Here is a 250,799-nt window from a genome sequence, read left to right as displayed (position 1 = left end):
TGCCTTGAAGTTTTAGACCTAGAGAGTATGATAGAAATTGAAGAAAAAATCCACCAATCACCTTCTGAAAGAGATCCAAAAATAAATGCTCACAAGAATATTATAGCTAAGTTTCAAAAAACCCAGGTCAGGGAGAAAATATTACAAGTGACTAGAAAGAAACAATTCAAATATTGTGGAGCTACAGTCAGGATAACAAAAGATTTAGTAGCTTCTACATTAAATACTGAAAGGTTGGGAATAGGATATTCTTTTTTTAAATTTTTTTGAATTTCATCATTTTTATTTAATATTTTAGTTTTCAACATTGATTTCCACAAGATTTTGAGTTACAAAAATTTTCCCCATTTCTACCCTCCCCCCATTCCAAGATGGCATATATTCTGATTGCCTCGTTCCCCGATCAGCCCTCCCTTCTGTCACCCCACTCCGCCCCCCATCCCTTTCCCCCTTACTTTCTTGTAGGGCAGGATAGATTTCTATCCCCCATTCCCTATATATCTTGTTTCCCAGCTGCATGCAAAAAAAAATTATTTTTTTCAGCATCTGCTTTTAAAGCTTTGAACTCCAAATTCTCTCGCCTCTTCCATTCCCATCCATCCTCCCTAGGAAGGCAAACAATTCAACATAGGTCACACATGTATCATTATGTAAAACACTTCCACAATATTCATGTTGTGAAAGGCTAACTATATTTCCTTCCGGCCTATCCTGTCTCCCTTTATTCAATTTTCTCCTTGACCCTGTCCCTTTTCAAAAGTGTTTGCTTTTGTTTACCTCCTCCCCCTATCTGCCCTCCCTTCTGTCATCCCTCCTTTTTTATCCCCTTCCCCTTATTTTCCTCTGGAGTAAGATACCCAATTGAGTGTGTATATTATTCCCTCATCAAGTCAAATCCGATGAGAGCAAGATTCACTCATTCCCCCTCATCTGCCCCCTCTTCCCTTCTAACAGAACTGCTTTTTCTTGCCACTTTTATGTGAGACAATTTACCCCATTCTATCTCTCCCTTTCTCCCTCTCTCAATATGTTCCTCTCTCATCTCTTAATTTTATTTTATTTTTTAGATATCATCCCTTCACATTCAACTTTCCTTGTGCCATCTGTCTATATATATGTATATGCCCTTCAACTACCCTAATACTGAGAAAGGTCTCATGAATTAAACACATCATCTTTCCATATAGGAATGTAAAGGAGTACGATATTCTTAAGAGCAAAGCAGCTAGGTTTTCAACCATGAATAAGCCACTTATCAAATCCATGTGTAATCCTGCAAGGGAAAAAAATGAATATTTAATGAATATCAAAACTTTCAGACATTCTTTTTTAATACACATTATTTATTTATTTATTTTTAGTTTTTAACATTCATTTCCATAAGATTTTGAGTTTTAAACTTTCTCCCTTTCCCTCCCCTCCCCCTCCCCAAGACAGTGTACAATCTGATATATGTTCTACTTATATATTCATATTAAACATATTTTTGCATTACTCATTATGTAAAGAAGAATTAGAACAAATGGGAGGAACTACAAGAAAGAAGAAACAAAACAAAACAACAAAAGAAAAGGAGAGCAAATAGTATGCTTCCATCTACGTTCAGACCCTGTAGTTCTTTCTCTGGGTGTGGATGGCATTTTCCGTTGTGAGTCTTTTGGAGTTGTCTTAGATCCTTGCATTGCTGAGAAGAGCTAAGTCTATAAAAGTCAGTCATCACACAATATAGCTATTATTGTGTACAGTGTTCTCCTAGTTCTGCTCATTTCACTCAGCATCAGTTCATATGTCTCTCCAGTGTTTTCTGAGGTCTTCCTCCTCATCATTTCTTATAGCACAATAGTATTCCATTACATTCATATACCACAACTTGTTGAGCCATTCCTCAATTGATGGACATCCCCTCAATTTCCAATTATTTGCCTCCACAAAAAGAACTGCTATAAATATTTTTGTACATGTGGGTCTTTTTCCCATTTTTATGATCTCTTTGAGATACAGACCTAGAAGCGGTATTGTTTGGTCAAAGGGTATGTACAGTTTTATAGCCCTTTGGGCATAGTTCCAAATTGCTCTCCAGAATGGTTGGATCGATTCACAGCTTGACCAACAATGCATTAGTGTTCCAATTTTCCCATATCTTCTCCAACATTTATCATTTTCCTATTTTGTTCCTGTTAGCCAATCTGATAGGTATGATGTGGTACCTAAAAGCTGTTTTGATTTGCATTTCTCTAATCAATAGTGATTTAGAGCATTTTTTTAAATGACTATAGATAGTTTTAATTTCTTCCTCACTTTCAGACATTCCTGAGGAAAAGATCAGAACTGAACAGAAAATTTCACTTTCAAATACAAGGATCAGGAGAAACTTAAGAAGGTAAACATGAATGACAAGGGATTTAATAAGGTTAAACTGTTTACTATCTTATATGGGAAATGATATTTGTAATTCTTAAGGATGTGATCATTATTATGGTAGTTAGAAGAGTATACATAGATAGAGGGCTTGGGTTTGAGTTGATTATGATGAAATGATTCTAAAAAATAAAATTGGATAGGGAGAGGTAAAATGGAGCAAATTATCTCATACAAAAGAGGTGCAAATGGAAGAACTTTTATAGTGGAAGAGATGATGGGGTGGGGAGTGAGCAGTGGGAATCTTATTCTCATCAGAACTGGGTTAAAGAGGGAAAAACATATACATCTAGTTGGATATAAAAATCTTCTTAACTTACAGAGATATAGGAGGGCAAGTAGATAGGATAAGGGATGGACTTTTAGAAGAGTGTGTAGATTAGGGAGGCAGTGTTTGGAAGTAAATTAGACTTCTGAGGAGGGATAGGGTTGTTGTGGTTTGGACTTCATTCTCAAAGAGGACCATGACATCAGGAAGGTGATGCCATGACTTGCAAGTGAATTGGATTTAAATGAGGGAGGACTGTACAAAGTCACCAGCCTCACTTTCTCCTTTGGAGCCATCTGGGTTCAGTGGCAAGACATAGATTAGGATGACTAAAGATGGCTCCCAGAGGGATAGGAGGAAAAGAGAGAGAGAAGGATAAACTGTGAGGAAAAATAGGTGAAAGGAAATACACAGCTAGTAATGATAACTTTGAATGTGGATGGGATTAACTGACCCATAAAACAGAAATGGATAGTAGGATGTATCCAAAAGCAGAACCTAACAATATGTTGTTTACAAGAAACACACTTAAACATGAGAGACGCACATAGAGTAAAAATAGAAAGCTGGTGTAGAACTTATTATGTTTCAGCTGACATTAAAAAAAGCAGGGGTAGCAATCATGATCTCAAACAAAGTTAAAGCTAAAATATATTTAATTAAAAGAGATGAACAGGGAAGCTACATTATGTTAAAAGTTACCATAGGTAATAAAGTAATATCAATTCTAAACGTATATGCCTCAAATTCTATAGCATACAAATTGATAAAGGAAAAGGTAAATGAATTATAGGTGGAAATAGATAGCAAAATTATAATAGTGGGGGGACTTCAACCTTCCCCTCTTGGAACTATATAATCTAACCAAAAAAGTAAATAAGAAAGAAGTCAAGGAGATGAATAGAATCTTAGATAAGGTAGATATGAAAAACATCTGGAGAGAACTGAATAGGAATAGAATAGAATATACCTTTTTCTCAGTGGCACATGGCACCTTTACAAAAATTGACCATATACGAGGCCATAAAAACCTTATAGTCAAATGCAGAAAAGCAAAAATATTAAATACATCCTTTTCAAATCATAAAGCAATAAAATTACATTTAATAAAGGACCATAGAAACATAGATTAAAAATTAATTGATGACTAAATGACCTAATCTTAAAGAATGAGTGGTTCAAAGAACAAATCACAGAAACAATAAATATTTTTATTAAAGAGAATGATAATAATGAGACAACCTATCAAAACTTAAGGGATGCAGCAAAAGCAGTAATCAGGGGAAAATTTATTTCTTTAAACGCTTGTTGTTGTTGTTGACTCTTCATTGTGTCTGACTCTTCATGGTCCCATTTGGGGTTTTCTTGGTCAAAGATCCTGGAGTGCTTTGCCATTTCCTTCTCTAGATCATTTGACAGATGAAGAAACTGAGGCAAACAGGGTGAAGTGACTTGCCCAGGGTCACAGAGCTAGTAAGTAAGCATCTGAGGTCAGATTTGAACTCAAGTCTTCCTGACCCCAAGTCTGGCACTCTATCCACTGTACCACCTGGCTTCCTCAAATGATTACATTAATAAAATAAAGAGCAGATTAACGAATTGGATATGCAATTCAAAAAACTAAAAAAAGAAAAATCACCAACTAAACACCAATTGGGAAATGCTGAAAATTAAAGGTAAGATTAATAAAATTGAATGTAAGAAAACCATTGAATTCATAGATAACGGGGCAGCTAGGTGCAGCGAGTAGAGCGTTGGCCCTGGAGTCAGGAGGACCTGAGTTCAAATCCAGACTCAGACACTTGACACATGTACTAGCTGTGTGACCTTGGGCAAGTCACTTAACCCCAATTGCCCTGTCAAAAAACCAAAAAAAAAAAAAAAAGAATTCATAGATAAAACTAGGAGTTGGTTTTATGAAAAAACCAATAAAATAGATAAACCATTGGTTAATATGATTTAAAAAACAAGAGAAGAAAACCAAATTACTAGCATCCAAAATGAGAAGGGTGAATACAGCACTAATGAAGATGAAATTAAAGCAATTATTAGGAGTTATTTTACCCAGTTATATGCCAATAAATTTAACAATTTAAGTGAAATGGGAGAATACTTACAAAAATATAAACTTCCCAATTTAACAGAAGAGGAAACAGAATATCTAAATAAACCTATTTTTTTTTAAATTGAACTGGAATGAGCTTCCTAAGAAAAAAAAACATCAGGACCAGATGGATTTACAAGAGAATTCTACCAAACATTTAAAGATCATCTAATTCCACTATTAAAGAAATTATTTGGAATAATAGTTACTTATTATGAGGAGTCCTCCCAAACTCCTTTTATGAAACAAATATGGTGCTTATACCTAAGCCAGGAAGAACTGAAACAGAGAAAGAAAATTATAGACCAATTTCACTAATGAATATTGACAAAAAATCTTAAATAAAATACTAGCTAGGAGACTACAGCAATATTTCATAAAGATTATATTATATATTCTGACCAAGTGGGATTTGTGCCAGGAATACAGGGCTAATTCAATATAAGGAAAATTATTAACATTACTGATTATATCAATAACAAAATCAAAAGTTATATGATTATATCAATAGATGTAGAGATAGCTTTTGATAAAATACAATACTCTTTCCTATTAAAAACACTTAAAAGCATAGGTATAAATGGACTTTTCCTTAAAATGATGGGATGCATCTGCCCAAAACCACCAGCAAGCATTGTCTGTCATGGAGATAAGCTAGAAGTCTTCCCAATAAGATCAGGAGTGAAATAAAGGTGCTCATTATCACCACTATTATTCCATATGGTACTGGAAATGCTAGCAATAGCAATAGGGGAAGAAAAAGATATTGAAGGAATCAGAATGGGCAATGAGGAAATAAAACTATCTCTTTGTGCAGAAGATATAATGGCATACTTGGAAAATCCAAGAGATTCAACTAAAAAATAGTTGAAACAATAGTTTTAGCAAAGTAGCAGGATATAAAATAAGCCCACATAAATCATCAGCATTTCCTCATATCACCGACAAAGCTCTGCAAGAAGAGATAGTAAGAGATAGTTCACTAAAAATAGCCATAGGCAATATAAAATACCTAGAAGTATCCCTACTAAGACAAACCCTGGAACCATATGAACATAATTATAAAATGCTTTTTATACCAATAAAGTCAGATTTGAATAGTTATTACATGTTCTAGGGTGGGCTGAGACAATATAACAAAAATGACAATTCTACTTAAACTAATCTACTTATTCAGTGCCATCCCAATTAAGCTACCAAAAATCATCTTATTGAGCTAGAAAAAATAATAACAAACTTCATTAGGAAGAACAAAAAGTGAAGAATGTCAAATGAATTAAGGAAAAAAAATGTAAAGGAAGGAAGTCTAGCAAGACCAGATCTTAAACTGTATTATAGGGCAGTAATTATCAAAAGAATCTGGTACCGGCTAAGAAATAGAATGGTGGACCAGTGGAATAGAATACGTATACACTACATAGCAGTAAATGATTATAGTAACCTTGTGAATGATTAATGTAAAGATTTAAGCTTTGGGGATAAGAATTCACTATTTGGTAAAAATTGCTGGGAAAACTGGAAAGTAGTCTGGTGGAAACCTGATATAGACCAATATCTTACACTGTTTACCAAGCTAAGGTAAAAATGGATATATGACCTAGGCATAAAGGGAGATATCATAAGTAAATTAGAAGAATATGGAACATATTACTTATCAGACTTCTGGATAGGAGAAGAATATAAAATATAAAGAAAGAAAACATAACATATGCTATAAAATAATATACACTATAACATAAATAATATAATATAAAAATATAAATAAAATATATAAAAACAAAATCCTATTAGTTGCTGGTGTTGAACCACTTGACAGTACCAAGGACTTTGGCATCATAGTGGATGGCAGGAAGGGGCTGGAAGAGAGTGAAGGAAGAGGCTGCCCAATCTCTTTCCTTCATCTTTCCCCTGCTCCCCTCTTTCATTTTCCTATCTTATTTCCTGCTCCCAGGCTCGAGAAATGCTGTTTCTATTCCTCCAGCCCTATCCCTGGCAGGGGAATCTTTCAACCAAAGTTGTCAGGGACCAACTCCCTCCAGGACCTTAGGACTTAATCCTCTGGGTGTCCAAGGCCATCCCAAACCCTCCTGCCTCTCCTCGCTTGGAGGCCACTTCCTCCCACCCCGTCCAGTCCCATGACCACCCAGAAAAAGACACTTTTGCTCTGAGGGAGGCTCTAATCTTTGTTTCCTTTCATGAGCAGTAGGAGAGGATCTTCAACTCCCCCAGGGACAAGTAGGACTTTCAGGAAGATGGTCTGTTCTCTGGCCTCCAGTGGGGGTGGAGGAAGGGAAGGGAGGAGAGCCTGGAGAAGGGAAGCCCTGGTTTTGGTTTTTGAAATTTTTATTTATTCTTCTTCCCACCCCACCCCCACTGGGAAAAACAAAACAAAACAAAACCCTTGTAACAAATATGCATAGTCAAGCAAAACAAAGTCCCATATTGGTCACATCCCCAAATGTATGTTGCACTGTGCATCTTGAGTTGGTCACAGCACATTCCATTTCATTCATATACCATAATTGGTTTGCCTGTTCCCCAACTGATGGTGGGAGGGAGCCAGGGGAGTGCAGGAGGCAGCTTGGACCAACTTGGAGAAGCAATCGTTAAATTTTCAATGTGAACATTTACACCTTGGACATCAGGAAACCCTACAAATTAAGGCTTGATTTATTGTTTTATTGATTGGCCTTAAGAAAGTGACAGAGAAAATTTTAATAATGCAGATTAAACTTAAAAGTGTTCCATGTATGCATTCCTTTCCCCCCAGAGAGATGGTTATTAAACATTTACCTTCACACCAACTGGGAACCCTTGTCAGGGTGAGGCCCTGCCCTTTCTCTCTGTCTGGTAGATCAGCTTGTTTCAGGTGCCTGGTGGGGGCTCCATCCTTCCAGAGGAAACTCGCTTGGAAGGTCTGGATTCAGCCATTGATCCACACCCCATTTACACATATTCATAATACACACGCACTCAAGCACACAGACTCATTCACCTCTATTCCTCCCAGGGGTTAGTGTCCCCTCCAAGTACTGTTGTTGATTTACTTAGCTGTGTGGTTGATCCACTCCTAGCAGACTGTCAACTCTTTGATTGCAGGCACCCTTGTCTTTTTATTCCTAGTGAGATCCCCTGGTGGGTAGAGAGCTGACCTCCGAGCTGGGAAGACCTAGGGTCAACTCATGCCCCTGACAAATGCTGGCAGAGTGACCCTGAGCAAATCACTTCTCAGTGTCCCAGGCAGCTCCAGGATTCAATATATATAAAATAATATACACTATAACATAAATAATATAATATAAAAATATAAATAAAATAAATAAAAACAAAATCCTATTAATTTCTGGTGTTGAACCACTTGACTTAGATAGGTATCAGAATGAACTACACTAAAGAAACCATAGACCAAACTCCTCTATTACATTGAGGACTCTTTGAGAGCTGGGGCTGTGAATTTGCCTTGCCCTTAGCAGAGCCCTGCCCTCTGCAGAATGGAGAAATCCTTGGGAGTCCATCTTTGGTGCCTTCTTGACTCCTTTATCAAGAATTCTTTTCTCCCTCCTGGAGATCTCCCCACCCTAGGGACCACTCCTGCCTCCCGTGGTCTTGCTCCCAACTGGCTTAAGACCTAGGGTTCTTAAGCTTTTTAAAATATTTCGATAACTGTATTTCAATATAATTGATTTCCTTTATAATTCCATGCATTTTTTTCAATTTAAAACACAATTATGAGGTGTCCGTAGGTTTCGAGAAACTGCCCAAGAAGTAGATGATGCAACAAAGATTAGGAACTCCTCCTGTGATAGAACAATGCAACACTCAGAAACTTTGTCTTCTTTCCAGGGACAACTTGGGTTACACTGCCTCCATGATGCTCTCCCTAATTTCCCCTTCTCCTTCCCCTCAAGAGTTCTCTCCCTCCTCAACTATCTCCAGAGCATTTTGTCTTGATTTCCATCTTGTATCATCCATTCCCAGTTTCGTGAAGGATTTCACTCCTCCTTTCTCCCAGGTAGATTGTAAATTCTTCACCGGTTGATCATGTCCTTTGGAAAAACAACTACCACCACAGCAACAAACTCTGTATACACTAGAATAATGCCTTGAACATAGTAGGCACTTAATTGATGTCTGTTGAATTTGATTTGATTACATGGAAATGAGGATGAGGGAGAAGATTCATGATTAAGATACGACTCTGTCTAGTTCCATTTGTTCACTTTTTAGAGGTTGGCCAGAAGATCAAAAAGCCCTCAGGGTTCGATGTAATAAAGCTATAATAAGAAGGGAGGCTGCTATTTTGGATCCCTTATCTATGTCTGTGTTGTATCTCCTGAGGAGAATATAAGCTCCCTGAGGGCAGAGACTGGTTTTGATCTTTGTAGCCTCAGTTCATATCATAGTATCTGCACATCTTGGGCGATGAATACATGCCTGTTGGAAAAATGAAATTGAACTCTGTGTCAGTATAATGACCAAGCTTTGCTCCAGAGAAGAACTGAGAAAACGTACCTCCTTATTTTCTTTGCAGAGGTGGGGGACTATGGGTATGGAATATATATATTTTTAAAAACCTGTTATTTCTGCCTTCTGTTTTTATATCCCTTTTGTTTCCAAAAATATCCTTCACCTCCCCTGAGAATCATCCCTCGGAACAAAGAACAAAAAATAAAAGGAGGGGGGAGGGACTGGGAATGCAATTCAGCAAAACTCACCAACAGATCAACAGGCCCTGACAGGAACACCTGATCCCGCGTGGGGAGGTGTTGGTAGGTTTTGTACAACTGACTTTTCTCTCTCTTTTTTTTAATCTTTTACATCTATAACAAAAGATACCAATAAAAATAAGATTGAAAAAGCAAATAAAAAATTTTGAATTGAAATGTCCCTGTCTTTTCTTCATTAAGTTGCTTAAGTTTCTTATTTTTAAAAAATCCATCATGTTTTTGCCTGTGGGGCCGCTGGGAAGCCCATCGGATGCTCCAACCAGGTTGAAGGCTAGAGATACTGTGTGACCCATCCTTCCTTGGTCTGTCCACTCCTTTTCCTCTGGGACCCTTTGAGGTGACGTAGACTGGGATTTAATCGAATTTAGAAAGATTGGGATTGAGGCTGCAGTGATGCCTTTAAGAGGATGCCATTGGGTTGAGAGAATGTCCACAGGTTGTAAAGGGGGGACCTTCTCCTTCCACTCCCCAACAAAGCTCCCCAGTTTTAGTCTGCAGTTCGAATCTGTCCTAGTCTCTGTCTCCATCGAAGCCTCTATCCTAATCTCTACCTTAGATTCTTCATCTTTTTCTTTCCCAGTCTGTGCCTCTGTTTCTCTCAGACTCTGTGTCTCTGTCTCTGCCTATCTGTCTTGCCTTGGTCACTCTCTCAGACTCTGTTTCAACCTATGTTTCTGTCTCTTCCAATCTCTGTCTCTATCTGCCTCCCGTCTCTGTCCAATCTGTGTCTCTCTCCCTATCCTCATCTGCCTCTCTGTCTCTCTGTGTCTGTCTCTCTCTGACCACGTCACCCCCACACTCTATAAATTCCAGCACCTTCCTGAATTGCCTCTAGGATAAAACACAAATTCCTCTGTTTGGCTTTTCCATGTCTTCTCAATATGACCCCGACCTCCCCTTTCAACCCATCATTTTTCTTCCCATACTTTACAATCCAGTCCAACTATCTTTCTTGCTGTCCTTCACATATGATACTCCCCCACTCCTTTGTTCTGGCTGTCTCTCCTGCCTGGAACATTCTCCTTCCTTACCTCCACCTCCACAAATCCCTCTTTTCCTTAAAAACCTTTTCCCAAGTCCCATCTTCTATATGGACACTTTCCTGATTCCCCCCGGCAACTAGTTCCTTTCTCTTCCCCTCCAACCCAACCCCTCCGCCCCAAATTACCTCGTATTTATTTTATGAAGAGAGAGTTTGGCTTAGGGGTTAGAGAGTTGGTCTCCAAGTCATGAAGAACTGGATTCAAATCCACCTCTGACCCATTCTGGCGTGACTCCGGCAAGTCACTCCACTTCTCAGCACCCTGGGTAAGTCCCTAAACTGCAGAAAAGTTGCCAATCTATATTAGTAGAAAGAGTTTCCTCACCTGGGTGTTCCCTATACCATTTGAATCACAGGTCCTTATTTATGTCATCATAGAATGGAAGCTCCTTGAGGGCAAGAACTGGTTTCATTTCTGTCTTTGTATCCTCATCTCCCAGCATAGTTAGTGCCTGACACATAGTAGGCACTTCATAAATGCTTGTGGATTGATTGGTATCTAAATCGATATCCCAGGAACTGTCCTCCAGTCTTTGTCTCTAGCTCGGTCTCAGTCCCAGGGTTGGCTCCCATCCCAGGCCTCTGCCTCTATCTCTGTTCATGTCTCTGATCTAGTCTGGGTCTCTGCCTCTGCCTGGCTGGAGAGCTGAGAGTTCGTGTCTCCCTCCCTGTCTCCCTCCCTTCCCCCCTTCACTGTGGGTGTTATCATAAGTAGATACCCAGAGAAGCTAAGGGCTTATGGTCCCATCCTTGTCAAGAGGAGGGTGGGAATGGGAGCCAATCCTGGCCTGAAGCCTGGGAAAATCCTCAAGAGGAAGCTAAGCATGGGATTTGGGTCTAAAAATTCTGCTCTTCCCACTAGGCTGATGTTTTTCTGGGGCTGCAGAGGGGAGCAGCTGGAGGGGAGAGAATGCATGAGTCATCTTACCAAGCCTTCCACGTCCCCTCCCTGAGGCCAACGGTCACTTCAGTTGGCTCCTTCCTACAACCAAGCAATGGGCTGAGGGGGAAGGGGCTGGAACTCTTGGGTCTCTTTCCCAGGTTAGGGGCCAGTTCTTTTAGATGGTCAGCAATGTCCTGACTGCCTGATTGTGCAAGGTCTCCCCAGAACCATCCTAATGACATAGTCACATACCTCTGGAATCCTGGGCTCAAAGCTGTCCTCCAGGTGGGAGGGGTATACCAAGTCCTGGACATACTTTAAGGATCATGTTAGCAAGAAGGGGTGTTAGAGTCTGTATTTACAGAGAAGGAAACTCCTGGTCATGACTTTGAGGTGGGACAGACTCTCCTACAAGTATGGGAAGAAGATGATGACTGAATTACACATCTGCTAATAAACAATGAAGAGGACATAGGATTTGGTGGTGGGATGCTTGGGTTTGAATCTCTGCTGCCTACCTAGATGACCTTGTACTTCTCCTTGGAATCACAGACTTTAAGAATCCAACACACACACACACACACACACACACACACACACACACACACACACACAAGGAATGGTCTTTATAACATGAATGAATGAAAAAAAAAACATTTATTAAACACTTGTGATGTGCCAAGCCCTTTACTAAATGCTCAGCGATACAAACAAAAATTGAGACAGTCTCTGCTCTCAAAGAGCTCACACTTTTGATGGGGGATACAATACCCAAAAGAAAGTGCAGCCTCAGGGCAGATGTCAAGACCCAGAGGTCCTGAGGCTCTCTGAGAAGCTTAGATGAGTCAAGAGAGACTTCAAGGAGCAGAGAGAGGCGGACTGGGGGGCTTTTGGAGGCAATGATAGGGCAAATGGTGAATTTTGTTTTGACTCCCATCTCATCCAAGCTGAGTGAGTCATCGACCAGTGCGAAGGGGGCAGATGTAGGGAGAGGGGGACAAGGGGAAGGGGCTCCCAGTGCCAGTAGTCCTTCTTAAACCCCAGCCACCCAGGTGGAGATGGGCCAAGATTTGGAAGAAGACAAGACAGCATGGCCCAATGAGGGATCATCTAGCCTCTCTGGTCTGCCTCTGTCCTTGGGGAGGAAGGTAGTTGTAAGTGGGTATGAAGATACTGTAGGTCTCTGTTCCTAAAGCAGAGAGAGCCTGGTACCATGGAATCTGGAGGCAGAGGATCTGGGTTGGACTAGATGACCTTTAATATCCCTTCGAGCTTTGATCCTATGAACACTGGTAATGGATGGCCACTTTCTATCCCAAGAAGGCAGCAGGCAGATTGCCTTTGGTGAAGGGAGTTTCTACACTAGCATATCCCCTGTACTAATCTCTTCCCTCAAATATAACGAGAAGGAACAATTTCCTAAGAATCTGAGCTGTCCGATGGAATGGACAGCCCCAGGGGGCAGAGGGAACCTTTGCATTGGAGGGTTTCGTTGGAGTCTCTTCCAACCTTGAGTTTCGATAGCTGTCGATGCAGAAACCCTCTCAGAGGATCTTCTCTCTGGGTCGGGTCCCCCTTGGCTCCCCTCCATGCCCAGCAGTCTTATCTCTTGTGGATCTATATGAGTTTGATTTTATGCTGATGCATCTTGAGTGAGCAGAAAGAAGAGGAGGAGGAGGAGGAGGAGGAGGAAGAGAAGGAAGAGGAGGATTCTTTTAATGACCTGAAATTGCCACGGTTGCCTCCCTTCCCTTAGAGCCCATCCTCCCTCTGACTGAGAGGAAGTTCTCAAGCTTCTCTTTATGGTTCAGGCCAACCTGGGTTCTACTGATCTCTAGCTGGGGGTGAATGAATGAATGAATGAGTAACAAACATTTATTAAGCACTTCCTGTGTGCATAGTACTATAACAAAGGATGGGCACACAAATAGAAAAGCAAACAGGCCCTACTCTCAAAGGGCTCATAATCTAATGGGAGAAACCCCATATGGAGGAGGTTTCAGCTACAACAGATGGAAAGTCCCTGTGGGCTTTGGCGTGCAGTGGCAAAACAGATGGTGGGGGTTGAGTCCGCGACTTGGAGAGAGTCATCTAGGACTGAGGCAGCTAACTACTGTGCCACAGGCAGTGTTGCGAACTCACATTCAGGGCCTAAGGGGGACCCCTCCCACCCCCCCTTCCCCTGCCAAGACACGCCCCTCATCTTGCTGTCTGAAGCCCATCCTCCCTTTGCAGGCCCCTCACCCCGAAGATGACGGTTCTGGGTAGCCTTGCCTACAGCCAGAATGTTGGCTCTGATAAGAGGGGAGTAGCTGGGCTGGCGGGTGGGCGGCTGCCTATCGATGTGATTTCAGGGGTGCTGGGACAGCTCCCAGCCACAATAAAACTCCTACCTCCTCAATGGAATTAGAAATTCTTCTAATAGGGAACTCCTTCTTTCCCACCCCAATCAGAATGAAACTTGTACCTGAAGAAATAGGAAAAGGGACAGAGCCCGGGTCCTAGGAACCACTGATTGAACAAATGCTTCCCGTGCTCACCACTGCTTCTGGGAATCCCGCCTGGGCTCCCTGACTTAGGTCAGGTGCCACTTCCATCATGAGGACTTTCCTGGTGGCTGGTGTCCAGTGTGTGTGTGTGTGTGTGTGTGTGTGTGTGTGTGTGTGTGTGTATGTTTGTATGTGCACAAGCGAGCCTTCCCTTCTAGAATGGAAACTCCTCAAGGACAGGAACTGTTTCATTTTTGGTTTTGTATCCTCGGCACCAAGCACACTGTTTGGTATACAGTAGGTGCTTAATAAATGCTTGTTGAAGGAAGGAAGGAAAGAATAATTGAAGTAATAAACGAATAACTGGGCAGAGGGAAGCTAGGTGGCACAGTGGATAGAGTGCTGGGCCTGGAGTCAGGAAGACCTGAGTTCAAATCTGGCCTTAGACACTTACTAGCTGTATGACCATGGGTAAGTCACTTCACCCTGTTTGCCTCAGTTTCCCCATCTGTCAAATGAGCTGGAGAAGGAAATGGCAAACCACTCCAGTATCTCTGCCAAGAAAACCCCAAATGGGGCCATGAAGAGTCAGACACAACAGAAACAACTGATCATCAGCTGGGCAGGAGATAAGGGTTTCCCTGAGTCAGTGGAGGAAGCCCTCAAGGAGGAAACTCCCTGTAGTTCTAGAATGAATTTTAAACTGAAACTCGGGATCTAAGGGAGTGCTGGTAGGAAGGTAAATGACAGGGGTGGGGCTTGGACCCTGGCTTCCCTGGCTTCGAGGCCAGCTCCCTATCCACTGCACCACACTGTCTCCTCTCTATTATTTTAGGTGGGCAGGGGAGGGAGGAGCCAGACCTGTGATTTCACGGGCAGAGGGCATTCCCAATGAGTCAGTTCCGCCAGGGCAGAGCCACTCATATTCTGCAGTTTATAGAGTCGTATCACATGAGCCCTGGTTGTCTGGACCACTGAGGAGCGGTCATCCAGCCCCAGACATGTGCCCGGGGTCATCCAGCCTGTGTGTGGCAGAGGCCGGTCTTGGGTCCAAGTCTCAAGATCAGCTTTCCGTCGGCGATGGCACGCTACACCTCCTCTGACGTGAGATAGTCTAAGACTGTTGGAGGGCGGTGCAGGTTTGGTTCTGGGTAGGGAGGAGCAGAAGGACGATGGTGGGGGTTTGGTTCTGGGGCCTGAGGAAACCGCACTGAAACTTCAAGAGTTTCTTCTTGAGGAATGTTGAGGTTTCTTTTCTCTCTGCTGGGTGCCCAACAGGAAGCACATGAGCCGATTGTCTCATACGTGGGATGAAGAGACGTACCGAGGACTTCATTTTGGAATTGGTTTTGGAGCTCGCCTGGAGCATGAGAGGACCATGTGCCCTGGAATACAAGGAGTAGGAGCATAGAATGTTACAGCGAGAAGGGGGTCATCCAGCCTAAACTATTTTACAGGGGAGGAAACTGAGGCTCTGAGAGGGGCAGTGATTTGGTCAAGATCAAACTCATCCATTCACCCATCCATCTGTTCATTCTGGATAGTATCTGGTCTGATACTGGAGTGGTTTGCCATTTCCTTCTCCAGCTCATTTGACGGATGAGGAAACTGAGGCAAACAGGGTTAAGTGACTTGTCCAAAGTCACCCAGCTAATAAGTGTCCAGGGTGGATTTGAACTCAGGAAAACCGTTTTTTCTTAATTCTAAGCACAGAGCTCTATGCACTATGGCGCCACCTAGCTGCCCCCACCCATCTATCCAACAAGTATTTATTTAGTAAGTCCTACCGTTTTCCAGGCAGATATCACAGTGTTAGGGGCTCGGTATGCTGACTAAAATCCAAGCGTCCCCCTTTCAATAGAGCTTAGCTTTTATTGTGGTGAAACACAGAGAAGTAAATGAAATTTAATTACAAAGTAATCTGGGGGTCTGAGTAATTCTGAGTCACTACTAACAAGGAGATCAAGATTGGCCTGGCTTAGTAGATACCACTCCTAGGTAGGGTTTCCAAGAGGCAGAGGCAAGTAGGGAGACCATTTCAGGCATGCATGGGGAAAGGCCTGAACATAGGTGCAGAGGTGGGGGATGAGATGTCCTATACAAGGAGCAACGACAGAACGGCTAGAAGGTAGAGGGAGAGAGAGCCCCGTTCACAGAGGCCCTCTGTCTCCAAATCCAGCATTCTCCCACCATACCAAGGTGCACTCTCAGACACTTAGAGGGAGCTGTCTTAGAGGGTTCCAGGTTCCTAGATCAGGCTTCTCCTCACTCTCAGCTCTGGAAAAGACTAGCCTGACCTTCTGGGCTTGAGCCCTTGGCCTTCCTTTTCCAGGTACTGGAGCAGGAATAAAGGTCCTCATGAGAACGCAGCCCTCCAGCACCCCCTGAGTATGTCCTCAGGGGCTTGGTCAAGGAGGGACAGTGTAGATGAATGCAGAGGGGAGTGTGGTATTGGCTCCAATGAACAGAAAAAGTCAGGAAGAATAGAGGGAATTAGCCCGAATGGCACCAGGTGGTATCCCTCAGCTCAGTGGGCAGAATCCGGAGCTGGAAGCCAACTTGTCCAGCTTCATTTTACAGATGAGGAAACTGAGGCCCAGGGAAGTTAGAAGATGGCCTATAGTTGCATAGGAAGTACTCAGCAGAGGGGGAAATTGCACCCACGTGTTCTGGTTCCAGGGCCAGACTCCTTCCCCTGCGCCGAGCAGGCTCAGCCTCTGACCCAATCATCACCCAGCCTGCCGGCGCTGAGACCAGCATGGAATACTGGTGGGTGCCACCTTGGTCCCAAGACTAAGCTGGATGGTGGCTTCTTCCCAGAAGCCCTGGTAGGCTGCCAGGCATCTCTGATTCCTTCCATTGGGCTGGATGTGCGTCACCCTTGATTCCCATCGACCCATCTGCTGACTGGGCAGGAGAGAGTTAACTCCTTATCACCCCGAAGGAGACTTGCCTGAGTGGGGCAGGGTGTGTGTGTGTGTGTGTGTGTGTGTGTGTGTGTGTGTGTGTGTGTGTCTAGGGGGGGAACCAAGAGAGGGCACACCCCTTAGAGGAGGTTCCTTCCTGTAGCCTCCCCTCCCCTCCTCCTTGCTCTGTCTTACTCCCTCTCTGGATGACCAGGATCTACTGCATCCCAGTCCGGCCTCTGGACCTTCAGCCCTGCCAGGGCTACCCCTGAGCCTGACAAGGGGACCTGTTTCCAGAACCCAGGACTGCCCACTCTCCTGCCCATTCCCAGCCCAGGGCAGGCATCTGTGCAGTCTCCTTTGGGGGTAAGTAGCTAAGGCTCTTCCCATGTTTCTGAACCTGTCCGGGCTGAGTCAGAGGACCCTCCAAATGAATGGGTGTTGGTGGGAGTGGAGGCGAATGGGGCAGGAGGAGGGGGTCTCTCTTTGTGTTTCTAGCTGGGGAGGAGGAATAGGGCGGGGCTCCGGATTGTCCTTCCTGGACCTCAGGACCCTTTGCCCCCGCTGAGTCTGGTTTGGCGTGAGACCTGATAAAGACAGCTGTGAATTTCTTGTAGGGAGTACGGAGATGGAGAAGGGGGAGACAGTTGTCAGAATGGAGAAGGCGGGACAGCGGGAGAGGCTGTGGATGCTGGTGCCTGAGGGGCTCAGCCTGATTCAGGGCGGGGCTCCGGGTCAGGAAAGTGGGGTGCAGGGGGATGTGAAGGAGGCAGGCGCTCTGGGGAGCAGGGGATGGAGAGGAGGGTCAGGGGCCTGTCAAAGGGAGCAGTCCTTCCGGCAGGCAGCCAGAAGGCGGCTTCAGCCTGAAGAGCCTATGGTGACAAGGGGCTATGAATCAAGGTTTCATGGGCACAGCTGCTTCAGCACGGAAGCAGCTCTGACTGGGTGAGGAGTGCAGCCCCACCCAGGTCTGAGGGAGCCCTCACCCCATGGCCCTGGGGGCTCAGAGGGACTCCCCCACTCTGCCTTGCCCACATCTTTGTCCCTGGCTTCTGTCCCTGTTACTCACACCTGTCCCTAGCCCCACCTCCAGCTCTGGGCCCTGGGTTCCATCCTGTGTCCCTATCCCCGTTCCAAATCCTTTTTCCGTTCCTCTCTCCTTCCTTCCCTTTTCCCACCCCTGCCTCCCTCCCTGCCCTGGTCCTGCCTTTCCCCCTCTCTTCTTTTCCCTTCTTCTCATCCTTCCTGTCCTCATCCCACTCTCCATCCCCTCCCTAGCCCCATCTCTCCCTGTCCTGGCTTCTGGTAGACTGAGGCTGCCCATTCCCCCCACCATCCCAGAGCTGAGTAGGGGAGCGGGGCCCTGGGAGCAGGAATCAGAGAGAACTACTTCCCCACCCTCAGAGGGCCTGGCCATCCTGCCCTCGTGATGGCTGTGGTTTCAGTTTGCCCACGAGGGTGACGTTATACAGTACAGGAAGCTCCCTTATGTGGGGTGAAGAGCCCTAGGTAGGGCCTTATGGAGGGGCCCAGGCGGGAGAACGAGGCAGGGCAAGCTGATGGTTAGTACTCAGTGCTTTGCCATAGAGTGAAGGCTGGGAACGCCAGGAACTCGGAGCCTGCCTTGGAGACTCGGTTGGGGAGTTTGGAGGGGCTCCAGGTCTTATATTGGCATCTTCTGAGGATGCACACGTGTAACACATATACACATATTTATATACACATACATACACATATGTTTGCATATATACATTTAAGCAAATCTTTGATTTCATCAGTTTGTGGAGAGCTCCTGGTGGGGGACACCCTCTCCCTACGTGGAGCTACATGTGCTCTGCCACTTAAGAGAGTCTGATATACTTTAATACAGTTTGGTGCCAGGGGCACTGAGAGATAATGCGTCCTACTCAGGGTCATATAACCAGTGTCAAAGGCAGAACTCGAACCCAGATTTGACTGACCCAGAGGCTCGCTCTCTGCTCCACCAGGCTGCCTCTCTCCTAATGACTTTTCCCTGGTTGGTGACATCATCCCACAGGTTTCAGGGCCTGCCTCGAGTTCCACAGAAGGACTCAGCGATTACCCCTGACTGGTGATGCAGGTGGAAAATCTAAACAGGTTCCAGAAAAGTGGTTGGTTTAAAAAAAAACTTTTATTGCTTCCTTTTATTTTTCCATCACAATCATTTCTAGACACACACATCCCCAAATGGAACCCTCCCTCATAACAAAGAAGAACAGTGAAATGAAAGCAGCGATGCCACGGCCTCTTCATTTAGAGGTGGATACGGAATTCTGCCCCAGAGGCTCCCACCTCTCCTTAAGACAAAGAAGCTCTGGCTCGTGATCTGTCCTCCAGATTCTCCAGGGCTGGTAGGGGCTTTTCAGTTACCCAGAGGCTGGCTTCCCTTTAATGGCCTCTTCATTTACATAAGATATCAATAAATAATATTATTGACAACACATAATAGCCTTCTAACATATCCATAATGCACTAATAGCGACCCTATATTATAAACTATGCTAGTAATAGGGTTGATTAGATAATATTGCACACAATGTTAATATGCTAGCTTCTGTGTTATTATAATTATTAATGATATAGTCCATGATATAATGTATAAAATTAATACATTAGATTATACATGGCATGCTGTTAATAAATATTGATAATAACACATAATTATCAGAATAGCACCACTATACGACAGGTCCTGTGCTAAGCGTTTGGCCATTATTATATCATTTGCTTCTTACAACAAACCTGGAAGGTAGATGCTACCATTACCCCCATTTTATAGATGAAAAAACCGAGGCAAAGAGAGGTTAAGCCACTTTCCCAGGGTCTCATCTGATCCTTACAACAACCCTGGGGAGGTATGTGCTGTCATCTTCTTTTTACAGAAGAAGAAACTGAGGCAGACAGATTAAATGACTTGCCCAGAGTTACATAGACAGTAAGTTTTATGTGGCTGGATTTGAACTCGGGTCTTCCTGCCTCCAGGACCAGCACTCTAGCCCTTACACCCACCTGGTTGCTCCTGCTCGCTGCAGTAACCATTATCTTGTTCTGGCTCTGTTTGCTTCTATCTTCATGAATTCTTGAAAATCCTCCCATGTTTCTCTGAATTCTTCATCCCTATCATTTCCTGCTGCACGCTCATCCCGGAATCACAGAAGCCCAGAGCTGGAGGAGTGGGGTCCTCAGAGGCTATCTAGTGCAGAGGCCCAGAATCCCTTTGAAAACAGTCCCACAAATGGTCATTGGAGTTTTGCTTAAAGCCCTTCACTTCCCAAGGCAGCCCAGTCCTTTTCTGAACAGCTTTATGGTTAGGAAGTATCTCCTTCCATCAAACCTGATTTCCTTGTGTCCAGCCTATTTGGCAAAGCGCGGGGAAATCTGTTTCTCCGCTCCCTTCACGTGGCACAGTTTGCTCAGCCATGGACTTCCAAAGAACCTAGAGAAATCTAGAAAAGAGAATCTGTGGGATAGTGGAAAGAACCCTGGGTTCTAGTCCTGCCTCTGGCCCCAAGTGGCTGAAAAGTCCTGAATTCCCCATCTGTATAACAAAGACATTGACTTAGGATCTAGGTAGGATATAGAACTCATTCAGAGAGTATCTAGTCCACCCTGTTCCCCCTTCCCTTCTTTTACACACGGGGAAACTGAGGTATCAGTGAGGGGGGAATGATTTGCCCAAGGTCAGGGAGCTGAGAGTAGAATTCAAGGTCTCTGATATCAGATTTGGTGATCCTTCCAGCCCACCCCGTGGTGAGGTGACCTCCAAGCTTGAATGTTCTAGGAAATACTCAATAATAAAGCTGATCAGGGTGGGGGACCCAGGTATAGGGTTCCTAATCATCCTTCCCCTCCCCCCAGCTCCAGAGTAAGGGTATTGTGACCTTCCTCCATATAAACAAGATAAAGTCCCCTAGGAGAGGAGGGGAAAGACTCTATACAGTACTCTTCAAACCCTAGAGCTATGTATTAACGTGGGCCATCACCCTTGTTTTTACTACTGTTGCCATAATGGTGATTCCAGGAAAGTCCTGCCCGCAGCTGCAGTAGAACCAGAAAGTAGAATCGCCCAGGAGTAAACCGTCTCTGTGGTTCCAGCCCCCATGGCAGCCTCAGACCCACCACTACACTCTGTATTATAGATTCAGAGCAGGAAGGGGCTTTCTTGCCTTATAAGGAGCTGGTATGATGCAGTGGAAAGAATGTATGAGCCTTCCATCGTTCAGGATATTATTTTTATTCATCAAACTAAAAAAAAAACTCCTAAACTTATTTTTTAAATTAACAACTAAACTTTGCTTAAAAATAGAAACTGAAAAAATGTGATGCAAAATACTGATTTTTTTCTTCCTGTAGTGATGAGCAGGCCTCTACAAGGATACAATCCATCTTCACAATTTGTCCTTCAAGCAGATAACTGAAGCTGCCCAAAACAAGGGTGGGAAAGGGAGGGAGGCACCAACGACCATGCTTCATTTTGTTAGTGGGGGCTCATGCTGTCAGTGATTGTGGACTTTCTATCCTGAAGGCTTTCTGTAAATTTGTGGATAGAGAGCTGGACTTGAAGTCAGATAGAGAGATGTGTGTGTGTGTGTGTGTGTGTGTGTGTGTGTGTACTCAAGTGTGTGTATAGAGAGAGAGACAGACAGACAGATGGAGAGAAACAGAGACACCCAGAGACAGAGAGACAGAGATAGACAGAGATAGAGACAGACAGACATATATATATAGAGAGATAGATAGATAGATAGATAGATAGATAGATAGAGACAGGCAGGCAGACAGACAGACAGATGATGAAGGCACTTAAGCTCTCTCAGCTTTAGTTTCCTTTTTTGCGAAATAGGAATAAGAGTACTTACCTCTAAGGGCTTCTGGGAGGATCAAATGAAGCAACATATGTAAACCACTTTGAAAATCTTAAAAGGCCTGGACCTATTCCAGTGCTCTGGGGAACTCCTGGGTGAGGAAATTCCCTCCACCAATACTGGTCGCCTTGTTGTTGTTCAGTTGTGTCTGACCATTTATGGCCGCATTTGGAGTTTTCTTGGCAGAGGTACTGGAGGGGTTTGCCATTTCCTTCTCTGGCACATTTGAGAGATGGGGAAACTGAGGCAAACAGGGTGAACTGACTTGCCCAGGGTCACACAGCTAGGACGTGTCATATTTGAATGTGGGTCTTCCTGACTCCAGGCCTAGCACTCTATCCCAGGCAGCAACTTCCTGCAAGTTACTGTCTAAGAGTTGTCTAGAACATTGAGACGCTTAGTGATTTGCCCAGGGTCCTGCAGCCAGTCAGTGACAGAAGCAGGACTCAAACCCAGGTCTGCCTGGCTTCAAGGTCAGTTCTCTATCCTCTATGACACAGTGCTTCTCTATAATCCTTAGAGTACTACCGAGACATAACCCTGTGTTCTCATGGCAGGCGGCTTCCCCTCGTCTTCTCCCAAATCCTCCCTCCCAGAGATCCTCACAAAGCTGTCCCAGAAGTCTCATTTCCAACAAGTCACTGCCTCTGCAGGGTTACGTAATGTTTGAGATGATGATGATGATGGTGGTGGTGGTGATGATGATGTCATTTGGGGCTCAAACTACAAGAGCTCATTGTGCAATTAAATTAAAGTGCAAAGCCCTCTTTTTAAGAGATGTCAGGCTGTACCTGGCACACCCAGGACAGGCCGTCCTCCTGCCAAAGGAGACACAGCTCTTCAATAGCAGAGCAAAGCAGGACATTGGGGTAGAAAGAGGTTTGACTTCAGAGTCCACAGAACCTGGGTAAAAATCCTCGTGGTTTGGGTTTTTGAAATTTTTTTAATTTTTGGAGGCAATCGGGGCAAAGGGACTTGCCCAGGGTCACACAGCTAGTAAGTGTCTGAAGCCAGATTTGAACTTGGGTCCTCCTGACTCCAGTCCCCGTGCTCTACCCACTATACCACCCAGCTGCTCCTGATTTTTGTTTTTTTTTTTTAAATTTCCAAACGAATCCCTGTTGTTGTTTTTTCTGCTCTTCCCATGGCAAGTGCAGAGCCCCTGTTATAGTTGATCTTGGGGCTTCGGGGAAGATCCTGGTTATGTCACTATGCCCTGCCCCTCCTGCCTCCTCTTTCTACCATAGCCACTGACCAGTCAGTCTTCTAGACCTTGCCCATCTTAGTAAAACATTTTCCTATTACTTTACTAGTTGCACATTAGGGGCAGCTAGGTGGCACAGTGATAAAGCGCTGGGCCTGGAGTCAGGAAGACCTGAGTTCAAATCTGGCCTCAGATACTTACTAGCTGTGTGACCCTGGGCAAGTCACTTCACCCTGATTGCCTCAGTTTCCTCATCTGGCAAACCACTCTAGTGTCTTTGCCAAGAAAACTCCAAATGGGGTCATGAAGAGTCTGAAACAACAGAAGTTACTAGTTATTGCCACCCCTCTACATCTAAGAAAGTCCGGAGGCAGGGGGTTGATGCTTAAGGTTTACATCTTCCGCCTACTGCTTTTTGAGAAAGTAATTTCCCCTCCTTGGATGCTGTTTCCTTATCTGCAAAATAATAGGCTTGGATCTAAGTCTAGGATACTGTGATCCCAACCCACACCTTCTGCCTCCACATTCCAAGGTCTTGCGTTCCCTTGGCTTTAAGGGATTGTGGTTCAGAAGTCTTGATCAAAGACCTGTGGGGTCTTCAATTCCACTTTCAGGACACCTCCCTGCCCAGGGATAAAGGTGGATGCAATGGGGCCAACCTTGATCCATATGGGCCCCAACTCTTTTTCTTCATTAGCATAGCCCTCTTCTCCTTAGTCCAAGCAAAATAAAAGCCAAAGCCCCAAGCAGTATACATGTACACATGTGTGTATATATGTGTAATATACATAGACATAGGCATGGACATGAACATGGACATGGACATGGACATGGACATAGACATAAACATAAGAGCGGCAGATGTGATTTCATCAGTATAGGGAATTCCTGATAAGGAAAATCCCTACCAGTATCAGTGAACCCCAACATTGTAACTTACGGTCTTTATTTTATTTTTTGAATCATCAAGCACTTAGTATTTTCTCCTTCCTACTCCTCCCTCCATTAGAAAAAAAGGACTAAAACCCTTGTAACAAATAAATATAGTCAAACAAAACAAATTCCCATACTGGCCATGTCAAAAACTGTGCATCTCAGTTTGCATGTTAATACACCACTTCTCAGAGGTAGATAACCATCATTGGTCTTCTGAAATGATCAAAGTTCCTAAGTCTTTCAAAATTGTTTGTTTTTACCATGTTGGTGTTGTAGCACAAATTGTACTCTTGGCTAGGTAAATTTTAAACTCAGAGAGGTTCGGTGGTTTGGCTAGGGTCACACAGCCTGAATGTGTGGCAGACTCAGGACTTGACCCCAGGTGTTCCTGACTCCATAGCCGCCTTTAGTCACTATACCGAGCTGCCTCTTTCTAAGCCTCACCTCCCGCCCCACCCCCACCCCCAACCATCACCTCGCAGGCTGGCCTTGGCTCTCCTGCTTTCTCATGGCACCCTTTGGCTTTGCCCACACTCCTGACCTTGTCAAACATTTGTTGCTTTCTCTGTTCCTGCCTGGCCTTGCAAAGCCTTTCTGTATCTCTTTCTTTCCGAAGACGACCTCTTGGGAAGATCCTGAGAACCTCCGGGAAGAGATAAGACAGGGTGCCCTCCTCCGCTCCAAGATGCCTGAGCCAGCCAGAGGGACGGCCTTCCGGCTGGAGACGACAGAAGGTGACCAGGAAGGGGGGTCAGCGGCTGCTTCGGAAGAGAGAGGATCTAGAGACCAGCTACCCCCGATGGAGTCGGCCTTCCAGAAGGAGAGCAAGAGCTTCTCCCCTCAGATCAAAGTTAATCTCAATTACCGCAAAGGGGTAGGTCCCAGGTAAGCAGAGAGCCCCGTGTGGTAACAATGTGGGGATCAGGCTTGTCTTATTGCTTGTTACTGGGTTGGATGAGGTGGCAGCTGAGCTTCTTTCCATGAGCAGATCATTTCTTTGGGCCTCACTTTCCTCATTTGTGAAATGGGACTAGGTCAGGGATTATTAACCTGGAGTCTGTGAACTCATTAAAAATATTTCATTAACTACATTTCGATACAATCATTGGTCTTGGCAGTCCTATGCATTTTATTTTGTGCATTTAAGAAACATTATTCCAATCTCTAGGTTTCACCAGACTGCCCAACGGGTCCATGATGCAACAGTTCCAATCCCCTGGATCTCTCACATCCCCTTTGCTTTTAAATCCCATGATCCTTATCCCCAAGACCACCCTGGTCAGTCAAGGAGGCGACTGAAAGGAGCACATTAATTGGGGGTAGGGTGGGGGGAGAGGGAGCTGGGAAAAAGGCCTTAAATGTTCTTCCCACGTGGGCTCCTGAAGGCCCTTCCATCCCAGGGTTTCTCTCTCTTTAGGATATCTTAGCAACTGCCTTTCCCTGTGCTTCTCCTCATGTTCATGGGCCTTGGTTTGATCCAGGGCTGGGGAACCTGCGGCCTCTAAGCCATAGGCTCCCTACCCCTGCTTTAATCCTACATAAAATGAAAGGGTTGGACCTCTAAGGTTTCTTTCAGCTTTAAATCAACCATATGACTCTTATTCAGTCATCAATACTACAAAATGCAACATCACATTTGATACTGGGAGAATCAAATACATCTAAGGTGTTGGGGACAGAACATAAAGGGTTGGCATCTAAGTAGGTTCATAGAATGTTGAAGCTGGAAGCAACCTTAGAAGTCATCTGGTCCATAGTCAGGGCTGAGGGGTCAGTAGTGGGGCCCCTGAAGCCAAATTCACTACAGGGGCAGAATTTTTCCCCTCATGGGGACACAGCCCAGTTCAACCACCTCCTCCATTTCCCATTTCCCCTTCGTCCCTTGGCAGCCCATCAGATCCAAACCGTTTTGACCGTGACCGACTCTTCAATGCAGTTGTGGGGGGAAACCCGGACAGCCTGAATGGTTTGCTGGAATATCTGATGTTGACCAGCAAGTATCTCACAGACTCAGAATTCACAGGTATGACTGCAGAGCTGCTACTGGCAGGTTTTTGCACTCAGCGCAAGCCTAATGAACAGCCCAGGCGGGAGCTAATAGGGCCACTCCTACTTGGGGAGGCTGTGGTGGTGGTTTGGAAGAGAGGAAGCTAGGGTAGGCCAGAGATGAGCTCACCCGTGCGCTGCCAGGGTTGGGGATGGCAAGGAGGAAGTGCACTGCATGCTAGGTTCCTAGTGTAACTAATTACTCTTGTTGGGCAGACAGTAAACTTTGTTTTCATGTTGCTGAAGGACTCTGAGATGGTCAGCACAGGGCTTGTCCATGTTCCATAAAGAGTTCTAGGTTCTTTTGGCCCAATGGGATGGATGGACGGTATTCATAGAGCTCAAGAGGGACTTGTTGATTGGTCCTGAGGATGAGAGATCCCACTGGATCCATGGAAGACCACTCCTGGCATTAGCAAGGTTGAGGCCGAGTCGGTTAGAACATGAAGGTCAGGTGTTTGATCCCTCCACCCCTAACTTGCCTGACAGATGCCTCCACTGGGAAAACCTGCCTGATGAAGGCTGTGCTGAATCTCCGGGACGGGATGAATGAGTGCATCTTACCGCTGCTACAGATTGACCGTGACACCCGGAACCCCCAGCCTCTCATCAAGGCCGTGTGCACTGGGGAGTACTACAAAGGTAAGAACGGAAGCAGGGGAATGACAGAGATATACCTGGAAGTCAGGTCGGGACCCCTGGGTTTTCAGGACCCCAGTCCATCACTAACTATCCGGCAGCCTCAGGTAAGCCGCAAAACACTGAATTCTTAATCTGGAAAGAGATTGTTGGGTTGAACCCCTTCATTTTTCAGAAGGGGAAACTGAGGCTCATAGGGAGGAAATGTCACTTAGGGAGGTTAGTGGCAGAGCTGGGACTAGAATCCAGGTCGCTTCACTTCCAGTCCGTTGCTTAAACTCTTCCAGTTTTTCTTTCCTCAGCTGTAAACCCCAGCCCTCTCCTTGTCCCAGGTTTGTTGTGAGATTTAAGTGAGATCGGAGGGGAGGGGATACTTTTGAAAAGTAGGAGCATGGGAAGCCTAGGTATTGTTGTGGTCGTCCAGTTGTTTTCAGTTGTGCCCAGCTCTTCATGATTCCATTTGGGGTTTGGCAGAGATACTGCAGTGGTTTGCCATTCCCTTCTCCAGCTCATTTTATAGATGAGGAAACTGAGGCACACAAGGTGAAGTGACTTGCCCAGGGTCACACAGCTAGGAAGAGTCTGAGGTCACATTTGAACTCGCGAAGACTCATCTTTGACTCCAGACCCGGCGCTCTGTGCACTATAGTGCCACCTAGTGGCACCTAAGTATTATTACCTATGTACTATTATCAAGTAGGGGCTCAAACTCTGCTTGGGGAACTCAGTGGATCTGACCAGCAATGCCCCTGGGCCAAGGAATCCGATGCTGTTTTCCAAATCAAGATGAATGTAAATGAATGCTTCTATCAGAAAAGCGGAGCCCACACTCAGCGGGAGCCCGGGGTATTTCCTGCAGCATGACATCTGGAGAGCTAGCATGTTGGGGAGTGAGGGGCACCTCCAGGAGGGGGATCCAGGGCTCATCTGTGAGCACGCTCTGCACCTCTACAGGACATGTTTCTCATGATGTGGAGCTTTAGGAGCAGTGCTTCTAGATTTGGTTATTATTGGGGAGGGGGGATATTTTATTGATGCTTTGGGGAAGGCACATTAAGCCATTTCCCGTCATTCACCCTGCCTCAGTAGAACCCTCCTTTATAACAAAAGTATGAGCAAGCAAAACAAACTGACTCATTGACCATATCTAACAGCATATGCCCTATTCTGTGCCTGCAGTCCACCACTTCTTTGCTCATCAGTCCTCTGGAGTAAAGATTGGTTGTTGGACTGATTTGAGATCTGATCTCATCATTTTCCCCCCTTCTTTATTTCCTTGTGGGCATTATATATGCTGTTCTCTCTCTCTCTCTCTCTTTTTAGGCAATCAGGGTTAAGTGACTTGCCCAGGGTCATACAGCTAGGAAGTATCTAAGATTGGATTTGAACTCAGGTCTTTCTGACTCCAGGCCTGGTGTTCTATCCACTGCGCCATCTAGCTGCCTTTCCAAGATCATAAGACATGGTTATCTTATCGCCACCTTTCCCAATCACAGACTTCCTCGATGATGTCTTGCAGGCTGTCATTGCTCATATATTGTAGCCTGCTTACACGTGTGCTAGAAATCATAATAATAACAACTCAAATTTATACTAAACTTTGAGAGGCAGTGGGGTGTAGTGGATAGAGAGCCAGCCTTAGAATTAGGAAGACCTGGGTCCAAGTCACTGATACTTACTGACTGTGTGACCCTGGGCAAGTTACTTAGCCTGTGTTTGCCTCAGTTTCTTCAATTATAAAATGGACTAGATGGTCTCTACAATCCCTTCCAGCTGTAAATTTATTAGTTTATATTTTATTTATAATTTATTTTTATTAATAGTTTATATTTTATCTATTTGTAGTTTGTTTTATTTATTTATAGTTTATTTTTATTTATTCATAGTTTATATCTGGTCTATTTATAGTTTATTTTTATTCATTTATAGTTTATCTTTATCCATAGTTTATATTTGATTTATTTATAGTTAATAAATTTTTATTTATAGTTTATATTTTAATTAGTTTATATCAGATTTCTAGGTAGAGAAGTCATATGAGGGATAGTCGCCATCTACTCCAATCTCCTGTGTCTTTAATGGCTCAGATTTAGACAGGAAAGAAGCCCAAGGTTCATAGACTGCCCAGAGGCCCCACCCTCGTGACTTCTTCCTTTAAGAAGAGAGTCAGCAGGCAGAGAATGTAGTGAGCATGGTATAACATCGACAAAAATGTAACTGACTCTCTGGGACAGGAATGACTCTGGACTCACATGCCTGCTTTCTTATCTATATAAAATCTTTATGAGAGTGGTTGATGTACATGTAGGGAGGTTGGATGGGAAGCTGAACATGGGTGCTTTGGATCCATGGGGAGATATGTGTGCTCTGGCCCCTCACTCTCAAGGGTGAGCAGGAGCTATTGGTGTGGGTCTCTGTGAGGGCTAAGGATGGGGCACTGTGCCAAAGGGGATCGGTAATGGAGCCAGGGAACACCAGCCACTCTGTGGGCCAAGATGAGCCAGGAAAGATGCTTCCTGGCCTCTCAAGCACTTAATGAATGCTGGTTGAGTTTAATTCCTAATGATGGCAAGAGAAAGGATCAGGAAAATTTTCATAAGACTTGAATGGAACACATCTTCTTCAGTCGTATAACTGATTAAAAAGGCAAGGAGAGATTAATGAAATCCTTGAATGTCTTTGTTTGTTGACTTACGCAAACCGTATTTGACTCTGTGGTGCCTTCAGGGCTTTCCTCAAGCAAGCTGCCTCCTTACTTGGGACATATGTGAAAATCTGACAAGGGTCCATGACAGATGCAGCCACAGAGACAACTTTATGGTTTAATGATCTGGTACGTTTTCATGCCTTCAAAGAGGCACGAAGCACGGAGACATGCGCTTCCCAAAGGCATTTGCCATTGTCGTGGAGCATGCTCGTTTCAAGCAGGCAGCATAGCAAGATGGAAAGAACCCTGGCTTTGGAGTCCGAGAATCTGAATTCTAACCCTGCCCTTGTCAGGGGCCAAGATAATAAGTGTCACTATTTGGGGGGATCTGGGAAGGCTTCAGGGGGGAGGTGGAAATACATCATAAACTGAACCATGATGGAAGGTAAACTTCCTGAAACAAGGATGAAAGAGATAGAAGTAGGGAGGTAGAGTCTTCCATCCCCTCTCTGTCAAGAGGTGGATACCATTCTTCATCTTTCAGCCCCTGGAATCATGGTTGATCATTGCACTGATCAGAGTTCTTAAGTCTTTCAAAGCTGTTTCTCTCTCTCTTTTTTTTTACAGCAATACATAAAAAATATAGCATTTCATTGGACTGATTACATTTTACATCCTTGCTTCTCTCAGGTCGAGGGTTACCTCACCCTGTGTTTTACCGTAGGACTGATGATTGTCATTTTAAAAATAGTTTATTTCCCCTCCCCAATGACATGTGAAAACAATTTTTAACATTGGTTTTTGTTTGTCTTTTTAACGTTGTTTTTGTACCAATTGTTTTCCTGGTTCTGCTCGCTTCACTCTGTCAGTTCATCCAAATCTTCCCAGGTTTCTCTGAAACCACCCCCTTCATCATTTCCTATAGCACTGTAGTATTCCATTACATCCATATACCCTAATGTGTCCAGCCATTCCACAAGTGATGAGCACCCTGTAGCTTCCAGTTCCTTGCTCTTACAAAGAGCTGCTATAAATATTTCTGTAGGTAGGGATCCTTTCCCTCTTTACTTGATCTCTTTGGGGGTAAAGCCTAAAGGTGGTATAGGAGGGTTATTTTGAAGCTTTGTGGGGGATAGATTGTAGAAGGGGGAGACTTGAGGCAGAGAGACCAGGTGTTTGCAATAGTCCGTGCAAAAGGTGATGAGGGTCTGAGCTAGTGTGGTGACAATGAATAAAGAAAAGGGAACTGAGAAAGACCATATTGTAGAGGTAGAACCAATAAGACTTGGCAACTATCAGATCAGATATGAAGAGTGGAAGGAGGGGCATTGTAGTATAGGGAACCAAGGTGACTTGGGCTCAGATTCCATCTCAGACGCTTGTTCACTATGTCACCTGTAGCAAGTGACTCCATCTCTCTGGGCCTCTGTGTGAGGACTTAGTGACTTCCAAGGACTCTTCTGGCTCCAGATTTATAATCTCATCATGGCATTGACCCCTGGAACACCACAAAAACCCTTCAGTGAAATCTATAGGCATTTGCAAGGGACTGATCTAACCCTCCATACAGGCAAAATGAAGTGGATCAAACATTCCCGCTGCTCAGATGAAAAGGTGCCTTGTGGTTATTTTTTGTCGGAAGAATCATCTCCCTGGGTGGGATAGAGGAGGGATCTATTGGAAAATGAAGGTATGTGAAAATCAGCCAGGTTGGATGGTGTTTGGGATAGGGGATCCCTCCTGCAATGACCCACAGACTCTGTAAAGTTCACCCATTGAATACCAATATTCCAGTAGCTTTGACTAATGGAGTGCCATGATCTCGGGAAAACAAAATCTTAGGTGATCCACAGGGTAATGGAGACATTCATGGTGGGTATGAACAAGCCTTTGCAAGTTCCCAATGAATCCTGGCAGCTGAGAAATAGTATAGAAGATATCAAAGATTATGAGTGGGAAAGGAGGTGGGCTGCTTGTCTAGTGAGTTCGAGGGATAATGGGTAGATTTCCTGATGGCTGCATTGGTACAAATGAATAGATGGATGGATGGGTGAATAAATGTATGATGAATGAAGGGATAAATGAATAAATGGATTAATAGATGGTTGGGGAAATGAATGAATGTGTGAATGAAAGTGTGAATGGATGTACTAGCATTTATTAATTGCTTATTAATGTGCTAAACACCAGGGGTAATGAAGCATAAAAACAACCAGAGGAAGGCATTCAGCACATTTTGTTACAGAGAATTTCTAGAAAAACAGACAAGAATGGTCTGAAGATAAGATTTCCTCATTCATTTATTAAGCAACAACTATGTCCAGACAGGGGCAGCTAGAAGGTGCCACAGTGCATAGAGCTCTGGGCCTGGAGTTAGGAAGATTCATCTTTGTGAGTTCAAATCCAGCCTCAGACATTAGCTGCGTGACTCTGGGCAAGTCACTTCATCCTGTTTGCCTCAGTTTCCTCATCTGTAGAAAGAGCTGGAGAAGGAAATGGCAAACCACCCTAGTATCTCTGGCAAGAAAACCCCAAATGGTGTCACGGAGAGTCAGACACATCTGAAAATGACTGAACAAGACTGTGTTCAGACAACAGGGCAGAGAGGATAGAGGGCTAGTCTCAGAGTGAAGAAGACTTGGGTTCAAGTCCCTTCTTAGACACATACTGGCAAATCATTTAGCCTCTCAGTACCGCCAGTGACTCTTTTAGCATGGTTCTTGCAGAATAGTTGCTGGTTATATTGGGTTATTGTATTGAGTCACTATATATTGGGTCATTGTTTTGAGTCATTGTATTGGGTCACTGTTTTAGGTCATTGCATTGTGTCATTTTATTGGGTCATTGCATTGTGTCACTGTATTGGATTACTGTTTTGGGTCACTGTATTGGGTCATTGACTCTTGAGCTGGAATGAACCTTTGAGGTCATCTAGTCCAACTGCCTCATTTTACAATTGAGGAAACAGAGGCCTGGGGGATAGAGTGACATGCCTAAGGTCTCACAGTTGGCAGAAGGAGTTTCCTTACTGGGTTCTCCATGCAGTGAAGAAATCAAGTCTGGACTAAAAGAAAAAGTGCCAGCCACAATGTACTGCAACAACTCAATTCACTTCAATTCAGTTAAAACATATAGAGTGTCTGCTATGTGCATGGCACTGCATTAATTCTGTGATATAAAGATGAACAAAATGCAATGCTCCCTCTTAAAGGAACTTTGACAAAATGTCCTCATGTCAATCAATGCCTTATATAATAATAATAATTAATAAAGGCTAACATTTATATTGCACTTACGTACTATGCTAGGTGGTTTACAATTATCTCACATGATCCTCACAACAACCCTGGGATGTGGGTGCTATCATCATCCCCATTTTTTACCTCAGTGGGCTAATTGAGGCAGGTACAGGTTAAGTGATGTGCCTAGGGTCACACAGATAGTGAGTCTGAAGCCGGATTTGAACTCAGGTCTTTCTCACTCCGGGCCCAGTATTCTATGCACTGTGCCACTATTCATTATCCCTGTGACTTCATAGCAGTCAATGAGTCTAACCTCCTCATTTTATAGACAGGAAACCAAAACATAGAGGGACTTGTCCAAGGTCACACAGCTAGGAAGAGTCGGAGGCAGAATTTGAACTCAGATTTCTCATGCCTCTCTCTGGCCACCCTTTTCCTATGTGTCTTGTCTCTTCTTTTAGAGGGTAAGCTCCTCGAGGGTCGGGAATATTTACTTTTGTCCTTGTATACTCGGTGATTAGCAAAGTACCTGACACACAGTACCCCCTTAACAAATGGTTGTTTATTAATTAATCTAATGGGAAGGATAAGATGTGTACACCAAACCGTGTTCTTCCCCTTAGTTTCAATGCTCTCCATGTCCCTGCCTTGGGCTGATGCTCTAATGACTGCACATGCACTGGTCCAGTCAGTCTCAGGTACTCCCTTGGTGGTTTCTCCTACTCACCTTGTCTTTGTTTCTTTAGGTCACAGCGCTCTGCACATTGCCATTGAGAAGAGAAGTCTTCCGTGTGTGAAAGTGCTGGTGGAGAATGGAGCTGACCTCCATGCCAGGGCCAATGGGCGGTTTTTTGGGAAACAGAGTCAAGGAATTTGCTTCTATTTTGGTGAGTGAGTGGGTCTCTCCTGGGCTCTGGCCCTGGCATGTCATTGGCCTATTTGTCTTGGGCAAAGTTGGGAGGGGGGTTGGCTACAAGGCCAACTCTTGTAGTTGCCTCTCAGATACCTTTAATTCATTCATTCAACAAATATTCGTTGAGCATTTATGATCTTCACTATGTTACTATGTACTTGTGACTCACTGGGCCTAGTCTGGTTGTTCAGAATCAAGGCTGGCAGAGGAGTAGAAGTGAGAGTCAGAATAGGTCAGAGGTGGTTCTTAGAATTTGCCTCCAAGGAGTCGTGACCACAGCTCTAACTACACAAGGCAATGTATGACCCCAGAGAACTGAGCTCAGCACAGTCTGGTTGTAGTTGTCCATGTAGTTTTGAAAAATAATTTTATTGACATCTTTGGTTTTTACATACTTTCATTTCCCAATCTATCACTCCTCCACTCACTCAGAGAGTCATCCCTCATTAAAAAAAAATTCCAAAGAGAGGAAAAAAAGCAACTGAATCTGGGAAACATATGCAGTCCTCCACACCTGGAGCCTCCCATCTCTGCATAGAAGGGAAGGAGGTGCATTCTCATGTTTCTTCTATAGTTATTTTAAAAATAAACTTTATTCATGCCTTTTGGTTTAATTTTTGATTTAACTTTTTTATTTAAATAATTTAACTTTATTTAAAATGTGTTTAATTTTTAGCTATTGATGCCTTTTGTTTTTATATCACCTTCATTTCTGAGTTAGCCCAGTCTACTCCTTTCCCCAGAAAGCTGTCTCTTATAATAAAGAATAAAAAGGAGAGAAAAATCAGTTCAACAGAGCTAATTAACACATCAGCTGAGTCTGAGCATATGCAGTATTCTATACCCATAGTCCCCCACCTCTGCAAAGGGAGGTACATTATGGTTCTGTTTTCTTCACTCTGCATCAGTTCATATAAGTTTTCTTATGCTTCTCTGAATTCTTCATATTCATCATTTCCATTATCTTCATGTACCACAATCTGTTTGGCTATTTCCCATCAACATTGCCATCTGTGACCAAATAGCAGAGGGGTCTAGGGGGAAGGGAATGCTGGCAAGGTGAGATTCCCACATCTATGTTCCTAAGGGAAACAGGAGCCACCTGCTTAAAGCTCTCCTTCTAACCCCAGGGGAGCTGCCACTGTCATTGGCCGCCTGCACTAGGCAATGGGATATTGTATCATACCTCCTGGAGAATCCCGACCCTGACCGCCGAGCCTGCCTAGAGGCTGTGGACACCTGGGGCAACACAGTCCTCCATGCCCTGGTGATGATTGCGGATGACTCAGTGGAGAACAGCGCGCAGGTGAACAGCATGTATGACTACATCCTCCAAATTGGTGCCCGCATCTGCCCCTCTGTGAAGTTGGAGAACATTGCTAATCTCCAGGGGCTGACGCCACTCAAGTTGGCCGCTAAGGAGGGGAAGATCGAGGTGAGTGGGGCCTACCCCATCCCATGGCCTTCAGAATCTCAGAATCAGAAGGTAGCTCATAAGCCATCAGGCTTAAGCTGTACCTGAATATCAATCCCCTTTGCCAGAGCTATAACTAAGATGAGACAGTATGGGTACTGTCCCAGGGCACTGAAATTTATATGACATTTGACGTTCATAAGATCATAGGCTAATACAATCTTGGAGCTAGAGGTGGAAGGGACTTTAGAAGCCCAAGGTCACACCAATGGTAAGTGGCAGAGGCCACATTTGAACCTAGGTCCTCTGATTCTGGGACCAGTGCTCTTTTTGCTGACTTACATTACCTTTCTCTGATTATATTATATTTATATTATAGAAACAATTGAACTTTGATTCTATTTAGATTCTATTCTATGTTATTACTTATAACTGGTGAAAATAGGAAGCTGACAGAAGTTATTCTTCCTTCTTCAGGGGCCATGCTCTAGGGCAGGAGTGGGGAACCTGCCATCCTGAGTCCACATGTGGCCCTCTAGGTCCTCCAGTGCAGCTCAGGAGGTTCCCCAACCCTGCTAGGGAATCTGCTCCCCAACCCCTTCTCCAAAAGAGGTCTCTTCATGTCCTAGAGTCCTAACTGGCTTTGTCTTACAAAATTAATTTAATTGCATGCTTTGTGTGGCTCAGGTACAGGGGCAAAAACTTCTCATTACAGTTTTACCCTCTGCAACATCCCTACAGAGCATTCTTTGGCCTCTGTCTTTAGTGAGAGGGAACCCACTGTCTCCCAAGGTGGCCCATTCCGCTTGGGGACAGCTCAGATTATTCAAAAGTTTTCCTTAATAGCAAACAGGAATTGGCCTCTCCTCAGCCTCCATCCATGGTTCCTCCATGGGAAAGAGCATGGGATATGAAGTCAGACGAACCAGGTTCAAATCCTGACTCTGCCACCTACTACCTGCATGACTTTGGCAAACCTCTTAGCTTCTTTTGGTCCTCAGTTTCTTCATCTGGAAAATGAGGACGTTGGACCCAGAGATTCCTGTGATTTAGAGCCCAGCAGACCACGTCAAATTCTTCTTTCATGTGACAGCCATTCAGATATTTGAACCTGTCTTTGGGGGAAAGGAATTAGCATTCCTGGGCTTTGTCCCAGCTCTAGCCATGTGACCTTGGGGCAGTCCCTTCCTCTCTGGAAAATCAGGGGGCTGGAGAAGCAGATCTTGAAGCTTTAAACTGCACATTTTCCAGAGGAAACAGAGACCCAGAAGACAAGTGACCTGTTCAAGGCACTTAATAGCTAACATTTATATAGTGCCTACTGTGTGCCATGCATTGTACTACTAAGTGCTTTATAAATATTATCTCATTGGGTCTTCACAACATTCCCACTTTACAGTTGATGAAACTGAGGCAGACAGAGGTTAAGTGAATTGTCCAGGGTCTTACAGTTAATAAGTGTCTAAGCCTGGATTTGAACTTGGGTTTTCCTGCTGTTGTTTGTCCTTTGTTCTCAAAGAGGACCATGACATCAGGGAGGTGATGCCATGACATGCAAGTGAATTGAATTTAAGTGAGGGAGGGCTGGGCAAGGTCACCAGCCTCACTTTCTCTTCCTGACTCTAGGTCTGGCACTCTAGCCACTGGGCCACCTACCAACCCACTTTGTAGCTGTGTGAGGCCTATCTGTGCCTGTTTCTTCCTCTGTAGAAAGGAATTGGATCAGATGCCTTTAAACTCCCTTTCAGTTCTGAATCCATGATTGTAGGCTCTTAAGGTCACATAGGAGTGGTCCCTGCCAAGTCCATCCTTTGAAATGCTCTTTGCAGACTGACCCCTGGACAGCCCCTGCTCATGGCCCCAAAAGTCCCAAAGTCTGGGCCCAGTTCTGGAGACTGATTGCTCAGGGTGGGGGCGAATCAGAAAAGAGAAGAAACAATGCCCCAGGATTCACCCAATGTCCTCCTTTCCAGGTTTTCAAGCACATTCTGCAGCGAGAGATCTCTGGGGGGTACCGGCACCTCTCCCGGAAGTTCACCGAGTGGACGTACGGGCCTGTCCAGGTATCGCTCTATGACCTGTCCTCTGTGGATAGCTGTGAGGACAACTCGGTGCTGGAGATCATTGCCTTTGGCTGCAAGGCCCCGGTGAGTGAGAGGAACAGCTACCGCCATAGCTGCACCGAATACATTCCAGGGATCACTGCTGGGTGCCCAAGGAATCCTAGTGTAGACTAGCCAGCCTCCCAGGGGCCACCCAGGACCAGGCACTGCATAAAACCCATTGATGGAGTCTTAGAGGTCACTGAGTCCAACCCCCTCATTTACAGATGAAGAAACTGAGGCCAACAGAGGTTAAGTGATCCCACTTCCACCCTTCCTCCCTTCCCCCTATTCCCCACCCCCAATACTTCTGTAGCCCTGTTCAGTGATACAGGGTCCCAGATCTAACCTGGAAGGGGCTTCAGAGGCCATCTCATCCAACCTTCTTAGGTGCAGATGACGATGTGCAGTGATTTAAGATTATGGGTTTCTAGATCTAGGACATGAAGAGGCTTTAGAAGTCATCTAGTCCAACACTATCATTTTACAGAGGAGGAAACTGAGGCCAGAGGAGGTACAGAGACTTGCCCAAGGTCACCCATAGTTGCAGAGCTGGGATTGAAGACCAGATACTCTGATTCCCAATCATTCTTCTTCCCACCATACTGTTCTCACTCCCAATCAGCCCTCTTCCTACCATACTGTTCTCACTCCCAGTCAGCCCTCTTCCCACCATACTGTTCTCACTCCCAGTCAGCCCTCTTCCCACCATACTGTTCTCACTCCCAGTCAGCCCTCTTCCCACCATACTGTTCTCACTCCCAATCAGTCTTCTTTCCACCATACTGTTCTCACTCCCAGTCAGCCCCCTTCCCACCATACTGTTCTCACTCCCAGTCAGCCCTCTTCCCACCATACTGTTCTCACTCCCAGTCAGCCCTCTTCCCACCATACTGTTCTCACTCCCAATCAGCCCTCTTCCCACCATACTGTTCTCACTCCCAGTCAGCCCTCTTCCCACCATACTGTTCTCACTCCCAATCAGCCCCCTTCCCACCATACTGTTCTCACTCCAAATCAGCCCTCTTTCCACCTTCTGGCTCTGACTCCCAATCAGCCCCCTTCCCACCATACTGTTCTCAGTCCCAGTCAGCCCTCTTCCCACCATACTGTTCTGACTCCCAATCAGCCTTCTTTCCACCATCTGACTCTGACTCCCAATCAGCTTTCTTTCTACCATACTGTTCTCAATCCCAGTCAGCCCTCTTCCCACCATACTGTTCTCACTCCCAGTCAGCCCTCTTCCCACCATACTGTTCTCACTCCCAATCAGCCTTCTTTCCACCATCTGGCTCTGACTCCCAATCTGCCTTCTTCCCACCATACTGTTCTCACTTCCCTGCCCTTCCAGGACCCTGTGGTCATCACCTTCTCTCTAAGTCCCTAATAGGAAGTGACTCTGCCCTTTACCAACTTTGTGACTTCAGGTATATCTCTTCTCCCAAAGGCACAGCTTCCTTCTGAGTACAGAGTGACCCAAAAGTCTGAATGAGGCCTATTCAATCTAAAAGCTGTGCTTGGACTTTTGGGACATCCTGTAAAATAAGAGTCACCTGCCTTGCAGGGAATGTGAACTTTCAGGCATCAGTCAGTCAGTCAACAAACATTTAAGTGTCTACCCTGTGCCAGGCATTGTGCAAAGTATCATCATTCCTGTCCTCAAGGAGTTTACATTCTAATGGTAGAGACTATGTGCAAAAATACCATATAGAAAATAATGTAATGGAAGGGAATCTCAAAGAATCATTTGTAATGGTCGTCATCATTATCACTCCTATCTCACCCGGGACACATAATGATCAGATGATATACTGTTTGCAAAGGGGCTTGTAATGGCAAGAAAGGGCTGGATACACAAGTTATTATTATAAGAGGACCAGTGGTGCTGGTGTCGGAGGTCCTGGGTTCAAATCTGGGCTCTGCATCATACTCACTACTTGAGCTTGGAGAAGTCTCTTAACCTCTCTTCTCCTCCATAAAATGAAATGGTCGGGCCAGATTGGTAGATCTCAAAGGACCCTCGTCTTGGGGTTCCTGAGACTCTTTCAGGGAGTCCTCAAGGTCAAAAGTACTTTCATAATAATGCTAAGACATTTTAATTTCTAATATAGTAAAAATCAATAGACATAATCCACATGCACAAAAGCTCTTGTTGGGGTGGGGAAGGGTCCTCAATTTTTAGGCAGGTAAAGGTTCTGAGACCAAAAAATTTGAGGATCACTGGCCTGGATGATTCCTTCTAGCTCTAAATCCTAATGTCTTCCCCTGATGTTACTTCAGTTGTGATTCTTGCTCCAACGCCAAACCTGGAAAGATGTTCCATCTCCCTCAGTGGTTCTTCCTCCAATCCCTAGTTTGACATTTCAGGTGTGAAATTGTCTGTGATGCAGATTTCCCATGTTTGTACGCATATACAGAGCCCTCATCTTGAAGACTATCATGAATCATTCAATAAGCATTTATTAAGCTCCTACTCTATGCCTGGTGCCAGGAATACAGGCATAGAGAATGGACTGATCCCTACCTGCAGTGAGTTTCCAAGGGTAGTTGGAAATGTGCCAGCTTTGGCCACCTCTCCATTGGCTTCCAACAGGGCTGCCAGCCCTCCGGGGTGCTCCCAGGGCCAGAAGGTGCAGGGCTGAATAAACTTCAGGATCTCCCTGGACCCCAGGAGTCCTTGTCACCCCGTTGCAAATGCCTTACTTTAGGATTTTCCCTTGGGTCCCTCTCCCAGAATCGACACAAGATGGTGACTTTGGAGCCACTGAACAAGCTACTGCAGGAGAAATGGGAGTCGCTGGTCACCAGATTTCGCTTCAATTTGATTTCCTACTTCCTGTATATGTTGATCTTCACAGCTGTCACCTACCACCAGCCTGTCCTGGGGAAGGTGGGAGCACACCCTGTCAGAAGGGCCTAGGGAGGGGAGAAAAGGGAGGGCAATTCCGGGGGAAGAGGGAGGGACTGAGCCTGGGGGACAGGGGAGGTTGGCTGACCACCTGAGAGTGTATTGTCTGGGCAATATTCCAACATGTTCTATGAGAGATTGGATGACCATTTGTCTATTATATTGTCTGGGCAATATTCCAGTATATTGCACAGGAGGTTGGATGCCTATTTGTACAATATATTATTCTGGTACATATTGGACTAGCTGATCTCTGAGCCCCTTTCCACCTCAGATACAGGGCTAGGGCAGTACATCTAAAGAAAGGAGAAGGGGGGAGGCTGTTTTTTTGAGGGGGTCATAGTGCTGACAGAAAGAAAGAAGATAGGAAAAGCCTTGAGAAGACGGAGGGTAGCCTGGGGCAGGGGACAGTTGGTCAATGGTAAGGCAAGGAGGAAGTCATGAGTTCCTCCTCTGGATCCAAATTGAAAATAGGAGGGAGAGGGGCAGGGGGCCTGAGGAGAGCTCTGGATTTCTCTTCTCTAGAACTTCATTCCTCTGAAAGCCACAGTGGGTAACTCAATGCTGCTGATGGGACACGTCTTCATTCTCTTTGGGGGACTCTATCTCTTCTTTGGCCAGGTGAGTGGCTCTTCCTTCTCTCGTGCAGCCACTGTAATGCCAATGTTACTAGCAGCTGCTGTAGGGGTGTAAGACCACTAACACTGGCACACAGGAGGGCCGCTAGCACATATTCTTTGATTTGCTTTTCTGAAGGAAAGCAGCTTAAAGGGGTTTACAATCTCACTTTAATTAAACACATATGTGTCATTCACTTCAGGAGAAAAAGTCAGCACCCTGAACTCCAGAGAAAACGCAAATAGAAATTACAAGCAGAAATTAACACAAATCAAGAGACAGGGTTTCCAACTGTCTGACCAAAAGTGATATAGACATAGTACAGAATAGCATAGTATAGAAACACCAATATGTGGGTTTTCAAAGCCAGGAGGCTCCTTAATGGCTACCCAGAGTCTCATCTGGCTATACATCACATGAATACTCTTCCCATGAGTGAGCCCCAAAGCAAAATTCTAACCTCGGAGAATATATACACTTCTTCAGGGTCAGAGGGCATCACAACCCTCCAGCTCTAACTGTTCTAACTTTCTACTCCATCCTCTCCTGTTCCACTCATTCAGCAAGCTCCTCCCACCACAGGCTTCACGTAGCTTAGGCTTCCATGTGACTTAAGCAGGGCATATGGGCCTATTAATGGATGGGAAGATCTTCAAATTAAGTTAAAAAAAATACATTAACAATATAGGCCGACATGAGTATGGGCCCAGGCTTCAGGTCACCTGGCCATGATCTTAAGCACCTGCATCCTCATGGGACAAATGCTACTTCCTATAGAAAAATCTATTCTGATCACCACCCATCCCTCACCCTTAGCTAGTGTCTTCCCCCAGAAATTAATTGGCCTATATTTTACATTTAATTTTCTGTGTACATGTTCTTTTCCCTCAATAGAAATTAAACTCATTGAGGACAGAGTTATTTTCTTTTTTTGTCTGTATTACCCAAGGATAGTACCTGGCACATAATAGGTACTTAATAAATGCTTTTAAAATTGAATTTCATGCCTTCCGCAAATCTATTGAACTGTTTGCTCCTGCGACCCTGCTCAGTGGTGAGTCAATGTAATCCTAGAGCAGATGTAGGGGACACACCAGGGGCTGCACTCCTCACAACCTCTTGGGGGATGTAGTCCACAGAGAATTTCTCCCAAGCCCTCTCAGACAAAATCATTGTGAAAAAGGTAAGGTATTCCTCACATACAGAATGTCAAAACTAGAAGGAATGTCTGGGTTAGCCAGTTCAAGACCTTTATTTTACCGAGAAAGTATTTGAGGCCCAGAGAAATCAAATGAGTTGCCCACAGTCACACAACTAGTATGAGGGAAGGTTAGGATCAGAATCCAGGTCTTTTGACTCTGTCCCAATAATCTTTCTATGGAACCATATATACCTTGGGACATGAATAATAATCCTGCCCTCTGGCAGCTTCCCATGTGAAGAAAGATGTGGGAGATGGATCAGCAGGTAGAAAAAGGATATACACCGGGAAAGGACACATTGGCTGGATCATGGTTGAGAGAAGAAGGTGGAAGACAGGAAAGGTCTCAGAGATAAATGATTAGGGGCTGGAAAATCTCTCAGCCCACAGGCTGATCCTGAAGCCTTCCCAGAATCTTTGGCCAGTGTGTCTGGAGTGGAAGGAAGCACAGGCCTGGTGCTCAGACCATAGTGTGGCCAATAGACCTGGGTTCTAGTTGGAACTCTTCCACTAAGGGACTGTGTGACTTTGGTTAAGTCATTTCTCCTTCTCTAGGCCTTTTTCCCTGCTCTATGAAAAGAGGGAATGGACCTAGATGATCCCTAAAGTGTTCTATCTCTAGCATTCTGAGGTTCCAGGATGCTATATGGATGCTATCTGACTCTGTGGGGTCTCTTTCCCCTTGGGCCCTGCCCAATTTCTGAACCTGTGCTCAAGGAGGGTGGTTATGGTAGGGATTTCTTTCCCTGACCTTCACATCCCCAGTGGAGCACAGCTGCCAACCACTTTGTACTAGGAAGAGTCCCCAACGGGAGGGTCAGAGGCTGCTTTGGTCTCAAGGCTGATCGGGGGGTCCAGAGTCATTTCTCAAGTTCTCTCATTCTTGTGTCTTGGGCAGCTTCAATACTTCTGGAGGAGACGCCTGTTCATCTGGACATCGTTTGTCGATAGCTACTTTGAGATCCTCATGTATGTTCCAGGACGTCTAGGGACGAGCAGCCTGCTCCCCAGTCTCAGACGGCAGGATCCGTGTGCTTCCTCTTCCTTAGGACCCCAGAATGTCAGAACTGGAAGGGAGCTTAGTGATCACATTGTCCAGCTCCCTTATTGTTACAGGCAGGAGATCGAGGCCAGAGAGAGAAAAGGACACACACCACTTTTGCCTCACAGAGCAGCTGCCATCCTGTCTTCTCTCTCTGCCATTGCCCACCCCCCTCCCCGAAAGAAAGAAAACCAAAGCTCCTGTTATAAACATGTATAGGCAAGAAAAACAACTTCCCACATTAGTCAAGTCCCCCCATTCTGCCCTGGGAGTCCTTCCTCTCTCTGCCAGGTGGCTTCATCATCTGCAGTCATGGTTGATCATTTCCCTAGTCAGATCATTTACCTTAAGTCTTCCAAAGTCATTACAATGTTGTCATTATTATATACATTGTTCTCCTGGCTCTGCTCCCCTCCCTCTGCATCAGTTCAGATAAGTCTTCCCAGGTTTCTCGGAAACCATTCCCTCCATTTCTTACAGCACAATAACATTCCTTTTGCATTCATAGATCATAACTTTTAGGCCATTCCCCAACTGATGGATACTCACTCCCTTTACTCCTTTAAGGCTACAAGTTATAGAACAGGGTCAACCTGCATTAGCAGAGAATTTTCTCATCTGGGAATATTCTACTGATAAACATGGCAGGTCTTGTCTAAATAACAGATGCCATTTATACAATATTTTATGGTTATAGTATTATGGATTGTAGTGGATTTGGAGATCCTGCCAACCCTCTCCGGGCCTCAGTGCCTTCCTCATTAAAGTGGGAGGAGGGGGTGGATTATAGGACCTCTAAGTTCCCTGCCAGCTCTATTCATCTACATAATCTCATTCAGTTTTCAGAAAACCCACGAGGCAGTCGGAGCAAGAATTATTTTCACCACCTGACAGATGTGTAAACTGAGTCTCAGAGAAATTAAGTGAAAGAGCTGAAATTTAGGGAAGGAAATTAAGAAAAAGAGTCAAAGAAATTAAACAAGAGTCTCCTAGGACTTAGGAGAATATGGCTTTGGGGCCTGTTGGCCTCTGTTTCCAACTGAAGGCAAGACGGCCAGGCTAGCTCCTGGAGAGCTTAGTCCCTTCCACAGAATTCTGGGTTAACTCTGAACCTCACTCTCGTTAGCCCCTGGCTTTCCTCCCCTACACTTATCTATCACCCTCCCTTCTCTGGAATGGGAGAAGGCTTATCTGGGGACTGGGCTTGAATTTATATTAACCAAGGTTGAAAGGAAGCCAGAAATTCTCCTTCTTTCTAAACAGCAACATGTCAGGGAATTAAAGCTGGAAGGGCCCTTAAGAATCACCCAAGCCCACCTCCTCCTTTTCCAAACAAGGAATCTCAAGGCCAGAGGCACTAAAGTGGCAATCAGGATTTGAACTCAGGGCCTGGGACTCCAGAATGAGGACCCCTACCATTACCCTACACTACCTTCTTTAAGGGATTTTTTTTTTTTTTGCTTTGAGCTGAATCTGAGTAATCTCTCAGTGTGTGTAGGCAAGCATGAGCATATATTCCGAGGGTGTTGGGGGGGGGCCTCTGGGGAGTCCCCAAGGCTGTCAACAGGCTTGATGCTGATGTCTTTTCCCCCAGCTTAATCCAGGCACTCACCTCCGTGGTCGCCCAGGTGCTGTGCTTCCTAGAACTCAACTGGTACCTGCCCATCCTGGTTTTCTCTTTGGTTCTGGGTTGGATAAACCTTCTCTACTACGCTCGTGGCTTCCAGCAGACAGGCATCTACAGTGTCATGATACAGAAGGTGGGTACAGCCCTCCTGACTCTCCCTCCCCCCAACTCTAAGGGGTCCTCTGAACTTGGCAGATGAAAAACAGGAGAAACTCCTGTTTGCTCCTACTCAGGCCAAATAAAATCGGGCTGTAAGACCCAATGATACTCCAGTATTTTAAGTCATATCAGCGGACGAGCAGTCCAATCAACAAGCATTTCTTTTTTTAAAAAAATTTTAATTAATTAATTTTTAGTTTACAACATTCAGTTCCATAAGCTTTTGAGTTCCCAATTTCCCCCGTCCCCCCCCCAAAGACAGCACACAGTGGGATATAGGCTCTACATCACATCGGTCATTCAACAAGCATTTCTTAAGCCACCTACTATCAATTGTTCATAAATATCGTAAGTGCTGGGGATACAGAGACTGTGAAAGAGTCCCTGCCCTCCTGAGGCTTCCATTCTAGGGGGGAGACAACATAATAAAGGTCTGTTGAATTGAATCAAATTGAATATTTAGCCTAGATCAGTTGGAGAGGTTCAATCCCAGCAGGTTGCCGAATTTTGGGGGTCACTACAAGAGAGGCAATACAGTCTAGAGTTTAGGTCTGTACCCTTGACTCAGGAAGAGCTGAGTTCAAATTTTACCACCTTCTAGCTTGGGAACTTGGAGCCTCTGACTCCAAGGTTTCCTTTCTTTACGAGGCTCCCCTTCGGGGTGGGGGTGTCTGTTCCAGGTCATCCTCCGAGATCTGCTGCGCTTCCTCTTGGTCTACTTCGTCTTCCTGTTCGGCTTTGCCATAGGTGAGGGCCCCCCCTTCTTCCTAGGCTCTGAGGTGACCCCCCCCAGAAGCCCACCCACTGCCTGGCCGTCTTACCACAAATCTCTCCGCTCTCCAGTCCATCTTCCAATCAGCATCAAATGGTCTTCTGAAGCACAGTTCGGACCCTCCTAATCGATAAACTCTGGAGTTCCTTTACCTCCAGGATCAAATAGAAAGGCCTGTTTGTGTTCCAAGCCCTTCATAACCCAGGCATCCCGCCCCCCCCCTACAGTATTTTTGCACCGTATGCCCCGCCCCCCCCACTCTGCCATTCAGTGCCATCGGCTTCCTTGCTCTTCTTCCAACAACACACTCCATCCTCCAACTCTACGTCTCCCCGAGGCTGTCCCCCATACCTGGAACACTGTCCCTCCCCAACTTCCCTGGCTTTCTTCAAGGCCCAAATAAACTCTCATCCTTTAGAAGAAGCCTTTCCCAATTCTCCCTAACGCCTGGCACACACCTTGTTTCGCTAATTATTTACCTGCCGGCTCCTTCGTTAGATGGTACGCCCCTTTTTGTGTCCCCAGCACTTAGCCCAGTGCCCGGCACACAGTAGGTGCCTGCCAGTGTTCACGGATGCTTGACTTGCAGCGCTGGTGAGCCTGAGCAGGGAAGCCCCCCCGCCCACCTTCTCCAACCAGTCCCTGGCGGAGGCGGACAAGGTCCCCTACGGAGGCTTCGTCGAGGCGTCCCTGGAGCTCTTCAAGTTCACCATCGGCATGGGCGAGCTGGAGTTCCACAAGGAGCTGCAGTTCGAGGGCTTCATCATGTTCCTGCTGCTGGCTTACGTCCTGCTCACCTACATACTGCTGCTCAACATGCTCATCGCCCTCATGAGCGAGACCGTCAACAGCGTGGCCACCGACAGCTGGAGCATCTGGAAACTGCAGGTCAGCCTCGCCCCGCCCCCGGCCTCTGGCGGGCGGGAGGGGAAACCGAGGCAGGACCAGGCACTGGACCCAGATTCCCTGAGCCCGAGACCACCCTGCTTTCCACGGCAGCCCCTGGAGGAGAGGGATAGGGGAAGGGTTTGACTCTCCTCTCCGGAGATCGTCAAGGCAGGAGATGCAAGAAAAGAGCCGGATTTGGAGTCAGAAGGCACGGGTTTGATTCCTCGTTCTGCCATTAACTATTTGTGTGACCCTTCAGGCCTTAATTTCCTCCTTTGTGGAGGGTCAGACCGAAGGTCTCTAGGTCCAGGGTCCTATGGCGCCTCACAGGGTGTTGGGTTATGGGGAATAAAAGAGGAAGAGGGAGGAGCTGTGGAAGTGGGGTCAGTCACTCAGTCTCTCTGTGTATCAGTTTCTTCATGTGTAAAATGAGGAGGTTAGACTCAATGACCTCTAAGATCCAGTTCTAAATTTAGGACCCCGTGATCTGTCCCTGCTCGGGGATTTGAGGCTGTTGGGGGTCAGTGGAGGGAGAATAGGAGAGAAAGCAGGAAGAATTGTTAGCATGGGGATCAGGTAATCATGGTCCTCTTTTTGGGTCAATTTGACAATTATTTGTTAACTACTCATTACGTATCAGGCACTGTGTTGGGGGTTTGAGTTACAGACAAGATCTGTGGAATAGTAGCATAACCTTAGGCAGATTGCTTTTCATCTCTGGTTCTCAGTTTGTCCATATGGGAAATGGAGACACCTTGGTGCAGAGGAACCTATAGGACAAAAATGAGGGCGTGGGGTAGAGTCCAAGCTTACATGGGTCTGGAGAATTTAATAGAATATAGTTAGCAGACTGTGGGGAGAGTGGTTCTCTGTCCCTGGCCAGGGGAAGGCTGTGGGTAGAAATGGGCATGGAGGGTAGAATCCTAGCTAAGACATAAAGCAAAAAGAGCTGAGCAGGGTTGGGTCACAGGTACAGTTGAGCCGGAAGAGGAGATGGTCTGGCGCTCTCTCTAAAGATTTGGGAGAGGGTCACAGCAGGTAAGCTTGGGAGAAGGGTCCCATGGGGACAGGTCCCTGTCAGTGGTGGCTAGCTCAGGCTAGCAGAAGTCCATGAGATAGGGTATGAGGATGATAACTGTCACCAAACGGAGTAAAGCCACCTGAACTCTAAGTAGGTGCCCCAAGGCAGAGTTCCATTTGTCCCAAGACAACGAGCTAGTCCTCTCCTCTCCTCTCCTCTCCCTGCCTTCCACACCAAGCTGGTGTGGGGGAGAGGTCTGTTCATCCCTGATATACCTCTTCTGTTCTCAGAGAGCCATCTCAGTCCTAGAGATGGAGAGGGGCTACTGGTGGTGCAAGAGAAAGAAGGAACGGTCAGGCATTCTCCTTACGGTGGGCACCACTCCAGACCAAAAGCCAGATGAAAGATGGTGCTTCAGGTAAGCTGGGGTGGGGGTTATGGAAGTGGAAGAAGGTTTCCCGGTGGGGTGTAGCCTTCTCCACCTAGGAGCACATTGGACCTGGTGACCTCAGTCAGCCTCTCCATTGCCAGGGCCCAGCCCTCAACTGACTCTAGTCTCACCTCCACATTGTCAATCCCAGGGAGCGTGATCCACTGACAACTCTTTCACAATGCCTTTTCACTCCTTATAATCTAGTCTAGAGAGCCCCACAAAGATGCTGATGTTCTAATCCAATGGGCAAGGCCAAACCCTGATGATGTTCTGGAGTCCTTTCCAGCCCTGGACATATCATTTCAAAGACATGGTGGTCTCAGTACCCAAAATGGATGGACAGTGTTACACGGCTGGCTCTCTGACACTCATGCGAGCTTGGTTTGTATTAACAGAAGTGTTCAGGGACTTTTGTATGGTTAGCCCGGTGGAAGAGCCAGAGGTCGAGGTTCAGTGGGTCTGGATCAGTGCTGCCACATGCCCAGGACCTCGGGCTGCTTCAGCTCTTCCCCCGATTGGCAGCTTGGCAGGAGAGATGGAAGGAGCATCAGCCTCTGGAGTCAGAGGACCTGGCTTCAAAAGGTACCTCTGACATGTCGTGGCTGGGCCTCAGTTTCCTCACCTGTAAAATGAAGGATTTGCACTAGACGGCCTCTGAGGTCCCATCCAGCTTTACATCTAAGATACATCCACAGCCTTTTTTCACACACTGAGAGTTCTGTCTTAAACTGCCTTCACTCGGGAGAGGGAAATGGTCCTGAGACCCGAGGAAGCCGGGCAGAGTCAGAAACAGAGCGAGGAGGCTCTGGGCATCAGGACAGACTTCTCTCCATCCCAGTCGCGCCTGTCTGCCACAAGATGGCAGCAAGTCACCGGCCCAGTCCGTGTACGCTGTGGTTCCAAGTGTGGGATTAGGACCGAGGACAGAGGACAGGGATGAAGGGTCTGTAGCCTCCGTCGTTGTGGACACTTCTGTTAATGCAGCCCAAGCTGACATGAGTGTTGCCACGTGACACGGTCGACCCATTCGGAGTCTTTGAATCGAGAGATCCAGGACTGGAGAGGACCTCAAAACATTATCATCATCATCATCGGAACATCTGGCATTTACTTAGGTTTTCCAAGCACTTTACAGTGTCTCATTAATCCTCACAACAACCTGAGGAGGGGGGCACCTCCTTATCAATCAATCGGTCACATGTGATCAATGATCAATCGATCCCATTATCAATCCCCATCTTACAGATAAGGAAACTAAGGCAAACAAAAGTGAAGTGACTTGCTTAGGGTCACACAGGCAGTAAATGTCTCGAGTCAAGTTTGAACTCAGGTCTTCCTGACTCTATCACCTTGAGGCCTCTAAGCCACCTCAGAGGCCATTTAGTCTAACCTCCTCCTGAGTCCTGAGAGGCTGTGACTTACCTAAGGTCACAAGGGCAGTCTCCACAATGAGATTTGCACTCAGGTCCTGTTACTCCAAAGTCGATGTGTAGCTTACTCCTTACCCCTTACTCTGTAGTTGAAAACAATTGTAAGACTTTAATTGGGCAGGGGAATGGGGAACAGGACCCCAGAAAAGCTGGGTGTCACCTGGGGTCTTTGGTTTAGGGCCAGGGGTGGGGAACCTGCAGCCTCGAGGCCACATGTGGCCCTCTAGGTCCTCAAGTGCAGGCCTTTGACTGAATCCAAACCTCACAGAACAAATCCACCCCTGGAAACTTAAGGTACTCCCTGGGGAAGGAAGGTGAGGGAGGGCCCCCAAAGTGAGGAGGAGGCAAACTGGGGTTCCCAGAGATGCTGGGGCCATTCCCAGATTTTGTGATCCCTTTGGCTCTACATTTTTTAAATGAAGATACATAAATACAAAAGAAGAAACCAAAAAAAAGAGATAAAACTTATTTATAAATATAATTATTTAAGAACTTATATTCTAGCCTTTTTCTGTGCAAAAATACTAAGGTCAGAGTTTGTAGCCTGCTGATATCATTGGTACTAATGCTGTTGTCCTGTCACTGAAAGGTGACCATTCCTTACCTTGAGAACAGGCCATTGTTTCTGGCTTTATATCCCTAGCATTTAGTATGGTTGGGGCCTGGCAAACAGTAGGTGCTTAATTAATACTTGATGATTTGACTTAATTAACTAGATTGGGGGACCTATTTGAGTGGCCCTCCTTTAACCCCTCTGCCTGTCCCTCGGTTCCCAGCTGGTCCTGGGCCTGCCTCCTTCAACAGTGCAGCCAATGTTCCCACAATGAATTAACCAACAGACATGTATTAGGTGCCTTCTATGCATTGGGCACAGACTAAGAGGTTAGTAAGTCAATCTACAAGCATTTACTATGTGCAGGTGAGAACAGAGAAAGGCAAAAACTGTTCCTATTCTCAAGTACCTTATGAGATGAGATTTCTCTCCAGTCCAGGACAACAAGAGTCATAGATTATATGGGGCCTCTCACACGCTGTGTGTGTCTGTGTGTGTTTGGGGGAGGGAAAGTGATTCTGTACCCTGATCCAGCCAGTCTGCCTGCCTCAGGCTGGGCACATGACCGGCAACGTTGGCTTTATACCCCTGTGGAAGCTTCTCTCTCTGGGGGGATGCCTCACTATGGTATAATGGAAAGATTTAGACTCGGAGGATCTGAGTTCTAATTCTGACTCCGGCGACCTCTAAGGTGACTTTTCAGCTTTAAATCTATGATCCTATGTTAATTTTGGTCTACAGAGTGGAGGAAGTGAACTGGGCCACTTGGGAGGAGGAGCTGCAGACTCTGAAGGAAGAGCCGGAGGGCGCTTTGCAGCCCGGGCAGACCCTCCCAGGTGAGTGTGCTCCCCCAGGCCCTGGCCACACCCATCTCCAGGGCCCAGGAACAGCGCTTCCCTAATGACCAGGGCTGTTTGCCTAGGGTAGCCAGAGCAGAGAATTCAGCTTTCCACACCACCATCTGCCAGCGGAGAAAGGATGGATCTTCCACCATTTCTTTCCCTTAAGGTTTTTGCATCAAGATGACCATTGCTAGGACCCAGGGAGAACACTGGGGTGACAGCCCCCCATGACTGTCTGCCCTCCAGATCCCAAGCAAGGGCCAGAGTGAAGGGTCACATTTTAGATGATTGTGTAGGTCCCTTGTGTAGAGGTTGGAGGTGCTAGGAAACCCAAGAATGACAGGGTACAAGGTGGAGTTGCCTGGAATGGATTCACACACTCAAGCCTTCTTTCAGTCAAGTGGCAAGGTTTGTCATAACGCCAACAGTTTGGGGAACTTGCAGCTTCATGGGGGTGAATCTAAAGCTCATATAGAAAAGGGGCAGGGAAAGGAAGTTAAGTATGCCAGTTAGGTAATGCAAGGGGTCCAGGTGTCTTTGGGAGCAGGCACCAGTGATTTATGGATGGGAAATACAGGGAGTGTGCAGAGTTAACTTTGTTGATACCAGACACTGAGGCAGAAAAGACAGTTTTTGTTTAGCTGCCAGAAGCTTGGTTCTTGGACAAGCTCCAAAGACAGAAATCCTTGGGCCAAGCAGGGACAAAAATCCTTGGGCCAAGCACCCCTGAGATAGTTTTTATCTGAGGAATTACAGGGTCAGGCCTGCAACAGGAAAGGATTTTCTCATAAGGGCTGGGGTGGGGGGGGAAGGGTGGCTGGGTTACTTCCAGAGTCACGGTCTTAGGGCTTTCTGGGGTGCATGTCCCATCACCTAATCCCCTTGTAGACCATATCCTTAATAATCTATTGTCCTATGTGGTCTTTTGTAGGAAATTGCCTAAAAAGTTGATCTGTTTTTATGCTTTCATCAAGGAGACATACTTTTGATGTGTGTATAGATTTTTCTCATATTATATAGACATAAGAGATCAGGCGTGGGATCAGTAGTTGCTGATATCTTTTCAGTTATTTTTAAAAAGCATGGGCCCTGATCTATCCCATTCCTGCAGACTCTTCAGTAAAAATAAGCTCCCTAATAAACACCCTGTGTGGTGTTAGCAGCCAAGACGAACTTCTCTGACGTCACAGTTCCAGGAATGGATGGAAAGGGAGTAGGGGCCTACAGACAACACCCATCCCCACCCGTCCCCAGTGCCTGGCACACAGGGGGTACCTAATAAATGTTAAATGTTCGCTCAGCTAAATGACCCCTCCGTACAATAGAGAGAATGGAGAACGGGAATGAACGTGAATAATAGCCCAGATACTTACTAGCTGTGACCTTAGGCATTGATAACTCTGGGTCTCAGTTTCCCCATCTGTAAAATGGAGGCGTTTAGACCAAATGACCTCTAAGGTCCCTTCTTGCTCACCTCTCTTAAAAAGCCTTGATTTCATTATACAAGGTACCTCACATAGCAGTCATAAGGAAAGTAGCTTGTATTTTTAAAAAAAGGCAGGTGAATGGAAATTATTAGTGACGTATTCGTATTATTTATATAATAGATAATTAACTACCAATTGTATATTCATATAATTTATACTTAATAATTATTATCATTTTCAGGCTGCTTCAGAATTAAAAGTTCATGGCTCCCTTAAAGGTCATTATAAAATGGTGGGGGGAGGGTCAGAAGCCTGGCTCTTACACTAACCAGTCTGGTGAACTTGGGCTGATATTTCCGTCTCCTGGGCCCCAGTTTTCGAATGGGGGAGCTCTAAATGTCCTTCCATTTCCAGTTTTCTTCATGGCTCTCCCTTGTGACCCTGTCCCTTTTCACCCATCTACAAACCCGAATCCCCTACGGTAGCTTCTCTGGCCGATGGGCGGACTGGATGAGAACTCTTATGGGCGCGTCCATCCTCCCTGCTGCCCTGGGAAGCCGTGGGGAGAGCTGAAAGGGCTGGACTATTTGTGCCCGGCCTGTGGTGGAGCCTCCTGAGCTCATACTGCTCTGATCAGCCACAGTCCCCCGACATGGTGATGTCATTTGGTTCTTCCTCAAGCACTAGGGACAATCACCAACCATATGTGGAACCAGAGGACCTGGATTCAAATCTTGGTTCTGCTGCTACCTGTGTGACCTTGGGGGAATCCCTCATCCTAGATGAGCCTTGGTTTCCTCAACTGGAAAATGGGGGGAGGGTGGATGAGACAGCCTCGAAGGTCTGAATCAATTATCCAGTGATCCATAGGAAGTGCGTCAGAGCCCTCCCTGTGCTGTCGTGTTCCTGCCTTTGTGGCTTGTTGGATCTGACCCTGTGGGTAATGGGAGAGCGGCGAAGGGCACTCCCTGAGTGTTTGCACAACCCTGATGATTTCCCAAAACGACACATCATGGCCAGCTGATCCCTCTCTCCCTATCACCAACTCAAGTGAACTGACTTGTTTCTCTCAGAATATTTTGCCCTCTTCCAGTGTAGATACCAGCTCTCTATTCTCCCTTATAGGCACAGCCTGGAGGCGACTGCTGTCATCCAGGGCCCGAGATGAAACGACCTCAGAGGACCAAGTGCCCCTACGGACTTTCAGTGCCTGAGGATGGGATTGGCCTGTGTGGCAGCACCTGGAATCAAGTGCAGGTGCCAAGGAGCCCAGAGCCGGAGCCAAGCATACTGCTATGCTGAACCCCGGAGGGAGGAAAGCCCCTCTCCCCATGTTCCTGGTACCTGACTCCAGAAGTACCTTATGCACAGGGGCCCCCAGGGCTTTTCATGCTCAATTCTTCTTGTGGTATTAGAACACAGCTGCCTTAGACGTCTAGGCTAGAACGGAACTCCTGCCTCTGCTTTGTAACCCAGCAGGGTGACCTTGGCCAAGTCATTTCCCTTCCTCTGTTTCTGCCTCTGTAAAAGGCAGATTGACCTAGACAATCTCAAAGACCTAGTTCAGTGTTAAGTCTACAATCTGCAAGACAGCTAGGTGTCAGCTGGAGCTGGGAAGACCTGAGTTTGAATCCTGCCTCAAGTCCTTGCTAGCTGTGTGACCCTGGGCAAGTCAATTAATCTGAGCCTCAGTTTCCTCATCTGTAAAACCGGGATAATAGCACCGACCTCACACGATTGTGAGAGTCAAATGAGATAATATACATAAGGTGCTCTGCTGACCTCAAAAGCCCCGTAGAAATGGTAGTTTTTATTGGGCTTATTATTATTAGTAATGTAGTAATAGCAGTAGTAGTCGTAAGTAGCAGCAGCGGCAGTAGTAGTAGTGGTAGTAGTAGTGGTACTAGTAGTAGTAGCAGTGTAGCACCTGCATGGTACAGTACAAAAACTGCTGGATTTGCAGGAAGAGGCCCTGGGTTCTGCTATTTATTTGCGATGTGCCTGTGGCTAAGTCATTTCCTTTTTCTGTTCCAAAATGAGGGGGTCTGACTTTAATGACCTCAAATTCCCATTCTGTGATCCTGTTGGGGGGGGGGTCCCCTGAAGCTTCCCTAAGTCAATCCCCACTCAGTCCCAAGTGCCTGAAACTACCAGTGTGGACCCAGGGGACAAGCTGCAGGGATGAGGACTCTCCCTGCCATCATTCTCAGGAACTCAGAGGCTGCAGCCCTGCTGGGTACAGGGCCCTCCAGCCGGGACTGGGCAGGTATCCAGGCTGTGTCTACACACAGAGAGTTGAGAATGCGGGTAATTCACTTTTTGAGTGTGTGTAGACTTAGTCTTCCCAAACAAAGATGGGCTCCCACTGCTAGAAACTGACAGCCCAGGAGAGGCGAGATGATATATGTGGAGAGGTGCTGATAGGGCAGGGGATGCTGGGTCCCATGAGGTGGGGATGCTCTGGTAGCCCCTATACTGAAACACCCTTTGATTTCCCCTAATGTTTAAGAACCTCATGCTTCAAAGGTGCCTGATTTCATCAGGGCATGTGCCCCCTCCACTGAGGTTGTGGTGGCTACAGAAACCCATCACCTGGGAGCGAGCATGCTGGTGAGGAGCCCTTTTCAGTCGAACAGTTAACTTGTGCTCTGGTGAGGCCTGGTAGGACCTTCCCGAGAATGACCTAGAATGTAAGCCCAGGAGAGCTGGGGCTGTTCCTTTCTCTTTTTTATTTTGTGTTCCCAGCCCCTAGAACGGCACCTGGCCCTTGACCTGCTGCTCAATTGGCTGCTTGACATAGCCTTCAAGTTATCTCCATAAGTCAATGAGGCTTCACAGGAGGCCCTTAGAGGAAATGGAGCCAATAAAAGACACAGATGATTTGTCAAGTGAAACTCCTGGGTCCGGCATTTAAAGCCCTTCTAACAGTCAGACTCCAATCTAACTTTCCCGGCTTACTCCACAGTATGGGCCCCTGCTTCACTCACTCTCTATTCCAGCCAGACTGGATTACTGGCTGTGTCCTCCAAATGACATTCCAGCTCCAGCCAGCAGGACGCCTGCTTTGGGCCATCCACCGGTGACAGCCCCTCTTCCTTCCAGCCTTAGCTCGGGCCCCACAGCTTCCCAGGTCCTGGGCCCCTCAGCTGGAAGGGGGTGCTTCCACCTCCCATTCTCCTGGAATTACCTGGATCTCTTCTTCGCCTTCATCTTCCTGATTTGCGTACATGTTGTTTTCCTTCAAACAGATTGTAAAGTCGTTGAGGGAAAGACCCTCGTCATTTCCGTCTTTGTGTCTTCAGGGCAACGTAGCACAGTGTCTTGTACTTAGTAGGCATCGAATAAATTTGTATGGATTTGAATCAATCAATATATGTAATTCGAAGAACACGCAATAAATTATGAATTAAATTCTAATCAACTGCCACCTCTCTGCGATGACTCTTGGATCTCTGTGTTTCAGCGAAATCTCTCTCTGCTGCAGCCCAGCATTGCTCATCGCCTGCTGGGTACCTCCCCCTGGATGTAGCATTTCCAAGGCAGAACCCTCTATCTTCCTCCCTAGCCCTGTCCCCCTCCTCCCCATGTCCTTATTTCTGTTTAGGCACCAACATCCTTCCAGGTACCTGGGTTTGTAACCTTTGAATCCTCGCTTCCCACATCTCAACATTGGCCAAGTCTGATCTGTTCTTGTCCACCTCCAAACTCTGCTTGCAGAGGTCCCATAGTAGGCACTTGATAAATGCCTCTTGACTTGTTCCCTTCTCTTGCCTTCCCTTCTCTAGTTCAGTCTCTCATCCGCATTGTCACAACAGCCTAGAAAATGGCTCTCCCTGATCAGTTATTCCTACCTCCAATCAATCACTCCTCCACCCAAGCTGACAAAATAACTCGAATCTGACCGGGTCACTTTTCTCCTCAAAACTCTTCAGTGACTTTCTTTCTTTGGAGGCGAGTGACTTGCCCAGGGTCACACTGCTAGCGTCTGAGTTTGGATTTGAACTCAGGTCCTCCTGACTCCAGGACCCATGCTCTAACCACTGTGCCACCTAGCTGCCCCTTTTTACAGACAGTGATTTTGTCTGTATCCTCAGTGCCTCCCTGGCACATAGTAGGTGCTTAACAGAGGCTTGTAGAAAGAATGAACAAATGTGACATCACACGGACACTCATTTGTACTTCAAGCCCCCCCCCCCTTCCCTCTCTGTCACAGCAAATGTAAATCTCCACGGGAAAGGAAAGGCAACTCAGTTTCACAGAAAGGATCCAGAGCAAGGAGTCAGAAAAGCTAGGCTCAGGGGTGCGCTGGTAAATGTTTAACAACTGGCTCCGTGAAGGAAAAAAACAACCTATATGAGCACCTCACTTTTAAGTTTAATCTCCATAATTAACATTTTATCCACTGCTTTTTAATTGGTAGGAGGATAAATCGAGCCTCTATTTATGGAGTTTGCCAGTTTCTGAGGCGTGAAGCACTCACACTGAACAATTTAGTGATAGGAAGTAGGAGCTACTTGGGTTCAAACCTGGGTTTTCCCTCCAATCCTCTGATGTGTTATTTCCCCCATTAGACTATAAGCTCCTTGAGGGCAAGGCCTGCCTTTTCCATTTTTATCCTTATGCTTACAACAGTGCTTGGCATACAGCAGCTCCTTACACGATTGCTTTGCACACAGTAGGCACTTAATAAATGCTTACTGGCTGTTTCGCACACAGTAAGCGCTTAATAAGTCCTACCTTTCTTTTTTCCTCCCTCCCCTCTTTCCCTATAAAACAGAACTCTTAGCATCTTTGCCCGATGGAGATGAGAACCAGCGCTCCTGCCACGCCCCCTTTCCCCGCCCCCCATGGCTGGGGGAGGGATGGAGCGCGGGGCTTCTCGGACGATTCCATTCCAGTGAGCTTCGCTTCCGTTCCCCACCCTCCCCCCACCGCTCTCAGGAATGGTATGTCCCAGCACGTTAAGAACGGCTGCCGGCGCGCTCTCGTTCTTTCTGTCATTGTCGGCGTCATGGCTGGGTGGTTCGAGTGGGGACGCGGGCGGGCCCAGTGTTGGCTTTCGAGCCGGGGCAGCGAAGGATGAGATGCCCCTGCGAAAGGTAGGCTTGCCGGCCCGAGTGACCGAGGCGAAATCAGGCTGGGAGGGAGGGAGAGAGGATACGAGAGCCGGGGCTGCGGCCCGCTCTTCTGCGCCTGCGCCGAAGGCATTTCCCCTCCTCCAGCTTCACTCTGCGCCTGCGCTTGAGCGAAGCCCCTCCCCCCCCCCGGGCCCCTCTGGAGCTACGTGGGGCCGTCCTGGTGATTCCTGGGCTCCGGGAGTCCGTGTAGCGATGGCAGGAGCCCCAGGTTTTGAAGTCAAGGATCAGGTTTTGAGTCCTGAACAAGTTACGTTTCCCGAAGCGCCTCAGTTTATCTACTTTTAAAGTGGGGGGGAGGGGTCCCGATCACCCATGAGGTCGCAACTCTCTTGGGTGACCCTGGGGAGAGCGGCGGTGGATCCCAGAATCCGCGGCCCCGCCCCCAGCCTGTCCGGTCACTTGATCCTCGCCCTGGGTGTAGGAGAGACGACCCCCGAGGGCCCCCCCCCCCAGCCGTCTCCTGGATCTGCTGCGGAGTGATGAGAACCCAGAATAGGAAGTGCCGTCAGACTCGATAACTGACGAGATCCTCGGCTGGTGTCTGACCCGCAGCCCGGCCTGGCGGGTGGGAAAGGGCCCCATCCGGGCCCCCCGACCCAAGTCCTGTGCTTTTTCCCCAGGGCAGTGTCCGAAATGGTGGGAGATGAGACCCGAAGAGCGAAGCTTGTGGAGGTGCTGTCGGAGGCCTCGCGCTGCACGTGGGAGCGTCCCCAGGTAGGCCTCTAATTCCCCACCGCCTTAGCCTTCGGGCTTCCTGCCCTCCCTTTCCCCCCCACCCAAAGCATACAGTCCAAGGGACAGGCTGAAGATTGCATGAGAGTCCATGTGCCTGACCTAAGTACATTGTATCGTGTGACCTCCGGAGCCACCAAACGCTAACTTGATTGGCCTCCGGGATGGCGTTTATCAGCCAAGGACTCAGAAACAGTGCCACAGGGGCCTATCTAGGGCTTTTTATGATGAGACAAAACCTAAACAGCTGGAATTACCGGCAGATTGTCGGTGGTGACACGGTTTTGTTCTGATTCAGCTTGGAATTAAGCTGATTTGTCCCTTTGCACTTGAACTGCAAGGTAATGACTTTTGTCTTTTCCTTTTTCAGGAAGGCCTCAAGGACGTGGTAAGTAGGATCTTTGCTGATCTGGCACAGTCTTGGTTTTTAAATTGGCAACAATCTCCACCCCATCCTCTTCTTTTGAAGATGTTACCGAGGCAGTGAAAAGTAATCTTGTTAGGTTAAGATGGGTTAGGGGTTTGTTAGTTTAGTCTTATACCCACCCCAGGAGCTGGCATCCCTTTCAGATTCATTGCCCCTAAATGCCTTCACCAGATGGATTGATTGCAGGGCCCTTGGTGCAAAGGAACAGACTGAGGAAGGGTTTGGGGTTTGGCTGTTAATGATGATACCGTTCAATAGGAAGTGCCGTCAGATGCGATAACTGACGATGAACTTGATCATGTCTGATAGCAGCCGGGTATCCTAGCTTCTGTGCGCAATTGGCTTATCCATATTTGTGTTTTATCAGTTTTCTTGTGTTTTTCCTTACTGATGCCTTTTTCTTTTCTCTCCCACCCTCCAATAATGAATCCATGTCATGAAATCAGAATGTCATCACCAGCAGCCCGCAAGGAGGTAAGACTTAGAATGATGGATAGAAAGTACTAAATTAAATATTCTAGCAAGATATTAAATGATGAAATTCACCCAAAAAGCTGGAATTACCGGCAGATTGTTTGGTGGTGAGCCTAAGGTTTTCTGATCATATCCTTGGTCATAAATGAGAATATTTGGTGTAGTATTCAATGAAACTAATATTTATTCTTAATTGTAGGCCATAAAAGACTGTTGAAAGATTCGGAGAGAAGCCTACATTTGATGGCAGTGATGGAAGAGATGCTTTTGAAAACTTTGAGTAACACTGGATGGCTTTCATTGGGTTTCATGAAATTTATTTCCAGTTGTTTAGCAGAAATGTTTTAGGATGTTGTTTGCCTACATTTTGAGTGAAAGCTTAACTTGTAATTAGCATAAGAGGCCTTTGGGATCATGATGGTATCGTCCTGGTAGTGTTCTGACCCCTCAGTATAACCTTGTATACTTTGGAAAGGAAAGGTTAAAACAAAGTAAAAGTTTGCCCAATTCTGTAGAATTGACACTAGCATGAGCAGAGGTAAGGTTTCTTGTCCCACTCCTCCCCAGAATTATAATTACTAAATCCATCCTTTGGTTTTCTCCCTGTCAGAAATTCTGCTCATCTTGCATTGGCAGGCCTTATGGCAGCCTCAAGCAAGACATCGCTGACATTGAGGCAGAATAAAGCTTAAAGCTGAAAAAGGAATGACCTGTGGCAATGCTCAGTTCCTAAGAACATTGCTAAGCTGTTCTGATCAAGTGAACCATGTGGCATTCAGCGTTGTGCTAATTAAATTTCTTATCTGGGTGTAGAGTATAGCCACTGAAGGCATTGACTTATTAAGCTCATTTTAATTAAAAAGAAAACATGTTTTTGTTCTGTTTGTGTTGTATAAAGTAGTTATGGGCCCACTCTCAAATAAAATTGTGAACCTTGTTTGCAAAAAAGCAAACTAAAGCAAAGTTGGTTCTTTTCTTTTAATTGACTTGGGGATAAAAATCAGGTGATGGTAAAACTAAAGCAAGGTTGTTTATGCAGTCCTTGCTGTGCTGAGACATTATGATCTTCTGTTTACTGTTGGCCTTGGAGTTGGGCTGGCAGAGAGAGCCTTCCCACTTCCTTTCCATCAAAGTGTGGACCTCTTTCCACATGGCAACACAACTGCATCTAACTGGCTTTGCCTCATAACAGGATGCTGAATGCTCTTCAGTGGACCTCCACCCCTCCTGTTGAAGGTGGGGAGGAGGGGCTTTATAGGGATCAAGTTGTTAGGAAGGGTTTGAGTTCTTAGAACAGGCTTGGAGAGAACTGGCAGCAGGAAAAGGGGCCTGCTCACCTGACCAGGCAGAGGACACATCCGACTTGATGATTCTAACCCCAGGCTGGCATGTTGACTTCTACCAGGTGGAGCTGTGAGCCAGTCGAGGAAGACACCTGGCCCCTCTGCCTGACCTCCACAACCTGCCTCATCTTTACTGGTTATTCCCATGATAATCCTGGCCTTCCCCACCTTCATTTAGGATGGGGGCCCAAGCCATGGATTGAATTGGGCCCTGGCCTGCTGTAGTGAGCTGGTGGGGGGCAGAAGCTCCCCTAGCCTCTGCTGGGAGTAGGACCTATTGTGATCCAAGTCACCCCACAACCTCATGTGTGGGTGACCTCTCCTTTGTGATGGGCAGTCCATTTGTGGCTTTTATTGGTGCACTGCCTAAAGACTGGAGGGACCAAAGATTGCCAGCTACTGTTATGAGTGTGGCTGAGGAGGGAGCCATTGGACAATGGGCAGACACTCATGAAAATGCTGGAGTGGTTTCCTGGTGCCTTCATGCCATAATAGGTGTAGAACATCAAGGATTCTCAGAAGTCATCTGTCTAGTCAAGGAAACCACAGATGAGGGGAAATTGCAGTCCAGAGTATCCTGCCCAAGGATGCTGATACCCAGTGAGACAGGAGGTTCTGAGCCCAGGCCTCTGCAACACAGGCTTACGCACCCTTCACACTCCTGTCAGCCCTGATTTTGCTATTCAGTCTCCTGTTGGAGCCAGCAGCTATTTGAGGGCTTCTGTATTGGCCCTTACACTTTTCCCACCTCCACATTTGAGATGTTCAATGGGCTCCTCTTCATAGGAAGTCATTGCAGCATGGCAGAATTAGGTTTTTTCCTTTGAATAATATTGTACCTCATCTTTAAACTCCTAAGCTCCCAGCCTAAGTCCCTTATTTTATTTTGGTGGTGACAGCAGGGTGTTGGTGCAGATAGTTTGGGTCAAAGAGTAGACAGACTCAAGAAAAAAGACCTGCTGAGCTGGGAGGATGTATTCTAGGCATGGGAAGGCAATTTTGGGGCCAGGCACAGGTGGGGGATCATAGATGTAGAGCTGGTGGGGGGCCTCAGGCCATCCAGTCAAGTCTCATTTTGTATGTGAGGAAGCTGATTGCCCTGCTCCAGGTCGCGGCTGAAGTGGCAGCCTGAAGCCAAGGTCAGCCACTGCATCTGCCTCGAGATGGGAAGAGGTGGGAGTACAGTGTGGTAGGAAAGGAGATTGAGAGGCCAAGGTAGTTTGGATCTCAGCTAACTAGCTGTGTGAATTTGGGCAACTTAATCCTATTTAGACCTCAGTTCAAGAGGGGTGGGGTCGCATCTGGACCTGATGGCCTCTGCTGTCAGAGCCCTGGGATGAGGGGAGAAAGAGGGGCTGAGGAAGGACTCAGGCAGGCACAGCTGCTGAGCAGAATGAGGGGCCCACATGGGGAAGGACATGAGAGAGTCCCTCTGGGATGCCAGTGTAGGCCACCTTTAAGGAGACCCTGCCTGGCCGTGTGTCCCAGGAGAGGTATGCTGTGGTACCGCCTCATTTACCACAGTCAGAGGCCACCGGTGACTGGAAGTAGATGGTGTCAAGGTAAAGTTTGAAGGCAGGTGGCTAGGCCTTTGATAAGGAAGCCCTGATCTGAGGTCCAGTCCCACCTCAGACACTTAGTGTGACTGCAAGTCACTTCACCTCTATCTCAGCCTGTTTCCTCATCTGTCAAGCATGTTGTGATAATCAAATAAGATAATACATAGAACTAAATGAGCTGGCACAGAAGGACGAGCTTTGCTCTCTGGAGGCCAGATCTAGGTACTGGTTGGGGAGGCCAAGGAAGATGCATTTGCTGGTAGGGGTGGGGGGGGGGGTAGGATTTGGACCCTTCCAAACTCTAAGGTTGGGCTAAGGAGTGTGTGTTGGGGGGGGGGGGGCGGTACATCCTGCTCTTAGACATAGATACACTGTGTTCCTCTTGGTCCATCCACAGTCCTCAGGGACCCAGGACACCAGTCCCAACTTTCCCCACCTCTCCTGGCAAAGGAGCAAGATGACACCACCGTTATCTCCTGCACCCTCTCCCCCAGGGCTCAGATAACAGCCAGCTCCCCGATGCTCCCTCCTCCTCCAGAGCAATTAAGAGGAAGCTGAATTAGAGCTGGGCACATCTGCAGAATCAATATGCCAGTAACTGGCAGCGCCACGTTTACTCAGCCCTGTCCATGGCCGAGCCTTTTGGGCAGGGGGAGACCAGAGACGGAATGGTGAGGAATCCTCGTCATCAGATGCACCCTGCCTGGCTTCCCTGCTCTTCAGTCTCAAGGAGGGGAGGAAGCCATCTGCTTAAGCAAATTCCCAGCCTGGTTACCAGCTAACTGTAGAGTCTCCAGGATCTATCAGTCCCCCTTCTCCCTTCTCACAGCCACGATGTGATACCCAGGCACGGGAAGGCAGTCACATGAGGCAGCTGAGCCCCTTTCTATCAAGAGGATGGGTTTGAATGGGAAGCAGAGAGAATGATGGGTAGCTGTAAGGGGTGATCAGCCCCCAGGGGAGACTCCCTGCCCCTGCCTCCATCTTAGTTCTTCAGTCTGGACCCTCCAGTTTCTTTGCATGGACTCTTGTCCAAGAAGCCTTTTCCAATGCCCCCCACTGCTGGCATCTCCCTCCCACTCTGTGCCCCAGTCACCTGATATTTATTGGATCTGTATTTTGTATGGGCCTATGCATGGCCACGCTATCTCCCCATTAAAACGTGAGCTTCTCTGGGGCAGAGATTGTCAGTTTTGTCTTTTTATCCCCAACATGGACTTTGCTCAAGCCCTATTTTCGCAGGCAGACTTTTCTGGTGGCCACAGCTGCTAATGGTGCCTTTCCTTCTCAGACTATCTTTTGTCTACTCTATATGTCTTCCTATTTCGTTGTGTTAAGTCGTGTCCAAGTCTTGGTGACCCCATTTGGGGTTTTCTTGGCAGAAATACTGGAGAGGTTTGCCATTTCCTTCCCTAGTGAGGCAAGCAGGGTAAAGTGACTTGCCCAGGGTCACACAGCTAGTAAGTGTCTGAGGCTGGATTTGAACTCAGAAAGATGAGTCTTTCTGGTTCCAAGCCCAGTGCTATATCCACTGTGCCACCTAGCTGCATATATATATACACACATACATACATATATATATGTATGTATGTATGTATGTTATTTGTTGTCTCCTCCTTTAGAATGTAAGCTCCTTGAGGGTAGGAACTATGATTTTTTTGCTTTTTTTTTTGTATCCCTACTGCTTTGCAGAGTGCCTGGCACAGTGAGCACTTGATTAATGCTTATTGATTGAAGCAGACAAACTGATTTAAGGGGCTCATCTAGGCCCAGAAACTTGGAATACCCAGAGCAGGCTGATCCACATGAAGCTCAGAGGCCTCAGGAGGGCTTTGCATGTGCGTGAAACACCATAAATCCCTGACTTTCTGCCCCTCATTGTCTCCTCCTGAGCCCCCTTCTCGGTCAGCTTGCACCCCTCACATACCTCCTGGCTGCAGTTGACACTGTAGAAGGGATGGTCTTTGAGGAAAGAGGCTCCATGTGGCCACACCTGAGGTGCTGGGAGAGATCCAGGGTCCTCCTGAGAGCACTCTGCTTCATACGAGCTGAGCCTCCCGACTCCTTCCCTGCTCACCCACCACCCAGTGATGAGCACTTGGCCCAGCATAAGGAGCTCCTAGCCCAAAGCCACCCTCTCTCCTCCTTGGGCCAGCTTTGCCAGAATGTCCCCATGGCAGCCAGCTCCCCAACTTACTAAATCAACATTCTCCTCTTGTTCCTATCAGAACACAAGATCCTTGAGTGCAGGAATTTGTCTTGCTTTTTCATTTTCATTCCCAGCAATTCCTTGTGATCATTTTAAAATGCTTCCTTCCTTCCTTTGTTCCCTCTCCCCATCTGGCAGGCCTGTAGTCTCATCACATCCTTGTCCCTTCCTGCCCTGGGACCTGAGGCATATGACCCTAAGTGAGTTCTTTCATTTGTAAGATGACAGGAATGGATGAGAAGCCTCTGGAGCCCTTCCAGGCCTAAATCCATGATCTGGAGCTGCAAGAGACCCCGGGGCCATCTCTAGCTCAACCCTTTCATTTTACAGATGTGGAAACTGAGGCCCAGGGAAGTTAATATGACTTGCCCAAGGTCAGAGATCAGATCTGAAGCCAGATTCTCTGATCCTCAAGCCGGTGCTCTCTTTCCAAAGTACCCAGTGCCTAGAGATAAGGGCAGGGTCCCACCTCAGTGCTAATTTCTGTTTATTGACCCCAGGGATTGGCTTCAGGAACAGCAGCAGCCTCCCCCACCCAGCTGGAACCAGCCTTCTGTATTTCTAAGATGTGCCTTCCCTTCCCTTGCCCTCCAGTCTACACTGGCGAGCAGCCCAATGTGGTTGGTCTGACTGCAGACCACTGTGGAGAGAGTGGGAAGGCCATATAGCATCTGATGAGGGAAGGAAGGGAAGGGAGGTGGGGCTTGGAGGAATGGGGGAGAGGCCGATGCAGATGAAGCTGGGGAAGATGCTTTTGATGGTGGCAGATCGGTGGCCCCTGCAGTCCCCTCCACCCGGGGCAACCCAGAGCACTCCTGATCCAGGCCGTGGGTGGGGAACCTCTGCTGTGTTCTGGCTCCTGGCTCCCATATTCCTGAACATGGAGATGAGCCAACCTTGGCTGACGCTCAGGGATGGAGGGAGGGAGAACGAGTCTCCTAGTGGTTGTTAGCCGCTCCAATCAGCTCCCCTTCATTTGCCACTTTGGGGAAGGAGGTAGGGGGGTGAGGGGGAGGCTTTGGCCTGGAAAGGGGCCCTTGGGAGCTCTTCTCATCATTCTCCATCATGAACCCAGACTGCAGTCTCTCTGAGGGTACAGGTGGGAGGCGGCTGGCGGAGAAAGGCAGGCCCGGAGCTGCTGGCTGGGGTGGTGATGTGGGCAGGAGAGAAGCTCTGAGTTGGTCTATGTGTGTGGCAGGAGGTGTGATGGGAGGATGCTTTGTACCCCAAATCCTCTGCCCCCAGGAATCCCTGGACTCAAACAGCAGCCCATCCTCCAAGTGACCATTAGCCTATGACAAAGGACATTGGCAGCTGACCCTCTAGGGAGACACCAAACAGGGGAAGCAGACGAGGGCTAGACTCTGGCTGGCCCCTTTATTTCCAACAAGGGAGAGGGACATTGCCAGCCCGGGGTGGCTTTGAGGGCCAGTCGGGCCTGTTCACACCCAGGGTAGGAGAGAGAGTGACAGGGACAAAGACAGACCCCAGACAGACTCAGGGGTGGGGAGGGACAGAGGGGAGAGCCACAGACAGGTACTGAGGCTGATCTTGATCTCTGTGGATACTGGGAAACTGTACAAAAGACAATCTTTAAAAAAAGCCCAAGTCAGGCCAAGTCCGTGCTGGGGGGTAAAGACACTGAGACGGTAATGGGTGGGGGCTCACCCCAGGTCAACCAGGTGTGGCCTGGGCTCCCCTCCTCCGACCACCTGGGTTCTTCAGCAGCAAGGCCAGAGCGGGGTCTAGAACTGGAGCTCGGGCCTGGCAAGGGCAGTGGTTCTAGAGTGGCCAGGTGAGGTTCCAGAGCAGGGAAGGGCATTCTGAATCAAAGGACTTAGGTGAATTCAGGCCTGGGGTTTGGTCCCTAGGACAAGGGGGAGTGGATGAAGGCTGGGCCCACCTTCCCTCCTAAACCTCAGCACCCAAAGGCCATTTCCCAGGGGAGGGATGCCTTTTCTTGTCCTCTTTTTGGGTGCTTAGCACCCACCTCCTGCTTTTCTCTGAAGGGTTCGTCCCCAAGGATTCCTTTCTCCCCCACATTCCAGGGCCTTCTCTAGAAGAAATGGATTTCTTGAACTCAGAACCGCTGGTCTCTTCAGGGTCAATGGTCCCTCTCTCTATGCCCCTCCTCCTTGGACTTGGGTCCCAATCCCAGCTTTGTCACTATTGATGGGATCACAGACCAGTCATTCTCCTACTCTGTGTCTCAGTTTCTTCTGCTATAAAAGGAGGGGAGTTAGAAGATCTCTCAAACCCCTCCCCCATTGCTGCATGAGCAGAGAGGCAGAGGACAGGGCTGGGGCCCAGAAGAGAGGCCGGGGAGCATCCAGGAGCCAGTGATGACTTCTAAGAGGCAGACAACATCACAGGACAAACAACATGGGAGACAGGGATGGAAAGACAAGACCCCAGGAAGTGGACAGAGGCGGAAACCCAAGGAAGAGGTGACTGGCCAACTCCTCTCTCCCTATCTGCTAGGGATGGGACGCTGTCCACTTGACTGGACCCACCCAATCCGGGAGACCTGCCACGGGCACCCCACTCTACAAAGGGGCAAGGCTAGGACATATGGAAATAGGATAGGCCCTGAGAGGCCACCCCGCCAGGGCTTCTTTAGCCTACCCCTCTCCACCCTCCAAAGAGACCTAGGTAAGGCTGATTGCTGCCCAGAGAGGAAGCTTCCTGGTGAAGTCATTGGTCACAAGACACCCAGGCTACATCCCTCTGTACAGTTTTCCATACAAGTAACCTCTACCCTCTCCCTCCATGTCATGTTTGACTGACTATTGGGGTTGCAGACGCTTTCTCTACGAGGGACTTGTTCTGTGTCTCGGTAGCCGGATGGTTCTCCCCAGAATCCACCTCGCCAGGCATACTGTCCTCAGATTCCTCTCCCCCTACAGGCCCCTCGCCCAGCTCCAGGATGGTGGGTAGGTGGCCCTGTTTGGGAGAGCGCCTTCGGAGGCTGAGGAGGAAGGGTTGGGGCAGAGAGTAAATGTCCACGTTATTGCCCAAGTCAATCCATGTGACACACGGGAACTTGCTGAGGTCCTTGAGGGTATCAGTGAAGTCACGGAGCACAGCCTTTGTCAAGCGGTTGCCATTGAGGGCGAGGGTGGTGAGGTGGGGCAGGGAGCTGAGGACCGGCAGCAGTCGGAGGACCATGTCATCGGTGAGGTCGGTGAAACCCAGTTCAAGGACTTCCACTTGGTCCCTGCAGCGCTGCAGATAGGCTATGAGCCGCTCCAGGTCTCGGGACGCCATCGAGATGCCCGACAGGTCCACTGTGTGGTCTGAGGGGGGCCCCAGCAAGGCTGCTTTCACACTGTGTAGGCAGGGAGAGACAGGAAGGTTAATAAAGTGCACCATGCGCACTGCTGTGGATGTTTGCTCTGCTCCCACACCCTGGAGGCAGCAGTGGGCACCTGGGAGGCATTCAAATCTATAATCCTATGAGGTTTCCAGATGAGTAGTCAACCCACATTGATGGAGGGAATTTCTGTACTGGGAGTTCCCAATACCAATGAAATCATAGGTCTGAACTGTACTTCCACTCAAAGAAGTGTTATTATCTGAATTATTCATTGTATATTATTATGTTTATGATTATATATTATTGTGTATTACACTAAATATATCCACTAAACTCCTTCTCTGATATCCTAACATAGCATGGAGCTAACTGGGCTCTGGGAGGCTCCTGTAGGCAGAAGAGAAGCTCTCCACGCTGCGAAGGCTTCTTGAATGGTCTCAAGAAAGAATGGATCTTCTTGTGAAGACAAGCCTCTGCTGGGCAGGTATGGAGGCCACTGAGGGATGTGTGTGTCCAATCCCAGTGACTTGTGGCCCCATCTCCTAGGCTGTGGCTATGTAACAACAAGAAAGCGGCCCTCTTACCAGCCCCGCATTCTAAGGGCTGACATGCTTCTCTGGTCTTGTCAGATCTCCCATAGCACTTTGCTGCTCTCTGACACAATTATTTTTATCTCTTTTTTTTGTTTCTTACATCACCTTCATTTCTGAATATATCCTTCCCGATTCCTCTCCCAAGCAAATCAGCCCTTGTAAGAAAGGTCAAAAAAGAAAGCTGAGGAAAACAGGGCAACCCCACGAAACCAACACAGACACATGGCGCGGGCCTGGTAATGTTCCCAAGTCCCTGCTTCTCCAACGAGAGGAAGGGAGAGGGTTCACTCTCTCAGCTCTTCTCTGGGGTCAAGCTTGCTCACCCAGTGCCTCTACCTCTCATTACTGTGTATATTACCTGAGCTTGGGGCACAGCCCGTACTATATTGTGAGCTCCATGAGAGGAGGGACCACATTTTATCCTAGGGAGGCTGCTGAGTCCCAGGGAAAAGTGCTTGGAGATCTGAGGAAGGAGCAGTCATTGCAAATCCATTGGAGAGAGGAGAGAACAGCACTAACCCTAGCTGGGTCCCCTTGGGTGGACTTCAGGGTTGACATTGTGAAAACCTCCTAAATGCTGGGCATCCTACTGAGAGGCATGGGCTGTTGGGGGATGGGAGCGAGGATGGACAAGGCTGCTCCCTCTGGGCCCAAGAACAGAGGATTCGTCTTACTTCTCAGTCCTGAGCTGAGGCTTTTGGGGTAGCCGGGGGTTAGTGGGTGCTGTTGTCATAGTGGATTTCACCACTAGAGGGCATTTCAGCCACATCTTGGTCCATCACCTGGGATGGGCAGGCAGACTCCCCCATCCCTAAACCCCTGCCAGGGAGAGCAAGAAGTCCTAGGAAGGTTTCTCTGGGACCCCCCAGCCTTCAGCCCTCCTGCCTCTGAATACCTACGGTCCACAGAGTTCACATGCTGGCCCTTCGTTACCGCAGGTTTCGTCTGGCTTTCTAACACGTGTGAGTGAGTGTGTGTCTGTGTCTCCCCAGCAAGACTGAGGCTGTGTGGTCCTGGACAAATGAGTCACCCTGAGTCTCAGCTTCCTCCTCTACAAAATGAAGATGCTGGATTTTACGTCCTTTTTTGGACCTATGCGGAACTTTGCTGCTGAGGTTCATTTTCCTTGAGGTGAAATTTAGGGTGGCAGATGAATGCTAGGCTTGGAGTCTAGAAGATTCAGGTTGAAATCTCACTTACCCGCTGCCTGCCTCAGTTTCCTTGTCTGTAACATGAGATACCACCTGCCTCAAGGGTAGATGTGAAGCTCAAATTAAATAATCCACATGAGAGGTTTGTGAATCCTAGCGTGCTGTGTAGATGTTGCTGTTCACACAAAGCCCTTTCCTGGCCCATTATGGGATTTTAAGTCTCAGTGATTCCCAGGAGAAGTCACTTGGGAGGGTGGTCCTTCCTCACAGCCCCCAGGGGTCTAGCTGAGAGCCATCAAGGTCATGGGAAGCCGAGGCTTCAGCATCCACTTCCTGGCCTTAGGAGAGGAAGGTCCCTCCTTTAGCCCAGACTGGAGAGTTCTTCAGGAAAAGCCATCTGCGGCCCATCCCTGTCCTCAGCCTTCCAGAGAAGGTCCTGCCCCCTTTTGGGCTGTTCCAGGAAAGGGCCCCAAATTAGGGCATTGTATTCTAACAGTCGTGATAAGAACAGCACCAGCCCTCCCGCCATCGACATGACCTTGTATCCATTTTGTATAGCCAGGGCGGCCCAAGTCTGTTAAGTTTTACATTCTAACACCTTAAAGGCACTGCCTAGAATACAGCAGACAGTCACTAAATGCTTGTTCACTGACTAAGCACTCACACTTGTAAATAACTGACGATTTCCAGAGCAAAATGCTTTACAAATATCCCCTCACTTGGTCAGCAATCCTCTCAGGCAGGTAATGTCACTGTACCCCCATTTACAGCTGAAGAAACTGAGGCTGAGTGGCTTGTCCATAGTTGTCCAGGTAATTATGGAAATACGTTTTACATGACCGCATGTGTATGATCAATATCATACTGCTTGCTTTCTCAAGGGGCGGGGGAGGAAGGGAGATAATTTGGAACTCAAAATTTTAAAAAATTAATGTTAATTTTTTAAAATATAATTAGGAATATTTAACAAAACTATATTAAAAAACCCAAGATTGTACCACTTGCTAAGCATCAGAAGCTGGGATTGGACCCCTATCTAGGAGACTCCACATGCAGGGAAGAAGGTATGGGGAAAGGCCCAAGGCTGTCCACATGAGCCCACCGTCAGTCTGTCCCTTGGGCCTCCACTTCCAGGAAGATGGTCATGGCACTGAGGACCCCAACGTGCATTCACTCATTCACCAAACATTTATTAAACACCTATTTTTCAGGAGCTGGATCAGCAGAGACAGATGCCCCTCCCCAGCCCACTCTCAGCCCCAGCTTCATCTCTAGGGAAAAGCCAGGCACAGAAACACAGTCCATGCTAAGAAGGGCACAAAATGCTCAGAGATCAGAGAAGACAAAGGTCACTTCCGGCTCTGAGGAGGCAGCCTTGAAGGCTGGGCAGAACATCAAGAGGTATGGAGGTGGGGGAGGGGCATCCTAACGGCCAGGAAAGGCACAGACAGGACAAAGAATTCAGGAAATGAGGACAGCAGACAGTCCACTGATCCTAGCTCCTAGAGAGGATCTCAGAGGCCACAGGCTAACCCGCTTGTTTTACCAAAGAGGAAACTGAGGCCCATGCAGGCGAGGGGACTTAGAGCCTAGCTTTAGAGCTGGAAGGGACCTCAAAGGCCATCTAAGCAAACCCTTTTATTTTATAGAGGGGTAAACTGAGGCCCAGAGACCAATGGCAATGACTAGCCCAAGATTATAAAAGGGTAGTAAATGGAAGAGGCAGGGTTTGAACCCAGGCCTTTGATTGCAGATACAGTTTCACATCAACTTGGCTAGAGCGTGCACGCACGCATGCATACGTGTGTGTGTGTGTGTGTGTGTGTGTGTGTGTGTGTGTGTGTGTGTCTCCGTCTGTCTGTCTTTCTCTCAGGGGGATGAGAGAGAGAGGCCATCAGAATTAGAGATCAGGATGAAAAGGGAGAGTAGGAGCCAAACGCTCAATGCCAGGGATCTGCATTTTGCCGAGGTGGTGATGGGAGCCATTGAAAGGTTTTGAGCAGAGGAGAGACACACTAACATCAATAGACAAGGACGCTGAATCTAGCAGTGGGCTGGAAGTGGGGGGAAGTCCTGAAAGTAGGGCAGAGATGGGAGAGGGCCCATCCGAATGGGGAATGGTCTCAGGATGTGTTCTGGGGAGAGCAAATGCCCTGTGACAGCACAGACTGACAGCTGGAAGACCATACAGTTAAAAAGCTCACCCAGAAGGTGTCCCAGATTGGGAGCTGGGAGCACCAGGCTCTGGCCCCAGCTCCACCACTCACCAGCTGGGTGACTGAGTAAATCACTTACCTCTCCTGTAACATGGGAGTGTTGAGTTATGTGATCCCTGAGATTCTCTGGTTCTCGGGCTCATCTCGGAGCTTTGGGTAACCAGCTTTGGGTCTCAGCGATAAGGGCAGAATGGACATGTGGAATAGGAGACATCCCAAATTCTGAGAATGGTCACTGACCAACCTGGTTGTGCATGGTCTGTCCTAGAAGTCAGGTGGGAGAAGATGTCTCCATATCTACGTGGGGGGGGTTGGAGGGTAGAAGGAATGAATTTCTCGGTTCCATGCACCCCAAGGGACATAAACCAACATCTGACCAGGAAGGAGAGAGGCCACTCAATGACCCGGGAGGGGCCTGTCTCCAGAGGCCCTGCGGGCCTGCGTCCCCTCTGCCCTCAAGCCTCTCAGGATGCCTCCTGACCAGCTCTTCACTCTCCTCATGTCTTCCGTTTTTGTCACCTGGATCCCAAAATAAGTTCTCGGCCCTGCCCCTCCATCGCCCAACCACACGTCCCTGCTGAGTGAGTCATCAGGAGGAAATGGATGCTGGAAGAAGAAGCAGCTGATCCTCTTGGTGCTGAGGGGGTTTCTCGAGCCCTGGAAGCTGCTGCCTGCCCTCCCACCTTGCTTCAGATCTTCCTGGCCCCTCATCCCCAGCTCTGCTCTGGTCTGCCTGGGCCATCCGGACCGCCTCTCCTCCCTTTCTCTGCTTTAACTGTCTCCATCTCCTCACCCCCCATTCACTTCTCGGCCCCTTGTCATTTGGCTCCTAACCCTACTGCTTGGTGGTAATGGCTTTTTTCAAGGTTACTAACCAGGCTCTCCACGGCTAGGTTCAAATGCCTTTTCTCAGTCTGAGCCCTCCTTGACCTTGCTGTGGCTGTGAACGCTGTGGACCAAGCTCTCCCGCTGAATAGGATTCTCTTGGGCTCCATGATCATGCTTTCTCTTACTTTTCCTGCTACTTAACTGACTCTTCCTTCCTGGTCTCTTCTGCCAAACCAGGACAGGCCTCAGGTCAGAGGCGGCATTGGAAGTGAATTATTAGGTGATAACAGGGGATGGAGTGCTTGACCTGAAGTCAGGAAGACCTGAATACAAATCCTGCCTCTTGCTAGCACTGTGGCCCTGGGCAAGTCACTTAATCTCTCCCAGCCTCAGTTTCTACATCTATAAAATGGAGGTGGAAGAAGGCTTCTGAGTCAGAAACAGGAGTCTGGACCGAAACCCTGTTGCTCCTTCCTAGGGGTGGGTGGGGCAGGGGAAGCAAGAGGGACCCACAGAACCCCCCAGTTCCTAGAAGGAACCTTGCAAACCATTCAGCCCAAGTCCCACCTTTGACACAGAAGGAACCTGGGAAGTCACTTGACCAAGGGTAACAATCAGTAGCAGAGCCTGAAAAGCGAGGGGCTCTTTTTTGGGGGAGGGGGGATGGTGTTTGACAGGAGGAGATCAGAGGAGTCAGGATAGGTCCAAGTCACCTAATAAATCAATAGATCCATAAGCATTTAAAAAGCAGTGCACAGGGCTAGATGCTGGTGATACAAACATAAAAATGAACAGGCCCTGGCCTCAAGGAGCTTACCGTCTATCAGAGGAAACTCCACATACTCATGTAAATACAAACAATAAATACAAGAAAATTTAGCAGCTGGTGGGAAGGGAGGCCTTGTGGAGGAGGAGGAGGTCTTTTGGCTGAGCTCTGAAGTTAGCTAAGAGTTAAGAGGCAGAGGGGATGAGGGGGTGCATTCCAGGCATGAGGGACAGCCATTACAAAAACCTGGAGACTGGAGATGAAACTGTCTCGTGCACAAGGAGCAGCAAGGCTGGCTGGTTTGGTGTGACCCTGGAATGTGTCGAGGGGAGCGGTGCTGGATCAACCTGGGAAGGCTGGTCTGAGCCAATCTGGGAAAGACTTTGTATCTGACAGCTCCTCTACCACGGGCCCAGCCCTGCCCTAAGAACCAGAAGCCTGGCTGGGCTGGGACTTGTGGGTACACTATGGGTCTGAGTCAGTGCAACTTTAGACATACTCCTTGGGGCAGCTACACAAACATCACACAGATATGGCCACACACACACCACACACACTCAGATCCACGATGGCGAGACTGGTTCTAAGTCACTATATGGATTCTGACCTGGACACTCCAATATATAATCAACCATGTACCAGCTCCCTGTCTCCTCTCTCCCGTGGCTTTCTGTCTCACACACGCATACACACCCACACATGTGTGCCCTGCTTTAAGAAAATCCAGCTCTGTGCATGAAGATCCAGGTTTACACCATAGAAAAGTTGGGGAATGATAATTTCACAAAATGATTTCATTGCTTTACAAAAGGTCAGAGCTCCTGCGTGACCAGCCAAGCAGAGGAGGTCGGTATGATTAGTGAACAGAAATAAGTCAGGGAACCTGGGTTCAAGTCCCACAAGCCCATGTGTGGATGCATGATCCTGGGCCAGCCACTGCCCCACTCGGAGCTCTAGGCTATTTTCCAAGAGAAGATGCTGCTGTGCATCAGAATTTCTTATACCTGGGCCCCCAGCCCTGGAAGTTTCAACCTTGCACTCCCTTCAATGCCCAGCTCTTGTGTTCTATCCCATAGAAGGTTTGATTCACAGATCCATGACATTTTCATGACTCTGGAGGAATCCCTCCATCCTTCCCCCGATTTGCCAAGCAAGGCCCCTTCCCATACAACTCAAACCTGCGCTGGGACCCACAGATCACATGCTATCAACACCGCCTCTCTGGCCCCATCCCTTCTTCTGCCCCCTCCTGGCTCCCCAGCCCTCTAAAATCCAGCCTGTCTGTCCATCTGTGTCTCTCTCTTTGTCTCTGTCTCTCACTGTCGGCCCAGGGGGCTAACAAAGGCAGCCCTCCCATGCATGGGCCAGGCTCTCTGTCTGGCCAGAGAATCAGAGCCTTCCCCCACCCCCAGCTCCAAAAATAACCCCCTCCCCCTCTCTCCCAAGCACAGCCATAGACTGATCAATAGTAAGGATTTGGAAATAAAAATCTGTCTTCCTGTGGCTCTGACTGGTAATCTGCTCTCCAGAAGAGGATGGAGACTGGGCCTGGCTTTGGGTGGGGGTGGGGAGCTGAAGCTGCTGAGAGCATGAGAAACAGAGCAGGGAAGAATCCTGTGGAGACCACTTCCAGCCCCCCCTTTCCCCTGCAGTGGGAAAGGCATTTCCTCAGAGACCCTGAGAAACAAGCTTTGGCTTATCTAGGAATTTAGGGCAGGAGGGTGGGAGATCAGAGGTTCCGAGAGTGCCCGATCCCACCGAGGCAGTGTGGCTATGATTGGAGAGAGGATGGGAGGGAGGTTGGGGCCCCAGGACTGGATGCACACTGAGAGCAAGGCTCCCAGCAATCCCTCAGCTGAGTTTTCTCCAACTTAAAATGAGAGGAGTGATCCATGCTTCCTAGGGGGACTGTGTGCAGAATAAGGGGGTCCTTGGCCAAGATGGGTGAGGTAACCAAGACAGCAAGAATCACAGCCCCTTAGAATATCAGAGCTGGAAGGAACCTTCAAGATTGTCTCTTCCAATCCCCTCATTTCACAGAGTCTCAGAGAAGTTCAAGCTTGTGGATCTCCTAGCTCTCCTAGAGGCCCATGGACCTCATAAGTCTTCCTAGAGGCTCATGGATCTCCTAGATCTCCTAGAGGTTCATGGATCTCATAGAGCTCCTAGAGGCTCATGGATCTCATGGAGCTCCTAGAGGCTCATGGATCTCCTAGACTTCCTAAAGACTCCTGGACCTCCTAGAGGTTCATGGATCTCATAGAGCTCCTAGAGGCTCATGGATCTCATGGAGCTCCTAGAGACTCATGGATCTCCTAGTCCACCTAGAGGCTCATGGATCTTGAGCTAGAAGGGACCTCAGTGGCCGCCATCCAGTTCACAAGATCACCCATTTAGGGCTGGGTGGGACTTTTCTAGACCTATTCCCTCCACTTATTCTCAAGAAAATAATGATACACAGAAGTTAACTAACTTGCCTAAGGTCACATAGCTGGTAAGTATCTGAGGCAGGATTCAAATCCAGATCTTCCTGATCCCAAGCCCAATGCCTTGTCTACTATGATCCAGGATGCCCAGGGTCACAGGGAGGTGTGACTACACAAACACAGGCCTCGTGCTGCTGGGGGCTGCCTTCTCTCCTTTCAGGGGAGGAAGAGGACTTGGGGGGAGGGGCTCCAGAGGTCAAAGAGCAGGACATTTCCCCCTTGCTGGGTTTCTGATTCCTCCTCTATTAAGTGAGGGAGTAAATGACCTTGAAGGTCCCTTCAATTCTGGCCTTCTGTGACTAGGACATCCCTTATTCAATCTCGTCTCTCTCAGCCCCATCAGCAGGACCAAAGCTTCCTGCAGCCTACCTGGCCAAAGAGAGAATGACACCACTCAGCACAACCACACCAAAAGAACCACCTGGATGCACTGATGGGGTGGGGTTGGGGGGCAGCCTTGGGCTTGGCTGCCAAAGTGTTGATCTCCCTGGCCAGCAAACTAGGCAGACATCAGCATCCTCAGGGCCTCTTCTATTGCCAGTGGGGTGCCTTTGGGCCTGTGCCACTAGGACCTGCTGGCTCCTGTCTACTGGGATGAGGCTTCCCCTGCCCCTTTTCCCCTTACTGATGGGAGGGCAGAACATCTGGTGTGACTCTGGTTTCTTCTGTAAAGTGAGGGGTTTGCATTAGGTGATCCAGACCATCCCATGGGAACCAGGGGATAGAATTCTGGTTGTGGAGTCAGGAAGATCAGAGTTCAAATCCTACCTCAGTGACTCTGAAATGGGTTCAAGCCCTATCTCTGACAGTTAATATGTGAACTTGGTCATCGCTTCATCTCTCTGGCCTCAGTCTCCTCACCTGTAATATGCAGGTTTTGGACTAGATAACCTCTAAGGGCCATGCCACTCTAAATCCAAGATGCTCTGATTGTCCCCCTCCCTCCCACTCCCAGCTCCCCAGACCACTCACCCTCAAAGACCAGGCAGTGGACAGCAGGGAGTCAGCAGCAGGTCAAGGGAAGACATGGGCCCACCCTGCTGAGATTCCAGCCAGTTTCATGGGATCCAAGAACCAGAGCATTTGAGGGCTGACCCCTTTCGTTTGAGGCCCAGAGCCTGGCCCAAGAGCATAATAGCTAGTAAGTGGCATTGCCTTAGATCTCCCAACACCCAGCCGAGTGATCTCTTTCCTCCATGTGGTCCCTCTTATGAAACGAGATGAACATGCTCCTGGTGGGTATCATCAGAGCCTACCATGGAGCCTCTCACACCCAGAGAAGGGGCTTAGGAGAGACTTGGCAAATTAAATTGGATGAGGCTTTTGCCCATGGGATCATAGGTCTTAGAGCTGGAAAGGCCCTCAGAGGCCATCTGGTGTAACCCTCTCATTTTACAGATAGGGAAACTGAGGCTTAGAGAAAGGGACCTGTTGGCAATGGGATTGGAACTCAATTCTCTTATGATTTCCTGGTCCAGAACTCCTTTACTAGTTTGGGATGAATGAATGAAAGAAAATCTTGTGGTCTCTACGATCTTGGTGACACAATTACTGGACTTACTTAAAAAAAAAAGAAAAGAAAAAGTCTTAAGTCAGCCCTTCCTTTCAGAAGCCTGGCGTGATCCCTGACATCTTTGTTTTGAATAGCCTTCAGTAAGCAGCAGCAGAATGGTGCCCAGCCCCCATCTTCTCTCATCTGACCCCCTTGTGGCTGAGGGGCACCGTTGTTGAGGCAGCTGGCCAAAGTCTGGGGCGTAGCCAACCAGCTTGAACCTGGGGCCTTGGGTCCAGGGCCTACAACCAGCTGAGCTAAGCAGCCAGCACATGAGGTAGTTATTAGCACTATGGGGAGCCCTCCCCCACTATTCCTGAGGCCTGGAACCCTGGTGTGTGAGCCACATGTTTTGACGCCATTGGGCTCGGGTTCCAGGGAGAAAGGTCTGCTTTGAAGTCTGTTTTCCAGGGCCAACTAGGGCCCCATTTCCCTCCTCAGCTAGGGGAGCCTCTCCCATGCCTGGCAGAGGGGGCTAAGAGTCTTCTCTGATGGGATAAGGGCTGGGGTGAGGGTGTGTGTGGGGTACAATTCACACATCTGGAGAAAAAGGCAGCTGCTTCAGGAGTTGGGAGCTCAGCTGGACAGGTGGGTGCTTTCTGGGTCTGGGTGTGTGTGTGTGTATGGGGTGGGTGGGGCTTGACCTGAGGCAGCCTTGAGAAGAGAAGCACTAGATATCAGCTGCCCAACATAGTCTTGTCTTGCTCACTGCCCGAGATCAGCATGGGCTTGGGCTACATCTTCCCCATGAACAGAAACCTCTAGGGGACGGGGGTGGGACCTCCTGTCCAGCCAGAAGCTCCCTGGGAACAAAGCTCATACTTTTCCCATCTTCCTGGAAGTTTTCCAGGACAGAATCTCTGCTTCTCCATCCTCTTTTCCAAATTTCGTCCTGACCTGGAGGATCCTCCCTGCTCAGCCCAGGGCCCAGGAAAGCATGGGCCACAATGGAGTTGATGAGAGAGAGAGAGAGAGAGAGAGACAGAGAAAGAGAGACATACACACAGAGACACAGAGAGACAGAGAAAGAGACAGAGAGAGACAGAGGGGGAGAGGGGGAGAGAGGGAGAGAGAGACAGAGGGGGAGAGGGGGAGAGAGGGAGAGAGAGACAGGGGGAGAGGGGGAGAGAGGGAGAGACAGAGAGAGACAGAGAAAGAGACAGAGAGAGACAGAGAGAGAGACAGACAGAGAGGGAGAGAGGGAGAGGGGGAGAGAGACAGAGACAGAGAGACAAAAAGAGACAGAGAAACAGAGACACACAGAGAGAGACAGAGATGGAGAGACAGAGAGACAGAGACAGAGAGAGATAGAGCGACAGAGGGAGACAGAGGGGGAGAGGGGGAGAGGAGAGAGACAGAGAGAGACAGAGTCAGAGAGAGAGAGAGAGAGAGAGAGAGAGAGAGAGAGAGAGAGAGAGAGAGAGAGAAAGAGAGAGAGAGGGAGAGAGAGAGAGAGAGGTTTTTAAACTATTTTCCTGAGCAGAAATCAAATGAGTTTTCAAAACTTCATCTAGAGACCTCGAGGAAACCCTGGCCTTGGGCCCCTGAAGTCTCTGGACCACAGAAGGAGGGGGAGGGCATTTCTGCCCTTGAAAGCCCCTGGCTAATCAGGCTGCAGTCCCACCAGTCCTCCCTCCCACCTCCTCAGGCTCTGCTCTCATCCATCCACTGTTCCCAACCCCCACCCCCTTTTTCTGACTCTGCCCCCACCCTTCTCCCTGCCCTGGTACTTCTTCTCCTTCCCCTCCTTCCAGCCCCAATGCTGCCGTCCCAAGAAGGCCATGTGGCAAGTGCAGCAGATTTTCCAAATGTTTCTGCCAAATTAGGGGAAATTGTTTTTAAAGCCATTCAGGGTTTATGGGTCTGGCTGGATCAGCTGCACACTCCAAGAAACTTTAGACCTTCCCTCAGAAAAGTTAGATTTTTGCCAACTATCACACATCATTCCCACATGAGCACATGCCCCCCACCCCAACACACATCAGACCCCTGAAGTGCTGCATCTAACCAGATTGGCTCATCTGGCAAGCAAACACTCACTGCCCACCCCCCCCATCCCCTGCTGCTTCGTAACCAGGGCCTTAAGCAGGAATGATCCAGCTCTGACACAAAAAGCAGTGGGCACAGGGGACAGAGGGAGACCTGGCTTCCAATCCTATTTCTGTCATTTTTTAGTAGCGTGACCTTGCTTGAGATATTCAGCCTCTCTGGGCCTAGACCATTTTGCCTATCAAGCTCAGGCCTTTCAGGCTGGGAGACAGACAGAGCTGGGATCTCACCAAGAGCCATTTACTCCTCCACAGAGAGAGGGGATGATCATTGTTAGGCACCCAAGAGACTAAAGGAGAACCCTGGAGAGTTCCACACTGAAGGGAGTGAAATGCTTAGAGCGAACATCTTGCCACTCAGGATTTCATTGGTGTGGGGAACTCAAACTGAGGAAACTCCCTGACCAGTGCTGACCAATAACTGTTCCATAAATTAGGAGCAGAGGATTGTAGAGCTTGTGCTAGATAGCACTTGTAATAGCACCATGTGATATCACCCTCTCATTTTACAGATAGGGAAACTGAGAGAGAGGAAGTTGAATGTTTTTCCCAAGGCCCAACAGGTATTAGCAGTGGTGGCAACTGGACTTGGGTTCCCTGATCCCAGAGGCAGTCTTCTTTCTCACAGTCTTCGAGAGCTGCCTGAGAAGTTAAGTGACTTGCCCAGGGTCACATAGCTAGTATGTATCAGAGGCAGGAATTGAACCCAGGTCTTTCTGATTCATAGAATGGTTTTTTACCCACTTGGCCAAGATGTCTTTGGTCATTCAATAAACTGTCAGAAAGAGCCTGCTGGGGATAGGAGTCAGGGATGTTCGTTCTAGGAGTGGCTTTGCTACTGATTTGTGATGTTATCTTTCCTGACTTATCCCTTCCTGGTTTGTCCCAGCTCCACTCGCTTTTCCCTAGGCCCTGAGCAAGAACCATTGTTATCTATACCCAGTCCAACATAGCTGGGGGAGTGAGGAAGGGTATTTCCAAGAGGCCAGCAATGGTAATGGCAGTCAGAGACCAGGAAAGTGGGGCAGATAGGAAGAGAAAAATATAGATTGGGGTTGGGAGGGAGAGAGGAGAAGAATCTATTTTTTTGCCTAGTGCTTCCCTGTCAATCAATGAAGAGTTAATAAGCACCAATTACATACTTACAATGTGCTAGGCACCGTGCTAAGTGATGGAGATACAAGACAAAAGCAGAAAACAGTATCTGCCCTCAAAGATAATGACTTCAAGGGTACCTGGGGTTTGAAAAGATAATGCCGCCTTCAACAATAATGGAAAGTTTAGAAGTTGGGTGGGGTTAGGGGAAAATATAATGAATTCTGCTTTGGCCATGTTGAGTTTGCAAGTCCCATGAACATCCAGTCCTAACTGTCCTGCGGGCATTTAGTGATGTAGGACTGGAACTCAGGAGAGACTTGGGCTGGGTGTATAGATCTGGGAATCATCTCTATAGAAATGGTGAGAGAACCAGTGGGAGCTGATGAAGTCAGCTCAAGTATAGAGAGGAAAGAGGGCCCAGGACAGAGCCTTGGGGGAACACAGTAGTGGGCATAATGGGGAGACTGAGACAGAGAAGTCAGACAAGTGAGAGAAGAACCAGGAGAGAGCCATGTCAGAAAAACCTAGAAAGTTGTGAATGGATCCAATCATTCTGAAGAGCAATTTGGAACTGTGCCCAAAAAGCTATAAAACTGTGCATACCCTTTGATTCAGTAATATCACTACCAGGTCTATATCCCAAAGAGATTAAAAAAGGAAATGGTCCTATTTGTACAAAAATATTTATAGCAGCTCTTTTTGTGGTGGCAAAGAATTGGAAATTGAGGGGATGCCCATCCATTGGGTAAGGGCTGAACAAGTTGTGGCATGTGATTGTGATAGAATGCTATTGTGCTATAAGAAATGATGAGCAAGATGTTCTCAGAAAAATCTGGAAAGACTTACATGAACAGATACAAAGTGAAGTGAGCAGAATCAGGAGAACATTGTACATAGCAAACAGCAATACTGTACAATAATCAACTGTGAGTGAGTTAGACAATTCCAAAGGACCTATGATGAAAGATGCTATCCACCTCCAGAGAAAGAACTGATGGAGTCTGAACGCAGACCGAAGCAGATTTAAAAATTTATTTTCTTTATTATTCTTACTTTTTTGGTCGGCATTGTCTTTTCCAATATGGCTCATATGGAGACGTCTTGCGTGACTGTATGTGTCTAACCTGTATCAAATTGCTTACCTTCTCAAGAAGTGGAGAGACGAAGGAGAGAGGGAATTTAGAACTTGAAGTTTTTAAAAATGAATGTTAGAAATTTTGGTTTACATGTAATTGAGAAAAAATAAAAACTGAATGAAAAAAAGAAAAACCCAGAAAGGAGAGAGTAACCAGGAGGAGAGGGGGGGTCAAGGTGGATGAGGGACCAACATAATGAGGATTGAGAAGAGGCCGTTCACTTTGGCAATTAAAAGATCATTGGTTTGCATCCATAGTGATACTGGGAACCAGATGTGTGTGTGTGTGTGTGTGTGTGTGTGTGTGTGTGTGTGTGTGTGTGTGCACGAGCGCGCGTGTGTGTGAATGCGCGCACATGTGTACATACGTAGAGCCTGTGTGCAGAGGAGTAAGAAGAGAATGAGAGGAAAGATAGTGGTGGCAACTGAGTTTCGTTAAGAAAGGGAGGGTGTCTAGGGAGGGTTTTTGGTTTGTTTTTTAAGGACAAGGAAGATTTGGGTGTGTTAATAAGCTTTGGTGAAAGAAAGAAGCAGGAAGGAGAGATGGAGGATTAGAGAGAGGGGGGATGATAGTTGGGGCTCAGAGATTCTAGGGCTCTGTGGCATTCTCTCTCCTTCAGGAGCCCATTAGGGAGGCTGCTTCAGCCTGAATGGCAGAACCACATTGGGCTCTGTTTCTTAGGTCCCAGATCCTGGCCCAGGAGTGGGAAACCTATGGCCCTAGGAGCACATCATTCTGCCCCCCCCACTCCAACCACCATCTTCTTCTTCCTCCTCCTTTTCTGTTGCTTCTCTTCCCATCTCTCCCTCTCCATCTCTTTCTGTCTCTGTCTCTCTCTCTCTCTGTCTGTCTGTCTTGTCTCTCCCCCTCCCTTCCTTCTATCTTCCATTCCTCCAGCTCCCCTTCCTTTCCTTTCTTCTCTCTGGTCCATAGCCCTTATGTCTCAGGGACCCCCACTAGTCATCAGGCAGCCCACAGAGGGCCATTGAGTCTAAAGTTTCATAGTGGAACCAATCACTTCTGGGAAAATGCTAGCCCTCCACTCCTCACCTCAATCAACAAGCAGTTATTAAATACCTACTGTTTGCCAGGCGCTATGTTAGGCTATTGTTTGTCCTTCATTTTGAAAAGGATCAATGACATTACAGTGTGTTGTATGAAAGGAGAAGAGGGAAGGATGGAAGAGGCCCTGCTGGCCTTTACAACACACATACATTTAAGGCATTGCCACCTGCTCTGTGGCATCTAACTATGCATTAAGGATGGAGAGACAAAGATGAAACAGTCCCTACTCTCAAAGTTCTTCTATCCTACTGGGAAAGAAAACATCAGTCTACAAGCATTTATTAAGCAACTACTGTATGCCAGGCACTGTGCTAGATGCTGTAGAACCAACAACAGCAAAGGCAAAAATAGTGCCTGCCCTCAAAGGGCTTCTTGTCTTCCCTTTGAGTCTCTCTGTCTCTCTGACTGTCTCTGTTTCTTTCACTCTCCCTCCTTCTCTCTCTATGTCTCTGTCTCCCCTCTCTCTGTCTCTCTTTCTCTGTCTCCTCTCTGTCTCTGTTTCACTCTCCCTCCTTCTCTCTCTCTTCTTTTTCTGTCTCTCCTCTTTGTTTCTCTGACTTCCTGTCTCTCTCTTCCTCTCTCTATGTCTCTGTCTTTCTCCTCTCCCTCTCTCCGTCCTCCTCTTCTCCTACCTCCTCTGTTTCTCTCTCTCTCACTCTCCCCCCTTCTCTCTCTATTCTTTCTTTCTATGTCTGTCTCTCCTTCTCTCTCTGTCTCTCCACCCCACTTCCTTCCTCTTGTTTTCAATCCTTCACTGCAGAGTATCTACTGTCTTCCAGCACTGTCTCTCTTGACCTGCTTAATTGGTTTGCTTTTAAGAACACGGGAGATACCAGTTGGAATCCTAAGAAGCCTCCAGATGAAGCTTCCCGTTGGCTGGCTTTAGGACACACAGAAAGCACAGGATCACATTTTAAGGGGAGAAAGACTGCATGCAGCCAAAGGGAATTAAATCAGCCAGATGTTGGATGGTACCTTTCAGTGAAAAGGGCGAGACACTGGAAGAGGGGGCTTAAAGCCAGCGAAGCCATTTTCTCTGGCCCATCTTCCAGTCCTCTCCTTCCTTCTCCTTCCCTCCTCCCCACCCCTGCCATCAGCTTCAGTAGAGGATTGGTTTACCATGCCTGGAGATAGGGGGATGGACCAGATGACCTTGGAGCTCTCTTCCAGGCCAGAGCATCGACAATGCCATTTTCTACTTTGGCCTCGGGAAGGAGAAGAAATGTATCCTTGACCAAAATCTACGACACATCCAGGAATGGGGGAAAACCAGGGAGCTGGTGACCTGGCTCCCACCTGCCTCTCTGACTCCTGGCTGGGCTGGAAAAGCATTTCCCAACCTATTCACGGCTGAAAAGCGTTCACTTTGCAGGCTCCCAGAGGGGAATGAGTTTTCTAATTAGAAACACAGGGGAGCAGGAGGGACCTGGGGCTTCCAGGGCCTAGAGCCAGCCAAGCAGGCTGTGAAATACTTGCTCTGTAATCACTGCTGTGGGCACTTGGCATGACCTCCTGTAGCTCCCATGACCCAAAAGGAGGCAGGAGGGTCTGCCCCACTCCAGGCCCCATCAGCTCCCCACTGTCCCCCTTTCAGGTGCTGCTCGGCCCTCTTTCCTCTTCCTCTCTCTCCTTTCTCTTCTCTGCCCCATCTGCCCCTCTCTTTTCTCTTCTGACCCCACTCCTTATTCTCAGCCCCCCTCTTTACACACCTCGCCTCCCTCCTTTCCTCTCCCTTCTCTCCCTCTTTTATCCTTTCCCCTGCTCTCACCTTAAATCTTTTCCTTTTCATCACTCCTCATTTTTTTCTTTCCTCTCTTAACCTATTATCTGTGAACTTGTTTTTCAAAGAAATATTTTGACAAATGTATTTCACTATAACTGGTTTCCTGTATATCTTACCTGCTGCATTAAAAAACCTGATTCTGAGAAGGGGTCTGTAGGTTGTCTGCCCAAGGGGTTCAGGACACAGAAAAGACTAGCCCTGCCCTCCCATCTCCTGTTTTTTAAGCCTCTCTTCCTCCTGTCTGCCTTTGAATATGCCTCCATCTGCTGCCCATGCCTTCCTTGGAGGAGTCTCTTACCTTCTCCCTCACACCCAGAAGATTACCTGCTTATGTATGTGCACCTTGTTTCCTTAAAGAACTCAGGAGAGGATTTGCAAGCACTCTAATTTGTACGCACTTTAGAAAACATTCTCAGAGCATTCATACTCCAAAGATCCCATACCCCAGAGGTCAACCTAGGATCACAGACCTCAGAAGCCACCTAGTCCCACCCCTCCATTCTACTGAGACCCAGGGAGGGAAGTGACTTGTCTAAAAGTTGTATAGGAATTGTCAAAGGTGGGGATTGAACCCAGATCTGCTGCCTTCTGTACCAGTGCTGAATGTTGCCTCCATGGCACCAGCTCATCTTTCTTCTCCCAAATTCTCCTTCTTTTCTCTCTGCCTTAGGAGAGAAGGCGGACAGAGGATAGCAGGTTTAGGGCTGGAAGGGGCCACAGGGGCCATATAGTCCAATCCTTACAGATAAGGAAACTGAGGCACAAGGAGGGAAAGTGACTTGTCCAAGGTCACAGAAGTATTAAATGGAAGAGTCAGGTCTTCTGATTCCAAAGCCAAACCGCTTTTCACACCATCTTCCCCATCTGGACAGTTGTCTCCAAGTCTTGGGAAGACTGTTCCACGGAAGAAGGATTAGACTTGCTGTGCTGTTTGGCCCCAGAGAACCAGGAGCAGTAGGTGGTTGCAGAGAGACCAATTTAGGCTGTATGGCAGGAAGTTATTCCTGGCAATCAGGGCTGTCCAAAAGGAAAACGACCTTGGAAGATGGTGGATCTTCAACCACAGGCTGAAGGCCATTTCTCAGGAGTGTTGAAGTGGGCATTTTTGGTGGTGGGGGCGGGGGGAGCAGAGGGTCAACCGGACAGCTGTTCAAGTCCCTTCCAGCTCTAAAAATGCCATGATTCTGTGCAATCTGCACCAGATAGGAGGCTGGGGACTCTCCTTTCCCGGAGATCTCTAAGTATGGCAAAGATCTTCTTGTCCCAGGGAGGTGGAGGGAACGATTAATTGACCTCAGGAGGGGCCTTTCCTTGCTTTCACTGGCCAAGTCTGGGTGACCTCAACCATAAGGATCTCTGTCCTGACCCAGCAGGACCCCCATCTGCTCTGCTCCTCCACCTAGAATGCCTCAGGTTTGAACAAATAGCCAGAGACAGGTAAGATAATGAGACAATCCATGGCAGGAGCTAATATACTAATCTGCATTAATGCCTGCTTCCCCAAGTGCTCACCTGACATTCCAACACCACTGAAGTCACTTCCCTCTTATGGGAGGCAGGAGGAGCCCAACATTCATGGGGGGAGGGCACACTGGGTCAGAACCAAACCCCAACTCTAACTCCAACAGAAAGTTAGGGAACATTTAAATATGAAAAGCCAATGTGGCTGTCAGGGACTAAGGAGGGGGTAATCTGGAGAAGACTTAAGGGGACAGACTGGTGCTCTTGATGTAAAAGGTCAGCCATTGGGAAGTCAGAATGTAAGCTCCTAAGAGGGGGGGTTGTTTCACTCTTTGTATGTGTAACCCCTGAGCTCAGCACAGTGCCCAGCCCATAGCAGATCCTTAATGATTGTTGACTGACTTACTGAGATCGATAGAAAGATACATCAAGCATTTATTAAAGGCTTACTCAGTGCCAGGCACTGTGCTAACTACTTGGGCTACAAATTCCAAAGAAAGACTGTTCGTACCCTCAAAAATCTTACATTCTAATGGGGAAACACAACATATGGCAGGTACCCTATTAGGACAAGGTATACAATGAAATGTAGCGAATATGACCCCCTAGTAGGGAAACATATATAAGGAAATATAGCAAATATGGCACCTTAGTAGGGCAATATATACAAGGAAACGTAGCAAATATGTCACTTTGGTAGGGCAATATGTCCAATTCCAGAGAGTCAAGGCCAGGACCTTGGTCCCAAAAAAGTGTTGCTGACTCAGGCATTTCTTCCTGTTCTGATGTGAATTGTACTAGTTGGCCTCTGGGCCTCCTTCCATCACTGAGGTTCCACGGTTCTAGGTTGACCTCTGGGGTATGGGATCTTTGGAGTATGAATGCTCTGAGAATATTTTCTAAAGTGTGTACAAATTAGAGTGCTTGCCAAATCCTCTCCTGAGTTCTTTAAGGAAACAAGGTGCACATACATGAGCAGGTAATCTTCTGGGTGTGAGGGAGAAGGTAAGAGGTTCTTCCAAGGTTACACAGGTAGTTAGAGGCAGAGTCAAGATTCAAATCCGGGTTTTCTGACGCCAAAACCAATCCTCTTTCCATGTTGTCTTTCCAATCTGGGCAATATAAGTACGGGGTAAAGGGGACTATAGCAGGTACAAATGAGAGATCCGGACCAAGAGAAGGAAGCTCATTCGAGGGGAAAGAGAACACCTTCAGCTGAGGGCAAATGAATGGAAGGAAGTGGCGCCTGACTTTGGTGGCCCTTAAAGAGAAGGGTTTTCATTGGTAGAATACTTCAGCATCTGAATGCACATGAGTGGAAGCTGGAATGTCAAGTTCAGAGGGACAGTTAGAGGTCCAATTTGGCTGGAATAGAGAGAGAATAAAGGTGGGGGATGGCGAGAAGTAACTCAGAACATTCCTGAAGAGTTAGGTTGGAGAGAAGGAAGCATGTCCCAGTCACTGAGGAAGACCAGGCAAATCCCCAAGGGCAGGCTAGTACAGGCAGAGATCAGGTAACAGGCAATGGCCCAATTTGGCTGGAATGTAGAGTGTGGGAAGGGGAGTGATGGGAAAATTAGTCTGGAAAGTTAGGTTAGAGCCAGATTGAGGAGAGAATGAATCACAGTGAAGATGACTTTGACAGCTGTGTGAAGGCCACACTGGAGACAGAAAAGAAGGAATTCAGGAAGATCAGTTGGGTTGTTGTTGTTTTGTTGTTTTTCAGTTGTGTCCAACTCTTTGTGACCCCATTTGGGGTTTTCTTGGCAAAGATACTGGAGTGGTTTGCTATTTCCTTCTCCAGCTCATTTGACAGATGAAGAAACTGAGGCAAATGGGTGAAGCAACTTGCCCAGGGTCACACAGCTAGTAAGTGTCTGGACGTCTTGCTGACTCCAGGCTGGGCACTCTATCCACTGTGCCACCTAGCTGCTAATTTGTTGACTACCACAAAAATCCAGGAGAGAAGTTAAAAGGGCTTCAGTGAACTAGATTGTGGCCGTGTGGATGGAGAGGAAGGGTTGGATGCCGGAGGCAGAACCTGGTATGGGGCGAAGGAGAGGTGAGAGAAGAATTGGGGAAGGACTTAGAGGCTGTTGAGTCCAACCCCTTCATATTACAGATGATGAAAGGGAGGCTAAGGGAATCAATAAACAGTCAATAAATGTCTGAGGCTGAATTTGAGCCCAGGTCTAACATCCAATCTATCTCAGGATGACTCTGAAATGAGAAGTCTCAGTGCCTGGGAAGATGAGGCCCTCAAAAAGAAATGCCTTCAAATTGCCGTGGCCCGGGTTGGGGGGGGCATGGAATGTACTTTGCAGAGATGGGATGGGGAGGAGGTCGGAGAGGCATCTCTGTGGTTCCCATTCTCACTGAAAAGACTCTCAGAGGCAGAAGGTGGCCAGACCCTTGGGGAGGCTGAGCTAGGAGGCAGTGGGTGGCTCAGGGGAGGGTCCTAGCTCTGCCACAAAGGCACTGTGAAACCTTGGCCAATTTATTTCCTCTCTTGGGCCTCAGTTTCCTCCCCTGTAAAATGAGGGTGTTGGACACCCATGATGTCCAGGTCCCTTCCAGTCCTAAATCTATTCAGCACCATGACTCATAGGGAGTCAGGCGATTGCTTCTCCGTCTCTTTCCTTGTTCTTACCAGGCTACTCCCCTGGATGCCTTCTTGGCTGACTCCCTCCTCTCTCCCCATGACCCACACCCCTGCTTTGCACAGCGTACACACCATGTCTCATTCTGGGGGCCCATGTTTATTTAGGTGCCCATCAAGGTTGAATTAGACTCTGAGCTCATCCTGGGGGCCCTGAACCTGTACCTTGCCCAGCCCAGAGGAGCCAGATGGGTAGTTCTGGGCTAAAGGCAATGGGGAGAGGATGAAGTATAAGGAAAACCATTAGCAGGTGTAGGGGTGTGTGTGTGTGTGTGTGTGTGTGTCTGTGTGTGTGTGTGTGTGTGTGTGCCCTCCCTGAGCTGCTTCCCCCTTGCTCACCTGACCTGGCACCAGAAGAAGGATCAGAAGGGGGAATTGTAGCCCCTTCCTCAATTGCTGTTCCTTCCAGGGACCTGTTTGTGGCACCTGAGCCCAGTAGACTAAAAGCTCAAGGACAGCGGGCTTAGCACAGGGCCAAGCACATAGTAGATGTTTAATCAAGGTTGTTCGAAACAATCAAAAATGAATATTGTACAATTACAAAGAATAAAGTTGATCCCAAAAAAGAGATAAGATACCTCTCCCAACTCTTTTTCCAGAGGTGGTGGTTGAGGTGTCCATGGCTGTGGGATACTGCATATAATGTCAGATTGTCTGAAGCATACTAATGAGTTTTGTTGAATTTTTGTATTCCTCTTTTTCTTAAAAAAAAAAAACTCTTTGTTACATGGGAAGGCTGTCTGGTAGGAGGGAGGAGGAAATCTATGTAAATGTAAAAAAATGTATGCAACATAAAAAGAAACCATATCAATTGTCTATTTAAAAATAAATGCTTATTGACGTTGAAATTGATCAAATGCAGTGCCCAGCCAGGGGCTCACTGGAGGCAGCATGGGAGAGGCCTTTATTCCAATCTCCGTACCTCATCCTTCTCAAACAGTATGTTAACTTTCCTGCTTCCTAATATAGCAGGGGGTGACCAGGCTAATCTCTGATGTGTCAGACCGTGGTTCTTCGGGGAGGAGCTAGAGAACATGTCCAGCTTTGTGGGAGATATCTAGTCCTTTTTTTTTTTTCTAAAATGGACTCTGTCACTCAGGTGTGTGTGTGTGTGTGTGTGTGTGTGTGTGTGTGTGTGCCACACCAACCTTCATTTTAGGGATTTCCTTGGGATTATTCCAGGGTAGGGACAGAGTTAGAAAGATTCTGACCCTTTTTGAGGTCAAGATCCTTCCCCTCCCCCATATGTATACCCACCCACCATGAACTTGGGTCCCCTTGATGGGACTCCCTGGGCTTCTGGGTAAACAAATATTCTGAGAGCTGACTCACTTTGCTATCCCGATAAAAGCAACACAACATTTGTCTGAGGTCCATGGAGTAGAGGCAAAGAAAGAGGGACCCTCTATTTTCCTTTTCTGGACATGAGTCACTTCATTTTAGAATCAGCCTCCATGTCAGTGTAAATTGAGTGAGTCATGTCTGCCCCCCTCTTGGTGTCTGAGTCTTTTCTCCCCTCCCAGTCTCCCTCTCTGGACCTTCAGATAGCAAGCCCTTGTCCTCCCCAGAGTCCCTTCACATCTCTGGGACCAACAAATCTCCGAGTCTGTCTTTGTGGGGAATGCTGCTACCCTGTACTGAGTCACAAGCTGGGGTCCAGCAGGGCTGGGCTTTCTCTTCTGTTGATGCTATATATAGGTGGAAAGTGGCTTGAAAGAGAAAGTTTGCCTGGTTTAGAGAGCCAGCCATCTCTGATCTCCCCCTGCCTTGGCTAATCCTACAAGAAGAATAATAGTTAGCATTTTGAGGCTTACAAACCCTTTCCAATATCCTCTTATTTGATCCTCAGAATCCCGGGAGGCAGGGGCTGTTACTATCTCCATTTTATGGATAATAAAACAGAAGTTCAGTGACTTGCCCAGGGTCACACAGCTATTCAGTGTCTGAGGCTGGATTTGAACTCAAGTCTCCTTGACTCAGGCCTAGCACTCTATCCACCGAATCACCTAGCTGCCTTCAAGCACCTCCTCTCTCATGGTTTATTTTTACCTAATTAATAAACCTTTTTCTACCTGGACTTTGAGCCAGATTTATATATTGGGGGTTTTTTCCAAGCAGTAATGGTTTTCAAAGTACTTTCTTGTACATTAAATCCTTCCATCCTCACAACGCCACAACCCAGGGAACGATTGTATCATCCTTTTCCAATACACAAACGGTGCTTTCCTAACTGGTCCCTTCAGAGAGCTTCCCCTGAGAGACCAGAAGTGAAGGACTAATCTTGAGAGAGGTCAGTGGTGGTTGTGGTGGTGGTGGTGGTGGTGGTGGTGGTGGTGGTGGTGGTGGTGGTGTCTCCCCACCCTGCTATGGAAGTGAGAGGAGCTAGGTTCCCTGCCCTCCCCTGGTTCAGTAACTTTCTCCTAATAAAGCCATCTGGAACAGAATCCACCTGGGCCTCGGAGCTCCTTCTCCCCTGGGCTTCTCTGAATTTCCAGGCTCATCAGAAACCAGGCATTGGTTGGTGTTTCCTGGGGTACAAGAGATTCAGGAGTGAAATGTGCTGAGCCTGGGGCAGGGGAAATCAGGCTGATTCCAGGCCAGGCCACCAGGAGACATCTTGCTTCACCCTCTCATGGGAGATGGAAGGCACTTCTGTGGAAAGGGGGGTGCAGTTTGAGGGCTGGGCTCCCTATTGCCCCTGGACCTAACCCTACGTGGGAGATCCAGGGCCCTACCTCCCAGCTACCAATTAGCCAGCGACCTTTCCCACTCTCTGGCAATTTGGATCCAGCCAGATGCAGCTGCTCCTTGGAGTTGACAGCTAATTAATTGTTACTCTGGGGAATATCTATCTCTTTCTCCCTCCCTCGCTCGCTCACTCGCTTGCTCGCTCTACCTCTCTGGCTCATTCTCGTTTCTGGTTCCTTTCATGACTATGTTTTTCCCTGCCCTCCCAAGGGCTAAAATCAGTTTCTGGGGTGGGGGAGGCAGGGAAGCAATCTGTACAGATCTGGGTGTTCCCCTGGGGGCTGTATTTGGGGAGAGGAGCATGTGGAACAGGAGAATGGAGCTTTATCTGGCTAGACCTGGCCCCCTGAGGCTCTCCTTTTCACAGGACTTGCTTCTCTCCCAAGTGCCCACCATCTGGTTGGGCAGGAAGCTGGTGGGCCTGAAAACCAGGAGAATCGACCAGCATTTATGGAGCACCTTGGGTGGACTCCTTAGGGCATAATTATGGGAGGACACGGACAGGAGTCAAACAGGATAGGTGGACACAGAACCTCAGAATTTATGAGATCCTAAAACCATTGGAGTACTGGCAAATATGCCAGGTCCTGGGCTCACAGGCACTGCAGTTACCCAGAGGACCATGAAAGAGGCCTTGCTCTCAATGAACTCACATTCTCTAAGGAGAGGCAACATGAATACATAAGAGGTATATACAAAAATATGCAAAATAGACCAAAGGTAATCATGGGATGTGGGGAGGTGTAGCAGCTGTGGGGATCAGGCAAGGAAGGCTTCAGGGGCTGAGTCTTGAGACTAGAAATTTGAAGAGGCAAATAGGTAAGGAGAGAGTGAATTCCAGGCAGTAAGGAGTGAATTCTAGGCAGTAAGGACAGAGTGAATTCCAGGTGGTAACGAGAGAGTGAATTCCAGGCATGGATTGGGGGGCAACTTATGCCCAGAAAGGCATGGAGACAGGAGATGGGGGTTTGTGTGTAACAGATTGGCTGTCCTTGGAATGCAGTGTGTGTGATGTGGAATGATCTGGAATCAGCCTGGAAAGGGATTTAAGTGACAAACAGGAGTTGTCTTTTATCTTAGGGAATAAGGACTCACTGGAGTTTATTGAAAGAAGGAGGGGGGTGGGCAACCCTGTCACATCAGCACTTTGGAAGCTGTGTTGAGGATGTTTGGAGCAGGAGGCAGGGAGGCTGATTGGGGGTGTGAGGAGAGTGGGAAGGAAGAAGAAGACCAGGCACCAGGCCCTGGAGTATAGACACAGTGAAGGGGGAGTGGGGAGAGAGATGATGACCCTGCAAATGAGATTGAGAAGGAACAGCCAGGCAGGTAGGAGGAGAACTCCGAAGGTCAGCATTACAACATGCCCACAGAGAAAAAAGCATTCTGAAGCAAGAGTGGTCAGCACTTGTTTTTGGCACTGTCCAGCTCTGTCTATGGCCTGGATTATTGGCACATATCCCCTTGGTTATGTTTTTAACCACTTTTCTATGTTCCAGCAGACCCACAGCTTGCCCCCTACCCCCACCCCAAGAGCAGGTACTGGGTCTCTTTCCATAAGCCATGACAAGAATCATGTTGTCCCCATCAGACTCGAACCTCTCTGAGGGTGGGGGTAGCATCTCTCCAGTCAGAAAGGAGAACCTCATCTGTTTGGGGAGCCACAGTCCCTGGATTCAGAGATGCAGGGGTATGTCTCTGATGAGGGAGACATGCTCCTGCTAACTCCCCATCCCCCACATTCCCCCTATCAAGTTCAGGGCTCTTTGAAGATAGAGACTGGAAACTATTTGAGGGTAGAACTTGGGTCTCCCCTCATCAGACTAGGATGCTCACAGTGGCAGGGACTGTCAAGTGAGGGATCTCTTTAGGGCACAGGAATAGGCATCCCTCATATCAAACTAGATGCTAAGGATGAGGACTCTGTCTCTTCCTTCCTACAGGTCCTGCCTGTCCCACAGGATAAGATCCTGGTGCTAGAGTTGGAAGGGACCTCAGAGACCATCTAGCCCAACTGAGACCCAGGAAAATAGGTACTTGCCTCTGGTCACACAGGTGGTAAATCAGGGAGGAGATGCCTAGCTCCAATCCTTGAGCCACCCCTCAGGGGAGAGGGGAGGCCCCCTCACTGACCAGGCTGGAAGGGGTCTCCCAGGAAGTAATAGGTTCCCTCCCCCCACTTGTTGGTTTTGTCATAGCAGGGATTAATTTTTGAGAATCATCTGGACTGCCTCCCAGCTCTGTGATTCTCTAGCTCCTTGGTGGCCCCTTCCCCACAGGATCCCAAGGGGGACTTACCAGGCCTGGGATTTCCTCTTCACAAAGCTCTGGCGTTTCCACTGGGAGTGAGGGCTGAGATGGTATATCAGCTGCCTACAGAGTTTCTCCACGGTGCCCAAGGCATCACCCTCCTGCAATGGCGACAACAGAGGTTGATTAGCGAGGGGACTGCTGGGATTCCTGTCCCAGACAGGAGTCTCATCCCCCAACACCAGGCTGGAAGAGAAGGCTGCTGGGTGGACCCCAAGTCAAAGTCTTCCTCAGTTTTCCCATCTCACCTATGAAATACAAGGCATGACAACAAGGTAATGAGACCAATTGTTTAACAAACCTTATCTGGATCATACATTCAGAGCTGGGAGAGACCTGAGGGGTTATGTGGTCCAGTTGTGTCAAACTCAGATAGAAATGGGGGCCATTAAACCATAGTAAGGATCCCTGTGGGTCATATATTTGACTTAGGAAACCACATATTAACATCTGTGTTTTGTTGTATTTTTATGTATTTTAAAAAAAGATTTCCCAATCACATTTTTATCTGGTTCTGGCTGCACTTGGGAGGGGATAAGAGATGGACAGTCAGAGAGCTGGAATGGTGCCCATGGAAGGTTACAAAAGCTAGATGAAGGTCCCCCTCCCCCGATCACTCTATGGCCTCTGCGGAGAGGTTGTAGGAAGACAAGGACAGTAGGTGCCCAGGATGAGAAAGTACAGGTGGGCTTGATCTGTATGAGTGGAGGGAGCATGAATGAGGGTCACCGGCATGACAAAGCACCTAGTTAACATATCCTTCCTCTCTCTTCCCCCTGCAATCCTATCCCTTTTGATTCCACCCAGGCTGCCGCTGCTCACAACAAAGGCAGAGTGTAGCAGTGGAGAGAGGGCTGGACTTGAGTCAGAAAGAATTAGATTCAGTTTCTGGCTCAGATATTACTAGCAGGGTGACCTTGGGCCAGTCACTTAACTGCTATTCGCCTCAATTTCTTCCTCTCTAAAAACCTGAGGCAGTTGGATTCAGTTGTGCTCAATTGAATATTGTGATTGGCTAATGCCAACAGGTATTTAATTTTTAAAAAAATATACATTTTAAACCTAACATCAATAAAAACATTCAGATAAGGGAACAAATGGTAAATAGCTATAAATTCCAAATGAGTTTGCTTAGCAAAGATTATATCAACTTTAGAGAGAGTGTGGCATAGTGGATGGAATGCTGAATTTAGGAGTCCAAAAGACCTCAGTTTAATCCAATGCTGACTCTAAGTAGCCACAGCCTCTCAGAGCCTCAAGCAACTCCCAAAGACTATAAATGATGGATAGCTCTGCCTGGAGGAGCAAGAATTCCCACACAAACAAAATCATTGGTCATTGACATAAATTAACTTGAATTGGTCGCATCTCTTTTTATTATCCATTTTCCTCTGGAGATGCTTTCTGTCTGTGAGTCATGCCATATCCTAGTTTCTGAAAAGACCAGGTTTCAGGTCACCCGAAGGGCAGTCAAGAGATGAATGGCAGGCAAGAGCAAGCTGTGCCACATTATCAGTGACAAACTATGTGGGAGAAGCAGCATCAGGTATCTCATTAGAGATGAAAAAGAAGTGGGCCAGGCACACATCATAAACAGGGCACAGGGGGGCGGCTAGGTGGTACAGTGGATAGAGCACTGACCCTGGAGTCAGGGGGACCCGAGTTCAAATTTAGTCTCAAATACTTACTAGCTGTGTGACCCTAGGCAATTGCCTCAAAAGAAAAAAAAAAGAACAAGGCATGGCCAATGGAGAACCCAAATACCCCACTGGTAAGCCCCCAGCAATCACAAGAGATCTGGAAGAAGGTCCTCATCATGTGGGATGCACCCTTTGTGATCAGTGTATAACACATAGACAAGAGAGCCATGGAATGGTCAGGCATGGCTAAGTCATGATTACCCCTCACCAAGACCACAGATTGACTAACATAACTGAGCACAGTGCCTGGCACATAGTAGGCTCTTGATAAGTGCTTGTTGACACCGCCATTCATATAGTGCCTACTTTGTGCTAGGTACTGTGCCAAGTGCTTTACAAAAGTTATCTCATTTGATCCTCAAAACAACCCTAAGAGAGGTAGGTGCTGTTATATGCTCCATTTTAACAAAGCTGTCTTGACTTGACCAGAATGAAGTATGGAAGCATATTAACTTGGGCAGCCAGGTAGAGCAATGAATGGAGTGCTGGATTAAGAGTCAGGGAAAAACTGAATTCAAATACAGCCTGAGACACTTCATAACTTCATGACCCTGGGCAAGTCACTTAACTTCTGCCTCAGTTTCCTCTTCTGTAAAATAATAGCACCTATCCCCCAAGGTTGTTATGAAGATCAAATGAGATAATATTCATTAAGTGCTTAGCATAAATACCTGGCACATAGTAGGCACTTTAACGTTCCCTTTTCCTTCCCCTTAAAATAATAACGAGAAACATTTTTTTTAAATTTCTATGCCCCTTTCTGATCTCTTGAGTCCGTGAATTTTCTTTGGAGTTCTATGTTATTATTTTTATCATTCTCTAACATGGTTGTAGTCAGTAGGTATGTTCTGATTCTTCTTCTTTCATTTGTCTCTCCCTATATCTTTGCATTCTTCATAGCTGTCATTTCTCATGGTACAATGATATTCCATTTAGTTTGCCCAACACATACGTGGTTCAACCATTCTCTGTCAGTCGGACTTCCAGCTTGTTTCCAGGTTTTTGCTGTCACAAATAATGTTGCTAGGAATATTTTGGTACAGTTTGGTCTTTTTTCCCTGCCAATAGTATCCTTAGGGAATTATCGTATTAGTGGGATAATGGGGTCAAAGGGTATGAACAGTTCCGTAGCTATTATATAAGCCCATGTCACTTTCCAGAAAGACCGTACCAAATCACAGTCCCATAGGCGGGATACCCGGGGGCTTCTTTCTCCACAGGCCCACCCGCATTCCAGGTAGAGATTTGCCTCTGCATTTCCTTCTACCCAGGAGAATGACAGCAAAGAACAGACCAGAATTCTTAAGAAAAAAAATTCTGGCCTTGACAATCAAGAAGAAAGAAGTGAGGAAAACATACAAATCAAACAACCAACAGATGATTTTCTCTCCAAATTTTCTCAGCTGACCTGATTTCAATCTTAGCAGCTCCAGAGCCAACCCTGCCACACATGTCCTCAGCGTGTGTCAGACAAAGGCTAGCCTGAAACTAGGTTACAGGTCACTGGGCTGCTCGTCCACAGCAAGCAGGAGAGAGGACCGGATTGTGGGTGACACAATTTCATTTCGTCCACAGGCGCTGTCTTTCCATATGTTTGTTCATGACGGATGCCAATTCGAACAAGAAGATAGGCAGGCATGGGGGAGGGTCATCAGAGGTGTAACAGGAAAAAAAAAAGAAAGCATCTCCTGGTTCTAGATAAAGTCAGAAAGAACAGAAAGACAACAGATTCATGAGATGCCTGAGGTGGCCAGAAGAATTGGAGGAAGGGGCAATAGGAGGATAGTGGTCATCTACTCTAAAACAGCCTATAGAATAGCAGTTCTGACTACAACTTTGGGTTCATTGACCAGACCCAAAGTGAATGTTTATTATATGTTAGTGAACAGCTCTATGTCAGCCTGGAGGGAGGGAACCACTGGGCTCCAGCCTTAGTCCTATTCTGTTCGACATTTTATCTTTGGTAGAAGGTTTGCTAAAGGCCCAGATGGCATCCTGATCAGATCTTTGGCTAACACTCAGTTAGCAGGGGTAACACAGCGGATGACAATAAGTATCCAAAGAGATTGATATGGGCTAGAATGATGGACCAAATCTCAAAAGATGACATTTGATAGCGGCAAATGTGAAGACCTTCTCTTGGGCTCAAGAAATCAATGTACAAGGACAAGATGGGGGAGTCAGAGCTAATAAAAAGAGCTTGCATTTATATAATGTTTTAAGGTTTACTAAGCAATTTGCATACATATCTCTGGGTAGAAGTTCACAAAAGACCTAGGGTTCAATATGAATCAATAGTAACCCTGCCCCACTCTCACCCTCCAAAAAAGTGAACTTCGTCTTTTTTCCCCAAGTCTGTAATTCCATCTGCGCCTTCCCTCTCCCAACACAGATCAGCACCTTCTCTGAAACTTCTCATCTTGGGCAGTTGCCTGGGAGCACTGAGAGAATCGGTGATCTGCCCGTAGTCACACTGGCCAGGATGGTCAGGGTCCCTGGCTCCAAGGCCCTCTGTGAGCCACAGTAAAGCCTTAGCTGTAAAATGAGTTTGGACAAGATGACCTTTGACGTCCCTTTCAGCACTAGAACTAGACTCCTATAATGATGAAATGTATTTACTACTACTTGTTAGAAGGGTGGAGGGCTGTGGATACAGTAGGGCAGGGCTGTCCAAAGAGCCAGCGGCCTGCCTACAAGCATAGATATTTACCTAAATGCTTTAGTAAAGGAAGCTACCGCAGAGCTCTCGCTAAAATGGCAAATCAAAATATATTGTCTATTGTTTCGATAAAAACCTAAGGATGGACAGCCCTGCAGTAGGGTATGTGCACAGCCTCTTAGTAGCCAGCAGAGGAGGCATTTTTACAATACGGCAGTGTTTCCCATAGCATTCCCCAAAGAGCTGGGGACCCTGTGTGTAAGACCCTTATTAGAAAATGGTAGGGAGAGTGAGAGACACAGATGGTCAATTTGCCAGTTTATTTTGCTCAACTGTTTCTCTTTGTTCTAAGGGATATTTCTATTGGGGGGTGGTGTTGATGGAAAAGTGACATTAACATAAAAACAAACATGTCCTAAAGCATTCTCAAAACTCTTAAAAACCCAAACTGAATGCCATGTAGCTGTAATGATCAAGCTTTTCCTTAAAGAAAAGATGAGCAAAATTCATCTCCCTCTTTGCAGTGGTGGAGGGCAACGGACACGGAACACTGTATTTTCCCCCTATTTCTTTTTTATTCTTTGTTACATGGGATGACTCATTGGTTGGGGGAAAGAAGAAGGATAAATTTGGAAAATAAAGGCGATGGGAAAAACAAAAGATGTCAATAAAAACATTTTAAAACCATTTTTAAAAGGGTCGTGAGAACCTTAAAGCACGAACTTGGAGTTCTTCTGCCTCTCTGTATCCCCCACAGACCCCAGCATAGGGCTGGGCACACTATAAAAAGCCCAAGGCTTGTAGCACCTGCCAGCCCAGACAGGTCTTAGCCAGCATGGCACTGCCAACCACTTTGCCACCAAGGGCCCAGGAGACCTGGGCAGAGAAAGGGAGTGGGTGCCGCCTGGGCCTGGGACCATGTGCCTTGTCCCTGCTGCTGCTCCTCCACCCCACCTCCCCTTATTAAATCCCCAACTTGGCTCAGACAGACTGGCATCTGGGCCTTGAAGGCTTGGTAAGCTTCCTCGATATGACTTGTCAGGAGGAAATGAAAAGGTCGGACTGTGGAGCTGGCGGCGGCGGCAGTGGCAGTGGCGGCAGCATCGGCGGCGGCTCCTTCTCATTGCCAAGGACGATCTCCTGATCTCTCCCAAGCATCACTAGTGCCACTCAGCAATTAGAGACTGGAAAGCAGGGGAGTGGTTGAGGGTGGGTGGGAGGAGGGAGGCAGCCACACAGAGGAAGGAGGGAGGGAGCTTTGGGAATCACATCAGGCCAGAGAAGACCAACTTGCCCCAGCTTCTACCCCCTCCATTTAATCTTGTAAGAAGCTCCGGATCCTGACTTGGGGACTGGGGCCAATGGGGTAAGGAAAACCCCACAAACCTCTACCCCTTCCCCGGAGGACTGCAACCCACCCCCCAGTGCCTCCAAGGAGAGAATGATCCTCACTCCCTACCTGACCATGGGGGCTGGGAATTTCTGCAGAAGAAGAGATGAGAGAGCAAAAAGAGAGAGAGAGAAAAGAGTGGGCAGGGAGAGAAAGGAGCAAGGAAGGGGAAGAGAAGATGGGATGGAGGAGACGGTCTGATACCTCTATCGTTCTGGAAATAAACTTGGAGGTGGTGCCCTCCTACTACTTTATCCCAAGAAACAACAAAATAAAGAGCTCTATAGGTCAGTGTTTTTAGAGGCAACCATCCAGTCCAAATCCAACCCCGTCATGGCCTGGCATTGCAGTGGGGGTGCTGAAGGAACCCCCAGGGAGGAGACCTAGGGGAAGCAGACTGGGGAGGGCAGGCAGGCAGGCAGGCAGTGTCTCCAGAGGGCTCTTCTAGGGGCCAGAGGCTGGTAGAAAAAGATACGGGAGATGTGTGAGAGTCAAGCAATGTGGGAGGGTTGGGGAGCCTCTCTGGAGCCTGGGGGAGTAAGTCCCCTTCTTGGCCACTCTCCTCGATGCTCAGTTTCAGTGGGGGGTTGGGATGGGGGAAGGGCTACAGCTGGGTTTGGAGTTAGGGGACCTGGGTTCAAATCCAAGTCATTTTTGGAGGAGTGAGGCTGATGACTTTGCCCAGCTCGGCCTCACTAACAGCCAATCCATGTGCAAGTCAAGACATCAGCGATGTCATCGGTCCTCTTCAAGAATGAGGTCTGAACAACTTTTGTGTTACCTAGAGCTAATCATGGGATTACTCTGGACCTCAGTTTCCTCATCTGAAAAGTGAGGGGGGAGGGACGAGATGATCCCCCAGGGTCTCTTTCAGGTGAAGGTTCTATAGAGGCAACCAACCATGGAGATAAATTCAGGGAGCTTCGCCCCGAGTGGCCTCAGTTTCCCTTCATAGCCTCGTCTCCCCTGACACAGACACAGACACACACGCCAATCCAGGTCTGTCCTGAGTACCCAGCCTCTCCCTACCACTGACTAGCAAGTGTCTTGGACACAGATTTCCCCTAGCCTTCTGGGGGACATTCATCATGGTACCTTGGATAGAACACTGGCCCTGGAGTCAGAGGATCTGGGTTCAAATGCTGCATCTGGTGCTTCCTACCTGTGTTACCTTGACTGAGTTACTTAAATTCCTTGAGCCTCAGTTTTCTTCTCTGAAAAATGAGAGCACTGGACTAGATGGCTCCTCAGGTGCCTTCCAGCTCTGAATCCACAATCTGGAAACCTCCAAACTACTCCAGGACCTGCTGCTTAGTCTGTTAGAGGTTTGGGGAGTCCTTTTCTTCCTCCTCCCTAAGAGGCAAACCGTGACTTTCCCCTGATAGGGACAGTACTGGCCAGCACTGCAGTGTGGGCAAGGGGGAAGCACATCCAGAGGGCACCCAGCCATAGCACCTGCAGGTAGAAACAACTGAGCTTGGCACCTCATGGGCAAGAGGGATTGGTTACACCAGGAGGCTGCCAGCTGGCCAGAGCTTTCTTCCAGCATCTTTGCGCCCTTCCTGCCTGTGCAGGAGCAGCCAGGTGGTCAAAGGACCTCGGCGGCCATCTGGTCCAATTCCCCCATTCTCTAACTGAGGAAACAGAGGCCCAAGGGAGCTAAGTGACTGATAAAACCATCAATCTCATCGGGAGGAGACCTCAGAGGTCATGTAGTCCAACACCTTCACTTTACGGATGAGGAAACTGAGGCCCAGGGATGTTTAGTGACTTGCTGGAGGTCGTACACATCACAAGAATCAGAGGTGGGATTTGAACACAGGCCCTCTGACTCCAGAAGGAGAGCTCTTCCCACTACACCATTCTACACTCTGGGAAACGCCAACACTTTCCATTTTCCTGGGCACTTATGAAGGGAGATACTGATAGTAAGACCTTTGTCTCTGGTGCTTAATAAACGTTTATGGATTGGGATCCTGGGGGTCCTTCCTGCTTGGGTCAGAGGGAAAGAATATGCATTTATTAATCACCAACTATGTACCAGACACTATGTTTCACAAATATTATCTCATTTGATCCTCTGTGAGGTGCTAGTGAAGTGACTTGCTTAGGGTGGCACAGCTAGGAAGTAGCTGAGGCTGGATTTGAGGCTCATCTTTTTGAGTTCAAATCTGGCCTCAGACACTGACTAGCTGCGTGACCCTGGGCAAGTCACTTAACCCTCTTGGCCTCAGTTTCCTCAACTGTCAAATGAGCTAGAGAAGGAAATGGCAAACCATTCCAGTATTTCTGCCAAGAAAACCCCAAATGCGGTCACAGAGAGTCCAAGGCAGCTGAAAACGACTGCTGGACAATGCCCTGACTCCAGACCCAGTCCGTGCTCTGAGCAGCTTGAGGTCTCCCCCACCCCCCACCTGTGGCTCCTGCCCTGGGTGTCAGAATCACTAGTTCTCTCTCTGGGGGCAGGGGGTGGGGGTGGGGCTGGACTGTAGCAGAACTCGCCTGTGCTCAGAGGAGCCAAGAGTGCACAGAACCAGCCTCGGCTGCTTCTGGAGAAGACCAGGAGCCCCAGCACAGGGTAGGAGCAGTTGAGGGGTCTAGGCACTGAGCAGCTGCACGTTGGCCAAGGCCCTTGTTGGGCGGCACACATTCCAGCCCAGATTCCAGGCTCGGCAGTGGAGGCTGCGAGGGAAGGCTGGTGCTGAAGGATGACGCCTCACCCACAGACGCGCAGGCATCCAGCCCAGGGTGCTCCCTTTGTCTCAGAACAACAAAAACCCAACTTCTGTGGCTCCAACCTGCCTCTTTTTTGAATCTGGCTCAGTCTGAGGCAGTTGAGAGAGAGACACCAACCAGCAGCGAAGATCAAAAAGCACCTCCCATCTAGAGCCTAGAGGGAGCCCAGGGGCAGAGCTTCTGACCCAGTAATTTCACTGATGACTTTGGTCCAAGGTCAAACACAAGTGAAGCAGCTGAGCCGGCATTTGAACCCATGTTCCGAGGGCCAATCCAGCCATCTCCCCATTGTGTCTAGCAGCAGAGCCAGGGTTTAATCTCGGCCTTTGGACACAACAGTGCCCTTCCACTTAATTCTGTGTAGGCACCAGATCTGAAGCCTCCCGGCTGGGTGACTCGACCTTCCTCAGACTCAGTTTCTACGTCCTCAAAACGGGTGTAATAAAAACCATACTACCTACATCACAGGTCGTCGGGAGGATCAGCTAAGATAATGTGAAATGCTTTGGAAGCACCAGCTGTCATTGTTACAAGAAGCAGCAGTTGTGGGGCCTGGGAGGAGTCAGGAAGGCCTGGGTTCAAGCTCAGCCTCTGCCACATACTGACTGTGTGACCCTGGGCATGTCCCTTAACCTCTCGGTGCCCCAGGCAATCCCGCTGTTGGTGGGGCTGTTCACGTTGCAGTCGAGTCTGACTCCCCGTGACCCCATTTGGGGTTTTCTCAGCAAAGATACTGGAGTGGTTTGTCATTTCCTTCTCTTTTTACAGATGAGGAAACTGAGTCAAAAGGGTTAAATGACTTGCCCAGGGTCACACAGCTAGTAAGTGTCTGAGGCTGGATTTGAACTGAGAAAGATGAGTCTTTCTGATTCCAAGCCCAGAGCTCTATGCACTGTGGCGCCACCTAGCTGTCCAGGCAACTCTTTAGGACTACATATGACAGGAGGGAGGGAGGGAGGGAGGGAAGGAGGAAGGAAGGATTTATTAAGCGCCTACTGCGCATCAGGCACTGTGCTTAGGTGCTTTACCAATATGATCTCACTGGATCTTCATAATTTCAGGAAGCGGGTACTATTATTATCCCTAGTTGACAGGTAAGGAAACAGAGGCACACGGGGTTAAGTGACTTGCCCAGGGTCACACAGCTAGTAAGTGTCTGAGGCTGGATTTGAACTCAGGTCATCCTGACTCCAGCCCCGGCCCTCTAGGCACTGTGCCACCAGCGGCCTCCAGGGTGTTTGTTTCTTCATTTGACAGCTTCTGATACCAGTAACATCCTGGTTCAGTCTTTGTATGGATCAATGATCATGCTAGCCGGCCTATAAATGTATGTATAGACACACGATATAGACACATACATGAGCATACATACATCACCTGAGGTTTGGAAAGCACCTTTCCTATGGTATCTCATTTGATCCTAGGAGGCAGGTGTTATTACAGATGAGAAAACTGAGGCTGACAGGGTCCCACAGCTAGTCGGTGTCTGAGGCAGGATTTGAACTCCAGGCTTCTCATTTCTAGCCCCACACTCTATCCACCATACCGTCTGGCTGCCTCCCTATCGAGCCACTGCCCGTCTCTGGACATCCTCTTCTTCCTCTGTGTGGGCCCTGAGATCGACAGTCTCTCTCTGCTCTAATATCCTATGGTTCCAGATAAGCCGAGTGTTGTTTGCCTCCAGTGGCCGGAGGGCTATCAACCCTAACGTAGCCACTCCCCCCAATCTGTTCTTGGAGGCACGGGAGGAGGTTTCTGCCTGATTTCTGCCTGATGGAGGGATTTCCTTTAAACCCTTTGGCCCCATCCTTGCCTTCTGCCTACTTAATGTATCGAGCAGCTGAACACTCTGACCCCAGACTCTAGAGATAGGCTCTGAGCTATCTGCCCGGATAGGTGAATAATTCCCCCAAACCTTGTTTGGGTCTGCCCATTATCTTGTCAAAGGGTTCTGAACATGCTTCAGGTGCCTTACAGAGTAGGCAGGGAGAGTGTTAGCTTCACGGTATAGCTAGACTACAAGGGTGGAGAACCTGTAGCCTCCAGACCACATGTGGCCCTCTAGGTCCTCAAGTGCAGCCCTTTGACTGAGTCCAAACTTCACAGAACGAGTCCCGCAAGGCCACAGGTTCCCCACCCCTGAGCTGGAGCACAGTTCCTGTGAAAAAGATCTGGGGGTCTTGGTACCCTGCAAGCTCGGTGTGAGTCGAGAGTGTGCTTGCTATGGGAGCCAGATCAGTTAATGCGATGGTGGGTTCTTTTAAGTGGCAAAGCATCTGAGAGGATGGTGGTGGCAATGCCACTGTGCTCTGCCCTCTGACAGCCCCATTTTAGGAAGGACATGCATCCGCTGGAGAATCCCCAGAGGGAACCATGATCAGATGAAGGAACTGGGAATGTTTAGCCTGGAGAGGAGAAGCCTGGGTGGGAATTGGGGGGCGGACCCAGAGGACAGAACCAGGTACAATGGATGAAGCTTCAGAGGAGGCAGCTTGAAGGCTGATATTGGGAAGGCCTTCCCAAGAGTTAGAGCTCCCCCTAAGTGAAGAGGGCTGCCTGGAGAAGCAGCCGAGTGGGGACCACACTTGAGATACTCAAGGGAAGGCCGCATGAACACTTGGCAGGGATGCTACGGAAGATCCTCCTATGCTGGCTTGGATTAGGAGCCCCTTCTAACTGTGAATGGGGGAGAAAAGGAGACATTGGTCAGGGAGGAGGCAGGCTACCACAGAGAGGCTAGAGCAGAACGGTGGACCGAGGTGGGTAGGGAGAAAGGCAGGGACACGGGCCTGATCTCTAAAATCCCACAGCCCTCCAAAGTCACACATTTGGAGATAATTCAGAGGAAGGGCGCAGAGCTGTTCAGATAAGGGGGTGGGGATTTCACAAAGTGCAGAGGGGTAACAGTCCCCCACAAGATCTTTTTGACGTTCATACCCATTCCTGGACGGCATCCCCCAGAGACACAGTCAACTTCCCCTCCTTTCCAGAGAGTGGGAGAGTGTATGAGTCAGGGAAGGAGGTGCCCCTCAGGCCCCAACACAAAAGCAAGCCCCAGAATGCAGAGCGGCAAAAGGGCTGGATGGGGATTCCCAGGATCTGGGTTTGAATTCCAACCTGGGTGACCATGGCGCTTCTCTTTCCTTACCTCTAAAATGGGGCTGGATGGAAGGACTTCTTGGGTCCCTTCCAGCACTCGGTCCAGGAGTCTATGACCCATGTGGCCTCAGGCAAATCTCCTGGCATCTCTAGGTCTTTGTAAAGTAAGGCGGTTGGATTAGATAGTCCCTGGGCTCCCTCCCCAAATCTAAAGCTATGATCCTATAACCCTTCCCAGACTCAGTTTCCTTATTTGTAAAATGAGGTGTTTGGCCTAGAGGATTTCTGGGTTTCCCTCCAGCTCTACATCTAAGAGTCTCTGATATAAAGGACAGAAAAAGACAGACTAAGTGTGGAAATAGTAGTAGGAGATGGGACTTCTGGACGGGGGCGGGGGGGGGGGGGGGGGGAGGAAGGTGGGGGTGAGGACAGGAGAGGAGGAACACCCTGGAGCCGGAGGGGCTGAGCCCCTCTCTACCCCCAAGGCCAGACCAGAAACAAAGAAGGCAGTGCATAATTTATGTCTGTAACTTGCTCCTGAGGCTCAATTATTCAGCAATGTTGACTATAAAAATGCCCAGGGAGAAGGGGGAAGGGGGGTGGCTGAGCCGTGTGGGAGTGAAGGAGGCAGGTTGCTTTCAAATCCCAGCCATGAGACCAACTCAACCAGGCACCGATTGGGCTGAGGTTTCCACTTCCCAGAAGGAAATTGGAACCTGGCCATGCTCAGGCTGTTGGGAGCTCTGGAGACTTCTGCCCCAGGAGAGGGTGCCAGGGAGGGGATAGAGGGGGTGGGGCTGGGCACTCATTCAACCATGCCTCTTTGGGGAAGGAGTGTGATGTCCTGGGTGGGGGAGAGAGAGAGAGAGGGAGAAAGGAAGAGGAGATGTGAGAGGAGAGAGGGGAGAGGGGGGAGAGAGAGACAGAGACAGAGGCAGAGACAGAGACAGAGAGACAGAGAAGAGAGGCAGAGAGAGAAGAAAGAGAAGAGATAGAGAGAGAAGAAAGACAGAGAGACAGAGGAGAGACAGACAGAGACAGAGAGAGAGACAGAGAGACAGAGAGGGGGAGGGAGAGAGAGGGGGGGAGGGAGAGAAGAGAGAGAGACAGAGACAGAGGGACAGAGAGAGGAGAGAAGAGAGGAGAGAGAGGAGAGGAGAGACAGAGATGGAGAAGGAGAGAGACAGAGAGAGATAGACAGATAGAAAGGCAGAGAGAGAGGAGAGAGGAGGGAGGGGAGGGGAGAGAGAGAGAGAGAAATAGAGAGACAGAGAGAGAGAAGGAGAAAGACAGAGAGAAAAGAGACAGAGAGGTGGAGGAGAGAGACAGAGATAGAGACAGAGACAGAGAGAGAGAGAGAGAGAGAGAGAGAGAGAAGAGAGAGAATGCTGGCCTCTAGTAAAGAAGACCCGGATTCAAGATGTGACTCAGGCACATCTTGACTCTGGGACCCTGGGACAGTCGTTTAACTTTCCGGTGCCCCAGACAATTGTCGAAAATCCTTAAGTTGCACCCTCAAATTGTTTACCAAGAGTTTCCCTACATAGAAAAAATTATGGGCTCTAAAACAAACAAACAAGGACTGCCTTTCGCCTTTCTTTGTAATCTCAGGGCTAAGCATGGTGTCTGGCAAATGATGGGTGCTTTTGTCCAGGCATTTTTTGAGAGGTGTCTGACTCTCCATGACCCCATTTGGAGTTTTCTTGGCAAAGAGACTGAAAGTGGTTTGCCATTTCCTTCTCCAACTCATGTGACAGATGAGGAAACTGAGGCAAACAGGGTTAAGTGACTTACCTAGGGTCATACAGCTAGTAAGTGGCCAAGGTTAGATTTGAACTCCGTTCTTCTGACTCCCGGCCTGGCGCTCTGTTCACTATGGCACCACCTAGTGACCCCCTTCAGAAACTCACTGAAAGAGTGTCTGACAGGGGCAAGTCACCTTCCTCAGTGGCTCAGTGTCCTCATCGGTGAAACGAGGGGATTGGAGTAGATGAACTCTTATTTCTCTTCCACTCTAAAATGAGCATCGCCTTCATTTTCCAATATCCACTCTCCTAGGCAGTGCAACGGGTAGTGTATTGGACCTAGAGTCAACTAGACTTGAATTTAAATCTGGCCTCAGACACTTACTGGTTATGTGAGCCTGGCCAAGTTTGCCTCAGTTTCCTCCTCTGGAAAATGGGGATCATAATAGCCCGTCTCCTAGAGTTGTTGTGAGGATCAGATGAGATAATATTTGTAAAGTGCTTAGCACACAGTAGGCATTTAATAAATGCTTGGTCCCTTTCCTCTTCCTCTCTCTCCCTACCTAGTAAGCCATTCCTTCTAACAAAAAAAAGAACAAAGAAGGGGAAAAAAGGAAGAAAGCAGTTCAGCAGAAACTCAGCTGGCTCCGATTGGAAAGAAAGAAGGAGAGAAGTCAGCGAGGCTGGGGTTGGCTGGGTAGCAATCTGCCAGCCCATTTGGGCAGCATTCTATACCCAGAATCGCTTATCTCTCCAATGAAGGAAAAGAAGGGCAGTTCTCATCTTTTCTTCTGGGACAAACCTGGGGAAAGGGCCTCTTGTGTATCCTCCTCAGTGCTAGGCACAGGACTGGGCAGGGATGGGCTGACCCACCCATTCACTGACTCCTAGACTCAGCTGGAACAATGAGTGCCATTTATTAACACAGGGCCTCAAAGCTGACCAAGAGCTTTACCCACATCATCTCCTTTGGACCTTAAAACCACCCCATAGAAGACTTACATGAACTGATGCAAAGTGAAGTGAGCAGAACCAGGAGAACGTTGTCCACAGTAACAGTAATGTTGTTCTGCAAAGAGCTGTGAATGACTTAGCTATTCTCAGGAATACAATGATCCAAGACAATCCCAAAGGACTAATGATGAAGCATACTTTCCACCGCCAGAGAAAGAACTGGTATTGTTTGAATACAGACTGAAGAAGGCTATTTTTCACTTTCTTTTTTCCTTTTATTTGAGTCTTCTTGTACAAAATGACTAATATGGAAATGTTTTACATGACTGCACATACATAACCTATATCTTATTACTTACAGTCTCAGGGATGGGGGAGGGGAGGGAGGAAGCCTGGAGGGAAAGAATCTGGAACTCAAAACTCTAAATAAAAATGTTTTTAAAAAGCCCGCCCCAAAGAGTAGTCACTGGAGTTATTATCTCCATTTTACAGATGAGGAATCTGAGGCTCAAAGGAGAGAGATTTGCACCTGGTCTCATAGGTTATACATATCAGAGACAAAATCTGAACTCGAGTCTTCCTGACTTCAAGTTCTAGACTCTATCTGCTATGCCCTGCTGCCCCTCTCTCGAGCATTTATTAAGTACCTACTGTGTGACTGTGGGGAGACTTGTCTCTACCATCTCCAGTGGCCTCCCCCTACCCCAATCATCCCACCCCCACCTTGGGTCTGTCTGTACTTCCAATTTTCTATTGCTATGGAGGGAGGGGAGATTAACAGAAGGCTCTGTCTGTGATGGAGTACCCAGGTTGGTCCTCACTCCTATCCCAGGGAAAATCAGTTTCCCTTCAGCCCATCAGCAAGAAGCTTTCTGGCACCTGATAAGATCCCCAATCACCTCTTCAGCAGGACTTGGCAGCCCCAGACAGCATCCTGCTTCCCTTTCCTGGATCCCCCAGCGGTCACTGTACTCAGAGCCTATCTCCCTCCCTGCCCTGTATCCCCCCGGCATCAGCCCTCTTCTGTGCTGGGGAAAGATGCTGGTTAAACCCGATCTTCTCTAAGATCAATTACTCAGCCAGCATCCACCAAGCATTTGCCACATTCACCACTGTGCTAGGGGCACAGAAGGCGGAGTGAGGGGAGAAATGCCAATGTCTTGAGACAAGTTCTCTGCCTTCTCAGAACTTAGAGTCTGGGTGGGGAGGTTCCCCCGATCACGTATCATCTGAGCTGGAAAGAATGCTAGATGTCTTCTATGGTACAGAGGTGAGAACATGAGGTCTATAATCATCAGAGGACCTGGGTTTAAATCCTCCCTGCATGACTTCAGGCAAACACTGTCTCTCTCTGGGCCTCAGTTTCCCTCTCCGTACAATGAAGGGGCTAGGTTAAGTTTCCCTCTAGCTCTCAATTTAAGATCCAATGGTCTTTTTACAACAAAGGAAACCGAGAACCACACAAGACACGTGGGAAACAGCTTCAGAACTGTAATAATTATAACATGGCTAGGTCCTGATCACTGGGAACGCAGAACCCCTGAAGGGGTAGAATCATTTGAACCCACACCACGTAGTTCTGCTGCACTGGAACCAATGGCCACATTTTACATAATTATAACTTCAAACAGAACCCATTGTTCACACTAGTTGGGACCTGGCTCTAATAAAAGCTACTTCTTTACCGATGTGAGGTTGGCCAAGTGCTTTTCTCCTAACGACCCTGGGAAGCAGGCAAAGTGCACAGGGCCATTCCCATTTGCAGATGAGAAAACTGAGGAGCTCAATCACTTGTCCAGGGTTGCAGGGAAGTGTCTGAGCTGAGACTGGAAGCCAAGTACTTTCCCTGCAAGGCTGGTGCTCTCCCCCTTACTTTACAGTCCAGGGAGAGGACATTATATGAACTGGGTACAAAGCTTAAGTACTGGCGGATCTCAGGGAAGGGGGAGATCAGTCCAGTCTGGACTGGTCAGAGAAGGCTCTAGGAAGCACTCTGGCTGAGCCTTGAAGGATAAGGAGAATGTGGTTAAGCAGCTAGGACAGGAAGGGGAAAGGCAGCATCTCTCAAAGATGGTTTCTCCATTCCCCAATGCCCCACAGGGATGAAGGGGAGGGGAGAGAATGAAAGAAGATAAGGGGAGGAGGAACCAACAAAGCCAGAGCATGACTCAACCATGGAACCGGCTCAGTGCATTTCTGGGAAGGAGAAAGCAGGGCTTTGGGCCCTTGCTTCACACCACAGCAGCCCATCTGGAGCTTCCACTCCAGATGGAGAATTCCACTGAGGAATGGAGGAAGGAGAAGAGGAAGCGTGGGTTGCAGCCAGAGGGCAAAAATTCCAAGCCTTTTCCCAGGGATGCCTCAGAAGGGAGGCCATTGGCCACTGTCCTCTCCTCCCTCTGTATCAACACTCCCATAGAGCTGCATCGGCCAGGAATCTGTCTCTTTCTACTTTTAGACAAAATTGTTTAGGTTGCACTAAAGCTCTGTGCCTCAGTTTCCCCATCTGTAGAATGAGGGCATTAGACTAGATCAGGGGTACTCAACCCCTCAAGGGTCTGTGAACAGACTTCAGGGGTTGATGAACTTGGATGGGAAAAATTTACATCTTTATTTTCATTAACCTCTCACTGAACATGAGCATTTCCTTCAATCATATAAGAACAATATTCTGAGAAGGGGCCCAGAGGCTCTCTGAGGGGTGCACGAAGTACCCCTGGACCAGCTGCCTGATCTCTAACATTTTTCCTAGCTCTAAATCCTATGAGTCCATCATTCCTGGTTTGGCTTTTGCTTGCCTACATTCCTGATCCGGGACCCCCATCAGACCCCAGATCAATCTGCTCCTTCTCCTCTCTCTTTCTGCATGTACTCTCTCTCTTCTCCATCCACCCTTGTTAACATGGCAAGCCTCAGGAAGATGATGTTGGTAGCCTGCCAGAGGTTGGTTTGGGGAGGTGTATTGGTGATTATGGTGGGACTTTTTTTTTTTTTACTGTTTTCTCTTTTAGCACTTATTTAATCAAGTGCCCTTGAAGAACCTGGCCTTTGTTTCTTTGATTAAATCAGGAGTCTTGGATAACCTCCTTGCCTCCAGGGAAAGCCTAGGCCATGTGGGTTTAAGTCAGCATGTTTGTGACACTTTTATGGCACGTGGGTGAGTCACGTGTTGTGGCGCCCTTTGACCCTGAACAGAATGTAGAAACTCAAGAAGTTGGCGTCTTCCCTTGCAGCTCTCACACACTGGAAGAGTGTCATAGGCAGCCATTTTAAGAGCCCCCAGCTTGTAAACCCAGATGTTGATGCTTTCCTGATAACTATGAATTGTGATTTGGTCTGTTTATATTGTGCATGTTTGTAATTTGTTTGTATTTGCTCTGAAGTTCAGGTTGCTGGCTTTTCCTCCTGAACTAACTGAATGATATTTGTATGTTGGATTAAAGTGAGACTGTTAACCCCTTAAAGTTACTTTCCTTAGTAAAGCAGATCAAAAGAAACTGTGCTGGCAGCTTCTGTTGCTGGTCTTGGTGGGTCTTATACCTCAACAGCTGCTGCTAGATGAATTGTTGCTACAAAATGGCATAATTGGCAGGATCTGCAGATTAAAAGAAAAGAATGGCATTTTGGGGTAATGAGATAGTGGTTGAATGTTTTCCAGTTACTGGGTTGCTTGTGGTGACTATGCTGTGGAGCCCCAGGAGCAACAGAGGCCTGAAGGAGAGCAGGCAAGTAGCAGTGACAGCAGTTGTTTCCCAGGAGCCACTAGCACTCCAGAGGAGACAGCCTGGAGCAGAGGCTGTGGGAAGAAAACAAGCAGAGGCTTGGGAGAGGTGTGGATGGCAGGAGTGAGGGCTTGAGTTGATAAGCTTAGCTCCAGATTGTGCTGAAAGGGTGAATATTTTGAGATTATATTGCATGCGGAGTTTTGAAACAGGAGCAGAGAACTGCCTTCGTACAGACTTCAGAGACAAAGCAGAGAATTGCCTTCATGCAGATTTGGCGGGAGTGGCTAGTGAGGAGAGAGAAAAAGTGGATGGTGGCTGCCGACATATTAACCCAGAGTGGAAGACTGCTTGCATGAGAACTTTGGAAAGGTGAGAGTGGTGAGCTGCCTTGGAGCCGACTTTGGTGAGGTGAGCTCAAAGGTGAAGAACCGCCTACATGGCGAACACGATTTGGGCAGAAGCTAGGAGAGGCCAGCCGGAGCTGGAAGATTAGGAACCTAGGAGCTTGGAATTCAGCCCTAGGGCAAGATGGAAACTGCAGCTAGGAGCTAAACGTGCTTTTTTGCTGCTGAATTGTTGCTGCAGGAGGGGAGACAATTGAGGCAAGGAAACTAGTTAAGAGTCTGGAGAGAGGTGATAAGGGCCTGGACTAGGTCCATGGTCCTTAGCGCAAAATATGAAAATAGATGGATGGATGGATGGATGAATGGATGGATGGATAGACGGACAGATGGATGGATGGATGGATGGATGGATAGACGGACAGATGGATGAACAGATGGATGGATGGATGAATGGATGGAAGGACAGATGGATGGATGGATGGATAGAAGGATGGATGGACAGATAGACAGATGGATGTGCAGGCAGATGGATGGATGGTTGGATGGATGGACAGACGGATGGAAGAGCACTTGTTAAACTCTTACTATGTGCCAAACACTACATTTAGGAGAAGACAGCTCTGCTCTTGAGGAGCTCACAGTCTAATTGGGGAGACAAGATACATAAGAGAGTTCAGATGCAGGGTGACTGACAAGGCCCAGGCACTCTTAGGGTGCATCAGGGTGTCAGAACCTGGAAAGTAATAAGCACCATGATGACTACAACATAGAAAGAAAGAAAATGACAACAAAACTGAATGTTGTGAAGTTACAGCAACTAAGCTTGGCCTCAAAGAAAAGCAATGAGAAGGCACTCCTCCCCCTCCTGCTCCCCTCCCCGACTATGAACACTGCAGAAAATGTCTGTTAACTTTTCAGAGCTGGAGTTTTTTCTCCTGTTTTTAAAAATTATTAAAAGGGATGGCTCTCTGGGAGGGAAAGTGGGGTGGGATACATAGGGAAATGTGGGTGATTTAAAAAAAATCAATAATTTTTAAAACGTTAAAACCTAATAGCAGACTGCTGCAGCAGATGAGCAGGATGGGACGTGACAGGAAGAAAATGAAAGTGGTAAGTGGCTTGGCTTTTCTTTGTGTCTTCAGTGCCTAGCACGCTGCCTGGCACGTTGTTGTTTAGTTGTTTTCATTCGTGTCTGTGACCCCATTTGGGGTTTTCTTGGCAGAGATACTGGAGAGGATTGCCGTTGCCTTCTCCAGGTCATTTTACAGATGGGGAAACTGAGGCAAACAGGGTGAAGTGACTTGCCCAGGGTTCCACAGCCAGTAAGTGTTTGAGGCTGGATTTGAACTCAGGTCTTCCTGACTCCAGGCCTAGTGCTCTATCCACTGTGCCACCTAATACAACACATGCTAGGCCCTTAATAGATGCCTATTATTGAGGATGATGATGCCTTGGTTTCCAATGCCTCTTCCCTTCTCTCCAGTAAATCAATCAGTGCGTGCTCATGAAGTGATCCCTCTGTGTCAGGTCCTGTGAGGAGGAAGGGCTGACAAACAGCCCAAGATGCATAGGGAGGGAGGAGGTCTGACTCAGGGCCACTGACTAGGCGTCCTAGAACAACCACCAGAGAAAACAACAGGAGCCGGGGTGGAGAGAGGAGGGCTGGAAGTTACAGTGATCCTTCCTGTCCCAGGAGCACCTGCCCTCCAGCCCCTTCTAATCACTGAGGCCTATGGGAGAAGCACCTTCCTTCAGGAAGCTGTGTGAGGGCAGAGCAGGGCCCAGCCTCCCTGGCTCCCAGGCCACAGCTCCTTCCGCTGCACCCTGCCTTGTCTCTGAAGGGATCAGGGCAAGCCGTTTCCAAGGGCAGTCAACAGTGAGTGGAAGGAGAAGAGCGTCAGAGAAGGCCAGGAGTCTGTGGGGAGTTCCCCCAAGCACAGGAGAGAACCTGAGCTCAGATCTTATTAGCAATCACACAGAAAAGGGCCTCTGGGGAAGCTTGTTGGCCTCCTGGGATCCCCTGTTTAATCTGGGGGTCCTGGTGGGCTTTATAGATGGCCAAAGCAGGTAATCAGCTAGGAGGCAGGATTTAAAGAGGGAAGGCAAGCCCCCGCTCCCACCCCACCCCACCTCCCCTTTTGGAGCCCACCTTTAACTGTTCACTCTCTTCAGTCTAAAACACCCTCTCCCGATGGTCCTCTGAAACTGAAAAGCTCCTAGGGAGGGGGCCACATCATGTCCTCTAAGGACTCTGGGTATATTGAGGCATGGAGAGGGGGCTGGAGTTGGGGGCCCTCTGGGGGCCCTCTCTCTAGCCACTGTTCAAAGCCCACCTATAACATCTACAAGCTGCGTAACCCTGGGCAGGTTAGTTAACATCTCTGTGCCTTGGTTCCTCCCCTCTATTAAATAAGAGGGTTAGATCAGATGGCCTCAGAGGCCCCTTCCAGATCCACAACTCTGATCCTAGGTCACTGACCCTCTCTGGGCTTTAGTTTCTTCCTCTGTAAACTGAGGAGGTTGGAGCAGAACCAGCTGCAAAGCTCTGATTCCATGAATGAATTCTTCAGAAACTTTGCTTTTCCAGACAGAAAGAACAGAGCCAGACAAGAGCTTAAGGCACCAGGAACTAACCAGAGCTTACTCATCGGGAAAGAAGGAAGCAGGTGTCTGACGGAAGGAGGACAGAGTCAAAGGGCAGTGGAGAACAGGGCAGAGGAGTGGGTGAGACTGGCAGCTGTGGGGAGGCCTCGGCGCCCTCTGGCAGCAAATGAACCTCAGACAGAGACAAGTCAACACCACTTGGGTCTGTGTCAGGTGCGGGCAGCCTCAGGAGAGCCACCAGGGATGCTGCCAAGTGACAACCCAATGGGCTGATGCTTTGGAGTGGGCAATATGGGATACAAAGAGAGGACAAAATATGGTCCCTGCCCTCGAGGAATTTACATTCCAGTGGAGATGTAAATAACTGTGTCCATAGAGGGTGTAAATGGAAAGCAATCTCTGAGGGAAAGGACCAGCAGGGAGCAGGCAGCTTGGCCACCTCCCTGAGAGTTTTCTAGCTGCTGCCACTCGTGGAAAAGACCTTTAACCTTCAGAGCCCCCAGAGGCAGTGGAGCCTCCCCTTCATCAAACCACCTGTTTGGCCTGTTCCCATCAAGTACGAGATGGACAGAGCCATCAGGAGGGAAGGCTGGGACTGTGCTCTCATTGGCAGCTCCCTAGAGAAAAGAGCACTGGGAATCAGGAAACCTCCTGGCTCTGCCGCTAATCCAACACTTCCCTCTCTGGGCTTCAGTTTTCCCACTCCATAAAAGACAGAACTGGACAAGATGATCTCTACAGTCTCTTGTTGCCCTAAGATTCTATGGCGTTTCTATATTTTCCTCCCTTTATCCTTTATACAGTATGTTTGTACATATTTGTTTTCTTGTCTCTTCTGTTAGGTGGGGAGCTCCTTGAGGGCAGGGACTGACTAGCTTTTGACTCTTTTTGTGTCCCCAGTGCTAAGCACAGTGTCTGGTAAGCATAGTAAGTATTTAAATGAATATTTATGAACTGATTGTCATTACAAGGTAAGTGAAGTTACAGAGCCCAGGACTAGGAGCAAGAGGGAGGCAATAGAAACAACCAGGCTGGGAGGAAATGGATAGTATCCTTCCGTCTGCACCCCAAGAAACCCCAACTTCACCACATGCAGAAGTTCTTTTTCATACACTCTAGAGGACACTTCTCCATGGAGCCAGATACCCTTCTTATACTCCTAGGCTCTAGACCTGATGCCCCTATAGACACCCCTCCCAAGCCTCTAGACTACTTTCTGCCTTCTAACCCTTCCTTGTCCCTCCAGTCTGCTCCAGACCGCCCATATGACCAAACAACTTCCCAGGCCCTCTCTACATCACACTTCCTATGTCATTTTCATGTTTCACCCAAATTCCACACACTAGGACCTTCTCCATGTCCCTAGAACATTCAGGGTCTTCCCGAGGTCCTCCATGTCACAGGATGATATAATTCCCCAGAATTCTCCACACAGCCCAGATGCCTCATCATACCACTGGATTCATTCATATTCCCTCAGACCCTTCCATGTCCTCAACCTCATGCCCTTTATACCCACCAACCCCCTTTCCTTTCCCTTTCTCTATATTGCAAACAAATTGGTAAAGTAGAAAGATGACTCTATCATCCCCTCAAGCTATCTTTCTTTACTTCTCCTCTCTTTCATAGACAAACTCTCAGAAAAAGCTGTTTCTATACTCCTTGCCTTCACTTCCCTCTCACTCACTTCTCAACCCTTTAAAATCTGGCTTCTGACCTCATCACTCAATTACAACTGCCCGTCTCCAACGTGACCAGAGATCTGTTAATTGTCCAATCTGACATCTATCTGGTTGCTGTTTCCCAACCCTCCTCCTCCTTGACCTCTTGGTTCCATTTGACAGTATTGACCATCCCCTTCTTCTGACACTCTTTCCTCTCCAGTTTTTGTGACTGTTCTCTTGGTCTGGCAGCTCTTTGTCAGTCACCTTTGCAGGATCGTTCATATCCCACCCCCTGTGGGTGTTCCCCAAGGCTCTGTCCTGGGTCCCTTTTTCTTCTCTCTCTACATTCTCTCTTGGTGATCTCATTAGCTTTCATGGGTTCAACTACCATCTCTATGTTGGACTATATTTGTTGTTCAGTCGTTTTTCAGTCACGTCCAACTCTTTTTAACCCATTTGTTTTTTGGGATTTTCCTGACAGAGATACTGGAGTGATTTGCCATTTTCTTCTCCAAGTCATTTGACAGATGAGAAAACTGAGGCAAACAAGATGAAGTGACTTGCCCAGGGTCACACATCTTCCCCTTTCTTCTCCACTTGCCAACATTGAGGGCCTTTCCATTCTTCCAATCATGCAGGTTTAGCAACCTCTGAGTCATCCTTAACTGTTCCATTTTCCTCACAACTACCACATTGAATCAGTTGACAAGCCCTCTTGGTTCTACCTTTCCCATAACTCTCACATCCATCCCTTTGTATCCACTCCTGAAGTCACCACCATAGTGGTTCTGTCCCTCTTCACCTCTCTCCTGGACTATTGAAATAGCCTCTTTGCTTCAACTTTCTCTCTTCTCCCCTCCATCTTCCATATAAATGCCAAAGTGATATTTCCAAAGCACGGGTGTGACCCTGTTACTTCCCTGCTCAGAAAGCTCCAGGGATCCTCACCTGACATTTTAGGCCCTTCACAAGATGGCTCCAGCCTGCCTTCCTGGGCTTATTGCACATTCTAGCCAGACCGACTTGTGGCAACATCCCATTTCCTGTTCCCATGCCTCTGAACAGGCTCTCTCTCGTCCCACCTCTACCTCAAAGGATGCCTGGTTTCTTTCAGAATCAGATGGAGCACCACTTCCTATTGGAAGGCTTTCCTGATCCCCCTAACTACCATTGCCCTGCCTTTTAGGAGATGTTGAGAGTCTCAGGCACGACATATAAATTGAATGTCTTGTTCAGATCCACATGCCCCAATGGACAAGGCCCTTTCTTACTCCAGAGGCAAAAACTGCTGGTGGGTTAGGGGGAGGTGAGGGGATGGGAGAAAGAAGGATGGGAGGGGAGGAGGGAAAAGAGACCTATAAGAAAAGGGTGAGTTTTAGAGTAAGCTTTAGGACTGGCTTGTGTGTTGGATTAAATTATTCTGATTTTTATGGGTGTGATGATAGAAGGTCTGTGCTATTTGCTTATTATATATCCTCCTTTGACCCTCCCTGGAGTTGAGGTCCAAAAAGGTTAAGTGACTGCCCCAGGGATACACAAGTAGTACATGGAAGTGCTAGAATTTGAACCTAAAACCTTTGACTCTATATTCATTTCTCTTTCCACATTGTACCTTATCCCTGAATAGAGGAGTAGCTAATTAGAAATTAAAAGACATTCAATCTAGAAAGGGATCTATTTCTTCCATTTGAACTTCTAATGACCTTCCTTACACTGGTGTATTATTTCTGAATTTGTACACTCTCTTTTTCTCTTAGAAATTGTTGGGAGGTAGAGAGGAGCCTCTGGTGCTTTGGGATCCTCCCTGGGCAGAACTCCCTCAAGATAGAGACTGGCAACTTGCTGCAATTTATAGGAAAATGGGGTCATAGATTTAGAGCTGGAAGGAATCTCAGAGGCCACTGGGTCCAACCAAATCATTTTATAAATGAAGAAATAGGCCCACAGAGGTTTAGTCATTTATCCAGGGTCACAGATCTAGGAAGTTTCTAGTGCAGGATTTGAACACGAGTGTTCCTGACTCCAACGCCAGTGCTCTGTCCACTATCCCATGCTGTCTCGATATATCTCTAATAGTTTTCATGTTAAGTGAGTTGCTTGGAACACAGAGGTGGCAAGTGACCTGAAAGTATGTGACAGATTGGACACTTGAACCCAGGTTTTTCTGACACCAAGGGTGACCCGCTACCCATTGCTCCAACCTACTTCTTAAAAATTAACCCTAGAGAACTGGAAATTGAGGGAATGTCCATCAGTTGGGGAGTGGCTGAACAAGTTGTCTATGATTGTGATAGAATACTACTGTGCCATAAGAAATGACAATCAGTACGCTTTCAGAAAAACATGTAAGGACTTACTCAAACTGATGCAAAGTGAAATGAGCAGAACCAGGAGAACACTGTACACAGTGACAGTAGCATTGTAAGGATGATCAACTATGATTAAGTTAGCTGTTCTCAGCCATACCATGATCCGAGACAATTCTGAAGGACTTATAATGAAAAATGTTATCTACTTCCAGAGAGAGAACTGATGAAGACTGAGTGCAGATTGAAACACACTTTTTCTTTTCTTTGTTTTTCTTGTTGTATTTTTTGTCTGTGTTTTCTTTCACAACATGACTAACATGGAATTATGTTTTGCATGACTGCATATGTATAACCTATATCAAATTGCTTGCCTTCTCAATTGGAGGGGGCTGGAGGGAAGGAGAAACTTTGAAACTCAATAATTTAAAAAAAAGTCAAAATTGTTTGTACATATAATTGGGGGGAAATAAAATATTGAATTAAAAAAAATTAAACCTAGAAAATATACTCTTATAATCTGGAATGTGTAGAGAGAGGGGATAGAAGAGAAAGAAAACCTGAGGGCAAATCCTGCCTCAGATACTTAACAGAGGTAGGACCCAGGCAAATTACTAACCTCTCTGGGCCTTAGTTTCAAACATCTTTATAACAAAAGGGTGAACTCAATGATCTCTTAGGTCCTTTCCAGATCTAAATCTATGATCCCATGAAGTAGGTACTAAAATGAAACACCAAGATGTTTGGCCAACAGGAGGAGGTTAGTGACACATAATTAGGGATGGAGGGCTCTGACCCCAAGGAGCCAAAGAAAGTCAGGTAGCTTGGGGCTTCCAGCTCAGGGGAGGGTAGTTAGGGATCAAGGAAGTTTCAGAAGCAATGAAAGATAAAAGTCTTGGGGCTCAAGGGAAAGGACCCGGGGACCAGCTCCAAGATGGCACCAGTATGCCAGGAAACTGACAAGTCTTGGATCTTTCACAAGGTGTCTCCAAATGCCTCAGCAAAGAGAACATATAATTCCTTGAAGTCTCCCCCACCACTCGCTACGTGAACTCCCTGCTCCAGTCATGCTGGTTTCCTCTTTGCAGCTCAAATGTCATCTCCCTCCTCTAGGAAGGCTCCTTAACCATCCCAGCCAAAAGTAAGCCCCCCACCCCACCTCTGCCCTCATCTCCTGACTGTGGCACTTAGCTTTACCATGCCTATGGTGCTTGGCACTCAGCTTCTATCTCAAATAAAAGGGACCTAGGTCCATAGCTTGTCTCCCTGCTCCCCAACCCCATCTCCTCACAGACTCTAAGGTATTGGGGGCAGAGACGATCAGAGTCATTACTGTATTTAGCTGTGCCTACAATGTGCATGGTACGGCTCTCCTCATACAGTATATATCAGTTTTTAAAAATATTTTATCAATATTTTTCTTTTTAAATCACCTTAAAAATGAAACACCAAAAATAAAACTAAATTACCAAAGAAGAAAAAAAGATTAGTTCAACAAAACCAATCACCACACTGACCACGTCTGACAGCAAACGCCATGTCCTACACCCACAGTTCCCTGTTCTCTTTGACCCAAGTCTCCGCAAAGAAAGAAGGAAGGTATCACAGCTTACATTTGTTTAGCGAATAGATGGACAATCCTCCAGCTTAATTCCCGTGGCCCAGTGTCCTCTCCCTGGCCTACTCCCTTCATCCCAACCCCTCCTTCAGAGGGAGACAGAAAGAATCCATCTGCCTAATTCAGATCAAGCTGTCTAGATCATTCTTTTGGTCCCTTCCAAACCATGAATAGGACTCTTCCCCTTTTTCTCATTTTCAGACAAAGACACCTGAGCCTCCGGACACTGGTCAGCTGGCCCTTGGCTCCATGCCTCCAGGCAGCAACCGTGGGGTACAAGAAATGGACAGGGCAGAAAGGAAAGACTGGAGAGGGGAGAGAGGATGGGGTGAACAGAAAAGAGTTTGGAAGCATATTTAAAAGCCTTTCTAGTTCAGGAGAAAAATGCTAAGCAATAAATACTTCTCCAGTTTAAAGTCCTTTGTAGACATTCCCCCATTCTCTTAGGCCTAAACCACCTCTCCTTCTTTGGAAAACATTTAAAAGGGCAAGAATTGAAACCAAGACCTTGGAAAATGGATTAAGATCCTTAAGAGCATTGGCTTCCCTCGTCCCCTGATGGGGTTACAGTTATGACCCACCTAAGGGCAGGCAGTACCTTCTCTCCCCATTCTCTGAAGGGATCAGGATATTGATCCAAGAGGAGCAGGTCCCTTGGATTCCTCCAGGTCACCTGTGCCCAGCTTAGGGAGAATCCTTGAAGAAAGTGACCAAAGAGAGATTGTGGGACCAGTGGGGCCCCCCTTAGGCAGTCAGTCTAGTGGGCCTCCACTTGGAGGTACTCACCATATTAGCATTGGGCCTAGTGTGGAACCTGATCTGATTGGCTTTAGCCCGGGCTCACTCAGCTCAGAACTACCAAATTCAGGCTGTCTGCCAGCCCCAGCTTCTCCAGCCACGGAGCCTACAGGTGGACTACCACACCCAGCAAGACATACATCTTTGAACATGACCAGTGTGTTTATTTCTTTTCTGTGAATATGATTATTTGTTACAAAGGAAGGTATTTTCTAATGGGGGTACTTAGCAGGGGAGGGAGCTAATAACAGTGCTGACAAAAAAAAAGAAGAAAGAAAAGAGGTTCATTGAACCATTTTTAAATGCATAGAAAAGAATAAAAGGAAGTTCTGAGGGAGACAGAGATGAGCAGCTCAGCTTTGGAACTAACCCTTGAATTTATTATAGACTTAAAAAAACAAGCTGTTAACTAAGAGATATTTGTGGTTTCATCTACTAAATAAATATATAAAATTAAGCTCGACTGGATGGTTGGTGAGTTCCCTTTCAGTTCTAGATCTATGATCCAGTGACATACAAGGGTCCAGTTGACCATTTCAAGGTCACTCCTAAGAGGGGGAGTAGGACCTAGGCAGGAACCTTTGGACTGATGGAGGCTGGGAATTCTGGAGAGGAGTAGGAGACAGGGAGGCTGAGGGGGAGAAGATGAGAGGGAGAAGAAGGGGAAAGACAGAGAAGGAAGGAAGGAAGGAAAGGAGAGAAGGAAGGAAGGGAGGGAGAGAGGAAGAAAAGAAAGAGAGAGGAAAGAAGGTAGGAAAGAAAGAAAGAAGGGGTAAGGAAAGGAGGAAAGAGAATGAGTGAGGAAGGAAGGAAGGAAGGAAAGAAAGAAATAAAGAAAGAAAGAAAGAAAAAAAGAAAGAAAGAAAAAAGGAAGGAAGGAAGGAATGAGGAAAGGAGGGAGGGAAGGAAGGAAAGAAAGAGAGAGGAAAGAAGGTAGGAAAGAAAGAAAGAAGGGGTAAGGAAAGGAGGAAAGAGAATGAGGACGAAAGGAAGGAAGGAAAGAATGAAAGAAAGAAAGAGGGAAGAGGGAAAAGGAGGAAAAGGAAGTGGAGTGGAGGTTTTTTTGGTTTGTGTATCAAATACAAAGGAAACCACATATAGCAGTTGACCGTGCCTTCCAGTAACAGGGGGGACACATGCCAATCCAAACTGGCAAGGGTAGCCATTCTGGCAAAGGGAGACTAGTCAAGCTGCCAAGGCTCAGGGAAGGGCCAACCCAGATCTGGGTCAAGAGCAAACCAGCCAGAGGACATCCTGGCCTTCATTCAGGGAGAGCCCAGTGTCCGTTGAGATCTCTGCCCTCGGGTGCCTTTAGCTTCCCTCTGTGAGTCCTGCTACTCTCCCAAGGACTGGTTTGGGGCCTGAGACAACCTGAGTCTCCCGTTTTGGGGTGGAGGGAGGACAGGCTACATTCCTGCTTCATCAATGATCCCTGTGGGACACAGGTTGTTGGTAGGGCTTGGATTCATAGAAACATCCAGACAGACTCCAGGGGACTTGATGAATTCCTCTATGTTGTACCAACACACAAGCTCACATGTTGGCCCCCAGGGCCACACAGATCACCCTTCCCCAGCAGACTCCAGCATTCATGGGAGTCACCCCCAGAGGAAACAGCAAAGGCAGTGGCTGCCCTCAAGCAGGACTTCCTGATTTGGAGACTCAAGTTACTTGATCAAGTTCTCGAACACACACAAACAGGTGAGAGTTCCAGGTGGGATTTGAACTCAGGCTCAGTGACTTGCCTGAGGTCACAGAGGTAGTAAGTAGGGTCACAGGTTCAGAACTAGAAAGGAACCTAGAGACCCCCTTGTTTTACAGGTGAAGAAACTGAGTCCCAGAGGAGGAAAGGGCAGATAATGGGAGAGCGGAGATAGGAACTATGTTCCTCTGACTCCAAAGCCATCACGTTCAGCCTGCCATCAAGTCCCCTCTTCTCACTAGAGAGAAATCAAGGTGTTTGCTCTCCTCTCCCCCCCAAAAAAAACAGAGAGGCTGGTGGACACCCAGAATATTAACAGCCCAGCCCAGGGGAGCCCAATTTGCCAAAAGTGAAGGTCCCAAAGACTGCTCTTGAGGAATTTCCCCTCTTCCAGGGTTCAGTCCTCAGGAGGCCAGAGACAGTGCTGGTCCACCCAACACTACTGCCTAAGTCAACAGCTCTAGCCCCAACCTCTCAGCCACTCATCAGCCCATGCCTTCGGGCATCCTCTGCTAGGCTGCCCTGCCATCCTCCAAACCCTGATGTGTCCCCAGATGAACTCATCAATCCACCCCCTCCCTTGTGGCATTCCTGCGCCTCCCAACCCTGCCTCCGAGGAAGTACCTCCGGAACTCTGAGGATAATGTAGATAATTATAGCTCCCACTTGGAGAGCACACCAAGGTTCGAAAGCCCCTTTTCCTCATGTCAACCCTGTGGGCGAGGGAGTGTGAGCATTCTCTATCGACTCCATTTTGCAGATGGGGAAACTGAGTCTCAGGGCGTGACTCAATGTCCCCAAGGTCACCCAATTCCTAAGTGTCAGAGATGATCTTTGAACCTTGGGCCTCCGAGCTCAGGCCCAATGCCCCCGACTAAAGGACCTTCAGGTGGAGTTTGACCCCAACGCCTCTTGTCCTTCTGCTTAGGGGACAGTGGAGATGGAGGACCCAGGTCTGAACCCCACCTCTGATGTGTCTTTGGGCCAATCCCTTCTCTTTCCTTGGGCCAATCCCTTCTCTTTCCTTAGGCCCGTAAGATATGGGGTCCTCTCCAGCTCCAGACCTCTGGGTCAAACCTACCCAACCACGTTGAGGGCTCCCAGGAGGCAGGGGTCTGCCTGTGTCACTCAATTAATCAGCAAGCCCTTATTAATCACCTTCTGTGTGCCAGGCCCTGTGCTAGGCCCTGGGGATACCAAAACAAAAAATGAAACAGTCCCTACCCAGAATGAACTTAGGTTCTGGGGGAGACAAGGACATACATGCAAATACCTTGTATTTAATGTAAACATGCATTTATTCACTATCTATTCAGCATACAGGGTGTTGTAAAAGTCTTAGTATTATTCAATGATAAAGCTTAAAATGGCCCTAAGACTTTTGGGACACCCCACACAGGGTGAATCAATACAAGTATATATACAAGGCCATTTGGGAAGGAGGGCGGGCAGAAGCAGCTGGGGAGATGTGGTCTTCCTTAGCAGAGCCTAGCTTGGGCCTGAAGATTTAATTCATGGATCTGGCTGGGGAGCCTGAAGCCTGGCTCCCTTCCCCAGGGCCTGGGCCTAGGAGTGCCTGCCTGGGCTACTTGCTCACCTCACCAATCCTGCATTCAATATAGAAAATCCAGGGCATAGCTTGGCACCTGGCATGAAGTAGACAGGCCTTTAATAAAGGCTGACAATTAGAATTATGGGATTTGGAATTGGAAAGGAATCTTAGAGATAGATCATCAGGCTATAGGGTCATCGAATTAGAACTGGAGAGGATTTTAGAGGCCATGGTCTAACTTTCTCATTTTTACAGGAAGGAAAACTGAGGTTTAGGGATTTGCCCAAAGCCACACAGGAAATAATTGGCAGAACCAGGATTTAAACTCAGGCCCTAATCCACAGCTCTTTCCACTGCCACCAGCTGCCTTCCAGGCCTAACCCTGGTCATTTTACAGAATGGGGCGACTGAGGTTCAGGGAGGCTCCCTCAAGTCCACACAGGTTGGCAGGGTGAAGCCAGGGTGGCAGACCTAGAGCTGGCAAGGCCATCTAGGGTGATTCCTTTATTTGACAAAGAAGGAAACCAGCCCTGAGAAGATGGAGTGACTTGGTAGCAAGCCTTAGAACCAGGTTCGTAGCCCAGGCCCTCTGACCCCACTGCACTGTCACGACCTCAGAGCCCAGGCCCAAGGCCCCTGGCTCCCTTCTTGCCTGGGAACCGCACACCCGGCTTCTGGGGGAGCCTGAGGAGGGAAAGCAGAGGTATCATCCTACACATGTTCCTAGCGTCGAGTGTGACAAGGAAAACAAGCCAGGGAGAGAGAAGAGACTCAATCTGCTCCCTTTCCAGGCAGTAAATTTGCTCTGATTAAAAGCGGCAAGCGCTCTAGTCAATTATTCCAAAGGAAACACATCCTGCCGGGTGATTCCCCACCTGCTCCCCAAGGACACTGCTTTGCCTCAGGTGTCCTTTCTTGCGGGAAGCCCTGTGACAATCTCTCCAACTTTTCCCATTCCTACTCCCACCCATCCATGTTTACATACGCTCGTGCGCACACACACACACACACATACACACTCCCCAAGCTATGTACAGCCAAAAGCTTGAATTAAAATTCTGTCTGTTACCTACTATCTGTGTGTCTTTGGATAAGTCACTTCTCTGGCCTCAGCTTCCTCACCTATAAAATGAGGGGCTTGGAGTTCTGAGATTCCTTCCAGCTTTATGTCCCCCAAAAGCCCACAGACCTATATTCTCTATCCTGGACTTCTGGAAAGCCACCATAGACTGTTAGATTCTTACTGTTCCTTAAAACATCTCCAGGGCAGGAGATTCATCCACCTGCCTCCCTTGGTGATTGATCCCCATGTCTCACAGCTCTGATGGCCATAGAGGCCTTCAGATCTAACCCAGTCCCTTCCCAAAGCATGCTGAGTCTGATTCCTCTTCCTGAATTTATTGGTCCATCAAACTGCCAGCATGGATCCGATGACACCAGCCTCCTGGCTCATCCATGAACAAGCCTCTCTGGGCCTTCTCTCTGCCTGTCCTCCGTGGCTGGAATGCCCTCTCTCCTCTGCTCTAACCACTGACCAATCTGGCTTCCCTCAAGTCCCAACTAAAACCCCATATTCTACAGGAAGCCTCCCCCTCAATTCCCGTGCTTTCTCCCTCTTATTTCCTATTGATCCTATATATAGCTTGCTTTGCACATTGTCTTTCCTATTGGATTATAAGCTCCTTGAGGACAGGGACTGTCTTTTACCACTTTTTGTGCCCCCAGAACTTAGCAAAGTGCTTGGCACATAGTAGACCCTTAACGAGGGCCTACTACATGCAAGGCACTAGGGATACAAAGACAAAAATTAAACAGTTCCTGCCCAGGGAGCTTACATTCGATCTTCTGTTCTTGATGGGCATGGACAGTGACCTTGAGGGTCCCTTCCTAGGATCACGGGCTCAATAGGACTAAGGCTGGAAGGGACCTTGGAGGTTATCCTAGTCCAACTTCTCTCATTTTACAAATGAGGAACCTGAGGTCTATGGAGCTACAGTGACCTGTCCAGGGTCACGTACATGGGGAAGCTTTGTGGGCGGGATTGAGCCTAGGTCTCAGCTGCCAGAGCCAGTGCCCTGTCCATGGTTCGGTGATGCTTCTTCATCCCCTCTCTGCTCAGCCTCTTGTGTCTCCTACTCTCTCCTCCCACCCCCTTCTTGGAGGAAGGGGCATCCTCCTCCTGACTCCTTCCCTAGGAGCACACTAACCAGCCATGGCCTAGTGTCTGGCTGGTGAGGATTGAGGAGCTCAGCTTTCTCCTCCACTCTCACCCAATTCACCTGCATAATCTTCATTAGATCAATGAGGCCGGACTTCCCAGCAAATCATTGGGCTCAGGGAAGTAGGCCAGGGAGGGAAGGAGCTAAAAAGGAAGAAAAGTCCTGTTTTCTTCACCTCTCATCTTCTCTTCCCTCCCATTGGATCAGAGACCTTGAGCTGTGAAGGACCTCACCAAGCCCCTTAGTCCAGCTCTCGACCTTTACTCGGTTAGATCTCAGCCCTGCTGCTTACTAAGTGTGTGGCTTTCAGCCGGATGCTCCAACTGTCTGAGGACATGTGTCTAGGCCAGTGCTTCTCAAATTTTTTGGCTTCAGGACCCCTTTCTACTCTTAAAAATTACCGAGGACCCCCCTGCCCCACTATCTAGTTATATTTACCATATTAGAAATCAAAGTATCTAATCATTATTATGGAATAGTTTTGACCTTGTGGACTCCCTGCAAGGGCATCCTTTGAGAACCTCTGGTCTAAATGTTTTCTTTTTCTTTTTTTGGGGGGAGGGGGAAGACAATCAGAGTTAAGTGATTTGCTCAAGGTCACGGTGTATGAAGCTGGATTTGAACTCTGCTCCTCCTGACTCCAGGGCTGGTGCTCTATCCACTGTGCCACCTCGTTGGCTCAGCCCATCTATTTTCTAAATCAGGGATCCCTTTGATGAGAGGCAGGATGGAGAAGAAAAAGAATGCCTGGCTGGGAGTCTGAGAGCCTGGGTTCAGATCTCACTTGGCCACTTGTGTGACCCTGAGTCGGTGCCTTCACTTCCCTGGGCCACTGTCTCCTCATCTGTGAAACAAGCCGAGTGGATTCCATGGCCTCTGAGGCCACTTTCCTCTCCAAATTTACAAGCCCATCATCTGACCTCTCTGATCTCCTTCAGTGGGAAGGGGAGAAATAAACTCCAGGGTCAATTATGTTTCATCTTCCCTGAAGGGCTGGATGCTTCACCAGCTTGTCTTACTCATCTTCCTATCTCCTCCCTGCACTGAGTTCAGTAATCTGGATGGAGCAAGTGCTCACTCCTATCACCCTCTTTCTCTCCTGGGGTAGGGGGAGGGGGAAGGAGGGGCAGAGGGAGAAGAGGAGAGACAGGATGGAAAGTGGTTTTCTTCTTCCTCATCTAATTTCAACGTTCCTAACCTTGCTCTTTTCCACACCCCCACCTGAACAACACAACCCTCAGGTTGACCATCCCATATCTAATCCTGGGGACCAAGCTGTTCCCAACTAAGAATGATCCCCTCACCCTAATCCACCTCCCCAAAAGAACCCCAATTCTTATATCTCAAATTATATTGCAAAGCATCAGAACTATTTGGGACTGGTTAATAAAAGGGAAAAGCAGCCAGGTGGTGCAGTGGATAAAGCATGGGACCTGGCGTCAGGAAGACTCATCTTCCCGAGTTCAAATCTAGCCTCAGACACTTCCTAGCTGTGTGACCTTGAGCAAGTCACTTCACCCTGTTGGCCTCAGTTTCCTCATCTGTAAAATGAGCTGCAGAAGGAAATGTCAAAACCCTCCCGTATCACTGCCCAGAAAACCCCAAACAGAGTCACAGAGAGTCAGACACAGATGAAGAAATGGCTGAATAACAACAGTTCAGTGGAACAGACTAGACAAGGAAGAATCAAACAACTGAAAATAATCCAGTGTGGGATAAACCTGAGAATATAAATTACTTAGGAAAAGAACTATCTATTTGGCAAGAACTGCTGTGAAAACTGGAAAGCCGTTCAGTAGAAATCAGGGCGAGGTCCTATGCAATCCTCTACAATTCATTACAATAAGCTCAAAATGTATCACTGAGCTGAATATTAAAGATCACAGCATTAAAAACAATCACAAGAGAAGTAGATCAAATAAACGTCTTTCACAAGTATGACTGAATCGTTAACCAAACAAGAGAGCGAGGTGATCAAAAGGATAGAACAGGTGATTTTGATTATATGAAGTTCAAGAGTTTTTGCATGAACAAAATTAATGCAAATAGAATAAGATAAGAAGCAGCTGAATGGGGAAAAATTGTGACATGAACTCTTTCTTCTAAGGGTTTGATACCCTATATATATATACATATACACACATATATGTGTATATACAAACACACACACATACACACACACACACACATATGGAACTGACACAACTGTATAAGACCCAAAACCACTGCCCAATACATAAATGATGAAAGGCCAAGAACAAGCCAGTTCTGAAAAGGATCACAAACTATTAACTATATAAAAGATTGCTCCTAATAACTAATATGAGAAATGCAAATCAAAAGATCTCTGAGGTTTTATCTCACACAAAGAAAATTATCAATGATAAAATGTAGGACTGATCAATATTAGAAGGGCTGAGGGAAGATGGACTCAAGCCAAGTCAAGAAGCATTTGTTAAGCTCCTTGTATGTTAGGCTGTGAACTGGTCCAATCGTTAGCAATTTGGAATGATGCTAAGAAGAGCCGATCATACCATCTGGTCTAGAGATCCTATTGTTAGGCATTTACACTGAAGAGGTCAATGCAAAAAAAAAAAAAGGCCCATATATGCTGAAATAACTAAAATAGTACTTTTTGTAGTAGCAAAGAAGAGGAAACAGAGTAGGTGCCCATTACATAGGGCACAGCTAAACAAACTGTGGCACAGGATGGTAATGGTTATTACAGAAACAATGTACATGAGGAATTCAGAGATGCATGGGAAGAGTTGTATGAACTGATGCAAAGTAAAAGTTGGCGAACAGGAAAACAATCCATGAAATGACCACCACAATGTAGATAGAATAACAACAAAATAAACCAAACCGAAGGCTGTGAAATTATAATGCTTCATTTGGCCCCAAAGAAGAGCCTCTACAGAAGGGGACTCAGGGTGTAGAACTCTGCATATAATGTTGGACTTATTTCATGCCTAGGTTAATTTACGAACTCTTTCCCCCTTCTTTTAAGGGATGGCTCTTGTGGAGGGGGACAGAAGAGAGCTGTATTGGGAAATGTAGGAATACAAAATCAGTGTCAATAAAAACATCTTTAAACTCCCTTTCCACGTTCTCCACCCTGCCACATACAGCCAAAAAAGTGCTTATCTAGCCTTTGCTTGGAGATTTACAGTAAAGGGAAGCTCCCAACTTTCCAAAGCAGCCCTGCCCACTTTTGGACGGCACAAATTGTTAGGAAGCATCAAGCTGCCTCTTGAGACTTCCACCCATCTGAGTTCTGCCCTCTGGGGCTGAACAGAACAAGGTGAAGCTCTGTCTCAAAAGACAGTCCTAATACCTGAAGGCAGCCACAATGTCCTCCTTGTGTCTTCCTTCTCCAGGCTAACACCCCCTTCCCATCAGAAGAAATTTGAGCTAGAAGGGACCCAGAGGCCATCCAGTTCAAACCCTTCCCTCCCCAGGCGGGTCTCTAGGAATCACTCATTACTACTGTTTGATCACCCCCTAGCCACCTCCCACTGTTCACCTCCTAGCTCTCCCTCCTACAGTTAAGTAAAAACAAGTCCTGGAGAAAGAAGAATGTTTCTTATGTGGGATAGGAGTCCTTCTTGCTCACCACCTGCCAATCCTCTTCTGTCTGTCTCTCTCTCCCTCTCAATACAAAGCTGGTACTCAGAATCATGTGGCGGGGGAATCACTGGTGTCAGGGAGCACCTGCCTTAAGCCCCAGGACCCAGGGCTGAGACAATCTGTCCCCTGGCATAGAGAACAGGAGATCTCTGGGAAGGCTCTTGTTCAGTTCTCTGTCTCCAGCCTCCCGGGTTGGGGGTGGGGGGGCATTTCCTGCTTTCAAAGGAAAGGGAAAACCTTGCCTTCTTGAGGCATCCCAGAAGGGCAGGTAGAGAATGTGGAAGTGGCTTAAGGGGTTGCCCTCCTCCTGAAGCCTGGCCATCCTGGGCACAAGTGCCCACAGTGGAAGCAAGCCATACACCCATTCACATACATGTCTCTGCTAAGAGGAATGCAAGTTTCTTGAGGGTGAGGACTGTTTAAACTCTGTATCCCCAGCAGTAGCTAGGCCTGTGGCCTGCTAGGGCCTTAATCAGCCCTTGCTGAGTGACTGCTTGATTGATTGATAGATGTTCTCCTTGCATTCTATGTTCAGTGGGGCTAAGCTGGGGCATCAGAATCCCAGGATCCCAGATAAAAGCTGGAAGAGACCTTAGAGGTCCTCTCTGCCACCTACCTACCTACCTTCCTTCCTTCCTTCTTTCCTCCTTCCCTCCCTCGTTCCCTCCCTTCTTCCTTCCTCCCTCCTTTCTTCCCTCCCTCCTTCCTTCCTTCTTTCCTTCCTTCCTTCCTCCCTCCCTCCTTCTTTCCTTCCTTCCTTCCTCCTTCCCTCCCTCCCTCTCTCTTTCTTTCCTTCCTTCTTCTTTCTGTTTATCTCTTTATCTATTCATTCATTCATCTATATCTATCTATCTATCTACCTATTTATCTATTTTCAAGCCCTCTGTTTACAAAGGAGGACACAGATCCAGAGAGAGGAAGTCATTTCCAAATTTATAGGACCAAAGACTTCAAGCTGGAAAAGGCTTCAGAAACCATCTGGTCCAACCCCCTCATTTTATCCAGGAGGAAACTGAGACTTAGAGAGGTTAAGTAATTGCTCAAGGTCAAATTAGCTTCTTTCAGAGGCTGCGGGAAATTTCCTTCTGCAAGGGAAGGGGAGAGTAGAGAGGAGGCTGGGAAGACCAGAGAAGTGAGATCTCCTGAGGCCCAGGTGGGGGGGGCACCCCCACCTCCACCCCCACCCCCTCCCAACTGAGGTGGCCCCTCCCCAGAGTTGGGGAAACAAAACCCACTCTATCAGGGTAGCTCCAGTTCCCACGGCTTCCTCCATCCTCCCCAGGAGGCAGCATGCTGGGAGGACTCCCCCCTGGTGACGGAGTGACTGTCATGGCTCCAGAGCTGGAAGGGCCCTCAAGTGCCACCTAGTCTCCAGTCACCAGAAAGGAAAAGGGCAAATGTCTTTGTCTGGTCAACCCTCCGACCTTCAGAACCTCCCAGGAGTTAGAGGCTGTTTCCAGAAGCTGGTGAATGCTTTGGATTTCGCTTCCAATCTAAGCTCTACCAGCCCCCATCCACATCACCATACCCACAGCTCTCGCCATAGACCTTGTCTGCTCTATCCTCTAGGCACTAAGCCTTAGGACAGCTGGAATGGGACGTATTTCCTGGCTTGGCCTCTCTAGGTCCATGTCCTCCACTTCCCTGGCTCTCTGGATGAGGAAGGAGAAGAAAGGCTGGCTTAGACCTAGAGGAGCTGGGTTCAATTCAACTTCTGATGCTTACTACCTGTGTGACTTCCTGGCAAGACACTTTTTACTGCTCTGGGCCTCAATTTCCCTGTCTGCCAAATGAAAGAGCTGGACTAGATGGCATATGAGGGCCCTTCCCACTCAGAAGTTATGATCCTATAAGTCACTTAACCTCTGGGCCTCAGTTTCTTCATCAGTAAAATGGGGAGGGGCCTTTCACCTCTAGAGCTATGGTCCTATTATTTTCCTTGGGTGCACTGGATGGGTTCCATCCTCCATCACTGAACACCTTAATGAAAAGAAAAGCCCAACCGACTCCAATCCCCCCAACAATTTAGCCATGCTAAGAGGCAATGTAACCTACTGGCTTGGGGCAGTGCACGTATCGGGCCAGGCTGATGATGAGGTCGTGTGAGATGGGGTCCACCAGGTTCCGGAAGCTGGCATAGCGATAGAGGACGTCATCCAGTGATGTTGACTCCATGCCCAAGTCCTGTGGGAGCAAAGGGATGAACCAAGGTGAGCGGCAGTAGCCTTTACATTGGGGCCCCTTCTGAATTGGCTGGTGCCTGGTTCATTCAGCCAGGGAGGAGCTAAGTGCTGGTCTGTGCCAAGCCTTGACTACAGTAGGGCTTCAGCAGGCAGTCCAGGACACAGGGCAGGGTGGGGGGGCTCCCTCCAGGATGGCTTCCTTGGAGGCAGCGGGACAGAGGAAAAGTACCTGCAACAACTCAGGAATGGCTTGGCCTTCCTTACCTACAGCACCCTCTAACCAGCTCCGCCTGAAGCAAGACAAGGATGTGGTTAAGCAGAATAAGCACAGAATTTGGAGTCAGAGGACCTGGGTTTAATCCCAGCTCTACCAGATACAACATGTATGACCTTGGGCAAGTCACTTCCCCCAAACCTCAACTTTCCCCTCTGAAATGGGAGGATGAACTTGATGCCCTCTTTGGCTCCCTCCAGCCCCATGATGAGAACAAGCCCAGCTTTGATACTGGAAGCTGGACAACCATGTCACTTCTCTCAGGTCTCCCCCATTTTAAGTAACTGTCTCAAAGCCTACATTGCTGGCGCCCTGGGAGAGGTCACTGGCAGAGTTCCACTGACACCCAGCCCCCTCACTTTGCCACATTGCCCCAGAGAAGCCTGGCTGCAGCTTTGCCTGGAGTACACAAGGGTTAGCGGGTTTGTGTCAGGCGTGAGGTCTCTGATGCCCATGCCCGTTGCTGGTGTTGACACTGGTTACCACACTTGGTGGAGGGACAGGATGTTGGCTAAGATCCCTTTCCCCTTTTGGGGGTCATGCACCCCTTGGGCAGTTTAGTCAAACCTCAGGACAACTTCTCAGAGCAATAGTTTCAAATAATTGAAAGAAAGGCTAAATTTCAGTGAGACTTAGTGAAAACAAAGATGCCATTTTCCCCCCTTCCAAGTTCCTTGACCCCTTGAAATCTATGTGTGACTGGGGGCAGGGAGGGGTCATCAGACCTCTAGTTTAAGAATCTCTGCTCTAAAGTAAAGATGGGGAGGGGGCAAATGTTGTCTCTCCTCTACCCCCACCTCCCTCACTGCCTATCTGCTCCCTACCTATCCCACTCTACCAGGGCTGTAAGCCATCGGTCCCTGTTCCCAGGAGAGGCCTCCAACTCCCATCCACCCTGCCCCAGGCAGACTCTCCTCTGAGCCCTGGTCCCTGCAAGATGATAAATCTGCTGCTTGGATTTATAGCAACCAAAGGAACAAGTGGAAAAAAAATTCAGCAGCTGGTCTCACCCTGGAGGGGAAAGAGAAGAAGAGGGAGGGAGGAGAAGAGAGCAAACCCACCCACACACCTTCTCCCAAGGATGCTCAGAGAATGAACAAGTAGGGGAGCAGGGCGAGATCAGAGCCTTCTGCGGTGGGCTCCCCCATCTCCCTGCCAACACCAGCTGAAGCCCTGGAGAGGGCGGGCAGGAAGCAGGGAAGCTTCTCAGTGGGAGAGAGATGGTGTGAACTGGCAGCATGCCCAGGATGCCCACTCCATGCCTGGACATCAGAATGACAGCCCTGGGGAAGGGGCCTGGGAAGGAGCAAAGCCCAGTGGGCTGAATCATTCATTCAGACTCTAGCTCATTGTCCTGGACCCTAACTGGCTAGGTTATGAGGACCTCAGTTTCCTCATCTGTAAAGTGGGACTGAAAACAACATCTACCTCACAGTGTTCATAGGACCCTTAGAACTAGAGACGAAAGGGGCTTCAGAGACCATGGAATCCAAACCCCTCCATTATATCTACCAGTGAGAAAGAAAGCTAAGTCATTCACCCAAGGTCTCACAGGCATGAAGTATCAGAGGGAAGATTTGAACCCACCACCTCTCACTCTAGGCTCTATGCTCTTTCCACTTTCAAGGGTCAAGAAGAAGGTGTCCCCTAACATTGGTTCTCAACGTTCAAGTCACGTCACATGGGGAGGACCAAACCTGTCCCTTCTGGGGCTGGAATAACAGAAGGATGTGGAGACCCCTCCCAGCTCTTCCAGCGGTCTAGGCATCCGTGATGCTAACTCCTCCAGCCTAGGCTGGAGGCTCCCAGAGGAGGGGGCTACAAGTGAAGCATATTTCCAAGTGTCTTTGACCTTGAAGCTGTTTGTCCATTGTTAGACAAAGTCCTTTCTAAGGACGATGATTTCTATTTCTGCAGTATCTTCAGCTTCTCTTTCCTTTCTTTTTTTGTTGTTGTTGAGGCAATTGGGGTGAAGTGACTTGCTCAGGGTCACACAGCTAGTACGTGTCTGAGGCTGGATTTAAACACAGGTCCTCCTGACTTCAGGGCCAGTACTCTAACCACTGCACAACCCCACCGGCTCCATCTTGGGATTTTCAATGTGACTTCTCATCCTCGCCTCGGTTAAGCCTGCCAATGCTCTTATGGGTAAGGCAGGCATTCTCATTTGCATTTTACAGACAAGGAAACTGAGGCCTGCAGGAAAAAGCAAGTTGGGCGGGGGAGGGGGCAGAGCCCTGGTTTCTCTCCCCTCCCTGGGCTCTTTTGGCTAAAGCACCTTGTCTCTTGTGCAATCTCAATGTGATAGCACATTGGCAGAGCTGGCAGAACGAGGGGACCTCATTCCAGGGACAAACCAGAGATTTTGTAAGCTGCTTTTCCGGTGTGTCTGTTTGCAATTGAGAAGCCAAGAAACTGCCCTAGGAGAAAAGAGCCTACATTGCATACTAGGGCAGAGCGCAGCCAAAAAGGAGATGGAGATGCCCGGGCAACACCTCCCTGGCCCCTGTGTCTAGGGGTAACCCCGGGGGCTCTTTCCCAAACAGGACTTCACCAAAACAGAAGAGCTGTGAAGTGTTATATGGTGTATGAGGAGTCAACAGTCTGTCAAGCAACAGGCATTTATTAAGTACCTACTGTATGCCAGACTCTCTGCTTGGCAGTTTCCTCAACATGAGGGGACTGAACTAGATAACCTCAAAGGTCCTATTTGTGTCTAAATTTATGATTCTGTGGGATTGTGGGAAAAAGTGGCTGTGTCCCCACCTTGTCCACAGGCCAAGGAGCCTTGTTTCCAGCCTGGTGTGCATTCCAGCTGGGAAGGGCAGGGTTCAAGGCTGGTGGGTGTCTTCCCCGCCTTCCCCTCCATCTCATGCCTTCTTCCTCCCCTCATCACTCTCCCTGCAAAATTGTCAGCCTGCTCTGGTTCAATCTAAAAGCTGTTCCGCCTAATTCACATGTAAGCTGATAACTTCCATGCCCTGCCGTGTCCTGCCCAGCCCCCTTGCTCCACCTCACCGATTCACAGGGGAACAGTGCCTGCCTCAGGCCAGCCAGGCCTCCCCTAAGGCCCACCTCCTCACTTCGCCCAGCAACCCTAGGGAAGCAGACAAGCAGCCTCTTTGTGATCTCAAGCCTTATCCCCTCATCAGGAAGCAGGGATAATTCACTCTGGTTCTCAGTCCTGAGCTGGGGCCATGTTTGGGAAGAAAGAATAGTGGATTCGGGTTTTTTTTTCAATTTTCCTATCTATGAAGCATGAGCTGGCTACAGATTATTTATTTCTGGGCTATCCAGTTTCCATTAAAACCATTAGCCTTCTCCTGCCCCCTCTTCCACTCCACACAATGTCCCTGCCCTCATTCAGATCTGGCCTCAGGCACTTACCAGCCATAAGGCCCTGAACAAATCACTCACCCTCAACCCATCTCAGTCTCCTCTTCTGTAAAGTGGGGATAACAATAACACCCACCTCCCAGGGCTGTTATGAGGTTAAATGAGATGATATCAGTAAATCTGTAAACCCTAGACCAGTCACTTAGCCTCCATCTGCTTCAGGTTCCTCGCCCGCAAAATGGGCATGATAACGGTCAAAGTCACTTGAGCTAGCAAATGTAAAACATGTTATAAATGCTGGCCAGTGTTACTACCTGATGTTGGAGGTTTAGGGGCCTTCTTCTTCATCTAGGAAGTCAGGGGGCAAGACTCAACAGTCTTTCAGGTCCCTTTCAGCCCTAGGCCCTGGGATCCCTGGGGACTTCACCAATCCTATCTCCCCAGTCCCAGAAGATTCAACAAACCAGACGAGTTTGGGGAGCTGACCCAGGAAATGTGGGAGAGACTCAGGGGGCAAGGCAGAAAGCGGCCTGAGCTGGAGGGGAGGCCCCAGGAGGCTTCCCTCAGATCTCTCTCGTTTAGGATCCTCTCCTATGCCTGGACTGGCTTCCATCCGTTCCTTCAGGCAGGGGAATAGACAAGATGACCTGGGGAAGAGGGCCTCCAGAAGCCCCAGGGGGGCTTGACTCCAGGGTGCTGCTTGTTGGCATGGCCTGCCATCCTGACTGGAAGCCAGTCCTTGCTCTGTTCAGCTCAAGCAGATGGCACCCTCCCCAACAAGTATCTCTGTGTTTGTTTGTTTTTTAAATTTATTTTTCTCCAGTGGATTCCTCACTGAAGAAGGGAGGGGGGAGAGAGAAGAAGGGAGTGGAAGAAGGAGGGAGGAGACAGGAGGGGAGAGGAAGAGGGAAAGGACAGAGAGAAGCAAGGGAGGGGGAAAGGAGGGAGAGAAAGTGATAAAAAAGGGGTGAGGCTGTCCTCCTGGACCAGATTTATGGCCATGTTAGCTAATGACTCCTGGGGCCCATGACTCACAATCCTTCGAGTTTCACTTGGGGTGTGGGGAACCAAAGGTCTCAGCCATAGGAGTTGGGGGTGTGGGAGAGATGGTGGGAGGGACCTGTTGGGCAGAGAGGCCTGTTGTCATCCCACAAGGACTTCAGGCCACTCCCAGCTTCCACGGAAAGGAAAGGAGGGAGAAAGGAAGGGAGGGAGAAAGAAAAGGGGGAAAGGAGGTAGAAGAGGAGAAAAGGCTAGAATGGGGCAGGGGGAGAAGAAGAGAGAGGGAAGATGGGGTGTTGTGAAAAGAGGGATATGAAATCAGAGGATCTTGGGGTTTACATTTGGGCTCGGCAGCTTCTCACCTGCATGACCCTGGGCAAGTCACTTTCCTTTTCTGTGACTCGGTTTCCCCTTCTGTAAAAGGCACTAGTTTGTTGGACTAGGTAAGCTCTCAAGCCCCTACCCAACCCTAGATTTCTGATCCTATGAACGAAGGAAGGAGACAGTGAAGTCTCAGCTGGAAAGGCTGAAAATCCACACCTCCTGAATTCTGAGTCAGCAGCTTCCAGCACTTTCCCTTTGGTGGCCAAACCACCAAATGCCTTCCTGCTTTAAGGGCGGCATCCAGGGGGCCCAGAGAGGCTAAGGAGCTATTCTCAGGGTCACACAGCTAGATAACCCCACAACAGGACCAAACTAAATACCAGGTTTCCCAATTTCTGGGACCCTGGACTATGATCCTAACAATTTGAATATATTTGCTCCTCTATGACATGCTGTCACGTTTCCCCTCCATACCCCAATAGAAAGTGTGTGTGTGTGTGTGTGTGTGTGTGTGTGTGTGTGCGTGCTTGCACGCTTGCACAGAATAAGGACATGCTCAGGGTATCCCAAAAGTCTTAGCGTAGTATGGCTTTAAACTGCACTGAGACTTTAGGACACCCTGTGTCTGTGCCTGATGTCTTCCCTGATCTAACCGTAGGCTGCTTGAGGGCAGGTGCTATTTCATGCTTTGCCATTGTATCCCCTGTGCCTGGCACACAGGAGCACACATACTTAATGACTGACATGTTAATTGACATGAACTTCCTTTCCTTTTTCTCCAGTATCCATTCACCTATCCCCTGTATTTCTGCATCGCACAGTAGGCCCCCAAGGGTGGTCTTGGCAAATCTTACCTCCCTCTTCAACTTTCAGAAAGAGGAGAAAAGGTGGTCCCAGGCTTGGCAAAAAGCAAGCAGATAAACTCAAGAAGACACTGCCCCTCCCCCACTCCCCCAGCCCTAAGTAACACACTGCCATGGACCGGGGGTGGGGGGGGAGGGGCGGGTGGCAGGGGAACTCCACAAGGAGCTCCAAGTAGAGTTCTCCATGCCAGAATGTGGCCACTGGGGGACTGGAGCTCCCCCCCCCCCCCCGAGGGATCCCTAGGGTAGAGAGCCCACAGGGCGGCTGCCTGGTCGGAACTGTCCAGATGTTGGAACTGTCCAGATACTGGGCCAGGCGATGGAAGCAGCCGTGCTGGGAGCTCCGCCACCCCCTCACCCCCCCTACCACCACCCCAGCCTCGGCAGGCTAGGGTGGGCCCCTTGCCTGAGTCAGCTGGGGTGACATCCTCTCTGGGGAGGTTTCCCTGTCTTTCACACGGCCATGCAGGGAGAACAGAACAAGCAACTACTAATAGGCGAGATAAATAGGGGAGCTCCGTTCTTGGGGACTGATCAGGGTAGTGACTGCGTGGGATTTCTTTACTGTGTGCTGGAGGCCAGGGAGCCTGGGATGAGGGATGGGGGAGGGCAGGAGGAGAGGGAAGAGAAAAGAGCCTGGGGAGGATGAAAGGTGGGAGCCTCAGTGGGGGTGGGGGAGATGTTTGGAGGTTTGGGATAAAGTGATCTTGTGAACAGAATATTTTTGGGACTGCTCACACAATGAGTACCCTGCATACTAAAAAGGAAAGGAGGAGGGGAAGAAGATTCTCCTGTCCCCCTCCCTCTTCCTCTTCTTCTTCTACTCCCCCTCTCTTTCCCTCTTCCTTTTCCTCCCCTTCTCCCCTCCCCTTTTTCTTTCTTCCTTTCTTTCCTTCTCCTCTTCTCTCTCTCCATCCCTCTCTCCTTCCCTCCTCCTCCTCTCCCTCTCCCATTCTCTCTCTCTCTCTCTCTCTCTCTCCCTCCCTCCCTCTCTCCCTCTTCCCTCTCTCTCTCCCCCTCCCTCCTTCCCTCCTCCTCCTCTCCCTCTCCTTCTCTGCCAGCACTCTAAATAGTTTTTCAATTTGGCTGCAACAAGTCAACTTGGCTATAGGATTCACACTGGCTCTGCCGGCATTTCCTCATATACCCTGGAGCCTTCCCCACTAGCCACAGCTTGAGGGTGGGGTAGAGGAATGGGAAGGGAGGAAGCCTGGCCCCCATCTCATGAGTGCAGCCATTGGTCTTTGCCTCTAGCCAGAATGCCCCTCCTCCACCAAGGGCAGGGAAAGAAAATGAGGAGGGCAGAGGATGTCCTGTGCTTTAATTTGGTTCCTGGTGCCTGCCCCTTGATTTCTCCTCCAGAGATGGCACATGCCTTAGAATGGTGAGCTAGCAGTTCCATCGTGGCCCTCTCTATGGGACTCAGTTTCCTTCTCTGTAAAAATGAGGACATCTCCAGAAGTCCCTCCCAATGCTAACAGTCTGATACAAAGATGCTCCGTGGGCTGCTGCTGCTTCTCATTGCTCCTCTCCTTCGCCTCTGTCCCTTCCCAGACAGCCTGCTGACTGCTTCTCCATAATTGAATCTCCCAAAGCCTTGATTTCTAGCTGCTCCTCGGCAAATAATAGGTTTTTCTTCCCACTCTTACTTTAATCTTTACCCTGAAGAGATTTAAACTCCCTTCTCCCTGCGTAGCCCCAAATGGAAGAGATGGGAAATTAGCTTGTGGGCCTGTCTCTCTGGTCTCCCTTCCAGACACGACTGCCTGTTTTTACACAGGCAGTTGGGAAGAGAGGGAGAAAACATGGTATGAATATTTACCAGCAAAGGTGGCCAGTCAGTACTGAAGCCACCACAGAGCCTGGATGGGCACCCAGGGTCCCTTAACGAGGCTGGCATCCAACCAGAATGAAATGAACCAGAGGGCTCAGAAGGTGAGCAGTAGGAGGCAGGGAGGATTTTGTCCCCTACTGAACCCCGGGAAGGTTTGGGAGAATCCAAGAGCCTGGGGACAGCCCCAGGGGACATTCTGAAGGTGGGACATTTCACAAACCTGAATGAAGGGTGGGGTCATGTCTCACCTTTGTCACTGTGTGACCACAGAGTCAGTCATGGTGCTAAATGTCAGGAATACACAGGAAGGCAAAACCAATCCCTGCCCTCAAGACCAGGGGCTGGAAACACAAACCTTCACCAATATGGCAGGGCAGTCTATACAATTTTCAGTCTTCTCAGCTTGGCTCAAATTCTAATCAGGGAGGCAAGAAGGAACTACGCAGGGAGAAGGTATCTTCAGAGGAGAGAAAAGCTTATCTCAGAAGGGAAGGCACTTCCCTAGGGCTCAGTTTACCCATCTATAAAATGAAAGAGTGGGCCAGATGGCCTCCCCCAGGCCCCTTTCAGCTCTAGACTATGATCCTATGATCCATCACCTCCCAGGCCCCTTCCAGCCCTGTCTTAAAGCTAGGATCCTAGAAGTACCATTAGCCCCACTTTACACATAAGGAAACTGAGGCCAAAGTTAAGTCACTTGCCCATGGTCACGTAGTATCTAGTAGTGTCTAGGAGTAACAGAGCCAAGCCTAGCATGCAAGATGTGATCAAAAAACACATTTTGAAATAAATCCATTTGCATATCATAGGAAGTAACTGAAGTTCCAGGAGCTGGAGCACAGAGGAGCAATGGCCCCAGTGGCCATGCCAGAGGCGGTCACTTCCCAAGCCCCGAGAGAAAGGCAGAGACAAAGAGCTGACATTTTCTCCAGAAGACATACTGAGCCAGGGAGAGCTCAGGGCTCAGAGACAGCAGCCGGGGACACAGCTGGGCGTGTGGCACTGCCAATATCCAGGATAACAGCTGTCCGCAACCCAGGAACACTGTGCCAGGAGATGATCTGTCATGCTCCTTCCCTGGCTGGGCCTTCAGGGAGGGAGTGGGTATGTGGGGGTGTGTCAATGTGTGTTCATCCAAAGTCACTCTCCTCTGCAATTTGCTTTCTGAAGGGTCATTCTAGAGGGCAAGGGCTGGGCTGGACCGCCAAGCTCAGTGCAGGGCCAAATGAGATGAGAATATGAAGGGCAGACACGGCCTGAAGTTGAGGAAGGACAAGGCTGGGCAGCAAGGCTTGGAAGGATAGTGGATTTCGAGCTGGAAGGGGCACACCTGCTCAGTTCTGCAGAGGTGGAAACTGAGGCCCAGGGAGGCGAAGGGACTTACTGTCCCCCACACCTGGAATTCTCTCCCTCCTCACTCTCACGTCTTAGAATCCTCTACCCTTCAAAGCTCAGCTCTAACACCACCTCCAGCAAGAAGCCTTCCCTGACGCCCTCATCTGCTTGTGCCCTCCCCTCTATAGATGTCTTCTCCCTACCTAGTTCCTTCTTGTCTCCATGATTAGAATTTGAGCCAAACTGAAGAAACTGAACATTGTAAAGACTGCCATTTTGGTGAAGGTTTGTGTTACTGCCATATTGGTGAAGGCTTGTGTTTCCTGCCTCCAGTCTTGAGCACAGGGGTTGTTTTTGCCTTTCTTTGTATCCCAACACTTAGCACAGTGACTAGCACACAGTAAGCACTTAATAAATGCTTGCTGATTGACTCTAAGGTTACACTGCATCTACAATGCGTCCTCTATGGACACATATCACCTCCCCCATTAGCCTTGAGGGCAGGGACTGTATTTGCCTTTTCTTTGGTTTCCTAGCACCTAGAACAGAGTAAATACTTAATAATTTAATTTATTAATAATTCAGCACTTAATAAATAGGTACTGAATGTCTGTTGATTGATTGTCAGGCTGAGTTCACACAGGAAACTAGTAGGAAATCTGAGATTCAAATCCTGGCCCTCAGATTCCACACCCAAAGCACTCTCATTCTCTCTCTCTCTCTCTCTCTCTCTCTCTCTCTGCTCTTTCTTTCTCTCTCTCTCTCCCTCCCTCCCTCTCCACAACACCCTGCTAGGTGGTCCCACTAAAGTGACAGAGGTCCTGGCTTATTGTGGGTGCTCAGGAGACAGCAACCAAGCCAGTCCAACAGCATTTGTTACAAAGATTATGTGCAGGTGAGCCTCATGTGTGGCTTCCCAAACAGTAGGAGCCCTAAGAGTACATGTTGCACACTGTAGGTGCTTGATAAGTATTTGTTACATAGATGAACCCATACCTATCCTAAAAATATCTGAGCTTATCGTTCAAGGCCCAGAAAGTCTTTACTTCCTCATGACAGCTATGCCTCATAGTGAGCTCTCTCCCTTCTGCTGACTCTTAGGGCACTTGGTGTCTGTCTTCCTTTTCAGCTATCACTTATCCAATGTTCCCTTGTTTTTCCTATTTGTTGGTTGATGGATTGGGGGCGAGGAGGGGAGAAGGCCCAAAATAGGCCTCTCACCAAGGCCTCACTCTCAGTGCTGAGAGGAACACATTTTAATACCTACAACACACAAGGTATTATGGATATGAAAACAAAATGGAAAAACAGCCCTGGCTCCAAGGCACTTACTTCCACTTGATGTGTGGGGTGGGGGCGGGGTGGGGGGGGCAGAGAGACGACATGTCTGCAAATCGGTAATTTAGTTAAGAAGAAAGCACTAACAACTGGGAACAAGAGAGAAAGCTTCCCACAGAAGGCAGGACCTGAGTTGGGCTTTGAAAGAAGTCAAGGATTCCAAGAGGTGTAGTGAGGAGGCAGGGCACACCAGTTAGAGGCACAGCCTGTACATAGGTGTGGAGAATGTTCAGGGAACAGCCAGCTAGCACGGGAAAGAGAAGGGTGGCCCAGATGGGCAAGCCAAGGAGTTTGTAAAGTGTTTATTCCAGAGACAAAGGGAGCCAGTGATTTCTGAGATTTCTGAGCAGAGAAGCAAAGTGGCCAGACCTCCCCCTCAATGCAGTAAGCCCCATGGCAGTATCTTTGACAGGTGGTTGGAGGCCTCCGCCTGAAGGCTCCCTGGCAGACATAAGGAATTTACTGCTTCATGCCTTGGCCAGTTTTGCTCTTGGGCAGCTCGATTTGCTGGAAAGTTCTTGGCCACTGGAACCATAACATCTTTCATGGGAAGAGGGGAGAGGGAGAAGCAGGGAATAGGTCCTAGATCACATTACCCAGAGATACATCACCCAGAGACACCATATCCAGAGACACATCACCCAGGGACACCCACACACCCCCATAGCCACACCTCCCCACACACAAAGGGATTCTGTATGAAAGTAACACTCTCCATTCTATGCTGCTGCTTTAAAAAAAATTCTACATGTAACTTTCAAAACTGTCGTCTTGGTCTGTGCTTCCTTCTGAAACGCCTTCTGTTTCCTTCTGCACATTTCTAAAAATGTTACAATGGTCCTCGTTTTTTGGTATCAGTACTGCCACTCCCTTTCTTCCTGGCACTTGCTGCCTCACCCCCCAACTAAGAGAAATAAAGACAAAAACAAAACAAACAAAAAAACAAAACTCCCTTGTAACCAATAAGCCTGGTTAAGTATTATCAAGCAAAACCAAATTTACATAGCGGCCATGTCCAAAAAGTATACGCTTCTATATCCTGTGTCCATCTCCTTCTCTGTCAGGGGAGGAGCAAAACTAAGATTCTTTGAGAGAAATTTCTTTGATAATAGGGCAGTGGATGGGAGAAAAGCAAAAAATGAAGTCAAATAAGATAGTATTTGTGAAGCACTTAGTCCAGCACCTGGCACATAGTAGGCACTACCTAAATGCTTATTCTCATCCCCTTCCCCTTCTCTTAGCTGAGGTTCACACAGATAGGGTGGTCCCTGGCCTATTCCTTGTTCTCCCATCATCCCACATCGAGTGATCTGACTTCCCTAGAGTAGCCACCATCCCTAACTCACAGCTATGTCAGCGCAATGCTTACAGGGACTTCTGAGAACCACTGATGACAGACACATCCTACCCTGCTTCCACTGCTGCTGCCCCCCCTGCCCTCTGACCTTGTTTGGGGTTAATGAGCAGCAAACATCTCTTAATGCCCACAGGCTCACCTTCTACCAGCAGCCCCAGCTGTCTCCATTAAGGGGTCTCAATAAATGGGCTGCTGGGCTGGGTTTTTTTCCTTAACTTGGTTTGAAAGCATTCAAAGAAACTGAACCCTTTGCATGAAATGGGCCTCTGAACCCACCCCAGAAAGTAATTTAATTAAAATCCATGAAACAGAAACAGCAGTCACAGTAAATAAACACCAACCCAGAAGGACTGGCCTGGGGAAAGGAACACAGTGACCACAGCCTGCTCAGCCTGGAGCTGGTTTAGAAAGGGAGCGGAGCAGAAGGCTTCCTGAGCTCCAGAGGAAGCAGCCCCTGCTAGAGAGGATGGGCCTCCCCACCTGCTGTAGGTTCCAAGCAAGGAGGGCCCTTCTCAGGGTAATGGGCCATAGTTCTAAGGTTACAGAGGGCAGGAAGGTATAGCCCTTTATTGCTGGTTTGGGGGCTAACCAACTGGTTGTGCCCCTCTGGTTAATCTCTTCCCTTCTCTGCCTATAAAAAGTAATCAATTGGTCTTGACGGCCTAGAGAAAGCCAGAAGAGATCTCAGATGCCATCCAGTCTAACCTCCTCATTTTAGAGATGAGGAAGTGAGGCCTAGAGAGGAGAAGAGATTCATCCAAGGTCACAGAAGAAGTAAGAAGCAACCAAGGTCTTCTCACTCTAATCCACCATGCAATCTGATTCTTCTAAGACCAAAGTCTTTCTACTGGAGGAGCTAAGAACTGGACTCTTCCTGTGTCCTCCATCTTTCCTTACCCCCTACAAGCCCCAAAGCTAGAGACAGGGCCCCCACTGGGTAAAAGTGAGAAGAAGACCAATGTTGTAGGCTGCCATATTGGTAAAGGTAAAAGAAAGTCCTCAGACTCCCCTTTTTCGTGGCTTTTCTCCCATCTTTGGCATCCTGTGTCCTTTTCAGGTGTTTACTGCCCTATTATCGAAACATGCCCCCAAGAAAGAAACTGATGGTCAGTAATAACTAGGTGGGGAATGGATGAGTTTAAATCAAAGTGTTAATTATTCAAGAAAGAATGTGTTAACTCAACAAGGCAAATATGAGCACAGAAGCAACCCAAAATTTAACACTGGGTAAGCTGAAGGACCAAGCTTGGCCCTGAGGAAGAGATGGGAAAGTTTGCCTTTCTCCTTTAGGTGGGGGCCTATAGGTGAGAAACACTGCATCCACTATTAGACTTGGTTTATGGTTTGTTTTGCTGAGCATCTTTTCCCCTTTGTTACAAGGGCTAGCTCTCTGGACATGAGACAAGGGATAGTTATGACTGGAAGGGAAAATGATATGAAACCAAAAAATATCGATAATGTTTTTTAGAATGTGTAGCCAGTCAGACGTAATTACATTTTAAATCTGGATTTTTACTGGAGGATGAGACTTTGTTAAGGGTAGTTTAGGCAATGAGAGGTAAGCAGGGAGTATTTCAGAGGAACAGAAAAAGACTGGCTGGCTCCTGGGAAATCCTAGCCCATACCCTGCAGGTGGACGTGAGTTCAAATCCTATTTCTGATGTGTGACCTTGGGCAAGTTGTTCCCACCTCCCTGCCTCAGTTTCCTCTCCTATAAAATAAGTAGGCTGGATTAGATAATAATAATAGCTAACATTTATATAGTGCTTACTATGTGTCAGGCACTGTACCAAGTGCTAGACAATTATTATCTCATTTGATTAGGTGGCCTGCTAACTCTAGGTCAATGATCACTAAAGCCACTAACCTTCCATGGGCCTCAGTTTCCCCATCAGTAAAATAAGAAGGTTGGCCTACATGGCCTTGGAGGTCCCTCAGCTCCCAGATGAGAAAGATTGGTCCCATGTCCTAGGGTGGGGCAGATGGTGAGAAAGAATGGAGCTAGATTTGAGTCAGAGATTCAAATCTGGTGTGATATTGGGGGAATCATCCTACTTCTCTAGATGTCAGTTTACTCATCTCTAAAATGGGGGAGTAGTGCTTGATGACCTTGGTCCCTTCCAGCTCTAGGTCCATGATGCCAGGACCCTACTTTTTCACCATTCTCTCTCCCCCCAGCCTAGAATGTACATGGAGAAAGCTCCATGTTCCTTCCTATTTCCCTTGCTTCAAGCCTGTGGGCCAGTGGCTGGCTGCACAGCTGGCTTAAATCTGCAGGAATCTGGGCCCAGTCTTCTGGCTCTCACTTCTGCACAGCCAGGATGAGTCATGCTGGATAAGGAAGCTAACTTGCTCCCCATCCCGACAGGGAGGTGGCTAAGAGAGAAGAGAACACCAGAGCTAGCCAATGTCACCCACCTCCTAGTCCTCACAAATGATCCTGAGTCTGAAATTCCTGCCTCCTCCCTTCAATCTACCCCTTGCCTCCCACCCCACCCCCCAAAGTTCTATGAAATCGGATTATTGGGTTTAACAATAGCATTGGGCCAATAATCTCTGCCATTCAAGGCCACTGGGAGAGTGTCTTTGAATGGCTCTGGTGGGGAAGACTGTGGGATTCCTGGTAGGACCCTAGGGGCTGGATCAGGAAACCAGTTATAAGCACCCCTTCTTTAGACCCCCTAGCATGGGGAAAGAGACCGAGAAAGAGGAGAGAGAACAATGGTGGAGGTGTGAAGGCCTCAGTCATCCCTAACCCGAGGCAGCTTCCCCTTCCTTTATGCTGCCCCCATGTCTGAGCACTAAGGGAACACGATAGGATAGGCTCTAATTATGGTGGTGGTGGAGGGGGTCTCCCTCCTAACCCTGCCCTCTGAGGCAAGCAGAATGGGCTAATTCATCTTCCAAATTACCCTTGAGATCTTTAGAGACAGCTTGAATTTCATTTCAAGCCAACAAAAATGGATTATGTTCATGTTTGAGCATAAAGTACCCCATCTACTAACATTACAGAGACACAGACTAGTCCAAGGCTTCAAAGAGCTGGTACTCTATGGGGGTGGGGGTACAGCACGTCCACAGAAGGCAATTAGGGGAGGGAGAGAACATTAAAAGGCAGGAAGAATCAGGCAAGCTTCAGAGAATCCTGGATATGGGACCAGAAGGGTCTTTAGAGGCCACTGGGTCCAAACCTCTCATTTTATGGATGAGGCCACCGAGGTACAGGAAGATGAAGGGACACACAGGGTCACGAGATTGCCCGAGACTGGATTTGAATGAAGGTCTTTGTGACTCCAAGACCAGTGCCCATCTAAGCTGCCATGTTTTAGTGAGAGAAGAAAGATTCTTAGGAGTATAGGAAGATGAGATTGGGAATTTTCACACTGGAGAAACAATTAACAGTGTGGATTAACTAGGACATGCAGGAGAGTGAAGAGAGGGGATGGGAGACAAACCTGGAAAGCTGGATCCAGATTGTGGACAACCTCACAAGGAACAGGGAGCCATTGAAGTGTAGTGCAGGAGAGCTGTAGGCACAGACATGTGCCTCAGGGAGATGATGTTGGCAGCGGCATAGTGGATAGATTGGAGAAGGGAAGAAAGAGAGGGGGAGACAGAGGAGGAGCTCTTAGGGATAAGAGGCGATGGAGGCCCTAAGTAGGTTGAACAGGCTACATAAAAAGAGACCCCAGGGTGAATGTGAGAGATGTTGCCAAGGTCACTGAATCAGGATGTGGCAAGTGTGATGGGGAGGCGGGAGAGCTGGCCTTGGCACTGAAGATCTGGGTTCCAGTTCTGCCTTTGGGCAAATCACTTCATCTTTTCAGTAAGTAGCAGAAACAGTGATCTGCTAAGATATGGGGAGGGGGAAGTCAATGTGGTCTGCTCTGGGCTCAGCAGGAGCTGCCTAATGAGTTCACAATTCAAGTCCCTCTCCTTATCCCTAGATCCTGGATGAGAGAAGGAAATGTCCAGAGCCGTCACTGCTAGGATACTAAACTGGGTGACTGGACTATGTACTGGCCAGTGGAATGAGAAGCTGGGTTTAGACTCAGAGCACTTGGGTTCAAATCCCAACTCTGTCTCTGTGTAACATTGGGCCACTCAACCTCTGTGGGCCTCAGTTTCCTCTCCTATAAAATGAGGTTAGACTACATGGTTTTGGAGGTCCTGTCTGTCGGCTCTAGGATCCAATGATCAATCACCTCAAGCCCCCAAGAATGTTCATTCCCTATCATTTTCATCTGTAGATTCCATCCTGTCATTCCAATCTATTTCTAATACTTCAATTAACAACCTCATTGGCATCCACTTAGATGGCACATCCTTAAAGATCTCTTCTCACTTCCATTTCCCACCCCCACCCCCCCACCCCCCACCCCAACACTCCAATACTTCCTTCATCCTGTTGCTGGAATTCTCCTTCTTACACAAGGATCTGGTCACAAGTCAGTCTTCTGCTTAAAAGCCTTCAGGGACTCCCTATTGTCTACTGCGTAACATTCACACTCCCGTGACTGCCATTTGAGGCATTCTACAACATGGTGCTGCAGAGGATAGAGTGCTGGGCCTGGAGTCAGGAAGACCCAAATTCAAATGCAGTCAAAGACATCTAGTAGCCATGTGACCCTGGGCAAATCCCTTAACCCTGTTTGCCTCAGTTTCCTCATCTGTAAAATGAGCTGGAGAAGGAAATAGCAAAACCACTCCAGTATCTTTGCCAAGAAAAAACCAAATGGGGTCACAAAGAGTAGGACACCCCTGAAACAACTCAACAACATCACATAATAATATATGTATATGATATATAAAATATAATTATATATGTTATAATCACTATACGATTATCATTATGTGCCTGAACACCCTCCTTCCTCCTCCTCTTCTTGACCCTTTAAAGTTCCACTGAGAATCACAACATCACAGATCTGGGGGTCTAGCGTGCAACTCACACTCAAAAGCCAACTCCCCTAAGCCCCCTGATGCCCCCCTCCCAAGCCCCATCTCTCCCACACACAGTCCTTTGTTTTGTGATTCTCCAGCGTACTGCTCCTAGAATATTGCACAAGTCTTGTGGTTACCTGTGTGGGCGTTTATGCCCCATTGTAAAGCATGAGCCCCTTCTGGGGAGGGACCATCTCATGTACCTCTGCATAGTCTCCAGTACCTGGCAGAATGGATGTGCTGTACACAGCAGGTTAGGGATGGCACCCCACTGGTGACTTCATTGAGAGAGGAAACTCTCAGATGAGAAAATTATCTCCCAATGCAGGTTGGCACCTTCTCTGCAACTTTAAGAGAGGTGGCAGGGGAAGTGAGAAGATAAGTGACTTACCCAGGATCACATGGCTAGCGTGCACATATGCATGTGTATGTGGGGTGGAATTGGAACCCAGGTCTTCTGAGCTCCAAGGTCAGTGCATGCTCTCTCCCTCTCTCTCTCTCTCTCTCTCTCACACACACACACACACTCACTATGGATGTCTCTCAGTGTGCCCTTAAAAACTGTTGTCTAAAGGGAGGAAGCCTGGTACTAGAGAGGGCCACCCTCAAATTCAGATTCTGGCTTTATGCTGCCTGTGTGACCCTGGGAAAATCCCTAAATCCTCTCAACTAAGGCTACAAACTGAGGAAGACTTCCTAACACGTATTAGTGTTGGCACGTTTCTTACAGGGAGTTCCCCAGACTTCCCAGAAGTCAAAGATCCAAACTCCCCTCCCCACCCCCACCCCCCATATTGATTAAAGCTAGAGTAAGCTTTAACAACCGCCTAGTCTAACTCTTTTATCTAACAAGGGGAAAATCCGATGAAGTGACTAGCCCAAGATCACGTAGTTCATAGATAGCCAGACAGTGAAGATGGCAGGGTAACCCTGACTTCTCTCCAGGGTGCCAAAATTGAAAGGGCACTCATGGCTCTGGTACTTCCTTTAGCAGGAAGAAACAAAAGCGCTTAGCACCTAGCTAGTGAGATTAATTAGTTAAAATAGGAAGCCACCAGATGGCCAAGCTTCCTTGGCATCCCGGGGTGAGCCGCTCCCCAGCCCACCCTGCCCTGCTCCTTCCCTCTGTGCCTCCCCAGCTTGTGTCCTGGAATCTCCCCCCTCCCCCAACCAGTGCCTCAAGATCCCAGGTCTCCTCCAACAAGAGGTTCTAGTGTTATTTGAGGCAGGTGTTCTAGATTGCCCAGGCTTGTGTTGGTCCCAGGTGGCTATCAAGGAAGCTGGGACTTGAACTCAGATCCTCCAACCCTACAGTTCAGTGTTTGGTTCATTGTCCACTGCAACAGGCTTCATCCATATTCTAGGTTTGGGTGAGGGTTCAATGGGCAGGGGTGGGAGGAGCAGTGAGGAATATGGGCTCCTTGGTCAGGAATCACCTCACCAAGGAGTCCTGTGAGGTTCAAGGTCTCAGATGACCCAGGATTCCCCAGGGGAAGAGAGGAAGGAGAGGGGCAAAAGTCACAGCTTTTCTCTCCTGGAGAAGACCTCAGTGGAGGCCCCAAAACAAGGAGGGCCTCAACCCAATACTTCTCATTCACTGAAGGAAGTTTAGGAAGCAGACCTATCCAGCATGGTTCCCTCTACTCCTGGAAGAAACCAGAGGCTCAGAGGTAGTGGGGCAAAATCCCGCATTTTACAGAAAAAGAAACAGGCCCAGAGAAGGGAGGTAGATGACTTGGCCAAGGCCACATAGGGGTGACGATGATAGAATCAGGACTTGAACCCGGTCCTAGGTGTCCTTTGGCGGAGTGATGACTCCCCTGGAAGCGCCTTCTCTCCCTGAGACCTGTGGTCCTTTGTCTCCTCCGGCTCTCTGACACTGCCCATGGGAAGGGAGGCAGCAGTTGCACATCTGGAAACCATTAAACCACCCTTGTCCGCCTCCCCCTCCTCACAGCCCCTCCTGGGGCATATGCTGGTCTCTGGCTCCTCCTCTGCTTCCTTTAACCCTTGCCATCCCGGTAAAACACACGTCCCCTGCCCAGCCTCCGCTGCAGGGGAGGGTTTTTTTTTTTCCTCTCTTCCTTCCTGAAGATGGAAGTCCAGATGTGAGAGGCTGGAATAGACGGGGCGGGCGAGAGTGGCAGCTGATGAGCCAAACCTTCCAGAGCTGAGCTGCAGAGAGCTCCGATGCTAGAGCCGGCTGAGGAGGCAGGATGGGCAGCCGAGGGGAGGCCGGGGCCAGGTCTCCCAGGGACGCAGAGACTCTGGGGGAGGAGGATCTCGCGAAGGAACCAGGGATGTTTGGCGCAGAGGGCTCTGGGGGCCACGAGAGACAGAGCTGTGTTCAAATATTTGCTGCCACACCGGAGAGAGAGGACGCTTGTTCCTAATGGCCGCAGATGGTTAGAAGCAGGGGCAAGGAAGGGATCTTGGTCTGATGGCCGAAGAAATTTCTGAACAACGAGCCATGCCCATAAGTAGGGAGAGTGGGCAGCCTGGGGAGCTAGGTAACAAAGCGGCTAGAACACCGAATTGGAGGCAGGCAGACCTGAGTTCAAATCCTGCCTCAGACACGTGCTAGCAGGGCAAGCCATTTTATGCTCTCAGCCTCAGTTTCCTCACCTATAAAAGGGGACAATAATAGCACCTGCCTCCCAGGGCTGTTTTAAAGACCACATGAGATCCCTGAGCCTCGTTATGGCCATCGATGCTTTTATTGGCGGGGTTCTCCTTCCTGCAAGGCTTCAGGCAAAGGCCAGCTGTCTGGCCACGCAACAGGGATCATAGGACCACAGGTTTAGAGCTGGAAGGGACCTTGGAGTGTATCTAGTCTATCCTCCCTCAATTTACAGGGACTTGGCCCATGTCATCCAGGTAGGAAGGGTCAAAGGTAGAATTTGAACTCGGAGCCAGCTGTTTCCACTTATTTCAGAAGGGGTTCTTGCTCAAACCAGAGGTCTCTACCAACTCTGAGAGTCTGTGCTCTATGACCTCCCCTGAGTCACTTTCCCACTCTGGGCCTCAGTTTCTCCTTCTGTGAAGTAAAGGGGTTGGACCCAGATGGTCCCTTCCAGCCCCAGCATTCCATGATCTATGACCAGGTGATGGTTTTCCCTCAATTTTCTCATCCCTGACACTCTCCCAAGGAAGGAACTTCCCTCACCTTGCCGCTCATATTGGGGCTTTTCTTTTCCCCCTGGAGTGAGAAGCCTCTGCTGGATTCTCTAGCCTCTGATGCCTCTTCCCTTTTTGCAAACCTCAGGGGAGGCAGTTCAGTCCAGTGAGTGGAGAGAGGGCTGGATTTGGAGTCCAGGACCTAGTTCCTCTGCTGCTACTGGCTAACTGGGTGACCCTGGCCACGTGACTCCCCCTCTCTGTGTCTGTTTCCTCAATTACACAGTCAACAAGCATCTATTTATAGCCCCTCCTCAAAAAAAGGGCTGGTCTCCAAGGTCTCTCCCAGCTGGAGATCTCCCTGGCACATATTTCAGGCAGCAGTAATACCATGTCCCTGCCAAAAGGGAGACAGACAAATAGGAATCTAGTGGGTGCTCCCCTCTAGCCATCCCATCATAATTCACAAGGGCCTCAGAGAGAGTCACTTAATTCATAGTATAATAGGAAAGACAAGTGTTAAGTTAGGGAAGGTAACTCAAACTTGAATCATCTCCCAGCTTTTCAAACCCATTCTACCTTCCCAGTGCTTCTGGTCCTGAATGCTTCCTTCCTTCCCTCCTTCCCTCCTTCCTTCCTTCCTTTTCTTTTTTCCCCAATTACATATAAAGATCGTTTTCAACATTCATTTTTGTAAGAGTTTGAGTTTCAAATTTTTCTCCCTCTTTCCCTTCCCTCCCTGCTCCCCAAGACAGCAAGCAATCTGATATAGGTAATCCATGTCCAATCATGTTAAGCATGTTTCCACATTAGTCATGTTGTGAAAGAAAAATCAGTACAAAAGGGAAAAATCATGAGAAAGAAAAAAAAAAAGAGAGCAAATAGTATGCTTCAATCTGCATTCAGACTCCATAGTTCTTCGAAGACTCTGGATGTGGGTAGCAATTTCCATCACAAGTCTTTTGGAACTGTCTTGGATCATTGTATTGCTGAGAAGAGCCAAGTCTATCAAAGTTAGTCATCGCACAATGTGGCTGTTACTGTATACATTGTTCTCCTGGTTCTGCTCCCCTCACTCAGCATCAGTTCATGTAAGTTTTTACAGGTTTTTCTGAAGTCCACCTGCGCATCATTTCTTATAGAACAATAGTATTCCATTATATTTATATAACACAACTCATTTGGCCTCCTCCCAGTTGATGGGCATCCCTTCAGTTTCCAATTCTTTGCCACCACAAAAAGAGCTGCTATAAATATTTTTGTACATGTGGGTCCTTTTCACTTTTTTATGATTTCTTTGGGATACAGATCTATTAGTGGTATTGCTGGATCACAGTTTTATAGCCCTTGGGGCATAGTTCCAAACTGTGCTTCAGAATAGTTGGATCAGTTCACAACTCCACCAACAATGCATTAGTTTTCCAATTTTCCAACATCTTCTCCAACATTTATAATTTTCTTTTTTCTGTTATATTAGCTAATCTGATAGATGTGAGCTGTTTTAATTTGCATTTCTCTAATCAATAGTGATTTAGAGCATTTTTTCATATGACTATAGATGGCTTTAATTTCTTCATCTGAAAACAGCCTGTTCATATTCTTTGACCATTTGTCAATTAGGGAATGACTTGTATAAATGTGACAGTTCTCTATATATTTGAGAAATGAGGACTTCATCAGAAACACTGGCTATAAAAATAGTTTCCTAGCTTTCTGATTTCCTTCTAATCTTGGTTGCATTGGTTTTGTTTGTGCAAACCCTTTTTAAATTAATGTAATCAAAATTATCCATTTTGCATTTCATAATGTTCTCTTGTTTGGTCATACATTCTTCCCTTCTCTCACTCCCCCTCACCTCTCCCCTTTTCCCCTCCACTGTAAAAACGTTTTTTCTTGCCTCTTTTATGTGAGATAATTTACCCTATTCTACCTCTCCATTTCTCTTTCCCCCAGTACATTCCTCTCTCGCCCCTTAATTTTATTTTTTAGATATCATCCCTTCCTATTCAGCTCATACCTATGCCCTCTGTCTATATATATATTCCTTTTAATTACCCTAATAATGAGAAAGGTTTTATGAATTACAAATATCATCTTCCCATGTAGGAATATAAACAATTTAAATTTATTAAGTCCCTTGTCATTTCCCTTTCCTGTTTACCTTTTTTATGATTCTCTTGAGTCTTGTAATTGAAGGTCACATTTTCTATTCACCTCTAGTCTTTTCATCAGGAATGCTTGAAAGTCTTCTATCTCATTGAATATCCATTTTTTCCCCTGAAGGATTATAATACTCAGTTTTGCTGGGCAGGTGATTCTTGGATGTAATCCTAGCTCCTTTGCCCTCCAGAATATCATACTGTACATATATAGAAGCTGCTAAATCTTGTGTTATCCTGACTGTGGCTCCACAGGAGCCACATCTGTTCCATGAAGTTTGGATTCAGTCAAAGAGCTGCACTTGAGGACCTAGAGGGCCACATGTGGCCTTGAGGCCACAGGTTTTCCACCCCTGGTAAACTATTCCTTGCACTCCTAATTTACTTATGGAATTGACCTTTATATCTAAATCACGTACCCATCTTGACCTTATCTTGGGATATGGTGTGAGATGTTGGCTTATACCTAGTTTCTGCCATACTATTTTCCAGTTTCCCCAGCAATTTTTGTCAAATAGTGAGTTCTTATCTCAGAAGCTAGAATTTTGGGGTTTATCAAATAGTAGATTACTATAGTCATTGACTACTGCGTCTTGTATAACTAATCTATTCCACTGATCCACCACTCTAGTTCTTAGCCAGCACCAAATAGTTTTGATGATTGCTGCTTTATAATACAGTTTTACATCTGGTGTGGCTAGGCCACCTTCCTTTGCATTTTTTTTTCATGAATTCCTTTGATATTCTTGACCTTTTGTTCTTCTAGATGAATTTTGTTATTATTTTTTCTAGCTCTATAAGTGGCATAGAATAAGTAAATTAATTTAGGTAGAGTTGTGATTTTTATTATATTAGCTTGGCCTACCCATGAGCAATTGAAATTTTTCCAATTGTTTAGCTCTGACTTTATTTGTGTGAAAAGTGTTTTGTAATTGGGTTCATATAGTTCCTGAGTTTGTCTTGGCAGGCAGGTTACCAAATATTTTATATTGTCTACAGTTATTTTAAATGGAATTTCTCTTTCTATTTCTTGCTGCTGAGCTTTGTTGGTAATATATAAAATGTTGGTGATTTATGGGGTTTATTTTATATCCTGGAACTTTGCTAAATTTGTTAATTGTTTCAACCAGTTTTTTAGTTGATTCCCTAGGATTCTCCAAGTATACCATCATAACATCTACAAAAAGTGATAGTTTTGCATCTTCATTGCCTATTCTAGTTCCTTTGATTTCTTTTCCTTCTCTCATTGTTAAAGCTAACATTTCCAATATGATATTGAATAATAGGGGTGATAATGGACATTGATATTTCACCCCTCATCTTAATGGGAATGCTTCTAGCTTATCCATATTACATACAATGCTTGCTGGTGGTTTTAGATAGATATTGCTTATTTTAAGGAAAATTCCATTTATTCCTAACTCTCTAGAGTTTTTGGGTGTTGTATTTTGTCAAAAGCTTTTTTTGCATCTATTGAGATAATCATACGATTTCTGTTAGTTTTGTTATTAGTATGGTCAATTATGCTGATAGTTTTCCCAATATTGAACCATTGCTGCATTCCTCGTGGAAATCCCACCTGGTCATAGTGTATTATCCTCATGATAAATTGATGTAATCTCTTTGCTAAGTTTTACTTAAAATTTTTTTGCATCAATATTCATTTGGGAAATTGGTCTATAATTTTTTTTCTCTGTTTTGGCTCTTTCTCATTTAGCTATCAGCACCATATTTGTGTCATAGAAGGAATTTGGTAGGACTCATTCACCTGTTTTTTCCAAATAGTTTATGTGTTATTGGAATTAATTGTTTTATAAATGTTTGGTAGAATTCACTTGTAAATCCATCTGGCCCTGAAGATCTTTTCTTAAGGAGTTCATTGATGGCTTGTTCAATTTCTTTTTCTGAAATGGGGTTAAGTATTTTATTTTCTCTTCTGTTAATCTGGGCAGTTTATAGTTTTCTAAATATTCATCCATTTCACTTAGATTGTCAGATTTATTGGCATACAGTTGGGCAAAACATCTCCTAATTATTGTTTTAATTATCTTTTTACTGATGGTGAATTCACCCTTTTCATTTTTGATACTGGTAATTTAGTTTTCCTCTTTCTTTTTTTTAAATCAAATTAACCAAAGGTTTATTTATTTTATTGGCTTTTTCATAAAACCAGCTCTTAGTTTTATTTATTAGTTCAATAGTTTTCTTACTTTCAATTTTATTAATCTCTCCTTTGATTTTCAGAATTTCCAATTTGGTATTTAATTGGGGATTTTAAATTTGTTCTTTTTCTAGCTTTCTTAGTTGCATGCCCAATTCACTGATCTCTTTTTTCTCTATTTTATTCATGCAAGCATTTAGAGACACAAAATTTCCCCTAAACTGCTTTGGCTGCATTCTTAAAGTTTTGGTATGTTGACTCATTATTGTCATTCTCTTTGATGAAATTATTGATTGTTTCTATGATTTGTTGTTTGACCCACTTATTCTTTAGGAGTAGATTACTTAGTTTCCAATTAATTTTTAGTCTGTCCTTCCATGGTCTTTTATTACGTGTAAGTTTTATTGCATCATGATCTGAAAAGGATGCATTTAATATTTTGCCTTTCTGCATTTGATTCTGAGGTTTTTATGCCCTGATACATGGTCAATTTTTATGTAGATACCATGTACTGCTGAGAGAAAGGTATATTCCTTTCTATCCTCAATTTTCTCCAAAATTCTATTGTATCTAACTTTTCTAAAATTCTATTCACCGCCTTAATTTCTTTCTTATTTATTTTTTGTGGCTAGATTTATCTAGTTCTGAAAGGGGGAAATGGAGGCCCCCCAGTAGCATAGCTTTGCTACTTCTTCCCATAACTCACTTAACTTCTCTTCTAAGAATTTGGATACTATACCACTTGGGGCATCTATGTTTAGTATTGATATTACTTCATTGTCTATTATACCCTTTAGCAAGATGTAGTTTACTTCCTTTTCTCTTTTAATTAGATCTATTTTTGCTTTTACTTTATCTGAGATCAGGATTGCTACCCCTACTTTTTTTTTTAACCTCAGCTGAAGCATAATATGTTCTGCTCCAGCCTTTTACCTTTATTCTGTGTCTACTTCAAATGTGTTTCTCATAAACAACATATTGTAGGATTCTGGTTTTTAATCTACTCTGCTATATACTTCCGTTTTATGGGAAAATTCATTCCATTCACCTTCACAGTTATGATTTCTAACTGTGTATTTCCCTCTGTCCTATTTTTTCCCTGTTTATATTTTTCTCCCTCCTTTTACCTTGTCCCTCCTCACCAGTGTTTTGCTTCTAACCACCACCTCCCTCAATCTGCCCTCCCTTTTATCACTTCCCCTCCCTTGTCTTTTCCCTTTCCCCTCCTACTTCCCTATAGGGTAAGGTAAATTTCTATACTCAACTGAGTGTGCATGTTATTCCTTCTTTGAGCCAAATGCAATGAGAGTAAGGTTCAAACAATGCTCACCCCCTCCCTTCTTTATCTCTACTATAATAGGTCTTCTGCACCTCTTCATGTGATGTAAAAAATTTACCCTATTCTGCCTCCCCCTTTCCTGTTCTCCCAGTAAAATCCTTTTTTTTCCTGCTCCTTAATTTTTTCTAAATATCATCACACCAAAGTCAACTATATACGCACACCCTCTGTCTATGTGTACTCCTTCTAATTGCCCTGATAGAGATACAGTTCTCAAGAGTTACATGTATCACCTTCCCATGCAGAGATGTAAACAATTTAATCTTATTGAATGGCGTGTTTCTTTTCTTTCCTGTTTACCTTTTTATTCTTCTCTTGAGTCTTGTATTTGAAGATTGAATTTTCTGTTCAGCTCTGGTCTTGTCATTATGAAAGTTTGAAAGTCCCCTATTTCATTGAGTGTCCATCTTTCCCCCTGAAAGATTACGCTCTATTTTGCTGAGTAGTTGATTCTTGCTTGTAATCCAAGCTCCTTTGCCTTCCAGAATATCATATTCCAAGCCCTCTGATCCTTTAATGTAGAAGCTGTTAGGTCATGTGTAATCCTGACCGAGGCTCCTTGATTTCTGAATTGTTTCTTTCTGTCTGCTTGCAATATTTTCTCCTTGACTTTATAATTCTTAGATTTGGCTACAATATTCCTTAGAGTTTTCATTTTTGTATCTCTTTCAGGAGGTGATTGGTGGATTTTTTTCAAGTACTTTTGGTTCTAGGATATCAGGGTAGTTTTCCTTGATAATTTCTTGAAAAATGATGACCAGGTTCCTCTTCTGATCATGGCTTTCAGGTAGTCCAATAATTCTTAAATTATTTCTCCTGGATCTATTTTCCAAGTTCAGTTGTTCTTTCAATGAGGTATTTACATTTTCTTCTATTTTTTCATTCTTTTGATTTTGTTTGACTGATTCTTGATGAGTCATTAGCTTCCACTTACTCAATTCTAATTTTTTAAGGAATTATTTTCTTCAGTTAGATTTTGTACCTCTTTTTCCATTTGGCCGGCTCTACTTTTTAAGGAGTTGTTTTCTTCAGTCAATTTTTGTCCTTCCTTTTCCAAACTGCTGACTCTCTTTCATAACTCTCGTTTCTTTTCCTAATTTTTCTTCTACCTCTGTTATTTGATTTTTAAAATCCTTTTTGAGCTCTTTCAAGAAGGCTTTTTGAGCTTGAGATCAATTCACATTCCTCTTTGAGGCTTTGCATGTAGGCATTTTGACATTGCCATCTTCTTCTGAATTTGTGTTTCGGTTTTCCTTGTTGCCATAGTAGCTTTTTATGGTCAGGATCTTTTCTGTTTTTATGCTAACTTTTTAGCCTGTTTTGTGACTTTTAAAGTTGAGCTCTGCTCCTAGGGCAGAGAAGCTGCAAGTGCTGTCCCAAGCTGTCCCAAGCTTCTTGCACTGAGGGCTCTGGTCACTGGCTTTCTGCACTGGGGGCTCTGGGCCTTATGGCTTACCCATTGTACTGGGGTGGCCCCATCCAGTTGCACCTGTTGTGCTGGGGTTCTGGGGCTGGCAGTTTGCCTTCTGTGCTGGGACTAGAAGCCTCACAGATGGCCTGCTGAGCCAGGACCGAGGGGTCTCTGTTGCTGATCTGCGCAGCCACTAAGAGCCTCCTGCTGGCTTGTCTGGAAGCCGCTAGCACCAGGCTGCGGTCCCCTTTTACCCAAGTGAAACAGACCTTTCCTGAAGTCCTTCTAACTTATCTTAAGCTGGAAAATTGTTTCACTCCATCACTCCAGAATCTGTTTAGAGGCTTGATGTAACGTTGTTTCTGAGGGAAACTGGGGAGAACTCAGGTAACTTTCTGGCCTCTCTCTGCCATTTTGGTTCTGTCTCCCCTACAGGCTTTTTAAGCTGGGAGGCAGCGGAGCAGAATGGAAAGAACACTAGCCTTGGACTCAGAGAGGCCAGGGTTCAAATCTGCCTCAGCCCCCACCCCCGGGTAAGTCCCCTAACCTCTCAGAGCCAATCACTGTAAACTTAAAAGTACCATAGAAGCATGGGCTATTACTAGTGTTCCACAATCTCCCATCCGCCCTCGTTTCCAGGTGTCCACTCTTTCCAATTAAAGACACTCTACACCAGGCATAGTGGAGCTGGGCCTGGAAATCAGCAACCTGTGATTATAAATCCTTCCTCAGACACTTACTAGTTGCGTGACCTTAGGAAAGTCACCACTCCTCTCAGTAAAATGACAGGTTGGAATGGGTGATTTCTAAGGTTCCTTTCAGCCTGGGCATTCTCTGGTTCAATGAGGAATTAGAATCCTGCCCATTCCTCAGCCACCAGGCAGACCAAACTTCTTTCCCTCTTTTCTACCCCACTCCTCACCACCTTTTTTTTTAGTCTCTTTTAATCTGAAGTAGGAAAAGAGGGAGCCCATGGCAGATACTCCACCCCGGCAACCTGGGTAATGAGAGCCAAAATTGCATTGCTACAGAGCAGAACTGTCCAAATCTTGCCCAACTATCCACTTCTCCTTGTACAATGTTGGCAGAGCCATGAAAGCTTAAGGTTCACATTTCACTCCATCCCTATAAAGTTCTTTGGGCAGCACGGTGGAGCAGTGCACAGAATGCTGGGCCTGGAGTCAGGAAGATTCATCTTGAGTTCAAATCCAATCTCAGACACTTACTATAGCTGTGCAACCCTGGGCAAGTCGCTTCACCCTACTTGCCTCAGTTTCCTCATCTGTAAAATGAGCTGGAGAAGTAAATCACAAACCATTTAAGTATCTGTAGCAAGAAAACCTCAAATAGTCACAAAGAGTCACCCATGACTGAACAACAGTAAATTAAGTCCCTAGCCATGTGTCCTTGGACAAGTTGCTTAATTACTCTGGCCTTCGATATGCTCCCCCGTATAGTGACTGGACAAGATGATCTCAAAGGTAACCTCTAGCTCCAACATTCCATAAACCTATAACCCTAACCCTTGTACTCTGTTCAGATGGCAATTTTCTGTACTAAGAAAATCCTTCCCTAACTGGGGGAACACAGGTCCACAAACATTGATGGAGTTGTAGATTGATCCAATCATCTGGACAGTAATTTGGAATTACACTGAGAAAGTAACTAAAGAGTCCATCCCTTTTGGTTCAGTGATCCCACTGCTGGGTACATACATACCCCAAGGATCTCCCTACATCAAAATATTCCTAGTGTCATGTTTTGTGGTAGCAAAACAATAACAAAGGGTGAGGAGCAATTAAACAAATGTGAACAGAATAGAATACATGGTTAAAAACAAGGAATGTGCAGAATTCAGAGAAGCATGGGAAGGGTTACATGAACTGATACAGTGAAGCAAAAAGAACCAGGATGACAATGTACACCATGTCTATAACAATGTTGGTGAGCATGACGTCAATGAAGATCTAGAAAAGGCAGCTTTTCTAGAGCCATAGGAGAACCAAGAGAGAATAGTATTCACAAAAACTCAGAGAGGAAAGAGTGTCGAGGAAGAGAAGATGGCCAACATTTCCAAAGGCTGTAGAGAGGTAAAGAATGAGGATTGAGAAAAGACTGCTGTATTCAGTTTGGCAACTAAGAGATCATTGAGAACCTCTTGAGAGAGTGATTTCAGTTGAATTATGATTACAAAGGGCTGAGAAGCAAGTGGAGGCACTTCATGTAGATGTTTTTTTCAAGGTGTTTAGTTGAGAAGGGCAGAAGAGACATAGGGATGATAGCTCGCTGAGGATGGTAGGATCCAGCAAGAGGTTTTTAAGAATGAGGGAGAGCTGGACGTGTTTGTAGGAAGAGATCACAGGATAGGGAGAGGATAAAGAAGATTAGAAGGAGGAGATAATGGTGGAGACAATTAGATGGAAAAGAAGGTGGGGCCAAGAAGAAGGGCCAGCTCTTTATCCTAGACCACAGTGAAGGACATAATGGAGGACAATATTGGAGGGATGTGAGATGAGGAGAAGGAGAGAAGGGGGAGCTCTCAGCAAGTGGCCTCAACTTTTTGGAGGTAGAAACTGTGAGATACTCAGAGGAGAGGATATGTACATTCATGTGCCACCCCATATAGTGGAGAAAGAACCTGAGTCTAAGTCCATGGCAAATCTCAGAGATTAAGTTTCCTTTTCTGTAACTTGAAAGGGGTGGATTCTATGATTCCTAATGTCTCCTCTCTAGTTCCAGCCTTCTGCCACTCTGATTTTGAGTGTATTTCCCTCCAAATAGGACCATCTGTTCATAGGGTTTGCCCAGCCCACCTGGGCATCTGCCAGCCTTGCCTGGGTTCAAATGCCCTCCCTCCTCAGACTGCAGAGAAGCCCCTCCCCACCCCTCTAGGCTGTTTTTTTGCTTTGTTCTAGCCTTGATTGTATAGGAGAGTGACAGGTGCCAGCCTTGGTCCCCTGTGCCAGCAGGGAACACTTCTGTTTTCTCTACGAGTCAGAACCACCAACTGGCTTGAAGTCTCTGGAGATCATGTGAGTCTAGAGCTCTCTCCATTGGGAGTTATGTGAGCTGGCCACAGGCCATAGCCGAAGAGAAAAGGGCTGGGCAGGGCAGAGGCTGACAGAGCCAGACAAAACTGGTATCTGCTGGTGCCATCGGTAGTTTTTTGCTGGTTCCCCAAGCTTTGCAGCCCAGGGACAGAGGAGCAGCTGTACTGGGTTGGCCCCACAAGCTGCTGAGCTTATGTCCCATCTCTAAGGGCGTGTGGGCTGCCCTTCCAGATACGGTCCACCCACTTGGAGGAAATGTGGAATATGTTGGACTTTCTGAAGCTCTATCATAACTGATTTCTCACTAGATGGGATCTTGATTATTTGTTCTATTTTAGAGATGAGGAAACTGAGGCAGAGGTAGAATGACTTTCCCAAGGCCACTCAGCTAGTAAGTGTCTGAGGCAGAATTTGAATTCATAGATGGAGTTGAAAGGGGCCTTAGAAACCATATGGTTTTGCTCCTACGAATTGCATCTGTTCTAGACTCGAAAACCTCAGGGCACTGAGAGCTTAATGACTTGCCCAGGACCACAGAGATAATATGAGTCTGAGGCAAAACTTGTCTTCTGGACTCTGAAGCCAGCTCTAGCTACCCATCCCCCACCTCCTCAGGGAGTAGTAGGATCAGAGGCTTTGAGTTGAAGGGGACCTCAGAGGTCATCAGACCCAACCCTCTCGTTCGGCAGATGAGAAAACTGGCAAAAACTCCCTAAGGTTAGTGGAGCCAAGATTCGAACACAAGCCCTCTGACTCTTCCCACTGGACTATGCTGCTTCAGATGACCTGGTCTGAACCCCACCACTTTATAGAGAGATGTCAGCTTGCTACCTTCATGATTGACTTGGCCATCTTTCAGACCTCAGTTTCCTCATCTGTAAAGTGAGGGCCTCTGCTACATAACCTCTAAGGTCCAGCTCTTAAGTGTATGATCCTTTGGACCTCACCCAAGGTGGCAAGTGGCAGACCTCATTTAGATTCAAACCTAGGCCCCATGACCTCAAATCTCATGTTCTATCCACTGTCTTACACTGCTTCACATAAACTAGAAGAAAATTAGATATGGATTACTGAAGAGCCTTTTCTGGACCATGGTTCCCCTTTGGCAGCCCAGGGGAGCTGATGGATCTCCTCTGGCAGACCGGGGGGGTGCAGATGCTCCCCCTTTGGTGGTCTAGGGGAGCCAATGGACCCCTTTGACAGCCTGGGAGAGCCTATGGTCTTTCTCTGAATAATTTTCTTAAATGTATAGGATTGCAAAGGAACCCAATTATGTTGAAACACAATTATCAAAATATACCACATTTTTGAAGTTCATAGATGTCCAGACTCAGAACCCCTGGCACTTTAGACAATACCATTAGCATATTGAAGATGTCTATAAGGTACATTTCTATACACTAAGTCCTATTTTCTCTTTAATTTCAGTATAAAATTGGAGATATGTTCACTTGAGGCAAATTAACTGGCCTAATTGTGCTGCTTGGGAATGAAGTAAGATAGTTTGCAATGATGTATTTAAAAGAGAGGCGTGAATTCCCCAGTCAAATAACAATACTCCAAATATGTCTCCAAATATCAATGCCAATTATTAGTGTTGTTTGTATGTTTGGGCCAATGGCTAGAATGAGAACTACAGAGAAGAGCAGGGTAATGGGGCCGGAGGACCCAGAGTTGAGAATGCCCCCCTCCCCGGCTTCCCTTCCCCCAGCCCTCCCTTCAGCTCCCTTCAAACCCAACCATTCCAGTTTTCTCAGCCCCCGTACCCAATATCCTTTGGCAGGAGGCCAGGCAGGCTACTATCTTTGGGTGTTCCAACACTGTTTCCTAGCACCCTGGTGGAAGCTGCTGGCTTTTTAGAAATGAACAGGTTGCTCCGGGCTGAAGTGGGTAGGAGAGGCAGAACATGGTAGAGACAAAAATTCAGAATTCAGCAGAAAACCAGCCTAGAGGCCAGGGAGGTGAGCCCCAGGGCCTGGGGTAGGGGAAGAAGGGGGAAGTCATCAAAAAGAGAAAGAAGGAGGGCATGTCAGAGAACACATCAGCATCCCTGGCAAAGTTTTTAGCATGTTTTATTAAACAAATAGCTTAGGAGCACTCCAGAGAGGGAGAGGGATTACCAGGAGCCAGCACAGGTTCACTAAGAACAAGTTTCACCAGAATGGCCTCCTTTTTTGACAGTGGATCAGGGGGATTCTTAAGACTTAACACATCCAGATATCAGCAAGGCAGCTAACAAGGGGTCTCATAATATTCATGGTACAGTAGTGGGGGAAAAGCAATACATTGGAGTCATAGGGCCTGGGTTCAAATCTCAACTCTATGGCTTACTTACTAGCTGTACGAGGTTGGGCACGTCACTTAGTTTCCTTGGACCTCTGTTTCCTCAGCTATAAAATCAGGGAGTTTTGAGGTGCTTTCCAGCTCCAAATCGATGGTGGACAGGATGGAGGGATGAAAGCAAGATGATGGTACAATTAGCTGGATCTGAGAGGGCCCTGGACTCTTAAAGGCAACATAAGTAACCTCCCCAAGCTCTGGGAGTTCCTAAGAAGGTGGGACATGGGGGACATGGAGAGAGGTGGGAAGAGAGGGAAGGAGGGAGGGAGGGAGAGAGGAAGAGAGAGAGAGAGAGAGAGAGAGAGAGAGAGAGAGAGAGAGAGAGAGAGAGAGAGAATGAGAGAATATGTGTGTGAGGGAACTGCTTTTTCTCAAGCACAAGGTCGTCCATTAGGACCTTTGAGGAACTGCTATCTGTATCAGTGAAAGAAGTACACACACTGAAAATCACCAATTCTTTAAGTATCGAAGACTAGGAAAGGAAACTGAGGCCCAGAGAGGTGAAATTATTATCTTTTAATGGTGTCCCTCTTTCCATCTATACGCTTCCTGTTAAAAAATCATCCTTTTCAATAAAATAATAGGTTGAGTACCACCTTCTCCATGAGACCTTTCCTGATTCCCATAGTTTATTCACCCCTCATTTTCCTGTCAAGGAAACCCAGGCCCCAAGAGTTATTCTCAAAGTCACACAAGCAGTGGTGGAGCTGGGATTTGTACCTAGATCCCCCTGGCACCAAAGCCAGTGTTCTTACCACTGTATAGGACCAGGTAAAGTCCCACCTTCTACAGGACACTTTCCCCCGCCCTCTTAATTCCAGGGCCTTCCCTCTGCCCCTTATTTTCTGTTCATCCTGTACACAGCTTATTTGTCCAGATTTGTTTGCTTCTTGTCTCCTCCATTACTAGATTGTAGGCTCCCAGAGGACAGGGACTATCTAGCCTTTCTTTGCATCCCCAGCACTTAGCACAGTGCCTGGCACATAGTAGGTGCTTAATAAATGTTTATTGACTATTAACTGACTGACCATCTAGTTGAGTGACTGAATTTAAGAGAAGAAACTGATTCCTGATTAGGGTGAAGAAAACAGTGCAGGTTGTTCCTGATGCTTGGGGTAGGAGGCACAGATGAGAAGGCTCTGAATTTGGTCCAGATTCCTTCATGCCCTCTGAGGTCCAGCCAAACCAACCATCTTGCTCTCTCCCTCACACATGGCCTTTGCATTGGCTGCGTCCCATACCTGGAAGGTGCTCCCTCCTCATCCTCTTACAAGCTCCAACTTCCTGCAAGGCTCAGCTCAGCCATCCTCTCCATTAAGCTTTACCAAATCTCCCCAGCTGCTAGGGCCTAAAAATAAAAATCACCTTGTTCTAATTTGTTTGCAAACATGTTGTATATTCTGATAGAATGTAAGCTTCTCAGGAGCAGGGACTGCTTCATTTTTGGTTTTGCAGCCCTAGGACCTAACGTAGCACCTGACATATAACAGGCACTTAATAAATGCTTGATTAAAACTAGGGAGTTTCAGCATGGATGAGCTAACATTCCATCCTGATGTGCTAACATTCCATCCTGATGTGCTAGCATTCTAGGTTATGTGGAATGGGCTGCTTCTGGGGGTGGTGAGCTTCTCCCACTGAGGTCTCTTTCAATTCTAAAACTGTATCATCTGATCCTAAAACTCTCCTATACATATACCACCATGCCTTGGAAAGTTGTGGTGGTGGTGGTGGTGGTTTTTCAGTCATGTCTGACTCTTTGTGACCCTATTTGGGGCTTTCTTGGCAAAGATACTAGAGTGGTTTGCCATTTCCTTTCCAGCTCATTTTATAGATGAGGAAACTGAGGCAAATAGGGTGAAGTGACCTGTCCAAGGTCACACAGCTAGTAAATATCTGAGGCAGGTTTTCCTCACTCTAAGGGTCCTCTATCTACTGTGCCACCTAGCTGCCCTAACCTTGGATAGTACTGGCCCTAATAGACACTCAGCAGCTCCCTATGTGATGGCTGTTTGATAAGAATGTATGCAACTCCAACACACTTGACTTGCCTGGCCTGTACTAGATGTTTTGAGCCAACCACCAAATTCACAAAGGGGGCACCTAAGTTCTAATAATAGCAGGGAACAGAGAGGACCCTGGCAGCCTCTTCTTCCCTGCTGCAGAACAGGGATACGGGTGCCTCCCAGACTGAATCTCAGACAATAACCTCATATGGGGACAGTCCTCCCCACAGACTGTCAGCATTTGATCTGGCCAGTTCTGACTTCTGCCCTGAGTCCTTCCAGGCTGACCAGCAAGGTCTCTCTAGTCAGGGTTCTCTGGGCTTCCTGGCATGATCAGGACCAAACCCAAATGGACAGTCTGAGGTTAATTCACAAATTCATGTAACAGGACAGTAGAAGCAAGATCTCCCCCTCTCCAGGGTGGGGGGAGGGGGGATTTCCTGCTTCCCAAGATCCTGAAACCATTACAAGCATGAAACTGCAAAGGTTCTTGAGGTAGGATGACCCAAGGCAAGCTGCCAGACTCAGATCCCTAGAACAGAGGCACCCGTCTAGGACTTCTTGTATTCTGACTGATTGCCTTCAGCAGGGCTGACAGCTGATGGGGGTGGGGTGTTCCCAGCTCTTGCAGCCAGCCAGCTCTAGGCATGCTTAGTTTTGTACTGGTGGGTGTGGCTTTAGCCCAATGTATGTGGCTCAGTGGACTCTCAGTCAAATGGTGGTGGGTAATGAGTTGGGGTGAGCAGCTAGGTGGTGAAGGGGATAAAACACTGGTGTGAGCGTGAACATTCTAAATTCAAGATGGAGTCCATCATGTCAGGGGTTCTTCCTGAAGCTGGGACAAGAGAATGGTGACAAACTGGAGGGGTGGAGGGCGGGGGCTAGCTGGGGGAATGTGCCTGAGATAGCATCCAGCTTCTAAGCTGCCGTATGACACTATTGATGCCTACTGACCTTGCTGGCCAGCTAAGCCCCCACTGGCCCTGTACCTGGTCTGCATGATGTTCCAGTGCTGGCGCATCCCTGAGACGGGAGGCCAGGGTTCTGCTTTCCAGATGGAGACACTGAGGTACAGCAGGGTTAAAAGGCCTTACCTTTGGTCACAGTGAAGTTAAGGCCCGACAAAGAATGGCATTAAGGGGGGATAGAGGTGGGCTGGGGCGACTCCCACTCAGCTACTTTCTCCTCCTCCAGGCTCCAGGTGTCCTAGATGGGCTGGAGACTGAAGGTGTAAGTGAGTGGGCAGGTAGGAAGGGAGGGAGCAGGGATGAGGTCAGAGATTTCAAAAGGAGAGAAGGAAAGAGCCTCGGTAAAGGAGGGGGAGAAGGGTGCCTCACAAATTCAGTGAGAGCTGAGACAGACAGACAAACGTGCAGAGCACATGTGAGGGAGAGGTCCCCTTGACTGCCAGGGAGAGGGAGTCGGAGACAGGTGGCAACTCTCCAGAACCTCCTTTGAGCCACCAGCTGTTCATGTTTTCAGAGCTGGCTGGAGCCTGGGAAGCAGGGAGTGAGACCCCCATTCTTTTCCACTTGTTGCCCCTCCCCCAAGGGTCCTGTAGCCCTACGGCCCTCAGCAGCAGCAGCCATGCATGAGCTCTTGCTTGGAGGAGATTTGGATTCAAATCCTGGTCCTGAAACTTGTGACCCTGGGCAAATGTCTTCCCCATTCTGGGCCTCAAATTTCTTTTTCTGACAAATAATAGGGTTGAACTCTAAGATTTCTACCGGGGCTCAGTTTTATGATTGTCTTAAAAGCCAGGACCCTCAGGTCTGGAGAAAGGGAGGAGAGGAAGGGCTGGACACCTGGGTTCTCATAACTAACTATGCTGACAGCCCAGAGGTCGAGGCTTTTCCTCCCTTCTTGTAGACTCCTAGAGCTTTATGTCTGGAAGGGACCCTAGAGGTCATGTGGTACAAGCCACCCATTTCACAAACGATGGAATGAACAAGGTGGGTACATGATCATGATGGAATGCTACCGTGCTCTAAGAAATGACGAGCTGGGAGGTTTTAGAAAAACATGGAAAGACACATGAAGTAATACAGAGGGAAGTGAGCAGAACCAAGAGAGCACTGTATGCAGTAACAGCAATGCTGTTCTGAGAACAACTTGGAGAGACTAAGTCCTTTTGACTATTATAAATGCTCAAATCAACTATAAAGGACCTATGGAGGAAGATGCTAGCCACCTCCAGAGAAAGAACTGATAAATAGAAGTACATATAGAACAGTTTACATATACATTGTGTGTGTGTGTGATCCAGCCTCAGATACTAGCTCTGTGACCCTGGGCATGTCACTTCACCCTGTTTGCCTCAGTTTCCTCATCTGTCAAACAAGCTGGAGAAGGAAATGGCAAACCACTCCAGTATCTTTCCCAAGAAAACCCCAAATGGAGTCACAGAGAGTCGGACACGACTGAAACAACTCAATGACCACCACCTCTTTCCCTATACCATCAGCCATACTCATACACATGAGCACTAGATGAATATAAAGAGAGTTGTGAAAATCTGCACAGGATGGCCCTAGAGAAGAGATGATGAAATGAACCTCCTTTAACTGAAGAGGTGGAGGATTACAGGTGTAGAAAATGACATACACCACCAGATGTGAACATCAGGTCAGTGGTTTCTGTTACAAGCTCATGGTGAATAGAGGAGGAGGGGTTGGGAATTTGGAAATGACTAACGTATTATTAATGTGCTGTAATGAATTACAAGGCATTATGTTACATTGATTTAAATGGAAGGTGGTGGGGGATCCAGGCCTCCCTGGTTGTGACGAGAACAGTAAAGACAACAGAGATGGCGACTGGGCCAGTGATTTCATTGGCACAGCCCTCCCAGGTGAGGAAATTCTCTCTGATAGTGCAGGTTGGCATCTTCTCTGTCTTAAGGAGGTCCCTAGAACAGAGAAAAGTTAAATGACTTCCTGGGGTCACAGAGCCAGTATGTGCCAGGGGCAGGATTGGAACCCAGGCTTTTGTCAGCTCTCTATCCATTACACCATGTTGCCTCTCAATGCACGTGAAGGATCTTCAAAGGCCTCCTTCTCCCCTTCCCAGCTCCCCACTCCTGGGCCTACAGGCTGGTGCTGAGCAGCTGACTTAGAGATGGCTAGGACCAGGAGACGCTGATGTGGATACAAGCACTTTTAGGTTTGTTAAACACTTTCTGTTTTATTTTATTTGGTCCTCACAACAATCTTGGGAGGTAGGAGCTACTATTATCCCCATTTTGCCCCTGAAGAAACTGAGGCTGAGCAGGTCAGTGACTTGCCCAGGGTCACACAGTTTATAAGTGTCTGAGGCAGGATTCAAACTCAGTTCTGCCCATTTCCATTTCCAGAGCTCTATCAGCCAGACCATCTAGCTGCCTCCAGGTCAAAGCTGGACACAAAAAGGGGAAAGAAATCCAGTCTCACTGCCTTAGATCCTGGAAGCAACAAGGGGTGTGTGTGTGTGTGTGTGTGTAGGGGGTGAATCAGAGGAGAGGGATCACAAAGAAATCTGAGCGTGGCAGCCCCCTGAGGTCAGGACGCTCATCCAAACAGAAGAGCTCCATGTTCTGTTCAGAGGTGGCCAGATGGAATCTGTGCCTCGGTGTCCCACGCTGAGTTAAAGCATCATCGGTGAAACCCAGGAGTCCTGACTGCCTGACCAGTGGTCCTCCTTTCAGCCTCCTCCAGGGGATCCCATCACTCCAATACCATGAGGGGCAGGGGTGTAGACACAGTCAGCTGGGGAACCATTTCTGAGCCTCTCTATGGCAGCTGAGGAGGAGAGGGAGGAGAGGAGGGACAGAGAAGCAGCAGTAAGGCAGTGAGGGAATGGGAGAAGAGAGAGACAGACACAGAGGGGGAGAGAGAAGAGGGGAGAGAGAGAGAGGAGGGAGAGAGGGGAGAGAGGAGAGAGAGAGAGAGGAGGGAGAGAGAGAAAGAGAGAGAGAGAGAGAGAGAGAGAGACAGAGAGAGAGGCGTCAGTCTCCTTCCCTCCTGGGGGAAGAACGGTGGGAGCATAGGTAGAATGAGGCCAATGGTTCCCTATTACCTCAAGGACCAAATACAAATTCCTCCATTTGTTATTTAAAGATGCTCCCATCCTGGCCCCAGCCCTCCTAGAAGGCATTACCCCCGTTCATTTAGTCTACGGTCCAGTCCCAGGGGCCTTCTTTAGCTTCTTACACATGACACTCTATCTCCAGTGACCATGCCTTTGTCCAAGCTGTGCTCTCTGCCTGGAATGTCCTCCCCTCCACCTCCTAGAAACCCTGGTTTCCTTCAAAGCTCAGCTCAAGCACTGCCTTCTCCATGAAGCCTTTCCTGAGATGCCAGAGCCTTCTCCTCTCAGAATTACCTTTTATTTACTCTGCAACTAGCGTGCCCCAAAAGTTTCCACAAAGCTTCAAGTCCTGTAGAAGCTTGAATAGCTTCAGACTGCACTAAGACTTCCAGGACAACCTGTATGCATAAGTTCTCTCTCCTGATAGAATTGAAGCTCCTAGAAGGTGGGAACGTGGTTTTATCTTTCAACCCCCAGTGCCAGGCATTGTGGAGTGCCGGGTATCTCATGGGTACTTAATAATTCCTTGGTTAGTTGACTGAAATACACAGGAACAGAGATACATGTGGGCCCTAAAGACAGGAGTCCTGGGGGTCTCAGGGGCCAGTTGCCCCAGATGGTCCCTGAGGTCCCCAGTGAACATAAAGGCCCCAAGGGCAGAGACTGTGTCCTTTGTGACCTTGTATCCCGAGTGCCTGGCACATGAGCAGGTACACACAAACACAGTCACACCCGGAGTCATTGGACCTGAAAGAATAATGCCCTTCAGAAGATCCCAGATGAAGGCCTGGAGAAGGCCTGAGAACTGAGGCTAAGACAGATAAAGCCACATTGGATCATGGGATCCTAGGTCTAGAGCTGGAAGGGCCTTCAGAGGCTGGATTGGAGGGAGCCCCCAGAGGTCACAGAGTTTACCTGCCTTGCTTTTTTGCAGGGGGAGGCAGAGTTAAGTGACTTGCCTAGGGTCACACAGCTAGTATCTGAAACTGGATTTGAACTCAGGTCCTTCTGACTCCACACCTGCCTCATTTTGACATATGGGGAAACTGAGGGCCAAGGAGCTAACATGATTTGCCCAAAGTCACATAAGAAGTAAGCATCTGATGCTAGACTTGAACCCAGGACCTCTGACTCCAGAGAAGGGAAGACGGGGGATGAGGGCGCTCCCAGAAGCAGATAAGCTTTGATCCTTTTTCATTCATATGATCATAGGATCATTAATTCAGAGCAGGGGCTCTCAGCCTGGTGTCCAGGAACATGTTTTGGAAAAAAAAATAGTTAATAACTATTTCAATATAATTGATTTCCTTTGTAATTCTGCCTTTTTATGCATTTAAAAACATAATTCTCAGGAGGGGTCCCCAGCTGCCAGAGGGGGCTAGGACACAGGAAAGGTTAGGACTCCTGATTTAGAGCTAGAGTGGGGACCTTAGAGGCAGTTAGTCCACCCCTTTTACAGATGGGGAAATTGAGGCCCAGGTGAGCCACTGGGCCCACCACAGACCAAGATGAGAGGGGCAAATCCAGCACCCCAGGAGCTCCCTGGATCTGGCTCTGGCAGCCACATACTGAAGTCATCAAAGCCAAGGGCCAGATAGAATGCTGCAAATTTCTCTTCAGAAGCTGGGCAGCCCTACCGGGCCCAGACCCAAATCCAGGCCGGGAGGGGGTGGGAGAGGGCAGGCCATAAAGGAGAGGACCCTACTGCCACTGCCAGTCTGGCCATCCCACCCCACCCCAAGGCAAAGGCATGTGGGCTGTGCCCTCCATCTCTGTCTCTCCCGAGGAGATGGGGACATCCCAGCAGCCAGGTGGCCAGCACCTGGAGATGTGATCTGGACACCAAAGAAGACAGGTCTGGAGAGTGCACTGGGCTTGGAGTCACAGCCCCGGGTTCGAATCTCAATTCTGCACCATAGTACCTGGGCAGTTCTTTTACCTTCCCTGGGCCTCAGTTTCGACATCTATAAAATTAAGGCGTTGGACAAACAGGAATCTGAAACCCTTCCAGCTCTCTATGTCACTCACCCTCTCAGCCCCTTTCCAGCCCCGTCTGAGGTCCCTCCCAGCTCTGGATCTGGAGCCTGGGCCTTAGGGATCTGTTAAGCCCTATCCTACGATCAAAGGGAAAAGCAGAGCAGGCCCAGGGCTCCATGGATTTCCTAAAGGTGCTCCAAATGTCCCAAGGAGACCCCATGTTACCAAAGAGACCCAAGGGAAACAGGCTTGGGGTGCAAAGCAGAAGACTAAACTCAATCCAAGAAGTATTTGGAGGGAAGAGAGGGCACTGTCCACAAAGGCTACATGTTGGAGAGTAAAGAATAGGAGAACCGGGCCACAGCACCTGGGTTTGAATCTCTGCTCTGCCACTTACTAAGCACATGACCTTGGGTGAAAGCCTTTCCCTCTCCGGGTCTCACTTTCTTCCTCTAAGGCATGTCCTTGACCATGTAAGACAGGACCTTCAAAGAGCCCGGAAAGGACAGAAACCTTCAGAACCTGCCTCGGGGGTTGGCGAAATACTGAGAAAACAGTACAAGCTGAGGCACAATCAATCAGGTACCCAAAGGAGAAAGTGGAGGAAGGAGAGCAGCAGGGGCCTGAGCTGTCACTGGGAGACCGGGGAAGGCCAGAGGACCTCGGTTCAAATCTGAGTTCTTCTACTGAGCACCTGCAGGACCTGGGGCAGGTCATGCTCCAGCCTCAGCTTCCTTATCTGTAAAATGAGAGGGCTGGGCTACACCAGTCCTATTGGTCCTAACTCTGTGATCCTCTAGTCCCAGAAGGTTTCATGGAGGAAGGGAGCTATTCTCCCCAGGGAATACATTTTGGATCCTGAAATCAGAAGGTTTTGGAGCAGTCACTCCCTGAAGCTGCTGGAGAGGCTCTCCCATTCCCTGGGAATGGCACACAAAGCGCACAATGGCAGCCTGCGGGCACAAGCACCAGGCTGCTCCTTAATCCTTTTCCTAGAAAAATGCCTGGAACCAGACCTGGCCAAATAGCTAGGGGGTAGGGAGGGAGGAGAGGGAGAAAAGGAGGGGAGGAGGCAGGGGAGGGAGAAAGGGAAGGAGGAAGGGAAGAAGGAAGAATTCATCATTAGGAATTCAGCCACTAGGAACTGAGATCATTGACTTGGTCTTTTCTATATTAGTTTAGGCAGGAAGATAAGTTTGCATTAGAACAGCCTGCAGGCATGCTAAGGCTCAGGCTCGGACCCAGGATCTCCGTGCTTGCTCCCTCTTCCTTCCCACTAACTCAATGGAGGCGATTTTCATTTTCATTCTCATCCCTTTCAAGGACCTGGCTGAACTCTTTTCTCTGTCTCTGTCTCTATCTATCTGTCTCTGTGTCTCTGTCTCTCTCTGTCTCTCTGTCTGTCTCTCTCTGTGTGTCTCTGTGTCTCTCTCTATCTCTCTCTGTCTCTTTCTCTGTGTCTCTGTCTGTGTGTGTGTGTGTGTGTGTCTGTCTGTCTCTCTGTGTGTCTCTGTCTCTCTGTCTCTGTGTCTCTGTCTGTCTCTCTGTCTCTGTCTCTCCTTCTCTCCCCCTCTCCCCCTCTGTCTCTCTCTCTCTCTCCCTCCCTCTCTCAGCTGCAAACACAGCCAGCAACCAGCCAGACGGGGTTCCCCAGAAATCCAAGCACAACCAGGAAAAAGAGAAGCAGAGAAAAAAAAAAGATGCAAATAAACAGCCCAGATACTTCAACTTCTAAAACACGCACAAGGTGAGCCCGCTTTTAGATCAGCAGCCACAGACAAGAGAAGCCCGGCTGCTCTGGGACAGCCTGTGCAGACAGGTACAGGCTCCCATGCAACTAGAACAAGGAAAATGATGATGGACAGAAATGCTCCCACACTGAGCTGCCACCCTATCCCTGGCTCGGCTGCCCGCTCCTTCTTAGAGGACCCAGCAGGGCAGGGCAGGGCAGTGCAGAGGGTGGTCACTCCACAGAGTCCAGCCCTAGTCCCTGTGAGGGTTAATGAGTGTTACATGGAGGCAGCCTTAAAAGGTTGCTGTAATAGGACCCTGAGGAAGGTGGAAACCCCTGAGAGTTCACAGTGGGCACAGGATCACGGAGCTGGGAGCTGAGCCCTCAGAGGTGCTCCAATCTGTTTTTACAGTTAAAGAAAAATTGAAGCAGACAGAGGTTCAGTGACTTACCTAGGGTCACACAGCCAGCAAGTGTCTGGGACTGGATTTGAACTTAGGGCTTCCTGATTCCTTGCCCAGCACTCTATCCCTGTGCCTTGAGCTGCCTGCCTACCTCTGGTTGTTAGGGGGCAGATTCAGGCTTATTGGTTTTCTGACTCTAAACGCAGCACCCTTTCCATGGCATCACCCAACTTCCACGGCCCCTAATCTTTATGTGAACCTTGACTTGACCACTTCCTATCTGTATGATCTCTGGAGGAAAGTCCTGGACCAAGGGCACCTTAAGGTCTCTTTCATTCCTAAATCAACGATCCCACACTCTCCCAATGCTTTCAGGCAGGTTGTTCTCTGGCCTCTAAATACCACCCTCCCCCTCTGTTCAATTCCTATCTATCCTTTAAAGGCCAATTCAGCTGTCATCCCCTCCAGGAAGCCCTCCTTGATCCCCATTAGGCCCCGTCTTGTGAGTCCTCATCAAGTATTGTCATGACCCCAGAAGGCAGGCATTGCCTTGTTTGTCTAAGCTTTGTAGCTGCCCAGGGGTCCACAGTGGGGTTGGAGGGAGAGGACCACAGAATCTCAGAACTGGGAGGGACCTCAGTGGCCAGTTAGCCCCAACCCAGACCTGAATAACCCCCCTCTGTGTTATAGCCCAAACATCAAGCCTCAATTTCCCTTTGCCAACGCCCGGCCCAGCTCCTAGTTATCCTCTCTGGGGCTGAGCAGAAGGCCAACTGCTCCTGCAAGGGGCAGCCCTCCAAACTGAAGCATGCTTCCTCCAGACCAAACATCCCCAGCTCCATCCTTTGACTGACACACACACACGGCTCACAGGGCACAGGACTCAGTAGCATCCTGGTCATCTTTCTTCAGACACTCTCCAGCTGAATTAATGGACTTTCTCAAACATGGTGCTCAGAACTGAACAGCCAGCTCCAGGCGGAGTCTGACCCAGGCTTCACTTCCCTGGTCTCTGGCTCTGTGCTCATCAAGGCAACCTAAGCCATCATATCTCACCCCATAGAATGGAGGCTTCTTGAGGGCAGGGACTGTTTCATTTTTGTCTCTGTAGCCCCACCCCTAGCAGAGTGACTGGCACATAGTAGGCACTTAGTGGATGCTGGTTGACTAACTGGCTGACACATCATACTTCCAGTCCCCCACTTGGGGTACAAATCTCCCTTGTGACCTTGTCCAAGTCCCTTCCCTTCTCAGGGTCTTAGTTTCCTCTTCTAAGAAACAAAGGGGTTGGATCTGATCCCTAAATGTTAGGGTCACAGAATCAGAAATGTCCAGCTGGAAGGGATGTCCCCTTCAGAGGCCAAGGTCACATGAGTAGTAAGTGCAGAGAGAGAGCGTGGAACTCAGGTCCTCCGGTCCCAAAGCCAGGCGTCTCTACCTTGTCTATGCTGCTCCTCTAAGGGCCCCTTCAGGGCTGAGACCCTGGAACTGCTGCTCAATTTAACAAATATTTACTGCAGTGATTCACGTAGGTTCTGGAACACATGACATACACACTCCTCCCTGTTCACACACACACATTGACTCCTATACAAATAGAGACCCACAAAAAGAAAAAAAAAATAGATCAGCCCCAGTGTCCCGGAGAGGGCTCCTAAGCTAGGCATTAATAGAGTCTGTGTGTCCTCCCTCAGGGGAGCAGCCAATGGCTGTGGTTCTGTCAGAGGGTCAGGCCAGTCTGTGGCTCTCCCCCCCACCCCCAGCCTCCATTCTTCTTTGCTTTCCCCACTGCCTCCCAACCCCACCTCAGAGCCCCCACTAGTGGTGCCAAGGGCTTGTCTCGGTCAAAGGGCTGACTCTTTCTGCCCAAGCCAACAGAATTTCAGAGACAGAGATGGTCTGCCAAGCTGTCTCAGGCCATTTTCTACCATGGGGACCCTCTGTCCTGCTCAGTGGGACCACCCCTGGAATCAGACAAGAGGGGAAGGGTCAACACTAGAGGGGGTGGCCTACCTCCAGATGCCAGCCTCTTCATCCCACTTCCCCCTGGTAAGCCAGCCTTTCCCTCAGTGCAGATAGGGTTTCTTTTTTACTTAAAAGGTCTTCAGTAAAGGAAATTCAGTCGGTCAGCCTGCATTCATTGAGAGGTCACTAAGAGCCAGGTAGTGTTCTAAGGATAGGTTCAAAGGCAAAACACGGCCTCTGCCTCAAGGCCTAATAGAGAAGACAACAAGTCACTATCTACGTCTATACAGCATATATACAGTATAAAGGGGAGGCAGTCACCAAGGGAAGGGACTTGGCCTGAGGCCAAGGGAAGCCAGAAGGCAGAGACAACATTACTTCCAAGGCTTCTGAGGGGAGGGATTCAGGTCCCCCATTTGACAAATGAGGAAAGTGAGTCACAGAGAGGTTCGCTGACTTGCCAAGGGAGACAAGCTAGCAAGTGTCTGAGGATACAAATGCACGAGATTCTCATAACTGTCATATTATTAGCTATAAAGTTACTGATTTCCCATGGGAGCAGACAGTAACCCTAAGAAAGGAGAACCCAAGAAAACATGGGAAGCAGAAACTGAGCCTCAAGAATGCAAAGGCATCTGATTGAAACACCCCAATGCCCCATCAGCCACAGGTCCAGCTGTTTGACCTCGATCAGTCACTTCCCATCTTCCCCAAGGGCGAAGGATCATCTCAGCAGTAGGAGAGCTTTCTCAGTGGCCCAGGAACGACTGAAACCAACTCTTGCCTTTCCCTTCAGGAGCCAGGGAGAAGCTGGAAGAGGCTCTGGGGGCATAGAGAGGGGGAAGAGGGTACACCTGGCATTGGGCACCAAGGCCAGAGCCTGCCAGCTCGCAATTGGTGGGAAGGAATCTCCTCCCCCGCCCCCCCCCCCCCCCCCCGGCCCCTTCAGTGCAGGAAGCAGACAAAAGGGATTTTCTCCTCAGCATCACAAGGAAAAAATGCAAATTCTTGTACCTTTTTTTTTTTTTGCCCTTCCCTCCTCCATCTTAGACACCAGCCAGTCCCAGCCACCTGGTGGTGGGGTGGGGAGGGGGTGGGAAGGTGAGCCCCTCCCCGATGATTCCAGAAGCACCTGGGCCAGCCCCCTCCCCAGGAGGGAGGGAAGCAGAGCTAGGCAAGCAGCAGCCACTGCTGCCTCCCTCCAGCACTTTCACTGGCTCTGGCTCTGGCTCTGACTCTCCACCCCCGCAGCAGCCACAGGCTCGCTCTCTACCGCATGAGAATGAACCTGACCTTGCAGACAGAGCTGAGCTGAGCTGGGAGGGCCGGGGTGGGGGCTGCAGCTCCAGATTGCTGCAGGGGTCACTTAGTGGGAAGCACTAAATTAGGGATTAGGGCCTGCGCCTCCCCAGCAGGAGCTCTCTCCTGATCAAAGGAAGCCAGCACTTTCACACACAGAGGACTGGTATCCTCCTCCTCATCCCTCACATCTACAAGGTGTTTATCTCATTTGACTCTCAACCACCCTGGGAGGTGGGTGCCATCCCCATTTTACAGACGAGGTAGCTGAGGCCGACAGAGGTCACACAGGTCACAAGTATCTGAGGTGGGTCTGAACTTGAGACTTTCTGACTCCAAGTTCCGAGCTCTATCCATTGGGCCTCCTGGATGAGGGACGCAAGGGCACACAGCCAGGGGCATTGAGGGGGTGGTGCTGGAGGAAGGTCTCCTGAGCCCCCAGACTTTCCACTGCACAATTCCTAAACGAGAATGAATGACATTTCCCTCCTTCTCCAGAGAACTCTGGATAGTATCTGATATCGCTGTAAGTGGCCTGACCTTCATCCCTCATGCTACAGCTTAGGATCCCCACCAGGAGACTCAGACTTGAATCCAGCCTCAGACATCAACTTAGCTTTGTATCAAAGGTGATTCACTCTCCTATCAGAGTTCGTTTCCTCATCTCTAAAATGAAGGTAAATAGAACATCCCACAACCTACTCCACGGGGCTGTAGTGAAGAAAGCCCTTGCTTTAGAACGCTAGGGAAATAAGTTATTATTACAGCGTAATCTCTCTAAGCCCTCAGTTCCCTCGTCTGCAAAATGGGAGAAATAATCCTTATCCCTGCCAACTTCTCATGGTGTTTTTTTTCCCTCAAGGAAGGTGTTTTGCAAGGCTTGAAATGCTAAGGAAACCAATCTTTCCACAGGGATTTATCATGTGCCAGGCACCATCAATCTGACAGCTGTTTGCAGGATGGATTGGAGATAGGAGGAGGCCAATGCAATCATCTTCGAGAGGGGCCATGAGGGTTGGCCTAGGGTGATGGCCTTGACGTGAGTGGAGAGAAAGGGATGGTTTGGAAAGAGAGTGATTAGACAAGGAAGGTGAGGGAGAGTGGCGCTGAGGTTTTATGCCTGGGAGCCTGGAGTTCGCATCCGAGATCCTGGGGAAGTCCACACTCCCATAATGCAAAGCCACACCCTGCCTCTGGAATTCACTATGTGTCTAAAGTCCAAGAGACAAGGATCTGGAGCCGGGAGGGTTGGTTTGGCCTGACCCGAGTCCAGCCCTGCCCTGCCTGACTCAAAGCTAGGCCATGGTCCTGACCTTCAAAGCTATCCTAGACTTCTCCCGTCTCCGTCTTTGAAAGGGCTCCCCAAAGCCAGGCAGTTTCTGGAAACTAATTATTATATTTTGAGCTGGAAGAGACCTCAGAGGCTCTCTAATCCAGCGCTCTCATTTTATAGAACTGAAGCCCAGAAGAGCTATGATTTGCTTAAGGTCTAACAAGTAGCAAAATGCAGAGCTGGGATTTGAATCCAGGCCTTGATTCCAAACTCAGTGCTTTTCCCACTGTACTATGAGAGTGTGTGTGTGGGGGGAGGGGGCAGCTATTTTTAAGTCCCAGATAAAGGTACCTAGCCACCCTCTAGATACCCCATTCCCCCAAAAAACCCCAAATGACTGTCTCTTAAAGGAAGGCAAAGCTTCTGATAAAATAAAGAATTCTAGCTAGAAAGTGGTAGGGACCTTAGAAATTACTTTGTTCCACCCCTTCATTTAACAGGTAAATTCAGACTCAGGGGGCAAACATGTCTGGCTGCTCAAGGCCACACAGGTAGTGAGCACATGCTATCTTAGAATGACGCTTGGTCGTGATCATAGACGTTGAGCTGGGAGGGGTCTCGGATGCTATCAAGTACAATCCCTTCATTTCGCAGAAGAGGAAACTGAGGCACCAATAGGTTAAATTGGTTGCCTAGGGTCACACTTGAGGGAGAATTTGAACTCTGAGTCCAAAGCTCAAAGGGTCATGTATGGGCGCATCCCCCTCTTTTTTAGAAGCTGACTCCTCATCACATCTATCAGCACCAAGCCCGCTCTAAGGCACCAGCCTCCCCTGGGAGGAAGACAGGGTACAGTGGCCCGTGTGCTCTCGGCCACTCATGGCTCTCCACGGAAGCCACGGACACTCTCAAAGCTCACGACCTCTCCAAGGGCTCTTTGTTTTCTAGAGCTGTGGTCCTCTGGTCCTTCCACCACACTCCCCAACTCGACTCACTCACACTCCCAAGGCCTTGGGGTCTAGGGGTAAACACTAAGCTCAGAAGAGCTGGTTTCAAGTTCAGTTTCTTCCAGTCAGTTGTTAATGTCCCTGGGCAAGCCCCTTACCCTCGCTGGGTCTCAGTTTTGTCCTCTATAAAATGGAGGCCTTTGTGAGGGGAGTGAGTTAATATGTATCAGTAGAGATAGAAAAAAAAGAGTATCAATAAAATCAAAAAACAAAAGCTCTGAAGGGGACGTGAACAAACAGGGTAATTTTATTACTACTTTGTTCTTTCATATACACTTTTTACAAACAAGCTGCACATCACAGAAGTTCCCGGTTTCACATAGAATCTTCTTTTGTTCTTTGTATATGGAAGTATTTGTGTTTGTTAACAATTAAATTCACAATAAAGATAAAATCCAAAGGAACAAACTAATAAATCAAATATAAGGGGGTGGGGTGAGGATAAGAACGTCCCTTCCAATCCTAAGCATTCTATGACCCCAAAGCTCTGACAATGAGATGACAAATAAGGACAAGGAGATGGAAGTTTGCCCGTCACTGTCTTCCCCACCCCCGCCCAGGGGAAGATGCTGTTGGACATGGGAGAACTAGAACGTAGACGAGAGTCTCATCGGAAGAGTTAAAGCCACAGTGGAATGGGAGGCTTGGGTTCTTCTCCTGGTTCTGCTGGCTAGCCAGCCGTACCACCTTGGGCATAGCCACTGGGCCTCAGTTTACCCACATGTAAAATGAGGGTGTTAGACTAGATGACCTCTGAGGTCCCTTCCAGTTTGAGATCTAGAATATCTAGAACAGGGGTTCTTAATCTTGTTTTGTGCCAGGGACCCTTTGGCCACCTGGGGAAGTCTAGGGACCTCTTCTCAAAACAATGTTGTTAAATGCTTAAAATAAAATACATAGGATTGCAAAGGAAGCCAATTATATTGAAATAAAGATGTCATTTCCTCCTCCCCCCCATCCAAGTTCACAGATACTCCCCTCGAAATCTATCGACCAACACACCCTGTCACTTCTCTCGCCTCAGTTTCCTCCTCTGTAAAAATGAAGGACTTAACTGAGTCTGTTTCTGGGCCTGTCCCAGAGAAGGAAGAGCCTCAACCTAAATCCTTTCACAAGAGTAACACACTTACCAACACTGACTCTGGCTTCCCTGCACTAGGGACGGCTCTGGAGAGTGCTTTACCCTCACCCCGGGGGATCCTGGGGGCCGCTCAAGGGAAATCCCCTCTCTCTGCTAATCACAACTTGGACCCATCTATCAGCCTCTTCTGGGAGCACAGGGACCTGGTGTGGCGGACAGAGAGCTGGGCTTGGAGTCAGGAAAAGCTGAGTTCAGATCTGACCTCTGATACTTTCTAGCTCTCTAACTCAACCTATCTGGGCATCATTTGTAAAATGGGAATAGTACCAAACCACAGGCTCTTAACCTTTTTGGGGGCCATCTAATGAAGCACATGAAACCTCTTCTCAGAATAATACCGGTAAATGCACAAATAAAATGCACAGAATTCCAAAGGAAACCCAAATCAGACTGAAAGAAGGTCATCTAAACATTTTCTGGACTGAGTTCAGCTCTGTCCCTCCTGAGCCCCACCCCCACTCTGGTGCTGCCCTGCTCTGTCACCCTCCATAGCCCTGTGGAGGCAAGGTATCAAAGCTCCAGGCTACCTTTGCTGGGCAGTCCTGTGGGTCTTCAGGAAACCCTGGGAAATCCTCATGTTTACATTTCAACACAGAAAGCTTCCCTTCTTCCAATCATTCCTCTCTGATACTTCAGCCTGGCATTCAATTCGTTCACTCACCAAATACTTACACCTGCCTCTCAGCTGGCAGGAGCTTACCACCTCACAGGAAAGGCCCCCTCATGGTCAGTCAGTCAACAAGCATTTATTAAGCACCTACTATGTGACAGCCACCACACCCACTAAGCGTTGGGGATACAAAGGAAGGCAAAAACATGGTTCGAGTCCTCACCCAGCTTGACATACTGAAAAGGGAGACACAATGGACAAGAGCATCTGTATATAACATGGACAGCCTGCTGTGAGAGAAAGACCTTGGGCTCCAGAGTCTTGGGATTACAGATTTCAAACTGGAGAGGACCTTCAAGGCCATGGAATCCCAACTTTTACTGATAAGGAAACTGAAATGACTTGCCCAGGGTCACATAGCTGGATAGTGTCTCAGGTGAGATTTGAAGTCATTTCTTGGCTTGACTGCAAGGCTAGGGCTCTAAGCACTTGACCGTGCTGCCTGGGTCTGAATCTTAGCTCCAATGCTTTAGAAATTGTATGAGCCTGGGAAAGTGGTTTGTCCTCCCTGGGCCCTGATTTCCTCATCTGTAAAATGAGGATAAGCATCCTGGCAGGCCTTGCTACAAAACATGAGCTGGTGTTATGACCATCATTCCCAGAATGCAAGGCAGAATGTGACCAATTCTAAGTACAAGTCAAGCGTTCAGAGCAGGGAGTCCAGAGGAAGGAGACATGCCTGCCTACAAGGAGAACTGGGGAGACTTTAGGGGAAACGTGGCTCTGGAGCAGGGCTTTGAAGGAAGGGTAGGTTTTTGACAAGTGGAGACAGGAAGGGAAGGTGGCAGAGACTCCCCTCCTTCTTGAGACCCAGTGAGTTACCTTGGGGGTGGGGGTAGGGCACTGTCATTACACCCAGGGTTGATAAGCACTTCTTTCATCACTCTTCTGCTCCAAAGCCCACCATGGCTCCCTACTGATTACAGCACCAGACAAGATTTCCTCTTCCTGGCTTCCAAGGCCCTTGGTGATTGGGACCTTCCCTCCCTATCCAGCCTTGGGTTCCCCTACACCCAAAATATAATCACTAAAATTCAGCCGGGGAAGAGGCTTCAGTTATCACCTAGTCTGACTGTACCTGTCAGAATACCCTCCAAAGGAAGTAATTGTCCAGCCTTTGCTTGGAGCCCTCCAAGGAGGGGTAGCTCACCACTTCTCCAAGGAGGCTCCTTCTCACTTTGGGATAGTTCTAACCGTCAGATGATGAGCAGAAATCAGCCCATCTGTTGCCTCCCCCATTGCTCCTGGCTCTCCCCTCTAGGGCCAAACAAAAGAAATCGAATCCCTTTTCCACATGACAAATCTTCTCCCCTGAGTTCTCTCTCTCTTCAGGCCAAACATCCCCAGTTCCCTCCGACCAATCTTCAGATGGTCCCATCCCATGGTCCTTCATCATCTTGGACACCTTGATGCTGCAGCTCATGAATGTCTTTGCTAAAATGTGGCGTCCAGAACCAAGCACCCCAATGCAGCCCATCCCTGCCCCCTGCCAGAAGGCCTTGCAGGGACTAGCCCATCTCTTCTGCTCTTCATTTTCTGAAACCCTCCAAACACTCCCCTGAAGAGCCTGCTGACACCATTTACAGGCTCCAGAGGATTAAGAGCTAGAAGGGACCTTCAAGATCATCTAAGCCCAGACCTCTCTGACCCAGAGGAGGAAACTGAGTCACAGAGAAGGGAGATCACACATGTAGTAACAGAGGTGAGATTCCAACCTGAGTCCTTTGGTTCCAAAGTGAGAGCCTTGACCCCTACTCCATTTGATTGAATCTGAACTGTGACTACTATTCTAACAGATCTCTGTCCTTGAGGACAGGCCAAGAGGCTGAGGTGAGCCAGGGACTCCCTGGAAGCACATGAAGCATCCAGGCTTTTGGCCACTCTCGTCCCCCTACCCACAGATGGAACGACCCCCTTTAGACTACAGCCTGTTGCCAAGGAACTGTCCAGCTTGTAACTACTGGTTTATAGGCAACCTGGATGGGCAAGATGGGCAGGGTCCTGGAGCAAAAACACATGGAGGGAGTACTCACTGAGATACAGTTTTTAATGTTATTCAAGAGTAATATTAAATGCACACATCCCACCTGCAATGCCGGGGGGAGTTACTATCATTATAAATGGCTCCTGCTATACCTCCTTAGTGGACGGTAACACACAAGTGGAGTCATTTCCCTAGGGTATGAATATGTCTTATTTCAGCTCTGGCATGTGGCTCCTGCTGAGTGGAATGACCTCTATGGCCCCAACTTCCACCTGCTGCCTCTGAAGTTGATCTGGGGACCTTGGAAATTTCCTAGCCCTTCCCACATTCTGCTATCACCTTTATTTCTCAAATACATCACTGCTCCTGGCCAGCCACAGTGAGGGAGGAGAGCAAACCTTGAATGGTCCCTCTCAGCATTCGAAGGTTGATCCTCCGATCCTCCTTTGAGGATTCAGAAGGCGCTTTGGCATCTTGTTGGGTCACAGGATTAATCTTTTTGAACAGCAGTAATGTCCAGATTTGTCCAAGCGCCAGCTGGTTGGAAACACTTAGAACCAGAGTTTCAGAGCTGGAAGGCACCTTAACCTCATCTAGTCCAGTCCGTCTGTTTTACAGCTGAGGTCAGATAGGCTATGACTTACCTAGAGTTACACAAGTAGTAGCATTAGAGGCGATTTGAACCCAGACCCTTTGAGTGCCAGGGCACTTATAACTGCCCTATACTCTGCTGCCTCTGCTCTGAAGGTCAGCCATCTAGCTCCTCTTCTACGTGCCAGTCAAGCTGGACTTCTCTCTAGTCTGGGGCCTTTGCCCACCTGGCCCAAAGCCCAGGTTCAAATCCTAGCTCTTCTAAGGCAACTGATAACCAGTAGACACAGGGCTGGGCCTGCAATCAGGAAGATGTGACTCCTGAGTTCAAATCCAGCCTCAGACACTTACTGGCTTGATAACCCCAAACAAGTTACTTAGCTTCTGCCTGCCTCAGTTTCCACAACTGTAAATTGGGGATAACAACAGCACATGGTTGTTGTGAGAATCGAATGAGATAAAGCACTTAGCCCCCATAGTAGGCATTCTACAAACAATTCTTTCCTTCCCTCCCCCTGTTTGCTGCCCACGCAACCTTTGGCAATTCACTTAGCTTTCCTGGGCCTCAGTTTCCTCATCTGTAAAAAGAAGGGGTTGGATTAGATGACCTGTAAGGTCCCTTCCAGCTCAACTGCTAAGATCCTAAAGGACATTTTAAAAAAATCTACCTTTCGCCCAATCTCCTTATTTTACAGATGAGGCCAGAGGAAGAAAATGACTTGCCCAAGGTAAAAGAGTCAATGGCAAATCTGGGATTTGAACCCAGGTCTCCTGATTCCAAATCCAGAGCCCTTTCCACTCTCTGGTAGTGGCCTCTTTCTGTTTTTACTGTTAACGCTTGCCAGTGATTTCTCACTCCTCTGGGCCCAGGGCGACTGGAACAACACTGAGCAGACATGAAGTGGGTGGAAAAACCAAGAACCAGAGATGTCCCAATGACTTCACTTCAGGGTTCCACAGGGAGGGAAGGGTCGGGGCTAACAGCAGAATCCAGGACTCCTGGCTCCCAGCCTCCAGTCCCCTTGCATTCCTGCCTCCCTCTGACCATCATGGCTCATAGCTTAGCAAGACACACCCACCTGGCTGACCCAGCTGAGCTGTACAGAAACCCAAGCTGAGAAATGCCAGCCAGCTCAGCAGCCACCAGATCCCTGGCTTGGAGAGGTCCTTCTCAGGGCATTTGGGCCATCCCCCTGCCCTGGAGAAGAGTTCTGCCTTGCTGAATTCCAAGGAAGACAACCATAAACAAACACTGTTCCCTCTCAGCAGTAGACAGACATACAAAATGCTATCCTGGAACTGAATGTTGTATCAGTATGATGACCAGGATGGACTCAGAAGAAAAGCCTTAGAAATAGGCTTTCTGCCCTTGTTTACAGAGATGGGGGTCTCTGGGTGTGAACGTTACATATAGGGTCAGATTCTGTTGGTGTATTGGTTAGTTTTATCAAACTGTTTTTTAACTCCCTTCCTTCCTTCCTTTTCCTTCCTTCTTTCTTTCCTTCCTTTTCCTTCCTTCTTTCTTTCCTTCCTTTTCCTTCCTTCCTTTTCCCTCCTTCCTTCTTTCTTTTCTTCCTTTTCCTTCCTTCCTTCCTTCCCTCCCTTCTCTCTTTCTTTTTTTAAAGGAGGGATAGGTCACTGAATAGGGCCAGGAGCAATGATGTATTTGGGAAATAAAGGTGATGTAAAAACAAAAGAGAGTATTTTTTTTCAAAGAAAAAATGTTATCCTGGGCTAGGGAACCTTGGACCATACAGCCCAGACTTCTCAGACCAGGACTGTCTGGTGAAGGGCTACTGATTCCTATTCCTGGGAGTCAGCTTTAAAAAGTTAGATCGATTCAGAAAGATTTAGGACTGTGAGAGACCACGGAGATCCCCTAGTGCCTAGGAATTCACAAGGGGGAGGGGAGCTGTGGATAATAGACTTCATGGGGTCTATGAATTTGGATAGAAAAAAGTTAGATCTTTATTTTTACTCATCTCTAACTGAAATTGAGTATTTCCTTCACTTATTTAAACAATGGTTCTGATGACTACATAGGCTTTCCCAGACCACTAGCCAAGGAGTCTATGACCCTTACACACAAAGAGAGAACCACAGTTCAGAACCACCCCCTGCATTGTATAGAAGTCCAGAGAGGGGAAAGTATTTGCCCAACATCACACAGCAAACTCATGGCAGAGACAGGATTTGAACCCAGACCCCCCAAATTTGCCACTCCTTCTATTCAAAGGTGCCAATGGTGGTGGACTTTCAATGGGTCTGCAGAGAATATCTATGCATGCTCACATACAGAGTAACTGTTAGAAAACTGGGATCAGGGGGCATCTGAGATGAGGAGACTGTAGAGGGCACCTTCATCTGGCTTTCTGCCCCCATTTCAGAAAGTAGGAAACTGAGACTTAGACAAATGAAGGGACTTGCCCAAGGTCACTCAGCTAATGAGTGCTTGAGGCAGGACTTGAACCCAGATCTCCTGACTCCTGACCTCGGGCTCCTCTTTGCATAAAGATGTTAGGAAGGCAGGAACTTCTCAAGGAATAATGAACACAATGGGTAGCACATTTACAACATCACACAACTATAAAAAGTCAGGGCCGGAAGGAACCTGAGAAACTTTCTAGGCCAGGAGTTCTTCACCTCTTTTATGTCGTGGACCTCCCCCTCTTTGGCAGCTGATGAAGCCCATGGACCCCCATGAACCCTCAGGAAGCATGACAAAGCCCACGGACCCCTTGGGACCCCTCAGGCAGCATGATGGAGCCTATGGACAAAGCCCAGAGATCCCTGTGGACCCCTTGGGTAGCCTGAGGAAACCCATGGACCCTCTGGGGGACCCTTTGGGCAGTCTGGCAAAACCTATGAACCCTTTCTTAGAATAATGGTTTTAAATAATTGAAGGAAATGCTAAATTTCTGTAAAGGCTGCTGAAAAGAAAGATGCTATTTTTTCCCATCCAAGTTCACAGTATCCTTGAAACCTACACGGACCCCAAGGTAAAAACCCCTGATTTAGTCCAATCACCTCATTTTACATCAGAAGAAACTGAGATTCAAAGAGGGGAAGGGATTTATTCCTCTAAGAACTGGGATTATTCGTGGAGCCAGAACAGCACGATTGGGGGAAGGGGGGGGGGTGTTGCCTGACATTGCTGGGCCAGGAAAACCTGTCTGCTACCTACTGGCATAGAACGCTAACCCTGTTAGCACCTCCACCTCCCGGAGGAAGCGGAGGGAACAGCAGACAAATCACATCAGTGTGGACTAGACAACGCATCATCAGAAGCAGCAGTCTGGATTTCTCCCCAAGGCTCTGGTTGGGGCTTTGGGACCAAAAGGCATCAAGTGAGAGCTCAGAGGACAGACAGGCAGCGCCTCACCATAACAGCACCGGGCAGAGAAGTCCAGACAGAGCTCTTGTTCTTAAGAGCCACCGCGAGCTGAGCTCTGCTTTCCGGCGCTTTTCTCTGTCAGGAAACCTGCCTCTGAACAGAACTCAACTGTTCTCCCTGCCTTTTCGGACTCTCCTTTTGCTGGCTGAAGCCACAGAACAGGGAGGAAACTCACATCACCTAGTCCAAAGTCGCCTTCTTATAGATGTGGAAACTGACAACGGAAGCCCAGAGAGGGGAAGGGATTTGACTGAGGTCACCCAGCAGAGCCAGATTCCAGACCTCCTGACTCCAAGAAAGGTTTCTTTCCACTGTGCCACATGCTCTGAGTAAATGAAGATCATACTTTTAGAGGGCTACAAGGTAGCTAGGGGCCAGTAGTAGAAAAGGTGCTTTTGTGCAGATTTTGCCCTTTAAAGTAGGACTGTGTGTGAGAGAAAAAGGGGGAGGGAGGGAGGGAGGGGGAGAGGGAGAGAGGAGAGAGGGAGGGAGGGAGAGAGGGGAAGGCGGGGGGAGAGAGAGACAGAGGGAGAGAGAGGGGGAGGGGGGAGAGAGGGAGAGAGAGAGAGAGAGAGAGAGAGAGAGAGAGAGAGAGAGAGAGAGAGAGAGAGAGAGAGAGAGAGAGAGAATATGTTCAAAAAGCAGGCTCAGAGCCCCACAGTTGGAGGGAGACTCTGTGGCTGCTCACAGTCCCATCTAGCCCATTTCTCTCAGTAGCATCCTGTCTTTCTCCCTCTCTCTAGCATAGCCTAGGGGGCAGTGAAGTCCAGCTCTCTCTCCCAGCTTCCAGCCTCCAGTACTGGCTGCTTCCAACATGTGTATAAGTGGGTACAGGTGTGCGGGCGGGAGAACTAATTTGTGAACCCCTCAGGCGCAGGAGCCCCCTTCCCCAAGTGCCTGCTGCTGGCTATGCTAAAACTGGAGAAGAAGCAGAGAGAGAAAATGGAGCCCAGAGACCCGGAGGGTCCAGGGCTGCATCAAGTGATGAGTTCTCCCGGGGCTGCCCGGTTCCTTGGTCTCCAACCTCTAACCCCAGACTCCCTTCCGTGGGCACAGGAGAATCCTAGGGATCAGTGTGGACAAATACCCTGCCCTCCCCCGTCCAAATCTTCCCCCCTTCCTGCCTGCCCTAGCTTCACGTTCCATATCTAAGTCGACCTCTCTTCTTAAACACATCCAGCCCTCTGATACAACAGAGAACATAGATACCCGACTGAGCCATCTGGGATCCCCGCCACCCCCCCAAATCCAGCGCCCCTCTGTGAGAGGCGCCAAAAACGGCAGCAGCAAGCCTGGGCATCCCCCTGGAGAGGGCGCAGCCCAGTCTCCGCGCCTGCCTCGGAGGGCAGCCAGGCCAGCGTGAAAGCAGTCTGCGGGGATCCCGGCCCCCCCCTTTAGGATGCCCTAGCGGGGGACCACACGAACATCACTAGCAGCATCTCAGCTCGGTGACCAGGATACCTGTGACCCTGCCCGGTCCCCTCCTTGGGGCTCCCCCATGTCCCTCCGGTCCCGTGCGCTCCCCAGGCCTCCCCCTCTGCCGTGCGCCTTCCTCGGTGTCCCTCCCAGGTCGTCCCCCCCGCCCCGACCCTCCGTGGGCTCTCACCTGGCGCAGCTGGAGGAGCAGCTCTCCGGCCGCTTCCTGGCGGCCCTGGCGCACCAGCGACAGCAGCTCCTGGATCATGCTCACCCGCCGGTGGTAGGGGGCCAGGCCCGGCCCGGACGCGGACCCGGCGCGGGCCGCCTTGTCCCCGGGGCGCAGCAGCAGCGCCGCCCACAACTCGCCTCGCTCGCGGGCCGAGCTTCGGCGGCGGGGGGCGGCCGGGGCCGGGGCTGGGGCCGGGGCCGGTTCCGGGTCCGGGTCCGGGGCGGCAGCGGGGGGGCGCGCCGGAGCTCTCGGCCAGGCTGCCCTTGGTCTGCCGGATGCCCATGCCTCTGCCGCGCCTCAGCGCCGGGCCGCCGCCGGCTGCTCCATCCTCAGGCTCGGCTCGGCTCTGCTGCCTCTGCCGCTGCCGCTGCCGCTGCTGCTCCTCCTCCTCCTCCTCGGCCCCTCGGCCCCGCTCCTCTCCGGCTCTCCCCAACGACTCGGGGCCACGAGCCGGGCCGCGGGTCCCGCCCTCCCCCGCCCCCCGGCCGCGCGCCGCCCGCTGCTCACGAGCCCAGCCCAGCCCCGGCTGCCACCGCCGCCGCCGCCGGGGCCGCAACTTTGGGGAAACTGTTGCACGCGGGCGGGGCCGCGGAGGGAGGGGAGAGGAGGGGAGGGGAGGGGGCGGGCGGGGCTCGGGCTGCCCGAGGCCCCGCCCCCGGGAGACCACGCCCCTCGCCCCGCCCCTCCCGGGCTGGGGCCCCCACGCGAAAGCGAGCTGTAGAGCCCCACGCCAACGCCGCCGCCGCCACCACGGCTGCTGGCGGTGGCACCTCGCGGTCCCCTCCCCCAGCGCAGAGGAGGCGGGGCGTGGGGGCCCCCCCCAGGGCTCACCGGCGGCCCTGCGCCCAGGAGCTGCCCAGGGCGGGTGGCAAATGCCTCCGCTGCTGCAGGACTGACTGGGCAGGGAGCCACCCCCAGTCCACCTAGCTCCCCGCTCTTCCTCCTCCTCCTCCTCCTCGGCCAGCCCAGCGTCACCGCTCCCTCTGCCGGCCACCGAGCTGCCAGAGCGAGGGGCGGGGTCTGGGGGGGCTCCCCGGCTCGGAGGGGGCTGGCTCAGACCCGAGTGGGGACTGCAGGCTCCGCCCCAGCTGAGCGCCTTTCGCTCTCCTCCCCTCGGATGTGGCGGCTCCTGGCGCCCTGTTCTTAGCTGGGTTTGGTGGGGAGAGCCGCCCTAATCTCTACCCCCTCCCCGGACAATGGTAGGGTGGTGGGGCACTGGCCACAACCAGTTCTTGCTTCAAGAGCCTGGTCTCACTAGACCCTCGGTGTTCTCTTCCTTGCTCTCCACTGAGGAAGTTATCCTCGCGCGGGGTGCTGGCAGAGGGGTGGGGGGGGGGGGGTGGCGAGGAGAAAGAGAAGGATGAATCCTCCACTGGCAAAGACCTCTCTTGGCTATGGGACAGAGGGCATCGGCTGATCTAATCCTCCCCTCTCCGCTCCCCACTGACCTTTCCCTTAACCATATCAACCCCAACCCATAGCCAAACCCTTGGTCAGATTCAGGCTGTTGGGCTGATCCCTCGCGTCTGTCCGTTCAGCTCTGAGATCTCTGTCGAGGCGGAAACAAGTAAGCGGCTCCGGGAGCCACCAAAGGCCCATTTTGTGAAGCACCCCGTTTCCTAGGCTTGGTCACAGCTCATCTCCAGAAGAGTCTTCCCTGCTGCTAGTGCTGTCCAGCATTACTCACCCATTCCGTTATCCACACAACCTACTTAGCTTGCTTGGTTTGGGGGGGGGGGGGGTTCGGATGGTGGTCTCTGGCTTTTTCCATACCACCCCTGCCCCATCCCACTAGATCCTTCCCTGGGATGGGAACAATGCCTTCCCCATTAGACCCGCGAGGCAGCCACATCCTGACTCCCATGTCTTTTTTCTTCCTGATGTACACACGTTGCTGACAGTATTACCTTGGGACCTTGAGAGAATCACTTCCTCCGTAGGCCTTAGGCCTCAGTTTCCTCACCTGTAAAATGAAAGAATGACCTTCAAGTCCCCTTCCTACTCCAAAACTCAATCTATGCTCCTACCTTACACTTTGGGGGAAAGTGCGGGGCTTAGCGAATGCTGATGGATCCACAGCCTTCTGTATGGTTCCCATACCCCCTCAGGCAAATGACTGAAGCACCCCCTTAGTGGAAGAGACTAAGAAGGCTGGGGAGGGAGCCCATCTTCCTCAGGTCAGGTAGGTTTCCTGGGGAAAGTTTCTATTTTGGTAAGAGAAACATATCAGAACCATAAACTGTCAGAGGTCAGAAGACATCCAGTCTGAGACCCTCTTTTTTGAGAGAGTGGAAAACAGGGCAAAAAAAGGTGATGGCATTTTTTTCCCCCAAGGTCACACATAGTTTTAGATCATTCTAGATGATCTTTTCTAGGAAGCCTCACCTGATCCCGCAGCGGCCTAGTGGCTTCCCCTAAAATCACTTTGTATCTACACGTCCGCATGTTGTATCTCTCCTTGCTAGAATGTAATTTCTTTAAGGTGTGTGTGTACCCATTGTTTGAAAGTAGGTGCTTAATAAATGATTGTTGATTTACAAGGATTCAAAGTCAGGTTTCCTGGCTCTCAAATAAATAAGTCATCTTGACCTTCTGGGCCTCAGTTTCACCATCTGCAAAATGAAGGGATTGGACTACACTGCCCCTAAAGTACCTTCTAGTTCTAAATCTGTGTCCTCCAAGCCACCCTGCCTGGACTAAGTGTCCACAGCTAAGGAGAAATCCCCTGTAACATCCTTCCTCCACCCACTCTATATAAGTCCAAGAGGCCAAAACAAATAAATAAAAAGACAAGATCCCCCTTCCCTGGCATCATCCCCATAGCCTTTCCCTTCTTCTATCATTAATCAGTCAACAAACATTTGCTAAGAGCCTACTAAGTGCTAGGCACTGGGACTACAAAGGGAAAATAGTGCCTGTCCTCAAGAAGCTGACACTCTAATGGAGGATTTTTTTTTAAAGAGGAAAGACAGTGACATTGGACAACATGCATGGGTGGGGGCAGACCAAGTCCTGAGCCCCTCAAAGCCGGATGAAAACAAGAGCTGTGAGTCCATCCTTAAAGAATATGGAGCAATGAAAGGACCTGGGAGCCCTGACTCTCCCCTGTTTTGAGAGTCCAGGACCCCTTCAAGGGCAGTCTGGGGAAATCAATGGACCCCTTCTCAGAGGCATGTTTTTAAATGCATAAAGATATGGAATCGCAAAGGAAAGCAATCATATTGAAATAGTTATAAAAATGTTTTAGACCAAAACCAAGTTCCCAGATACCAGGTTAAGATCTTTGGATCTGGGCCAGGAAGTAGATGTGAGGTTGACAGGAGAGAGTCTCTCCCTGCCTCCTATTTCCCCCCTCCCTCCTGGACCCTCTGGAAGCTGCTCCCTCCTGATGGCTCATTAAAGTTGAGGGAGAGGACAGAAACATTCCTAGGCTCTGGGGAGGGCTCAGAGCCACAGCTGCTGCCTGCATTGCTGAGGAAACCATCCCCAAGGAGAAGGAGGGATATCAGGAGAGGGAAAAACAACTCAAGGCCCCTTGTCCTTTGGCCCATTTCCGGTTTAGGAAGGAGGAGTTCCTGTTCACTAGAAGGCCCACCTCCTTGGAAAAGACATCTGGGTATGCCTGGAACCCAACCCAGGTTGAGCAAGAGAAGGCTAATCTCAGATTATTCCAGCTCTTCCTCCTTGGCCCCTTGTGACACCTCTGAGCACCTCATCAAGTTAAGAGACTTGCCCAAGGTCACACCTATCTAGTGAGCTACTTAATTAGCCCTGTGACCTTGATCTTGTCTGTCACCTGACCCCACTCATCCTCCCCTGTCAAATGACAGTTGGACTAGAGAGATAGCCCCTAATAACCCTTCTTGCTATAAAGCAAATGCCTATTGCTTCCAAACAAAGCTTTCTTGTCAAGAGAAAGGGAAATATAGTTTAGAAAGTCAGAAAAGGAAAAGACTACCACTCCATCCTGACACTAGCTACTTACTAGGCTGAAAGATGGGGGCAGGGAAGCAGGAGTGACAGAGAAACAGACAGAGAGGAGGGATACAGAGAGACAGAGTCAGAGGGAGATGGAGACAGAGATGGAGATGGAGAGAGGGGGGAGGGAGAAACAGACACACAGAGAAAGACAGAGACAAAGTGAGACAGAGAGAGATCGTCTCATAATCAGTGGGCACGAACTGCATACTACTGTCCAAATATACAATAATTTTATAAGCCACAGGATCCAGAGCAGGAAGGGACCTCAGAGGCCATCTAACGCAACCCTCTCAATTTACAGGTGAGGAAACTGAGGCCAGAGAGTGATTTGCCCAAAGTTACACAGGTAGTGCCATAAGCAGAATTTGAACCCAGGTCCTCTGATTCTCCGGTCCATGTGGCTCCACGTTGTTCCCACCCCTATATTAGAATCTAAGCTCCCAGAGGATAGTGACCATTTCATTTTTATCCCCAGTGCTTGGCATATCACTGGCACTTGTTGATCGATGGGTTAATTATTGGTGCCACTGACATTCTCTTTCTTCAGTCCTCCTGGAAGGACCCTCAGAGGTCAGGTGGTCCCTCCTTCCCATTTGACAGAAGAGGAGATCATTGAGGTTCACAGAGACAAAGTGGCCTGTTTGAGGTTGAAGGGCTAGTGAGCACCAGGATCTGAACCAGGAGCGTGCTGAAACCATCGCCATCCAGGTTTATGAGAGCTGAGTGTTAAATTTTCAGTGTGAGCATTTATACCTCAGAAATTGACAAAGACTATGAATTACTGCTTTTTAATTTTTTTTTTTTGCAAGGGGGAAGGCAGGGCAATTGGGGTTAAGTGACTTGCCCAATGCCACACAGCTAGTAAGTGTCAAGTGTGTGAGGTAGGATTTGAACTCAGGTTCTCCTGACTTCAGGGCTGGAGCTCTACTCACTGTGCCACCTAGCTGCCCCCTGAATTACTACTTTTTAAAGATTGTTTAGACTTAGGAAAGTGATGGAGACAATGTTGGTGGTTAGATTAAGCTGAAAAGTGTATCTGTACGTTTTCCCCCCAGAGATCTGATTGTTCAACAGCACACTCCTGATGGGAATCCAGGCTTTCCTGAGTTCAATTCCAGAACATCTCCTGAAGCTTTTTTGTAGTTACTGGCAGGGGCAGGATTTCAAATCCAGGTTTCCTTAGGTTCCGTATAAATCATTTAGTTTAAACACCTTTTCTAGGATCATGATCTAGAAGTGGGTGGGGGCAGGACTGGGGGGAGGGAAGGCGTACTCTTGCTTGTTTTATTTGTAGTTTAGTTGTAGCCCACCAGACCAAGGCCCCTCCCCTCCACACACCCACTCCACGATGCAAAAGACATGTCTCTATAAGGACAGGCATTGCTCACAGCTCCTTTCCCGGGCACTGAGGTCCTTCCACCCCTGCCTGTCCATTCTCCAGATCAGTCCTCTAATGAGGGACTCTCCAGTTATCTCTGCTGGGGATGATTAGGCAGGTCCCTGGGCAAGGAGAGTGCTTTCTGATGGGAGCTCTTCTTCTTTGGCCTCCTTCTCTTTTCTCTTCTTCCTTCTTCTCTCTCCTCCTTCTTTCCCCCCTTCCCTTCTCTCTCTTTCCCTCCCTCTCATCCCCTTCTTTCCCCTCTCCCTTTCCCCTTCCTCTCTTTCCCTCCCTCTTCCTTTCTCTGCCTCATTCTCCCCTCCCTCCTTCCCCTCATCTCTCTCTCTCCACCTCTATCTTTCTCTTTCTGTCCCTTTCTCTTCTCTCCCTCTCCCTCTACCTCCCTTCGTCCTTCCTTTCTTTCCTCCTCTTTCCTTCTCTCCTTCCTTCTCCTCTCCTTTCTCAATCTCTTTTTTTCTTCCCTCTCCCTTCCCTTCCCTTCTCTCCCTTTCTTTTCTCTCTCCCTCCCATCCTCCATCTCCCTCTCTCCTTTCTCCTCTGACCTCACTGCCAGTCTTTTGCAGACACTTTTGAAAGAGGAAAAGTGGAAGCCCAATCCTAAGGGAAAGCTGGCCTGGTATGAGGATGGTCCTCCTCCTCCCCCTACTACCTCTTGCCCTCTGTCAGGGGCCTGAATTCCCTCCCTTATGTATTCCTTTCTTGGGACCTTAGAGGCTTTTTGGTCTTAAGGAACCCCTAATTAAAATGCAGAAGCCTCCAGCTAAGTCTTAATTCTTGATTAGCCAGACCTGGGGTGGAGATGATTCATAGACAGCTTCGTGCAAGACTCTCCTGAATGGGACATGGGTTAGGTATTGGAGGAGGGGGGAGGGGAGAGAGTAGCAGCAACCTACTGAAGGCCTCTGAAATCGAAACTGGCAGAATCCCAAAGCTGATTCCACTCTGAGCATTCCCACCAGGAGTTCAGATGGAAGCTGGAGATCGGTGATGAGAGAAGGAGCAAAAAGGAAAAACATACAGAAATCCAAATCCGTATCGGGGGCATGAGTCAATTTTAGCCCTGGCAGGAACCTGGAGAAGGTCATATTGCCCATCCCCCTACCAAAGCAAGCCAAACCAGGCCTCACCCAGAGGAGATTCTCCAGGTGGGGTTTTCCATTTTGAAGAAGACAGCCCTCGTTAATTGTTATTTTGAAAAATTACAAAAGATAGTTGAGTATATATATATATAGAATATATACACACATATATATGCATGTATACATATACAATACACATGTGCACACACACATATATATATATACACACAGTAAACATACACACAAACATATATACATACACATGGTGTCCCAAAAGTCTTGGTGCATTTGTAAGCTTCAATAGCTTAAAACCATTACGACTTTAGCACCAAAACATTTGTGATGTGTTCCCTGACAATCCATTCAGCAGCTACAAAATCCTGTCACAAACACTAGTTTGTTTGCAAGTTCTCTCTCTTGAACATAGTTTTATTCCTTTCTGGGTTCCTCTTCCACATCACCCTCCTAACCACTTTCTCACTTATCATTGACCTCTCAAAAGTCCTTCATGGTTTCCAAAGTACTTTTCTGTAGTCGACGTGCCCATTTAGCCCCTTATCCTTGGCGACCTGTACTAGGAGTATTATCATCCTCTTCCTTTTACTGTTGAAGAATCTGAGGCCCAAAAAGAGGCAGTAACTTGCCCAAGGTCACGCTAGAAGCAGAATTGGAACTCAGGGCTTCCTGAGTTCAATCCTATGATCTCCACGAGCTTTCCATGAGTTCCCTTGGTTATCACTTCCAGTGTCTAATGAGACGCTAGGGTGTCTTAGGAAGAACCAAGACTGAGAATCATTTTACGGATGTGGAGAACTGGATTTAGAGGTCACAGGTTCAAATCCTACTTGTTATTTATGGCCTCAGTTTCCTCATTTGTAAAATTATGGGGTTGGACTGAATGACTTCTAACGAGCCCCCAAGTCCCAGATCTATGATCCATGCTTAGAATTTAAAAACTATTTTTTCACCTCTCTTGAAAATCAACACATTTGTCCTTCTCCAGTCATAGTGTTACAGTTCTGTGGTCCCTCTCTCATGCTCCACGACCTTTCAGATATCACTGACAGCTCAACAATCACATCTGTCAGGTTTGAGCAGTAGAGCTCACCTGAAACAGATGACTTGAATTCATCCAGGGCAGCTTCTTCCTCTCTCATTATCCCCCTTATCTTGGGTATCAATTCTGTGTCAGCCATTTTTGTGGTGTTACAGTGGTCATTCCCCAAGAATTGAGTAACTGCCTCCCTCCTTTTGTCACTTACCATTCCATCTGCCCTTAGCAGCAGTCCTCTCCCTTTTTTGATCCTTCTCTTTTCTCTGATATAGCTCACATTTTGTTGTCATTATGCTGAGTTTTCTTTGGAAACCTCAGCTCATTCTGAGCCTTAGCCCTCCTGATACTATCTTCCCAGTACCATTCCATGCTCTCATATTCACTGTTACCTGCCTTTGCTTCCAACTTCAGCCTAAGTATTTATGTATTTAAATTTTAATTTAGAAAAAAAATTTAAACAAAAGAAAATCTAAACGGGTTAGTGAGTTTCCTGTGCATCTATATCTGGCTCTTTAAACAACTATATTTTTCTTCCATGTTGCAATTGCTTCCCTTTGTTTCTTCAGGATTTCATTCTTAAGAGCTTCCCATCCTTCCCAAACTGACTTTCTTTGTAGAATTTTAATTTGTTGGCTCCTCCCTAGACTTCTTGTGAATCTTTGGAAATCTGCCCTCCCCAAATCTAAGGTTCATGTCAGACTATGTTCAATCATCGTCTACTCTGTCATAAACTTTAGGATGGAGTAGTCTCTTCCCTCCAAGGTTCTTGTCATTTCCATTCCAATAACCAGGTCTTCCCTGGAGTAAGAATCAGAGCCAGAAGAAAATTTCCCTTTGTTAATTTTTTTAGCTTTTTAAAGGATGTAATTAGAATTCACAGAAGTCAAGAAGTTATTAGCTGTTCTACTTTGGCAGAGAGAGAGAGAGAGAGGAGAGGGAGGGAGGAAAAGAGGGAGAGAGGAAGAGAGGGAGAGAGAGAGACAGGGGGACAGAGACAGAGAGAAAGGGAGAGAGGGAGAAAGGGAGAGACGGAGACAGAGAGACAGAGAAGAGAGAGAGAGACAAAGAGACACAGAGAGAGAAAGTGTAATAGTAATTAAGGTGGGACTTTTTGCTATTGACCTTTAATGATTCTGGCCTTTGTTTGAATGAGGCAGATAAAGTGGGATGTTTTTGTATTTCTCAGCACTGAGACAATTGGGAGCCATTGATTTGTACTTGATGTGATATTGGGGGTGGGGAACTTCTCCACACCCAGCCTGGGTGAGGTCCGGGCCCTGAGTAGGATATATAAGCTCAGAGGTTAGGGTTCTCTCTCGGAGCTCTGAGCCACAGCAGGAGTGGCACCTGACTCTGGGCCAGCCATTATAATGAGCTCCCCGGCTGTACACCTTGATGTTGAATTGTATTTGGTTTGTAATTCAGGGTGCTTGCTTTTTCCCCTTAACTAGGTGGATGTTATTTGTACGCTGAATTAAAGTAAGATTGTTAACACCTTAACGTTGCTTTCCTTAAGTAAAGCAGATCAAAAGGACCTGTGTTGGCAGCTTTCCGAGTGCTGGTTGTTGGTGGATCTTACACCCCCACAGAAGCTGCTAGCTGGATTGTTGATACAGAGAGAGAGACAGAGACAAAGAGAGAGACAGAGAGAGACTCTAGCATTTGTTTGAATAATATAAGTTTTCCAATATTACTAAATCTTGCCTCTGTGTCATATTTGTGCACTATATCCCAAACTCTTCAGTTGTAGCTTCTCTCTGTCCAGGTGGTCTGTAATATACATCAATGACAAAATGAATCTCTCCATTGATTTTCACCCAAATGTTATCCACCATGCTTCCCCTCTCTGGCTCCTGGTTTGCCTCACACAAATAGACCTTTTGAAATATATAATGCTACCTCCTGCTTCCCCTTTTAACTATTTTTGAATAAGGTCTACACACCCATCCATCCAGAGCCATATTCCAAATCATAGCTACCAAGTCTCATGAGGTCTATGAGGTCAAACTGGCCTCCTTGCAATGAGAAACATAGCTCATGTTGCTTGTTGCCTAAACTTTTGTGCATAGACATTTGATGTCATGAATCTTATTACTGGTTTGCTTCTTTCTTGGATTTTGTCTCCAACTTCTGGGTATCTCAGCGGCTATTTTTGTTCCTTTGTTGAAGGTATCTAACTTGATAAATATTTTGGGACTGTTTTCCTCCTCTGCCATCCTTTGCATTTTGAAGCCATTTTGATTAGATTTACAAGTTACCCAGCCAAATATATTCTTATTGGTCTTTGTTAAATTTACTCCATCCCTGGCCAGGAGCCTGTTATTCCTATAGTTTAAGTCTAGAAATTGGGATCCCATTATCAGATACCATCTTCTTAGGCACCCATTCACTTTCCAACTGAATTATTTTCATCTGCAACCTTTGCTTTCAATGGGCAGGTTCAAGACAAAAAACAACCTGTGCCTCTTTGGACTATGGGTTTTTGCCCAAGCAGTAGTTGTCTTTGTGGCAGTAGTCTTTGGCAATTCTTTCTAGATTACTGCTGGTAGTATTGTTTATGTCCATATGAATCACCAGAAGTGAGTAGGAGTCATCCGCTTGGACAAGTCTGGGGAGGTTCTCAGTTCTGGGTTGGAAACATGCCTGGGGAAGACAAGAGCTCCATTGTTGTTATCTGGTCAGCAAATAGCTGCCTCAGTACCCTGAGCAGTGCACCATCACACTTCTCTTTTTCTTTTGACTCTTGCAAGATCATCTCTCACCTGACAGCTATTATTACCTGGGAGACAAGCAGATGCTTTCTTTTCAGTATCCATTTCCCTTTTCTTCAAACAGCCTCAGGTTTGCCTCTTTGACTCATGAAATGCAATTGTTCTTTGCCTTCACCTGCCTTCCCTTCCCTTGCCTTGCCTTCCTTGCTTCTCCTCCTCAGCCTCTAGATCTCAGCCACCTCTGTTTGTCCATTTCCATGCCCCAACCCTGGATTACTCCCACCTTCTGCCTTCTTTGCTTCTGCCTGTATGTTGTTTTTTGTTTGTTTGTTTTTTGGAGGGGGGAAGGCAGGACAATTGGGGTTAAGTGACTTGCCCAAGGTCACACAGCCAATACATGTGTCAAGTGTCTGAGTCCAGATTTGAACTCAGGTCCTCCTGACTCCAGGGCTGGTCCTCTACTCACTGTGCCACCTAGCTGCCCCTATGTTATACAGTTTTACCTGAGTCCTCGAATCAGCACAACATGCTTCCACTCTGCCTGGATGGGCTCTCTCTCGCATTCCCTTCAGTGGCTGTTCCAAACCTTTTTTCAGACCACATCCCGGCTCCCTCTCACCTGAGAGCCTCTTATTCTACACTAAAAAAAATGAGCCAGTCTAAGTTCCCTCTCCTCCCCTAGTTCATACCTGAGATCACCTAAGCTTTATCTCTCTTCTCATCTTTTGTTCCAGTCTTGGAAGATCAAGTGGCCCTCCTTGTTGCCAATATCAACCCCTCTGTTGTTGTTTAGTCTTTTTCCAGTCATGTCTAACTCTTCGTGACCCCATTTGGGGTTTTCTTGGCAAAGATACTGGAGTGGTTTGCTGTTTCCTTTTCATTTCCTTTGACAGATAAGGAAACTGAGGCACTTCACTAAGGGCAAAGTGACTTACCCAGGGTCACATAGCTAGTAATAGTCTGAATCCAGATTTGAACTCATGAAGATGATTCTCCCTGACTCCAGGCCCAGCACTCTATCCACTGCACCACCTCACTGCTTCAACCCCTCTCCTGGCGCCTTTGATCTTGTCAATGCCAACCCCTCACTCACACTCAATTGCCCCTTTCAACCATCTCCTCTTTCTCCCTAATATTTTCTTCTTTCTTTCTTTTTTAAGATTGGTCTCCCTCTCTTACCCAAGGAGTTTCTCACATATGTGCCTGATTCTCACTTACGTGTCTGGTTCTCGCAGGCCTGATTCTACCCTGAACAGCATGGGAGTTTTGACGTGTTCCTTTTTTTCTGGCCAGAACCAACTTACTTCTCCTTAGGAAACTTGGTGGCTCCCTGTTCCCAGGGGGCTCACCATAGTAATTCAGAACTTAGTGCAGACAGCCAATTGGCATATCCCACTGCAGCTCAGAACTCCCAAGCTCAAAAGATCCACCAGCCCCATTCTCCCTGGTAGCAAAGATTATAGGCATTCACCACTACACACTGGTGTTCTCTAATTTTCAATCTTTCCTTTTCTACTGGCTCCTTCCCTGCAGCCCAGATATCTCCCCTCCTAAAAACAAATGAACAAACGAAAAGCCTTTCTCTGCACCCTACTATCCCTTTAAGATATCATCCTATTCACAGCCAAACTCCTTGGAAAAAATCTGTCTATCTCATGATGGAAAATGCTACCCACACCCAGAGATAGAACTATGGAGTCTGAATGCCGATCGAAGCATATTATTTTCACTTTTTTGTGTGTGGTTTTTCCCTTTTGTTCTGTTTCTTCTTTCACAACATGACTAATGTGGAAATATGTTTCCATGATTGCACATGTATAACCTCTATCAGACTGCTTGCCATATTGGGGAGGGGAGGAAATTTAGAACTCAAAATCTTATAGAAGATGAATGTTGAAACCTATCTCTACATGTAATTGGAAAAAATAAAATACGATTTACAAAAAAAAATCTGTCTACACTCGACTCCACTTGCTCAAAATGTGGATTATTTTTTTTCTAATTGAACCCCTACTTTTATTTTTTTTAAAGGAAAGCTTCTCATCCTCTTTGCATTCTGGTTTCTGTCCTCACCACTCCAATGAAGATGCTCTTGCCAGTGTCGCTGATGATGTTTATTGCTATATTGTTTTCTGGCCTCATTCTTCTTGATCTCTCAACAGTAACTGTTAGGAAGGAATTCTTGGTCTGTGACTCGAGGGAGGGCTCCCGGGAATGGTGAACCCATTGGTATTAAGAGAAAGGGAACAAACATTTATTTATTTTTTAAAACTTATTTATTTTTTTTTAAGTTTTCAACATTCACTTTTATAAGATTTTGAGTTCTAAATTCCCGCCCCCCCTCCTCAAGATGGCACGCAATCTGATACAGGCTATACATGTACAATTATATTAAACATATTTCCACATTAGCCATGCTGAGAATGAAGAATCAGAACAAAAGGGGGAAAGAGACCATTTATTAAGAGCCTACTCTATGACAGGCACTGTGCTAAGTGCTTTATCGATATTATCTCATTTGATCCTTGAAACAACCCTGGGTTGTTCAGTTATTTTCAGTCGTGTCTGACTCTTTGCAACCCCATTTGAGGTTTTCTTGGCAAAGATATTGAGTGGTTTGCCATTTCCGTCTCCAGATCATTTTACAGATGAGAAAATTGAGGCAGAGACTTGCCCAAGGTCACACAGCTAGTAAAGTGTCTGAGGCTGGATTTGAACTTGGGTCTTCTTAACACCAGGCCCAATGCTCTAACCATTTTGCTGCTTAGCTGCTATTATCATTCCCCTTTTACATTTCGTTCAGTGACTTGTCCAGGGTCACACAGCTAGCCTCATAGACCATGAATCGGCCCACCCTATCCAGGAAAAATGACAGGAATGATTTTTTTTAAACCGTTCCCAAAGGAAGAAGTAGAGATAAGGGCTATGTGCAGGGTGTTGGCAAGGCCAGCAGCAGGATGTACAGACTGAGGGCAGGTGAAGCATGATCTGGGAGTCGCCTCCTCCTTGCTGTCACTGTCCTCTTCAGCCTTGGTGCTCTTTCTGCTTTACAGACTCATCGCCATCATCCAGAGAGAGGCCCTTCCCTCTTCCCTCTCTCCTCTTTCTCAGTCCTCCCATCGGCTCCCATGAGTTCAGCCATCATCTCTTCGCCGCTAGCTCCCAACGCTTCATCTCTTACCTAAACTCCAGTCCCCCTTCTCCAAATGCCTGTTGGGCATCTCCATACAGATAGAAACTCAACACGTCCAAAATGGAACTCGTCCTCTTCCTCCCCACTTACCCCCCAAACGTTGCCCCCTCTGTACAGTCCCTATTTCCATCGAAGGGACTGTCATACTTCCAGTCATCACCAAGGAGTCAGCTTTGACTCTTCCCAGTACTTCCCCTCACAGACTCTAGGCTGTGGCCAAACTGGCCTACTTCTTCTCCCTGGCAGATGATGTTTCTTGTTTCTGTTTTGTTTCACCTGCTGTCCCCTCCACCTACAGCACACTCCCTTCTTCTTTCCTGGAATCCCTAGCCCTTTCAAGGGTCTACTCACATACCCCCTCCTCTAAGAAGACTTCCCTGATTTCTCCAGTTATCAGAGTCCCCCTCTACCCAAATCACTGTATGGTGATTTTGTATTTATCTTTTCTCCCTTCGTATTTTTATTTTACATTCTCTTAATGTTTTGTTGATGCTTTTAAAAAAAATCACCATCATTTCCCACTAATACTGTTCCCTCCCCAACCTTCCCAGGAGAGCCTTCTGTACAACCAGGCAAAGCAAATCACACATTGACCATATCTGAAAGTGTATACCTTATTCTGCACTTCTGGTTATGGGATCATAAAATCATAGATTTAGAGCTGAAAGGAACCTTAATGCTAACCTAGTCAGCCTCTTGATCCGCGAACCCTCTGCGGAGAGATGCTTCACCATCAGTCCTCTGAAGTCAGGATTGGACATTGTGCCTATTTTCCTTGATCAATCTTCCTTCCCCTGTCAGAATGCTGAAGTCTTTCGCTGTTGTTTTCCTTGACATTGATGAGTTGTTCTTCTGGTTGTTCCTAATTCACTCTGCATCAGTTCATACATGTGTTCCCATGTTTTTCTAATTTTTTTTCATAGCCATCATTTTTTACAGCACGATATTATTCCATTCCACTCATAGGCTACAATTTGTTCAGCCATTCCCCAAATGGTGAGCATCTACTTTCCTTCTCACTTTCTGCTACTACAAAAAAATTCTGCTATAAATATTTCTGGGGTCCTTTCCCTCTGTCTTTGACCTCCTCAGAGAATACTCCTATCAGTGGGCTAAATGGTATGGAGATTTTAATGACTTTGGGGTATATAATTCCAATTTTGTTTTACCAAATGGTTGGACAACTTCGCATCTCTACCAGCTATCTGGTCTTCCTATAGCCTCTCCAACCTTTTGTCTTCTTTCCCAATCTGATGAGTATGATGTAAAACCTCAAAGTTATTTTAATTTATATTTCTTTTATCATTAATGATTTGGAGCATCTTTCATATGGTTGTCAATGGCTTTGTTTTGAAACCTACCTATCCGAACACATTGATTGGGGAATGGCTCTCATTCTTACATATTGGTATCATTTTCCTATACACCTGTGATATCAGACTTTTATCAGAGATTTTTTTAACAAAGATCTTTTTCTAATTGAAAATTTTCTATTTCTCAGGTAACTGATTATTTATGTAAAAGCTGTGATATGGCCCTTTCTGAATCTCATGCAGTTGTTTTTGCATTTATAATTTGTATTCTGTCTATCCTTTTCTTAGATTGCAAACTCCTTGAGGGTAAGGACTATGCCTCATTCCATCTTTGTATATCCCCCAGAGTCTAGCTCAGTTGAAATGACTCATTCTATCCTAACACCTGCTCCTACCCCCACCCCCACCCCGGGAGTCTCTCATTGCCCAGACTGCAAAGCATTGGGCACCCCTTCAGGGCATTTCTTCCATCTCTCACAACAGCCCATTGGCAGGACAGGGAAGGTGTTATTATTATGCTTATTTCATCCTTCTGAACCTCAGTTTCCTCATCTGTAAAATGGAGATGATAATGCTGCTAGTCCCCACCTCACAGGGTTGTAAGGAGGTTCCAAAGAGGAAACTTTAATGCCCTGTATAGATGCCAGCAATGGGCAGCTGGGAAGCCCTGTGGATAGATGACCAGGCCTGGAATCAGGAAGACTCTTCAGACGCTTACTGGCTGTGTGACTCTGAGCAAGTCACTTAACCTGGTTTGCCTCAGTTTTCTCATCTGCAGAATGAGCTGGAGAAGGAAATGGCAAAGTGCTCCAGTGTCTCTGCCATGAAAACCCCAAATGGGGCCACAAGGAGTTGGACGTGACTGAACAATGACTGAAAGCAGCAATGTAAATGTCACCTACTCCTGACAATAACAAATGGAAGCTGTGGATTCTAATGACCCAGCCTGGCCCCAAAGAAGAGACAGGAGAAGGGCCCCCCCTGCCCCCCACATCCTTTTTGTAGAGGCAGAGACAGGAAGGTCAGACTTTTGCCACTGTCTTGGTTGGGCTTTTCCTTTGCTTTTTTCTTCTTCTTGTTATAAGGATCAAAAGACCATAGATCTAGAGGTAGAAGGGACAGTAGAGGCCATGGAGATGAACACTTTCATTTCGTAAATCATTGCTCCCTGGGAACCAGTCAACATGCATTTATTAAGTGCCCATTATGTGCCAGGCACTGTGCTAAGGGCTGAAGATGTGAAGAAAGGCAAAAACCAGTCCCTGCCCTCAAGGAGCTCACAACCTAATGGATGGAAGAAGGTAACATTGGAAAATGTAAATATAAAAACAAAAGATAGCAAGGAAACTCTATTTAAAAAAAAATATTCACAAGTTCCAGTGCCAAACAATTGAAACTGAAGGCTGTGAAATTATAATAATCAAGGTCAGTCCCAAAGAAGGGATAGAAGAAGGCGAAGGTGCTTCCCTAGTGCCTTGGCTGAGATGGAGGACCACGGGTGTGGGAGATTACATATAAGGTCAGACTTTTGGCCTATGGGTTAATTTTGTTGACCTAATCTCTTTTCTTCTTTCTTCTAGATTTTTAGGAGTGGCTTTCTGGAAGAGGAAGGAGACAGAGAAATGTAGGTGATATCAAAACATAAAATATTTATGAAATTTACCAATATATTTTCTTAAGTTCTTTCTCAGGGTCCAGGGAGTAAATTAGGGCCCTTTGAATCCTGCAGCTTGGCTCACTGCCAGCAGCTGCAGGGGTTAGGATTGGGGCCAGACAGTGCATTTCCTATTTATGGTCAGAAACCAACCGTTTCCTTTCCTGAAGCCACACCTGCTGTCTTGGCTTCCTATTCCCCTCCGGCTCCCCAGAATGACAGCATCTTCACCAGGTGAGGTCTGGACTCTTCCAAGGAGGCAGCCAGTTCTGCTTGCCCCCCCAGCAGAGCCTCCCTCCGGCTGGGCTGGAGCCAGACCCTGTCTCTCAACTCCATTCATTTGGCATCTGATTCATGAGTCTTCCAATTGCTGCTATCCCAGATGGATGGGTTTCTCCCTAAGCGAGATGATGAGGGCTTTGCTCCAGGACACTGATGGGTACCCCCAACATCCCCTCAACCACACCCGCCCTTTTCACTTTGCCCTAGGCTGTCCCCCTAGGGCACACCTTCTCTGATTCTATCCCAACCTCTCCCCACAATTGGGGGTGGGGAGGAGTCCAAAGACCACTTGCCACACTGCAGGGACATGGGCCAGAGCTCCAGCTCCCAGGATACGTTCAACTGAGGCAGATTGTCCTCTCCTCTGTCCCCCAATCCCAGCTCCTCCCCTAGTCCCCACCCCCGCCCCACTCCCTACGACTCAATTTGTCACAGTCCTAAGAATTTCTAGTTATGGCTCTCGGCAATCCTAATAAGAATAAGAAGCAACAATAACTTAGTACATATTAAGTAACTAATAAACGCTTTTCATTCAAGATAATAAATAGCAACTCATTTACACAAGGCTTGAAGGTTTACTTTTCTCATACCCATCCTGGAGGGTGCATGGTGTGGTTACTGTGACCCCCATTTTGCACATGAGGAAACTGAGGATCAAAGAGACAAAATGACTGGTCCAAAGTCAGTGAGTCAACAGCGAAGGAGCATTTATTGAGTGATAATTACGTGCCAGGCATAGTGGGATGCAAAGAAAGTCCCTGCCTACAAGGAGCTTCCAGTCTAACAGGATGTCCGAGAAGCTGGTGGGATTGCTGATTCTGGCTCATCCATCCATCGATTCTGGAAACATCTTCATAGAGATCATTGGGAACTGATGAGATCAGCCAAGCCAGAGCGAATAGATGAGACGAGAAGGTCCAGGGCAGATCGTCAGAGGACACCCACGGTTGGAGCGGGCGATGTAAACGAAGACCCAGCAAAGGAGCCTGAGGACAGATAAGGGAGAACCAGGAAGGAGAAATGTCCAGAAAACCTATCCTCCGCCGAGCTCGTTGGTAGGTATTTGCTTGTGTGTGGCCTCTCCCTCCATTAGATCGTGGGCTCCTTGAGGGCAGGAACTGGTTTTGGCCTCTTTTTGCTGATTGAAAACCCAGAGGGGGAGAGTCCAGCAGATGCGGCCCATATTGCCGAGGAGGGTCAGGATGGAGAAAAGGGCACCGGCAATTGTAATACTAATAAATAAACAGTAATAACGAAAAGGGAACTGATTGAGAGGCGGCGTTGTAGAGTGAGTGGGAGTAAGCCTGAATTGGGAAGACTCAGCTTCCACACTCACCTTTCTCTTACTATCCCAGGGCTCCGGGAATTTCTCGGAGCATCAGGAGAGGCTTCATTTGGCTGAGTCCCCAATCCTGAGCACCTAAGGTGTGTCCACCCCGGAGCTTGGGGCTGTGGGAGAACAGGAAGAGCCTAAGACCCCATCCCTCCCCTCAAGGAGCTTACAGTTTAGCCGGGCGGGGCGCGGGGAGGAGGAAGGCATCAGAATGTGAACATACCGTATTTCCCCATGTATAAGATGCACCTTAATTGGGGCCCGAAATTTGAAAAAAAAATGTATTACATAAAGTTATTGAACTCAAGTTTTATTCATCATAAAATTCATATAGCTCCTCATCACTGTCAAAACTCCCATCCATTAGCTTGTCCTCGTCTGTGTTTGATGATGAATCACTGTCTTCATATATTGCCTCGTCCTCAGTTCCATCTATGGCATTTGAAATGCCACACTTCTTAAATGACTTGACAACGATCTTAATCTTGATATCATCCCAGGATCTTTTCACCCAGGTACAAACTTCTCCTGTTGTTCGCTTCTTCACTCTTGCCTCTCATGGCATTCTTCTGCCATGGTGTTTTCAGTAGGGTTTCTTCTTCCTGTAGCCAGTCTCGGATTGTTTTCTCAGTTGGAGGACCAAACTTATGTTCAGCAGCATGATTTCCATTCACTTTTGCAAACTGGATCACTTTTAACTTGAATTCAGCACTGTATGAAAATCTTTTCTGAACCATTTCTGGGCAGAACGTGGCAAAAATGTAACCTAATATACCGGTAACAAATGCGAAACAATGAGCACAGAGACAACAAGCGCAAAAAAGTGGGAAATGCAAGTAAAAAAAATCTACAACCACTGTATAAGATGCACCCAGTTTTTAGGCCCCAAATTTTTCATAAAAGGGTGCATCTTATACATGGGGAAATATGGTACTGAGTGTTTGTGAGTGCTGAGAAGGAAGGATGCTTGGTCCAAAGTCACAGGGATTGAGTTCAGATTCTGGTTCTTCTTCTCACTCCTATGTGAGCTTGGAAAACATGTCTGCCTTCTCTGGGCTTCAGCTTCCTCCTCTGTAAAATGAAGGGGTTGGACAAAATAGCCTTTGAGCTTCCTTCTGGCTCTAAATCGTCTCATAATGTGACAGCTGGAATGTAGGCTCCAACAGTAGGTGTTTAATAAGTGCATGTTCTCCTTCCTCCCTCCCTCTGTGTCCCTAGCACCCAGAAAGGCACCTGGTGCATTTTTTTGTTGTTCAGTCATTTCAATTGTGCCTGACTCTCTGTGACCCCATTTGGGGTTTTCTTGGCTGAGATATTGGAGTGGTTTGCCATTTCCTTCTCCCGCTTATTTGACAGATGAAGAAACTGAGGCAAACAGGGCAAAGTGACTTGCCTAGGGTCACACAGATAGCAAGTGTCTGAGGATAGATTTGAACTCTGGTCCAAGCCCAGAACTTCATTCACCTAACTGCCCTACCTAGTGCATAATAGTGCCTTATGAAGGTCTGGAATTTAAGACTATCTCAAAGGACCAAGATGCACCACTTGGTACTGTTCACTTTTTTAAATTAATAAGGCAGGTATATATTTATTTATATATGAATGTATATAATAGAGTATTTTAAAAATCAATAAAAATATAAATGTAAAATTTCTAAAATTTTTATTTCAAAGCAAATATAGTTTTTGGAGGTCCTTCTAGTGTCATACTGAATGCTCGCTCAGTTGGTTGATTGAATGGGAGGTACAAATCAGGAATGCTGGAGCTCCTCAGCCAAAGAACTGTCCCTGAGGCCTTCATAGAGACTGGGGGCCCCTGCAGGATGGTGGGACTGGAGTTACTCTATGTGATGTTAAGGATGAGGGGTCTTCCCTAGAGAAACAAGAATTCACTACATGTCAGAGAACAGAGATTATAACCTGGCCTGGGACCAAGGGAAACTATCGAGAAGTGAAGCTGGAAAGTCTGGCTGGGACAAGATGTATGTGGGGTCTTAGACACCGACCTACGGAGTAAGATTGTAGGATCAGAGATTTAGAAGTAGCATCGAGCCCAGAGTCCATATGGTACAACCCTCCCTCTTTTACAGATGAGAAGATACTGAGATCCAGAGAGGTCAAATGGTTTACTCAAAGTCAGACAAGTAGCAGGGCAGGGATTTGAACCCAAGACCTCAGAATCAAAATCTAGCATCCTATATTGCCTGTGGCTGAGGGGACCACTCAGGTCCTTGGAATGATCTTCCGAGATGTCAGTCATGTGTGTCTGTGTGAGTCTGTGTGTGTGTGTGTGTGTGTGTGTGTGAAGGTCCATCCATGCCCTTCCATACCCTAAGTCCTCCCAAAAATTTGCCCCGGGGGGTCTTCCCAAGGTGCTAGAGGCTTTCCTTGCTTTCTCCTGACATCAGGAGGAACCAGTGGAGATCATCCCATCTTCTCTTTCTGTCCCTTTCCTTCTGTTCTTCTTCAGAGTTCCTCATAGATTGTGTGTGGCATATTATATTGATTATATATAATATATAAATATATTATATAATATATAAATATTATATATGCTTGATGGAAGCTGAGAGAAGTTAAGACTTCCCAGGATCACAAATTAATCAAGTACCTGAGGCTGGATTCAAACCCAGGTCTTCCTGACTCAAAGCCTAGCATTTGATCCACCACGCTTCTAGACCTCAGTTTCCTCCTTTTTAAAACAAAGGAGCTGGACCAAGTGGTCTTTGAGGTCTTTTCCAACTCTAGAAATGCTTCTAGGAATCTGTGGACCCTAGAAGGCAGCGCTCAGGCCTCAGGACTATCGCTTCCTACCCTGGTTCTTAGGATCCTGGGGTCTTAACAAGAACCAGAACGCATCCTTCGTCCAGCATCCTCATTGTACAGAACTGGAAACTGAGGCCCAGAGAAAGTCGGTGACTTGCCCAAGGTCATACAGGTAAGTAAATGGCAGTCAGGATTATAACTCGGGTCCTCTGACTCCAAATACTCCTAAGGTCCCTGTTGTACAAATTGCTACCTAACTCTGATGCTCCCCAGGGGTGGGGCCTTTGTCTCCCCTCTCTGTCACCTGCTAAAATCAGCCTCCAGACCCCAGGACAAAAAAAATGTCCCCAAAGACCTTCCCTCCTCCATGTGGGATCGGCAGGCATAGCCAGAAAGGCTTTGGGGCGCCATCTTCTGGCGAAATACAGGCCCTGCGCCCCCAAGTGGCGTAACCTGACGAGGAAACCGACTAGGGCTAAAGACCTGGATGCACCAACCCTGCACCTGTCCTGGCTGAAAAGGTAATTTCTCCCTTGACCCTGCCCCTCCCCCCACTCTCCAGCCCCCAAAGACTCAGAAGGCTGGATTCAAATCCCACCTGATGCGGGACCCTGGACACATCAGGCCTCGGCCTCTAGGCCTCAGTTTCTTCACCTGTAAAATGAGGGGGTTGGCCAGGATGGCCTCTATAAGCCTATTACCTGTTTTTTTTTCCTCTTCTCCAATATAGAATCATGGGATTAGAACTGGGAAGGCATTTTCTAGGACCACCATCTAGTCCACCCCCATTTATTTTTCAAAAAAAGAAACTGAGGCAGGGGTGGGGTGGGGCAGATAGAGTAATTTAGGATCCTCTCTCTAGAGCTGGTGTCTAGTTTGACCCCCTCAGGCCCAGGGGCAGTGACTAGCCATAAGAACAGGAACCACAGCTGAACGCAAGTCCTCTGGGCCCAGATCCGGGTGCTGACGTTTTGCACCAGTCTAGGTCTGATGACATCGTCTTGTGCTGGAGAATGAGATCCATCCACTTAGAGGGGGGCAGAATTTGCCCCAGGCACTCCCTCTTCTCTCAGTGTGCCCATCCCACCATGTCCCCCCTTTCTTTCCTCTTCCTCTTCTACAAAAGTGACTATCAGGAATTGATTCTCTAACTTGGCTCTGGCTAAGAAAGGAGTGAAGCTTAGCGCTGGCTGAACTTGCCTGAATCAACCAACCAATCAATTGGCATTTATTAAGTACCTACTATGTGCCTGGCATCATGCAATGTGCTGGGAATACAAAGAAAGGCTCCAAACAAAAATGTGCTCAGCTAACGGGAGAGACCACAGTGCTCGCTTGTATATAATTGTCTAGCACTGTCCTGCCCATCAGATTGGGAGTCCTCAAGGGCTTAGCATGGTGCCTGGCATACAGTAGGTGCTTAATAATTGTTTATTAATGCCTAGAGGCAGCATAAGCTGGAGATAACCAACAGAGGATAGTTGGTGCCTTTGCACTCACATTAAGGGGGATCAGGAACGGTTTCTTGCAGAAGGTGGGATTTTAGCGGAGACCAGAAGGAAGGAGGTGGAGATGAGGGAGAGCATTCCAGGCATGAGGGATGGCCAGTGCAAATGCTCAGAGGCAGGAGATGAAGTGTCCCACACAGTCTAGTACTTGGGTGAGATCTCCTCTCCAAGGTCCATATTCTTTCATCGTTGGGCCTTTTTAAGGTATAGCTGAGAATCCAGAGGAAGCATCAGTCATCCCCAAGCCTCCAGTCTCAGAAAATCTACCCCAAGCCACAGTGGAAGGCAGCTGGTTGGGGAATCAGAGGGTCTGGCCTTGAATTCTAGCTCTGCTGCTGGCTCGTCTGACTCAGGACCTCTCTGAGCCTCAGTTTCCACATCTGTCAAATGCAGCTCTGAGGTCTCTTGCAGCTCTAACCATGTAAGAACCTAAGGGCCCCTGGGAAAGGTGTGTTAGGAGCACAAGAGAGACACTCCATGAGCGGTTAGTCTCTTGGTTTAAGGGGCTTGCCTGATGGTGGCGTACCCCACAAACACCTGGCACTTGTGGGGGGGACCTGTACATGAGTTGAGTGTTGGACTAAGTCTCTTACAGACACTTGCATAGAAGACTTATGGAATACGAGATGTGAAAGGGCCCTCAGAGATTCTCGTCCAGCCCCTCCATTTGGCAGAGCGCCAAATTAGAGGGGGCAGCCTGTCGCAGTGGAAAAGATTGATAACTCAGCAGGTAAAGGACCTGGGTTCAAATCTCACTTCTGATGCTAACTATGACTACAGTCCACCTCTCAGATGCCTTCCCCCACCCCCATTAGTGACAGGAGTTTCCTCTAGACCAGTTAACTCAGTGGGCCCCATCCCTCTAGCTGTGTATGTCTGTCCGTCCATTTGTAAGGATGCACATTGAGATGCATACCCACATACGTAGCAACATAACGAACATTTATAGAGAGGTTATGAGATGGACAAAGTATTTTACATGCATTCTCCCATTCGATCCTCATTATAAGATTATTCCCCATTTAGTGACCTGCCGCAGAGACTGTCTCTCAGAGACAGAGGAAGGAGAGAGTCAGAAAGAAGGGGAAGGGAATAAGCATTTATATGGTACCTACTATGCGCTGGGCACTGTGCAAAGTACTTTACAAATACGATCTTATTTGATCTTCATAACAAGCCTTCAAGATAGGTGCTCTGTCTTTCCCTTGGAGAGAGGGGAAGGGAAAAGAGGAAAATGAATGAATGAAAAAGTGCCTACTATGTGCAAAGCGTTGTGCTAAGGGCTGGGTTTACAAATCAAAAAGCCAGTCAATCTGATCTCTGCTCTCCAGGAGCTCACAGTCTAACAGAAAAGACAACACACATGGAAGGCTTCAGTTGCCAGTCAGATGGAAAGGTCCCATGGTCCTTAGTGGGGAGTGTACAAAGATGGCGGCAGTGGAAGAGCGGAGAAGTGGGGAGGAAAGAGGAGAGCGCGGTATCATTCCCCCAGCTCTTCCCTGGACTCCTGGGGCCCAGTCAAGAATGATCCAAGGAGGAGGAGGCGGGGTTGATGCTCAAACCCAGCCAGTTAGGTCCAATCTGGGGCCTGCTCCCCCAAAACCAAACCCTACAATGTTAGAGCTAGAAGGGGAATGGAGAAACGATGGAATCTACCATTCATTTTACAAGGAAGAAAACTGAGGCCCAGAGAAGAGACCAGGACCCAGGCCTCTCCAGGCACGTTTAGCAGATAGACACCCGGAGTGTAGAGTCCAACCATGGTGGTGTAGGGGACAGGGGAGCAAGGCTTGGAGGAACTCTCATGGGAAGGAGGCGAGCGAATGAAGCTGGCTTCCCCAAATCCCCACTGGGCAAAGTCAGACACAGCTGTTCATCTGCACCTTCTCATCCTCCAACAAGAATGGAAACACCCCTTGGTGGGGTGGGGGGGAAGGGAAGGATGACGTCATTCAGGAAGCAAGATCCCATTTGCCAGATGGTGCTACACTTTAAAAATTTGCCTCTTTATGTTCGGTGGAATCAAGATGATAAACAAGGTCGCTTGTCTTTTTCTCGGGGCTGGGCCATTTCGGGAGCCATTTAACTTAATTCTGATTGGTAAAAAACATGGCTCTCCCTTTTCATCCACTCCCAGTAACTTTTCCTAGTGAATCATCATCCCGGGCAGCAGGTGTAGGGTGAGGGGTGCTGGGCCTGAATCTTGGGCTGCAATATATCGACTAGGTGTCTTTGAGTCTTTGTTGTTTGGTTCAACTTAAATATGATGCTTCTATCAGATGAATATGGTAGCTTTGCGCTGGATACAGAGACAGAACACTGGATCTACACTCAGAGGAGCTGGATTCAAATCCTGTCAATGGCTATGTGAATTTAGGCAAGTCGTGTCACCTCTGCAGGTCTCAGAAGGTTTGTACTAAATGATTTCTAAGGCTCCTATTAGCTCTAAATTCTATCGATGATCCTAAATATAAACAATAACTGGTACTGGGCTAAAGGCCTGCCAAGGTGCCCACTGCGGCTTTGATGACCATGGGGCTGGAGGCTCTTCACTCCAGACCTTTGATGGAAAGGGGGAGGAGGCAGGATGGAAGCACAGGTTACTCGCCGGCCTTGTTCTGAGTGTGGTCCATTCAGGGTCCTTCCTCCTCCCCAGGCAGGAGCTGGTTTCAACAACGAGCTGTCTGCTCCCTCTTGGCTTAAAAGCACTTTTCAGTGCTTTTTTCCCCTCTGCTCAGAGATCAGAGGATTCAAGATCCCTGCTCCCAGGCCCTTCATTTTACCGCGGAGGAAATGAGAGGGGAACTGCTCCGAAGAGTTCATTAAGCAGGAAGGATCTTGCCTTGGGCTACTGCTTGGGTTGTTGCTTTTACAAAGGAGTAGTGGCATCACTCTTGCTTTGGGAGTCAGCCAAATTGGTCTCAGACCTATCTTGTAGGTATAGAGTTGTTCACATGATGTCTCCCCCTTTAGACTGTGAGCTCCTTCAAAGGAGGGACTCGTGACTTTCTTTGCATCCCCAGCACACAGTAGGTGCTCAATAAATGCTTAGTGACCTGACTTCTGATCTTAATCTCCTGTCCCTTGCCCTCCCCCTACCCAGTCTATCCTTATTTCAAGAGGCACAGTGGCTAATGTTAAGAACACTAGAATCAGAGGGCTTGGGTTCAAGTCCTGAGGATCTGCCCCTTGCTGGACATTTGACAAGTCACCCAAGCCCCAGGAGTTCCCACCTTCATCCAGTGAGGGAGGTGAGATTCACCAGAATCTCTGCCTAAAATCTAACAGAATTTCAGAGTTGGAAGCAATCCCTGAGATGTGATTCATCCCAACGTCCCTCCACCAAATCTGACATTCCGGCTCCTCCACAGAACATTGCCTGACTCAATCGGCCCAAAGAGAACTCTTCCTCCTCTGCACAGCCCTTCCTAATCAGCACCACTCCCTGGCCTGTGCTGCCTGGCATCTTCAGGCATGGACTGTGGCATGGACGGTGAGCTCCTGAGAGGGTGAAAAAGACTGGCTTTCCTGTTCCTCCGCCTCCAGTCTCAGAGCAGAGGGCTTTGTACAGATCAAGTTGGTGCTCAATAAATGCACTGATAGATTAAAATGATTTTGCCAGGCCCTGGGCGAGGCACCAGCGATACAAAGTAAAAAGGTCCTGCCCATCACAGGCCTCAGTTCCAATGTGGAGATATACATACACCCCTTGTCCCTACATGCACACTCACACACACAAAACATAAAAAGGATATAGAAGGTAGAAGGAGAGGATGGTGGGTGACCCCAGGCTGGCCAGTGAGCAGAGCAAGGAATCAAGGGAAACGCGCATACCCCCAGCCACGTGTCTGACAGGGATGAATGCGGCTCAGGACAGGTTCGCTGCATTATTAAGTGGGCCGAGACCATTGATCCATCCCTGAGCGCTCACCCAATTTCTTTTTAAGAAAGGACATTTCTGTAACCCTTTCAGGTTTACAAAGCACTTTACGTACAGATGAGGTAGGGAGTGATTCAAGTATGACTATTCTTTGCACAGTTATGATAAGGGGCCTGAGGCTGACAGATGAAGAGCCTTGCCCCTGAAGGTCTCCGGGTGACAGGATTTGAGGCTGGCTCTACTGACTGCCAAAGCCCCATGCCAGAGGCTGGGCTGGCCTGCGGGTTCTCTAGGCAGGTGCTTTGGAAGAGCTGACCTGGCAGGTACTGAAGGGCCCAGTGGTTTAAAGGGATGAAGACAGAGCCTGGCCGTGTGACTTCACTGATAGAGAAAATGCTTTCTCCAAATACGGGTCAGCACCTTTTCTACACCCAATGATCCCCAAGAAATAGCTAGAGCACCAAAAGGTGGAGAGATTTGCCCAGACTCTTCCTGCCTGGGGCCAGCCCTCCACCAAGGAAAGGCTCCCCATCCCACCAAAGTTTGGTTGGCTTTTTAATTTCTTTTTTTTTTTCCAGAAAAAAAGGAATTCATTTTTATTCAAGTAACTGTAAATAGGAAACCAAAGTTAGGGATGCAGGTGCCTCACGACAGTCTGAGACCACCCCTCACCCCACTTCAGCTGGACCTCCTTCCCTTAACCCTCCCAACTTGAAGATTACCAAAGGAGGGACTGATAGAAGTGGGGATGGGCAGCTCCCCTGGGGCCCACCTCCCCAAACAATGTCACTTTGTAGTAAACTAGACCTGGTGTCCACTACCTCCCCAAGCCCTCCTTTGTGATGATTTGGGGAGGATGAGCAAGATGGAGCAGATGGAGGAGGGGTAGGGCAGGTGATCATGAGAACCAACAAAACTGCATGGCTGAGTCTGGAAGCCACAGAATTTAAGAACAAAGCCGTTTTAAACAAGAAAACCAACAAAATGTGTTCAGAGGTAGATTGCGAATGGAGGGAAGATGTAACCAGCTCCTAGGGGGAGGGGTGGATGGCATTCTGAAAGGAGGGGTGGGAGGGGGGCAGCTGGAGAGGAAAAATCCATGCAAAACATGCATTCCAAAGGCAAAAATCACAGGACAAGGAAGGCCAGCCCAGGATTGGGGGAAATTAATAGGACTGTCAATTCCCCCTTCTCCCTACATCTCCTGAGCAGCAAGGAAATGGATGATTCAGACCCTCTCCCTTCCCCTTAGCTGGCTTTCTAACCTGCAACTGATCCCTGTTCCAAGCATGGAACCCTCCCATTTCCCCAAAGAAAGACAAGAGTGAGAGAGGACACAGAAGGCGCCATTGAGGTATTGAATTTCTGGCTTCTCACAAAGCAGCATTGTTCCTGGTTTCATCATCAGAATGGCTTGGTGCTGAACAGCACAGCCCGGCATCTTCCTGGGGGATGCAGGAGGTGCCCAGCACCTCTGCCCTTTGGGAAAAAAGATAATTCCCTTGGCTCTCATAGCCTCCGTGAGCAGGGGAGGACGATGATGCCAAATTATGGCAGGAGGTGGAGTTTGGGGTCACGGAGGGACTTTGTAACTTGTAACGGGAGATGGGCAGCCAGAAGCGGGAGTCCCCTGTAGCTTGGGGCTCTAAAGGGTTGATGTAACTGAGATGGATGCTCTTCTCACACCTAGGCAAACACTGTACTCGGCTCCTCTATCTACCTTTGCAGGGCAGGATTCAGGTCAGGTTTGCTACTGTTTGTTCTTCCAACAAATTGTAAAGCTCAGAGAACACATCAGCAGCTCAGGGAGAAGACCCACTGGGCAGATATCTAGCCTTTGGGAGGGAGGGGCGGCACCCCCAGGAATCCTTAAATGGTTTGTCTCTGGGGAAGAGAAAATGCCGTGCTGCGCTAAAGATGTACTGTTAATTAGTCCTAGAAGCACAGACCCAAAAGAAGCTTTAGAATTGGGAGGTTGAGGAGTTCCGTGGAATGAATATTGGACTTGGGAGTCAGAGTGCAAATTATGACCACCATTTATCATCTAGTATGATCTTCAGCAAGTCACTTGACCTCTGGCTGGACTAGATGGCCTGTAGGGTCCCTTCCAGCTCAAAACGTATAAACTGACAACTGAGGAAATTGAGGCCCACTTACCTAAGGTGACTACAGGGCTCTTTCCCTCTGCCTGTGCAAGATAAGAAAGTCCACCCTGCTTCACACAAGACACCTAGATTATCTCAGCATAATCAAAGCCAGGGCAGAGCCTGACGACCTTGAATATAGGATTCTAACTCAATCTCAATTTCTTCTTCTGTGTGCCCCCACCCACAGTCCTCCCCACAAAGCAACCAACCCGAGCAGAACAAATAGAGAGAGAAACCTAAATAAACGCAGATGTTTTTATTCTGTAAAGCATATACGCACATCCTACAAACACAGAAAATTCACCTAGAGGAGAATGCCATTACCGGATCATGCAACAAGAGAAGTGAACAGGATCACCGGGCCATCTTAGCCATGACCTGACGGAGGGCCAACAGCCAAGGCTCTGACTCTCTACAGGACACACTAACTACAGGGAAAGAACACTTACCGAGAGAATCGAGACGGATTCAAGTCATACGGCAAAAGAGAACGGAAAGGAGAGATCAATATGATCCGAAACAACCACTCTACTGTTTATGTCATTGACCTTCCATCTGGCTGTGTCAAAGCCAGGCCAAGGGGTCTGAGGGGGCCACGGCTGACCCCAACACCCACAGACAAACCCGGGATCAAGACTCCAGGAGGAGAGGCCAGCCTGGAGGCCAATCTCCTGGCAGGAACGGACACCCTGGACCTCTGGGGTGCCAAGGAAGCCTCCCTACTTACTCAACATCTCAAGCCCAGCCCAGGAGCTGGCTCTTCCCTGCCTTCACATCCATCAGTGGCACATCTTCTCCAACCTGCACCACTTTGGGCTTCTGCCCTCTGACAGTTGCTTGCATGACTAAATAATGAACATCTGTTATTTTCTGATCTTACCTTAAGCTAAGTTATGTTCTTGGGGCATTTTTTGGCACTTCCTAGCACCATTCTTGACTTCATTTCTTTCTTGGACTATCTGTTCCCCACCCCACCCTACTCCCTTCAATTAGAACATCAAGGATCAGCATATATATATATATGTATGTGTGTGTGTATATATATATGTGTGTGTATATATATATATACATACACACACACACACACACATATATATATATATGTATATATATGAGATGAGCTGAGAGCAGAACAAATCAGGAAAAATAATTTTTTTCAGCTGCATTCCCCGCCCCCCCTCCAAACACACACACACAGACACACACACCAGCTCTAAATCTAGTCATACAGCTTCACTTCATCAAGATTCTAAGTCAGTAGCAGCTTCAACTAAAATCTGGAAGCCTTTGAACATAAGACATTTCTGGAAACCAGGCCCGAGTGATTTCCAAATCTGCTCCAGTCAGGAGCTCAAGGGCTCCAGAAAGAAAACTACATTCAACAATTTACCCACATGTCATGTCGGCAACAAAGACCATACAGAAAAATCATTGTCTATCAAAAAAATATGATTCTTGTGCTTGAAATGTACTCGAGAGAAACACTGCAACTCCAGCCAGGTCCCAGCATTGGCCTGTCTCACAGTCTTCTGGGAAAAGGCCCACTGCAGCTTTCCACCTAGGGGAGTCTGGGATCCAGAGTCTCCAGGCCAAAGGAGCAATGCCTAAGGACCCCTGCGAAAGGGAAGAAGGTGGGCTGCTGTTTCCAAGGCCTTAATTTGATGGCCTCTGCAACACAAGCCAAAAGCTAGACGTAAAAGGTCCTTAATAATGAAGGGTCATCCAAGGCACCCCCATTTCAGACATGTGGGGAAGTTCACAAAATGCTTTCCCTTCTTACAGACTGAGGAAGAAACATAAGATGGGCATATTAGAAAAGGTAATACAAATTCTTAAAGAAGGGGGGGGCGGGGATCGAATCACCATGAGGGAAGAAAAATCAAGGGAAGAAAAGAGACGATGCAAGAGTCACAGGAGAACCGGGAGGCATCTGGCTTTCATTGAGGGAAGGCCTCCACTTCCAGACATCCAGCTCCTGGAAATGAGGAGGGATGAGCTCGGCTCATTATCTCCTGGTTTTGCTCTGTCCCCCAGATTTCTCCTCTGCCCTGCAGACCAGAGGGGAACATGGCTCAGCTTCCTGGCACAAGGAAGCTGCCTTTTCATTTTAAAGAAGAAAAAAGCCAAGGGAGGAAGGAAAAAACCGACTGGGAAGCATCCTGCCGCAGAGCCCAGCAAGGCCATGTCTTTCCACAGTCCACACGAAAAATGAAACTTAGCACAGCATGGGGATGACTTCAAAGGGGATTCAGCTTTTAAATATTCATCTTACTCGGGAGAAAAGCACAACTTTGTCCTAACTATAGCAGTATTAAAATGTGAATATGTATTTTAATTTTTCTTCTTCTTCTTCAAAAAAGAAAGACCCCTAGAAAGATGGATATCTTTTCTTGCAAGCAAAGAGCAAAGTGGAGAACAGGTATTATTATTGTCGTTTTACTATCCTTATTAAGCCACAAAGATTGCGCTGACCCCAGGCCCCAGATCAGTGGCCTTGGACACGTGGTGTCCTATCGAAGGTGCACAGAAGTTCAAACACCACTGTACACATATTACTGCTGGGCTAAAACCAAACCAAACCTAAACAACCTCCGATGGACAAACGGTTTCCTTGGAGACGTTCACAGAGGCATTGTGCCAGCTCGATGCCTCCAGGCCACGGTATTCCTCTCTGACTGCTAACATATTTACACAAACACAGCGAAGTCCACAGGTAAGAGATTGAAAGGTTCTGGTCGCACGCACCCTGGTGAGGAGCGAGGGCATCATCTGACCAGTTTCTGAATATATTTTTTTTTCTTTTATAAATATGTACAAATCAATGAACAGGCACTTGAAATGTCTTTGGTTGGAATAACCCAACATTGCCAGATAATATATTCACAGAGTGTCCAGATACAGGCCGGGCTCAGCAGGCAACGATTGCAGTTCTTTCGATCGCTCACAGAAAAGGGATGTCATAAGACTAGGCTTCAGCCAAGGCCACCTGGAACAGAGCACAGGCAAAGGGGACTGGTCAGCCCGGGGAAGTAGGCAGATCTTCTGACCCCATTCCCCCATGGGTTATGCTGCCCAGTCTGTGTGACCCTTTCTCATTCATTTACTGCCCTTTCCTCCCCTTGGTACCCTCCCCCTCCTCAGCAAACTGGCCCACTTTCTATCTCCTGCTCACAAGATTCCATCTCCCGTCCCTATACCTTTACCTAGGTTGTACCTCACACCAGGTATGCATTTCCTGTTCTCTCCCCTCCCCCTCGGAGAATCAGGGGCTACCTCTCACAAGGGGTCTATTCTGATGCTCCTAAACTGTCAACTACCCCCTCCGTCCAGTTTGTATTTTCTATCTGTGTGTAAGTTGAATCCTCCTAGTAGAGTGTACGCTTCCTGAAGGTAAGGATTGTTTCTTCCCTTGCCTAGTATAACGCCTAGCATACAAAAGGAGCTTAAAATGTGTGAATGGATGGAAATCTTAAGGAGGGGATGAAATGGAATCTGGCAGCCAGGATACCCTTCCTTGTGCAGACACAGCTGACCAAGCTGGCCATGGGCTCTGCCCTCGGTCTGACTCTTTCACCAGGCTCTTCTCTTCTCCTGGTGGCTGCTCCGGCCAACAGAACAGATGAGGAGAAAGCTAAGGAGGGGGTGCTCCTCAAACACAGTTTTAAAGCCAAGATCCAACTAACGTTGGGCTTTCCAACCCACACAGGGAAGGTTCTAGGCAGAGGCCACTATGAAAGGACAAGAAAAAACCCTATCACTCCTTTTTCAAAGGAGAAGCGCTGGACAAAAGACATGAAGGGATGAAGGAAGCGAGGATGAAGGAAGGAGGCTTATGGAATAGACTGTCCCTTTCTCTTAAGTCTGTTCCTTTATTTTCAGGCAGCAGTGTAGACAAAAGTTACCCAACCAACTGCTGTGGTCAGAAACTGGCCTGGGAGGAGGAGCTCACCCACCTGTCTGCAACATGGTGAGGGGAGGCAGCTTTTTCCAGGCTGCCTGACACCTCCCATCTTCCCACTTACCTTTTCTGGGCAGAATTCTGAATTGCTTTGTCGCAGTTTGCTTGGTCTGCCCCGGATGACAGCATAGCAGAACATTGTAATAACCATCACAAAGAGGAAATAGCTGGTATGCATGAGATGCAGGTTTATCAAGGACCGATCATCCTACACAAAGGGAAAGGGGAAATACCAAGCTGCAGCAGCAGGCAAGGCCAGCCCAAGGGGCCCTCATCAGTCTTAGGGGAAGAGGCTGAGACCCCTATGGAGCCCTTCTCAGAAAGCACATTTGAACATATAAGATAAATAACATGAGAGTACAGAGAAACCAACTATATTTAAAAATATTTTGATAACTATTTTAAAACAAGTTCAGGGACCCCAGGTTAAGAACCTCCATAATCTGTATGTTTATGTGGGAGGAGTTTTCTTTCTATTTCTGGATTCCACAAGACCAAAGCTTGGAAGGGTAAAATCAAAAGTCATGTGGCCTAAGTGCTAATGCCCTGAACCAGTCAAACTGGCCAATCTGCTGCTGCCAGGTCTAGATGCTCCATTCCCCACCCTGGGATCTGAGGTTCAGCTCAAGCCCTGCCTCGTTCCCCACCCCCACAGCCAGAAGTGTTATTCAGCCCCCTCACCCCTTCTCAAACAACTTTGTATTTGCTTATTTGTGCACAGCAGACTGTAAGCTCCTTGAGGGTAAAGATGTTTTTCATTTTTTAATTTGGTATCCCTAGGGTCTGGCATACAGTAAGGTAATAAGCACTTGCTAAATTGAACCAGACCACTATCTCTGAAAATTCTTCCCTGCTGAGCGTCCACAGCCTATGTGTGCCCCCACTTCCACCCCTCCTTCCTTGCTGTTTCTTCACTCCACCCTCCACAAAAAAGGCACCTCTCCTCTCTTCTCCTTCTCCTCATTCTTCCCTGGAGAGCCAGTCCATTCTCCTGGCCACAATTTATCCCCCACTCCAGCCTCCCTCTGCCATGGGCCTGCCTCACACCTGCTTCCTGCCTGGGGCATGCCCCACGGTCCTGTCAGGAGTGCAGGGGGCCAGTGGCTAGGCCAGTCCTTCAGCCTGTCTTTACTCCTCATAGCCTGAATCTCAGCCAACCCTGGTCCGGGGAGCTTCTGAGTCACCGAAGCCTAAGGAAGCACACACAGCTCACACACATGTAAATACTGTGCGCTTCTGGGAAGATAAAACCCGCAGAACATCTGTCCCAGTAGAATGTGGTGATGAGGCCACAGACACAAAGCCAGCTGCTGCTGCCTCCTTGAAGGCCAGCTTTCTGCAGCAATGGCCAGAACCTAGACTTTGTTCAAGCTTAAAACATTTTCTTTTACTATGAAAACTGGTCCTGAGGCTTGGCGTGAAATCCAGTCCCTTCCAAATGATGGTGCTGACTGATGTGTTCACATGCCAGCAAGCACTGTGATCGAGACTTCTGTTACCTACCAAAATATGAAAGCCTCAACATTAGTCTCCTCCGCTTTTCTATAACCTACACGATAATTCTCTAATTATACGTTTTAAAGTTTCTCTCATCTAAGTGTCTGGGACAAAGCCTTTGGACTTTGGCCTGTTAAAGTGACACCATTTTGAGGTTTTTTTCAAGGCTCACTGATTAAACTGACACATAAGTGGAAAAAAAAATGTACAAAGTTTCCACCTGGGCTCTCCCACCAACTCCACCTCTCTAGTAAGATGTATGGAACAAAGGGGGAACCATGTCTTCAATGCAGAAATTAAAGAAAGCAGATGTTGGCCCAATATAAGGAGAAACCTCCTAAGAATCAGAGGGGTTGAAGAGAGCTTCAGAGGAAGGCTAGATGACTCCTTGTCATCCAGGTATTCCTGTCCAGGGAGATGCCCAACCTACCTAAGGACTGTTCCAACTTGGCAATTCTGGGATAATCCCACTCTAAGCTTCAACAGCGAGAATAACCTGGAGGTTGTTGAAAGCAGCCTGCAGCCTCTCAAGTGGGTTCATCGGCTCCCTGTCTTCCATCCATACCATACCTCATCATTCTCCAGATGCAGCCAAGCTCATGCCCCACATCCATTAGGAGGGAGGCCCTTCCCTGAGCCCTCCAGCCCAGCGAGATCATCTCTGTCTGTGTGCCTCTGGGCCTAGTCTACACCATTTAAGTGTGTAATCTATCTACAGGGTTTATCAATGTCCTGCATGGGCTCCCCTTGGATCCCTGGGAGAGCACACTCTTCTCCAGAGTCCCTGACAATGTCAGACACATAGCAGGTGCTCAGGAAGTTGGAAAGAAACCAAAAGAACAAAACCAAAGCTTTCTGGCCCAAAATGCCCCATTATTCTGAACCCCAGTGCATTCAACCTCCCAGTGAGTGCCTCATTGGAAAGAAATCCTCCAAGAAAAGGAACCAACAGCTCCCTCTAGAAGACAGACAGGACAAAGGAGGTTTTTGTCACTTACATCTGGCACAATGACGGTAAGCTTGGGGTTTAAAGTGTGGTAGATCTTCCCAATGGCCCCTTTGTAACACCAGAAAGGATTATAATCTTGCGCATATTTTGTATTTGAGTCCCTGGCGGTAGTGAAGACTTTGTACCAAAGCGTTGCGTTGCTGTAGGTCTCAGGAATGCAATGTGGTGGTTGTCTGGGGGAAGAAGAAAACCACCATCTGCACCAACCACTCCCTGGCTGCCTGGCCTGCAGGGAGCCTTTCCTTTGCAGGGAGGGCTTTCTGATCCCTCCCAGGAGGGTCATTGCCTGCACACAGAACCTGCCAGGCAGCTGGAGAAGGGACGGCTATTTCTGTGAGATACAAACCACTCCACTGAGCAGGGCCTGGCAGAAAAGGAAATATGACCTTCAGTGTCAGGATCCTGAGCAGCTACTCTGGCTTCCTGGGCATTAAACCCAATGACCTCAATCCCTGCCGTATGTGACATGCCCAAGGGGCCACTCTGGACTCCCTGGTGCTCAGTTTTTCTCAGGCTAAGCTTTCACCCCAAATGGCAGTTTTGCACACCCAACTCCCCAACAGCCAGTAAATCTAATGCCAGATGAGTACATAGTTTGTCAGATCTTGCGGGTCGGAGACCCTGAAATGACACCTCTGCCTGGTTTTTTAATTGATCTTCCAGTGTCAGGCAGCAGTTGAGACCATCCAGATCCCAGCTCAGCATCACAGAAAGAGCTTTAGCTCAACACAAGATCTGAGCCTTCCTGCGCCCTGACCAGTCAGGGATGTACTTACACGGTAACAGGAAACACGTTGGTGGCAGCCGTGACAGTCATACAGGCAGTGAAGACCACCTGTTCACAGTGACCATGGAGAACACAGTCATCGGAGTTCCAAGCTGCAGGCAGGGTGAAAGTAATATTGATCTCCTCATGGGCTTCTCTACCTGGGAAAAGAAAACAATCTGAGTGAGGAGAGGAAGAGATCACTGTGGTTAACTTCTCTCCCTGCCCAAGGTCGTGCACACACACAAATCCACCCCCCCTCCACCCCCGCCTATATTCCTGCACAGCAAGTTTTCAAGGTTTTAAGAACATATCAGAACTTACAAAACAAAGAAAATGTTTAAGTGGGAAGCATCTGCTTAACTGAGAACCACAGAAAGAAGGTGAATGGATCGGGGTTCCTGGTCCACTGGGGTCTCATGAGTCCAGTCAAAGAAAAGCCCAGAGCTCAGGCAAGGGGAAGGGGCCTGCCTGCTGAGAGGGAGGTGGGCCCAGAATGAGACACCCATACCTGAGAGAACCAGGAGACAACAAAAACGCTCTGAAGCTCAATGGTCAGGGCAGCCAAAGACTGCGAGTTCCCTGAAGCCCCAATCCTCCCAGGGCATGCTCTCCAGGCTGTTTTAGCCCTCAGCAACTTCCCTGCCCCTTTGGGGTTCTAGATCATTAACAGCACTTGTTCTGTGTGCTGAGTCTTGTCTGGTCTTTTAAGTTCCTCGAGGGTAGGGGCTAGGTCTCACAGGTCTCCAGTCACCCCTACGATGCTGACTAACCATATGCCTACACCATATATGAGGCCCCAGGAACACAAAGAAAGAAAAAGGAGACTTCAAAGACATTAGTCTTTTGGGGGAAACAGCTGACCTGTGTCTATTTATAAGTAGGTACAAAATGTGGACAGGATGAACACAAGGACATTGGGGCAGAGGGGACACAGCATTAGCTAAGGAGACTAAGGAAAAAAAGGATGCCAGGGGGAGGGAGAGAGCTCTAGACATGGGGCGACATGAAGAAGCCACCCTGGCCAGACCAGAGAGTATGTGCAGGGAAGGCAGGTATGGTAAGGTTGGAAAGCTAGGCTGGGGTCCAGTTTTGTAAGGCCTTCAAGGCCAAATACAGAAATTCATATTTGACCCCGGGGTACTAGGTTGTGATTGGAGTTTACTGCTGAACACACAGCAGACTTAAAAGGCTACTAGGGTCAATACTGAACGGATATCTGAGAGACAAGGCCCGAATCCAAATCAGAGTCTGGCAGCTTAAGTCACCCTTCTGGTGTTCTACCTTCTGGTAGGCTACATCAGCCCTGTGCTAGCTGCTGCCTAGGGGAAAATGGAAAAGAATGAAGCTTTAGGTAAGAGAGATGTTCTCCAACATACCAGAAAGCCCAATCTGGTGGCCCAAAATGGTGGAGTAGAGGTGTGTGACGTTGCGGGAGTACCCTCCAAAGGGCTTCAGTGGGTCCAAGGTCAGAGTGATGGCAACAGAAATGTTTGTGGGGCCAGAGTCCTCGAGGGCCTGCGGTGCCTGGGTGGCTGACCGGGCCTGCCCACTGGTTACTGCAGTCTCTGAGGTGGTGCTGTCATTCAGAAGATGCTTCAAGGTTTCATTCTCCGAAACACACAAGTCCAAATCATTAAACCTCAGAAGGAAAGTGTTCCAGTCCTTAAACAAAGAACAAAGTCACAAGGTGCCCCGAGTGTGAGAAATCTTATAGGACTGAAGCCTAATCTAGTGCCTCAATGGTCCCAAAATGTGGGCCCGAGGCAGCGCTAGAAAGGCCTCCCAACAACAGGCCCGAGGACCAGTCTGGCTAAGCTCAGGGAGATCCAGCCAGGCCAATGACTGGACAATGAATTTCCTTTGGCCACAAAAGGGCTGCGATCTACACTGACCATGAGAAAGTGTCCCATCCTGATTAGATCATAGGTTTTTCAAGTGAAACTAAGAGCATTTTTCATCTGCAGGGCAGCTGTAACTTTTTCAAAATACTTTCATGTTTATGAACGCAGAGGCAAGTAATGCTTTCCTCACACAGAGTGTTTGTTAAGTAAGCTAGGGAGCTAAGCCATAACTGCCTGGTGTTCACACGGGACAGCAGAAAGGACTCTGTTTTTGACACCAGGAATGAAAACTACATGTCATCCTTGGAAGTGAAGAGCCCAGTCAGACAGAGGTGATAGAAAAGCCCCCAAAGCAGTGCTTTAACTTCTTATAAATAATACCAACTCCAGTTATGGTGAAAGGCAATTCCTCCTGAAAGTCTTGTTCCTCCCAAGAACCCTCAGTGAACGCCAATACTTATTATCTGGCCCTATCTATCTCCCCTCCCCACAGTGGACTCTGGACTTCATCCTGAAGAAAGAAGTCCGTTTTCAAATATTAGATGGAGACAAACAGTTCTAGGCATTCCTCATTTGTAAATTTTTTTAAAACTGTGGGGGGCGGGGGAAGATATTCTCATCCACTTAGAGAATAAACCTACAGGGTCAGCAGGGCAACAGTACAATAGCTCATCTACCTTGTAATCCCCAAACAAAGTAAATTGGCCTTAATTTTCTCTATCCGCCTTGACCCAAGGAATCCAAGGATCCAAGATTGGAGGTCCAGGTCACAGCCTCTTGATATCCCTGATCCTAACACCAAGTGGAACTTGCTTAATGCCCCAAACCACCTTCCTGGTAGCACCACTGAACACAGAGTGGGGGAAGAGGAGAACAGAGCTGCAATTTAATCAGTGGAAGGAACTTCCATCAGGAAAACTCCCTCCACCAATAGAGACTAGCCACTCCTCTGTTCTGTCATATAGTTTTAGACTGTCCAATGGGGGAATGAAGACAGCACAGGGGGTTTCCTTGGGCTGTAAAGCTGACAAATGTCAGGCAAAGGCCTTCTGACTTCACTGCCAGCCTGTTACAATAACTGTACCATACAGGTTCAATTAACCATTCTTAATCTAGCAGAATAAACCAAGCTCAGTTAAAAGGGCATATGATACCTAATAATTTTTTGGTGAGAGGAAAAGGAGAGAACTTTCTGCTGTTTTACACTGATAATAAGGCCTTCTCTAGGAAAAACGTCCAAATTAATCAATTAATTAATTAATGTCACCCAAAGAGGCTGTCAATGCTTTTTCCCTTCCCACAAAGCCCACAAAGCAAGTAAAGAAGAATCTAGAGTACTCCCTTACCTCTGCCATTTCTGGTGACTTGATCTCCTTTATTTTAAAGAAATAGCCTAGGGTCAAGAAAGCGATGGCCATGGCACTCACGCTGACCATGAAGACGACAAGTGGAGGACGGCTGCTGATGTGAGCCTTCAGGTTCTCCAAGGGATTGATGTTAAACGTCATTCTCATTAGTCCCACCTGAAGGGAGCACAGCAGATAAAAGAAAAGACTTTTACAAAAATCAAACCATCTCAGAAGGTCATTTATCTCCTTTGGAAAAAGCTACTCATTCCCCAAACTGAGAAATGTGACCAACTCACTCGAAAAGGGGCTGGCCAACTGGCGTAATACAAAATGCATGGCAACATGAATTAAACATTTTAAAAAGAAGAAGTGTCTGGTTTCCTTAACCACCAACAAAAATAATTACCCTACTGGTGAAAATACAGGGTGCACTTTCGTGCAAAACCTGGTTGGTGTAAAACATAATTGATCTGCATGGTACAAAGGCAAGGATCCAGGGGTAAGACCTCATCTCAGCCACTCCCTGCCGGGGGAGCCTTTTCACCTCCACTGGTCTCAGTCTACTAGCCTTTAAATGAGGTTATACTAAATGACCTTTAAGGTCCCTATAGCTCTAAATATATGACCATTGGCCTATAAATCCATGCTGTTTTTCTGTGTGTGTGATATCTATTTCTCTATAGTATCTCTATAGCTATCTATCCATAAGGATTTTTTTCTTTCAAAAAGCTTTCTCTTTGGAGAGGAGAGGCTGGCCTCTATTCAGATAAAGGAGCTGAGTTGTTCACTTGGGTGAGCTAGGGTAGAGTCTTCATATAAAGAGGCCAAACTCAAGCAGCAGCTTGAACCCCCAAAGTACATACAACGGCAACTGGACAACAAGACACAGATCGTGTGAATTTCCATTAGAGAAAACCAAATAGTGGATTCTTACTACCCTGATACAGCCCCATGGGGAGAGGGATGGAAGGTGAACCTAAGGGTACACTTGAAGTCTAGGGAGAGGAAAAATAAGACCCTTACTGAACACAGAAAGCTCTATCATCTTCTTCTCTACCTAATGTCTGACAACTGGTTTTTTGGCTATTGTCCCCTTGATGGTAGTGCAGGACTAAAAATTCTCTCTCTCTCTCTCTCTCTCTCTCTCTCTCTCTCTCTCTCTCTCTCTCTCCCCCCCCCCCCCCCCCCCCCGCCTCCCTCCTCACCACCAGAAGCCCTTCCTGAAGGGATAGTGATCACTGTCTACACATGTCATGAAATCAGAAATCCAAATTCAGGAGGCCTGGGTTTTCTGGGTCTAGAGATGAAGACAGTTTTGCCAGAAGGCCTACAAACCCAGGTTAGGACAAGACAGCAGAGGGTTCAATCACACACACACATGGCCCCTGCAGGACAGGATGAAGGGCTAGACAATGACCGTGTCTGTTGGTGGACTGAGGTTTCAAAGACCTACTCTCAGAATTCACAGCCTCTGACAGGTGGCCAAACTGTGCTGACTGACAGGGAGAAGATATGTCAGTTGTGGACAATGACCTCGATGGGTCTTCAGCAGACCTCAAAGCTTCCTACAAAGAGATCCTTCCAGCTGTGTGGCTTCACTCCCAGCATGCTTTGGAGTATAATCTGAGGTGACCAGGGCCCGTGGTCAAAGACAGACAGGCACTGACGAACTTATAACGGAATCTTCTGCACCATCCTACTGTCCCTCCTGTCCCCAAACCTCGGTCATCCTTAATTCCTTCCCCCCTCCCCCAACCCACCTCCAGCCTGTGAAATCTCTCTTCCTCTAGGTGTTTCTTCTTCCTTTTCCTTTCTGCGTTCACCATCCTCACCTTGGCCTCAGCTCCTACCATGACTACTGCACTAACCTCCGGAGGAATCTCCCTACTCAAAGCCCTTTTCTCATGTTCCAGTCTATCTGACACAACACTGCCAAGATAAGTGGGGACACAAAATGCACAAAATAAGGGAACAGCCGTGGTATGTGATTGTGACGGAATACTATTATGCCATAAGAAATGAGGAGCAGGATAATTTCAGAAAAACCCAGAAAGACCTCCATGAACTGATACAAAGTGAAGCGAGCAGAACCAGAACACTGTAGACAGCAACCACAATACTGTACAACGAACAGCCGTGATGATTCAGTTCTTAGCACTACAAGGATCCAAGACAATTCCAAAAGACTCATGGTGCTATCTACCTCCAGGGAAATAACTGATGGAGTCTGAATGCAGATTGAAGCATATTAATTTTTTTTCATGAGTTGTGGTTTTTTTTTTGTCTTCATTTTCTTTCACAACATGACTAGTATGGAAATATGTTTTGCATGACTACACATATATGATCTGTTTCAAACTGCTGTCTCAGGGAAGGGAAAGGGAAGGGACAGAGGGAGAGAATTTGGACTCAAAATTTTAAAAAACTAATGTTAAAAACTGTTTCTACATGCAATTGGAAATAAGAATAAAATATTATTTAATAAGGAAACAGATGTGAGGAGAGGAGGCAGAGGTTTAAGAGCAAGCAAGAGAGGCTAAAATATACCTAGTACCTGGCTGGAGTAAAAAGATAGTTTAGTTGTTAATTGGCAAGGGAAGTACTGAATTCATTCATCCAACCTATACTTGAATGCTTATTCTGTATAAAACTTTATCAGGTATTGAAAGGGTCACAAAGCTTATCCCTGACTTCAAGGAGGTTATCACTCAGGCCCATCACTAAGTTCAACACCCACAACATTCTCCTCATAGATCAGAACCAATCCCAAACACCAAGCCTTCACTGTACTAAGAAAAGCCAACCATTCCATGCTCTTCCTACTAGAGCAATCCACGCTATTTATGTGGGATATCTTTTTCCTTTCTCGTTCATCTTTTGGGGATGCCCATGCCCAGACAGGGCTATCATTTGATACTCTGCTTACAGAATTCCACCACCACTTGGTAGCCACTGATGGCACAGCATAGAGATGCTTGAAATCTTCTTGAATGGGGGTACATAAAAGTAATAGAACTTAGCAGCAACATGAATAGTGGGAACAGCTGGGCCTGGAGGCAGAAAAACCTGAGTTCAAATTCCAACTTAGACACTTACCAGCTGTGTGAGCCTGGACAAGTCTCTCGACCCCTCATCTGTAAAATGAGGGGGTTGGCCTAGGTGGCCTCTAAGGTCCTTCTAACTCTACGAGAAGAGGTGAGAAAATGCCCCTCCTTCCTTTCCCCAATGAAGGACTGTGCATGTACAATATTGCCCTCACAGGCTGTTAGAGGTTGGGTTTTCTGAACTGTTTTCTTTCTTTTTTAATCTGTTACAAGGCCTGGGCAGGGGAGGAGAGGTGGATTTAGAAATTATGATGATGTAAAAACAAAAGGCATCAAAACTCTTCTTAAATAGAAATTTTCTTATAAACAACAACATTCTCTTGATTCTAATCAGACAACTATTTTTAAAGTTAGGTTTCATGGCACTGTGAAAGGGGAAGGGAGCCAGAGGAAGCAGATCTGTAGGCGAAATCAGAAGCTACAGGGCCTGGCGCTAAGTGGAAGCCAGCCTGAAGTCAGCATGATGTAGCACAGGGAGCAGAAGAGGCAGAGATGATATAATCCAAGAGCTGGCTCTCCTCTAACAAAGCGGCCCTGCCTCTTTCTGTAATGAATACAGGGCCCAGGGCCCTCATTTGTATGTAAATATGAGACAGGAAGTTTACCACCTGGAAACTGTGATCATGAGTTATTCAAAGATCTCAGTACTAAAAAAAAAACCAACTGAAAAAAATGTTTTTGCATCATTTCCAGTTCTCCACTGCTCTAAGCACTTGTGTACACATGGGACATTCCTTCTGTCTTTGACCTCCTCAGGGTATATGCCTACTAGTGCTGCTAACATACTGTATGACCTTGGGTAAGTCACCTCAGTGCCATGACTGTATTTCCTCCTTTGTAAAAGGAGGGGTTCAATGAGATGCTCTCTGAATTCTCCTCCAGGTGCATCACTCTACAAACTAAAGCTGCCAATGAGATTGAGGGGGGCTTCTGAGAGTAGCCACTTACTGCCATTAGGGAAGACATCAACATGTGACACTAAGTTTTAGACAAAATGAAACAAAAGCTAGACCAGCTATTTCACAGACTAAAAGCTAATCGCTGATCTTTTGCAAACATATCCTGGAAGCATCAAATGAAAATGTTTCCCTAACTTTTTCCCTCTGCGGGGTCCTACCCAAGGAATTACTCTGATCTTTGCCCTGGCAAGTGATGTCTTGGATAAAGATTATTTGTGGGTTCTTATTGAGTTTTCTTCTTTTGGTGGAGGGGAGGGGAGCTGGTGAAGAGAAACACTCCAAGGGCATGATTTTACCAAAAGAAAAAAATTCAAAGGAAATGAGGTAGCTGCTCAGTCCATTGACCTGATCAAGTCATCTTTTGCTTCAAGGAAAGGTGCTTTTTGGAGGGATCAAGGAGAAAGGACTAAGAGGCAAAACCACAAGACAACGATAAAGCTTTTCAAGAAAGAAATAATTCCAGGAGGATGTCAGGTAGATTGTGCCTTCTCAACTGGTTTGGGCTGGGAGGTTTCCTAGAATTCTGGGCTCCTTTCACAATGGAAGCTGAGAAATCATGGGATTTTAAAGCTTATGTTCCACAAGGTGACTAGAATATGATGGCAACTTGACAAAAAGCAAGAGTCAGTGGAAATCAGGTAACTAAGAGATGAAGCCAGGGTCGACTTAAAGCTACAGGCCCCTCAGTCCTACCTGCCTGAGCGGTAATTCTAAGAAACCAACAAGTCGACAAGCATGTGAGAAGCAAACAAGCCGATCTTCTGGCCCCCCCACAGCCAGGAAGCTTCCTGAGGGATCAGTTCAGTTCATTTCCTTCACAAGCACAAGCTGGGGTCACGATTCTTGACATACTGAGTTTGTAACAGACAGAGAGAGGGCTCTGAAGCAGCCCTATCAGGATTCAGGATTTCCTGATTCCTTACGGCACTCTGCCAGTCAGCCCTACATGCTGCCCATAGACCTCACAGTGGACAGCAAACATCCACCACCACCCAGGCCAGTCTGAGCCACAGGATGGTTCCCAGCGGCAGCAATACTAGCAGCTCACATTTCTACTGCCCCCAAATGACATCATCACCGGCACACCAATGAGAAAAGACTCCAAAAAGTAAGGGGACAGGGTCGAGATCACTCAGCTGGCCGGTGCCAAAACCAGGACTCAAACCCACGTGAGACTCTCCCTCATCCTCTCAAGGAGGAACAGGGCTGCTCCTGGAAGGCTCCCAGAATGCTGCTGGTCAGCATGAGCTATCCAACGTACCCCTCCCAACATTCCTGTGAGGGAACAAGACGACGACCCTTGTCTCCTGCCTGACACGTCACAGAGGGGAAAACGAAGAAGACACAATATGTTACTCATGAGCAAAGTCAAGGCCTCAAAAACGTAATCAATAAAAGAAAGCTAGACTTAGCATCTGAGGACCTGGGCACGAATCCCATTCAAACCCCTTCCTGTCTCTGGGCTGTTTTCTCCTCCACAGAAGGGGGGAGGGGTATTGGACTAGACAACCTGAGGTCCATTCCAGCTCTGATTCTAGAATCCCATGGTTCTAGCGAATGGGCATCTACAATGGTTCTTTGCACAAAACATCATCTCTGCCCGTGAGGGGTTTACAATCTATTTGGAGAAACAAGAAAACGACACCCTCCAAACTTCTGACAAACACTACTGTACACAGACTTAATGACAGAGGGACGATTAGAATTAAAGAGGATAATAGCCAAGAACAACCTGCCAAAAGGATTAAAGGAGACCGATAATGTAGCAGCAGAGACCGCCAGGGAGAGCTTCACGGAAAGGGGACTAAGACAACTGGGGAGAGGACTTGGGAAGAGTGGGAGGAAGCAGTAAGAATGAAGGCACAGGGCAGGAGTGGACACAACGCATGGGACAGGCAGCAGGAAGACCGCCCTGGCAAGGAGGGGCCCAGAGAGGACGTGAGGAAGAATGTAGGCTACGAGGCTGACCGGGACGGGCAGGGGGCAGCAAGACGAGGTTAGCATTCACAGGACTCTTGGATTATAGATTTAAAACTGGAAGTAAGTGCCCTTAGAGAAAATCCAATACGACCCCCTCAGTTTACAGATGAGGAAACTGAGACTCAGAGGGAGTGACTAGCCCAGGGTCACGCAGCCCATCAGTGTCTGTGGCTGGAATAATCCAAGTGTGGAGCCAGAAGGATCCTGCCTGGGAGGGCTGGAGTGGAAATGGAGGCATTAAAGGAAGAACGGATGATGCCACTACGACAGGTGGATGTGAAACACAGAAAGGAATGAAGGGTCACAGAAGGCCCCACGTGCTGAGCCTGGGAACTGGAAGGAAGCCTGGTACCCACCAAGGGTGGAAAGAATGGGACAGGGAAAGGAAACCTGAGGTGACGACAGGGCATTCAGGAGGGGAGGGGTCCTTGGGAACAAAATGATCACCGGCTTCTGGGGTGGACGCCCAGAGATGTGGCTGAACATGGAGCTCAGAATCTTCATCTTAAAAAGACATGTACTGGGAAAGGCAGTACGGATAGGGACAAAGGGCAAACAACCACTCCGGGAAAGCAATTCCACTGTGCCAGTAAAGTGAGCAAATGTCTACGCTTGTCAACTCCTTCCCGGCCATTTCCAGACATGCTCTTCCACCTGAAGGACTGCAGACTGTTTGTCACTAGGACCACAGGCTTTAACAGATGAGCTCTCATCTCATCCTCCCTGGAACAAAGCCAATGGGAACCTTCCACCTCCAAACTCCTTCCCCACCTCAGGTTCTAGCTCCCCTTTATGAGTTCCTGTCTCCTGTAGAATAGAAACCCCTAGAGGGAAGAGACTACCTTGCTTGTTTTGTTTGTCTGCTTTGGTATCACCTGGGTTTAGCACAGTGCCTGGCAAACAGTCAGTGATTAATAAAAACTTTTTCATTCATTAGTTCATTCATTCAAATATCCCCAAGGAGATCAATAACAAATACGAAGGTCCATTCCACCCCCCACCCCCACCCCAACCACAATATTCTTTGTGGTAGCAAAGAACTGGGAAAAAAAAAAAGTAGACGCGTGTCGCCTGGAGAATGAGGGGAAGGAGAAAAGAAGTGTTCTCATAGCACCTGCTATGGGCCAAGCGCTGCGTGAAGCGCTAGCCATCCACAACTGAGCACATACACCAAGAAAATTCAAAATAGAAAAACAAAGGTCCAACACACACCAAAATATCCAGAGCAGGGCTATTCCCAGGAGCAAAGAACGAGGGCAAAGAGGATGCCCACCGACCAGGGAACGGCTAAAAAATGATCACTGACTAGTGTAGCAGAACACTGGAAGTGTTCAATAAGAAAGGACAAGAGGGGCATTCGAAACACTAACAGTGAGTCACAAAGGCCAACGGAGAGAAAAATAGATACAAGTGCTCAACGACGCAAATGAGAAGACACGTGGAGGAAAAGCCAAGGGAACCCAGGCCCCTCCCCTTGGCAGAGGTTCCGGAAGGGGCCTGAGAGTGGGACCGAAGGCTGCCCACACGGAGGGGGGCACGGGCACTGCCTTTAGCAGACACTTTTGCTCAACTGTCTGTCACAAGGGAAGGTTCCCTCTGTGGGAATGGCACCTGGAAGGCCTGACATGCATAATCAATGTAAGACAATGTAAAGATGTATAATCAATGCAAATGACAAGAAAAGGGCCTTCTTAACAGCTTTGCTGCAGGGAGGAGGTCAGAGCAGAGAAGGGCCAGGGGAGAATGGACAAGGAGAAAGGAGAACTTACTCAACGCCTGGTTTGGCTCTGGTTTTCTTCAGCAAGCAGGATTCTCTTCTGACTGCAAAGGAGAGAACAAAATACTGGTGAGCCAACTGAAACCAGAGATAAGGAAGTCCCCATCTCTCTAGTGATCAGAGAACAGCTGGACTAAGTGCAACATATGAAGATGAAGAAAGAAGACAGGCCTGTCCGTAGCAGAGAAGCTGGGGAAGCCTCAGGTGAACTGAAAGCAGATGGAGGAAGGCAGAGTTGAGAGCACAGGAATATGAAGAAAGCCTGCACACAACAAGATCAGAATTCAGATTAACATCATGATCCAGCTTGACTTCAGAAGGCTGAAGACAAACCACGCTCCTGTTCAGAGACAGACAAGGGACTACAGCTAGGCAAAGTCTGCACCCACTGACAAGACCCAGAGGAAGTGAATTTATTTTGATTCTCTTTGCTACAAAGACTTCAATGGGGACAGGAATTATTGGGAAAGGACCAATGAACACTATCCGGATTTCCCTGAGAAGGCAGCATGTTAGGGAAAGATACTGCATTTGGAATCCAAGGACTGAGGTGGGAGTGTCAACCCTGCTAGCCCTTGTCACTGACCTGCTCCTGGCCTCCTCTCTGTAAAATGAGAGAGTGGCACCATTGGGCCACTAAGGTCACTTCTAGTGCCCAGAGATTCCAAGGCGTGTACTTTAAACTAGACTGGCGAATCTGACTTCAATTCCCAGCAAAACTGTGAGATGAATTACTAAAGAGAAGAAATGAAGGACTTGGGGAGAGGTGGTCGCTAGGAGCAAGTCACGCTGGATTAGCCATGTTCCCATTTTTGACAGTTAATAAACAAGGATTGTCATGGATTAAGTGTGCCTGAATTTCATCAAGACTGATGGTCAAAGTATCCTTGTTCTTGTTTGTCCTTGTAGACCAGATGGAGAGATGTGAGCCGGATGACAGCACAGGCAAGGGCACCCGACTGAAGCCCCACATTCAAAAAGGGTCAATTAACGGACTGATGCCGAGCTAGAAGAAAGTCTTCAGTGGAGTCTTTGGGGCCAGGGCTTGTCAATTCTGCCTCCGTGCTCTCCCACAGTCCCATGAGCCCCCTGCCCCTCAAGAGCCTCCTCCTCAGTCTCCCTGACTCTAGTCAGCCCTCCACACCACAGCCCAAGAGACTGTCCTAAAACCCAGTGTAGACTGATGGAAAACCTGGGCTATGTGTCTGTCAACCTGTTTTGTTCAACACAATTATGAAAGATAGGTATTTAAGGCAGCAATGGCCTGCTTATTAAATGACATAGAGCATGGAAGGATTGATTACTGATACGCCAAGTAACAGAATGAATATCTACTACGAGCTATGCAATTTATCGCTGGAGGGCTGAAGCTAACAAGATAAAATGTGTAACTGTGCGCGCGCGCACACACACACGTGTGTGTGCATATGTGTGCGTATACACATATATATACAGAGAAAGAGAAAGGAGAATCGTGGGTGTATATGTGTGTATTTTCTGAACTTGAATTTTAAAAACTGACTATACAAGTTATGGGTGAAGACCACAGATTTAGGGCTAGAAGGACCCACAGACATCATTTCGATGACCTCCTTCATTTTACAGATGAGGAAACTGAGGTGGGGGGGGGGTTAAGACCTGAAGTGCATCGGGCTCCTTCCCCACTGCAGTGCCCTGTTGCCCCAGCTAAATTAGTGTTTATATGAGAAACACCCAGGTGAGCTCAACAGGAGTTAGTGAGACACAAATTAAGCACCAGAATCACAGGCCGTTGGAGCCAGAAGAGGCTTTAGCGGTGCTTTCATCCAATCCCCCCATTCTTCAGAGGCAGACACTGAGGGCTTGAGGTGAAACGAATCAAGGTAGATGACCCAAGGAGGGATCCTGAACTCAGGACCCTCTCCCAGATGGCAGAGGATGTCACACATCACTGTCCTCCTGTCCCTCAGGCTCCCAAGCTGAGGCAATCTATGACCCTCCCTCCCTCTCACCCCTGTGCCCAAGCTCTTGACAAGGCCTGTTGATGTCACCTGTGACACCATCCCTTCCCTGGTGTGGACCCTCAACACCTGACCGTGGATCTGCCTGCCTTAGGGCCCTCCCCTCTCTAACCCATCCTCCATCTATACAATGTTCTGCTTGGCATTCTAAACCCTTCATGACCTTTCCAGTCTTCTCATACCCTACTCCCTGGCATGTACTCTTTAATCGAGTGACTCTGGCCTCCTGACTGAGCCACAGATAAGACAAGGATCTCTTGGCATTTTCTCTAGGTGTCTTCCAAGCCTGGAATGCTACACTTCCTCATTTCCACCTCCTGGCTTCAAGGAAATGAAGGCAGACAGGAGCATCTATTCTTCTTTGAGAAATGTGACAGCAAAGGGGAGGAGAGACAACACAATGCTAAAATGAGAAACTGGAGACACTAATGAAGAGGAGAAGACCTGAGAATGTTAAAAACCAGAAAGGAGCTGAGAAAGAATCCAAAGATGCTAAAGACAGGGTCTAAGTGGAAGAATAAGGTCCCTCCGTGGATAAGCCATAGAGGTCAAATCCAATATTCTAAATTAAATTTAAAAAGTGATCTGAAGCCTAATTGGAGTAACAGTGAGCGTCTCTGCTATCAATCCGAGTCCAATTTCAAATATTAAAATCAGAAATTTTAAAAGAGCTCTCTGGATTTAATGGCTATCCTGACTAATCCCAGCTTGTTTACTGAATGTATGTTGAACTCAATTATAAAGGAACTCATCTCCTACAGGCAGCTAGGTGGTGCAGTGCATGGAGCACTGGACTTGGAGTTGGGAAGACTCCTTTTCTGAGTTTAAATCTAGCCTCAGACACTTATTAGCTGTGGGACCCTGGGCAAGTCACTTAACCCTGTTTGCTTCAGTTTCCTCACTGGTAAAATGAACTGGAGAAGAAAATGGCAAAGCACTCCAGAATCTTTGCCTAGAACACCTCAAATGGGGTCATGAAGAGTCTGACAGGACTGAAATGTTGAACCAACAACAACAAATGCAGGTTACAAAGCAATCCCATTTTGCAGATGACAAGACTGAGACTCAGAAGTGATTCATCCAAGAAAGTTTTAGAGCAGAGCTTTGAAATCAGGTCTTCTGACTCCCTAGGCCATAGTACTTTCCTACTTTACTAGGCTGCCTCTCCACTAGCAGGTGTAACTGGGGCAGCTGGGTGGAGCAACAAGTAGAACCCTAGGCCTGGACTCAGGAAGACCTGAGTTCAAATCTGGCCTCAGACAGCTTGATGACCCTCGGCAAGTCACTTCACCCTGTTTGCCTCAGTTTCCTCATCTGTAAAATGAGCTGGAGAAGGAAATGGCAAACCACTCCAGTATCTTTGCCAAGAAAACCCCAAATGGGGTCATGAAAAATTGGGTACGACTGAACGACAGCTAAATAACATCTCTTGCAAGCCTCTTCCCAAGCATTTTTCATTTAGAATCACAGAATCATAGAGCTGGAGAGGGCGTTAGATTAGAGGTCACCTAGTCCAACCTCCTTATTTTAAAGAGAACAATACTGAGGGGAAGAGGCAGATGACTGGCCCAAGATCACTTTCCATCAACACAGCAGGGTCTCTCTGGGCCCTTTCGGTGCCCTCTCCACATAGGGAAGCAGGCCCTCAGGCCCCTTTATGACCTAGACAGCTCAGCTGACTCTAAGCTGTTACAAAACTGCCATTCGGCTCAAAGGAGATTTCTCCCCTCTTATGGTAAATGAGTTCTGCAAAGCTCACACGTAAGCACATGTTTAACACACATTTTAAAGAGAAATGAAAATGGAGCAGCTCTGGTGGTATTAACTGCACTGGGGGGGCATCACAACCGCACTTTAGTAGATTTAAAACTTGGGGGGAAAAATCAAGAAATCTTAAACAAATCTCTTGTCCCAAAAGCCCCCAACTCTTACTTCTTGAATTATTCTGCAAACTAACAATATTTCAGGGTGTTTGCAGAAGGTCTGAATCTTCAAATGTGTCAAGGAAAAAATGGTTGTAAAGTTCATTACGTCACTATCCCATGCAGGCAATAAAATGCCAACAGAAAGAAGAAATGGCCTTCCCGGCCCTACTTGGCCCAACTTCACTGCTGAAATAACCACAGCACTCCGTGTCAATCAAATGGGGCAGGTCACCTCCAAATCCCTCCACAGCCCCTCAGCTGAAGATGAGGAAGCCCAAGAACAAACTGAAGAGAGTCATTCTGCAGTCCCCCAGGAGCAGGGAGGGTGATTTTCACAGAGGAACAACTTCTGCACGCCGTCTGAACACAGAGCTGGCACTGCCAGCCGAGGTTGGGGCAAATGGAAAAAAGGAGGGAAGACAACTCTTTTTGATGAAGCCCCAGAAGTGCATGGGAACCCCCAATGCTCCCAAACCCAAATAATCCCAACCAAAATCCCACCTAAAAGCAATGTTAGGGATTAAAAAAAAGTCACCGCCATACCCACACGAAGAAGGTTATTTGTAGTCTAATCCACTCCAAAGACAGAGGTCATGACTTCTCTCTGCACTTGGTTCTGAGTGAGCAGAGTAAGCCCATCTTCCAGGGGCACATTAAGCTGGGCAAGGCCCTAGGCTACAGTAGGTACGATGAAACAAGAGATGGAAAACAGTGCCTGCCTCCAGGGGGCTTCCAGTTCATTGTGTTCAGCTTGTGCCAGTCTAAGTGCTGGGCCCAAGCGGGAATTGGCATTGACTTCTAAGGGCAGGGGCTCTCTGTGCCCAAACTCTTCCATCTGCACTGAACATCAGAGCTGGGAAACGCTCAACCCCCAACTTCACAGGTGTGACCACTTCAGCTTGGCCAAAGTGGGAAGGAGGGAGGGAGGGGGAAGAGGAGGATAAAGTGTTACCGCCCCAAGGTATCCAAAACATTAGCAGCAAGAGGGCCAGGAACCACCCAGTGATTCATTCAACAAGCATTTATGTAGCTGGAGGAGGGGGAAGTCACCTCCCTTCTGGATCCTCAGTTTCCTTATTTATAAAAAACAAGGGAGCTGGCCTAGAGGACCTCTGAGTCCCTCCCAGGACTGTGCTGGGTGTAATACAACCCTGGGCCAACCAGGGAGGAAGCAGGGGACAGTGTCAAGAGGGCTCAATCGAACACACACACACACACATTCTCCCCCTCCCCCTCCCCCTCCCCCTCCCTCTCCCTCCTCTCTCGGATTTAGGGGACTCTGGCTCTACCCCTGCCTCCTCTCTGGTTTCCTTGGCCTCAAGGACGCCTGAGGCCCCTTCCAGTCCTGAATGTGTTGGCAAACTCAAGGTGGCCCTCAGAGAGGGCACCGCTGGGAGTCACAAAGTCCTGGGTCAGAAGCCTGACCTGGGAAGTCATCTACAAGGTGAGGTGATTGTAGGAGATGACCTTGGGTTTCCTTTCCATCAGTCTTTTAATCCCACGATTCTCTAAACCCCCTCCAGTGTAAAGAGCACAACTACTTCTGGTGCCTGCACCAATACTACCTACAAGTGCTGCCAGGGGTGTAAAGTCCCAAGGATTTAAACGACAGTGAGAAGAGCCTTGAACATTCTGGAACTGAGCAGGAGGAGCTGCTGCCTCTAAGCAGGAGGCCAGGCTGAAAAAGGTCAGCAAACATGGTAAGAAGCTTCTGCTACAGAAATTCAAGGACCACATTTTTTAAGTGTGATTTGTCTGCTAAAATAGTGCATGATGTGGACTAGGTTGTACCGTGTTATTAAAGATGAGCGACCCATTGCTTAATCATGTGTTAGCATGAACCACAGGAGAGATGCCTGGGAACAGAATACAAATTAAGAGGTCAAGTCTTGCCCGATAAAGAAATGCCAAATCTGGTGACCACACAAGTGTGTAGGGCCTCAGGCACCTAAAACTAGTCAAATTCCTATCTTTTTTAATAAAGGGATGAAAATGCTAAAAGAACATTGCTGGTTATTTAATTGACTGGCTTGATAAAGGCATTTAGAAGAATGCCAGCTTAGGTCATTAAATGTAACCTATTAAAAGATGCTGACCACAGGGCTGATTTCATAGCATCAAACAGAAGAGTTGGCCCAAGGCTTTCCCCAAAACTTTTTAAGGAGAATCATGAGACTGTCTGAGACCCTGACTGACACCCAAATTGAATCACAAGCAAAAATTAGGGAAGGAAACAGGATGAGGCAAAGGAACTCTGAGTTCCCTTTGCTCATGTTCCTGAGCGCAATACCAAAAAATAGCAGAGAAAGAACAGAAGGGCAGGGCACTGAGACGCAAGCAGAGCCTAGAATCGATCAGATGTTATTGTAATAGTGAACAATTAGAGGGTGCTCTTAATTTCAAAGCACCTCCAAGAACATCAGTGGAGCTGAATAGCACTTGAAGGCTGAGCCGACTAGCTCAATTATTGGGCTTCAGAAGATAAAGAACTTTTCAGCCCACAGGGGTGGCCTCGAACAGATGGCCCCAGTTTCACTGCCTCAGCCCAACCACAAACGCTGCAGCCGACTCTCCCAGAGATCAAGTTAAGCTTTCTGATCATTAGGAGAGAGGGCACAATGTGCTTCCTTTTTCATCATCCTTAAAACCAGCCGAGCACCGCATTCCACCGTCTGCTGCTTAACAGGACCAGCCAGAACCCCAAGTTATAAAATGCCAAATACAGTGTTTTACAGAAAGCCATACGGCACGGGAGCCTCTCCACCTCCGGGGCCAAGGGATCCCGCCGGAGAGCCTTTTCCAATCTCACTCAGGGCTGGACTGACCACCTACAGTACAGCCTCGCTGCTGTCCCGGAGCCAGTGTCCTTTACTGAGGAGTGATGAGGCAAAGAGGGCAGCTCTTCTGTGGAGCACACATATGTGACCCTAAACGGTTTTCCTGCTACTGGGATCTTATGTTAGGGAGAAACCTGGGGGGGGGGCGGGTTGAGCTGCAGCCCCCCAGCTAACCGAACCCAGAGCACCAGACAGCAGCTTTCTTCCCCACACGATCTCACCTTTGAAATGAAAGCAGTGACCAGGTCCGGAGGGCTAAGTCTCTCAAGAGGAATCTGCGATCTTCCCTGCTGAAGGGGTCTGCAAAGGAGGTCCAGAACCAACACTCAGTGCGGACAGAAGCCTCTGGACAGCGGCCAGCCCCGCCTTCGGCCACCAACAGCTGAGCAGGACTGGCAGGCCACTGCGAGCGGTGACCACCGAGCCTTGGGGTTTCGTTACTGAATCTAGGGGCGGGTGGGAGGGGGAATCTCGGAGCCTCTGTGGGCTTCATCACAAGCAAAGAAAGCTGGGGGAGGGGGTGAAGCCTCGACCCTCCCCCTTTGGGCAGCCCCCCGCCCCCCAACAGGGGCTCGTCTTTGTGCGCTGAGATCCTCAGTCCCTCCCACCCGCACCTGGAAGGCCCCTTCGTTCCCCGGTCTCGGGTGTGCCGAGAGCGGACGCCCAGAAACCCGCCTCGCCTCTGGAAGTTCGGCCGGGAAGGGCCGGCCTGCTGCCCCCATGCCCGGGACGCCGGCACCCGGGCACACCGAGATTCGGAAGGCGGTGTCTAGGGTGCAAGGAGCCCTGCCCGGGAGGGGAGCGAGGGCCACCTCTGCACCCCGGGAGGGCGGAGAGGCCAGGCCTTCGTTCTGCGCAGGGGGTCGGCGGGGGCGGGACACGGGGGTGGGTGGGGGAGGGATCTCCCAGCGCGCCCCGCTCCCCGGGGCCCGGGCCGCTCACCCTGCGCCGTCGGGCCGGGTCGGGCCGGGTCGAGCCGAGAGGGAGGCTGCGCTAACGGGCCGCGCTCCCACGCAGCAGCGGCAGCGGCCGCGGCGGCGGCAGCGGGGCGGGCGCGGGCGCCGGGCTCTGCACCATTCTCCCCCACGGCCCGCTCCTGGCTGTCCCTCCGCGCTCCGCTCCGGGACCCCGGGACGCTGACAGGCCCAAGCCGCGGCCGCCGGCTCCGCCCCAGACGCCGCCGCTCCGGCTCGGGGCCGCGGCAGTTTCCGGGTAACCACGCCGCCGTGACCTCCGACCCCAGCCGGCCCCGACGGCGGCCGGGCAGAATCAAGACTCCTCGGTCGCACGAAGCCGCGGAGAGGGGCTGGGTATCGGGGGCGGGGCCGGGGAGCGCTCTGACCAATGGCTGAGGACCCGGCGAATCCTCGGGCAGCGCCGCCTGCATAGCCAGCAGTCCGGGAGCCTCAGCTGTGGGCGCGGCAGTGGTAAATGCCAGCCCTCCCTTTTGTACACGGGAGAAAACGTTCATGCACGTTTAAAGTTTTCATTAAACGCCTACTGTGTGCCGTGCCCCGTGGGAAGGGGAAGAGAATAAACATTTATACAGCGCTTACTACGTGTAAGCACTATGCTAAAGGGAGGTGCTATGATTATGCCCGTTTTACAGATAAGGAAACTGAGGCAGATGGGAAGCGACTAGTCCAGGATTCCGCAGAGCACTAGAGTAAATAACTGGAGTCTTGATAGTCCAACCTTGGGGCTCTTCCGGGGAAAACCGGTTGAGTAATGAGAGAAACCTGGGTTCAAACTCACTAGCTGTGTGTGTGTGTGATCTTTTTATCCCTGGTTTTTAAAAAACACAGGTTCCTAGAAACGTCTATGGATTTTACATTCATGGTAGAAGAAGGCTGTTATTTATGACAAAATAAATCAGTTTACAAAAGCTCTGAAAAACAAAGTCGCTAGCTGTGTGACTGGTGTACAAGACACTTAACCTTTCCGCAGCATCGACCTCAAAGGATTGTTTGGAGGATCAAATGGATTAAGTGGGGAAGGTAAAGGAATAAGCATGTATGAAGCACCTACTATGTGCTGGGCACCGTCCCAGCCAGGGTGGTTGTGAGGCTCAAACGAGATGATATTTGTAAAGCACATAGTAGGTGATTTTCTTTCCCATCCATGCCCTCCCACTGGAAACATTCCTCTGGCTACCAGCCCTTGGCTCAACTGGTTTGGCTTGTTTGTTTTGGACCAAACCTGCGATTTCATCCGAGGAGGGAGAAATTTCCTCTCTAGTTGGGAGATGGGCACCTTCCCCCCTCACTCCTCCCTCTGCCCCACCCCCCAGGTTTCTTTTGGAGAGAGCAGGCGATTCCCTGACCTCCTTTGGGCCTCAACTAAAAGTCCATCTTTTACAAGAAGCCTTCCTGAAGCCCTCTTCATTCCAGTGCCTTCTCTGTTCATTATTTCCTCTCTATCCGGTATATAGCCTATTTGTACACTGTGGTTTGTTTGTTGGCTCCTCCATTAGATTATAATAAGCTCCTTGGGGGCAGGAACTGTCTTTTTTTTTTTTTGATGGGGGGTGTCGGTTTTTTATATCCAGACACTTAGTACAGTACTTGGTACATAGAAGGCCCTTAATAAATGTTTATTGATTGACTAAAGGGAGATCTGCCCAAAGAAGACATCCTTGAAAAGTGGTCCTATCAATTGAACTTAAATATGCTTACCCTTCATTTAAGAGATGCCTTTTCTTCATTTCCAATCTGTCTCCCATTGGCAACTCCCAGTCTTCAAGAATTTCCTGGGACCCTGAGGCGTTAACTGATTTGCCACTGAAATAACCAAAATGGCACTTGAACCCACCTTCTTCCTGCTTCCTGAGGCTGCTCTCTCTTTGCTACACCAAGCTGCCCCTTGGGCTCTCTCTTACTATAGAACCTACTGTCTTTGATTTTTCCTTTCCTTTTCTTTACATTTCCTAGATTAGATTTTTATGATACTTCTTGTGTAGAAGTCATTGCCAGACTTAGAGTCAGGAAGATGATAATAATAATTATTGTTGTAGAGCACCTACTATGAGTTAGGCACTGTGCTAGCACCTACTATGTGCTAAGCACTTTATGATTATCTTATTTGATCCTCACAACTGTGGGAGGTAGATGCTGTAATTATCCCCTTTGTACAGAATGAGAGATCTGGGTTTGAATTCCATTTTAGTCACTTACTAGCTGTGTGACCGAGGACAAGACTGAGCTTCAGTTTCCTTTCCTTTCCTTTTCTGTCATATTAACTAATCTGCTAGGTGTGAGGTAGCATCTCAGAGTTGTTTGAATTTGCATTCTTCTAATTAATAGTGATTTAGAGCATGTTTTATGTAACTATTGATAACCTTGATTTCTCCTTCTAAAAACTGCCTATTGATATCCTTTGACCATTTATCGATTGGGAAATGGTTCATATTTTTTATAAATTTGGTCCAGTTCCCTATATACTTGAGAAACAAAGTTTTTATCAGAGAAAGTTGCTGTTAAAAATTTTCCCAATTAATTATTTTCCTTCTAATTTTGGCTGCATTCATTTCATGTGTGCAAAACCTTTTTAATTTCATGTAACCAAAATTATCCATTTTACTTCCCATGAACGTATCTCTTGTTTGGTCATAAACTCTTCCCTCATCCATAGATCTGGCAGATACATTTTCCCATGCTCCCCTAATTTATGGTATCACCCTTTATGCCTAAATCATTTGTCTGTGTGTGTAAAACCTTTTTAATTTCATGTAACCAAAACTATCTATTTTAATTCCCGTGATCCTATCTCTTGTTTGGTCATAAACTCTTCCCTTATCCATAGATCTGACAGATACATTTTCCCATGCTCCCCTAATTTATATCACCCTTTATGCCTAAATCATTTATCCATGTGTGCAAAACCTTTTTAATTTCATGTAACCAAAACTATCCATTTTAATTCCCGTGATCCTATCTCTTGTTTGGTCATAAACTCTTCCCTTATCCATAGATCTGACAGATACATTTTCCCATGCTCCCCTAATTTATGATATCACCCTTTATGCCTAAATTATTTATCCATTAGGATCTTATCTTGATATATGGCGTGAGATGTTGGTCAGTGCCTAGTTTCTGCCAAACTGCTTTCCACTTTTCTCAGCAATTTTTGTCAAATGTTGAGTTCTTATTCCAAAAGCTTGGATCTTTGGGTTTGCCAAACCAGAGGTTACTGTGATCATTTACGGGCTGTGTGACCCAGGGCACATCATTTAACCTTGCTGAGCTCAGTTTCTTTATCTGGACAATGAGAATAATAGCTATTATTATACCAAGTTGTAAAGATCAAATGAGATAATACGTATGGAAAGCCTTTGGCAAACTTTAAAGTACTAGACAAACATTAGCTGTGTTACAGTTATTGCTCTTTGGGATGTCTGCCATTTTGATTCTTCTGAGAACATACGTCCTGTTTTGTTAAACTGAAGAACCACCTTTATTATCCTTGAGTTACCTTGCCCTTGTCCCAGTTACTTTATATATGCCTTTTCTATTTCTTCATATGTGTACCTATTGTTTTCTCTGACAGAATATAGGATCCTGGAGGACAGAGATTGTGTCCAGCACATAGTAGGTACTTTTCAGTTTTTGCATCTTTGTATCTCCAGTGCCTAGCACACAGTAGGCATTTAGTATTTGTTGATTGATTGACTAAAACATACCTGCAATTGACTGGATTGATGGAGATGTAGGTAACTCATCCTCAGCAACTGAAGAAGACAGGCTCTTTCCACCCCCTTCATTTCTCTCTGATCCTTTAAACAAGAGGCCTTGTAGCTTCCTTTATCTTCTTCTCTCTCTCAAAAGGCCTTCTTTCCAATTCCCATTCTGACTTTCAAAGAGCCCTAGTCATTCTGAATAACTCTGAAGTCCTGATCCTACAAGGAGCTAACCTACATCCCATCCTACCACCTAGGTTTCTTTTGGAGAGAAGACGGAGATCTGCCCAAGATCATGTACAAGTTCTTGAAAAGTTACCCCTCAATCCAAATTTGTAACTCCCCCACCCCCAACTTACCCATTTATTCAAGAGATGCCTTATCTTCATTCCCAATCAACCTTCCATTGGCAACGCTGCCTGGTCACAGTAGTTTTAACTTTCTTTGTCCTTACCGGGCCTTTTGGTCCAGGAAGGTAGTTAATGATAAACTCCCATCTGAAATGCATTAGTCTAGTTCTGATTTAAAGGGGCATCAGGAAAATGTCTACACTTAAAGATTTTTTAAAAATTCAGATTTTTTTGGTGGTCGTTTTATTTTCTCTGACCCATGGCAATGCGCCTCAGGGGGAAGTATCTACAAAGAGAGGGTATTTTTGTAATGGAAACAATCATCTTTTAGATTATGTGTGGGGAGTGGATATAGTAAAACCTAGTAAATTAATTTTACATAATAATGAAATCAGATTTGATGTAGCAGCTTTCATGACTATCCCTGGACAAAAATGTAACAGTCCATATACATCGATGAAGTGGGCACTGAATTGTCATGATCTTGGGGTCCAAGGACTCAGAGGCCATGGTCAGAAATCCCCTAATTTTATGACCTAAATAACTAAGATGTGTTTTATGGTGCAGCAAAAAAAGAACACTGGGTCTTGACTCAGAGGCTATAGGTTCAAATCCTGGCTTGGCTACTAATGCCCTCTGTGGTCTCATTTTCTTCCTCCATAAATGAGAAGTTGGAATGGATGATCTCTGAGCTTGAGGATCCAGGTGTCCAGTGGATGGGTCCTTCCTGGAACGTTCTCCTGTCCCCCTCTAGATCCCACCTCTTTTTAAGGCTAAGCTCATGTCTTGCCTCCCCCAGGCAGCTTTCCTAGGCATTCATTCCAGGTCCAGTCTGAGCTCTCCTCCAAACTCACAGCATCGTGCAGACCTTTCCTTTTAGGTTCCTGCCTTGGGACATCTGTTATTATTTCCTATGATTTCTTGAATGATTTGTATTTCTCACTAGAGTATCAATTCCTGGAGGCCAGAGATCATCTTCTAGCCCTTTGTATCCCACCCAGCTCCAGAATTCTAGACTTGGAAGGAATCTTAGAGGTCACTCAGCCCAACCCTTTTGATCAATTGAGCTCGAGTTAACGACTGGTCTTCCTGATTCCTACCTTACAAATGGATTTGTCTCAGCTGGAGAAACTTTTTTTTTAATTTTTTTTTTACTGCAGTGAGTGTGTTGTGGAGATCAATCAAACAAGCATGTATTAAGTGACTACTATATGCTATGAAGTGAGGTGCCTGATGGGGATATGAAGTTTAAAAATGAAATAGTCTTTACCTTAAAGAAGTGTACATTCCAAGAGGGGAGAGACATATTTAAATAAGTATATACAAAAGAAATGCCAGGTCCTTGGAGGGTTTAGGCACTAGTGGCTCAGGGACAGTCAGGAAAGGCTTCATGTGGGAGGTGACGTTGAAGGTGAGTTTTGAATTCTATGAAACAGGGGAGGAAGACACACAACAGAGGCACAGGGAATGGCCGCTGCAAGGGGACGGAGACAGAGATGGTGAGTCACGTTTTAGGAGCAGCAAGGAGGTCAGTCATGCTGGACTACAGAGGACAGGAAGGAAACAAGCGTTTATCAAGTGCCTGCTATGTGCCAGGCACTATGCTAAGCAATTTACAAATATTATCTCACTTGATCCTTATAACAACCCTGGGGAGTAGGGGCTATTATCTTCATTTTACAGTTGAAAAAATTAGGGCACAAAGGTTATGATTTGCCTGGGGTTACACAGTAAGTGCCTAAGGCAGGATTTGAACACAAGTCTTCCTAACTCCAGGCCCAACACTATTCACTGGACCACCTATCTGTAGGAGGAGTAATAAATAGACAACAAAGTTGGAAACGTAGATTTGGGCCAGGGTGCTAAGGGCTTTAAAAGCCAGAGGATTTCTATTTGATCCCAAAGGTAATAATAGGGAGCCATTGGAATTTCTTAAATTGGGGAGTGACCCATCAGATCTGTACTTAAGGAAGATCACTTGAGCATCTCCAATCCTCCAATGGATTAGAGAGAGGGTAAGACTTGAAACAGGCAAACCACTCAAGACACTCCTGAAATAGCCCAGGTGAAATGCAATGGGGTCTACTGTGAGTGGGGAGAAGGGGGAGAGATGCAAGAAATAACGTGGGGAGAGAAACAAGATTTTGTGACTGATTAGATATATGGGGCAAAGGAGAGTGAAGAGTTGAGGATGATGGCATGCACCTGGATGTCTGGAAGAATGACAGGCCCTTTGACAGAAATAGGGAACTTTGGAAAAGGGATGGGTGTAGAGGGAAAGATGAATGAGTTCAGATTTGGTTGTGTGCTGCACTTGAGATTCCTGTGGGGCACCAGTTTGCAATGTCCAGTAGGCAGCTGGAGATGTGTGATTAGAGTTCAAGAAATAGGTTGGGATGGATCTATAGACCTGGGAAGTCACCTGTGGAGAGATGACAATTAAATCCATGGGAGCTGATGAGAAGGGCATAGAGAGAAAGAAGGCTTAGGACGGAACCTTGGGATGCACCAATAATCAGTGGGTTTGACAAACATGATGGTCCTGCAAAGGGGATGGAGAAATGGTCAGACACGTAGAAGAACCAGAAGGTAGCACCATGAAAACCTAGAGAGGAGAGAACATAGGAGGAGAGGGGCGTCAATAGTAGCAAATGCTGTAGAGATGGATGAAGACTAAAAAAGAAGGCTATCAGATGTGGCAATCAGGAAATCATTGGTAATTTTGGACAGGGCAGTTTCAGTTGAGTGATGAGGTCAGAAGGCAGACTGCAAAGGGTTAGCACCTCGGACAGCTTTTTCCAGGAGTTTGGCTATGAAAGGGAGGAGAAATGTAGGCCAATAGCCTTAAGCTATTAAGAATGGTTGAGTCTAGTGAGAGATTTTTCAAGATGGGGGAGACTTGGGCATGTTTGAAGGCAGCAGAGAAGGAAGACCCAGTATAGATATGGAGAGACTGAAGATTAGAGAGGACGATTGGGGGTGGCGGGGTGCAATTTGCTGGAAAAGATTAGAGAGGAGGAGACCAAGGGTACATGCAGAGGATCTGGCCTTGGCAAAGAGATCACTTCATCAAAAATGGAGGATGATGTAAAGGGATGTTGAGGTATAGAGAAAAGAAGAAGAAGGAAAGTATGAAGGACTTAATTAAAAAGTCCCAGTGAAGTCCCCACTTAAAGTGAGGATCTAATTCAGAGGGAGGGTATGAAAGACTTGAAAAGAAAAGAGGCCTGGAGGAACTTCTCTAGTGAGCACAATAGAGAATCAATCCAGGAGGAGTAAAAGGATTGCCTTGCTGTCCTAAGAGCAGTTGGCTACACCAAGTATCCACGTAATATTCCTCACAGGTCCGAGCCAACGACATCAATGCCAGCCAGTGCCCATTAAAAGCTGGTCCTTTTACTTGCTTCTGAAGAGGCTTACCAGTCTCTGGCTGCCCTCCAAATACAGGAAACTAGATTTCTTCTTCCTTCATAAGATTTTAATTAAGGAATGAAGAGTTGATTCTAACTTGACAGCTCATATTGTTTCGGCGACAAGGAAGGCACTACTGGGCAACTGCTTTCACAAGTGGATTCCTTTTAAAACCAAACTCTTCTTTTAAAATACCGTGTACCACAGG

At 47.7% G+C, this 250,799-nt stretch overlaps 3 protein-coding genes, 2 long non-coding RNA genes, 4 other non-coding genes and 1 pseudogene across 9 annotated transcripts; 8 read left to right on the top strand and 2 right to left on the bottom strand.

Moving 5' to 3' along the window:
* The first annotated feature begins 16,998 nt into the window (after window positions 1-16,998).
* TRPV2 (transient receptor potential cation channel subfamily V member 2) lies at window positions 16,999-55,214 on the top strand. Its single transcript, XM_036765755.1, has 16 exons — window positions 16,999-17,203; window positions 24,480-24,748; window positions 25,753-25,886; window positions 26,399-26,551; window positions 33,184-33,324; window positions 34,481-34,785; window positions 36,738-36,911; window positions 39,601-39,756; window positions 40,300-40,395; window positions 42,492-42,562; window positions 44,230-44,395; window positions 45,102-45,168; window positions 45,783-46,081; window positions 47,393-47,520; window positions 50,260-50,354; window positions 52,913-55,214. The coding sequence occupies exons 2-16, from the start codon at window positions 24,549-24,551 to the stop codon at window positions 52,999-53,001; spliced, it is 2,274 nt and encodes a 757-aa protein (XP_036621650.1). The 5' UTR covers window positions 16,999-17,203; window positions 24,480-24,548; the 3' UTR covers window positions 53,002-55,214.
* Window positions 55,215-56,782: 1,568 nt separating this feature from the next.
* LOC118855855 lies at window positions 56,783-58,045 on the top strand. Its single transcript, XR_005010815.1, has 3 exons — window positions 56,783-56,886; window positions 57,546-57,639; window positions 58,028-58,045. It is a non-coding gene; the product is annotated as an uncharacterized LOC118855855 (long non-coding RNA).
* Window positions 57,398-57,472, top strand: LOC118858853. The gene has a single exon (XR_005010976.1). It is a non-coding gene; the product is annotated as a small nucleolar RNA SNORD49 (small nucleolar RNA).
* Window positions 57,880-57,952, top strand: LOC118858870. Its single transcript, XR_005010993.1, has one exon. It is a non-coding gene; the product is annotated as a small nucleolar RNA SNORD65 (small nucleolar RNA).
* Window positions 58,046-58,318: 273 nt separating the features above from the next.
* LOC118858852 lies at window positions 58,319-58,392 on the top strand. The gene has a single exon (XR_005010975.1). It is a non-coding gene; the product is annotated as a small nucleolar RNA SNORD49 (small nucleolar RNA).
* Window positions 58,393-58,508: 116 nt separating this feature from the next.
* LOC118855856 lies at window positions 58,509-59,521 on the top strand. The gene is made up of 2 exons (XR_005010816.1): window positions 58,509-58,558; window positions 58,758-59,521. It is a non-coding gene; the product is annotated as an uncharacterized LOC118855856 (long non-coding RNA).
* Window positions 58,615-58,687, top strand: LOC118858868. Its single transcript, XR_005010991.1, has one exon. It is a non-coding gene; the product is annotated as a small nucleolar RNA SNORD65 (small nucleolar RNA).
* Window positions 59,522-65,065: 5,544 nt separating the features above from the next.
* LRRC75A (leucine rich repeat containing 75A) lies at window positions 65,066-189,133 on the bottom strand. The gene is given in 5 exon segments (XM_036768572.1): window positions 65,066-66,997; window positions 92,871-92,983; window positions 131,383-131,511; window positions 188,809-189,072; window positions 189,074-189,133. Coding segments are annotated over 5 exon segments (1,122 nt in total). The 3' UTR covers window positions 65,066-66,441.
* On the top strand, window positions 82,009-82,120 carry LOC118858879 (annotated as a pseudogene).
* Window positions 189,134-217,391: 28,258 nt separating the features above from the next.
* TMEM248 (transmembrane protein 248) lies at window positions 217,392-243,366 on the bottom strand. Its single transcript, XM_036767798.1, has 9 exons — window positions 243,098-243,366; window positions 242,377-242,455; window positions 235,386-235,437; window positions 227,571-227,747; window positions 225,760-226,045; window positions 224,391-224,541; window positions 223,604-223,787; window positions 221,173-221,316; window positions 217,392-220,136 (listed from the first exon to the last, which is right to left on the bottom strand). Exons 4-9 carry the CDS (start codon window positions 227,736-227,738, stop codon window positions 220,116-220,118), a joined length of 954 nt encoding a protein of 317 aa, XP_036623693.1. The 5' UTR covers window positions 227,739-227,747; window positions 235,386-235,437; window positions 242,377-242,455; window positions 243,098-243,366; the 3' UTR covers window positions 217,392-220,115.
* Between the last annotated feature and the right edge of the window lie 7,433 nt (window positions 243,367-250,799).

The sequence above is a fragment of the Trichosurus vulpecula genome, chromosome 7 (genome assembly GCF_011100635.1).
Source record: "Trichosurus vulpecula isolate mTriVul1 chromosome 7, mTriVul1.pri, whole genome shotgun sequence".
Classification (NCBI taxonomy): Eukaryota; Metazoa; Chordata; class Mammalia; order Diprotodontia; family Phalangeridae; genus Trichosurus; species Trichosurus vulpecula.
Note: the sequence above shows the minus strand (reverse complement) of the source record. Positions and strands in the feature narration are given on the sequence as shown.

Coding starts and splice junctions, on each gene's coding strand:
- TRPV2 (XM_036765755.1), top strand. CDS start 24,549: ATGCCTGAGCCAGCCAGAGGGACGGCCTTCCGGCTGGAGACGACAGAA. Junction 24,749..25,752: donor CGCAAAGGGGTAGGTCCCAG/GTAAGCAGAGAG, acceptor GTCCCTTGGCAG/CCCATCAGATCCAAACCGTT. Junction 33,325..34,480: donor AGGAATTTGCTTCTATTTTG/GTGAGTGAGTGG, acceptor TTCTAACCCCAG/GGGAGCTGCCACTGTCATTG.
- TMEM248 (XM_036767798.1), bottom strand. CDS start 227,738: ATGAGAATGACGTTTAACATCAATCCCTTGGAGAACCTGAAGGCTCAC. Junction 226,046..227,570: donor AGTCACCAGAAATGGCAGAG/GTAAGGGAGTAC, acceptor TCTTTGTTTAAG/GACTGGAACACTTTCCTTCT. Junction 220,137..221,172: donor CAGAATTCTGCCCAGAAAAG/GTAAGTGGGAAG, acceptor GCTCTGTTCCAG/GTGGCCTTGGCTGAAGCCTA.